The sequence below is a fragment of the Leptinotarsa decemlineata genome, unplaced genomic scaffold (genome assembly GCF_025532065.1).
Source record: "Leptinotarsa decemlineata unplaced genomic scaffold, Ldec_3_MD MMD2_tig00000008_RagTag_RagTag, whole genome shotgun sequence".
Classification (NCBI taxonomy): domain Eukaryota; kingdom Metazoa; phylum Arthropoda; class Insecta; order Coleoptera; family Chrysomelidae; genus Leptinotarsa; species Leptinotarsa decemlineata.
Window position 1 is genome coordinate 13,677,810 of NW_027412537.1, and position 252,211 is coordinate 13,930,020.

Sequence of the window (252,211 nt, forward strand, 5' to 3'; positions counted from 1 at the left end):
ACAAAATTGAAAACAACTCCCTATGAAACTGAAATATATGTGTATATGTTGTGTGGATTTTCCAAATATTCCCTGTTTTATGATTCAGTTTCTATCGAGCTGAGACTCTTCTTTTTACACATCCCCTCCACACTATTTCTGCTGATTGTATATGAAAGTCTTAATTATAAAATAAATGCATATTTTTTGTTCTTGGTTTTTGTTGAAACTGTCCCTAACATACCATTGTTTATGTTGTGTAAAACGATGCCTGGTGAAATTTTAAATTATGAAGTGTTTGAAAGACATGCTACCCGCAAAGCGTTGGGATGTAAAGTGGGTTGTCTAACTTATACGTAATAATTGAAATTCATTGTTCTCAGTTCTTCTGTTCTCGCGCGGTTCCTATAACCGAGTATAACCAATAAAAACATTAATTTTTTTTATATGTTGTATGTGATGGTACAATCTACGGATGTTTTATTCGAGAGGATTCAAGTCAATCTACTTTGGTGATTACACATTTTGATGTGTGAACTATTTTGTTTTGAACTATCAAGTAACTATTATATAAATTTTACGGTAGCGGCCTGGTTATTTATTATAGGTAAGTTTAATATTATAGCTTTATGTAATTGCCTAGAAATGTTCATTTAAATTTTCGTGTGGACCACAACTTCCTTATGCCAAAAATTTTGTAAGTAGATTATTTGTACATGAATAAATCATTTCAGCATGGACAAATCCGAAACCACGCCAATCTGTCTCTCTCAACCTGAGATTATTGGTCTTAGTACACTATCATTGACAGAAAGTATCAGTTGAGAGATTTCAAAACTGACAATTGACATATTTTTAACAGCGATACATTTCAACAATTATGAAATTTTTATTGATTTTCGTATTTTTGACAGAGACCATTCTTGGTCGTAGGGTTGTAACGAAATAATTAGCTTTGAATCTTCCAAACATCCTCTGATAATTGTGCTAGATAGAAAGAAATCAATTCATAATGGTAAATATTTATTATTGTTAATCTGTACAATGGTTACGAGATAGCTGCATACATAATAATTACATACAATATATAATAAATATACAAAATTACAAAATTACTACAACTCTAAAATATCCTTGTATACAATCAATAAAATTTTCGCAAAAATATTTTAAGAATTTAGGCCACTAGTACATTGACTTGTTAAATTTTACATTCAAATATCATATCGCGATATTCACTATGTTCATGGTAGCTCAGACATCCAAATACTTTACAAAGCATACAACTCCCTTTGTTAAATCTTTCCTAATATTCCAATTGTTTTTTCAAAAATGAATCTCTCTTAAAAATATACCCCTTTCAATTTGAACTGAAGATCCTATTTGACATAGAAATAAAAATCAACAGGTTAGTGATAAAGCTCGGGTCAATATTTGTTTTGTGATATTTTCATGCAATATAAAGTAAGTCCTGATTGCATTAGGAAACTAGTGTCATGAAACTTCAATGTATTGAAAAATTGACAAGCAAATTTCAATATTTGAGTGTCATAGAGGATTTGGATTCTGAAATGGTTCAGTATGGAGATTAAACTTCTATGTCACGGGACAGGGCAAAATCAAACATAATGAGAAAACCTGGTACCCAAAATATTTCATTTCTGGAAATTCGTCAGTGAAAATATATCTTCTTATGCACACTTAGTTACCTGGCTGCTATTTTTATGTTTCTACATTTCTACAAGTTTCACGTAGATATTTTAATCTCTCCCACGAATGTGTTATGAAGTCAGGTATTAGTGAATCTCCTTATCAATAGAGACTGACATAGCCACGTCTCATACGTGGACAATTGCAGAAGAAAATGATCTCAGTTTTTACACAGCATGCACGCATCTCAATTAGTTGAACACTATCTGAGGTCTTGCCAAGTAACACATGGCGCAGTCAGTAGGATTTAGATCTTAAAGAATTATTACTGACGATGGTGAAATACTGAGAAGAAACAGAAAATTTTCAAAAAATTCAGATTCTTCTTTTCGATTCAATGGCCTCAGTAACAAAAAAATCCAGATTACCAACAGTTTGTGATAACGTCGAACCTTCCTCTGAGGAACTAGCAATAGCAGATATTTAGGGTTGAGGGATGACAAGCCTCACGAGAATGAAGAAAATATAGATGTAGAAGACACGAATGGTGCCGTTGCCTGAATGTAAGAGACAGTGTGAAAATATATCATCAGAAAATGTGAGTTTGAGCTTTAGCAGTTTTGTGTTAACTGATTCAGTTGTTGGTAATACCCATTATAACGTAACAGTGGACGGCAACGGTGTCAGTAATAGTTGTAGCTCTAGGTACTTTAGTCTATGCTTGAATACGGGTTTGAATATATAGAAATTCTTCCTTCGACATCGAGGTCAGGTGGGAAAATTAAGAAAAACCAAGTTGGATGGTTATGTCTCATAAAGGTAACAACTGTTAATCTATTTGTCAAGAGGTTAGGTTATATCTGATTAAAGTTGTTCATTTTCAATTCTGTGGAGGGAAAGAAAACATGGAGTGTTCATTATAAAATATAGAGTTATATTGATACAAATCGTCAGATGTGCTTTAAGGTGTAACAAAGTGTTAGTTCGTATTTTAAGATGAAAGTTTCACAAAAAGCGTTTCCTGAATATGTTCTTTTGAAGAAAAAACGTGAAATTGTGCATTGCATAAATGAGTTGTTATCTTTGGTTGTTTGAATTTTCTGAAAGTGACAATGAATGTGATTTTATCTAGTGAGGGGAATGTGATATGAAGTTAGGCATTATTGAACGCACCCTTGTCAATACAAATTGACCTATACGTCATCATATGCGACCATTTTCAGAAAATAGTAAAGTCAGTTGTCAACCATCATGCATATTTTTCATTTTGTAAAACCCAATCTGAAGTCTTGCCAAATAGCACATCATCAAGAAACGTGATTAACTAAAAAAGTTTTCCATTTGTGACATAGGATGTCGCCACCATAATTGAAAGTCACGATAATCGGATGTTTAGTACATTATTAGAAGTCACGTTTTTCGACGCCGATGACGGACATCTCTTCAATTTCAAGCGCGTACGCATCTACTCTTATGCGAACTTTACCTTCAAAAAGTTTGCAAAAGAAAAGCTACACTAATCCGAAATCCGTGTGCACGACGTCGCAGTTGTTCTGCTTCTCGACGTTGGCAGCCATATTCAATTCGACCAGCGTATCGACGCTGTTGATGCTGACGCCCTTCAGAATTTTCTGAGCGGCCAAACTCGTGAAGTTGAAGCTGAGGTCACTCAGGCTGGGAAACTGATGGTTGCTGTTCTCTCTGGTTAGCGTCCGTTCTTTAAAGCAAATGTTCGGCTCGGAACCCATTATGTTTTTGTCGGCGCCTTTGCCGTTTTCCAAAAGCTGGAAAGACTTTTCCAGGGACGTTTTCGACCCCACCTCGTTCTTGATGAACTTGCCCGAGGAGAGCGGCGAGATGCCTTCGAAACTCTTCGTCGGACTAGGAGGGCTGCTCTTGAATAGCGGGTTCTTCGATATCTCCCTGAAAGTGTTCGCTATTGGCGAGTCCGGGTTCGAGTTGGAATTGAACTGGTTGTGCGAGACGTTCTTGATCACGTTGTGGTAGTTCAAGCTGTCCCTAGACGGCAACTGGAGCGAGAGTTTCCTGCTGTTGTTCATCGTCTCGAATTTCGACTCGTTGTTAATCGTGTCTCTGGAATTGTTCAAGCTGTGCAGCGACTCTTTCATATGGTTCGTGTTCTTGGCCGGTTTGAAGTCGTCTGTCTCGCTCGCTGACGCCGCTACGTCGCTCTTCTCGCCACCGTTGATAATCACCAAGTTGGGATTTCCGTCATCCTGCCCGTTCTCGAAAGTGATCACCGACCTCACTGGACAGTTCTGGACGAATATCTTCGTGTTTCCGCCTGCGCCGCCGTTGATGGCCGTAGTGGCGCTGGCGTTTATCTTGTTGTTCACGTTCAATCCGTTCTGGTTCGTCGTCACTTGGAGTGTGAACGAGTTGCTGTGCGACATCGAGGATTTGGGAGCTGCCGTGGTACTGACTTTGGGGCTGTACTTGCTCTTGTCTTTCCTGTAGATCTTCTTCGGTATCCTCGGGTCTATCCTAGTGGGCGAATCCCCCAGGCTCTTGTTGATGACTGTCTTGTGCGACTCCAAACTAGATGGCCCGCTAGTTAGGGAACTGCCGGTTTTGCTGCTCTTGTGCGATTCGATGCTGCTTGGGCCACTGTTGTCTATGCTGGAGAGGTTCTTTACCGGGGAATCTGTCGGTGACCCGGCGTTTTCCTCGTAGCTGAAATTCGTTGTGCATCTATGACTAGTTTTGGTGGATTCTGCAGCTGGTACGCACAGCCTCTCGTTGAATTTCGATGAAGGTTCCGTTTCTTGCGGTTTCTCTTCGACTTTGACTTCGGTCACGACCTGGGGCTTGGTCAGGCTGCTCCTGCTAGTTTTCCTTGAGCTTTCCCTACTTCTGTAGCCGTGTTTCCTCGGTAAGGTACTGGTGGCGTACGAGGAGTTGGCGTATCTTGATACGGGAGAGTTTTCTCTGGACCCGGTTAAGGGCGTTCCGTAGTTTAGATCACCGGACGGCAATCTTCGGTGGTTTCGTGGTAACGTGGCGGATCTCGATGAGCCAATGTCGCAGGTTTCCAAGTAGGCGGCGATATTGAGACCCGTTTCCTGAAAAATACAGTATGATAATATGTATTAACTACTTCTGAATACAGATGAAAAGACAGGATATTGACCTAACACAAAGATCGTCTTCTGAAGTCTTTTGGAGTTATTGCTAGAATATAAATTTCCAGAGTATTTGATCATAATATACAGGTGTGTTATAAGCGAAATAGCAGATGAAGGCAGAATAGATATGTTTAGGGATAAATATGAAGTTGATTTGTGGTATTGGGCAAACCCATTATTGTTTTGATGTTTTGTGCCAACGAAATGCAATTATTTTTTTGGTGTATTGGTGGTGTTGTGTCTCGATGACGGAGGTTGAAAAATCTTTAATAATTTGAAAAATGTATACCTTTTCTGTTGCCGAAGTTTGGGTCCCTACATTATGTAAGTGTACTGCTTTGGAGTTGAACCATTCCGTAGGAGGAAATTGAGCACTGAACGTTCCAATGTGACATTGCGAACGCTTTGATCTTCGGAAAAGCCTGGACAGCAAAGATTCTTTTTCTGTAAAGATATGTTCAATATTTACTTATTTCATGAAATACAACCTCTTTGGAATATTTTCAATGTAACTAAGCTGATGATATATATTTATTAATTCGAAGTTCTCTGGGTCACCTAGTTCTACATAAACTTTGACAAATTGAACATTTTTCAAAATAATATTATCAAGTACGGCAGTATTGAAAATAATAAGTAATCATACTTGGTGTGGGTGTCGAATCTCCACTGTTGGGGTATTCGGTACTGCTACTGGTATCGACGTAATGCTTGGCGATGGTCCTAGTCGAAGCCGATCTTCTTAACCTCCTGCTAGAACTCCAGAGTCGAAAAGAACCTCTTCGGTCTGGGCTTCTGGGGGCGGGAAAAGACGCGGATCGTCTCTTCGTTCTCGGGTAAAGTATTTTATCACTGGCGTTTCCTACAACAGTAAAATTGAAAAAAGAGTTATACAGTACTAGACTAGAGTAAGTTCCCACCTATTAATTTTTGAACCACGCGATATATGGTAACAAAAATTGGAAGGTTTCAATAGGGGACGAAAAGCAACTCTTTCATTCATTATTAATTATCATTATTAATTTTTTAATAATTATTTTACCTCCACAAATAACATCCGCTAAATTGGTCTGTATACATTGGTGGGTTATATTTCCATCCCTTACAGTAGCCATATCTCCATGAACCATGGCCATTGCCTCTTCAGTCGACATGAGCATCGACTTATTCGGAACGTAGTCCATGTTGATTTCATCTTTTTTCCGGTTTCTGGACTGGCTCCTAGATCTTCGTCTTCTGAAGATGGAAAAAAAAGTTTTCGTTGAAAGTGCTTTTGAGAAAAAAATAAGTGATGAAAAGCGTTATCGGTAAAAACTCACTTTTAAGTAAAACTTATCTGTGTTTCTAATCTATTCAACACTAAATAAATCTGGGTTGATTGCAATAATTTTGTTATAGCTTATTTGTGGAGTGTGTGTGTTCTGTGTGGGTGACTGTGTGTTTATGAGTATCTGTGTCTGTGACTGTGACTATTGTGTCTGTGTTTATTTGTATGTATAGTTACTGTGTGATATACATCTCTAGAGAATCCAATACGTCATTAACTTGTCGTATTCATATCTTTTAGCGAGTGTTGTTCATTCTTCTCACTCGACTATACTGCACTGACGAAGAATAATGATCCAGAAACACATCTTTGCAGTTCACCAACCGTTTACCTTTTTAGTGATTGTCCGTGATTTTTCTCTTTGATTATAATCCTTGTGTTAAGAAATACAACACAGAGAAGCAGTTAAAACCATAGAAACCATATAAAAACACAGAACATGAAAACAGACATGTTGAAATAAGTATGCATTTCATCACAGGGCAATAATCTGCAACACTGTGAAAACATGACCCCATGACCTATAAGTGACATAATACAACACAGAGAAGCAGTTAAAACCTCAGAATAATAATAAGATATAGAGTTGCCATGTCTGTACGGTGCCTATACCAATACAATACATGCGTTTTGAAACAGATATCGTACTATCATTTTCTGTATAACTTATGGGCGAGGGGGTGTGGCGGGTAATGAGAGGTTATGGAGAGTTTGTTTACATTTGAAGTAAGTGGGACCATAAAACAGTGGCGGTTGGTTTAGTCGATAATCGGAGGGATATTATATATTTATAAAATAAATCATTTCAGGTGGAAACGCATTCTGTTCAAATAGTTTCTACAGGAAATTTTATTTATTGTTTATTAATGATTATGGAAATGAAGTTTTTCTACCACCTACTAGATTTTCATTTATGTATGGCTTTTTAATGAAGCGCATGATTTACTGGGTTAAAATTTAATTATTTCAAATGAACTAATTCATAACAATGATAAATATGTTAATTTCAAAAGTAATGAAATTTGCTTTATAAAATCAGGTGAAGAAATTTGTGATTCATTCTCAGATTTGATAAACAAGCGGTACGGTTTGTGAGGTCCGGTATAAAGGATTTTCGATTAGAAATCATGAATATTCATATTTACGATTGAGATTTGATATTATTATGTGTGACCAATAGATTAAAAAGTTTTCTGTTCAGTTTGTATACTAAATAGTTATTCTTGTGCAACCGGTGTTATATCTGTTATTGCTCACTTAACAACTAACTTACGTCACACAAAAAATATGATCTCCGTTTTGGTTTTTCTTTCTTTGCACAGACAATATTCAATAAGAAATGACGATTGCCATTTTTTTAACCTCTTTTTGGTTGGGATATGTCAAATAATGAAATAATGTAAACCTAGTTTCAAAAACTTCATTTATAAGAATAAGATAAAAAAAACGATCATTACAAACATCAAAAATATCCCCTTTCATAATGTCAGTCCACAAAGAACTCTTGACACCAATTTTGAATGAAATCACAGCATAATATCAAACCTCGTAATCGTAATTATAAATATTCATGATTGCCTCTTTATATCGGAGCTCACAAACCGTACCGCTTGTTTGTCAAATCTGAGAATAAATCACAAATTTCTTCATCTGATTTTATGAAGCAAAGTTCATTACTTTTGAAATTAACATTTATCATTGTTATGAATTAGTTCATTTGAAATAATTTAATTTTAACCTAGTAAACCACGCGCTTTATTATAAAGCCATACATAAATAAAAATATAGTAGGTGGTAGAACAACTGGCCCCATTTAATAATAAATCAGATTTCCTGTAGGAACTTTTTGAACAGAATACATTTCCACCTGAAATGATTTATTTTATAAATATATAATATCCCTCCGGTTATCAAATAAAACGACCGCCACTGTTTTATGGTACAACTTACTTCACTAAACAAACAAACTTATGCTGCCTTCAATGTAAGGATGGAAGAGGCCTCTCTATTGTCTTTTGTTACTCTGAGATTGCGTCTGTGCGTCTGTGTCTGTTGGTATGTCATGTCTTCGTGTGACTGTAAAGTTCAATAGGTTAAAACTTTTCATTCGAATATATAACAGCAGTGTCATAGACAAAATTTATATAATTTCCTTTCATTCACAATTCGAAATAGCAATAAATATACCATCATAAATGTTTCCATTCAAAAGGTATGTAAATTCAAAATTGACACAAATACGCGAACCTACTAGTAGTGACATCTGCACTTACTCGGGCGTTACTATAAAATATCCACTAGACGTATTATACAGTTTTCTTTCCTTCATCAACTGCACCAGGGTATCGTACATGGCCTGCTCGCTAGGTGGCGACACGTGGGGAAATGCAAGAATCAAAGATTCTCTGATAGTTTCGATGCCGGCCGGTCTTCCTTGGCTCGACAATCTCAGGATAACAGAGCAAACGGCTTCGGGAAGGGGGGTCCATTGGGTCTGGGTTACTGGGGCGGTGGCACAATGTTCTACGTCTTCTGCAAGATACGAAATCAAAACAATTACTCAAGATAAAGAAATCAGATAGTTTCCATAATCCAAAACCGGCTAAAGGTATGGAATGCCCTCTGAACACGATGAATTGAGGTCCTTCAACCCTTGCACGTTTTGAAAATACTAAAATTCACTTTAAAAATGACGCAATTATTTCCATACCTAAAGCTACTATTTGGTATCCAGGCGGTGGTTGTAGAACCCTTCTTGCCCAAGCGTTTCTCAATATTTCCAGCGCGCATGGTTCTGATCCCACCAATAATGCCCCTGGGTTCACGTATCCATGATAAACTAAACTTTTCGTCGCTCCATTCAAACCATTATTCCACCAACAAACTGAATTAGAGGAAAGTAATCCCTGCAAAGAAAAAAAACGGTTGAAACAAAAACCGGTGAGTATATTTTTGGCAAAGAATTCATGAGAGATGAATTATCCATATTTGGAAAGTCGACAGTGGATGACGCGAATGAAAAGAACGTATGGCACGAGAAAATGAAGATATTATATTGAGAGGAGAGAACCGAAGGAAGAGGGGGGGTGGATCAGGTTTGTGAACGAACAGGCAGAAAATGTGGTGAGGGATGAACGAGAAGGATGATTGGCAAGCTACGAGCTTACCGCTGATCAAAAGAACTGGTCTAAGGGCTTGGTTATTAATCTCTCCAAGTTTATCAATTGTTAGTTGATAGGTAGGAGATTACGTCGATATAGAAATAAATTATAACATGGGCAATGTAAGAAATAAGAAAGCTGAATAAAAAAGGGCATTCTTCACCCGTTACTTCGTCCCTCCATGTGGACAATGTTATGCGTCAGCGACATGAAAGGGAGAGAGTACGGAGGAGTAGGAATTCCCTTGGCAGTGGTGGTGCTAGACAACGTGAATATGCTAAGTTGTAAGTTTTTTGGGTCAGGGCAACGTAAGGTAATGGCACTTTTCATGTACAGGTTACGAAACCTCAATACGTTTCGATATATAATAGCTTCCTTAGGCCTGTTAATACTTACAGTACATCAGGGTGTTACTCGAGTTCGTGGTTTTCTTCAGCCTCTTTTGCAGGTGGTATGAAGATTGAAAACCGATTGTTTCGTTCATTTTCTTAAACAGTGTCTTTCCAGCTGGTGAACAGGTTAAATTCCCAGCAACTTCAAAATCCCTGGATTACCGTGTTTCTACTGTTACTACACGGTGTCACTTAAAAATTTAAAATTCACTGATCTGGAGCTCAAAATCTCGTCCGTACAGTCAAAGGGCGTTAAATATTGAGTTGACACGAAAACGAGCTTTACAGTCTGTTACAAAACGTTAGTCTTGCGCTTGATATTTCTGAGGCCTTTGACTGTGTGTGGCATGAGGGTTTGCTGGACAAACTTCGATACTATGACTTGTCGGATCATTTGTGTATGGCTCTGCAGCTTCCTGAAAGTGGTCGTCGATGGATATCTATCGAAAACTTTAACCATCAACGCTGGTGTTCCCCAGGGATCCATGTTGTCTTCAACCCTCTTTTTATTGTGTATCAATAACACATTGGAAGAAAGCAAGAATCCAATATATTACTTTGCTGACGACATCACACTTGTCTCGTCATTCCATTTGGATTCCAGAACATCGGCTGCGAGTCCACATCTTCACCGGCAGCAGGAGGTTGCATATTTTAATGAGGATCTAGAAGTGATTTCGAATTGGGGTCCAGGTTCAATTCAATGCCATGAATACCCAGGCATCGGTTTTCTCCAAAAATATAAATGTCTCTGTCTTACGGGCTTTTTCCTGGCCCAAAAAGAGTCTTTATATAAGGTGTAAGAGTTTTATCAGTTGTTACTCTGAAGGGGGAAACAGTATCAAAATGTTATAGTGCTCTACCGAAATCCAGTATTTGAGGTAAGGTAGAGCACTGGTTAGGTCAGTGAAGACGGGTGGTTCGTATTTCCTAAGTAGTTCAATTAATGCAACCTTTTTCTTTGGAAAGAGAGAGAGAGAGAACGTCTATATTACGTGACTTTACAAACTCACTTTCTAATATACTAACACCTAGTTCTGTACGTACTAGGGGTTGACACAAGTCTAATTTATATATATAATTAAACACGTTTTAGCTTGAAAATAACTACAAATAACTTGGCTGGTGACGAAATTATGTGTCAAAAGAAAAAGGCAATAATCAAATTAATAATGGTGGTACTCATCCGATTCGTTAGCTTTCTTCCCTTTTTGGCAGCAACCTGACAAGTTGAAAATTCACTCCCACAACTTCCAGGAAGTAGCGAAACTGTCAGGCTTTCGAATTTCAGAAAATCTTTTATTACGTTATCCAAGACCATAAAATAAAAAAGGCCTAGAGGACTATAGAATAGTTTATCAACTATTTTATCCATACCTTTGATGGTTTATGTGAAGTTATCCACGCTTTTCTGGCCACGCTTTTTGACTTGTAGACCATCGACTTCGGGATAGAGGAGAATATCCATCCACTGTTGCCAAGTTTCATATAATTCCTAGCCACGCTTTTGTATGCCCCAATTTGTAATATATTATGAAAATAATAGTTTGAGGAGATTTTAAGGATGCCCTGAATGTATTAGAAACGAAAGATATCTAATTTATCAATGTCTTATCTTTTAATTTCTTGAAAAAATTTTGCAGAATATGAAAGTGGAAAAAATAAAAACTGATATTTTTAATTTTTTTTTTCGTATATCTCCGGTAATAGTGGATGATCGTTGATGAATTTCTCACTGTAATGTAGCATATTATTCATATATGACAATTACAAGATCAAATCAATTTGCAGTGCCGTCGGAGAGGGTGTAAAAAATAAAAAATTACATTTTTTACATATTTTTGCTAATATCTCAGTTAATAGTGGATGATCGTTGATGAATTTTCCACTGTAATGTAGCACATTATTCATAGATGTCATGTACAAGATCAAATCAATTTGCAGTGCCGTCGGAGGGGGTGAAAAAAATTAAAAATGGAATTTTTTGACATATTTTTGCTTATATCTCCGTTAATAGTGGATGATCGTTAATGAATTCTTCACTGTAATGTAGCACATTATACATAGATATCACGTAAAAGATCAAATCAATTTGCAGTGCGGTCGGAGGGGGTGAAAAAAATGAAAAATGGAATTTTTTGATATATTTTTGTTTATATCTCAGTTAATAGTGGACGATCGTTAATGAATTTCTCACTGTATTGTAGCACATTATACATAGATATCACGTACAAGATCAAATCAATTTGCAGTGCCGTCGGAGAGGGTGTAAAAAATAAAAAATTACAATTTTTACATATTTTTGCTTATATCTCAGTTAATAGTGGATGATCGTTGATGAATTTTCCACTGTAATGTAGCACATTATACATAGATATCACGTACAAGATCGAATCAATTTGCAGTGCCGTCGGAGGGGGTGAAAAAAATTAAAAATGAAATTTTTTGACATATTTTTGTTTATACCTCAGTTAATAGTGGATGATCGTTAATGAATTTCTCACTGTAATGTAGCACATTATACATAGATATCACGTACAAGATCAAATCAATTTGCAGTGCCGTCGGAGAGGGTGTAAAAAATAAAAAATTACATTTTTTACATATTTTTGCTAATATCTCAGTTAATAGTGGATGATCGTTGATGAATTTTCCACTGTAATGTAGCACATTATTCATAGATGTCATGTACAAGATCAAATCAATTTGCAGTGCCGTCGGAGGGGGTGAAAAAAATTAAAAATGGAATTTTTTGACATATTTTTGCTTATATCTCCGTTAATAGTGGATGATCGTTAATGAATTCTTCACTGTACTGTAGCACATTATACATAGATATCACGTAAAAGATCAAATCAATTTGCAGTGCGGTCGGAGGGGGTGAAAAAAATGAAAAATGGAATTTTTTGACATATTTTTGTTTATATCTCAGTTAATAGTGGACGATCGTTAATGAATTTCTCACTGTATTGTAGCACATTATACATAGATATCACGTACAAGATCAAATCAATTTGCAGTGCCGTCGGAGAGGGTGTAAAAAATAAAAAATTACATTTTTTACATATTTTTGCTTATATCTCAGTTAATAGTGGATGATCGTTGATGAATTTTCCACTGTAATGTAGCACATTATTCATAGATGTCATGTACAAGATCAAATCAATTTGCAGTGCCGTCGGAGGGGGTGAAAAAAATTAAAAATGGAATTTTTTGACATATTTTTGCTTATATCTCCGTTAATAGTGGATGATCGTTAATGAATTCTTCACTGTACTGTAGCACATTATACATAGATATCACGTAAAAGATCAAATCAATTTGCAGTGCGGTCGGAGGGGGTGAAAAAAATGAAAAATGGAATTTTTTGACATATTTTTGTTTATATCTCAGTTAATAGTGGACGATCGTTAATGAATTTCTCACTGTAATGTAGCACATTATACATAGATATCACGTACAAGATCGAATCAATTTGCAGTGCCGTCGGAGGGGGTGAAAAAAATTAAAAATGAAATTTTTTGACATATTTTTGTTTATATCTCAGTTAATAGTGGATGATCGTTAATGAATTTCTCACTGTAATGTAGCACATTATACATAGATATCACGTACAAGATCAAATCAATTTGCAGTGCCGTCGGAGAGGGTGTAAAAAATTAAAACTTACATTTTTTGACATATTTTTGCTTATATCTCAGTTAATAGTGGATGATCGTTGATGAATTTCTCACTGTAATGTAGCACATTATACATTTTTACACATTGGCATAATCGCTGGAACTGCAAAAGTCGCTTCCCAAAAGCTTGAAACACTGTTCCGAACCAGGAACTCAGCAACTTTTGATGCTTCATAAAGCTCAGATCAGAACTTCTTTGGAGTATGGTTCTCATGGATGGAGCTCCGCGCCTAAGCATACTCTGAAGCTACTGGATTTCATTCTAAAAAGAGCTATCTGCCTGATTGGAGACACGAACATTTTCTTGCAACCTTGGTAGACAGGAACATCGAAGAAAGGTTGGAGATTTGTCTCTCTTCTATAGATACTTTCACGGGAGGTGTTCCAAGTTCCAAGAGCGTAACATATCAGAAATACACTAAGGACTAAGGTGTTCTTTGAGCGGACCTTAAGGAGTTTTATGTAGTGCTTGTGTTTTGTCTTTAAAAAATGCGTTTTTCACAGAAATCCAAACTCTACAACTGTCAGAGAACGCGTAGTTTTTTTGGAATCTCGCTTCATATCGGCGATGAAGGCGTGGAATATTTTTTTCTCGATTTACGTACATAATTACGGACTGAAATTCCTCGATCGAACCGCTAATAAGTATGCAATTTTGTACGCGCCTCAGAGCTGTTTGATATAGCTCGATACTGCCGGACCGTAACTCGATATTCAAATTCATACGCCAAACTCGCTTTTATGCAAATCACTTCCCACATTTTTGCAACACGAACGTGGATGCCTATAATTGACATGTCGCTAATGCAAAATCATTATTTGCTACCTTAGTGGTTGAAATAATGGGATAAGAACAGTTATTTCGATGGGAATTCTATGCAAATGTACAATTAAGCCATTTTTCATAACTAATTAATATTTCGTAAGCTAGCATGCATGACTTTCATTGTTCCGTGATTGTCAGAAGCGTGACGAGCTTTTTGTTGTATGAAAGAAACCTGAAAAAATGATCTATCAAAAATAGTTGAATGGAAAATTTCTCTAGAAAAAAATCAAGATCCCAGATACATCAGATGTACGTTATTTCCTATTGAAATAATGGGAAATGTTGGGTTATTACAGCAAATGCAAGTTTGAACAAAATAAAGTTGAGTTTAATTCATGAGTTTTTCAAATTCACTTCGGAAAGTATTCAAATTGATGTTTCAAATGTTGGGTTTTGATTTTTGAAGGGATTTGTTTCAAATTCACATATTGGCAACAGCGCCTATATCAAGTTGAAATAATTTATACATACCTAGATATTCTACTTTAAAAAAAGGCAAATTATCTTTATAAATCAACAATTAAGGCAAAATATAAATTATTGTTCAATACCACCTCCACAAGCCACATAAACAACAGTTGTTTTGTTATTCATTTATATAGAGGAAGATAGGTTAGGTGCACAAAATGTCATATGTCACAGAATGTCTCGGAACTCGGAACATAAGTAAACAGAACAGCACGCCTCTGAAATATGTCACCTTTGTTTGTCTCATACAGGTAACAGATTCATTGTCCTTTATTAGCTATAACCGATGTTGCCAAATGGTGAAATAGAAACGAATCCCTTGAATGCATCATTTCATTCCTCTTTTTTAAGTATCTGAATAATTTTTTTAAGAAATAAGGTTGAATGATAAGTTTAAAATGCGTTGTTTTAGAGCTCTTTTATGAAAACTACTTGATTTTCGTCAGGAGGAACATTTCCCATCATATAAAACCAATAATCGACTCTGATGAGCCTGGTTTGGGAGCTCCACAAGGTTCCATTATGAGACCCACAAACATAAATTAATTCAGTGGAACTTTTGGAAAGTTAGCTAGCTGCACACCTGACTCTGAGAGATATACTTTTTATATAAAATGCATACCAACGTAGAAGTGAATTATTAAGCTGGGTGTGTCACAGGGTATGGATTGAGGACCAATCCTTTTCAATTTATATGTAAATCGTTGACCTATACTAATTTAAAATTACACTGATGGTATAAATGTATGAGAATTAGAAATAATTTATATTACCACCCGAGATCTTGGGAAGGACATTTCTCCCAATGGGCAAAACAATATACAATCATATTCAATCATTAAGAATGTATAATTATCGTTCTACGTTAGACGCTTCATAATCACAAAAGTATTATTCCGGCTCCAAGGTCGCAAATTACTCCGAAATTCATCTTATGAATTGTGTCCATATTTGGAATTGAATCTCACCAATAATTTATTCCTACAAAGGCCAACCAGCCCGACTAATTGAAAACAATCACTCAGATCATCAATAAGGTGAAAAACAATTAAATATGACATTAAATTCGAAACCGCGTTGTAAGATATATTTCACAGGTAGCGGATTCCTCATTATCAAGGAATGGATTGTGTTGTGAAATGCTCTCAAATATTGACAATGATGTTTTGTGTTTTGCCGACAGATTTATGATTGTTTTATTGTTTTCAATGGAATAATTTTTTCGTGTTTCTGATTGACTCATTTGTTGTTTTTCGTAAATAATTCTTCAATTCTCAATGTTTCTCCCCTCTTTTTTGGATCACGTGTTTTTTCTCTGATTTTTTGCTGCACTTTCCATGCTCAATTAAAGGTTTATACACGTTTCAGACATAATCCTCAGTATGTAAGTGTCTTGTTTGAACTAATTTTTGAACCAGTCTTTCTGAAAATTGATAATGAAGAAGCTATTCTATAGCGGTCGGTAGCCAAGCGGTTCGGCGTGGGTGCTTTGTTCACTCACTCGAATTGACTGCCGTGTTGGTCGGTGGTTCAACCCCTAGTCTGAACGATCGTTCTTTACTTGCTATCGTTCATACCGTGTTAGGAATCACACGTTAAAAGGTAAGACCTCGTTAATCCTTAGCTCGCACAAGTTTTGACTTCTGAGGGTTGTCGTTCGTAGGGGTGCGACAGCTGGTTAATGGAAAAACAGATTTTTTTTAAACAGAAACATATGTTGCGGTTTTGTAAAACTGTGTAGCGAAAATCTCAAAAAGAAGTGTGTGAAAATTATGTTTGCACATGCACTATTTTTCTTCATGACCACTATTTTATGGTTTATTATATTAAGGTATCATCACACACAAGCTTCAAGTTTCAGTGATTTATCATGTTCATTTTCTGTTCTATTTCTATCTACTATTTCAATACCCGTTGTAAATTGTTGGAAAATGAACATTATTATTATTATTATTATTATTATTATTATAACATCCCAAACGAACACTATAATTGTAATGAAAATTAAAATGGAGTAATTTATATACACAAAAAAATTATGGCGCAATAAATGTTCGACTTGAAGTTCATCCATTTCGAGATATTTTTGAAATCGGTTTTTCATAATATTTATTGCCCTCAATACACTTATTTACTGCATTGTTGCGAAATCATTCAAAATCCTCAATCTCGAGTCTTCCACATTTTCAGCGTAAATCCTATTTTTCAATGTCACTCATAGAAAATAGTCCAAAATAGTAAGATCTGGTGATCTTGCAGGCCATCTTATTGGCCCATAATTTGTCTCGAAGTAGAAGGACTCCAATTCGAACATTCATTACACCATAAATTTTTTTGGGTTTTTAAATTATTTCATTTCAATTTTTATCAAAATTATAGTGTTCGATCCGAATGTTATTATTGCTATCACTTTTTTTCTGCTCATCAAAACACATATAATATATTTTTGTTGTAGAAATGTTTCAGACAATCATAAAAGGTTTTCTTATTCGAAGTTCATTATAGAAAACGTTTAGAGCAATGGAAATATGAAAAGATATTAATAGGTACCTAAAAATAAAAAAAAAACTCCCTAATAATTCTACGGTACATAGAGAGACCGAAATACAAAATAAAACTCAATTTCTCAGTATGCAGTGAACGTCTACGATCCAAAAACTAAAACAAAAAATACAGGTCCGTATTTAAAAATTCAACGATGGGTGTGGCCCAAGTGAGATGACACCCTATATAAAAGATTCATTGACATATTCTGATAGCCCACATCAAGTGCCAATAGCAAAATGTTGACAGATTTTCAATATGTTTGCGAATAAAGAAGATATAGGCAAAAAAATAATTTGGGATTTTTTGGTTTTTCCTGTATATCTTCAAAACCAAAAGAGCTTTATTCGATTTTTTCACATAATTGAATAGATCTCAAAAATACGCAACTTTGCACAATTTAACCGACACTCTATCTCTTATCATTTACGAGATCCCCATGTACAGAAACGAATTCGAATAGCCCGGTATACTAATATTAATGTGAAAGTTTGTATGTATGTTTGTGGCTCTCTCACGCCAAAACAACAACGGATTTAGATGAAAATTAACATAAATACAGCTTATACATCAGAATATCATACATGCTACAATTCACAAAGGTTTTGTGTATTGTAAGTCGGAAAAATTCTTGCTCCCTGTGAGCTATGTTGGCGTGCGCTGCCTATACCTACCGTTGGAGTTACATGCAGATAATGTACAAGATTATTTATCTTAAATAGTTCTATGCAAAATATGCAAAATAGAGCGAAAAATACAATTGAATTGGATACTTCTTTTACAATGCACATTTCAGAATATCTATCAAATTCTTATAAAAATTGATACAATTGTTGTTTTGAGTATTTGAAATAGATAAACTTTGTCTTTTGCACTAAGTAATTTGGACGAATCTTTTAAAAGTTATCACAATAAGATTAACTTGACGCAACGCAGTAAGCCATTAGGCGTCGCGTCTTCTGTAAGACGACGGAGGGCGATGCGCCTTGGGAGAGGAGCGGTCTAAGCAATGAAGCGCCATCGCCGAGAAGGCGTCCCGATCGCGGGCAGAATTGAATTTCGTCAGTTTTGAAGTTGGAAACCTGAAGTTTTGAGTTGATAAAAAAATTGATATGATTTGAAAGAATATTCTGAAGCAAATCACTAAAATTATTATTTTTATTGTTTTTATTTGACATCTTTTCATTCAATGTTTATAGTGTAGCGTGTTGTATATATAAATGGTTATATTATGAAATAAATAATATATTATTATTATTGAACTCATTGTTTTGCTCGGGAGCAAATTAAATCTCGAGAAAGCAATGTCACAGAACTTGTCTTTTTGTTTTCCAACTATAGCGGAGGTCCGCTAATTGCAGTGTACTAAATTACCAGGATTAGACACGGTTGAACATTACAAAATCATGATGTAAAATCTCACCTTGGCCGCTGTTTCATTAGTCCATAAAAGGATTCACAATTTTTAAATTATACTCACCAGAAAAAGCAATGAAATGATTAATTTGTTATTCAATTTTGCAACCCACGATCGTCGCAGAAAGTACAAAGTTCTCAACATGGAGAATATGGGTTTCGGTTACTCATCGAATCTAATAATCAATAAATATAATTTAAAAACTTAAAAAACACGCTTTTGAGGAACACCGAACTGAAAAGTTAAAAATAATTTTTTTAAATAAGCTTAAAACAATAACGAACCAAAAATACTAGTATTATTGTGAAAAAAGGGACATGCGTTTGATATACAAAAAATATGGCACAAAATGCAATTGTTTTAAGCTTATTTGAAAACAATATTTTTATCTTTATCTTCTGTATAATTCAGTGTTCATATAGAAGTATTTGTTTCGAAAGAATTTTTCTTTCGTGTAATTCAATGTTTATATGAAAGTAGCTGTTTCAGGAGGACTTTCTTTCAGTTTGTGTCTAAAAGTTACTTCTTTGCATGATCTACACATCCATGTATAGAATTACTTATTTTGAAATTGATTACTTCCTTCCTTTTCTTGGAAGATTCCCTCGTCCTTGTTTTTTGTATCAAGATGGAGTAGTAGAAAGCCAAAAACTTTCTTTCCCAAAAATATTTTTAACTTTTTAGTTCGATGGTCTTTAAAAGCATGTTTTTTAGTTTTTTAAACTATATTTATTTTCAATTTTTTAGTCTTGTATACTATAAAAGCGTGTTTTTTAGTCTTTTAGAACTATATTTATTGACCATTGATATTTTCCTATTCCGGAGAGGGACCCTGAAAATCAACTACCAAGCCCAAGGCAGCAGGCGCGCAAAGGAGGGTTACAAATAAGGTAGCTGGCGCGCCTGTTAATGAAAAAAATACTTTTTTCAAATAAAGAAATACATGTAAAGTGAGTTCGAATTATATCAAGGAGGTTACGTACAGCACCATCTGCCAGCGAATAGATCAAGCAATAATGTCGATATATGAAGGAGGTTGCGTGCAGCGCCATTTACCCGCGAATAGATGAAGCAATAATATCGATGATTCTGTCAAATATAGATCCCGAGCTAGAGACTTACAAACAAACAAACATACATACAGGTGAGGCTAATAAAAGCGACTAAAAAAATAAATCTAAAAATAGTCGTAAAGAGGCGAATCTCGACAATTTCTTCAATCATATTTCACGTTTGTATTTTATAGTTATCTTCCAAGCTGTTACAGCGTTTCTTTCTCTTATTAAAGAACGTTTACCTGAAACTGTACTTAATCGAAAACAAACAGCGCTCAAGGCTCACCGCATAATTTATAGAAAGTATCGGCAGATACTCCGATAGAAGAAGATGAGTGATTTCGATGAGGAATACACACAAGATGACCTTTCGTGTCTGTGAATAATATTCGCCAACGTCACGTTTCAATTTTGTAACAATGACATAATGATCGAGCACTGTATGATTCCGAGGTAAAAGTGCAAAGTTGTTAAGTGGATTATTAGATTGCGAGCTGAAGAGTGTATATTTTGATATAACCGGTTATGTCGACATGAGCAGAAGTTGCAGGAAAACAATGCGATAGTAAATTTCTGCATGTTTTTTTAGGAATTGTAATGTTTCATTTGAAACATTCAACTAACTATTGCTCAACAGTCATTTTTGTAGTGGTAATTTTGTCAACTTTGGAATATTTGCATTCTCTACAATCTAAAGAATTCAAGTTATTCGCAAGTATACGCTGTCTGTTCTGAAATATTTTTCTCAGAAAATATTCATTTATTCATCAATTTATATTTTTCCCCTTCAAAGTATTCCTCTCAGATATAATATTCTTGTGCCAGCATTTTTCCAATTCTCGAATCAGTTCTGATATGCACTTTTTTGTATACCGAACTTCAAAAACCTGATTCGGTCCCCAGCGGGGCAGGCACAAGTATGTGCTCTGCTGTTTCATCATTTTCCAAACAGAGGCGACACAGTGTCTTCCGACAGTCCGAGTCTCTGCATATGATGATTCAAGTGACAGTGACCTGTAAGAAGGCCTGTTAGACATCGTAGTTCACCCCTACTGTAATAATAATAATAATAATAATTCTTTATTTTCCAGAAGGACAATACAAGTATTGTATAGGGGTAGTCGTTTATCAAAAATTAACAGAACATGATAACATTCAGTTGAATTGTAACAAAATAGTAAATTTGCAGGTATTATAGTCGTTCACCTATAGCAGGTGTCTCCAAACTACGGCCCGCGGGCCAATTCCGGCCCGCCAGTGTCATCAATCTGGCCCGCGACAGCCAATGATTTACTGTCATCAATCTGGCTCGCGACAGCCAATGATTACTTAATTGTTGTTACTATTGCTGTGATAAGTTGAAGAAAAAAACACAGAATGATAATTGCTCGGTTTTATTTACTTGCAAGGTAAAACTTAACGACAGAAATGAAAACTTAACTTAAGTATCTAAGTTTAAGCATATTAATAACTAACAAATAATTGGAATGAATCACAATAAAACAAAAACACTAATGAGATTTAGGTAATTGTGATTTTCCACCGACAATACTTTGTAGTTGTGGATCAATTTTACTTGTACCAATTATCAAAAGATATTTGAGATGCTCATCGGTTAATTGAGATCTGTAAACATTCTTTGTGTACTTCATCTTGGAAAACGTTTTCTCACACAAGTAAGTAGTACCAAAAACAGAAAACAACCCACGAGCAAATTATCAAATTGTTCCAGTGGAAGACTCTTATAAAATTCCAACAAAGATGAATTTTGATATTTGTTCTTAAGCATATCACTTCACCGTAAATCAATAATTTCCATTTGGGCTTCCGAAGCCAGGGTTTCAATGTCAGAATCAAAAGGATTTTGAAAAAGCTCAATTTCATTCGCAATGACATCAAAATCTGAAAAACGAGTATCAAAATTTATCTTCAAAGCACTCAAAGTTTCGATTGTAAAATTGAGGGGAAATTCAGTCTCTGTAGTGTGGCTGAATATTTCACATGTTTCAGAATGTGTGAAACATTTTTCACTTAATTGCGATTGAAATAGTATTATTTTCTGCCTGAAGGATTTGATATTGATGTATAAATCAGGGAGAAGTTGATTTTTTCCTTGCAATATCAAATTCAGTTCGTTCATATGATTTGTCAAATCGACATAGAAGGCTAACTTTCACATCCATTCACTATTTTCTAAATTGGTAAAAGGGCGCTGCTTCTCATTTAAAAATTTTTTGATCTCTGCTCGAAGTTCAAGAAAGCGCTTAAGGACTTTTCCGCAACTAAGCCAGCGCTTGATATCCATTCTTCTCACATTCCAGGTGACACTTTTGAGGTTGAGGCTTCGAGTTGCCTCTTCATGTGCTTTCTGGTAACCCAGGTTACTGCTATTACCCAGGTTACTGTCCATAGGGACAGTCTGACTTTGTGTAAAACTTTTTCCAAGTGAGCTTTCCGGGTGAATTTTTCACCTCCGTTCCAAATGGAATGACCTCACCATTGAGGGAAAGTGTCGTTAGATCGTCCAATTTTCTCCTCCTGGTGAAGAGGGTTATCACAGTTTGGCTGGCGTTGGTAGGCATCTGCTCCCTCAGATACCAACTGTGAACAACGTCCAACGTGCTTTGGAGGATATTATAAGCTACCCTTCCTGAAGTGAACCTTGCCAAAATGACTAAGTCATCTGCATAAGCTTGCAGATCTATTTTTCTTCTGTCGAGGGCATCAAGCAGACTATCCATCAGGAGCGGCTACAGAAGGGACCAGAGGCTGCCTTGAGGCCTAATGGCCTCGCCTTGAATAGTCGTAGTTGCAGTTCTGTTTACCAGTATGACATAGATCCAGCCAGTTATGGTCGATTCTATACCGAATGTACTTAGCCCGCGAAATTTAAACATTCACCTTATCTTTTGAATATTCCACATATAGATAAGTATAAGTACAGAAACTACAGATTGATATTCTGGACCGAAAAATGGCTGTGTCAAATCAATTACAATTTTCTATATGAGGAAATATAGATAAAATTAGTAAGAAAGTGTTTTGAGCGGAAATAAGTTTTGTTTGATGCACCTGCTAAGATTTCTAGTTGACATCCTGAATATTCCGATTCGAGGAGTCGAAACCATACCTGAGAAACAAAGCATTTGAGATATGAAACCATACAGGACTATTTTGTTCTTGAAGGAAAACCCTGAGTAGAAAAATGGTATATCTCCTCACAGAGACGTCAACAAGTTTTATTCTACCAAAATCAAGAATGAATGAAACCGTTGTCAAGCTTCCAACCTCTCTGTCTTTTTCTGCAACTTGCACTGCAAGGAAACTTATTGCCGAAAACCAGAGCATTCGTGATCCAACTCAAAACAGCGGTGTTTGGACCCACCATAGGTTTCATCAGTGGTGCTAGACTGAACCTCAGATACGCTACTGATGATACTTTGGCGATCAAACTGATCTTTGATCTTTCTCTTGGTGATCTTGGTGATCGAAACACGTGTTAAAGTGGTAAAATAACGGTTTGGTGTTAGAAGAAAACTCCAGTAATATTCATTACTACACCACAGGTTCCAAAGAGTGCATCACAAGTACGAATGATCTGGTTTTGGTTTCAATAAAAAAATGTTTTTTTTTCAGTATTACATTCTCTATCAATGATTGATGTATCATATGATTCGGGAAACTGAAACCGTTATTTTGTTTAATTTATATCAGACTTCATGTAGGTATATATGTATTAATATAAAAAAAAACACGGAGTCTGAAGCGTAAAATCACTCAAAAAATCTATCAATTCAACATTTCGAAATGGAAATGTCAAATACTTCAATAAACAAATTTGCAAGAAAATCAATCAACAGAACAATACCTTTTATAGCCTTTGAGAGCTTGTGCACCAAGTTGGCTTTGAAATACATATTTTTTAAATAATAAAAAGTGTTTATATCATAAACGAACGTATTCCAAAAATATACTTCTGTGTGTGAAAGTTTACAAAGACGCGACCCCTGTTTCGCTATACAATATTATCTTCGAACTTTATGTTGACGATGAAGACTACCTTGCACTGACAAGAGGCCAAATAGCCCGAAACCGGTCTGCAAGTGTGCCAATAATTGAAAATCGATACCTGTCGGATAAAATCCAACGACCTTCGTGGTATTAGCCAGGGGGTAGTTGTTTTTTGATAGATGTCAGTCCAATAATCTAATTGTTTTTCCAGATAATTTACTTCCCAAAGTCGAAAGTTTCCTTTTTGACTCATTTAGCTCCCGTGACTCACCTACAATTCTAGACCATTCTCCTTTCTCAACAAAAGAAACATCATTACTTCCGCGGTGTAAAATTAAAAGATGAAATCGAAGAATAATGGTTTTTGTCATTATTTTCGAAGTCGCACAAAAGAGTTCGTTGATTGTGAATAGATGGCGAGAAGATAAACAAATCTCATTCACATCGGCATTATTCTACGTTCACGACCTTCCGATCAGTGACAGCGAAATTAGAATTTTTGCCTAGCTCGAATACATTAATTTTCGAATAAAAAACCACGACTAGATATTTCGATTAACTTTCTACGTGTGTTTACGGCTAGGAAAGTGTACTTAATAGTTCAGTTACCTGTCCTTTCGATAGAACAAGATTCTCCCATGAAAAGTAAAATCTCTTTGTTCGAACAGTCGCGTGCATTAAAAAGATCCGTATTTGGTGATTGGAGGAAATTAGAAAACGTAATCCTAGATCACGATTTGTGCGATGAGAGGGCGGTGGTGATAGATGTTAGTTTGTTTGGAGTGAATCTTATAGTCAGGTCATTGAATAGTAAAACAGCAATATTAGGTAGGAAATTCCGAAGAGATAAATGTGCAAGGGTCCATCTCAGAAGAGGACAATTTGGGGACTACTTAGAGTCGTATACTTGGCTCGGGTTGGGATAGTTTCACTCACAAGAGGTAATCTCTGCCAAAAACTCTTTCTGCAGCAAGTATCAGCATAAACTCAGATAGATTTGGTCATCGGAACTGTCGGGGAAGAACAAAGTTGCTGCAACTTAACGATTATGGACTTTCAGGATTGCTTACTTACATATATCTAGTGTTGCAAATGGAAATATTTCCATGGAGACGGAAATAATGGAAATTTATGAACGTACCTTGAAAATATTGGAAACATTGAAAAATTTTAATAGAATATCAAATTTTTGTCATAAACAATTCGAGTTTGATGTTCATTCGGCCATAAACTCACAATAGAAAAATTTTCAAATATGAAAGATTGATTAGTTTGCAAATAGTTGCAAAGGCATACTGCACAGTATATAGCTGAAGAAATGGGTAAGATAATTGAAAAATACGATTCAAACAAATTCTTAGGATACGTATCAGATAATGCAAAAAATATGCAACTTGCTGGAATAAAACTAAAGGAAAAATGTGATATTATTCCACATGGTTGTCTTTCCCATGGTCTTAATTTGTTATGTAATGATTTGCTTAAAATTATTACTATATCGACTCTGATTGATAAAGTTACAGATATTGCAAAAGAGATTAAGAATAAACAAGTTTTGTATGAACTTTTGTGAATAAAACAAACAGAAAATAAAAATGTAGAGCCAAATGCAGGTGCCATACAATTACCCGTAAAAACTCGTTGGTCTTCAATTTTTGACAGTTCAAAAAGTGTATACAATACAAGGCTCAGTTTACAAGTAGTTGCAGTTAGCCAAGAAACAACTCAAAATATCAATAAATATGTTAAACAGTGGATATTAGATATGAAGTATTTTGGGGTCAAATTTCCAGCATAATTAATTTCTTTGAACCTATTGGCAAATGGCTGACAGTTGTAGAAGGAGATTATGGCACTATTCACTTTGCTGTAAAAGCATTTAGCGATATTAAACGGGTGATTCAGAATAACCTTGAATTGTCCCCACTTAATGATAAAGAGAAATTTGAATTGCTAGAGTATCTTGACAAAAGAGAAAAAAGTTTGTTATTAAGCCTATACATTATGCTGCAAAATCACTTAATCCAAAATCACAAGATTCTGAACTTGATGAGACACAAATTATTTTAGCTATAGAGTGCATAATTGATATAACAAAAACTCAGCTCAGTGTAAACGAGCAAGACATAATAGATGACAAAGAAAATTACCGTTGTAAGAGTGGAAATAACTATAAATGGAAAAGTACCTTTGATAACCCACTCTCCTGGTGGAAAGAACTTTGTTTTTTATCTTTACTATCACAAATAGCGACACGAATTTTGATGATGTCAGCCTCTTCAGGAGCAACGGAACGCAGTTTTAGCGTTTACAGTCACATTCATTCGAAAAAGAGAAACATACTTACTAATGACAGAGCTGCCAAACTAGTCTTTGTATCCCATAATCGAAATTTGCTAAAGAAAATGGAAAAAGGCAATAATTCAATTTTTATTTTGGAATCTATTGAAGATTTTGAGGCAGTAGACGTGCACGATGAAGATGTTGAGTGTGATGATAGCGATGAAGATATGCCTCTGGCTCAACTTCTTCATCAAAAATAAGATTTTTTTTTGAAAAAGTTTAATATTATTTTTCTTTGTGTTAAAGTATAAGGTATTTTGTGTTTTGTTTTGTTTTTTCGTTTTTTTTGAGGAAGTTTGACATTATTTTGGTTTGTTTGGGTTTAAGTATCAGCATTCTGTGTTTTGTTTTGTTTTTTTTTCATGAATAAATATTCTATTTTCTCATATTTTTCCAATGTTTCCAATATTTCCATATGTTTCCAATATTTCAGGAAATATTTGCGGAAATATTTCTAAAAAAATATATTTCCGGAAATTTTACAACACTACATATATCGCCACGTTAAATAAACGCCGAGCAGATGTGACGTAACACTGGTGACACTCTTAGTAGCTGTCATTCGACTGTTTTATTTTAACATTTTTTGAGGATTATTTTCGGACAGTATTACATTGTTTTTGTTTATTTTGAATAAATTTTCATTCAACTATACCAATTAGGTTTCTGAAACATTGAGTTTGTTATTGTGAAAGTCGTATTTTTTTGTGATTTTGCAGATTTTTCAAACTGTAGTAACGAGTAGACGCCATATAAGACTCTGTTATTTTCTTCCGTTTTGAGATTTGTTTTTTGCCATTGTGGAATTTTTATTTAACATTTTTAAAATAAATTAAGGTAAAAATTGGCAATATTCACATTTTTGTAAGTAATATCAATAATTGCCTAAGCATTAAATAACCTTGTAATTTTTTGTTAAAATACCTGGTCGTATTTATGCAGTGTCAACTTGCAAAAGCAATCAGTTGACATTAAAGAAAAGTGGTGTTACTGATGCAATATTTCACTCTTTTCCTATTGCTAAAGATATTCCACAACTTTGCAAAAAGAATGGATTCGTCGCTGCAAAAAAAGGAAAAAATTCACCCTCAAAAATGGATTTTCTCAAATTAGAAGCCGTGGTCCAAATGAACATCCTAGTCCATTGGAAGCAATTTACCGAATCAGAATGATCATTCTGGGAAAAAAATTTACCATTTTCCAGGCTGCAGTAAATACTGAAGAACCGGCAATAGAAGAATATATTACTCCAAAAGTCCAAAGGTGAAAATTAAAATTAACGCAGACACGATTTTAGAGCAGACAATAGGATCAAATTGTAGTAGCTCATTTTCATCTAGTAGTTCTGATATTTCTGCTAACATTTCTTCAACTTCAAATAAAAATATTCCAGAAATAACAGAGGACTCTTCAGAATATATTGCTGGATACTTTGCTAAAAAGCATAAAAATGATCTACTTGGTTCAGGCGATTATACTTATAAAATAAAAGCAGAAGAGCATAATTATAATATACCTTCTTTTGGGTCCAGCAACTTCCATTGACATGTCTTATTAAACCCACAGATAATTGGTTAGAAAAAATTAAAAAATGGAACAAGCTTTTCGAAAAACATCATTTAAATTGATTTTGAAAAGGGCCAGGAGTTGTAAAAACTCTTTCAAAGAAAATTGCAAAAAGGGAAGATTTTCTTTTAAATATTATTTTTGAATTTTGCAAACTGAGAACAATTATCAGAATGAAATATAATAACTTGAAGGCCGACGAAAATAGGTCACCTAAAAGAAAAAATTTAAACAATTCTGATAATAGAAAAAAAAATCGAAAATTAAATAAAGTAATACATTAGTCCTTTAGATTTATTTTTCTATTTAGTGGATAAAGTAGTTCCTTTTTACTCTAATGTAGTAATATAATATATTGAATTGAGGATTTATCAATTTCATTATTTATGGAACAAAGTTTAAGTTAAATTATTCTATCTTAATTTCTCATTTTCTTAGCTATAACCGATGTTGCCAAATGGTGAAATAGAAACGAGTCCTTTCAAATGTTGAATGCATTATTTCATTCCTATTTTTCAAGTATTTACATAATTTTTTGAAGAAAAAGGTTGAAATTATAAGTTTAAAATGCGTTGTTTTAAAGCTCTTTTATGAAAACTACTTAATTTTCGTCAGGAGGAACATTCCCCATTGTCAAAGTTTGGAAGTCCCTCTTGGAAGATTCTGTATAAATAATTCGGTCTACGCTTCAGAAACTTTTTGACGTATATAGAAAAAATAATCTAAAAGAAAAAAATCATCAGTTTCGAAAAGGTTCTTGAGGACTTCCGAGGAGAACATTTAATTAACGAGACTATTATTGGCTAATAATTATCTGAGATCACGTGTGATCGTTCAGAGTAAACATTCAAAGTACCAAGCTAACTATTCATTTTACAAATATTTGAGTATTTTCGATTGATCAGCCGACTGTCGAGTGTTTTCTTTTCTGAGAAAGTAGATCTATATAAATATGTCTATGCGGAATTCAATATTCGCATTTGAACAGCTGTTGTCGACATAAATACTAATGAGATGTTTAAGTTTGCGAGTTAATATAGTGAATGTTTAATTGTTTGCAAATTCATACTCTGTCCTAGACATAAATGAACAGAACAGCATCCATTTGAGAATGGTTCACAATGTTCCATCGAGACATGATTAAGAAATCTCCTGATGATGACCACTTGGCCAAAAAAACGCGCATCGACAGATAGTGTTTTAGTTCTGGCTTGGGAATAAAGTATTTTCATTAGTATTTCATTTACTAAACAGATCCTCTGTTGGATATTTATATACATATACTTCCGGTAAGTTCTCCCGAAATTGAACAAACAAAATGTGAAGGATTTTGTCCCAAGGATGATTGAATAAATGATCGATACGTTGATGATGTCAGAATGGGACGTTAGGTCTATGTTGACTAGCACCAACTAACTGCAACTTTTCACATACCTCCCAGATATAAATGATATTCATGTTACTACCTAAAAGCGGTCGCTGGGCAGGCCTTGGACCCAAAGCTCCAACCAATGATCGCTTTCCACAGTCATGGGGATAAATGGCGTTGTGTCAAAGAAACTCCTGCCTTGGGAAGCTGTAATGAACCAAGAAAAACAGCCCCTGCTTTACAGGCTTAGCCTCTTAGGCTAACATTTCTACCGTTTTTTCGTGGTTCTACCCAACAATCTCAATGCACAAAAAAATTACTCACAGACGAGCAATCAGTATTGTCACTCACTGAGAACGAATTTCTAATCGGTTGAATTAGACAATCGACAGGGAACAACCCGTTCTAGGAATTCTGACCACAAAACAAGAATAGTTTACTGTTCTGTGTCACAGATTAGGTACTGTCTAAGACACAGAATAGTAGGAAGTTCGATATTTCACTTGTTTTTTTGAACCCGATCTGGCCGTTCGATTCCGAAGTCTTGTTTGGCTATGACAGTATTATTAAGTTTTGTTGGTTGCTCCCAACAACTTCTAAAATAAAAAACTGCGACGTTATCTACCACTATTTTCAATATTATTTGGGTCAATAGTGGCGAAACCCTTTACGCAATATTCAAGAACACCTGTATACTTTACAAATACTTCGGTATGCCATTTAATCGTTTCTAATTGGATGATTTTTGAAGTGGCACGGTGGTTTGCTTTTAACGACATTCCTGCCTACACTACTGCCGCAAACTGCTCATTGTTTTTCTCGTTCCGCCGTTTATTACGACCTTTGAAAGTATTTATGAAGAGGTGTAACAGAGATTTAATATCGATTATGTTGAACTACATTCTTGGCGACGAGGACATAACTCTGATACAAATTGAATGTAATGCCGATAGGAATTACCGAGAACGAACATAAATTTATTCCTCAATGTTGACACATATAGGGTGAAATGTGTATTTCGTGTTCCAGCTGCTGCTTTCAATTGAACCAAATCGGATAAGGATTCCGTTTGGAGCATGTCTTTTTCCTTTGTTGGCTACTTTGAGTATTTATCTATTGTGTCAGCTGTCATGATGTGTAGACGATGATTGTAATGAACATTGAGTTTAATTTGTTCTTCAAAATATATTCCTTCTATCGAACATATATTATATCGAACATGTATATCAAGTAAATGTCTTATTTCTGAGACTACTTTGTATATTTGATCTGTATATTTGCTTTCGATGTCACTTGTCATTGACTTTCATTTGCTGTTTACATTGTAATCATTTTCCATTCAGTTTTATTAATATTTGATTGAATAACGTCGTGAATTGAAACTCGATTGCCTAAAAAGGTATATGAAAAAAACAAACGAAATGAAAATAAATAAATTGTTAAAATACCGAAAATACTAAAATTAATCGGATAGAAATCATCTAAAAATCATGTAAAAAAAGTCGAACAAAAAAAAGTGGAGCAAAATTGAATGAAAAAATAAGAACCTCAATTTGTAAACAAAACAAATTATTGTGAACTAAAAAGAATATCAATTGAAATTAACAGAACATCGAGGGTAATTTTGATTGAATACAAACAAAAAAGTGAAATCGAAATAAAATAACCAAAGAGAAGAATGAGAATGTTGGAAAAAAAATCAAGTTAACTCACTTCACCATGTTTCGATTGCTAGTCTCCACAATCTTCTTCGGCTCATGACTGAGTTTTTTTTCTACTTTTTGTTATTTTCTTATTTTTTTCACTTTTCTTTATTTTTTTCATATTGTTGCCATTCATTTTTTCTCAATATTTTCCTTTCATGACATTATTTCTGTCTTAACCAACGCAACAGAATATTTCCAGATTGGAGTCAAAATATCCAGATTAAAGTTGAAATTTTGAGATCACAGGAAAAATTTCGAGGTCGAAGAGAAATTTTGAATTCAAACTCTAAATTTCTAGATTAAAGTCGAAATTTTGAGATTAAAGTCAAATTTCGAAATTGGTCTTAAAATTGAAGCCAAAATTTCAAGATAAAAGTTTGAGTTTTGAAAATAAAGGCGAAATTTCGCAATTGAAGTCGAATATCCGAGATCAAAGTCGAAATTTCGAATTTGAACTCGAATGTTACAGATTGGAGTGGAAATTTTGGGAATAGGGTTTTAAATTTCGAAAGTTAAATAAAAATTTAGAGATTGATGTGAAAATCCCGAAATCCAAGTCGAAATTTTGGGAATGGACTTTTAAATTTCGAAAGTTAAACAAAATTCAGATTGATATGAAAATCCTAAGATCACAGGAAAAATTTCGAGGTCAAAGAGAAATTTCGAATTCAAACTCTAAATTTCTAGATTAAAGTCAAAATTCCGAATTTGGTCCAAAAATTTCAGGATAAAAGTTTGAATTTCGAAACTAAAGGCGAAATTTCGTAATTGAAGTCAAATATTCGAGATCGAAGTCGAAATTCCCAATTAAAAATTTACAGATTGGAATCGAAATTTTAGAAACGAAGTTTTAAATTTCGAAAGTTGAATCAAAATTTAGAGATTGATATGAAAATTTCGAAATCAAAGTCGAGTTTTTAAGTTCAAACTCTAAATTTGAAGATTAAAGTTGAAATTTCGAGCTCAAACTCTAAATTAACAGATTGGAGTCAAAATTTTTGGGAATGAAGTTTAAAATTTCGAAAGTTAAATAAAAATTTAGAGATTGATGTCAAAATCCCGAAATCAAAGTCGAATTTTTAATTTAAACTGAAAATTTATAGATTTAACTTGAAATTTTGAGCTCAAACTCTAAATTTCCAGGTTGAAGTCGAAATTTCCAGATTAAAAAAGTCGAAATTTTGTGATCGAAGTGAAAATTCCAAGGTTAAAGTCAAAATTCCGAATTTGGTCCCAAAATTTCAAGATAAAAGTTTGAGTTTCGAAACTAAAGGCGAAATTTCGCAATTGAAGTCAAATATTCGAGATCGAAGTCGAAATTCCGAATTCAAAATTTACAGATTAGAATCGAAATGTTGGGAACGAAGTTTTAAATTTCCAAAGTTAAATAAAAATTCAGAGATCGATATGAAAATTTCCAAATCAAAGTCGAATTTTTAAGTTCAAACTCTAAATTTCCAGATTGAAGTCGAAATTCTGAGATCAAAGTAAAAATTTCGAGATTAAACTAAAAATTTGAATTGGGTCCCAAAATTTCAAGATTGAAGCTAAAATTTCGGGATAAAACTTTGAGTTTCGAAAGTCAAATATACAAGATCAAAGTCAAAATTTCGAATTTGAACTTAAAATTTGCAGATTGGAGTCGAAATTTTGGGAATGAAGTTTTAAATTTCGAAAGTTAAATGAAAATTTAGAGATTGATGTGAAAATCCCGAAATCAAAGCCAAATGTTTAAGATCAAACTCTAAATTTTCAGATTAAAGTCGAAATTTCGAGATCGAAGTAAAAATTTCGAGATTAAAGTCAAAATTTCGAATTTGGTTTCAAAATTTCAAGACTGAAGCCAAAATTTCAGGGTATAGGTTTGAGTTTTGAAAGTCAAGGAGAAATTTCGCAATTGAAGTCAAATATCCGAGGTCAAAGTCGAAATTTCGAATTTGAACTCCAAATTCACAGATTGGATTCGAAATTTTGGGAATGAAGTTGTAAATTTCGAGATTGATATAAAAATCCTGAATTTTCAAGTTCAAACTCTAAATTTATAGACTGAAGTTGAAATTTCGAGCTCAACCTCTAAATTTTCAGGTTAAAGTCGCGATTAAAGTCGAAATTTCTTTGAGCTGTCTCGGAAATATTGCTTGTTGCACAGACATTCTCACCTGGAAAAGTAGGTAACCATTCTCGTACATCCAAAAGTCGCCGGGATCTCCCCTGCAACCTTCTTTTCTCACCACTATCGCTAAAATCTGCTTGAGTTTCACGCGGCAGTTGTAACCGCCATCCACCCCGTTTCGATTCGTATTCATGTTCAGGTGATCATCCTGCAAAAAAAAATATTAATTAGCATTAAACGGCAAAACCACCCTAACATGGTAGTTTAATAATAACATCTGACCTCCACAAAATTTGTGGAGATCAAAGGTGTTGTTTATGTTTATGTACTATGGATCTTCATCAAGTAAGGGCCGAATTAACCAGAAAAAAAATTAAACATGTAAATCGTACTATATTCCCCTCCTTCTCTAAAGGGTCTTATCTTACTATTTTTTTTCACTTTTTATCATTTTTGAAGGCTTCAGCCCTGTTCTACTATTACAGTCCGCTTATATAATTTTTATCGCGATCCTCACAGACCTTTCCTTTTCCGTAGTCTTTTTTTTTGTTGATATAAATAGACAAATTTTAACCAATCAATTAAAACATTCACCGTCATATCCCAGTCACGACTGCTCGCTTTGGCTTCCGTACCATTCCAAGGTTTTCTCATATTTCACGACTCGTGGTCGGAATTTTCATTCCACTGTACAACCAATACCTTTGAATGAATGGTAGCGTGTGTGTAATTGAGCCTAATAGATATGTCTAAGACCCGCAATTACGACCTACTAAATAATAACCTTTTTATCGGAACGGTTCAATTACGGACCGTTTTATAGGAATCCAGCACCAGCAATTCACAGGGCATAATAATTACTGTAAATATCGCAAAACGAATGCACATCCACGGATTAATAAATCGAACACGGCGTTTTCACGTACTGGTTCGGTATCGAGATCTTTATTATGTCGAAGAAAAAAAAAATGCAAATTATATTTCACGGTTTTTTTGAATGTTGTGCGTGTCGTTCGGCAACGAACCTTTCTCTGTGGTTAACCCAATTCGAAAATATTTATTATAGGTGGGAAAGGCTAACCGAAATATCGAGAAAGTAGGTTGTTGATCTTAATTGTCGTTATATTAAAGTGGTAAATATTGGTAAACTGCACAATCAGCTGTTGCCCCCTTATGAACGACAACTCTGAGAAGTTGAGAAACTTGCGCGAGCTAAGGACTAACGAGGTCTAACCTTTTAACGTGTGATTCCTTACACGGTTGCTGATTTCAAATATTCTATTATTATTATTTTTTATTAGTAAAGTCGCATTTGCAATCTTCTGGTAATGTATGGAGTTTAGAACTAGACTGATTCAGTCGAACTCTGTTTCTTAATTTATAAGAGTGGATGCTACCATTACGAAAATTTACTGACAATCTTGATCTGATCTGTGTGTGTGTATGCCTTTACCAGTAAGTACCTGGAATTGTCACTCTGTAGAGTTTTTTGATTATCACGGGAATTTGTGACATAAAATTTGTCAAAACTATATATGCCTGTGAGTAACTTATATCTCTATATATTACAACATACATTCGTGAATCTGAGTTATCCTAAAGGCGAATTCCTTCAGTTGAATCAAATACAATTTCATATCCAAACTAGATTTGAAAAACAGGGCTAAGAAAAACATTATCATATCAGTCACTGAACTAAAGCTGTCCATACACTCATCAACACCGAAATATGAGTCTTTCAACATCTGAACTGAAGTATATAATTGATGAGATACAACTGAATAGGACAGAATCAAAAATTGCGATAGATGCGAGCGAGGCAAGAATAAAACTGAGGATAGAAGAATCCTACGAGAGGATTAGACAATTAGAGTTGGAAAACAGCTTTTTGAAGAAGAAAGTCGAGAAATTAGAACGTCAAATAAATTCGAGTAACATTATTATTTTCGGACTTGATAAGGAACGCCACGAGATTACTTTTGAGTTTCTCCAAGAAAAATTGAAATTCATAATTCGGCTATTTATACACGTAGTTTCTCATACATGGCAGCTAAATTGTATAACACCATATCTGTAGATTTCAAACAGTTACCTCTAAAGAACTTTAAAAAAAGACTCAAAGCTCTAATGTCAACGAGTCAATAATTTAACATTATAACTCATTCCTCGGGCTATCAAATAGGTTTCGATTTCCCAGATTTTGTTTTACCATATCGCGATTGTATCGTTTTGTGTCATTTTATAGTTATTTTATAATAATTTATTATTTATTTACCATACCTTGCACTTTTTTTATAGTTTGAAAGGTTAGGTTTAAAAGCAGCTATAATAGCTGAACCTCGCCCATTCATCATACCATGTTTCATCATATCTTTCTATTGTTTATTTTTTTATTATGATGAATAAAGACCTGTTATTTTTTTTTGAGAATAAAGTGGTACCTTACAATGCCAATATTAAATCTTGAAGATGCCAGAATTGAGGATAACCCAACTTTGTACAATACAAGTATAAGTGAATTAGTAGAAATTTTGAGGAATATAAAGAATAAAAATGCAAATGGTTGTGATGGAATCTCCATAAAAATTATTAAAAGTCTTCCAATTGAGGCACTGCGAACATTGGTATCTCTAGTCAACACCTCTTTCCACAATGGAATTTTTCCTGATTTTTTGAAAACATCTGTTGTCCTTCCATTATATAAAGGTGGAGATTCAGATGATCCGCAAATCTTCGCCTGATCTCTCTCATTCCAACTATAGCCAAAGTTATCTAAATACGTCTGACAGTTTTCTTACAACACCACAATATCTCAAGTGAAAGATAGTTTGGTTTTCAAACCAATAAAAATACGCACGATGCCATCTTTTCAATTCTTTTTGATATATATTCAAAGTTTAATTCTGGTAATGTAGCAGCTGCGGTCTTTAGTTATCTTTTTAAGGCATTGGATTGCGTTGATCGTAAGATCTAGCTAAGAAAAATTCACCAATACGGCTGCAGAGAAATTGCGCTCAAATGGTTTCAATCTTATCTTTCAGGAAGGAATTAAATGGTTAGAACAACAGTTGTTTCAGAAAAAAATAGGGAAATTTTGTCTGGTGCTCCACAAGGATCAGTTTTAGGACCCATCTTATTCTTATTATATGTCAGTGACATTGCAAATTTGAGCATTTTTGTAAATTTCACTCTTTTCGCTGATGACACGACGATATTGTAGAACAACAACTCAAATGCTTTAAAGAATGCAATCGAGGAGTGGTGTGATGCTAATTTGCCATCCTTCAATATCACTGAAACAAACATTTCATCATTCAGATGTGCTCTTGATGATCTGTCATTTGGTGATAACTTAGTGATCGAAAACGAGACTTAATCTAAATTTCCAGATATTCACATTGACAATAAGCTCAAATTCATTGAACATATCAAACAACTTAAAAGTAAAATTTGTTCTGGATGTTATGCAGTGAGAGTAACTCCAATAAATTTGGGAATCAAAACTGCCAGAACGGTGTATTACGCCCCCTACCTACGTTATGGAATATTGTTTTGGGGGTTATGCAATTCATCAGCACTTCTGTCTGTATTAGTACTGCAGGTATATATGTAAAATTTAAGCTCGTGATTCGTGCAGACACAAATTCGTTAGGCAAAAGATTTTAACAGTGATTGCTTTGTTCATTTTGGAATCGGTTTGCCTCATTTACAAAAATAACTCCTTATTTGAGGCTTGATGCCATTCTTATAGCACCCGTTCCACCGCGTCAAAATTGCCAATTCCTTTGTCAAATTTGGTCAAGAATTCTATTTATTGCAATGGGGTCAAGCTCTTTAATCACTTGCCCTCAGATATGAGATAGGCAAATTTGACCAACAAAATGTTTAGAATAAGAGTAAAAACAAACATTTCTGGCTGATAGACCCTATTATAATTTGCAAGAGTTGCATAATGATAAATTTACGTGACAAAATGTTCATATTTGAATTCAGGTTATACAAGAATTTTGTTTATATACACATTTAAAAATCAGACGATGAACATCGAGTGGAATGGAATAGGACAAGAATGATTACCAATGAGCCTCACTTTAAGAGACGTAAGCTGAAAGAATCAGCATATATTCTCATATCTGGAGAGAATTGTATTTCGAATAGCTTCTTGGAAATGGACCGTACATGGCTACCCATCTTGAAAAAAAATTTAGATAGTGGCCAAATGGCAACAGACTGATATCGTAGAGCATCTTCTATTACATCAAATGTTTCAGTTGTCAATCAACAACATTGACATAATTTCCCTCCTCCTTTGACATCTGTCGAAGAAGTAAAGAAATAAATAATCAGAAAAGAATAACTACGAATATATTAGAAAATTTTTATCCAATTCTGAAGACGGAGGCAATTTTGGCCTCCGAAACGTTAAGATAAGTATTGTATTATTTCTTAACAATTGTTTTGATAGGCAAAATTGTTAAATACGACAAGTTACTGATAAATAGATTTTTCTTTGTGAAAAGTACTTTGATTTTTACGCAGTTACTTATCGGGGTAAACTAAGAAGTTTGCCGTTCTACACCTGTATAAAGTTCTCCATTATAATTTTTTTACTTTTCAGATTGTGAAAGGTAACAAATTCCCAGAAAAGGTCGATAGAAAACTGATTTTCCTCCACAAAAAAACGACTTTCGTTGAAAATTCACATTTTATATTTCTATATTTACATTTTTTGTATTTATTTTTCATAAACTTGTCCACCAGTTTTATTCTTAATGACAATAAAGCATATTATTATTATTATTATAATTATTACCTGTGTTGGCCCGATTATCTGTATTAGACCGATTACCTGTGCTGTCTCGCCTGCTTTTTTCATTATACCTGAAGATGGATCTCCATTTTGCTGGTAATGTTTGCGAGTTATCCTTTTTTTTCATATTACTAGGTCGTTTTTCAATTTCGATAGCCTCTCTGATTGTTCATTGCAATGAAATCTTGTTTAAATCAAAAAGGGTATATTTTTAGGAGAGATCACTTGTTGGAAAAGAAAGGTTTCGACTTTCTACTCCTCCATCTTCATACAACTGAAACAGTTATATTTTTATAAGATGGTCTGTCCTATGTCATGTGTATGATCAAAAATGATTAATAAAAGTATCTTTCTATCTAACTTTCCTTGAATTATTCCCATCAAATACTCATTAATAAAAAAAACAATAATAGAATAGGGAACCTCCAGTTTTACTCAATTATAATAGTTCGCAAGGATTGTTGGGAGGTGATTTCGTCAACAAAACACTATGAATTACCATGAAACGATTCTCATTCTTGAAACCGATTCCAACGAGAAAGCAGAAGTGGGAACAATGCATACATCATTCCAAAATTGTTACTTCCAACGAAATTCCTCATTACCATAATAATTAATAACATAATTGTTTTGAATAGAATTCAGGCTAAGAGTATCCATTTTAGAGGAATTGTTATCGATGCTATCGTCCAAGGCGGCTCCATTAACGCGAAAAAGTAGAAGTAAAAGTGATGCAAGAATTTCAATGTAATGATGTGAACGGTTACAGCAATACAGACGCGGACTGGATACTCACTTGGAGTGGAAGATAAGTTACGAGTTTAAATCGAAAGGGGTATATTTTTAGGAGAGATTTTCAATGTATACCATCAACACTTATGCCAGAGAACATTCACTACATTAAGATTGCAAAGTACGAGTGGAAATGTTGAAAATAATTGGAAGAAAAAATATGAAATTGTGAATATTGAAAACTGCTTTCAACAGCGTACACATATCTGTTTTAAAATCTGTTTTTCCGTTAATCAGCTGCCACTCCCATACGAACGACAACTCTCACAAGTTGAGAAACTTGTGCGAGCTAATGACTGACGAGGTCTTACCTTTTAACGTGTGATTCCTAACACGGTATAAAATTATAAAATATAAAAATATTATCCTAATGAATATGGTTCAAAGTCGATTTTTTTGAAAATATGTCTAATATAGCGTTCACTTATGATTTAAAGTCTACAGGGTGTTCCAAATTAAGGCGGTACCATTGCCAACTCCTTTATTATTGAACGAACTAGTAGCATTTTTAATGGCCTTCTCGAAACCGAAAACAAAAACAAATTGACAGTTATGTTTTCAAAATATTTCATAAAATAATATTTTTTTAAATGGAACACCCTAGGTATATTCAATCATGCATTTCGATTCTCAAAAACATTCTCAACAAAGTTCATATCACTTTTCTTCCTGAAGTTGAAAATGAGCGACTTATGTGGAAATACTCATTTATTTCACTAGTAAAAAAAATGTCTTTGTTTTGACAAATAAATCTTCATGATTGCCAAACACCCATGTTTGGTACTTATACGATTGACAATGTTTTGTTACTGACAGCAAAACGATAATTTCCATCTCAAAGCCATTCCATTTGTCATATTCATTTTGTGAATCACAATATGACTGCTATAACGATAAAATTGAAGCTGTTTTTGTACAGAACAGAAAATACTGGAGCGTCATATTGATGCGGTTGGAAAAAATTGTGCTTCATTCGATAAAACAGAATTATTATAAGTGATCAAGTTGCATTGAAACTTTCTTGAAATACTATTTGTGTAAGAGCTTCATGAAGCAAGAGCTGAATGCGCCAAACTAACTGACTGTAATAAGAAAACAAGTATAGCTGAGGCACCAGTCAATCTAATAATAACACTGATGATCTTCAAACATGACTCAACCTCTGACGGAAGCACCAAACTCCTACGAAGGTTCGAAATTGATGAACACTTTGATCTAGCAGACCACTATTATAATCTTCATGCAGTCATTGTTCACTGTGGTTCTGGCATTGAATCTGGTCATTATTACGCCTTGCCCAAAGACGAAACGGACTGGTTTAAGTTTGACGATAGTCATGTCACTAAGTGTTCTGGTGATGTATTGAATTTATTGGAGCCTCTGGAGACACCCTACATTTTGTTTCATCAGAGAGAGGACATTGATAGATCATGATCTTCAAATGATATGCTGCTGCAAGTTTTTCCGGGTTTACCTGCAGCTGAAAAAGCAAATGTGCCACTGGAATCAATGAAGTCGCCCCGGAGCGCCAATTAATTTTTGTTGTTTTATAATTTCAAGATTTGTGTTTTAGAATTATTAAAATATTTATACATTTGCAACTGTTTTCAAGTATATCATGACAATGTCAACTACTGTGCGAATATTTTTCGAAATGCCGTTTTCCCATCAAGAAAAAAGTGATATGTTAGAATTATACTTGGTTTGCCAGAAAAATAGTGTAAGAGCATTGCAACTCTAGATGAATTACCAAATCGGCGTTTTTTTCCTGTGCTCCATCGTCGATTCAGGAACAATGAAACATTTTTGAGAATAGTTCTTCCTCTTGAAGATGACCTAAATGCGTGTCAAGGTGGTAAAATGAAGGTTTGGTGTTGGGATAAAATTCCAATAGTAGGGGAGCCCACGATGCAAAATGGTTATTTATTCGAGCGTCATAGAGAAATATTAGGTTGCAAAGCTTAGAGATAGGATGAAAAAAATGTTATTCAATATATACCTTTTCATCGGTAGGGGAAGTAGCTATAGATTTTTAAATATGTAAAAAAATACTGTTGCTTGGACATGCTCGAGCGCATCAGATATTGATAGCATCAATGCCCTACGTATTTTTAATAATGTTCGTATATTAATCTGATCGTTTGCATGATGCGGGTGGTTGTACGTAAGGGTTAAAAGTGAAAAGAAAAAAAAATTAACCGAGCGCGTCAATTTTCTAAGGGGATGTCGAGTGCAACAAAAAAGAGTTTTCATTCAATAATCTGACGATTTCGATCTGACGCAAACTCGCAGCCATTATTATATAAATAATTCGACATTTTGAAATACTCAAGCGCGTCAGATCAAGATATATATGGTTCATCTTTATGTTTTAGACGTGCTGTCTCATAATCTGACGATTATCTAGAGGGATTCACATAATCTGACGAAAGAAAAAAAAATTTTTAATTTTTTTTTTAAATCATTGGAATTAATCAATTGAAAATCTCAGGAAATAGCATGAAAATGAATAAGTGTATGTTTTTTAAGTAGAATACTTGTACTAATAAGAAAATAATTTTTAAAAATGCTCAAAAAATTAAATTTTTCATAATCAATTGATTAATTGATAATCATCTTCATCACGAACGAGTCTCTGTGATCAACTGTGATGGTGTCATGGCAACATAATTCAGACTGGGGATGGAGTGAGAGGTTAATAGATAGAGAAAAAGTGGAAGAGGAATAGAAACTCGGAGAGGGAAATATAGGTATCACACAGCTGCACGCATTAAACTTCATCGACGGATTTTTGTTATTTCGGATTGCGGAAATCGTCAGATTATATATTTTTCGTTATCCTTGAATTATTTTCTTCAAAATAAAAAAAAAATAGCTACGCTTGAAATGCTACCCTCCCATTTCTTCACATCACTCTCAAATTGTCAGATTACTGGAATACACACTTTTTAGCATGTAGTTAACTCACCCTACCTTAATCTGACGCGCTCGAGAATTTCTGATGATTTTTGTTTCTTACTAATATGATCCTCAATCTTTCACGGACGGCTTTATATATGGGGATCATATTTGGTGGAGGTACTTAACCGGGTACAAGGTATCCCCCAAATAATCTACCGCGCTTTAGTGAATCCCAAAATCCCCACTTTTGCTCCCCTGTTACAATAATGACATTGAACAACGAACAGTTTTGGAGTTCGCTGTTTTTTGAGTTGTTCAATTGCGAGACTATTGTTTTTGGGTTATTACAGACGTGAGACTCTGAGGAATGGGTAAAATAAATGTGAAGAACCAGAAGTCATTTGACCGTTCTAATATTTCCAATAGAAGTGAAAATTGAAGAAGAAAGTAATCAAATCATGAAATTATGAAACAACAAAAATTTATTCCTGATAAATCTGATTCAGTTCATCATAATCATCAAAGTAAAATGATAATGATCATACAGAGTTTTTTGTAACAACAGAGCCAAATTTTGTTCTTGATTTAGAAGAGATTCAGATGATGAACAATCAAGATTGAATCCAAGATGGTGTTTTCCCTACTATACAATATAAAGATCAGAATTACGGGACAAATATTGGTTAAAAAATGTGGGGTTTGATAATTGGTTGGATGTCACAAGGCGGCCTGGGAGCCAAATTCTTTTGAGAAAATACTAATATAAATTTTGTATGACAGAGGTCTTGGTTGTAGATAATGACACACAAGCAAAGATATAGCTCGACATAGTTTATGTTTTCAGGTGTGTTTAGGGATTATGGGAACCGGATAAACAAAACAAATGGGGAAATGGCGAACAAAACAATTGATTTTCATCCACAAACAGCTTTCATTCCTAATCCGTCTCTGTTTCTATACACACGTTCGTTCTTTCAGCTATTGTTTGAAAGTCAAGATCGAGTGTAGAAATTTAGCTCTAAGACATAGCAAATAGACACATATGGCTGAATTCGACAGCGGCTCTCTCTTTAATGTCTGCGGGCAACAGCCGCTGGGAATTTTAATGTTAGGCACACCGTTTTTCAAATCACTCTCGAATTTTTAGTGCTAATCCGCTAATTTATGCGTATCGAATGAAACGAAGGTGGAAGTTGGCTGGTAATTAATTTAATTACCGAGGAGTAATCAAGGGGAAACTTTATAGGTTGTTAATCGTCGTGAACCCGAGACGCTTGAAGAGAGTGGGTGGTGTTTATCGATTCCACACAAATTGATTTCTTAACAGCCCGCGATTTCAATTAATGAATATTCCCATAATGAATATAACAGCGCAAGATTTATGATTAACAATAGTGTGCATCAGAGAGTGATTTCAAATTGCTTATGGTTGGGAATCTTAAATAAATTTATTTTGAGAGTTCGTAATGAATGTCATTCAAAAAGTGACATATTTTGTTCTTCATTTTTATTACACGCTTTATATTAGCTTCATCTGTATGCATGTATGTATGTTCGTTTGGTTGTAACTCCCAAGCTCAGGATTTGTATTGACATAATTATCGACAATATTGTTTGATCTATTCGCGGACAGATGGCGCTGTATATAACGTCCTTCATAGATTGTTCAAAAGAAAATCAAAATAAAAAATGGATTTTAAGAATTATAAATGTTTGCGAAATTTTGTACTACAGATGAAATATTTAGATATTTAAGTATTATTAATTACCCGTGATTTAGTACAGAAAAACGTTTTGAACATAACGGAAGATACATTTTGAAATCTAATTCGATTATTTGAAAGCAAACCAGAATATGGACTTCAACAATGAAAACTTTATCGTAAATTGTACACATCAAAAATTTTGTTACCTAAATATTTCAAAAAATCGAAAAATTAGAATCAAGGTGCTTGACATACATATCAAATCAAGAGATTAATTCGTAAAATAAAATTATTTACTGAAAAAATATTCCAAGTCCATTAATGTTTTGAATGAATCTTCAAATCGAAACATTAAGACTGAATTGTTTTTGAAATAATTACTACAAATTTTCTCTTTACTTCGAAACGAATTTTACAATTGTCCGCCCTCTGTTGAAGACTTACTATACTACCTGCATCTCAGTATTACTATAGAATTTAAGACCTCAAACTTTATTATGTTGTTTGAGAGGAATTTTACATTCGTGTAACGTCTGTTAAAGATTTATTATACTAGTGACTAGAACTTGAAAAAATTTTTTTGACATTAAATTGGACTGAAAGGTGAAAAATAAATAAATTTTGGAAAAAGTAGAAAACATGCTTTTATAGCATATGAAACTAAAAGTTTAAAAAAAGTTGGTTTTATAAAACTAAAAAACACACTTTTAAAGAGCATCGATTTAAAAATTTGAAAATATTTTCTTTAAATAAGCTTAATACCATAACGAACGAGAAATTCTAGTATTATTGTTAAAAAAGCGTGGGAGCTATGTGTCATATTTTTCATATTTTTCGTTCGTTATTGTTTAAAGCTTATTAAAAAAAATATTCGATGTTCGATGACTGTGTTTTCTAGTTTTTTAAAACTAAATTGTTTTTACTTTTCAGTTTCGTGTGCTATAAAAGCGTGTTTTTTTGTTTTTATAAACTATATTTATTTTTTGAACTATGCTCAGAAAAAACCCTGCTGTGTATGATTCCAATAAAGTGGATTTACTCTGTGTCCACGATAAGTCAAATTAACCAGAAATTACTTGTCTATATCCTATTCATTTCGAAAATATTCTAAAAGAACAGAAATTCGCCGAATCTCCAAATATCATGACATTAACAATTTCTGGAATCATTGCTGTATCTTCAACTCCACTTCATCGGATCAACGATCAACTATTTCAAAGTCAGCATCTTCGTTGAGGTTCTACAAATCTGTATCTCGATCAGATGAAACTGATTGAAATGTTATTCGAATATATTTTTTTCAAAAAACAATGAATGTATATTACGAGTATGATGAGATGCCATTTGGTTTAAACAGATACCCCTACACTTTTCAAAGAGTTATGATAAGCAACATATTCTATCTATTCAAAAAATAAGGTAACTTTTCATTTTTCTAAAAAAACATTCATATATTCATTAATTTCTATTTTGTCCCCTTAAAAATAGTCCCCGTCAGATAATCCTGGAGGATTATCTTTATTCGGTTTTTATCTCCTCAATTATCACAAAACGCCATCTTTTCATGGTTCCCTTCAATTTTGGGAACAAGGGGAAGTCACAGGGGGCCAAATCTGGTGATTTTGGTGTTGTTTTCGGCCAAAAAAGCAATAACGAGTAAGCAGGTGCATTATCGTGATGCAAAAGTCATGAATTGTTTTTCCACAATACCGGACGTTTTCTTGCTTTTCGCAATTGGCGCAAAATTTCAAGATAAAACTCCATATTGACCATACGACCATGTGGCAAGAATTCCTGATGCACTATCTGTATATCTGTAGAGTAGGGAGGGTGACTGTAAGCCCATAGCACTTAGGCCACATGTGACCCATTGTACATCCTCCCTAGGGGTTGAGAAGTTATCCTCCTAGGTCAGCGTCCATGCTGTCCTTTGCAGGAAGGTGGACAGGTCTCTAGGAGACATCTCCTTTATATCAGCAGGTGTAGGCCAAGACTAGCCGAACACAAACTCTCTTATTGACGATAAATCCGGACATTCACATAAGACATGCCTGACAGTTTCATCTTCCTGTTCACACATCCTGCATACAGGTGTATCTGCTAACCCCATATTATGGAGGTGTTTCCTTTGTTGACAGTGGCCAGTCAGAAATCCTACTGTTGAGCGTAGATTTTTCCTACTCATCGCCCGATATTTCTTCGGTGACAGCTTCCCAGGGTCGCCCAGGGTGATCATGGAAAGATTGCATCTTTTGATTCCATACCATCTCTTTAGGAATTGAGCATGGGTGTAACGTTTGGCTTGTTCCGCAATTGTCGAAGTCAAGCCGTAGGTTTCAATGGGTCCTGAAATTCTTTGTCCAGCCGCTTCCTTGGCTAAAAAGTCGGCAATGCGATTACCTTCACTCCTGTCGTGCCCTGTAACCCACCTCAGGATAATGTTATTATCTAACGAGGCTTTGGCTAAATATTGGTGGCATTCTAGTATAGCCTTGAGGTAACACGTTGTCTGTTCAATACTAATAGGGCTTGTCTGCTTTCAGTGCAGATTGTTATGTTTTTGCCAGAAATTCCTTTCCTGGTTATTTCTTTTGTGGCGATTGAGATACCAGACAGTTCTGTTTGGTCCACGCTGGTATTTTTTTCCATTCCCCACTTAATCCTTAGGCTTAGTGATCTGGAGTACACTCTACATCCTGAGCCTTCTTTGGTTTTTGAGCCGTCTGTAGGTATATATGTGTATTGCATTTGTAGCATCTGACTCTGTGTTCTGATTTATTATATTTTGTAGGGTTTATTAAACATAAACCTGGGTTCAATTGCATCACTGGTTCCCTCAGCAGAGGTAGCACAGTAAGCGCTTCTCGCCATAGGCTCAGCCTCAATTGACCCATTCCTACTCCGAAGTTTACACCAGCCGTGCGCAATCGTAACATGGCCATTAACGCAACCTCCTTAACGTACAGGTTCAGAGGGGTCGGACCCGTAATTAATTCCATTGTCGCGGTTGGTGTTGTTCTCATGGCTCCTGTGATGTTTAAAGGAGCCAGTCGCTATATTTGATATAATTTTTGGATGGCCGTTGCATGTAGAACTTCGTTCCCCATGCAATGGTTCCGTACGTTAACATAGGTCTTATTATTGCAGTGTAGATCCAGGTGACCACATGGGGTGAAAGACCCCATGCGCGTCCCAATGTCCTCCGACATATGCCACATATGCTGTTTTTGCTCTACTCTGTAGGTGAAAGTTCCATGTAGCTTCCTGTCGAGGATAGTACCAAGGTATAGTACCATTGGGACGATTTGACTTTGGTTTCGATGTATCAACCATATGTCCACGATTCGTCTCCTTTTAAGAAAATCTGGATCGCCAATAATATATTTTAACGATTCCTGACCGATGCTCATGCGACGGTTTTTTGGTCAAAATTTTGCCCAGAATTTGAGACGAGTATACCAACATGAAAAAGTAAAAAATCTCTAATTATATGCACATAGCCCGCGAAATTTGAACATTTACCTTTTGAACCATCCACGTAGTTTCAAACAGGCAAACAAAATATAATCGAATTTCACTAGTTCGGACTTCCATTGTCTACTGTATAAAATGATTTGAAATCCCTGAAACAACTAAAAAAGAAGAATTGAAAATGAATAGCTGAAAATAACAATTATATTAACCAATATAAACCTGAAATGAAATAATACTGAAATAAAATACAAGTAAAAATAGAACAATTAAATAAATGAAAATAAAGAAATGAAAAAAAAAAAATAAAAATGAAAAGTGAACTAACTAGTGAACTAACGTGATTTGGAATCTCTCCACTTTTTATTTTTATTTTCTTTTTTTCATTTCTTTATTTTTATTTATTCAATTGTTCTATTTTTACTTGTATTTTATTTCAGTATTATTTCAGGTTCATGTTGGTTAATATAATTGTTATTTTCAGCTATTCATTTTCAATTCTTCTTTTTTAGTTGTTTCAGGGATTTCAAATCATTTTATACAGTAGACAATGGAAGTCCGAACTAATGAAATTCATCATGAAACATTGTCAATCACCTTCAAACAAAATATAATCGGTTTGCGCGAATAACTTGGTTTTTTTCGTGATCTGTTAACTTTCAACTTTATTCAAATCAATTCAAAAGTACAACTATACATATAAAATAATTCATATTATATAATTCATTCTGAATGAGTAAACGACACCATAGGCATACAATTGCCTGTATTGTGTCTATTCACTCATTCATGAACAAAATTTAAAGTGTAAAAATGAATATTAATTTGACATTTAATGACTAGTACACACTAGTAGAGAATAGATGAATACATACATAGAAAACATAGAAAGAGGGGATGTCGGAAAAAAAAACAACGGTTTTTTGAGGCAGTGTTAACAGCTGTATTGATTTCTTCTTCAAAAAATATTAATTATTACTGGATTTTCGATAAGATATTGTTTTACGACAGTTTTGAATTTATTTATATTATTGATATTCTTCAGGCTCAGCGTATGGCTTTTTTTGTAAATTGGTATTTGGGTATTTGAGTTTGCTGAGAATATTGTGAGTCTGGATATATTAGTTATATATCTGTTAATGTTTGAGAACATCCATATTAAACACTGGTAGGTGTACAGGCATCTTACATTTAATAACTTAGTTTTCTTGTAAAGTTTTTCCGTTGAGAAGCGCCAATTTTTTTTCAATATTATTTTCAGTAGCGAGTTTTGTACCGATTGTAAGTAATGCAGCGTATTGTTGAAAGTACCACCCCATACTATAATACAATATCGAATTATGGATTCTGCTAGAGAGTTATATACTGTTAGCAAGTTTCTTCTTAAAAGCATGTCTCGGAGGTTGTAAAATTTATGCATGAGAAGTCTCATTCTTTAATGACATGTGACACTTGTTCATCCCATCTCAAATGGTGGTCAATAACTACACCCAAATATTTCATGGATGTTGTTTCCTCAATAGTGGGGCAATTACAGAATAATTGGTTTACGTAACTAGGTTTATGTAGATACAATTCGATTTTGCTTAGCTGAGTACTCGAATTCAGTGAGAAAGTCATGAATTTGGTTTTTTTGGCATTCAAACTGAGTAAATTATCATTTAACCACATCAGTACTTTTTGCAGTTCTATTTCTGCAGTATGTAAAACATTCGCATCGGCTGCGTCATCAGCATAGCAAACTATGTGCCCCTGAAATTCTCTGATATGTGTAATACTGTTTATGTAAGCAACGAACAGAATTGGTCCTAAAACTGTTTCCTGAGGTACACCAACAGATATATTCAACTGCTTACTGATTTCATTACCGATTTTTACTCTCTGTGTCCGCTGTGATAAATAACTTTGCATCAACTGTAAAGCGTTTCCCCGTATGCCATATCCAAAGAGTTTTCTCAGTAGTATGTCATGTGACATAGTGTCGAATGCTTTTGCAAGGTCAATAAAAACCGTTAACCATTACTAAGTATTAATAGATAAAATACAACTAAAAGTAAAACAAAAAAGAAAATAATTTAATTTTATAATAGAAAAAGCAAAATAAAGCTCTGAAATACTTTCAAAAAATGATTTATTCTTACTACTGATGCATCATCACATTCAGTAGCCGCTAACTCATCAAGAACATATCGTTACATAATTACTCAAAGAGAAATTTCAGGATTAGCTTCATTAGTTGATCATACTATATTTGCAAACTCTGTGGAAAAACAGGCTACGAAAATATTTGGAATGTAATGAAATACAGGGTGTCCCTGGACTTCCTCTTTTCCTCTCGGGAATGTATAGATGGGGTCAAAATATCACCAGTACTTCATATAACTTTTTTTCCTAAAATCCTTCGTTACCAAGTAACGGGCCCTCGAAGTTACAAAATGAAAAATGTTTTTCTTTGATAACTTTTCGAGTGAATATTCAAAATCATCCAAATTTTGGTAATTGACTAAACAAATGAATTCCTTCGATGAGCTTTCATGCAGGAGTCAGTTGTTTTGCTACAAAGTCAGGAACGGACTACCCCCGATGGTCCACACCCCAAAACTTTGAAATGACAGATATTTTTCAATATTTTTCAACAAATTAAGGTTACTTGGACAATTTTATGAATAAAAGTACTCGTGTGGAAAGTCGATCGGAGCAACGAGTCTTGATAAAAATGTAGTTTCACTCGACGACATCAAACCCGCTCGTCCACCATTATTTGAAATGAATAATTATCAAAGCAGAAATAATAATGATAACGTTAATTCAACAACATTTATCCTGAGATGTCTACCATTATTCGAAAATATTAGTTTTTAAGGAAAATGGAAATGATAGGTAAAATGTTCATAACGAATTTTTATAATGCAAACACGTTTAACTAACGAAACTCAAGAGCCTCAAGAGCAAACAGAAATGAAAAATCCGCTACAGAAACTGCTCGATATGACCACCTTCTCTCTCTATACATTTTTTTAGTCTGCGAAGACACCCTCTCTGTACTTGAAATAGCATTCCAGGGTCGTTTCGTATGGCTTCACAATGTAATGTTATTCTATTCAACAATGCATCTCTTGTGTGAATAGGTGTAGCGTAAACAAGGCTTTTTAGATGCCCCCACAGAAAGAAATCCAATGGATTTAAATCCGGAGACCGCGATGGCCATGAATATGGCCCACCTCTACCAATCCATCTATTGTGGAAAATATGGTTCAGATGGTCACGCACAATCAAACTAAAATGAGGAGGAGCGCCATCATGCATAAACCACATATCTCTTCGGGTTTGCAATGGAACATGTTCCAAAAGTCCATTCAAATCGTTCTGAATGAACTCCAAATAACGTTCTCCATTCAATCGGTCCTGTAGAACGAATGGTCCTATAAGATGGTTTCCTATGATACCAGCCCAAACATTCACGTTGAATTTCCGTTGGTGTTTAGTTTGCAATATCCCATGGGGATTTTCTTCGGCCCATATATGGAGATTATGAGAGTTGATAACTCCATCTCTACTGAAACCTGCTTCATCAGTGAATAAAACTCGATTGATAAAAGTCATATCCTCTCTTTGCCTATCCATGAACCAATTGGCATATTCCAGTCGTGCTGGAAAATCTTGAGGTGTCATGGCATGTACCTTCTGGATGTGAAATGGGTGGAGCAGTTGTTCCCTAATTATTCTATGAATAGTGGACTTGGATGTATGGAACTGTTCTGATAGATTTCTGATGCTCATTGAAGGATCATCAGCGACGGCTTCCAAAATATTTTCCTCCAATACAACGGTACGTACAGTCCTAGGAGCGCCCTCACCACCTCGTTTTGGCAAAACTGTACCTACAATAATATCGAAATAAAACAACGTGCTCAAAGTAATTATCAATTATTACATACCTGTCTCCCTCAAGCTGCGATCGACACGCTCGAATGTTTCTCTTGACGGTACCGTTCGATTGGGAAAATGCTCGGAATACAGACGACGAGCTTCTGCAGCATTACAAAATGCTCGTCCATAAAATACATGCATATCTGCATATTCATTGAATGTAAACTGTTCGGCTATATCAAAAAAATTCAAAATATCCTATAGAATATTGACAATACAATGATAGTCATATGACAACGCACCACTCAACAAAACAAAATCGCATTCCAGTTTCTCATTTTTTATCAAAACTTTCTAAAAGGTTTTTTTGTCAACATCTGTGAAAGAAATGGAACATAATTATTCCCTGGATATTTTTCACCTGATCATGTGCAGCCGTTTTTGTAGTTCATTCGTTTGCTTTTTATTAGTATAGTAAATATTTTTTCCGATGTGCGTTTTTTCAGCTAAATTTAGATTCGTGTTAAAGAATTTCTCCCATAAAATTATAATTATCAGTGAAACTCCTCAACAGTTTAGCTGTGAAGAAGAATTTGAAACATTCGAATGTTGAGTTTCATGAGATTCAGATAACTGATCAACACGAAACGTGATTATTCCACACGTATTATGTACATACAAAATATGGAATGAATTCGATATTTCATAGTAGAGTAGCTTGTTAGTTTAAAAACACCACGAATCTACAGAACTTGATATTTCTTTTGAAAAAATATCTGCTATCACAATTGTGACTTAAACTTCCATATAGGTACTGTACTTTTTGTTTACGACTTCATTTTAGCATACTTTGTATTATTCCTGTTATAAATGTTGTTGAATTAACGTTATCATTATTATTTCTGCTTTGATAATTATTCATTTCAAATAATGATGGACGAGCGGGTTTGATGTCGTCGAGTAGAACTACATTTTTATCAAGACTCTTTGCTCCGATCGACTTTCCACACGAGTACTTTTATTCATAAAATTGTCCAAGTAACCTTATTTTGTTGAAAAATATTGAAAAATATCTGTCATTTCAAAGTTTTGGGGTGTGGACCATCGGGGGTAGTCCGTTCCTGACTTTGTAGCAAAACAACTGACTCCTGTATGAAAGCTCATCGACGGAATTCATTTGTTTAGTCAATTACCAAAATTTGGATGATTTGGAATATTCACTTGAAAAGTTATCAAAGAAAAACATTTTTCATTTTGTAACTTCGAGGGCCCGTAACTTGGTTACGAAGACTTTTAGGAAAAAAAGTTATATGAAGTACTGGTGATATTTTGACCCCATCTATACATCAACGTTTTATACTATCATCATCATAAAATGAAACAAGTCTAGTATTATTATCAATTAGCTCCAGCCAGATGCTTCGTTGGAACTCTTCTACAAATTATAAGATGAAGTAAACATTGTTTCAACAATAATTCATTTCCACTCAAACAACAGACTAGAAAACCCAGCATTACTGTCAAAATCATCCTATTCCAAGATTCCCCCTAATAATTAACAATAAATAATCTTCAGAATCGCAGGATGTTGGTCTTGCACTTTCCCAGACATTGTCTGAACCAAACAACAATACTATAATAACAATGATTCATTTTTCACGAAGAAACATACACGGTCGAGTGAAGAAAGTATATTTGTTTTTTGCGTGTAACTCGGCAAAGACATACGATCCTCAGCGAGTGTCCTTAGCGAAACAGTTTCTCACACTTTCGCCTGGCATGTTTGCTCACATCAGGATGTCAGATCGGGTATAATGAGAGGACAAGGGATTGAATTACGAATCAATTTCATGTTTCTATTATAATTTTTTTCGTGGCCCGACCGCAAGATAGATTCAGAAGACATAGTTTGAAGGTATGTCTTGAACGATAATAATTGGCAACGCTAATATTATCTGCTTTACGAGGAGAGTAAGAATATTTCCTATTGTTTTTAAAGATTTTGGGTTTCTTAACCCGAACTATCTGAAAAAACAATGAATTCAGATCAATAGAAAGCATTATAGTGGGTGAATCAAAAAGTTCCCCCGCCAGAGTCATGGAAAATTGAACATCATGACATCAATGGGTTTTTCAAATGAATAAAAGTTTTGGTGATATTTGGCAAACTGTTTCATTTAAATTTAGAGATAGGAAGCGCTTATTGAAAGACTCTATACTATACATCATTGTATTTGGTCTGATCCCTCTGGACCTGTATGTTACGGAGGTTGCGTTAATGGTCATGTTACGATTGCGCACGACTGGTGTGATTCTCGAAGTAGGAATTGAATTGAGGTAGAGGCTGTGGCGAGAAGGGTTTACTGCGCATCCTCTGCTGCAGGCAGTCAGTGATGCAATTGAAACCAGGTTTGTGTTTAATAAATCCTTCAAAATACAAATAAAACAGAACACAGAGTAAGATGCTACAAATGCAATACGCATATATACAGACGGCTCAAATACCAAAGAAGGCTCAGAATGTGGAGTGTACTACAGATCAATAAGCCTAAGGATTGAGTGAGGGATGGGAAAAAACAGAACTGGCTGGTATATCAATCGCCTCAAAAGAAATAACCAGGAAAGGAATTTCTGGCAAAAACATAACAATCTGCACTGATAGCAGACAAGCCCTATTAGCCTTGAACAGACAAAGTGTTACCTCAGGGCTAGTACCAGAGTGCCATCAAGATTTAGCCAAAGCCTCGGTAGAGGTAAACGAAACTACGACAAATTCTATGAAAATTGTTTACATAACGATTGGAATGCTTGTTTAGAAACTATCGACCCATATTTGTCTTTTTACAACCTTCTAACTAATTCCTTTAATTATTCATTTCCAATGCAAAAAATCAAAATAAAACGAAAAAACAAAAAACCGTGGTTAACACAAGGGATAAAAACATCCTCAAAAAATCTTAGATCGTTATATAATATAAGAAAGTATACAAATAACATATTCTTTCATGAATACTACAACAGGTATAATAGAGTATATAAAAATGTCATTAAATTAGCGAAGAGGAGCTATTATCATAACAGAATGTCTAATAGCAAGAACGCTATCAAAGAGGCATGGCAGATTGTAAATGATTTGAGTGGAAGAAACAAGCCAAGAACTGAGACCGTTACCCTTGATCCAAATTTACTCAATGAATTTTACTGCACTATAGCAAAAAAACTATCCATAAGCATTCAAGATTCCCCTGATCCCTTGATCTATATGAATAGTATCAAAATATCCGAAAACTTGATATTATATAACACCAATTTACAAGAACTTATGGCTACTATTAGTAGCATAAAAAACAAAAAGTGTTGTGGGTATGACAGTATCTCAGTTAGTATCATTGAGAACATGCCTATTTTCGTTTTAGAATTACTAGTCCAACTTATTAACAACTCGTTTGTGACGGGAACATATCCGGACTTCCTAAAAACCACTATAGTAATTCCAATCTATAAAGGTGGTGATATTAACGATCCTTGCAATTATAGGCCAATATCGCTTATACCAATACTTGGTAAAATCATTGAGAAACTAGTAAAGGTAAGAATAATGGAGTTCGTGGAAAGAAATAAAATTCTAAATAGGCAGCAATTTGGCTTCCAGGCTAGGAAAGGAACTGGAGATGCCATGTTTGTCTTCCTTAATGAACTGTACACTACACTAAACCGTGGAGACGCATGTGCGGCGGTGTTTTGCGACCTGTCAAAAGCATTTGACTGTGTAAACCATAAAATTCTACTGCGTAAACTAAACCAGTATGGTTTCAGAAAACAGAGCTATGATTGGATAGAATCGTACCTTAAACAGAGAACTCAGATTGTGAGAACACATAGGCTCTTAGATGGAGGTTCTGTCGAGTGTGGGGTTCCTCAGGGCTCAGTGCTGGGACCAATTTTGTTCTTACTGTATTTTAACGACTTAGTAAATATTACAACCGACGGTTCTTTCACAATCTTTGCTGATGACACTACCATTCTATGGTATGATAAAGATGCTGATAACTTGCACTCAAAAATAGTTTTAGGGATTACAAAGATCAAAGAGTGGTGCGATGCTAATTTACTCTCCTTCAATATTAAAAAAACTAACTGCGTATCATTCCACTGTGCTTTGCCGGATATCCCTCTGGGTGATGGTGCAATAAGAAATAATGCATGTAATAAGTTTCAAGGGGTGCACATGGATGGGGAACTAAACTTCCAGCATCATGTTAGACAGCTAGGTTCAAGGATCGCCTCGGGTGGTTATGCACTACGCATCGTTGTAAATGAACTAGGTACAGCGACAGCAATGCCTTGATCGAATCGCACATTCGATATGGAATCGCTTTCTGGGGAGTCTGTAATCAAGTACATTTTAACTCAATCTTTGTTCTTCAAAAACGTGCAATTCGCTATCTTTGTAAGGCGGCTCCCAGGGTATCTTGTAAAGAACTATTCAAAACTCGTAAGTTGTTAACTCTGCCCTCATTGTTCATTCTCGAAACTGCCTGTCTAGTATATAAAAACAAAACACTTTACAAGTTCCCTGATGGAATCACCCGCCAGAGAAATAACATAAAACTTCCAATCCCAAAAACAAATTTAATAAAAAATTCATGCATATATAACGCTGCCAAAATATTCAATCATCTGCCAACAGAAATAAAACATTCTGAAACATATGAAGTGTTCAGAAAAAAATTGAAAACCTCTCTTCTGGATCTGGCTTTATATAGTATTACGGAATTTTTTGAGACAGTGTTCACTGATGTCTAACATCAGCTCAGTATGTTATATGTGTTATTTAATTAATTTATTTTAATGCTTAGTTATAACCAATGGAAATTAAATTAATTGATAGTCCTATATTTTATTGACAATATCATGTGAACCATGATATATCAAGTTTTATGAATGTCTACACTTTGTCGATAAGATTATTGTATCTTCAGACAATAAAGTATATTTATTATTATTATTATTATTATTATTATTAATAACATTATCTTGAGGTCTTGGCCTACATCTGCCGAAATAAAGGAGATGTCTCACAGTGTCCTGTCCATGTTCCTGGAAAGGACAGGATGGAGATGACCTAGGAGGACAACTCCTCGGGAGGATGTACAATGGGACACTTGTGGCCTAAGTGCTGTGGACCTACACTCACCCTCCCTACGCTACAGAATCATTTTACTTTCATGAAACTTCAGTTCTGAGCATTCATTTATGTACGATAATAATAGAAATTCGGATTCTCTGCTGTAAACTTATTTAGTACAACCATAATTAGCCTAAAATGAAATATTTCATAGTCCCCCGGTATAAAATATTCTTCTGGACCTACTCATACAATTTGTAATATCCACGAGGAATGCTTTGTTCGTTTAAAAAAAGGATATAATATCACCTCGAAGAAATTGCGATGCCGAACATACTCATTACCAAAACAAAACGTGATTATGGTATTATTGATGGCCCATGGCGGTTTCTCATGAAAAAATTGTGTCAAATAATATGATCGTTCAGGCTGACGTGTGAACTGGTTTCAAATATTATAATTTACGGCCAAACATTAATGAATAATTATCCAATACTTGATCTGGTTCAGTGAGCCGCCGCGCCGTTTTTGATTGAATTAATAAATGAAGGATTGGTGCATAACGCTTCGGTTTTGAGGAAGTGACAAACCTTGGAAAGTTCGGTAGTATCTTGTTTCACACGCTTCTTTTGGTTTCTCCCAATGTGGCAATGATTAATGGATATATTGTAATGGGATCAAAATTTCACTCTTGAGAAGTAAACTTTCCGATACGGTAAGCACGTTGCTTGGTACCAGTCCAAGTCTACAGGAAATGCATCAGAAGAAGTAAGTGAACTACTACACCTTAGGTAAGTAGACATATAATAAACAATAAATTCAACATCGACAAGGCCAATAAATCGGGTGTCTGCAGGCTGAATGTCGGTTGTGCCCAAAAGTTTGTATTGGAAAAGCATCTACAAACACTGTTGAATTCATTTTCATAAAAAAATTTATAGAATCATTACACTTATTCGACATAGTCAATCGAAAAGACAGGAAAGATATTCCTGAACATCTTTCTAATCCAAATTAAATAAACAATCACTGTATTACTTCGGTCACTCAAATTGCGACTGAACCTCCGAATATTCTTCTTAACTTCTACAAACCAACGCAATTTCAAGAAAATTTGACTTCTGAATTCCATCAAATCAATATGGATGATACTAACATGGTAGTCAACTCCATAAAAACGAATGCTATCAGATCAGATAAGATATCGATCGAAATGATCAAAATCTGTACCCCTCACCTAACTCCAGTTCTAACATATTTAGTCAACAAATGCCTAGAAACTAGTATCTTCCCGTAACTATGGAAACAACCTATTATTTTTGCTATAAACAAAATTTCTAAACCTTTGACACCAAATGATTTGAGTCCCATAAATATAGTACTGGCAATTTCAAAAATTGTAGAACAGATATACTCTTATGTATCTGATAATAACGTGTCGAAGTGTTAAAATAACGGTTAAGAGTTGAGAATAAACTCCAGTAATATTTTTTAACTGAGAATGTTGACTGTTAGGTTTCAAAGATGCAGATTTGCAAATAATCAATTTTTAGTCAGTGCTTCAGTGGAAGATTTGCCCAAAGAGCTTCAGTTGCCATTAGAGAATTTCTTCTCCACCAAGAGATGATTTGTTTATAAAACATTAGTAGAGCGAAACACCAAAAGCTCAGTACCTGATTGTCCGCGTTTGTTTATGCTGGCGCCGAAATTTTTACATTTCATCGGGTACCTTCGTTACATTTAGTAACCATGACCTTCATGGTACACTTACTATACACCTGTTGAATGCTGATGCGATATGCTTGACAAGCAAGGGTCATAAAGACTACCTTCACGCAGCGACAGTCATCAACCATGTGTGAAGAGAGGAAATCTCACGAAACGGAAAAGAGTTAGAATACATTTCTTTATAACATTTAATGTTGAATATAATGGTTTTTTTGTGTAAAGATTGAGAAGTATGAATATCACTGAAAAAAAAACTCCAGAAATATTCATTAGTATACCAAAGGTTCCAAAGAGTGCATTACAAATGGAGAAGTGTGTTTCAAGTCGAGTTTCCATAAGAATTTATTCATATTCACATACAAGGAACATGAAAATGATATAAGCGAGGTAAATAAAAATTAAAAGTGTTGAATTTTTTCCATTTACTGTGTAATTGGTGAGAAAACTGATTTCACATCTGTTTAAAAATCTGTTTAAAATCTGTTTTTCCGTTAACCAGCTGTCGCACCCCTACGAACGACAACCCTCAGAAGTGGAAACTTGTGCGAGCTAAGGATTAACGAGGTCTTACCTTTTAACGTGTGATTCCTAACACGTTACCTACATTCTGGTGCTACTGCCTCATACCTACAGGCCGTTTCTTTTATGTGGTAACATTGCTATATTCTAAACCGTAACAGATACGAAGACAATAAAATAGGAAAAAACGTAACTGTCATCGGGAAGAATACAATGGTCCAAAAAAATTTACGGGGACTCTCGCCCTTCTCGAAATATATGGGGAAAACCAAAAATGCTGTTTTTAGTTGTTTTCGAATGGAATTGTTATTTCAGAGAATATCAAAAAATGGAGAGAGAAAATGTTATTATATTTGAAGTGTACTATGACGATGTAATAATAAATATTCGATAAAACGTTTCGTGTCAACATGGCTACCATCAACTTTTTTTTTAAATACGGACCTGCCTTTTTCATTACAGATAATGATAAAGTGATAAATTCACAATCCAAGGGTATATCACATTTGATATTTTTATAGCATTTCATTTGAAATAACTACCATCATCAGTAAAAACAATTTTAAATTACGGTCCTGTCGTTACTTATTTCGTAAATTGTATTTCTTCAAAATATAATTCTGATAATCCAATAAATTCGACAGATAGGTACCCTAACACAATGAAAATCCATACTTTTTCGTTTAGGAATTTTTTTTATTGCCGTAATCCTTGTTTCAAGGCTTATTTCTCCCTAATCAATTATAAATCGTAACATTTTTATTACTATCAATTCTGGAAGTAACGAAAATATCAACATTTGTTTGAAGATGGTTGACAATGTTTCGTGGTGTCTTTCATCACTTCGGACCATTGTCTAATATATTATAAATTGATTTGACAACCCTGAAAAAATTAAAAAGATTAACCGAAAATAACAATTTTATTAAACAAAAAAACTGAAACTACAAAGAAAGCAACAACCAAACAAATACAAATTGAAATATTAATGAACGCTGAAAATAAAAAAAATTAAAAATATTACTATTAACAAAAATTTTAAAAATAAAAAATAAAAATAGAAAGATTTCAAACCAAGTTTTTTAAAATTGAGTTACAGAAATTATGCTAATCAAGATTGTTCTTCACGAGAAATTTCTGTAGAATCCACTATTTTGAAAAAGAACAGGATACGCATCACCACAATGAAAGGTATTACGGAAGGAGAGTACGTTTTGCGAAGTGATTAAGACGTGGAAATAGGGAAGTTGGAAATATTTGTAAAAAAATAGTATGAACGGACAAATGAAAATTCACCAACAATGGTTGGTTTAACAGAAATATCCATTATAGGTGGAATATAACAAATGAACATTTACATTCTCAGCCCTTTCTTTTACGATGATCATTTGAATAGTGAAATGTATCTTCATTTTCTATTCAATGAATTCGATGGCTACTCAGATGAATTGCCACTGAATATCCGCCATAAAATACAATATTTTCAACAGGACGGCACTCCTTCCCATAATGCAGCAATAGTAAGGGAACATTCAGATTCAATATTCCCAAGAAACTGAATTAGAAACAATGGACCAATTAACTGGCCAGCTCGATCCCCAGATCTCACTCCTTTATATTTTTTTTCTGAAGATACATAAAGGATAAAGTTTTTTCAATAAAAAGTATAGATATCGATCATCTCAAACAAAAAATAAGAGATGCATGTATTTGTATTGTACCTATTAAACTAGAAAATTGCCACAGAAATTGTCTGAACCGACAACTTATGTGCATTCAACAAAGAGGTCGTCAATTGATGTAGATCATGATAAAATAAATTGTTTTTCTGTTTGATTGTTGTGGCTGATAATGGTGGTTATTTCAAATGAAACGCTATAAAAATATCAAATGTGATAAACCCTTGGATTGTGAATTTATCGCTTTATAAAAAAAAATACAGGTCCGTATTCAAAAAAAAAATCATGGTGGAAATATCGAATATTTATTATTACATCGTCATAGTACACTTCGATTACAATAACATGTTCCTTTTCAGTTTATTTATATTCTCCGAAATAACAATTTCTTTCGAAAAAAAAAAAAAGAAAATAGCATTATCGGTTTTTCCCGTATAACTCGAGAAGGGTGAGAGTCCCCGTAAATTTTCTTCGACCATTGTATTATTCCCGATGACAGTAACCTTTTTTCCCATTTAGCCGTCTTCGTATCTGGTATGGTTTAGAATATAGCAATGTTACCACGTGATAAAAGAAACGGCCTGTACATAAGGAGCAGTAGCACCAGAATGTGAGCAATGGATGTGAAATTAGTTTTCTCACCATGTACACAGTAAGTGGGGAGAATTCAATACTTCTAATTTTCATTTACCTCGTTACCACCTGATAAAAGAAGCGGCCTGTATATTATACATCATCAAGAAGGAACTGTAGCAAATAATATATAGGTAATAAATTTTCCCGATAACTAGGTTCATCGTGTCTATTTGTGCACTACTGCAATGAGTTTACCTTGACGCAACGCGTTTTTTTTTAATTTATTGTACTTTCGCTCGATATGAGTATCTCATTATGGAAGAAAATCGATGACAGATGTTTAGAATGACCCCATGCGGAGCAATTACTCTTCCCAATAAGTGATTCTTATTCTTTAGATTTCAAGTAGACAGCGATTGCATTCGATCCATTATAGAGGTGCCTCCATAGATTTTTTTCTAGACTCTCTACTCTGTCCTCAGGCCGAGATAATGACGTGAAAGTGTCTTTTTTGCGTACAAGAAACAATTACGTTAGTGTTGTAATGGTTTAAGTCATACTTATCGAAACTGACATGACTACCGAATGGATTCATTGAGAAACACCAACACACAACAAAGGTGTTTGATTTTTTTTTAAATAGTTCCTTTCTAGACGTGTTTCGCTAACGCCGTAGCTTTCTCAGTAGAAACGACCGAGGAAGTTACGATAAAACGCCAAAAATAAACTTTTACGAAATATAAAGTGGGGAGAACAAAAGTAGTGATCGGAGGCAAAAAATACCATTTGTACAGAAACAAAATGAATAAATTAACAAAATTAGCAAAGGAAAGAGTACTCTAAAAAGGTCATAAGTGCAAATAGCAACAACTCGAATGGGCTTTAGAAGTGGGTGAATGAAAGTGGCAATAAATCCGAGACGGAAACACAAATAAAAAAAATTAAATTAGAAAATGGTAACGTAATAGAAAACATAAAACATATTACAGATGAATTTAACCAACACTACACTACACTGGGCAAAACATACACGGAAAGAATAACCATACCACATGATTTCAATGAATCAGGAGAAAGATTGCGAAACACCATGTATCTCTATGACACAGACGAAGATGAAGTCCTTAAAATTATCATGGAACTAAAACCTAAGAAATCACCGGGTCCTGAAGATATAAGCTCTGAGACTTTGAAAGAGATATCCATTGAAATAAAAAAACCACTCACATATCTTATAAATAGATGTTTTCATAAGGGATGTTTCCCAAAACTGCTGAAGATTGGAACTATAAAACCATTATTCAAGAGTGGAGACAAGCTGAAAATAGTCAATTATAGACCTGTCTCTTTAATTTCCAACTTGGCTAAAATGATGGAAAAAATAATTAAAGTGAGAATAGTGATTTTTTTGAGTAATCACAAGGTCCTTTCATGCTCACAGTATGGTTTCAAACAAGGTAAATCGACGGAAGATGCAATTCACAATTTAACATCAAGAATATATGAGGCTATCGATGAAAAAAAACTGTCTGTCATAAAAAGCTGCTCAGAAAATTGGAAAATTACGGGATGAGAGGAACTATATACAAATCACTGGAAGACTATTTATCAAACCGAGAGCAGAGTGTCAGCATAGGTGGTATTATGAGTAGTTCGATGACTGTTACATACGGTGTACCCCAAGGAACGGTACTAGGTCCTCTCCTATTCGTTATATACATGAACAGTATTTTTAGTGTGAACACAGAGGGTAGTATCATAAGTTTCGCTAATGATACCGCCATCTTCTATCAGTCGGACTCGTGGACTAATTTAAAAATGATGGTCGAAACCGATTTTGCCAAATATGATGAATGGTTTAGATATAACAACCTCACTCTCAACTTAGAAAAAACCAAATACCTACCATTCACTTCTCAATCATCATACTTACCTAATATAGGGCCATTAAAATTCGGAAAAAATGCGAAATTCCAGAAGACATCTCGATAAAATACCTGGGCGTTATTATTGACAGGTATATGAGATGAGACCTCCAAATTCAAAACTTAGTAAGAAAACTAAGAGGGTTTTTGTATAGATTCAAGTATTTGAAAGATTTTTTAGACATAAAACACCTCAAAATAGTATATTACGCTCTGGTTCATTCAATATTGTCTTATGGAATCATAGGATTGGGAGGTGTGAGTATCCAAAAGTGGATACTGAAAATAATTTATGGGAAAAAAGCCACATACTCGAGTGACAACATATTCAAAGAGTCTCAAGTACTGGATGTTAGGCAGATTTTCTGTTTCAATATCTTGATTAATGTACGTCTTAATATGTCTCCTCCTCATATCATATTTGTGCTGTCGAGCACAAATATGATATGAGGAGGAGACAAAATAAACTACCCAGATCAAAAAAACAATAGGCCAACGATGTGCAAACTATCTTGGACCTCGACTTCACAACATGGTACCTGAAACAATTAAAAAATATATTCTCCTACTTCATATAATAATAAAATAAAACTTTGAATTATGCTCAGTGAAAGGAAACTCTTCCATGATGCGGTGTAGTATCAAAACTTACAAAAATCTTGAACTTGAAAAACAAAAAATTATAAGGCGCTATCCCTATTGTGAATATGAAAATACACCCAACTATGACAACATACCCAACTATGACAACACCCCCAACTATAACAACATTCCTAACTATGATAATACACCCTACTATGTCAACACCAAATATGGCTCATATCTGAATAATATATAGAAGTAACGTGACGTATATATCAATAAAATTATGGGATCTGTACTATCAAAGTAAATTTTTGTCTTAAAACTACAATAATATTATATTTAGGTTAATCTATCACATGAAAGCAACGGTCTCACCACTGACGCTTCGTGATTTTGTATTCTCGTTTATTCTTTTTATTTGATGATTTTCATATTTGTATTGGATATCTGAATAAACTTCAGTTTTTTTCACTCTGCTCATCTGAATATCTTTTCTGTTATTAGTGTGTGCAGCTTTGTTCCGTTCCCTCAGCAACCTATGTAGAAGGATTTTTGTAAAACGAAATAACTAACAAACTTGCACCTTCGCCAATAACTCAAAAAGATCAGGTCAGAGTTTTGAGATTTGTAAGTTGTGTTTCTAATAATTTCGAAAATCAATTAACCTCATTTTCAATATGAAATCGGCATCAACTGATATTTTGTTTCGGCTCTGTTGAAGTGCTCGAATTATTCGACTTCATAACTCAAGGTTTCGAAAACAAAGAATCAACATTTTATTAGAAAAACTGAGTTACTATGGATTTGTAGGCATACCACATAATCTGCTAGCATCACATCTAAATGAGAGAAAGTAATGTGTATCATATAAAAAATAACTCAGCTTACAAACGATATTGAATGGCGTTCCACAAGGTAGTGTGCTTGGGCCACTACTTTTCTTGATTTATATTAATGACCTGCCAAATTCAATGTAAAAGTTTACAGTGCTATTCCCCGATGACACTTCCTTCGCCATTCGGAAAAAAAATATTGAAGAGTCATCAGAATTAGAAAAGCAAGTTATTCAAGAAGCTACGGACTGGTTTAATGCGAATAGCCTATGTGTGAAAAAAAGCAAGACATAAACAGTTATGTTCTCGCTGTCTCATAATCTCTCAAATAATGTGAAATGTGTTGGTACAACCATTGATTCAAAGTTAACTTTTAAACCCCATATTGACAAACTAGCAAAAAATCTACCATGCAAGGTCTATGCAATCAGGCAGATAAAAAATAAAGTCGGTAATGAAGCTACCCATACAGCTTATCATGTAATGTTTCATAGTTCCCTAATTTATGGATTGATTCATATCTCGAGAATATTTAAAATTCAAAAAAGAGCAATTAGGGCTTTAGCTGGAATAGGTCAAATGGAGAGCTGTAAGGATTGATTTTATCAAGTTCAATATATTAACTCTGCCAACATGTGTATTATACTGCAATTTGATAAACATTCAAGAAAGTTTACTACAAACGGTAACAACAATTCGTATAGTACTAGGAAAAAGGATAGAACACCAAACCAAAGACTAGTGCATCAATATCGCTGCCACAGTATATATTTCTACTTTGGGCCTCATATTTTACAAATTCATGAATTTAAATTTAATTCTGTCAACTCAAGGATCAATGTCGTTCAAATTCAATGCTTTAGCTAGGTCGTCCGTTCTGAACAATGGAATGAATCAAGCGTCTCCCTCCTACACTTAAAATATTTAAACCATTGCTATAGTTGTATCAGTGCTCAAAAATTGAGCCGCTGAGAACCAAGGTGGTTCAATTCGATATCATATACACTCATTTCTGAATACAAATGAATTACTTATTAGCTAATTCAACAGGAAACGGAGTTGTTGAATTTGAAATTACTTCGTATTGTCGATACGTTTAACGATAATAACTTGTCCTGTTACGTGTGACTGAACTTTAATGAATACATAAATATCGGTACGGTGGTGTATTGATGAATAAATCGATTTCATAAATTTGATAAACTCAATTTTACGGTTAAATAATATCCCATTCTGCAGACTACAATGGTATAACATTCGAGCAGAAATTAGTACGGATATGACATGCAACGATTAAATATTACATGATAAATGAATTACCAGAACAATGCTTGTGTCCTTTATTAATTGTTGAAAATCTGAATGAGATTGGGGAAGAGAAATTAGGTTTTTGAGGACTAAGTTTTGGAATGACATCAATAAGTATGAAATAATTTTAGATTTCCAAAAGTACGGTTCTGAATTTTTTTGTTGAATATATTCAAAATTGAGATGAAAGTTGAGAAATAGAACTTTCTGTTTTTCCATCACTTTCATTCGTAACTGATGTTACTGCAGGCTCGTCTTATGGGGACAGTTTCAAACAATTACAGTAAACTGAAAATAAATCATAATGTTAGCCCTTATCTGTCTAATGTGGGTAATAATAAAGGTCCTTAACTTGATTGGGTACCTTTGTTTACCTGTGTTTACCTGTGACAAAGTGGATATGCTAATTTGAAAGTGAGTAAACTAAATCGATTCGGTTATTTAGCAGATTACATCCGCAATGCTTATGCTTTTGAATTTCCAAGGATTACAAATAATTGAGTTTCCAAACCTTGCTTGCATAATGCAAAGTTTCCGTATCTTTGTGGATATATCCCCAGGAATAGTTTGAAAATGTCGAATAATTTTTACCTAGTCTGAAGGACCTTTCATGTTTAGCATACCGTTTTGAGAAATTTCGACCACATTGTCCCACATAAACATTATTACACTCCGGACACTTGAGCTTATAAACTCCAGATTTCTCCAACTTGTCCACCTAATCTTTTGCATTGAAAAGGAAATCAGATAACCTAGCAAATGGTCAAAATGCCACTTTCACATTGTTTTTTCTGAAAAAACCCGCAATTTTCTCTGTTCTTTCACCAAAATATTTTAGAGTTACAAAGTTCTTGATTTGTGGTTGTTTCATCTGAATTGGGATTGCAATATATGTATAGCTCGGTTTTCTATATACATTGAAGTCGGATTTATTCTTATCATGTGTAATTACCAGTTGAATACCTCTACAGTATGGGCTAACATTATGATTTATTTTCATTTTATTGTAATCGTTTCAAAATATCCTTTCAGAATAAAACTGTAGCAGCATTAGTTACAAATAAAAGTGGAGAAAAAAAAACATAGAAAGTCTTATTTCTCATCTCTCAAGATGATCAGACAGGAACGGCTACATCCATCGACTCAATCCAAACTTGTTTACTTTTCAAAAGTATCGTTGACAGTCAGAATAACGACAGGGAAAACAAAAGATAACTTCTGGTAAATCAAGTTTTTTGCATTGATTGCAAAGTTCATTGGAAGAGGCTACTATGAATAAAATAATTTAAATTCTTCATAAATTTCCTGAGGCATTTTTCAACTGGTACCATTCTTTTGCTATTTATGTTTTCAATGCCCCTGTACATTTTTTCAGTGAAATTATTGATGTGGTGGAACATAAGTACACTAATTTTACACAACTCAAAACATTTTTCAGGATGCGTTGACATTCACCTAGATATTCTATTGTTGGAGGATTGTCTGTTTGTTTTTCAATTTGGAAGATTCCAATATTTTCTGTATCAAGAGAGGGATGTAGAAAGCCAAAACCTTTTTTTTTCAAAAAGTTACTCTCTTCTAAAATATACCCTTTCAATTGAAACAATTAAACACTAGTTTTAATCTTCCTCTTTGAAGATGATCACTTGGTGATCGAAACAAGTGTCGAGGTGTTAAAAATAACGATTTGGGAAAAAACAGTGATATTCACTTTTATTTTGTCAAGATTATTTTTATTACTGAGGTTATCTAACCTTTGAAGTTATCAAATTAACTAAAAGAATAATTCGTTCAGGCCAGTTTCGACTAACCTAGGTTAATGGACTGACACCTATTAGGAAATAATTATTCCCCTGGCTAATACCATGAAGGGTGTTGGATTATATCCAAAAGGTCGGTCGGTCGGTAGCCAAGCGGTTCGGCGTGGGTGCTTTGTTCACTCACTCGAATTGACTGCCGTGTTGGTCGGTGGTTCAAGCCCTAGTCTGAACGATCGATCTTCACTTGCTATCGTCCAACCCGTGTTAGGAATCACACGTTAAAAGGTATGACCTCGTTAATCCTTAGCTCGCACAAGTTTCGACTTCTGAGGGTTGTCGTTCGTAGGGGTGCGACAGCTGGTTAACGGAAAAACAGATTTTAAACAGAAATAGATTTTTTTTAAACAGGTGTCAGTGCAGAAATCTTCACAGAAGTATTTCCTGCATTCCTGCAGTGATTCCTGCCACTACCTTGCACTGATGATAGGCCAAATAGCCCGAAACTGGTCTGCAAGTGTGCCTGTTCCTATAATTAAAAATAGATTCCAGCAGTTGTATCGTCAACAGTATATTATGCAGGAAATACTTCTGTGAAGATCCCTGCCCTGATATCTGTTGGATATAATTCAACGCCCTTCGTGGTATTAGCCAGGGGAATAGTCGAGACCGGCCTGAACAAATTGTTCTTTTAGTTAATTTGATTTACAGCCAGTCCTCAAGAATGCCCATTGAATATATGTAAAACTCTGAAGTTATATTGTTCTTTAAGCGGCACTCTTTTTGTGGAAAATGTTTCGGGGAAACAAGAGGCCAGAAGTAAATAAAATAACTCGGAGGAATTAATAATTTCATCAGTTTCATGAAATGGTTTCAATTTAAATTTGATAAGGAACCGCTGAAGAATTCTTTGGGCTTTTTTATTAAACCGCCGCATTTTGCATTATTTTACTGCTAATTGAAGGCAATATGAAGAAATTATTCATAGAAAAAGGCATTTCCAATTCAAGATAGTTGATGCAGAGTTTGATGTTAATCAAGTTGGCTCGGAGATATTTAGGATATTATCCAAATCGTCTATGTTTTACTGAAATATTCGCAAACAATAAAATAGCAATTTTAGAATTTTTCAAACAATTCATTCAGTGCATCCAAAATAAGCCCAAAAAAGTATCAAACTTGCCCAGGGGACCCTCTGGTCTGGATTCCTGGCTAGGTACGTCTTCCTATCGGGGAGAGTCATTTTTGGCAATTTGATACCAATTTAGACGTTGCTATCTACAAATTGAATCTCGAATAGAAGATAGGTACTAAGAGAGACATTCTAATTCTCATTTATATGAAAATTTCAGCCATTGCTAATACTGAAGGGGTTCAATTTTTTGAAGTGCTTGGTATATTCAAATGCCTTTCGTTGAAGTCAGAACAAGAGGGTATGGTTTCCTTTTCATATATATTGTTTTTATCTGAAAATTTTTGAGTGGTTTTCCTTCAGCGACATTTGTTGACTTCCAGCCACCGTGCCTTTTCAAATTCATGATGTTTTCACCATTATCAACAAATAACGTCACTGAAGTTCGACTTTCACCTGTTCTAATTCAGCATTGGTTGCAAGTATTAATGAACCTGATATTTTATTTTCGGCATTTATTCGATATCAGATGAAATGATGTAATTGATGAACGTATTTATTTCGTACATGAAGGAGTGCTGACACGAAAGTCGAATAACATCATACCATTGCTGATAATCTGGCCAATCTAAAATGATTGGTGAAAACCTGTGCTAGCATATAGTTTTGATTGTTTTACAATTAACTAATGATGTAATATCATTTTTTTTCAACATGCCAATGCATGACAAGGTAGTTATTACTAAGATACCATCAACAAAGCAATTTCGTTGCAGCAAAATTTTGCTCTCAGGCTATACCGAACAATTAAAACGAACGCATTCGTTCAGAAGAAAGTTCGAACATACGTGAACATTTTGTTAACGCCTGAGAACGTCCATGGTAATGAGGGAAATATGTGACAGGCGATTGTTTCGTGGTTCTTATCAAAACTCCGATCTTTCAAACACGACTATTTGAATTCCAACGATGAACTAATACTGGGATTTCACTGTTCTTTTGCAACGCGTCTCTAATACGTAGTTTCTAGTGTTTGGAAATTTGTAATTAATTTGTATCTAAACAAACCAGAGAAATTACTATTATATTTCAAATGAGATATGTGTGAATTTCTTCGTGGCGTTTCAAAATCACGCACTACAGAATTTTAAAGTTTTCAGACTGGCAGATTTAGAATGTGTGAATAAATCTTGTTATTCCGGGAATTAATAATTCAAAAAGCTCGCGTGAAGTGGTTGTCGAAATTATGTTTGTAGCTAGGTTGGCACAATTGTCATCTTAACTCACACAAACCATTCAACAAGCTCCTAAGAATGCTAACTTGATTAGCGAAACACACATCGGAAAAAGTGCTCTAGTTCTGGTGTGTAGAGTGATTTCAAGCCTGTGGTTCTGATTCTACCTACTATCTTTTCTATCTATTGTGTAACAAGTACAATTTTTGGATTTGTCGTCTATTGAACAAGCTTGTTATGAATCTATGATCCTGGTTAATTCCAGAATTACTAACAATCACTGTTTTCAGCAGAATTCAAAAGATATTGAATTTTTTTTCGGATGGAAGAATTACTGAACAATAAAATCTACAATGGCCTTGTTGCTGGTCTCAACAACGAAATCAATATATTAAGTTGTTGGTACAGCAGAACTTGTGGACGGAGGGTAATCCATGGATATCAAAGGTTCAAAACAGTCAGAACCATAGTCAATACATAAGTTCTTGAAGACATCAGATGCATCCCTGATGGGGATGTGACCACCATCATATCTATAAGATAATTAAACGATCTGAGCTTTATCTAAGAAAAGAACCTCATAATACTATGGATACTATGGGCTCCTACCCTATTTCTGTTCTTGAATTGAATTTTCCGAAGTAAACCTAGATTTTCATAAAGAAATCACAAAAGTTTTACATAGATATGATATCAGACTCCAAATTTTCAGATCAATTTCTGAACAGCCTCGATCAATTTAGAAACAACTCTGAATATTTATTGATACCATATATTTATTTTGGATACATGATAGTTCTCAAGTTTATTGCAACAATCAAGATTTTTTACATTATTCGACATATCAGGCGTGACTGACCTAATCGCAATCGTTATTCGTTCTTTTAAGTCATTCAGATCTGAAGGTTTACTTTTGTACATATTACTCTTTAGATATCCCCATAAAAAGAAATCTAATGATGAAAGATCAGGTGATCGCGCTGGCCATTCAATCGATCCTCGCCTCCCTACCTATCGATTGGGAAATGTTGTATGGAGGTATTGCCAGACAATAACTTGGCAATGTGATGGTACTGCATCCTACTGAAACCATATCCTATTCACTGGAACTTGGGGGTTTCCTGAATCAGGATATAAATTTGCTACACTTAAAATGACATCATTTTGAAGTAGTGCCAAATAATTATCGCCATTCGAGTTGCCCTCAATGAAAAAGAGACCAATGATATGGTTTTCTACAATCCCTGCCCAAACATTAACCTTTTGAGGGTATTGCGTGTGTTCTCCTCCCATCCAGTGAGGATTTTCCGTTGACGAGTAGCATGACCGTTAAGGGACAAAGTGCACTCATCAGAAAACATAACGTCTTCTAATTGGATGATATTGTTCTTCCATGAGCTCCTGAGTAGGTATCATTTTATAGGGATGCATTTCATTTTCTTTCAATATGTTTAGTATCGATGTATGGCTAACATTGAATGTAGTGGATGCCTGCCTACTCGATGTATGTGGGTTTTCCACAAAGCATCACATTTTATTTGAGTTCATCACTCATTGCATTGCCAGCTGCTTTTTTTATCTTCCTCACATAACCAAGATCGCGAAACTGCTTCTATATTTTGCTTATTGTTCCTTAAGATATGGGCGGTAAATTAGGAAATTTCTCATGAAATAGGTGAGCTACTTCCTGTTTTGTTTAGGATTTATCTCCGTAACCAATCATTTGTAAAACTGTACGCATTTTCGGTAATCTAACCATTTGTCAGACTTGAAGTTAACGAACTTTAAACTTGAATTAAAATACTGACAACTGATGTTTTTATATAGAAAACAAGTTGACAAGGCGTTGGAAACTAACGTTGCCACGGAAATATTAACAGTTTTTTTAAAGATACCATCTAAAAAAAACATTGCTATGGTTTTTGCTTACTTTCATATTATCAATACCTCAACATGAAATGAGTTTTGAGTACATTGCAATAAGTTTTGAGTGTATTTTATCGAATTTCGGTAACCACATAATTTTAATGTTTCGGTATTTTGTTAAAATATGTAACGTAACCGAAGTAATGAATTTATTCCATTTAACTTTTACACACTGTATATATGGAAAATAATTGAATTTAGTGAACTCACTACTTTGAATGTTCAAGTCTCAAGTGTTCGTTCTGACTTCTGACCAATTTGTTTCAAGGGAAATTGCTAAAAGGAGTATTGAAATTCGGATAGAAATATTCTCTTGCCCTGTTTTAGTTTAGACTAAACAAATACCTGTAAAGCTCTCTCCTTTTCTTGATTTTAGTGTGCCTTATTACTGAGCGGCCAAATAATATGAGCTCATTTTGCAACATGAGAATCAAATTACCAACGATATATGCAAATTCAACAAGAGCGATTGTCATCTCTCCGAACCTAGTCGCAAACTTTAACATATCTTGTTAATGCATCTTCATGTTCAACAACGAAAATCGCTTTCTCAAGAAATATCATCAAACGAAAACGTACCGCCTTTCGTCGGTACCCCTCGCCAGGAATAGTTTAATGAACTCCCAACTGGAGATATGGTGTGGTGATTCCATGGGAAAGAGTTTTGTGTAACAATAAGTCGAGATGATTATAGTATTAGCCCAGGAGAATGGCTCTGTTGTTCCTATCTCTGAATCGACATTTTCCTTTGCGGAATTTCGCAAAAAACGTATTACCATTGTCTGAGCGAGCCGGACATTGGATCAGGCGATGAAATTGCTCATTGCAAGGTGGTCTGTGATTGATATACTTGATTCAACTGGGATTTTAGAAGTTAAAATTGAGGAACAGTGAACCATTTCATTTCATTGTTTCAAACGTATTTTTGTCTTTGTTTTGTGTTGGAACCACTTCCAACCATGAATTATTCAAACGATATCTATCATTTCTCATCTCCAGGTGTTACTTTTTGGCTACAAGTGAGTTGAATTCATATTGGTGGGAGATATTTTCAGGAGAGAATAGTTTTTTGGGAAACAGCTTTTTGGCTTTCCACTTTTCCAAAGAAGTTGTGTCACTGTCACCATTTTCAATGTGATTAACCAGTTGCGGAGTTATTGGTGTATGAATTGGAGACTAGCAAATAAATACAATTCGAAACTTTACGAGTAAAAGAGGATTCAACCATCTCCAAAGTTCGTTATCACAGATTACACAAAGTTTGTTATGTGTAAGGGAAAGAAATTATCCATCGAAGTGAATCGTAATTGGAATGGAGTCGAATAAAGTATTTGACAAAACAGCGCATTTCTGTTTATAATCAGATTTACGATTTTTTTGTGATCGACTATGTAGATAAAAATGTACACCGTGTTATCTTCGTTTGGAGAACTTTTTTCCAAGGAATTTAAAAACATAGATGTAGTTTCTTGAATGAAAAGATCAATTCCACATTTGCAAACTATTTTTTAGCAGAAGGACATGAGTTCAATCACCAGTTTGACGTTTTCCTGAAGAGAAAAGTTTGAAACTGAATCTCTTAGAATGTTAAGAAATGAAAAGCTTCAAGAATTTGAGTCATTTACTGAATGACCAAATAGAATTAAACAACTCCTCGTTATTGAATTTTTTTTTCAAATGTGGAAACTGTTAATTAACTGAAACATGAGTTCAGATAATTTCATTCATTACATGTGTATTTGAATTAGTTTGTACACTTTTTTTTTCTTATGTTAATGTAAACTGATTCATTCTCAAACACAGGTACACATTTCTAACAATAATTGGGTAGCTCAAACTCAGGTAATTGAAATTTTGGTACTTCAAATTATAAATATATATTTAAAGCATTGAATATGTAAACTTAGGTTAGTACAGACCCGCGTTTTTGTAAAACTGTTTATGGAGTATGTGTTTTGGTGACGAATGTACTTCTTATATATCTGAAGGAAAATCTGACTGGTGGTTTATGTTTGACAATTTTTTTTGAAAGTTCACTCACCTACGGATTTAAGAAATTATGCCTAAGCATGTGTATTGGTAGGCGTGGTCTGATGGATTGGCGTACTCTTTCACAGAATTTGACTCCTCTCAATTTCCCTTTGGGGCTCAGAGACTGAATTACCGAAACTTTTGCTAGCATAACCCTACGAACGTTCCAAGATGTTGAAAATTATTTTTGTATATACAGGGTGTAACATAAGTACGTTAAAATATCCTAGTGACATATTTCGGAGACAATTTCAAGAATTAAAGTCTATATAAACTTCTGTGCGGAAGTGCTTCTTTTCGGAGATACAGGGTGTTGAAATTGAATTTTATTTGTTTGTTTTTCGAAAACTACCTTTGCAAAAAATAAGTTATTTGCACGAAATTCGGTACACCGGTTTTTTAACGTCTTTTCTGTAAAACATTGATTCTTGTCATAAGTTTTTTGTGATTGTAGTTATTTGTATTTCGAAAACGAATAATTTTTCGATAAACATTTTAGATGAAAAAGTTGTTTATCTTAACAAAATCCATCACATACTAATTTTTTATAATATTCTCAGCAACTCAGCCCTAGGAGTTAAGTAATATGCATCGATATAGAACATTGTAAATATCTCGAAAACAATCACCTCCAGCGTTGTTGAGGAAGTGTAACTTTTTTACTTGAAAAAGATGTGGGAATCAGGTTTTTTCACGAAAAGTACCAATAATTTACTGTCAAAAAAGTAAGGGCAATTTGAAATAAATATTGATAGCGTACGCAACGCCTTCTGGATATTACATGAAAATTAATACGAAATTTTGATTTCTCACGTCAAAAAATCCCGGGTACCAAATTTCGTGCAGATAACTCATTTTTTGTCAAAGTTATTTTAAAAAAACGAACAAAAAATTCAATTTCAACACATTGTATCTTCAAAACGAAACATTTCTGGACACAAGTTTATGTAGACTTTCGTTCTTAAAATTGTATTAGAAATACGTCACTAGAATATTTTAATATAACTTTAATTAATTGCAGAAGATAATACTGATTTTTTTTTCAAAAAACGTTTATTCCAAAAAATGTGGCATAGGCTAGTGAAACTCCTAGTCCCATCAAGTTCGCAGTCGGTTATCGAAATTCAAAAAAGTGAAATGCCCTTCATCCAAAATGCCACAAGACCCTCCTTTCGATTGAAAAAAAGTTCATACCACCCTCTGGGCGGCAAGTGATGTAACACAACTGGTTTTTTCACCAAAATGGATGGTTCGTTTTCATACAAATTTAGTCCGTTCGAAAGTGAAAGGGGGAGGCTATTCTCGTCCGCACTGTAAAGTGTAGATGTGAATTCCCCAAAGAATATCCTTTTTTTATTATTATTATTTTTTATTAACAAGCTTCAACACACCCAATATGAAATATCTCGGTATTATACTGTATCGACATCTACGGTGCGATGATCACGTCACCCGTGTAACAAAAAGGATCAAACAACTGACTCATACATTTTATAGTATCAGAGATATCTTGAACAAATACATTTTTTTAATAATATACAACTTCCTGGTCGAATCAGTTATTAGATATTGCATAACAGTGTGAGGAGGTATGTAAGATAATGCATTGGGTAAACTTCAATCAACACAAAATTACTTATTAAAAATAATATTAAAAAAAAACTCCATTCCACCATTAAGCTCTACAAGGATATTGAAACACTTGATACAAGAGAATTATATGTATATCTACCAGTCATTAATCTGGATGTTCCATAATAAACAAAAATATATGACTCCCAAAGGTAAGCAAACTAAATTCGCTGTAAATAAGTCCTCAATATTACCAATTTTTCGGAAAGCACACACACAACGTTATATTTTTTTTTATAGACCAAAACTGTACAATATTCTGCCACATGACTTGAAAACTCCTTCTCAAAGTACAAAAACACTATAAAAAAATTTATACATGAAAATGAAAATCTTTTAAAAATTTTCTAACAAAAACAACAAATCATCATTCATTGATGATATCACCTCTCCACTATCTCTTTTTTAGAATCAAATCCTCATCAAACACCTCATCCTCTCTTGCCGTCGTATTTTTCCTTCTACTTCAGAATCATGAATACCGAATTTTTTTAATTTTTAATTTTTTTATTTTATCTCTTTTTCCCTTTTATTTCTGTTTATATTTCTCAATATTAATGTAGTTCATCTGTTACCACTAAATCTTGATGAAACACTTAAACCACTTCAGATATATTTCAAGGACACAACACAAGCAATTGAATTGCTTAGGTGGCTTGTTTGTTTTTGAAGTGGAATGCAACATTTTTAAATTAGGTATGTATGTATGTATGTTTGTTTGTACCTCCAGAATTATCGACATCATTGCTTGATCTATTTGCGGGCAGATGGCGCTGTACGCAACCTCCTTGATATAATTCGAACCCATTTTACACGTATTTCTTCATTTCAAAAAAGTATTTTTTTAACAAGCGCGCCTGCTGCCTTATTTGTAACCCTCCTGTGCGCTTTTTCAACTAAAATTACTTTTTTTTCTGCCAGTTTTCTTCGGTGATATTAGATACTTCTTCTTCAACTAGCTCTATCACCTTCTTATCAAATTTTGGAAAATCATTTTTACGCCTGATGCTTTGTTTCAATTTTCCGCAAATCAACTCGATGGGATTGAAAGCACAAAAATAGGGGGGAAGTCTAAATATGGTGTGTCCATACTTTTCAGCGATACTCTCAAGGGCATACACTTTTTCAAATGTGTTTGTCTGTAAAACTTCAAGTAGTTGGTTTTTGGTATAGTTATCTTCAAAATACAAATTGTTACCCATTAAAAAACTTTGTATTTCATGTCTCCTCGAACCATTACACTATTAGCATCCAAATTTGGGATAAATGTGTTTTCAAACCATTCCTCAAAAATATTAGCTTTCATGTTCTTATGATAGTCAACATTGCAGTCCTTCAGTTTTTTCCACATAATTTTAAATAATTCGGAACCCATCCTTTACTTCCTCCGCAATGCACAATGATTAGTCGCGATCCTTTGTTTGCAGGCATGTTAGACGTACACATTCTCGAACCATCAGTCCACCCTTCCGTAACTGTCGTGAGTGTCATACCAAGTTTCGTCCAAATAGAAAATTTACCGTTGTTCTTGTCTATATTAAGTTATTTGTTCTAAGTATTTGTTCTTTTGCTTTCCATAACTGCTTGACGTTTGTTTATTATTCAAAATCTAAATCCTTGTTTCTTTATCCAATTCTGAAGAGGTTTGTCACAGCAGATCACGTTATGGCCGCAAGTATTCAATTTCTTCCTCATGATTTCAGTCGTGAAAATCTCATTGCTTTTGTAACAGTTGTATATTGTTTTTTTTATTGATTTTATTAGATGAACATCTAAAGGTTTTGGTAATCCCCCCATCAAATCGCGTCTTGCGTTCATAATGTTTGTTTTTGACTATTTTACGTACAGTTGAGAAAGGACATACTCGTTAAAACTATTAATACCTGTCCAAGGACACCACCTTTTGAACAAATAACAAAAATTTCAAGTAATTATAACTTCACCAATATCAAATTTCAACACTCAAATCGCAATCAGTTCCTGAACTGAACATTGACAACACGACTCTTCTAACCATCCTCACATTGGAGGATGGTTAGGTCACCGTAACATGACTTCAAGTTCAATTCTATGTCTCTTCAGCCAATCATAAAACTTGGTTAGTAAAAATTATCCAATACGAACCGCCAATTGTTCAGTCCACGTGGACTAATTCATAGCGGCATTATTTCTTTGTATTGATTTTTTGGCCTTTGACTTCGCCGATAGCTTCAAGAATTACTTCGGTTACTTCGACTATAACTATGATATTCGTTTGTTTGAAAGTGGTCATCACCCGAAGACGATTGTGGATACCAATAATCGAAACGTTGTGAATTAACTTGTTTTAAGAATCTTTTTCGGGATAAGGCAATAAATTTCCGGAGATAGTTCAAACCAAATCGGATGTTGAACTGTTCAACACGCATCATCAAAGGACTCAAAATTTTTGGCAGCTGGCTGACTGGGGTATATAATATACCACTCAAGGAAATGACGTTTAGACAGCAGCGCCTTTACGGATGTTTTCGAAACTTAACAATCTAAATTTTTATTACATTCATCTATGACTTTGATTTCTTATTTTCTAGGTTAGATTTTATTAACTTCTGTGCTCCTTCTTTCATATAGTATATCTCTTATTATCTTGATTAGCAGCTCATGGTTTACATATTTGGAGAAGTGCACAATACACAAATAATATGGAATTTTTAGTCAGGTGCTTTGATTTATGTTAAATTGATATAGATTTTTGGAATAAGTGAATAATGTCGTTTCTGTAACATTTACCGGAGATCACAATTAGTAATTCACCTAATTATATTCTTGTGCTTAACGATATCAAATATGACATATTATTCACGCACTAAAAAACTTCTTCCACACCTGTCGCTCAAGGCACAAATTCTCACCTCAGATTACGGCAATAAAAAACAAGCCCACGTGATAATTATATATTTTCATTGACGACCATAAAAAACATTAACAAAACGTGGTATCTGTCTAGGAACCCGTACGAAGACCGTTCAGATCGACCAAGAATCTAGCAGATGGAAAAAATACGTGAACTGTATATGGAATATAAAATTACATTACAAAAGCGAGCCGAATTATGCAAATTGAATGTGATTTCACATTTTATTATACTTATTTGTCGAAAATATGAAAGGCAAATAAGACACGTTATGATTTATCTGCGTTATTTACTCTCGTCATTGAGCAATTTGTATGGGATGAGTGATGCGGATGATTGTTCGCGTTCCTTCCTGGTTTTGGAAATCAATTCATGTGAAATACAGATTAGGAGCCTAAAAGCGTAGTTTAGACTTTCATTTTCTCAAAGCAAGGGTACCAACGATGTTTTATTCAACAGTTACTGAAATATATGAATAACGAAAATATGCATATTGTAGCAACAACAAAATGCGTCAAAATGATTTTCCGGGTTAGGTGGACGTGGTGTACAGGTTTTTATGTCTTGACTTTCTGCCTATAACTGCAGTAGATGTCATCATGAGGCAATGGCCGAAGTGATCTGCAGCAGATACTAGTTTTTGAAGGACAACTAGACCGCAGTTGTAGACAAAACGTCAAACTCAAAATCCTGCACGCTATGGCCAACAAACCAGAAAAATACCTTCGGCACAGTTGTCTCGGAAATAAAACTCCTATCAATATTTTTATATAACTTCCCAAGTTACTTATATCGAAATATTGATATATGATGGATAATATATATGGTTTGTACCCAGAGTTTTATTAAAAACTTGGGGATTATATTCTCTGTCAAACTTGATTCGTAAATTCTACTCTCTGATTAAGTAATTGAATTATTAAATTAACTGCTGTTTCACAATTTCGCTACTGGAATAATTGAATTTCTTTGTAATCAATGAGCAGAACTGATCACCACTATATTATAAATAAAGTCAAGAGGAAACATAATCCAGCAACAATAAAATTTTTTCATATTCAATGATTTCATTCACTATGACAAAATTTATAACTGTCCTAGTGATAAAATAAACATCAAACACATTTCATGCAGGGCCGTAGCGAAAAGAAAAACAAGGGGGGGAGGGAATCCAAATTTTCCCAACTCAACCAGCAAAATTTCCCAACTTTCGAAGAAATGAAAGCCGAGGAATTAGTTACTACTATAATATATTAATTTTCTTACTTAGCTATCCAAAGATTGGCTGAATGCTTATGCCTGTTAGGGTATGCACAAACAAAAATAAATTTTGGTGATTATAAAAATAATAATGGGAATTATTCTACTTTGGGCCAAGGTCCCTGGTCTTACACCATATCCACCATGTATAGGAATATTCAATACAAATGAAAGGAAACAACACTTGAATAATATTGTGCTCATTGTTTCCTACTATTATTTTTTTTATCCTCACGGCCTGAAATTCACCAACTTTTCTTAGTCTGAAAAACAGCGAAAAGTTGGGAATTTTGTAAAATATAAAATATTCAATTCTTTATGACATTAAAAATAAAATAAATACAACAATAAAAATTAATTGGCGCTCCGGGGCGACTTCATTGATTCCAGTGGCGCATTTGCTTTTTCAGCTGCAGGAAAACCCGGAAAAACCTGCAGCACCACATCATCTGAAGATCTTGATCTAACAATGTCCTCTCTCTCATAAAACAAAATGTAGGGTGTCTCCAGAGGCTCCAATAAATTCAATGCATCGCCAGAACACTTCGTGACACGACTATCGTCAAACTTAAACCAGTCCGTTTCTTCTTTGACCAAGGCGTAATAATGACCACATTCAACGCCAGAACCACAGTGAACAATGACTGCATGAATATTATAACAGTGGTCTGCTAAGTTGAAATGTTCATCTATTTCGAACGTTCCAAAGAGTTTCTTGCTTCCGTTAGAGGTTGAGTCTTGTTTGAATATCATCAGTGTTATTATTAGATTGACTGGTGTCACTTCAAAATTTGTGGACCATTCAGGACTGTTCTCTTACTTGGAAGAAATTAAACTTTTTCGAAGATTTCAAACAACTCAGAATTCTCTTCAAGTTATGCATGTTGGGAAATCCCAACCTTCTCCTGGTTCTTTCCCTTTTCTTATTACCTCTGCTTTTCGTTTCTCCTTTTTTTATTTGTATTCATTTTTTTATTATCTATTATTTTTTTCTATCCTCATGGCCCAAAATTTCCCAACTTTTTCCAACTTTCTCCCAAGTCGAAAAAGCAGGGAGGAGGCTCCCCCCCCATGGCGACGGCCCTAATTTCATGTGTTTCACAAAAAAAGAGAGATCCATCACATCGTTGTCTTCGAAACAGCATAAAAAATATTATTGAGTTGACAACATTTTGAAATCGATACTTATAAGAAGAAAAAAGTCATAAAATTGATTCAATCTTTCAATTGTTTGACATTGGTAATGTCAAGGCTAATTGTGAAAAAGATTTCTATCTCGAATAATATAATGAATTTTATTTATACAGCATGTAACTTCTGAGTTTGATATATCAACGAAATTGCTCCATCTCTATAAATATTACCCAAATTTTCCATAAGCTTTTTGTTAATTTTTTTTGGTTTTAATTGATTGAAATCATTTCCAGCAAAAGTCTTTCAGACATACCATTTTTTTTCTGAATTCAAAGCTTTCGTTTCCAGTCAAATTTATCCAGTCACTTGAACACCTTCCGTGAAAGTATCTATAGAAGAGAAACAAATCTCCAATCTTCCAAGGTTTTGAGAAGCAGCCTTTGCGATTCCAGCGACATCACTGTGCCAACCTGGTTACTTCTACCCCAATTCAAAATCATCTCTAGATCTTCATTAAGATACGCAACCTCCTGCTTCCGGTGAAGATATGCCTCCGTAGCCGATGTCCTGGAATCCAAATGGAATGACGAGACAAGTGAGTTTTCGTCAGCAAAGCTGCAATACATTGGATTCTTGGTGTTTTCCAATAAGTCGTTGATATACAATAAAAGGAGGGTTGGAGACAATATGGATCCCTGGAAAACACCAGCGTTAATTGTGAAAGTATTCGAGAGGTATCCATCGACTTCCACTTGCAAGCAACGTTCTTTCAGGAAGCTGAAGAGCCTACACAGAAATGATCTGACAAGCCGTAGCATCGAAGTTTGGCCAACAAACACTCATACCACACACGGTCAAAGGCCTTAGAAATATCAAGCGCCACAGCTCTAGACTCTCCATGTTTCTTGATGGGTGGCATATGATAGGAGATCGCCTGTTAATCTTTGTTTTCGAAAGCCATATTGATGATCGCTCAAGATGTTGAAGCCTTCCAAATATTTGAGGATATGGTGGTTTCAGACTTACTCTATGACTTTTGATATCACTGATGGCAAAGCGACTGGTCTATAGTTATTCGAAAGACTCTTCTTGCCCTTTTTGGGAATAGGAATAATCGTATATCACCTCTTTGTGAAGTTATTCCACTCGATAATGGCCTAGAAGGTGTAAAAAAATAACTGAAATCACAATTATTGAAAAGTATAATATAGACGACACTAGATTTTTCAAATCAGGTGTAGAATATTTCAATCGTATTTTGAAGGTTTTTAATAACTTCAATATTATTTTATATCTGAAAAACTCCAATTATGTTAATTACTTGAGATGGATCAGCTATGTTGATATATAAAGTTCAAAATAAGTTACACGCTGCATGAATAATTCATTAGATTATTGGAGATAGATTTTTTTTTCATCAATAACGCCACTTTTGTCCTTACAGTTAGCTTTGGAAATTGACATTACCAATAAAAGATAATTGATAGATTGGCACCATCAAATTATACTTTTTCATCGATTTTTGTAGCAATTGTCGAAACGAAACGTCGAATTGCAAATTGGTTAATATCAAAATATAACAAACATGAAATATTGAAAGTTCCTCTGCCTTATTTTATATCATTCAAAATGGATGTGGTAGAGCCAAAAAACGAAATATGATGCAGAAATTTATTGAATACATTAATTAGTTGTCTATCTATTCTGATTGAGTAATTAGCAATACCAATTCCAATCATTAACGAACATCATAACCATATTTCATCCGGGGAGGAAGTCTCCAATTCACAAGTCAGCTAGAAAAATGTTACTAAGTTATAGAACACCTAATTAATGAACGTTGGTTTATTACTTCCTTATTTGAAACAAGACCAAGTCGGTTACGAAAAAATAAACAAGCTGTCGAAAACGGTATCACGTCATTGACCTTGTAATAGCAACAACATAACTGGAATATTGCCTTAGGATGATCTACATATGTGTCATTTTTGTCATCATCGAGAATATTAGTAGCTGTAGTCTCAGTAGGAATGTGTTGGATTACTATAATTGATTCTTCTCAGTTTCAATTTATATTTCTAAAAAACAGTTTACTGAAATTTTCTGGTACACAAAAAACTAATTTATTATGTACTAATCCAAACCCTAAATACAACGAAAATTATAAATGAGACAAAAAAATAATCACTAAAAGATTGGCAATCGACTACACGCATATCGATAAATTTTCGACAAAACTCACAGAACTATTGATCAGTGATAAAACCTTCAACTTTGAAACTTGAACTTTGCAGTTTTGTTGTGTGAGAGTAGTGTTTTTGTTTAATCCATTCTATCCCAGAATTTCTTGTTCTACCTTTCAGCAGGATATAATAATAACAAAGCAAACAAAGCTGTATTTTGACCAATATTTGGTCAAGAAACATTATTTTAGTGTTGTTCATAGGTAGATAGTTATAGTAGCAATTTCCGTTTCAATGATATGAGGTAACATGGTAATTTCTTGAAATGTTTGTTCTGATATGAATCGAAAAAGCACCTTTCTGGAACCATTTTCCGTTGCTGGCGGATAACATAGCGCCAAAATTGGCCCCATGTTGGGCGCCAATTTAGTAAGGTTATCTTAGTGTTGGGAATATAAATAAAAATTTAAATTGAGTTTCCTAAACACTGTTACGCATCTGTGTAATTGTCTGTGTCTGGTTGTCAAGGGATACGTACCTCCCTTCGGTAACATACAGTTCCCTGGAAGGGGGCCAGTAAGCCCAAAAACCAAAATTGGGACGGTACATGTGCCCAGTTAAAACGACTAGCCGTGGATCTGCGGAGGCAAAGGCGCACTGCGGTTCTTAATCTTTTATAGAAGCTCAATAATAAGTGCTGAAAAGGGTTACCAAATTCAAGTTCTTAATTTGAAGCCTACTACAGTTTATTTACAGTTGATCTACAGTGACGCTCGTCACTGTAGATCAACTTCGTTACAGAGGGGTAGATTACCAAGTCTAGATTACCAATTAAACATGAAAAACGCTTCGATTCAGAAATTTAATATTTGACTTGATTTTTAATGATTGGATTGGTCCCTGAATGAACGAATCATATTGTCAATGGTTGAATTATGAATTCTTTCCCGATGATGGCTTTCATGGGAATATTTTACAAATACAGGGGTGTAATGCATCAAACTCTACAACCTCGGATGGAAATCCTATTTCTCGAAACCATTAAGGAAACTCAAAGCGGTGGACTTATGATTCGTGATCCAGACACGTCCTTGACGCTCTTGACTATATTCTGACAGGCGACGAATCTTCGAAACCATCAGACAGGACGACATTTCTTCTTAAAGATGGATGAAACAAACGGCACTTTGAATTTGTTGACTCAGGTCCTCATTCCAAGTGACAGCTATGTCCAGAAAGTAGTCCATGGCTCAAAGTGGGGGTGATAAATTAGAGTTGAAATAAATCACAGTTCAGGCACTCCTTTCAATTAGATAATGGTGAAAACTCAGAAAAATTACGATTTCAACTATGAGCTCCAGAGAATTGGAGGAGAATATGACTTGACCAAGCTGAATTCAGCTTCAAACTCTGAGAAACCCAGGTTAGCTAACAAGAGACAACGAAAGGAAAAACATTTATTATTGAAACAGAATAACCTAAGAGAGGATGCAGCGTTACAAACCTAGATTCCACATAAAAATTCCCAGGTCGACAAGGACTTTGAATAATTATTGACAATTGATCTCAAATGTTCCTAATTGACTTCAAATTTTACTTGAAATATTCTGCATCTTTCACGTTTTCACGTAACAGTCAATCCTAATCTGTAACATTCATTTCATTGCATAATAAAATGCAATATTCATATATCCATTTAAAGGTGAATAAACCCAGTCTTCAGCTTGGTGAATGCTTAGTTAGTATTAGAAAATCAATTAAAATGTGTTCTCAGACAACTTTAACAAGTATCATATTGTGTAACGGAACTTGTTAGCTATAATTTTCATTAAAATCATAGCTTTTTGTCATTAGTAGGACTCGAGGAACCGCAACCATCAAAAATTCGAAATCAGTCACACCTCCATGAAAAGTGAATGTTGCATTCTTTTTGTGATCTTCCAGGCAAGGCGAAATTGTTAAACTTTAAAATACCGTATATGTACACACCCTGTAGCGATATACCTGAATGAATTCCGCCAGCCAATGGCAGTTAAATCTGATTGGCCAGTGTAAGGAGGCTTATAGATGCAAGTGTGCGTGGTGATCACGCATCTATCAGTGTTTGGGTTACTTTGATAGACAGAGTTTAGTAACCAAAAGTCTAGAAATGAATATAGAATAAAGAAAATACTTTTATGACCGGTTTCGGCTTATAAGGACATTTTCAAGTCTTATAAGGCCTTATAAGCCGAAACCGGTCGTAACGAATAAATAAACACAGTAGAAACCAGACAAAAGTATTTTCTTTATTCTATATCCAACATGAATTTCTACAAAATAAATAAGTCATCAATCGAACGGGTCTAGAAGTGAAGTATTTTGTTGTATAGTGGCAACACTGTTCCCTGGACGCCACGCAATATCATAGTGAAAGTGGAGGGGATAGCTTTCAGTTTTGTCCCCTTCAAAGTAGCTCCCCTCAGATATAATATATTTGTTTGCGAAGAATAAACACCCAAAGTCGTCTCCACAATTTATTATCACCATCAGATGTTGCAATGGTAAAACCATCAATCAGTACATGTTTCGAACCTGCATAGATTCATCATCATCAATTATTTAAAATTCTACAATGAAAGAAGAATAACATAACAATAGTAGTATAGTTATAAAATACTTACATGGAGAAGAAAATATTTAATGGAGAAAAAAAAGTTGTCACATGTTAACAATGAAACAAAATGGTCACAATGATATTCTATAGTCTATTTCAAAAGAGTGTAGAGTAATAAAATCTCATTAAGTATTCAAAAGCGCTACAGGGTGATCCGTCAATAAATTCTGTCACTTCCCTAGTCCGCATTGCAAAATTATGTCGTTTCATAAAGAGCAGGTAGGTATCACCCTGTTTTAAGGGATTTGTCCATTGTTATCGACGGATAAATACTGAGCCAGAGGCGCGCTAGTGGGATAATTGCCAAAAGAATATGCATTCATAAAAATTATATTAAAGGAAATAAAAATTTAATACAGCAGAACAGTGTTATTAAAAAAATATAAAATGTAACAATAAAATATATACGAACCGAAATCGGGAAATACTCACAAACACACACGAACGAACTTTACGTATTGAAACACTTGTGGGGACTTTAAATCAATTTATTCACAAAAACGACAAGAACTTTACTGGATACGTTATTACAATTTGACACTTGAACAATACTAAAACTGTGAACTTCCCTTAACGTTTAACAACACTCTATTTATACCCTAATTGAATGTTCTAGAGATTACTAGGTACAATTTTCGAGAACCTTCCGAGAAAATAATTATTCAGACTACCCTTAATTCTAAACCCTAACCTAAGCAAAATTGTCACTGTCACTGATACACTGGTCTCTGTCCAGATTGCTTATCCCGCTACAGTATATTTACAATTCAATTAAATTATTCTACATCAGTATAGTCTTCATCCGAAGAACTGTCATCATCCCCTGGTGTTATAATTATAGGGTCAACCACCTGATCGACCAAGTTGTCCAGTTCCCACATTTTATCTTCCTCTTTTAAAACATGCTGGATTGCTTTTTGCCAGTTTTCTGATGTGATTTCCATAATGGCTTGATCAAACAATACCTTGACATCTTTCATTTTAAATGTGGTATTGTGCCTTGCAACATATCCTTTAACTTGTGCCCATATAAGTTCTATAGGATTTAATTCGCAATGATATGGCGGTAGGCGCAGCACAGTTACTTTATACTTTTCTGCTACATCTTCTACGGCATATTTCATGAAGCGAGATTTATGTTGTTTTACTATGGCTAGTAGTTCCTTCTTTACTGAATTCGTCTCAAACTGAATACCTTTATTTGACAGCCAGTTAATAATTTCTTGCTTTCTCCAAGCTGAAGTTGGTACCTTCTCTAAGCGCCTTGAATGGTAGCTTGCATTATCCATAACCACGACCGAATCAGCTGAAAGAAATTTTAACATTTCCCCGAAGTAGTCTTCGAAGACATCCGAATTCATGTCCTCATGATAATCTCCCGTCCGGCACGACTCAAAGCTTAACAAACCTTCTTTTAAAAATCCGTCTTCGCTTACAATGTGAGCAATTATAAGCCTCTTCCCTTTTCCCGAAGGCACTTTAATACCCGTCGAAAGGCCTTCTATGAAAGCTTGGCGAGAACTTGTTATATTTTTATCTTGCCACATTTTTTTGACTATATAACCTTCGTTTATCCACGTCTCATCAAGATAAAAAATTTTCTTTTGCTCTCTGCGGTACTGCTTTATAGTTGTCAAATATTTTCGTCTCCAGCAAACAATTTCATCACTTTCCAGTAATAGTGCCTTTCGATTGTGCTTTTCCCAGGCAAAATTCATACTTTTTAAAGTTTTCCATAAAAGTTTTCTGGATATCAAAGGAATATCGTTATCTTGGCTTATCTCGATAAATATTTTTTCAAGAGTGGGTATTTCCTTTTTAAAATAAAACGAATGAACTTTTCTTCGAATGTCACATTTGGTGTCTTCATCTAAGATTTTTATTGGTCTTCCTGATTTTCTCTTGCATGGACTTACCTGGCCTGATATCTTTCTTTCTCGCAATAATTTAAAAATCGTGGACTGTCCAATTCCAGTCATTCGGGCACATCGCTCAACACTTTCTTGCACAGACAAACTAGGGTGATCGTGTTTTATGCAATCATATACATTTAAAATTATAACTTTTTCGCAAACAGATAGCGGAGAATTTTTTACACTTCTTTTCTTTGGAGTAAATGTCCCCATTTTATAACTTTTTCACTATTTCTATATCACAATATCACTGTACGTTTAATTGGTGTAGTAACAATTACTATTATAACTCGAATGTTTAAGACACCATTACAATATATTTAAACCCTTTTTCTTAATTACCTGGGTTTAATAGGTATTGCATGATTGGTGGGCAAGGTCAAAAAGGGATTATTATAATGACATGGCACCTCGGAACTAAGTGTTAACCCTTTTTTGAGAAATCATGCTCAAGTATATGAACCCAAATTGCATATTAAATAAGTTTACAAGAACCACTAAAATTAATCTTAATCTTTTTTTTAAGAAATTTTACTTACCTAAATACATGTAGGTACTTAGTTTTAGACCAAATTACTTCCCAAAAATGGCCTTTTATTATTATCTATGTCTGTAATTTTTAATTTACTTTAATTATTAAGTTTAATAATCCTAAGATTTGCCTACGCCCATGGACGACAACGAAATTCAGGCAAATTTTATGACACTTCATGATTCATTACTCTACACTCTTTTGAAATAGACTATAATAATGATGAAAAAATATATTTTCAAGGTAGTGAAAAACAGAGAAATTTATAACAACATATTTCCCAGTGATTGAACTATGGGTGGCTTGAAGCCTCTATACCCACTCATTAACATCAAAATCATCAAACGGTACATGAAAACGACTTATAAAGAAAATATCCGAAAGGAGTGAATGAGAATCAACTGTCAAACATATATAAAGAGATAAAAATCGAGATGACATGGAACAATGACTAGAGATCAGCTAACACAGAACACAACAGGAGAAAGAAACCCGCATAATTATCGATTGGTGTTCTGAGCAAACAAATCCCATCTATACATGCCAATTCGAATATTCATCTTATTTTTTGAACAATCCACGTATAGTCGAAACTATCAACTACTACTGTATATGTATTATATTCGAGACATCGCCAAAACATCTGAATATCATCGAAATCCCGTTAGTATATGAAAGGTCAATGGATCTTGTGAGTAGCTTTGAGGAATATTCGTAATTACAAACGAAATGAATATTACGGTGTAAATTGTTATGCTCGAGGAGATCCGTCTTGATAGAGAACAACAGAAATGGAAATTTTGCTCGGTGAGCACGTTTTGCGACGTTGTTTTTGCAACTCGATTTTTGTAAAATAATTGAATAGGATATTTATTCAATTGTGTGATATGAAGAAGGGACAAAAATTTAAAAAATATTTTGGATATTTGCTACAGAATAAAATAATATAAACTCACTAAACAATACTTATATATAAGATGCTACTCAATTGTGGTGAAAAAAGTGTGAGGGTGTGGTCCTTTTCTAAAAAATTGTTTATTTCCTAACAATACTGCAAACATGTGATTTTGGGTTTTGTCTTTGAAAAATAGAGATAACAAAACTTTTGTAACGCCCCAAATAGTTTCATTGATGACGATTAATTACGATAAAAATAATTTTCTTTTAAATTATGTTTTTAGAACAAACTTCTGTGATATTATATATGACAGTAAAATAAAAACAAATAATGGGTTTAACAGTATTTTAACCAAGAAGAGTGACAATTTTTAGTGGATTTCATAAATATATAAAATCTTTATGGTTTTTTTTATGTTGTCTAGTGTTTCTCGTGAACGATATCTGTTTCAGACTTTGCCATGAATGTTGTGTACTAAATGAGGCAGAAACTGAAAATAAAAACTATTATCTGAATAATTCAACATCCTCAGAGAAAGAATATTTACTTAAATAGACTGCTTACCTCTGTAAAATTTGTATACATTTCCATTTCTTTCTAGAGGAGTTTTCAATTTTAGAATGTAACAGAAATCAAAACAAATTCTGATCATTCAAAATTCATTAGTATTTAATAAACTGCTGCATTAGAAGGGAAAATGAAGGCCATAAAATCAGCCAAACGTACTAAAACCCATTATTCGAATCCATCCCCTTTTAGGGCATCTGCCCGTCTGGTTTATTTTCAATCGGAAACCCTGCATCCAAAAATAAGAGTGATATACTGCCGGTCGTTCTAAATTCAATATGATGGATCTCTTACCGGAAGCCATGAAGATATTCAATTCAGTTTTCATTTCAGATAACAATATACAATCGAAATTCTCTTCAAAACTACCTCGGATACTTTGAACGATTTCCTCTATGTTGGATAATAATAGACACTGAATTATTGTGACTTTTTTTTAAATAATTGATGAAATGGAATCTTCATCTAGCAGTAGCAAGGCAATATGGAAATAGAATAATAGTGGCCTCTTTTTCCGTTTTCATTCCATCCATTTTCATATTATAATTTGAGGTATCTCTACGACTGTCTAGTATACGAAGCTATGATTAGAAATGCCGAAACGTGTACCGTAATATGTCAGATCTGTGTGAAATTTTTGTTCCACATAAATTCGATTTAATTTGATTCTTTGTTGTAGAAGTAGATAAGCTATGAGAGGACTAGGCCGTTTTCCCATGTAGTCCTCCACGTGTTATTTTTGTCACTGCATTTCCCGAAAAGTCACTAGATTTATTCGGAAAGTCACCAGTATTGCCAAAAAGGCACTACATTTGTAAAAAAGTCACTAAATTTGTCCAATATGTCACTAAATTTCTTCAAAAAGTCCCTAGATTTCTCCAAGAAGTTACTAGATTTTCACCTAGAACTTGAAGGGAGAGGACGACAATCGAATCTAACTTGTTGATTTTGTTACTATATGCTTTGGAAAGACCCTAGATTTCCCCAATATGTGTCCCTTGTCAGGATATGCCAAAAGAGCACTGACCTGAATCTGCATTTATAATAATCGAATCTTAACACATGCTGCACATCAAATGAAAAAGGGAAAGATGTAGAATTCATTAACAAGGATACGGCTCAGTATTCTTCTGGCATGCCGCCATGTTCGATTTTTACGACAAGGGATTTCCATTTGAGGGAATCTAGGATATTATCAATGAATCTAGTAACAAAATCAAGTTAGATTCGGTTGTAGTCCTTTCCCTATAAGAATTTGGGGAAAAAATCTAGTAAGTTCTTGAAGAAATCTAGGAGCTTTTTAAAGAAATATATTGTCATATTGGACAAATATAATGACATATTGGATAAATATAGTGACTTTTTGGGCAATCTAGTTACAAAAATGACATGTGGGACCAGCAGTTTTCTTATGGAAATGGAAAAACGGCCACTTATTTTTTTCAAGAACAAAAGACAAACACTACAGCAGGAAGTTTATTCCACATAAATACAGTTCTCCAAATGAAAGCCAGTGAATGGCTCTTTTCCGGATGGAATCCAGCAGCTTCAGGATATGCTTAAGGGTGGAGCTCCATACATGAGAATAATACTGCATAGAAAGTCTGATCTGAGCTTTATAAAGCATCAAAAGTTGCTGAGGTGTGTACAGTTTTCTGGTTCGAAACAGTATTCCAAGCTTTTGAGGAGCAGCCTTTGCAGTTCCAGTGACATGATTGTGCCAACAAATTTATCGAAGCGTAAAGCGGAATTGTCTGTCCTGACATTATATTATATTCGGTTGGAAGACATTTATGTTTTTGGAGAAAAAGGATGCCTGGATATTCGTGGCATTGAATTGAACCCGGTTATTTTCACCCCAATTCAAAATCACCTCTAGATGCTCATTAAGTCCCCAGTCGATGTCCTGGAATCCAAATGAAATGACGAGACAAGAGTGCTGTCGTCAGCAAAGCAAAATATTGATTTCTGTGTTTTCCAATGAGCCGTTGATATACAATAAAAAGAGGGTTGGAGACAATATTGATCTTTGAGGAACACCAGCACCGATTTTAAAAGTATTCGAGAGATATCCATCGACGGTCACTTTCAGGAAGATGGAGAGCCGTACACATAACTTGATATGTCGAGTTTTTTTTTATTTCCGCGTCTCGTATTTGCAGAATACAATTAATAATACAGTGGTGTATCACTTGAACTGTCAAAGAACCACATTTTGAAGGTAACTTTCAGAATAATTTTATCTTCAGGCTGAAATTATTTTTTGAAGCTCTTTCTAGTCGTCGATAAAATAGCATCATAAACTCGTTCAAAATGCGAGATCGTAGCACTCGTTCGTGAGACAAAAAACAATTATAAACTTATCTCCTGCCTTATTAAATAGTTTCATAATATACTAGTATACTCCCTCATCACGAGAACTGCTCTGAAGGCCCGTGAAGAAAAATGTATCACAAATTCTAGATCAATATTCGCCGAGTTACTTCTAGAAGCCCGGTATATGTCTTAATTCCTTCCTTGCATCTCTGAATCATAATACATATTTTGAGATAATCATAATTACATCAATGATTACGAAATGTACACAAAATTACCGTAATTTCGGAACAAACAGTGGTTACAATGCTAATATGCATAGCAAATTATTGACCGATAAAGTAGGTTAGGAATTTAATATTTTCCCAAAAAGACTCCAAATGGGAACCAAACATAAAGCATTGGTGATCCAATACTAGACAGCACTGTTTCGACTCACCGTAGGTCTCGTCAGCGAAGAGACTGTCACTGTATTATCAGTGACGGGTTGAAACAATGCTATCCAAATCTTGACCACTGAATCCCGTCATTGGTCGATATCCAAGCTTGACTTTGCAACTGACCATCGCCCTTACTCTCCCTAGTCTATTCAAAACTATAGTCTAATTACTCATGGAACTTGTACGATGTCATAAGCAACAATCAGTTTGGGTTTCGGGCCAAAAAATAAAATGATGGAATGTTCTCTTTTCTATATGAAATGTACTCCAAAATAATGTAAATTATTTGTTCTGTGTTACACTGAACCCAATGTACTTAGGGTGTATGAACACAGTGGAACCAAAGTGGTCGCTGGTAGCCTGAAAAATTGTATCCCAAATTATTTCCATAGCACTAGTCTAGGTGAAATGACTAGCATATACACAGTAGTAGATATACAAGGAGAGCTTAGTCTGAAAAATCCCATGATTTTCTCTCATAGAGTTCATTTTTCTAGCCCTTCAAGGTCATTCGAGCCTAGAACTCAATACGATCGTGAGTCGAGACTACATTCAAAATTGGCAGCATGTCAAAAGAACATTATCGCTTTCGATAATTGATGTATGAGTGAGGGGATGATGACATACACAATACAACTAACCCAGAAACTGAAGGTAAACGACCATAGACAACGACGTATGTTCGCTGAATGGACTCTGGATAAATGGGTACATGAACAGACAAAATTGTCGAACTGCGACAAAACCAATTACAGAGATCCAAGAGCGTCCAATGCATCTCAAAACAGTCTCTGTTTGGTGTGGATTTTGGGTTGGTGGCGTCTTTGAGAACAACATTGGCTAGGCTATCACTGTCATCGGCGAGCACTATAAGTCAATGATTACTAACTTCTTTTGATTTAAATTGGATGATCACAAAACTCATGCCATATTGGATATTCTGCACGAGCGATTTGGAGGCATGGTTATCTCACTTGTTCATGTTATTTTTCGTATTTTTTTCGACAAACCTATTTATCTGATACCCACATCAAAGGAGTGTATAAAATAATGTAGTCCGCCATCTTGGTTTGTCCACCATCTCGGTTGGTCTGCCATATTGGATTCGGAGTAAAATCATGTATTTTTCCCATATACTGGGTATCATGTTATGATACCCATTACATGGGAGTGCATAAAATATTTTAGTCCGTTATCTTAGTTGGTCCACCATATTGGTCGGTTCGCCACATTAGATTCAGAGTGGAGTCATGTTATTTTTCGTATTTTTTTCGACAAACCTATTCATATCATACCCACGTCATAGTAGACTACCAAATAACCTAGTCCGCCATCTTGGTTTGTCCACCATCTTGGTTGGCCCGTCATATTGGATTCGGAGTGAAGATATGTTATTTTACGTATTCTTTTCAGCAATTTTTTCATCTGGTACCCATGACATGGGAGTGCATAAAATAAACTAGTCCACTATCTTGGTTGGTTCGCCATATTGGATTTAGAATGAAGTCACCAGCTTGTGAAAAGCTTGTAAAAATAGGCGTATATGCTCTGACGTTCTTGCGAAACCGGATAGAATCGCTAGATAGATTTAAACAAAGAAGAAAAATCGATTTTTTGTTTTTTCCTGTACATGTGTCTCAAAAAGTAAGAGATCTTGCTGAACAAAACGCAGCTTTTCTGCATTTATCATTTTCCCTTTAAATAAGTTCGACTAACCCGGTATTGTATGAAATTTCTGAAAGTGGAATTGAAATTACTACATGTTTCACGATCTTCTTAGCAATAGTGGTTATGAAATCAACAACTTTCAGATAAACTATTGGAAAATTGGACGTTTCGGATGCGATACAGTCAGAGAAGCCGTTGCAGACATTTGAACGGTGTTACATTCCACACATGATGGAATCACTAGGTCTTTCAAACGAATAAAAAATGTCGATGATGTCTCACATTCACTTTGTTTTATTTGAATTCAAAAATATGGAGAGCTTAATGAAAGACCCGGACAACACGCCGGACACAAATACACGCATAAGATTGCGATTTGCATACATCGAACGGCAGAAATTCATACAACAAAATCAGAAAACGTATACAAAAGGGACTCTCCGCTCTCCCGTCGATCAAAACTACCGCGATACGTTTGCGAACTTTTCGAGGCAATTTTTTCCAAATTAATTTAATCTACAATTTATGATTCATCTAGTGAACAATCCCAACCTTGTCAAAAACTCCCGAAATAATAGTCGTGAATATAGAGAAATATTCTACTTATGACTAAACAATGCGACATCCATCAAATTTGTTAGAATGTCATGTAGGACAATTATTATTAGCAACAAAAATCCGCAAAACGTGCTTTTTCCTCTTAGAAAAAACCTACTGCTAGAGATCATTTCCGTCGAGATAAGACAAGAGCTGCATGTTTCCAAACAAACGACTCACGACGTTATTATAAAGTTTTTCAGAAACGTTTTGTCCTGTCCAAGGAAGCGTACTCGTGTAATAATTCCTTCGTGAAAGTATTGTTCGATAATGAATAATCTTCGGAAATCGAAGATATGTCATTAACATGATCCATTCATTAACTGTATTTCGAAATTTCGCAGGTTGAAATTTTGAGATAAACAGCGAAAGTTGAATTGACCATTTATTATTTTTCGCCATAATTTAATCCACAGTTACGTAATACGTAATATTTGGAGAGTTGCTAATTTGAATATACCAATACAGAGTGTTCCGGTTTTTCTTTATAATCAAAAATTCATCTGTCTGTTTCAAAATCAGTTTTCCGTTAACCAGCTGTTGCACCCCTACGAACGACAACTACCAAAAGTCGGAACTTGTGCGAGATGAGGACTAACGAGGTCTCACTTTTTAACATGTGATTCCTAGCACGCGTTGCCGATCGGAAGTCGAAATCAATCTTTCGACCTATATGATATATACTCCAATCAAAAATACATCTGTCTGTCTGTTTTAAAATCAGTTTTCCGTTAACCAGCTGTCGCACCCCTACGAACGACAACTCCCAAAAGTCGAAACTTGTGCGAGGTGAGGACTAACAAGGTCTTACCTTTTAACATGTGAAAAATTATTTCTGAACGTATTGATAGTGAAGCAGAAAAAAGAAAGATCTAAAAATTACTATGTGCACACATATAATACTCGGAAGAGTGCCTTTTGTCTCTAAAACAATATCCCAACGTTCATCATATTTCCTCAAACCTATAGTATACAATACAGTTCCCAGTGAATTGAAAACAATCAACTAGCTAAGCCTATTCATGAAAGAACTGAAAAATTAGATTTCAAACCTTCCTAGATCATTCACCCATCAATTATCAATTGATCGATAAAAAGAATGATTTCTGAAATGATACAATAGAACCAAAAGACTGTTCTTCAGAGTTCTTCGTGTTCATTGTAGACTGAGTTTTCTTCAATGAAAAATTATCGATACAAATAGTTTCATTTATATATGTGAATGTGTGTGTTTGTGTGTATGTGTGCATATGTGTGTGTGTGCATATATGCATGTATGTATATGTATACCCTTCATTATTTTCTTTCATTGTTCCACAACAAGCATATTTTTGTGGATTATCACTCATATTCATTCATTTATATTTCATTTCATGATATGCTACTATGTAAATTATGTACAAAAATATTATCAAAACCATTTACCTACCTACTTAGATTATTATATATTGTATAATCAACTCTGTCATTTGTTCTAGTGGATAAATATATTATTATAAATGAAAGCTAACTCATTTTACTATTATTTTTACCATTCACAATTCACCATATAATTCTCAAACATTGAAGTGCCTAGTAAATTGTTTCTCAGTCATTACAGATCCAAATGTACTTCACCAACCACCAGAAAAAATAGGAATTCCGATGCACTTTCATTCACCATCTCACCAATAACGTTTCACAATTCCTAATATAACAAACAACTCGTAATAACGAACTAAAAGAGCTAATAATATCCAACCTCCTATTTCGTAATTCGTACAATTCACACAGAAACCGCGACCTTTTTTTCCATCAAACTCCTCAACGTTCTCTTCGATAGAAAAACCGCAGAGGAAGGTAATTGTTTTATTTGAGAAGCCGCTAATTTTTTGCTTGGATTCCCAGCTAATCCAAATAAATCATCACGTGAGGAACTGCATAAGATCTCAGGGTCGAGCTTAGATGGTATTCGCCAAGGAAAAATCGTGAAACTAGTTTCAACATAAACTTTATGGTGCATCAACGTAGGATTTTGCCACGTCTATCATGTGAACGTTCAGCAGATGGCAGATACAAGTTTCTACATAACAAACTGGGACGACAATGAAGATAACACTACTGCATTCAATATTCTAGAGATTTTTCCGAAAGTTTACGAAACTGATATAAGTATTTTCCTAGAATAGCCTTCTCGATGATAGAAATCGCACTTAAACAGATAAAACCTCCATAATCCTTAGCGCAACAAATTTCAACTTTTGTAAGTTGTCGTTCATATGGAAACGATAGTCAGAACTGCTGTAAATCATATAGCATGTGTTATAATAACCATTATTTTGAAAAATTGAAAAATAACTAATTGCTGCAATCAATCGATTCTGGGTCATTTTGAATGACCCAGAAATTTGTATCATTGTCATTTTGAATGACCCAGTTCATCATAGAATTAGAGGAGTCATTGGTGAATCATCAAGATGAATAAACCTCTGAAGAAGCCAGCCACTCGTGCTTTCGAAACGTCAGGATGCAGTTCCAAACTTCGACGGCCTTCAAACCCTAATGAAGATAGTAACACTGAAAACCTCGGCCGCGAAAGCCAATTTATCGAATCAAAAGAAAATCTTGGAATCCCATTCCTTGAGGTTTTAGTCATCATGGAAGGTAGTCACCTAGGCCATACGGTGTACAGAAAGAAACACACGTAGATCGATACCTACATAATGGATCCAACCGTCATCCAAAACAGAAACCTACCGTCTTCAACACCCTAGTGAACAGAGCTTTGAGAATATGTGAAGAAAAGTACGTCGACGACGAAAAAAAAACACCTAACAACTGTGTTACGAGCGAACGGCTACAACAGAAAAGACATAATCCTCACTACGAGTCCAAGGGAGAAGAAGAGGAACACCAGTGAAGATCAACCCCAAGAGGCACTGTCTATTTGCCATACATAGAAGGTGTCACCAACCGAATCAGGAAAACTCTAAAGTTTTTATCGGTCAGACGAAAAGGAGCATTGGTACCAGTCTAGTCGAGCAGAAGCGGAGTTGCCGATTGGAATAGACCGAAAAGTCTGCAGTCGCTGAACATTCATTATCCAACGGGAAACACAAGATACTATTCGACAATACCGAGAGGCTAGCAAAGTCGAATCATTATTCAACAAGAATGTAGAAGAGAACTTCAACCGAACGGAAAAGAGAACATATCTACCAGAGATCTTGTAATAACTGCCATTGCGATGGTTACCGTAAAACATTATTTTAGTCATAGAGGTCGAGGTCGATCACCCGATCCTTTGATGTCGATATTTTCCCAGACAAAAAAGCGTTTGAACTACTTTATGGCCGTCGGACCTTCGAGCGTCGTTGTGGTCAAAAGTTCAAGTTGGGTCAGACTAAACAAATGAATATATCGCATCCTGCCGATGCACGATGATCATACATTTGGGAAAGTTAAAAAACGCTGAGATGAGGTTTTCGTGGCTAGCGTTGCTGATGCTAGGTCTTGGGAGTTTTTTGGAGATACAAGAGGTCGGTCACCGGACCCCGTCGAGACGAGATCGGGGGTCTCCTCTCTCAGCCTTCGAGGCTGAGAAAAGTGGCCTAAATAGGGGAGTTATTTTGTTTAGGCGCTTGGTGCGAATTTTAAAGAAATTCTGTAGTGAAATCATAAACCGGTAATGGGTACAGGGGAGTTCGAAGACACCCCGGGTCAACGGAATCTATGGTTGACCATGAACCACCCAAAGAGGTGTTATGTGATTGTTTGTTTTTTTTTTCTAACTAGTTGACATTGAGAGAGAGTTCACATATTATTTTGTCTGGGTCCACTTTCGATTTTCAAATAGTTATGCAGCACTCTCCTTAAAGTAAAATTTAAAGTATTTTGTGCGTTTGAAGTCGTTCAACAGGTTGAAATTGGCGGCATTTCATTTGTTCTTTCCTTTTATTTTATAGCATTTTACATTTTTCTTTTATATAAGATTTTACACATTGTTTTTTTTACATTTTGGTCATGGAATCGTTTTTCTACTTACAATACTTTATATTTCAAACCTTGGACTTTCATTTTCTCTTGGACTGAGAAAAATACCATCCTCGTAGAGTAAGAGGATGTTAAAAAAACAGAGACTTCTTTGTCAATCTATCGAGAAGAGAATAGTGAATGAAAAGCATTTAAATTAATATTAGTTCAGTTCAGTTCAGTTCTTGAACCACATAATGAGAGAGAATATAAGTCTAATATATATTGTTTGCTGGTTGGTTGGTTGCTAAGTGATAAACTTGACTTGTATAAGTAATTTTCATAGAGAAGGTTTTTAGGCTATCAATTTTTCTGTAACTCGCCACTAGATGGCGCTGTAGAACAATTTTTTGAAAGCACTGTTCTATAATGCTGCGCACGCCTGTTGTTGATTCTGATTCTGTCAAAACGTTGGAACAGCAGAGATACAGCAACATAGAACTAGTTTTGTATAATCTAGAAACGTGTTTACAATGGATTCATTTCATGCCAGAGGTTTCAAATTCTACTCATGAAGAATAGTATATTATATAAACACTCCAAATTCCAAATTTATGGCTTCCTAGTTCTCAGATAACAAATCATTGCTCCAATTCATGGCTTCCAAACAGTAAAGTGAGATGAGAAAAACGAGCATATTTGAAACAGCAACTTTGTTCTTCACCAACAGTTTCAATGACCAGATATGTCGAGTTTTTTCCCAACACCAAATCGTTATTTTAACACCTCGACACGTGTTTCGATCACCAAGTGATCATCATCAAGAGGAAGATCAAACTGAGTTGAGGTGTTGAAATAACGGTTTGGTGTTGGGAAAAAACTCCGTTACTACACCAAAGGTTCAAAACAGTGCATCACAAAATATGTCTAAGTTGATAATGCTTTTTTCGCGAAGAGAATTAGTTCTTTGGTACCACTAATCCACATATTTCAACCAAATCAGAGGTCAGGAATCTGTGCATGTTCGATTGTCAGATAAAACTGACTTACAGAGGCCTACATATGAGAAGGGTGCTGCTGTCATCAAGGTGGAAAACCTGTATCCGATTACCTCAGTATTGACCAATTATGGTCATTATGACATGAATGTAAAGGATATTCCAAAAAAAGGCTACAGATACGTACGATTGCTGCAGATCCCAGCCTCAAAAGTGTTTTGTGTGAAATTGCCAAAATCTGTACTATACACTCACAGAGAAACACACAACAACATTGGTCTTCGAATCGCAATTTATACATCACTACTTCTACTACCACTCTGGAGTTATAGTAATTCCACTCCAAGGTTATTCCTTGAAGATTTCTGAATCTAATTCAATAAAAAGGACTAACTGAGATGATTTACTCCAGAAGCAAGTAGTTTATGTTCATTCTTATGAAATAGATTTCTTGTATGGATCTCTATAATACTTTTTCTTATTTGATATGAAAATCACGAAGCACTCGATTAAGTTTTTAAAAGTGGAGCAAAAAATGAATAATGACTAGACGATGGGATCTAAAAATCTGTAAGTGACTTCCCGAACGAAATGAAAATATGTTTCAGTGAATAAGACGAACCCAAAAACGTGAAACATCAATTATTCATTTTTTTCTTCCGCAATAAACACTTCTATTGTTCGCATCTTCACGAACGGTTTTTTCCTTGAAAAAAATCGTGCCCAGATGATAATAGAATATCAAATAGCGGACACTGTTTCATTTTCCAGGGTCAATAACGAGACTTTCGAATTATGGACGGTTCGTTAGTCCTTTCCACGGCTTTCCAATTAGAGACACAAAGAATTCGTTCAACCAAGTGCAAATTGTGCGGTAGTAGGATTAGCAATAAAAAGAAAAAAAAGTACTGTTACATTACCGGCTAATCATGGAAAGAAAGAAATTGAAATTAATAGCTGCGGTCGTATTTTTATAACAGAATCTTCATCATGAAAAAAATTAATTATGCCAAGAGAAGATGAATTTAAGAAGTATTTCGCTCAGTAATCTTTGCATGATTCAATTCATACCTCTTGAAAAAAATTGCCGATTAGGTTGTCAAAACACGCAGTTGAACGGTAGAAAGGTACCATTAACCTAAAAACATTTTCTATATACATTTTGATGATTGCGTCGTCTTTGAGTCTTGACGTCGAGTTGATACAGCTCCTCTACAATCAACTCCACGACTCAAGGAAGAACAGTGAGATCTGATACATACTGGCCACAGAAAAAGTTCTTCACTGAGAAAAACACTTATGCACATATCTCGATACGGTATCCGAGGTGTCACTCATGAATGGATAAAAAGTTTTTTGAGTAAACGTAATAATCTTGTCACTATTGGTAACCATATGTCATTGTGCAATGATTATTCTGAAGTAGGTGTTCCTCAGGGTTCGGTCCTAGGACCTACCTTATTTATACTTTATATCAACGATATTATGAAGATATGTGATAGCTTAATACGCTGATGATACATCAGTTATTGTATCAGATAGAGATGAATATTGTATACGTCAGAAATGTAAAAAAAAATCCTTTGATATGGCTCAGTGGTTTAGAGCCAACCACTTCATCTAAATACAAATAAAACAAAATGTATACGCTTTCACAATAGACAAAAAGAAGCTAGTGTAGTTGATAAGACCGTCCGATTTCTTGGATTATATATAGACGAACATATTTCCTGGGGAGAACACTGTAAAATCTTAATCAATAAATTGAATTCTGTTTTCTATCAATTGCGTGATCAATTCTCCTCTGGGGAAGGTCTTCGAGAGCTAATGATGTATTTGTTGCACAAAAGAGAATACTCCGAGTAATGTTTAGTCTATCCTCTCGACAAAGCTGTGTTGATGTATTCAAAACATGTAAAATCATGACGCTACCATCACTCTTTATCTTTGAAGTTTGTATGTATATATGTAGTAACTATAACAGTTTTTCAACCAGATCTAGCATTCATAAACATGACACAAGAATAAAAAATCAGCTGAATATACCCTTTTCTAGGGTCCAATTACCTAAAAACTCTCCAAACTCACTGGGTCCTTCATTATAATAAATAATTAATAAATTACCAGACTGTGTAAGAGAGAGTCAACCTTAACATATTTTAAAAAATGTCTTTAACATTTTTTAATTGAAAGATGCTATTATAAAGTCGATCAGGCACTATAATAAGTATTTGTAAATCCTTCATGATTTGTCTGTTATTTGTGTATTTGGGTGAATATATGTATATATGCGTATAAATGTATATATGTATATATATGTCTGTATATGTATATATGTGTTACACAATTATTCTATACTATAAATGAACGACTATAATACCTGCAAATTTACTGATTTGTTATATACAATTTAACTGAATGTTATCATGTTCTGTTAATTTTATATAAACGACTACTCCTATACAATACTTGTATTGTCCTTCTGGAGAATAAAGAATTATTATTATTATTATCACATCTACACTAATACAGGAAGGAAACCTAAAAAAATATTAATTTAACAGTAATTTTGTGAATATTGTAGAAAAAATTATCAATTAAATTCCACCTTGAATGCATCTAGATGATTCTCTAACATTATTCACAGGATTACTACACAGTATGGTATATGGAAGAGGTGAAATTTCACTTACATGAAATACTGAATTTCATTTATTCATCATACACATATTACTGTGACTCATAGACTGTGAATAATTTATATGAAACCATAATAATACGTAATGTTTCCCTTTCATGCTTTACATTTGCTCAGGATTGTCATGTACCAGTTTTCAACATTTATTTATACATATATGAATGTGAATTTCACACTGTTAATATTTTATATGATATCCCATCTAAGTGTATTTTTTGTAACTTGTCCAGACATCTGGGTGAACTAATGATTATAACAATTATGAGTAAAAGTAAAAGCAAAACGAGAACAAGCGTATAATTTTCTACCACCTTTTAGGACTGATGAGAATCCCTTCCTTTGTAGTTCAAGGTCATCCAAATAAAACAAATGGACTACCTCACACCCCTTCTGAATGTGACGAACTCTGAACTCTAGCTTGACCAGATAATGAGTGATTTTTGCTCTTATCTTTTTCAGCTTGTTCTATAATTTAACCATGAATCGACTCACGAATGAACAACGCTTGCAAATTATTGAATTTTATTATCAAATTTCATGACGGTGAAGAAAGTGCATCGTGCACTTCTTCCAATTTATGGGCACTTTTGTCGGCCTACTGAGGGAACTATTAGGAAACTTGTGACTGAATTTAGAACCCAGTTTACATCATTGGACATTTAACCACCAACACGCATACGTAGAGTGAGGACCGAAGAAAATATTGCGACTGTATCCGCCAGTGTTCGTGATGACCGTGAAATGTCGATTCGCCGCCGTTCGCAGCAATTGGGCCTCTGTTACTCCACTACGTGGAAAATTTTGCGGAAGGATTTGGGTGTGAAACCTTATAAATTACAGCTGGTGCAAGAATTGAAGCCACACGACCTTCCACAACGTCTAACATTTGGTGAATTGGCGCTGGCAAAGTTGGAGGAAGATCCACATTTTCATCGAAAAATTGTGTTCAGCGACGAGGCTCATTTCTGGTTGAATGGATACGTTAACAAGCAAAATTGCCGCAACTGGAATGAAGACTAGCCACAAGCATTGCAAGAGCTACCGATGCATGCCGAAAAAGTCACTGTTTGGTGTGGATTATGGGTCGGTGGCATCATCGGGCCGTACTTCTTCAAAGACGACAATGGTCGGAACGTTACTGTGAATGGAGAGCGCTGCCGTGTGATGATTGACGACTTTTTGTTGACCAAAGAATTGGACATGCCTAACATGTAGTTTCAACAAGACGGTGTTACATGCAACACGGCACGCCAAACAATGGCCCAGTTAAGAGCCGCCTTCGGTGAACAGTTCATCTCACGTTTGGGGTCCGTCAATTGGCAGCCTAGATCGTCTGATTTAACGCTTTTGGATTATTACTTATGGGGTCATGTTAAGGCTCATGTCTACAGGGATAAACTAGCAACGACTGACGCTCTGGAAGCCAATATTGAAGCATTTATACGTGAAATACCGGTCGTATGTTGGAGAGAGTGTGCCAAAATTGGACCTTGCGCATGGGCCATCTAAAGCGAAGCCGCGGACAACATTTGCATTAAATCATCTTCAAATATTAAAATATATTGATCGTTTTATCGATTCCAATGAAGATTTCATCAATTTATCAAAATTGTTTGTGTTGTTCTGAAAGCCAAATCCTATATTTCCTTAAAAAATCACTCGATGATGTGAGTTCTCCACAACTTTGACGAGTATCGCAAGGCATCTCAACAAGTATCTAGTCCATCGATCTAGTCCATTGAGAGATCATACTTGCACTGAATTCTGAGTAATCATCTGTCAATGTCAATGTCAAACCTCCTGTTTGACTTCCTTTGCTGACATATGCTCCAACTGCGGAGTATATACTCATGTATGAGATGCCTATATGGAGTCGAAAAATCCTAAAGTTAGGGAATTAGAAAGGTCTTTCACTCGACGAATCAAACCAGGATCTACTACACGTTCTCCAGACATGAACAGAACAGTCTGACCAGATGCCGGTAGGTGCTACTTAGTTTTTTCACCAACAGGCGAGCCTTTAGCAGCAGCAGGGTTCTTGGAACCCACAAGAACTCTTCTGACATGATCCTTGGTTATCAGATTGCGCAGTTCATTGTGCGCTGCTGAAAGCGTCGATCTGCACTAGGCCTGGTGTGTCTAGATTGAGTCGCTGCGGGCGTTCATAAAGATGGATTCCACCCGATTGAAGGCTGTTATCTCTTTCCTGGGTTGTATGGCCAAAGTAACCCCAGCAAGGCTCGTTAAGGGAAAACACGGCTTGAAACCAATATTGATGCAAACAAAAACTACCAGAGAAAGTCTAAAGTCATCTACAGACCCGAGAAAAGAAGGCACTCTACCGCAGTATTACACGAAACGTCGCGTAATAAAAACCTGCAAAACACGGACAAAAAACCCAGAAAAGGGTTTTCACACAATGAAAGTGAAAGTTTACATTCTGATTCAATTTGATTCCCGTATTATAAGCGATTTCAGTTCAATCTAATAAAATGACTCATGAATATTACATCAGTAATATTCCCAGTAAAAGTTGATCGCAGCGGGGCATTTTTGTATATGTTTTTTTTCAGTCGCCTGAACTTTCTCCACCCCCTGAGGAGTTAGAAACAGGCCTCTTCCGGCAGATGAATGCGTTTTCGCCATCATAACAATAAAATAAGACAAGCCTTACTTTGTCGCACCGAAACAATGACATAGCTCGCACTATATTGGGCGAGAAAAGGTAGAATAGAAATAATAACGTTACAAGTACGTTGTCCCCTATTAGGAAACTTCTATATGCCATCTGAGGCTACAAATATTTCCTCATTATAATCCGGTGTTATCTCTGCAGTCATATATATCGCTTTTAATAGTCGATGGAGAAATGTTAATATGAAGCTTTTCGTTCAGCCGCGTTTACTCGTATAACTCTTCAGGACTTTCTAATGCAAATGAAGTAATTGTAAATAGAGATGATGAATGGCGAATTAAACTTATTGCCGTAGCAGGAAGTACTTTGGTACGTATAAGGAGTTTTCAATTGGGTAAGAGGATCAATTTTTCTCAAAAAACAGTTGTTTTCTTGCCAACGTTTTAAATTTAATTTAATTCTTCTTCAGGGCTCTGTAACAACAAATTTTAATAAACATACCTCCCACGAAACTTATAACTGTTGTAATTTCAACAACTTTTCGTGTTGAAAATATAATCATTCTGAAATAATCAGACATATTTGATACACCATAAAAATGAAAAACACTGAAATAATTCTCGAGACAACAGCACTACACACAGACATGAAAGAAACGAATTGCTCTATCTATGATACTGATAAGAAGGTGTCTGTCCCTAATCAATGACAGAAAAAATGATAATGAAAAAAAAAAACAATTATTCGGGTATATCACTGATCAAATTGAGGTTTGCGATATTGAGGCCATCGATATCTCTTCTTCAACACTATCGTGTTTGAGGATATATATCATTTCGCTAAAACGTCTCTTGGACAAATATGGTTGAACGTCTACAATAGTCGGAAGCTCTAAGTCGTGTTCAAGGGTTGTGTGGTTATGGATATTTAGTTCCTCAGAGATTCATATGTGTTCTGAAACCTGCGTTTTAAGGTAACGTCTTGTTTGACCAACATATCATTTGGGACAGCTTTCACAGTTCGACTTGTACACTATGTTGGATTGTATGTCTTGCGGTGTTTTGGAAAAGTGCTGATGAGGTAATAAGACAAGTATGTTTTTGGCTTTCTACTACTCCATCTTGATACAAAAAACAAGGATGAGGGAATCTTCCAAGGAAAGGAAGGAAGTAATCAATTCTAAATAGAGTAACTCTATAGATGGATGTGTAGATCATGGAAAGAAGTAACTTTCAGACACAAACTTGAAACAACTACTTTCATATAAACATTGAATTACACGAAAGAAAAAAATTCTATCGAAACAAATACTTCTATATGAACACTGAATTATACAGAAGATACTTTTCTCTACTCAGTTTATATTTCAAACATTCGTTGTGGAATACAAATCAGATAACATTCACATGAATTCTACTTTAAATGAATGGTAATAAATTGCACTTACATGGAACACTGTCACCCTCACTGGTATACACCGATGTTTCGCCTTAAGACACTTGCCCCAAGGCTCTTCAGTACCAAATTGGATAACATTATAGAAAATACACACAGTTCATTCATGAATTACGATTTTTAATGTCACGGAATAAGCTTGATCTGCTTATGTCATCGATGACATAATGTCATTCATTCACCTATTTGATTTAATCCCCATCGGGAAATAAGGCGTTAAATAGGTCTCGATTGAATTCTATAGAGGCTACAATTTGCAAGAAATTGACTTTACATATGACATCACGTTTTTTTTTTTGGATCACCCTGACGACATGCATTTACAAGAGCATCGAGTTGCAGAAATAAGACTAGGTTAAAAAATATTACTGGAGTTTTTTCCCAACACCAAATCGTTATTTTTAACACATCGACACGTGTTTCGATCACCAAGTGATCATCTTCACTTGGAAGATGATCACTTGGTGAGATGATCACTTGGCTAATCTTCCTCTTGAAAATGATCACTTTGTGATCGAAACACGTGTCGAGGTGGTAAAACTAACAATTTGGTGTTAGGAAAGAACTCCAGTAATATTCATTACTTCACCAAAGGTTCTAAACAGTGCATCAAAAGACTAGGTTAGTTAAGATTAGTGCAAAGGTGTACTTCGATTTATTTGTTATGAAAGGGTTCGTTTAGGCGTAACAAAACCAATAACGCCTCAGCGCGTGACGCTGATGTTTCCATCATCAGAAATCGCACACGTCGCAACAGGTAATCGCATGTTTTGTTTGTATGATACTTGAACGAGCCAGTGAAACTCACCTGCCTCGGTATCAAGATACCCGCGGAATTTGTTTGCGAGGGCGCGAGTTCTCGGGGTCAAAGCTCTGTAAAAACAATCGTCTTCTTTTTAGGAACGACAAACGCGCCAATTATAATTATTATATTACACATGCATGCGATTATAACGTAACGAACGCGAACAAGTTGACAATAATTAACTCGTCGATTGAAAGTCATTTATATGGTAATGGTTGTTGTTCGTTCAGGGCAGCGGTAAGGAGAGAAGAAATTCTTGACCAGTTGTAACTGATGTTAGGTTCTAACATCAGTTACACCTTTCGAAGCGAAGCAGTAACTCGTCTTGATAATGCCATCTGAGATGATGGCGAAACGTCGACTATCGAATAGTACACAACGGATGAACACCCGGAAAAACAACACATCATATTCTACCATCCGTGAAAACCTACATTGTAATATATACATATATATATATATATATATATATATATATATATATATATATATATATATATATATATATATATATATATATATATATATATATATATATATATATATATATATATATATATATTTCAGTTCAAAGTCTACTATAACATTTTATTTCTAATAAATTTGCAATAAATGACACTTTTCCCTTTTTTCAATAGGATTTTAAAGTAACTTCTTCAAATCGACAGCAACTTTTGGGATGTAGAAACACCACTTGCAATTGAAGGATTTCATCCGGTAATTATTCACAGAAAATCATATTTATCAATCAAGCTCATTCAAATGTAATTTGTAACCTAACTACTGCAAATTTTATCGAAGTTTCATTTTCTATTATTGCTATTCACATTTTGAAATAGACATAATCGTTTTGCAATTCAATTATAATGATCGACTTTTTGAAATAATTCAATTCAATGGTCATAGCGATATGTACACCAGATTCACTTAATACCATGGTTTGCATTGAGTTTGCAACTCACCAATAATGTTGCTGGTTAACTTTCCAGAATCATCAATTTACCTGAAACAAAAAAGAAAAGATAGTAAAGTATTCTAATCTGAAAAACATGAAATTGTGAATTGAAACACAGAGTAAATAATTGAAACTATGTTCACTAAAACGAAAACTACTAGGGGTAATTAAAAAGTATATTTCTATATTATTAAGAACCGAGTTAGGAATTTGGATTGCAAGTTGAAAACTTGGGGAACTTCAAACAATTCATAAAATATATGTATTAAATATCCTCTGGCAATCCATGAGTTGAAATCTATTTTTCCGTTGAATAGTTATCTCCCCCTACTAACGACAACCCCCAGAAGTCGAAACATATGCGAGCTGAGGATTACTGAAGTCTTACCTTTTAAAGTCCGATTCCCAGAGCGAAAGTGTTAGCATTTATTATTATAGGTTACCACTTTAGATCGAACTTAACAAGTTAAGGTGCGAAATTCTACATTTTTTTTCGAAGAATTCATTTATAAGTTGTCACTGAACATTATGACAAAAAGTTGATAAATGAAAGTTGAAAAACAAAACATAAACAATATGACAAATTACAAACATAATCACCCAAGGAAATAGTTGTTTAAAAGAAATAAATAATTACAAGTATGACATCTTCGGAGACAACAATGAAAATGTTCTTATTTCTGAAAATTTCTCAATGTGACAACACAGCTCATTCATTACTACAACAACAAGTGATTTTGAATATTTTTTCACTGGAACTTGTTGAAAAAAACTGAAAATGAAGTAGTTCAAACAGATCTATAAGTAGGTGACTTTCAACCTCAAATCATATTCCAACTGCTCAATTTGAGAAAAAGCATTTCGTCTTTGATTGAATGTCAGAATCGTGTTTTAGAAGTTAACAAAAAATTTGAGATTACACGAGTAAATTTTTTTCAATTCAAGTTCGTCATATATACTAATGAAGAACTACCTTTGATTAATTAACTGTTACCCAATGATTTCTCTTAATTATATATACATGATTCACATTCATTACTTTGATTAACGTATTATGCAACAGTGAAGATATCTTGATTTAAAAAAGCCGTTTCAGTTCTCTGTTTATATCATTAATAATCATTCAAATTGAGCAATTAAAAGATGCTATTTACCATTACTCTGTAAATGCCAGTTTATCGGGTGAACCGAAAAAAAGAAAAAGATTTCTCTTTCCTTCGCCATTTTTTTAAGAATGTATCAGCTATATGAATCAGTATCTAGTGTTATCATTTCATACTCATGTTGTTTTTACCAAGAGTGTCCCAACCAGCAAAGTTGTTTTATAATTCCATGGTGTTGCAACAGTTTTATTTTATTAGTATTTTATAATTACTTCCAAAATGCTAATTGATAATATTAGATGATTGGTGAACGCAATACAGTTGTAGACAATAAAAGTGTTTTATAAATTTGTCATTGAAACGTTTATGAAATGAAATTAAAAAACCATTATAAAATAGTCAGGAAATTATCACGGAAACGTTTTTGCAACTAACTTATAAAACTTATTTCCTTATGAAAGTAAATTGTTATATAGCAGTTTTATAACACTTTTCTGCCAGATTTTTATGATAGTTATAAAACTAATTCAAGCTTATTTTATGACTGTCCTGTAGCTTTAATGAAATTATTTTATTGGAATGCTTTCAGATACTATTTTATTTCCATTACCATATTTTCACTTCAATGATAATTTCCCAACTATTTTATAGAATGGTATATTAACTACAATTCAAAAACACTAATATAACTGTTATAAAATCAAATTGCTTTTGCTAATATATGTATATGTGCTAACACCAAGAATAAAATGCAGCATTTAAGAACAACCAGCTGACATCGATTCCTAATCACATCTTTGAAAAATTCTTCAAAATTTTGGTTATGTTTAGTAACAATATTTTTGTTCAGTTATTCTAGTGGGACATCATCGATATTGTGGTGGAAATTAGTTCTTCAGCAACTTCTAAATATTTAATTTTCATTGAGAATAGGTAACCCATAAGTAATTTCAATATGTTTAATTCATCCTTAATTTTAGACACTACGATATGCATATATATGTGTGGATTTTTCTGTTTGTATCCCGAATATTTAAATAAAAATAAATAATAACTCAATGGCGTCCATTTTCAACATTTATTTGTAGGTATATAATAGTTTTAGATTCAGTTCGAGGTGCTTCAAATAGACGAAGAAATGACTTGGTGTTCCATAAAAAAAACTTTCTGGAAGCTTTGAGTCGTCCTGTATATTGGAAATACTAAACAAACACTCAAAACTATCCCACCTAACCTAGTGCTTCATTTTTTTTGCAAAAAACAGGAAAAGGTTATTATAATGGTTGAAACCCGTCGTTTAGCCTTTATAATCGATGAAAGAAAACTTTTCAGCCAAAACATCTCGACAGATAATATTTATCCAAACTGTATGTGAGAAATCCTTCATTCATACAAGCACTTTTGTAGAAACCAACAGCTTTAAATGTAGTCCGACTCTGCCGAAATACGGTCACTCCTAGAACTAAGTGTTTCTTTACAGTTTTATAGGGGTAACATAGTAGCTAAAATACGTTGAAATGCTTTCTACTGATACCAATTTATTTTATAGAACGACACGCCATTTGAAATGATAGCGATCCGGGATACTGAAATTAGATGGTTTGAAAATATGAAATACCGCACATATAGTGATATTTACAGCTGAAAAATACAAAAATATTATAACACTACATTGTTTAGTTGAGTTTGTGACTAGAAAATTAATACCTCGACAGAGTGAATTTTTGTATAATTTATAGTTTTACCGAAAACATTTACAAATGAGTGGCGCGCTTAAATTTTGCTAATAATTGGCTATATATTTGTCAATAAAACTTCATTTGCAGTAAAAATATCAATATTCGAAACACAAACAATGTCTTTAACAGTTTTATGAGTGCAAAAGTGAAATTTTAAAATGGCTTCAACCTTTCTATTTGTTAGTTTTCAGTTGGTGACATATCAATTATATTTTCCTAGTGTCCAATACAAAATTACTTCTTGCGTCTTCAAGAAAACATTTTCAAGACTTTTTTATTTTATTGTTATCGTTTTCGGCTGTATTATATTTTATAACACCTACTTGGAACTACTAAAAAACTCTAATAAAACTGTCTTCTGATTATTTTATAGGTAGCGCTTGAATATGTTGCAGAAGTGCAGTGAGAGTATTAGACAAATTTTATAGTAACTGCCAAAATGTTTATAAAACTGTTTTGTTGTAGTGTTTGTAAAAGGCCTTACAAAATATTGAAACTAACTATAATGTTTTATAAAACGGTGGCAATTTCCTATTTACAGGAGTTTTATAAACGCATTGAAAACATTTCTGGGAGAAATGTAGTTTTATAATTTGTTTCTCCGAAACGTTTCCGCAACTATTATTGAATACGAAATTGTTAGTTGGGGTTGGGGTTGGGGTTTGTCGTTATTACAAATAAGGGCAAGTAAAAGGAATTACTAACCTCATCTTCGTTTCACACGTTTTTCAAATCGTCAAATCAATATTAAAATCAATTTTATCAATTCATTGTAGATTTCCTGATGAAGAGCCAATAAAGGTTCGAAAGCTCGAACAGAAAAAAAACTTATTTTACCATCCCAACTTGTTAAGGGCATACCCAAAAATTATAAAAGATTCTTCGTTATCATTTCATCTATAATTTTTTCATTAACAACTTGTGAAATGATTTATTCAATATTCTATCCTCTACTGCTCAGAAGATTCACTCATATATTCTGGGATGGCGGAAGAACTGGGCGACAGCTCCCATGGGATAGTGATTGGACACCGATGAGTCTCCCAGGCACTTTCTAAAGGTAAAAACTTAGCAAAAAAGACACTAGTAACTGTATGGTCAGCAGCTGCTGTGATTTACTATAACTTTCTGCAAGTAGGCCAAACTATCACAGCATAGTCCTTTTGTGAGGAAATCGACGAAAAGTACCAAAAATTGCGTCAGCAGCTGCAGCAGTCGGCATTGGTCAACTGAAGAGGTTCAAACCTGCTCCACCTAACACCCGTCGGTACGTTTCATTTTTCACCGTTCAAATATTGAGTGTTGAAGTTCTGCTTCACCCACCATACTCCCGAGACCTCTCGCCAATCGAGCACTTTTCAAACACTTTGATAACTTTCTGACCGGCAGAACCTTCGCCAATCAGCACCAAGCAAAAACGGCCTTCGTCGACTTTATCGAATCACGAGCACAAAATTTTATGCCGACGTAGCGTTGGCAAAAGTACACTGATTCAAATGTCGCTTATTTCAATTGGATTGAATGAGTATTTTTGAGATATTACAGTTTCAATTAGATTCATAAAGACAGACGAAACTTTTAAAACAGACCAATACAAAAAAAAATTGGTAAATTATAAAAACACAGATATTTTTTCATAAATTTGTTCATGAACATCCTGCTTGTCTGTCACCTTTACAGAGTAACGAAATTCTCCTTATTGTTTGTTCCCCGTGCTCATAAATCAGATGAATATCTCACTTATGTAACCGTTGAACATTGAAAAATAAACATTACAAAAACATTTGTTTTACTTCTCCGCGGTTAACAAATACACGATTAAGATACCATCTCGAACAGGCATGAAGAGTAATATCTTGTTCCAAGGTTGAAACTACAAGAATAATCAACGAAATATCTAAGTGGAGGTCGTTTTTCATACGTGTTTTGCTGAAAAGTACATGAGAACTTTTTTGCAGAAATAAAGTAGAACAAGCCTCATCGCTTAAGGCGAATGTTTATTTTCTTGTTTTACTTCAGTATTGAATTATGGAACAAAGAAAATGAAACCATAACAATTAAACCATTTTTTTCATGACAGTTAATCTGATGCTCGGTTTATGAAATCAAGAAATGGGTAGCTCTAACATATTTTGGAAAAAGAACGGTTTTCTTCAGAAAAAACAATGTGGAAGTGGCATTCCGACCACAGGCCAGGTTATCTAATTTCCTTTTCAAAGCCAAAGATAAGGTGGTCAAGTTGGAGAAATCTGGAGTGGTAAATTTTCGTTATGTGGACACCCGGCGATTTTGAAAAATTTTTTGACTGTACTCACGTATTTTGATGCGTTTGATGCCCTTCAAAGTTCAGAAAAGGGCAACTTTTCAGCCTTCTTCTTCACTAAATGAACTATTTAAAAACACAAGCATTTATTCACTAGGTCACCTCTACACCTTATTCCTCCTTCTTTGACACTTTTCACTTCAATAATCAACATTTTTCTTATAAAAAAATTAATTTAAAAACGAATGCCTCTCCTGGTGACATTATTCTATTCCTAGGTTAGTTACTAGTGACATTTCAGAAAAAAGCGGTTGGTATTTGCCGTCGCCTACTATTTCAAATTCGTAATAAACCACCAAAAACCAATTTACGATCTAAAGTAAAAAAACATTTGAATTACTTTAGGAATATGGACTACATCAGTCTTACCAACCATATCATTAACCTTAAAAACGTAAAATACAGTGATATGTAACCAAAAAGCAGCTCCGTACATTTTTTAACATTTTTATAAGAAAAATGTTGATTATTGAAGTGAAAAGTGTTAAAGAAGGAGGAATAAGGTGTAAAGGTGACCTATTGAATAAATGCTTGTGTTTTTAAATAGTTTATTTAGTGAAAAAGAAGGCTGAAAAGTTTCCCTTTTCTGAACTTTGAAGGGCCGTAACTTTTTGAATAAGGGAGAGCGCCGCTTTTTTCTTTCGAGTTCGTAATCTACGCATCAAAATACGTAAGTACAGTCAAAAATTTTTTCAAAATCGCCGGGTGTCCACATAACAAAAATTTACCGTAAATTCAGGTACTCAATCAATCAATCAGAGTACCCCTAATATCACCTACAGGGGTGCTATATAAGGGCTAATGTAATAAACCATTGTTAGTTTAATGTATACGTTTAAAAATGTCCTGACCAACAAATCGATACTTCATTTAGTGTACCAATAGCTCCGAACAAATTATCAGCAAACACTAGAAGATATGAAGCCCTCTATCAATGAAGGCAGTAGTGGTCGCTAATAGTACTGACCATAAATGGTAGCCAAGAAACTTGCCACACAGCATTGTCAATTTGTTACGATACAAGAAATGATGGACTTGGTGCTCTTGGTTCCATTATGAATTGTTCTCTATAGACATTCAGTAACTTGTTCTGCATTCTGAGCGCAACGGATAATGACAATAGTGAGATACAGAAGAGAAAGGGACTGAGGGAATCACCCTGAAATACACCCCTACTGAAAGTGACCCACCCTATTTGGACTCTTGCTTGACCAGATGTTATGGTGACGCGAGTTCGCTGAAGTGGTATCAATTGTTCAATGCATCTCACTATTTTGTCGGGTTCCGCAAGGCATCTGGGCAAATGCAAGATGAGCTCATGCAAAATTGTATCAAATGCCTTACGGTAATCGATCCAGGCAATAGAGAGGTTACGCTTATATTGTATCGAGTCCTGCGTTACACATCTATCGATGAGCAGGTTCTCTTCACATCCAGCGACTCCTCTCTTTGACCCTCTCTGCTCATATATCCGTTCGAACACTCGGTCAACTGCGGTGAGTATTAATGTGTATAAGATGCTTGTAAATAACTTATAACACGAATTCAAGCATGTTTTCGGTCTGTAATTCTTAGGAATCGACAAATCTCCGCTTTTGAGGATGAGAACGGTCCGCCCCTTGCTCTCCGTCCAGCCATGAGTTGAAAACTCTTGCCAGATGGCGGTGGGTGCCTGGTAGTTTTTTCCGCCAATAAGTGTTAAGCCCATCTGGGCCTGGAGCAGCAAAGTTCTTGGAACCCACAAGGGCTCTTCGAACATCATCTGGGGTTATCGGGTGGCGCAGTTCATTGAGCTCAGGCTGTCGAAGTTCTCTGTTGAAAGCTTCGAACTGCGCTAGGGCTGGAGTATCCAAGTTGAGTGGCTACGGGTGTTCATAGATATCCTTCCAGAAGGAGTCCACCTAATCAGCGGTCGGCAAATTATCCACAACACGTGGAGGCTCTTGGAATCAGCGAGAAGGTATCTGGCGGAACCTAAGGTTTTCCGCGATACTTCTCGCTCGCCTCACTAGTGACTTCTTAGCAGCCACTAGCATTCATATCCCATCAAGGTAGTGCTGTTTGGTGGTCAGCAGCACGCCTTGACTTAAAGCGTGATGGATACGTCGTAGTTTAGCGGCTATTCGCTGCACTGCGGACGTGAAAGGCCTGTAATCCATCACACATTGGATACGAGGCCGGGATTTCATCCTTCCGATTCGGAAACCGATTGGACGCCTCTTCTGTCAGAACACTATGAACCTCCGCATCTAAACAAGCCAGTTCTTGTGGCTTCGGGGGCCTAATTCTGTGGAGCGCCCTGCGTGTTCTGATTGTCGTCTCCATTGGTCGTATGGTGCGAGTCTCCTCTCCAGCCGTGCCATCGGGTGATAGAACTGTCACTTCTACCACTTCGTTAGCAGGCTGGGAAGGAGCTTATTATTATTATTATTTCTCGTAGTGTGCGCTGGTCACGCCCTATCACCCGAACCCCGATACATTCGGGAGGGCGCGCCAGCATTATCAACCAATTACCACTCTCCACACCGTGGGGTAAGTGATCATTGGGTCCGAGAATCTTGTGCCCTGAGCAAGCGCAGTGAGCCAAGAATGACATGCTTCTGCATTTGTGCGGCTGAGACATCATTCCACCAAGGATTCCAATAATCAGAACAACCATCTTGACAGAGTGATCTGGATAGAGTCTGCGGAGTTTGAAGAGAAAATCTCGATATTTAATCCGTTTTTCCTCCTCTTTTCTGACGATATTCGTCTCACCATAAGCTGAAAACTCCACGACATATATCGTTTTGCTCTGGTGTTCGAGAAGGACCACATCAGGCTTATTAGCTTGTATGAGCCTGAGGGTGGGGAACGAATAGTTTCAATAAATTCGGCACTTCTCGTTCCCAACGGATTCCACAACGGATTCCATATCCCCCGGAGCGTAGGGCAACACCGGTGTATTGTCAATACCGTAAGAGTGCCGTAGATGGTAATATAGCACTCTTAGGGCCGCGTTATGTCGATGGATATAGATACCGCATATGCTGGACATGCTGATAGCAAGTGCATTTAGGGTGTCGGGCGCCTCGCGGCAGGCCCTGCACCTTATGTCAGGAGCCTCTATACCCATCACGCGACTGCGGTAGACTGAGGTGTTGAAGACACCATCCTGGCAAGTCATGATGAACCCCTCAGTTTCCGACTTATTATTATTATTATTGTATGTATAGTGAGTGTGTACACCCATATGTATCAAAATTAGGATTCATCCCACTTTAGGCCGTTAATCAAAAGTGATACTCATTTTTGTAAAATAGAAATTCGATTGATATCGCTACTACTTCCCCATGAAGTTATATTACACGATAAGTTAGAATTGATCAAGGCATAATAAATGGCATCTAGAGTTCCTTCTAATTGTAGCATAGCATAAAAATTTGTTTAGATGTTTTCACAGATCGACAGATCCAAGTTTCCAAAAATTATGTAGATTCTGATGGTTTAATGCACTCATTATCGAAAGCACATTCCAAAAAAAGTTTGTGACTTTTCCTAGCTCGTAAAAGTATACCACCATCAATTCAAACAAGAGTCCTATAGCTGGGACTAAATTAAATGAGCGAATGAATGTCGAAAAAACCGTCGCATAAGTATCCCTCAGGAATTGTTGGATGACATCAACGGCGATCCAGATTTGCTTTAAAGGGTCATGATTGGTGACGAATCGTGGGTATATGGTTATGACATATACATAGATGAAGTAGAACTGCAAAACCCTTCTTTTCCAATAATCCTTGATGAAATTCAGTTTGAAAATTGTATAATTATTATCAAGTAGGGTTAATAAATAAGTTTCATCAAGTAACGAGTCGGTGTATTCATAGTGTTCATAGTACCGTACTCAAATACATTTGCCGAAGTTATTGGGATTATGATCCGATATCACAATTGTGGTGTAACAGGCATATATGTAAAATTTGAAAATATTTCTTCAAAACATAACACCGGAGTAATACGAGAAGATCGACCAGACTGAACCCAGATGATCCTTGCGGTATATTATCTCTCCGTAGAGTTGTGTCTAGTCGACTGAGAAATTACGATATATAATTCAATACCCCTCTCACATTTCCACTTAATTTCATCTCTACCGCAATTTACAATCGAACATTTCGAACAGACATCAAGAGTAGCTGGTTCGGCGATTCGAGAATGAAAGATCTCGGATTGCAACAAACCTCCAGTTTCGTTTTTCAGTTTCCGCTTCCTAATCGTACAAACACGCGATACCATCAAAGTACACCTACTTGGATCGTTTACAAAACGGCGGAACCGTTTCCTTGAAAGTTTCGGCTTGATTGCAGCAACGCTTATCGGTGACGTTCATCTCTCAAAGTGCACTCGATTCATACGCCACAGCAGTAGGTGTATCTACCACAAGCTGGTGAAGAAAATCTAAAAATTTGTGAACATTTTTCCGGATGATTTATCGGGTGGAGAGCAATACTTTTCCTCACTTCATCAAAAAACCCAGGATCATTTGGAAATATATGCATGCAGTTCATTCCACGGGGGTAGTTCCAGAAGTACCCGGCCTGACCTAGAGATGGCGGTAGGTATTTAAAAATTATCACTGCATTAGAAACTATACAATCTATAAAACATTTTTTTAAAGTCAGAAATTTTTCAAAAATTCAATGCAATACACATTCCATGCATAATACATATGATTCAAGTTTGAAGAGGCTGCGTTGTTTGGTATTTATTTGGCAGCCATCAATAACGAACGTTTTTGACGAATTTGTGAAAATTTGTTATGTGGTACAATACTTGTATTTGAAAGGCTTCAGCCCAACCAATATAAAAGCTGAAACGGATTCTACTCTGGGTGAGTCTGCTTCTTCATTCACCACAGTAAAATGTTGGATAGCCATACAATGGCTTCTTCGGGCGTTTTTGTAAGATTGTTTCTTATAATAGTTGCCGATAGACAAAACACACTATTCTTATGTCTTTCAACAATCTTATAGTTGGTTCAACGAACAAATTCGTAGTTAAATGTCTTAATAAAGGTAAACATATCTCACAGAGGCTTTCGTCTGTGTATTTCACTCAATTCTCATTCAGAAGTTGACTTATTATGATGCCAGAGTTGATAGTATCTCATCTCGAAAATATCTGATAGAAAAAAAACGATTTATTTCCAGCAGGAGTACCCAGTTACAGGAAATGCTATTATTACAGAGTATACATGAAATAAATATTAAAAATAATAGAATATAGAAATGTACAAAAGTTAATGCTAAAACAAGGTATATATAAAATATTCGTATACGTAGGATTCCGCAATGTTCACAGATTTGAATATAGAATAAATAAAATACATTAGTCTAGTTTCTACTGTGTTTATTTATTCGTTACGGAGAAACAGATTTTAAACATATTTTTTTAACAGAATCCAACAAATCTCTATCAGATACTTGGTTCACTGCAAATAGGCTCAACCTGAATGATGATAGAACTCGATGTATAGTAATATCTTCAAATACTAGGGAGCAACATGGAAAGTATATTAAATTATTGGGTTTTACGTTGGACGATCAATTGAACTGGTCTGCTCATATTGATGGTGTGACAAAAATGTTCAACTGTTCCATTTGTTATCAGGCAACTGAAGAAACTTTGAAAATGGCTTAGCATTATTTATTCCAGTCAGTTATTTCTTATGGGGTTTGGTATGAAACACCTTCCTGCTCTTATTGGAAATTCGCATATCTCTGAATAAGTTTCCAAAACATTGTGATAACCATGATTATGCCACAAGATCTACAAATTTATTGAATCTAACTTAATCAAATAAATCTACCCTACTCTACTCTAACATTCCAAGTCCCAGCGAATCACGAATCCCATCAGGACAGTACGAATTACAGTGATTTTAATTAATCGATCGTCGTCTCTCGAGCGAGATGCGCAATAAATTCAAAAAAGAGGCGCGGTGCCATCAATCCAATGTACACCGACCGATTTTTGCCGGAATCCTTAGAAATCGCTCCTTCTAAAGTCATAGGTCACCGCGAACGAGATCTCTCTCCTTTTAAGTAACACTGGAATTAATCCCATCTAATCATGATCGGCATAATTAGCGTGAGGTGGTCGATCGTGCACATACCAGAATAATATTTGACTGATGCACTGTGCCAAGACCGATGACACAGAAGATCTTACTTAAAGATTTTTGGCGAAAACAGTCATATTCCAGGAACCTGTGGGGGAGTATATATTCCATGTGAATTGACGTTAACTAATTTCTGTCCTTATTATTGAAAAATATTGCTTTATTCTTTTGGGAATAAGTAACGTCTTCATCGAAATCATTTCTTTCATACGCCAAAACTGCAACAAAGTTCATCCGAGGACATGCTAAATATTCACTTATATTTTACTGCTACTATAATAATAATAATAATAATAATAATAACAGTTATAATATCGGTATGAAAATGCTATCGGTATGAAATTCGGGATAGACAAATGTGCAATGGTCCATCTCAAAAGAGGTCGATGCGGGGACTACGGAGAGGATGTGCAGCTCGTAGATGGAAGCATCCTACACCATTTGGATGACGTAGGAACACAAGAGGTAACAGCAGTGAAGAACTCTCTCCGCGGCAAGAATCAGCACAAACTTCGACAGATCTGGTCATCGGAACTGTCTGGGAAGAACAAAGTTGCTGCAATAAATATGCTTGCCGTTCCAAAGTATCAGCACAAACTTCGACAGATCTGGTCATCGGAACTGCCAGGGAAGAACAAAGTTGCTGCAACAAATATGCTTGCCGTTCCAATCTTACTCTACTCGTTTGGAGTAGTGAAGTGGACTCGGGAGGAGCTGTATCAACTCCACGTGAAGACCCGAAAAATGATGCATCTCTGTAGGAGTTTGCAACCCAAATTGTCCGTTCCATGGTTGTACTTCCCCCGACAACAGGGAGGCCGTGGACTTTTTAGTTTGGAGTGTCTACATGACAGAATTGTACTGGATATAGCCTGTAAAGTCGTCAGGAATTCGGATCCCCTTCTCTGCATGGTCCGTGGCCATGAGAGAGCAGAATTTGGAGCATTTCTCTTTAGGGCAGCTGCCCGAGCAGCTGATGAACTCGGTTTAGTTTTCGACACTGAACGAGGTGACCACAACTCTGTCACCGAGTTGGAACCCGTTCAGCAAAATGCTCATGTAAAAGCCGTAGAGATCACCTCACTTCTGAGGAAACACAAGGATAAGCCAATGCATGAGGTCTTCTTCAATAACATCGGATACCTTGGCTTATCAAAGCGCCTGACTTTCGCTTTCCTCAGGTCGAGTGGGCTGAAGTCGGAAACTGTGGGGTTCATCATGGCTTGCCAGGATGGTGTCTTCAACACCTTTGTCTACCGCAGTCACGTGATGGGTATAAATGTTCGTGACGCCCTCCCGAATGTATCGGGGCTTCGGGGGATAGGGCCTGACCAGCGCACACTACGTTGAAAAAAAAATATCGGTATGAAATTCGGGAAAGACAAATGTGGAATGGTATATCTCAAAGGAGTACGATGTGGGGACTACGGAGAGGATGTGCATTTGATTCTGCTTTCATACTATTTCCAAACAAGAATGTATCCACAGTTCCAAGTCGTCATTTGAAACCTCAAGAGGACAAAATTTTGATAGAAGAAGCAACGCTCAAATTCGAAAATCAAAAAGAGAAGAAAGTAGTTTGGAGTATCAAAATATAAGAGTAGCAGAGAACATGCCAAATGCTGGTATAGAAGAGTTGCAGGAAGAACAAATATTTCATATCGCCGTTCAAAACAAAACAGATATCATCTATAATATTTTATTATAAATTAGAAGGAGGGGGTATCTATTGTCAACTTTTATTGCTAGTGTCATTAGGAGTATATTGAAGCCTTCTTTCTACCATAGGTGGCCCCAGAAGTTAAAATCTGTTTTTCCATCAACCAGCTGTTACCCCCCTACGCACGACAACTCTCAAAAGTCGAATCTTGTGCGAGCTATGGAATAACGAGGTCTTACCTTTTAATGGGTGATTCCTAACACGGAGGTGTCCGGCCCAACAGAGAAAACACAAAAATTCTGGCAAAAATGTGTTTATTTTCCAACATAACCTCCTTGCAGCTCTATACACTTTTCCAGCAATATTCAATAAGTTATAATAAGAACTATTTTGCTCCTCAAAATCGTTGGAAAATCTTCGACCACCGAGCCTTTTTCTTAAGTTCGGGAACAGAAAATGACCCGAGGATGCTAAATCTGGCGAATGGGGTACATGAGGTAGCAATTGAAACTTTAATTCATTAATTTTGGTCATTTACTTTTGTAAACGAAGAAGCAGACTCACTGAGAGTAGAATACTAAACAACGCAGCGTCTTCAAACTTGAAACATATGCTTTAAAAATTGTGTACTTTCTAATACCGTGATATTTTTCAAAAAATTACCGCCATCTCAAGGACAGGCCGTGTACTTCTGGGACCAGCCTGGTAAAATGTTTAATTTACCAAGACTACCAGTGTTTGTTTACATCGGTATCCCACCCAAGATCCAACAGCAGGTCTATAGAAATATCTTAGCTGCCGCGTGAGGCCAAATAGTCGAACTCCCCCACATTAGAAAGTACGAAGAATCGTTAATGATCGCGTTTCCAGAGTAATTTCTCCTTTGATGATATACACGTAAATGGCCTTGATGGTCATCAGTGAATTCTTACACAGAACATTTACTTATTGAAATCCAAACGGGCTTGGCAATTGCTTTTGTGTATCATTTATAGACCACCAGATGTGTGAAATTCTCTGTAACAGGTGACTTCCTATCCTCGGGTGATCGAAATAAGCATTAGGCGGTCTTCCTGCTTCGTAACATTGCAATTATGAAGGTAATCCGTTCGTATAAAAGTCAACAGTTCTGATAAGTTATTCATCCTGTCACTTTCACAGAAGGTGCAAGCCAGGGCAAGGAACTAAACTAGCACAATTTTCATTTTTATAGTCACTTTCGACGTATTTTCCAGAGGAAATCTTCTACTGAAAGGTAGTTAAGGGAGCTCTTTTTAAGTCCAATAAGAAATCACCAAATCTATGAACTGTGCAGCTGAAATGTGCAGCTGAATATAATAATAATAATATAACAATAATAAGTTTATTCACCATAATGATCACAACATAAATATTATAACATAAATATTATAAAGTAGCAGGGTAAAAAAACAAAGGCATCACAAAAAAACATTTTCGAAAAAATGTTTAATACTTGTTATGAAGAAGTATAACTGCCTCAGGTCTAAGATCTGTGAGTCAGAATAAAGTTTGTTAGAAGGATATCTGAGGTTTGTAGAGTATATCTCCTCTGTATTACTTCTAATTGGTTTATGTGCGTCATTAGAGCCTCACCCAATGCTAGAATCCCATAGCGTAGATGGCTTTCTACTAATGCATGGTATAACATTGAATAGAATGATTCTTAGTTTCTTCAATACGTATGTTATGTGAAGATCCCATTTTAAGCGATAGTCAATGATGATTCCCAAGTATTTAATTTTTTTTACAGGTAGTATGGTAAATTTTTCAGTGGCGCTTTCTATTTTCAATTCTTGGAAATCGGAAAGTCCAGGCGAGCTACAGCTAAACGGTAAGTAATAAGTCTTGTCTGTGTTGATTGTAAGTAGTTTGTGCTCGAACCATTTATTTATAATTTCGAAAACGTGTTCAGTTTCAAGTTTCAGATTCTTCCACTTATCAAATTTATAAAATATAGCTGTGTCATCATCAAATTCAATTATATCCCCTGAGCATCTCATTGAGAACAATCCTCCATTGATATATATATATATATATATATATATATATATATATATATATATATATATATATATATAGAGGCCCTATATAGGCCCTAGGACTGTACCTTGCGGTACTCCATAGTCAATCGGCTTTACGTCACTGAGTACACCATCAACATTTACTGGCTGAGTTCTATTATTTAGATAGGCTCTTGAAGAGCTGCAAGCAGATTCCTCTGACACCAATATCTTCCAGTGACTGCAAAAGGAGACGATGACTAACAGTGTCGAAAGCTTTCGACACGTCTACAAATATACAATTTTCCCTCCAATGAGTAGGTTTAATTCTCTTACATTGGGAGGGAAGTCATTATTCTACTTAGGAGCCATTTTCAAAGAGGTATAACTACATTGAGGTCTCAATCTGACTATTTCTCAGTTAGTGACACGCTGTAAGAGTGAAGGGTCGAATAGATCCACTCATTTTAGACCTGAAAGTTTTGTGACTTGACGCTGGATTCTCAATCTGCCTACTCCCAGGTCTCATCGCTGGTCTCTGCAAGGCTCCCGATCTCATTCTGCATAGGCAGATTGAGACCCTGGCGTCAAGTCACAAACCCTTATCACTACCTGACGATTAGACAGATTGACGTTTCAGGTTTAAGGAATGGAAAAAAAATTCAAAACATCATCCATTTTAAGAGAGCTGAGATTAATATTTTTTCTTGAAGTTACTAACTTATTACACTCTGTTGAGGTATCATCGTTCAAAGGCCGATTGATGCCATCATGTGTGGAATATAATATCGTTCCAATGTCCGTCCAATTTTCCATGACTGTAGCGCATAAATCAGGCTGAATTTGACCGATGACATGGGTTATGTTGATTTGAGGACCGCTGTGGTTTGAGGCTCATTCGCATACACCTGGGACTTAGGAAAAGCCCATAAAAAAATCTAACGGGCTTAAATCGCACGATCTCGGTGGACAGTTCACATAATTTCCACGTGAAAGGACCTTCCCCTCAAATCACTCGTGCAGAATATCCAATGTGGTATGAGATGTGTGGCACCAGCGCCGTCCTGTTGAAAACACATGTCGTTGATGTCCAGGCCCAAGTCATGACGCAAAATTCGCCAAGTTTTGGTCTGCGAAAGGCTGATTTCTTGTAAACGCGAATTCGACTGCCTCGGATTATTCTGCACACTCTCACAGACATGAGAGTGAGACTGGATGATTACTCATGTTCATCCCTAAAATAAACAATCTCAGGTGTACCGCTGGGAAGTATTTTAGGACCCTTGGTGTTCTCAGTGTTTGTTTTTGATTACCCCACTTACTTATCACATTGTCAAGTACATCTATAGGCTCAGTGCTAATTTGAAAAATTTGAAATTCAATGTATGGTAGTGCAATGAAATTGTTAAATTGACCAAAATTATGTTAAGAATATTAAGAGTTATTAACAACTATATGGTCTATTATTTTTTTCTCTCCTCTATCATTATTATGATAGTAAATAAGTATTTTTATAATTATTTTCTTACATCCACTGTATAAATTTTGGGGTGGTAGATAGCCTTTGGGTAACCCTTTTTCTTTTATGTATAAATGAATTTTTTATGCATAATAAACGATATTATTATTATTATCAATTGTCAGAGTTCGAAAGTCCCTGTTGAAAGACCCGTTTACCCGTTTACCTTTTATATCGTAGAAGGTTGAAAACCTAGAAACATTGAGTTCTCTAAAAAAATCTCTTCCACAAGATGTAGAGTGAAATTTGGAAAAAAAAGAATTGATCCTAATTATTACTTATGTAGATGAAAATCATGATTCAATAATTCTTGAGATTTTTAAAAAATATCCAAAATTTATAAATTACCTTTGTCGTGAATATTTTCTCAACAATAGAAGGGTATCCATTCACAGCATCGATATTCAGTTATTACTTGTTAAGTAGCCCTCCAAAATATATTTCAAACAAAATACCTTCCTGCATTATCTATAAATTGTTCCAAACAGAACTGTGACAACTCTTCTCACTCCAAAATATATACCTTCTACTTTTACTACTATAGCACCACCCCGTTTTCTTCCTTGAAGACCACATGACCCCAAGAACGACTAAAACTTCATCATTATTATCATAACCATAAAATGTTTCAATTACAAAACAGGAAATGAGAAAGATGATTGACAAGAATCGTGTTAAATGTTTCCTTCACAACAATTATAATTCGATTGAGACACGTTTCATGGATCTGTTGCTGCAAAAACAGTTGAACACGTTTGAAAAATGTTCCGGAATGTAACTTGATATTCCGAATCGAGGTTATAGGAGTAAAACTGAAGATTTGAGTGATAATCATGAATGGAAGGCATAATCAAACCAAAGAGTTCAGATATTGAAAAACAATTGTTCCCTGCAAATGGCCTTCGATATAGATATATCTCGAATACTCTCACCATCAACGCTGGTGTTCCTCAAGGATCCATATTCGCCCAATCCTCGTTTTATTGTATATCAACGACTTATTGGAAATGACCAAGAATCCAATGTACTGCTTTGCGGACGACAGCATACTTGTATGGTCATTCCATTTGGATTCCCGGACATCGGCTACGGAGGCATATCTTCACCGGCAGCATGAGGTTGCATATCTTAATGAGGATCCAATTGGGGTAAAAGTAACCAGGTTCAACTCAATACCACCAAAAACCCCGAAAACCCAGGCATCGGTTTCCTCCAAAAAGATAAATGCCTCCGAACCGGATATAATAATGGCAGGACAGACAATTCAGCTTACTGCTTCGATAAGTTTGTTGGGGGTTGAAATGGACACCATATGTCTTGGTACAGTCATGTCGCTGGAATCACAAAGGCTGCTTCTCAAAAGTTTGGACTGTTCCGAACCAGAAAACTGTACAGACCTCAGCAACCGTTGATATTTCATAAAGCTCAGATCGTACCTTCCTTGGAGTATTGCTCTCATGTTCAGAGCTCTACCGCTAAGCATACCCTGAAGCTACTGGATTCCATCCGGAAAAGACCTGAACATCACGTGCAACCTTGATAGCCCGGAGCATCGAAGAAAGAGATTTGTCTCTCTTCTATAGATACTTTCACGGAAGGTGTTCAAGTGACTTCCTGAGAACGTTTTTCCAAATGGATTTAATCTTCAGCGATTCAAATCTAATGTGAATCGCTAATTTCGCACAGGCAACGCTTTTAGAGTGCCTTGAGGATTTTCCTGTAGTGCTTGTGTTCTCTCCAAAAAAAATAGAGGGTTCAGTTACTCGATTACTTCAGTAAGTAAATGGGTAAACCACACAAAATGTGTGGGTGCCGAAGAAGGTCACCTGTGACCCATGTCACATATGACAGGAACCCATTTTTCCATAGCTTCAGGAAACTAACTGCACCCATCAACCAGTAGACGACTTCCAGATCCTGTCAGAGCTACACAGTCAGACCATTCAGGCCGGAATATGCACCTTTGGAATTGTACCTGTCGACCGTCTTCTGGAATAACCCCTACGACAGCAATAATTGCATACTGAAGGGATTCCAGTTGATGGGTACATATTGAGGATGAAGGATGTTCAAGGTGCAACATTCTCAACTTAATGACTGCAGCAACCTCTCTAAATGAGAGCATCTATAAGTCAGCTACACATAACGATACATTAGATTCGGTCAGCCATGCAGGGTTTTTGTGCTCTTGGTTTGGGTGAATCATCGCATAGGTGTTCACTAACCTACTAAGGAGGTGTTTGTTTCTACACTGATACAGATTCTGCTTCTGCTGCTCAAGCATTTTGTGCAAGGCTGGTCTATTAGATGTCCTGCTTTAAAGGTGGTGATAATTCGTTTCCAGACTGCTAGGTTTTCAAACAGTTAGGGAACTGAGAGGCTCTATTTCTTGATCCATGTTGCCGAAACGGTTTAGTCAACTTCCTTCTTTTCTGTAGACTGAGAGTCGGATTCTTTGGTTACTTCACCGTGACAAGGTTTTTTATGACAGATATAACCCTATACCTCTGGGTCTTCAAGGCATTTACGTAACCAATACAAATGGACTAAAATCGCTGGTAGGTAATTGGCGTCCTCAAAATCAAATTCGCTAATTGAAACTTTATTGTAGCAACCTAGCTTTCATCGATAGTTCTCCCCTTCAAGGACGTTCAACACCTGGTTATTCAACCGAGTCAATGGGTACAGTTATACCAATAAGGATTGCGTTTAATTGCTGAGGACGTTAATTTCGAAGTCGTTAGTTTGGTTGTTATTGTAGTAGTTGGAAATACCGTAATCGCATCACACAAGACGGTAAAATTATTTCTCGAAGGAAAACAAGGAATAGCTGTTAAATTATATTAATTTTTCAAGAATATCATTAGTAGTTTTTGGAATGAAGAAAAAGTACTATATTCAAAACACTGTTGTGCCATTAACAGAAATAATTGAAGAAGGCACATATATTGATAGAAACTTTTTCCAAAAAATATTCCCTTTTCAATTAATAAATCTAACCAATTAGATGTTCAAGGACGTTGAAAAAGAAACATGATTAGACTGGTTCGTCGAACACAAACGCTTTTTTTCGGTTGATCATTAGTAAACAGCATCTAGTTTCCAATTATGTTTTTCTCGGATATGATAGATGGATGCTGGATTTTTGCTCTCGTTTACTTTCGATCGGAATCGATCCGTTTACAAAACTGAAATGATGTCAGTTGAGCTGCACTCCGTGAAATAAAAACGATTGGCACCAATTAATGTGTTTCGTTCAAGCTTACTTTCAATTAGTATGTTTACAGATGTTGAATTGAAATAGTAATTTATATATGAACTATCGACCTAGTTCTGAATATAAAAATGTCATTAATTGGAGAGGGGGGTATATTTTTGGGAGATATTAATTTTTATGAAAGAAATGTTTTGCTTTTACTTCTCCATCTTTTTAAAAAAACTGGAAATCTTCCAAAGAGAGGAAGAAAGCAACTTATTTTAAAATGAACTCTTCACAAAGATGTGTAGATCATACAAAGAAGTGAATTTCAAACACAAATTGGAAGAAAAAGTCCTCTCGAAACAACAACTTTCATATGAACATTGAATTATACAGGGTGTTTCAAATTCGATCCTCACCATTGGGATTTCGGAAACTATGAGAGATACGAAGATAGTTAAATTGGCATAAAGTTGCGCATTTACCTGACTAACAATATGCCGATGAGAATGTTCTAAAACTCCGAAAAAACAGAAATTTCGAAAAATGATTTTTATTTTTTTTTGGCTTTATTTCTTGAAGGATTCAAAAATGAATTGCACTTCCACATTGTCACTTTTTTCCTGCTACATAATGGTGTTTTCTGATTTGCTATCCGACGTTTCGTTTTCCCATAAGAAAAATGAAGTTGATGATGGTACCAACTTTATTTTTTCTTATGGGCCAGATTTTACCTTTTCAATGATGTATCATAAATTATAATTTTTTTCTCGAAAAATTGGAGATATTCAATAAATCGAAATTTGTCCAATATTCGTTTTCATTTTCATTCATTTTAGATTGCCTGAATATCTTGTCAAATGGTTTTTTTCGGTCACCATTGAGTTTGAAAGTCAGATTTGAATGTTCGAGCTTTTTTTACCAAATGAGTGAAGCTACATCATTTGAATTTATGTAAGGATGACGAATCTAATTTTTTTGGTTTGTACAAGTTGATTGTAAGCTCTTGGTAGTTTGACTTGAATATACACCTTATGATTTTGTTATGAAATTTTTTAATTGGTTCCAAAAAGAAATATCAGTATGGATACTGATATCAGATATTGAATTTTGGAATGTAATAGTGAAAAATGAATTAATTCAAGGTATTTTAGTAGTACATTTCTCATTTTGGAGAAAATCATATCTATCAGAGCTATTTTTCTTCTTATTGTTCCAATATGTTGTCTCCATGATACATTTTCATATAGAATAAGGCCAAGAAATTTAGGTATTTAATAATTTTAACTATAGAATTTAATTTTATCTTCTGAATCAATCAATCAATCAATAAATCAAACATTTATTGAATCGGTTTTCATTTACAATCACATTAGGCAAACATCATCATAAAATACTGGCTGATACAACAGGTCAAACTATTATAAAAAAACAAATACAAAGCATAACTTAAATTAAAATAAAATTACCAAGCTACAATCAAATTATGATTATGATTCAAGGATAAACTCATCCACAGAGTAGTATGCTTTCTGCAATAGAAAAACCTCAAGCTTCCTTTTAAAGACATTGATGTTTGAGGACTTAATGTCATTACTAAGCTTATTATATAGTTTAATCCCACAGCATATGGGGTGATTCTTCGATACTGTCAATCTACTATAAGGCTGATAAAGTTGAAGGTTATTTCTGGTGAAATATTCATGGATTTGCTCATTTCTAGGAATAATTGAAATATTGTTTCTTATATATATATCAGAGTTTGGTAGATATACAAACTAGGCATTGTTAATACACTATAACGAATGAATAATGGCCTGCAGTTTGCACTTGAAGATGCCCCAATCAGAATTCTGATTATGTTTTTCTGAATAACAAACACTTCATCAGCTTTAGCTGATAAGCCCCACTGTTCAAGACCATAGGAAATCACTGACTGAATTAAACTGTGGTATAAAAGCATGAGAACATCAGAAGAGACTGTTTGTTTCAACCTACGAAATAAATATATATGTTTACTGAGCTTCAGTTTGACACTATCAACATGGAAACTCCAGGTAAGTTTATTATCAATATCAACACCCAAGAATTTAGTACAATTAACTTGATGTAAAGTTTCATTATTTAATCTTACCAAATAGCTTTTATCAATAGTAATATTTTTAGTAACAAAGTTGAGCATTTGAGATTTGGCAGAAATTAGCAGCAGGCCATTTTTAGAACACCACTCCTCAATTTTATCAGTTACTTCATTAGCTTTGACAATTACTTCGGACATAGTTTCCGCAGATACCAAGATGTTAGTGTCATCCGCAAAAATTATAATAATGGAAGCTTTCGAACAAAATTTCGGAAGATCGTTAATAAAAACCAAAAAATAAAAGAGGTCCTAAAACAGAGCCTTGAGGTACCCCTCTTACTATACATTTACTTACAGAGTTAATTCCATTCACACAGACCAGCTGACTACGGCCAGTCAGGTAAGATCTAACCCAATTCAATGCAGGACCACGTATACCATAAAACTGCAATTTGTGTAGCAGTATGTCATGGTCAACGAGGTCAAAAGCTTTGCTCAAATCAAAAAATAACCCCAGAGTCTGCTGTTTGTTTTCCAAGATTTCCAACACATGTTTAATGAGTTGATCAATTGCACTAACAGTGGATTTATTTCTTCTATAAGCATTCTGACTAGAAGAAAATAATCTGAATGATTCAAAGTAATCATATAATCTTTGATAGAAACAGTATTCAATAATCTTAGAAAACTGACTAAGTAGCGATATAGGCCTGTAAGATGCACAGTCAGATCTCGAGCCCTTATTTTTATATATTGGCAAAACCTTTGACATTTTCAGTATATCAGGAAACCTCCCCTCTATGAAAGTGGAGTTAACTATATGAGTCAAAGGCTCAGAAATTACATTGGCAACATTTTTTATAACAAGACCAGGAATTTCATCAATACCGGACGATTTTTTCTTACAAACTTTTTTGATAACTTGTTCAATTTCCATCTTAGTTGCTGGATATAAAAAAATACTTTGATGTGAAGATCACATATAATTAATATTTTTAGTATCAGGTTTGGATATGCTACAGTTGAAAAATACTCACTAAAAAGGTTGCATATAGCAAAATCATCAGAAAGAAGGACCCCATCTTCAGCACTTTCTAGACAAGGTATTGCATTGCCAAAATAACCAGTCTGGGTTTCCTTGATGATTTTCCAGGATTCTTTCACTTTATTATCAGCAGAAGAGATTCTATCATCATTGCTAGTTTTCTTAGCATGTTTCAATTTATCCTGATATATTATTTTATATTTGATATTCCCTCTGATATAAACCATTTTTATATACTTTGTTCAGCTCAGATAACTCGGTTAACCTTCTACTGATTTCTCTCAACTCAGTAGTTATCCACCTGGAGTCACCAGATTTTTTTATCTTGACTACCTTTTTTGGAAATGAAGTATCAAAATAATAGGAAACTTTATTATAAATTAGAATTTGCTTCAACTGAATCATGCACTGAAGACCAATCAGTCTCCAGCAGTAAACTACAAAACTTCTCAATATTGTAGTCATTAAAACATGTCTTGTGAGTTTCTTGGTTATGGTCAACCTGATCATAGCAGAAAGTTGCCAGCTGGAAAGTGTGATCAGATATATAGGAATGATTAATGGAGTAACTAATAGGATTAGAAGTAGACAAAATATTATCAATACAAGTTGCTGAATCACCCCATATACGAGTAGATTCACTTATAATAGCACTAATGTTATGTTGCTCAAGTGTATTTATGTTGCTCAATTGATTTAATCCTTTTTAATATGAACATATATGAAGATTTCTGAAAATTAAGTGACATTTCATGGCACTGTAGTCATGAAAAATATTCAGGTCTTTCGAAATATAAATTTTAATTTGTTTTACACTATTTTCATTGTAAATTGAAGTGGTATCATCAGCAAACATTTGTAACCAAATAAATTTACTGTAGTCAATAAATTGAACTATATAAGAAACAAAACAGGTACAAGTAGTGATCTTTGCTGCATCCCAGATATTATTTTTTTCGAACTAAATAATTTGCAAGCCAATTATAAATTATTCCTTATTTTCAGAAGAATTTTATGCCCCACAGTATCAAATGCTTTCTTTGGGTCCAATTCCTAGGAATTGGATAATGTGGTATCTGATACTGCGGACTCTATGTCACTATCGTTCATATTTTACAGTTCTCATCTCCTCATGAGTACTAAGCACTTGATCACCGCCTTATTACTGTGCTACTATACTCATCAAAAGCGTCATAAGTTCAATAATTGATCCCCATCATCAACCACTCAAATAAGACAACCACAGCGAAAATAAATTATCTCTACGCACCTTTAACAACACATCATCCTCGATCAATCCCCCGTCAATAATCTCCACCCTCCTCCCTTCGCACGCTCGCCGGTCCACAATTATAGCCAAGCATATTGGCGGCGGCGACTAAACACAGGAGAAATAATCTTACACATCGAGTTCAATAAACACCGCCAACTTTCTACGAATCCCGCCCGCACAAAAACATTCACACGTTCGTCAAGCAGACTGTGACCGACTGAAACTGAAACTGCATACTGCATGTCGAAAGCTCTCCCGCTGCTCTGTACTCTGCTGAAACGACGATGTGGGGGAATTCGGTTGAAAGATGGGGATGCGATACGTTGATAAAGCTTCGGGCTAACAACAAGTTTTCCTGGAAGGGCAGGACATGGAAACAGGGTGGTTCGTGTCACATTCAATTGGAGAAAAGAGAATTATTAGAGATGATGATGGAGATAATGCAAAATATGAAAAAGTGTCTATAAGATACTCTGACCGTGAGACCGACTGTGGAGTAGACTGAAGTAAACTGTGAAGTAGAATGTGAAGTATAGTGTATCTGACTGTAACTGAAACGACAATGTGGAGTAATTTAACTGAAATAAATGAATGGGATGCGATTATAAACCTTAGAGCAAACAAACTTTCATGAAAGGCAATCGATGGATATAGGGCGGTTTGTGTTATATTCGATTGGAAAAAAGATGATGATGATGATGACCAACATGCAGTATTCGAAAATGATTTTCAGGTGTCTACAAGTAGGTGTACTATGTCCAACTGTGAAGTAAACGGTGCAGTAAACTGTGAAGTATACTGTGGAATGAACAATGTCGATGAATTAGACTGTAGTCTATTGTGAAGTGGACTATGGCCGGCTGTAACTGAAACTGTGACCAAATGTAGCTGAAACTGCATCTCGATAACTGTCCCGCTGCCTCGGTACTCTGAAACATCGATGTGGAAAATTCAGGAGGAATATAGGGATGCGATACAGGTGAACAACAAGTTTTCCTGGAAGGGCAGAAGATGGACGCAGGTGGTTTGTGTCATTTAATGGGACAAAAATAATTATTACAGACGAATATAAAGATGTCGGATATGAAAATGATTTTCAAGTGTCTACAAGTATACTGCGTCCGACTGTGAAGTAAACAGTGCAATTGACTGTTAGTCTGTGAAATTGACGATGGCAGTGAAGTGGACTGTGACCTATTTTGAAAAAGATCGTGATCTACTGTGAAGTGGACGGTGATCGATGTAACTGAAGTTGTTACCGGCTGTAACTGAAACTGCATGTCGAAATCTGCCGCAGTCTGTGAACTTTGCTGAAACTACGATGTGGAGTGTCGAGCTAACAACAAGTCTTCCAGGAAGAGCTGGAGATGGAAACGAGGTTTGTATCACATTCAATTGGAGAAAAGAGAATTACAGATAATGATAACGATAATGCAAATTTGAAAATTATTTTCAAGTGTCTAAAAGTATACTGTGTCCAACTGTGAAGTAAACGATGCAGTAGACTGTCAAGTATACTATGAAATAGACAATGACGGTGAAGTGGACTGTGATCCATTGTGGAGTGAACCGTGAGTAGGCTATCATCTACTGTGAAGTGTTGTAACTGAAACTGCATGTCGATAGCTTTGTCGCTGCCTCACATCTCTGATGTGTTGAAACTCAGCTGTGGATATGGATGGAGTATCTACAACCAGACTGTGACCGAGTGTGAAGTAGACTGTGGCCGAATGTAATGTAGGCTGTGGTCGACTGTGAAATATACTGTGATCGACTATAAGTAGGATGTGAACGACTGTGAAGTAGATCATGACCGACTGTGAAATAGATACCACGAGCGACTGTAAAGTAAATTGAAATATACTGTGAAGTTAACTGTGACATCATGTAACTGAAACTATGACGAAATGTAACTGAAACTGCATGTCGATAGCTTTCTCAATGCCTCTGAACTCTGATGTGGGGAAACTCAGCTGTGGATATGGATGGAGTATTCACAAGTACACTGTGATCGAATGTGAAGTAGACTGTAGCCGAATGTAATGTACGCTGTGGACGACTGTGAAATCTACTGTGATTGACTATAAGTAGGATGTGACCGACTGTGAAGTTTATTGTGACCGACTGTGAAATAGACCATGAGCGACTATGAAGTAAATTGAAATAGACTGTGAAGTTAACTGTGATCGTCCTGTAACTGAAACTGCATGTCGATAGCTTTCTCACTGCCTCCGAACTCTGATGTGAAGAAACTCAGCTGTGAATATGGATGGAGTATCCACAAGTAAACTGTGACATCCTACTTAAAGTCAATCACAGTAGATTTCACAGTCGTCCACAGTGGAGTGTCAAGAATAACTCGAGAACCTTCTCATGAAAAATTTAGCTACAGAAAAGGTAGAATATTCTTCAATTGTTAACTTGGTGAAATTGGTGGAGTCATGAAGTTATGGAAATGTTTTAAATTTCAGGAGCTCTCTCAATCAATATTTTTCCTTTCAGATCAACATTTTCTGCTGTAAATTCGTTCACATGTAAATTTGTTATATGATTATAATATAGCCTCGAAACTAACGATTTTTCAACAAAAGGCCCATGCATTAAGGTGCCTCATAAAGTTTTTTTGTTGCATAACCCACTTTACTTCAATAAATTACTGTCTAACAAATATAATTTCACATCATTTCCGTTGCGAAAGCCCTTTATGAATATGTAGCGTACGTACAGCACACAAGATAGATGAATATATGGATAAGCTCCATCCATATTGACTTTATCTAAGGAAACGTGTATTATAATTAAATGTTATAATAAACTTCGTCCTTTTGTCGGCAAGTTCGCATTTATTATAAACTTTCTCTGTACCCGAACAACGATTTTTACCCGGAGCAACACGTTCTTCAAGTGTGGCTTTTACAACAAAAAAACTCAATGAGATGATGGTAAATGAGATTTTATAGTCGTTTTGTAATATAAGAGTTTCCTCATTGACGAGAAAAAAAATATTTACAACAGATACCAGACACAATAGAGTTGTATTTTTATACGAGTGCCAGAAAACAGGATGATCTCGATATTTAAAAAACTAAAATGTACTATAAAAAAGTTATCAGGGACATATTTGGGTGGTGTTCAAATATGGTAGATGAATCAATAAACAAAAATTGTATCAAGGGACAATATTCGAAACTCTGACTTTTCAAAAAGACATATGGATTCTCTCTCTCTCTATTTTGGATGGTCGTTGAAAGACATGGATTCAAAATATTTGCTATTACTGTTACTCACTATGTGGTACATCTAAATACTATGTAATGTTGAGCAAATAAATTATTATTATTCATCGACCTTCTATGAGGACTAAGGATAAGATCGCATTTTTAAAAAGTTGAACGTGAAGATAGCCTCCAAAACTTCTTACTCACTACAACAAAAAGCAGGTAACCCTAAAGGCAAGATATTGGATGATGAAAAGTCGGGGATATATGAAATGAGCTTATGAAAAACACAAGATTAACATGAACGCCTTCAGGTAGCAGTCATTCAACATTATCAATTTCACTAATCCACCAAAATAATGATTGTTCTGTTGCAGTTCATAGGTAGGTACTTGCCCTCATTCAATAATATTTTATCATTCCAACTTGGCACTGAGATTTTTTTTCAGTTTACACATTGAATAGTATCATACAATGCATTCCAGTTAAATCGAACCACTCTTAATGAGTCATTGGATATTCAGATTGTAAAAGAAACGAAACACGTTCACTTCACTTTTCATGAAGGCACGTTCTTTCGTAAAAAATAACCCTTTGTAAGCCACCTCCTCCCTCATACCAACCCTCTAGTCAGACATTTCAGATAGAAATAATGATCCATTGACAGCTCATTTGAGAGGTTTTTCAATTCTGTATTCATCCATGTAACATCTTTATCTGTAGCGTAGGGATGGTGAGTGTAAATCCACAGCACTTGACCTATTGTACATCCTCCCGAAGAGTTGTTCTCCTAGATCATCTTCTATCCTGTCCTTGCCAGGAAGATGAACAGGTCTCTGGGAGACATCTCATTCATCGACAGGTGTAGGCCAAGACACACACTATCTTATTGACGATAACTCCGGGCACTCGCATAGGTCATGCTTGACAGTCTCATCTTCCTGTTCACACATCCAGCATAGAGGTGTTTCCTTAGTTGACAGTGGCCAGTCAGAATTCCTACTGTTGAGCGTAGATCTTTCCTGGTCATCGCCAGAAATTTCTTCGGCGTCAGCTCCCCAAGACTGTATCCTTTGATACCATCCCATCTCTTTAGGGATTGAGCATGGGTGAAACATTTGGCTGGATCCGCAATTATCACAGTCATCAGGATGATGATTTTGTCTGCCGAGGCTTTGGCTAAATCATGGTGGCACTCTAGTACTAGCCCTGAGGTAATACGTTGTCTGTTCAAGGCTAATAGGGCTTGTCTGCTGCCAGTGCAGATGGTTGTGTTTTTACCTGAAATTCCTTTCCTGGTTATTTCCTTTGTGGTGATTGAGATACCAGCCAGTTCTGTTAGAACCCCACTGGTATTTTTCCCATTCCCCACTTAATCCTTTCAGGCTTAGTGATCTGGAGTACAGTCCACATACTGAGCAATGTAACATTTTTAGCATTCCAACGATGAGTAACAAGTCGCCTTAACTCATTCAGGCTTGTTTTAAAAACGCACCAAACCCACTATTAGGTTTTCCTAATTCACCTCAAAACGATCATCCCTCAGCTCCCCTCTTGTTGATTTCTTTCGTTTTATTCTGCCATTTGATAGTTCTCAAGAAATTCAATGAAGTATCTCGTCACTGAACAGTATGCAGTATTGAAATATAATCGAAATATAATAGGCATGTTGACCCTTCACCAAGCAATACAAAGTAATGATTCACATCTGCAGGAATTTCATTTGGAATCCTACTATGTTTTCGTATGTTGCTGCCAAATGGATGGCTTGAACGTGAGATGTTATTGTAAGCAATTTCCCAAACAAAGTTCCTAGGCTCACACATAGATGGCGATACTATTATTGAATTCCCATGATTTTCAGTTAACCCTCACCTTCAAAAGATACGTGTACAAATTTCACAGCTGTCAGACTATTAGTTTGTGGGATAGAACATTCTGAGTTGAGAAACTTTTTTTAGTTTTCGTGTGTTGATACAGCATTGCTTTATACAAATAACTTTTTATCAATTCAAATGAATGTCTCGTTTATCCATATTCATTAAATTTTTGTTATAGAGTTTCATGATCTACCTTGCTTTGCGGAAATCGGTGAAAATCGTATCCAGTTGTATTTGTCATAGGCGTTTTTAGTAAAAATAAACAAATTGTTATTTATTGATTTATTTGCTACGAAACCATGCTGTTCAGGTGTTATAAATTTTTCCAGATGGTAATAAAGTTGAGTATAAACAATTTATTCGAATAATTTAGAAGGAACACACATAACTGGAATATGTCTATAGTTTTCTATGGCCATTTCATTTCCTGAGGTGGTTGTAGCAGTCTTACACTTGATAGGAAAAACACTAGACTAAATTTTCAAATTATAGATGTGTAAAAGTGATATTTTCAACAACTCACCACAGCTTCTTAAGATATAAGGTGGAATGTCATCAACACCAGACGATTTTTTAAGTTTATGTTTTTTGATTGCTTCATCAAAAGCTTTTCCTATGATTCTCTATGCAGATGATACGAATATTTTAATGTCCAGAACAAATAATGAACAATTAGTAAAGAATGGTAACAAGGCATCAAAGGAAATCAGTGACTATTGTAGTAAAAATGGACTAGCACTAAACACTGCTAAGACCTTTAATATTCGATTCTTACCAAAAATATGAATCCTGATAATGATCTCTACTTAACAGTCAATGGAAAATCGATAGAAAGCAAAGAGAGTATGAAATTCTTAGGTGATAGGAAACTTTCATGGGAAAACCATATCACCACTTTATGTTCAAAACTCAGCACAATCACATACATTATTAGGAATCTGAGGGATACAGTATCAGCTGATGTACTGAGAATTCTTTATTTCGGACTGGCACAGTCAGCTATGCAATATGGAATAATATTTTGGGGATCCTCAACTCACATACTAGGGTATAACACTAAATATTGTATTGTCTATATTTTATCAATTTTAGACAATCTACTTTATATACAAATATATTTTTGACTAGTCCGATAAGTTATATATTCTGTAGTTGTCACCACACGATGTGTATTCTTTTGTGATGAATAAATATGATTCTGATTCTGAATCAATATTATTAGTATTACTATCACATGTAAAGTCTGAGTTATACGATGATTTTTCTGAACAAAAATCCGATAAACGAGTCCAAAGCGTGCAAAGACGCAACAATCAGCGCAACAGTGTTTTGTGATTCGCACGGTATAATTTTAATCAACTATCTTGAAAATAAAAAACCATCAACAGCAACTATCACACAGCGTTCGAAAAACGAAATCGCGGAAAATGGCCCGATTTGAAGAGAAACAAAGTGCTCTTCGGTGTCACGTATCGATGGGTAAGATGGCAAAATTGCATGAATTGGGCTTCGAATCTCTTCCGCATCCACCGCAGTCTCCAGATCTGACCCCAAGTGACTTTTTCCTGTTCTCACGCCAGATCCAGAGAGTGCTCGCTGGAAAGAAATTTTGCGCCGATTAGGATGTAAGGTTATCGTCGAAATGGGGGGCCATTTTGAGGCTAAACACAAATCGTACTATAACAATGGTATCGAAAAAATTTTGAGCGGTATTACCATCATATCACCCTCGAAGGCAACTATACTGAATAAAACAATAAAATTTTATCATATATTTTATGCCAGAGAGTATCCAACCATGTACCTGAAAACTTTGAAAAAGAGATAATCATGGCGTTTGTTTGTTGAACTTTGTTTGAAGGTGATTGAAAATGTTTCATGATGAATTTCACTAGTTCGGACTTCCATTGTCTAATATATAGAATGATTTGAAATCCCTGATACATCTAAAAATAAGAATTACAAATAAATAGCTGTAAATAACAATTATATTAAGCGAAAAAAAACAACGTATTCAACCAAGCCAGCGTAGAAATTCGCAACATATGGATATCCATCATCAAGCGAATAATGGCCAACTCCTGCCAAACGGTCATCTCCCACTGAACCAGTGAAGCGGAAAAAATGGAAAGCGGGATAGTGAAAGCACTCGAACGACCCATAGTCATCTCTCGGAGGAATCAGGCCAGCCATCACCCGAAGACGATTGAGGATACTAACAATTGAAACGTCGTGAACTAACTTGGCTTGAAATCTCTTTACTTTTTATCTTCATTTTCATTTTGTATTTCTTTACTTTTTGTTCAATCGTTTTATTTTCACTTGTATTTTATTTCACTATTATTTAATTTCAGGTTTTTTTTTTGGCTAAAATAATTGTTATTTACAGCTATTTATTTGTAATTCTTCTTTTTTAGTTGTTTCCGGGAATTCAAATCATTTTATATATTAGAGCATGGAAGTCCGAAGTAGTGAAATTCATATATTCAGTTTGCAGAGAAATAATATACATGACTTCCTGAATTGTAAATGAGAAATAGACAGTAGATTTCAATTCGAGCAAATAAATTCATCAATTTAGGTATACATATGTACGAGGAATAATTATTAAATTGCCACCTGACATGGAAATCGCATTTTATGGCTATGATACATGTGTACTTACGGGATTCCCATGTTCAACCTAGAGCTTCTGTGGGATTCATGTTTGTTTACTGTAGGTTATATTCTGTAAACTTCACCATATCCATGCACTTGTTAACTAAAAATTATTATCACTAATTCTATCGTACTCTTTTTTTATGATCTATAATAATCTTTCAGTATTGTAATGATTTATATTTTCTATTGTTAAATTTTTATCTTGTTTTACAAATTTTACTGTATCAATTTTATCTATGTTAAAAAATTGCAACCCACACTGTATTACATAATTTAAATTTAAAATACTTAAGGAAGAAATAACTATTGGCCTTTTCATCATAAGACAAGCGCAAGCGTAGCTGTCATATTGAAATGGCGGTAATTCAAAACATTCGTATTGTTTTGATCAACAATGGCTGGGCAAGGAATACTATCTCTACAAACAAATAAATTATTGGAAGAAACCATTGATGGTGCTTCACTTGTTTCTAATTCAGTTGAGGCTCATAATTGTGAACAATTGAAAAGGTGGTTAAAACGTCATGGGCGTCCACAAAAAGGAAAAAAAGTGAGCTGATTGAGAGGTTAGGTATCAGCATTTGTTTACTATCTAAAAACATATAGAAAAATAGTATTTACAGTTTTATTCTTATTAATAATGTGAATTTATTTGATGTAATTGAAAATATATTTCAGTTGACAAGAGTATTACTTATAGAACTAATAAATAAATCAAACCATTAATATTTTGAGGCTATACATATGACATTATCAATTGGACAAATATATAAATACTGAATTGAATATGTTAGGTAATTTTTATTAGAGGGAAATATTTAATACAACATTATATATATATATATATATATATATATATATATATATGAAATTTATGAAATTTACAATCAAAAATACAATAAGCAATAATGTACGTATGTTGAAATTCCTGATAGCTTAAAGGATTAGGGTTTTGTTCAGTTGGACCACTTTCTTCAATGAAATGAAGTGAGCAAATATAAGTATCCTTGGTAACATCATCAATAGATTTAAAGCCTCGGTCACTCCTGCCACATTTTTCACCCATAATTCACATTAATATGTAATTTGCTTGATGATTCGATTATTTTTTTGCGATATTCAAGACAAAAGGCTTTGGAAAATTTATAAATTACTATGTGTTGGTTTTGATAGATTTGTTACGTGTATCATTTTAACATACATCGTTTTGTCGTTCATTTTCGTCAGGTAACATAATTATAATGGAGTATAACATTTTTTCCTGATTATTTTGACTTACTACTTTTTTATTACTTTTTTTACAATTAATAAACTTCAATTTATATTTTAATTTTTAAAACATGTCTTGCGGACTCTTTAACATGGTTGTTTACAGAAAACAGTACGAAAAAGATGGCTGATACTGACGCATGCGCACAAAAAAAGTGTAATGAAAATTCCTATTGATAAACCACCCTCACCGTGGACAGACAATGGCTTTGCGGTTTCTCTCTTTGTTTATCTGTTTTACATAGTTCATAAGATATAATGAATATTACTGTAGTTTTTTCCCAACACCAAATCGTTATTTTTACACCTCGACACGTGTTTCGATCACCGAGTGATCATCTTCAAGACGAAGATAAAATGTTGAATTTTATCCAAATAAACCATATTATTATTATTATTTTTTTTCTGAGAACGCGAAAATATATGAATGACTGATTGAAATTGCAATGAAACCTGGGTGTTTATTTATCACCATGAATTTGCATACAGTTATAGTCGAGGTCGTTTCAGATTTGATTTCATGCTGTTGAAAAGGCCATCTCCACATTCCTCACTTCATCACTTCTAATTTTAAATTTATATTTCTGAAATGTTTATGAACTTCCCAAAATTGTGAGAGGAATCCGAACTGGTATAATTGTTTGTTTTAATTCACTGCATCAATATGTCTGCGAATGTTGTACATCGAATTTATAATTAGAGACATGACAAACAACGCTGTTTAGTATTCCCATCAACGTTGAATATACATTTATGAACATTCGAATGACCGTATAAAGCAGGTGATTTACATGGAATATTGGCGGCAATTGTGCCCGAGAAAAATAATTTCCATCGTAGGCTGGCGTGAAAATTGTTTGTCGGCTTTTTTTTTCGGACAAGAACAGAAACTGACGACCAATATCGCTTTCTTTTGTTCATAGAATTTGAAGGAAAATCATTGGTGATAATCGTTCTGGTTATTGCCGATGTTGCCACTTATATTTGGAGCAGATTCTGCCACATTCTTTCTCTCAAAAAGTAGCTATTCCTTACTGCAAGAATACCTTGATAGCCTTAAGAAACGAAATGATCTGAATTCAGGTATACTATTACGTATTATTGAATAAGAAAAGGTTATCAAAGCCCAATTATTCATGTGATATTATTCCAACGTAAATCTTCATCTATACTTAACTAAGTTTAAAACTTCATGGTCAAGGAAAAAATGTTGTTGAGAAGGGCTTATACATCCATTTATCAACTTATTTGCACACCAATAGATGAGGATTTAGTTGAAGATTAAAAATCACTAGATTTCTGTCAATTTCAGACATTTTCTAGATGACTGTCTAGGAACCCAAAAAATCAACATATGTAACAGTTGAGAGCAGGTGATGATATTGTTTATGACATTGAATAAACAAAATATGAATAATATGTAGGCCTTACCTCGAGACTACAAAAATTGTGAGTTTCAAGCAATTCATAATAGGGTAATTCTACAGTAGGATACGTGACTTCAAGTTTGAAACAAACATATTTTAGGAAGCGCCTCTGTAGGGCTTCTAGTTGATTTATATGAACCTAATAGTAGGGACTCCACACGACAGATGCATATTCCAGCCTAGATTGAACAAAAGTGAAATAAAGTAATTTCAATATTGAAGCTTTTTCGATGTATTTTGTATGTCTAACTAAGAATCCATACATGCAATAAGCTGTTGTTAAAGTAGTGTCAATATGTTTATTGAAGGAGAGGGATGAATCAAAAGTAACACCTAGATCACTGAGTGTGTCAGGACGCTCCAGAACTTGATTGTGTATGTCGTAGTTGTGTAAATTCAAGTTCGTTTTCAGTGAGAAAGACATTACATTATATTTGGATATGTTGAGAGATAGATTATTCTTCCGACACCATGTAGCAACGCGATTTCAGGGCGAGACGTTCGCAATCATTAGAACATGTTACATTGTGATAGACTTTCAAGTCATCTGCCTATAAAAGGAAATTGACATCAATCTCAGCTCCGATATCATTGATGATCATATTGAACAGAAGGGGTCTTAGATTTGATCGTTGTGGTACACAGATGTGGCTATACAGGGCTTTTCATGATGAGCATTAATTAGCCGTTTCTGGCAAACTACTCAACGGATCGGCCTGAAAATTCCACAGTATGCATAAGTCAATATGACCTACACGCCTAAAATATTTTAGACGAAGCGGCATTGTCGCTTCTACTATAAAGTAGCGGCTTCTTTGATTTTTTAAATGGAACACCCCGTATATAATATCATATTATGATTAATTATCACTTTGTCAACAAATTCATATACTATTTTCCTATACCTATATATTACCGTTTAGAAGATATAAATTAATTTCGATATTTTTTTTACCAAACATGAACATTTATAAATGCTGATAATCTTGAACTCTCTTGCACTAAAACGATCAAATTTGAATTTGAGTGGAGTGATACTATGAGGATCTTCACTCCGAGTCATATTTTCATTTGCCTTATACAGGGTCTTCAAAAAATGCAGATACTTTGATCTCATGAAAAAATGAGTGGAACTCAATTTTTTTAATGGAACACCCTGTATATTTCAACATTTCTGAGCTCTACATCCAATTTTAGATTAACTTTGTTCAGATAATACTATTTCTATTTTGAACCGTTTTCGAGATAAACTGTTTCAAACGGAAATTGACATGGTTTCCTTGTTCATCACTCATTTTTGTAAAACAAATTTCGTTTGATGTCTCTCAATTAGTCACAGATAATACAATGAAAAGATAATTATTAAAATACTCCTCAACCATCGAATGAAACTTCTCTTCAAACAATAGTTTCATTAACGCTGAAACACGAACTAAAAATAATAAACCCATAAATTAATGAGTTAATTTAATCGTCAGTGTATTTCAGAATATGTTGAAACACATCTCCATCTCTACTTAACCAAACATGTAATCTCTTCAAAAGATTTTCATGTGTAGCGCTTCTGATCAAGTCTGGAGTCAAACTATTGAAAGCAGTTGTAACTCTCGATTTCATATCTTCCATTGTTGTTATTGGAGTAAAGTAAACCATATTTTTAATGAAATCGCACACGAAATAATCTAATGGATTGCCATCTGGTGTCCTAGGAGGCCAACGAAAAGGTCCATTATTACCAATCCATCTGTCTTCGAAGATTTTGGTTAAAGTTTCGCTGACTGAATGAGAATTATGGGGTGGAGCACCATCCATTTGGTACCATACACGTTCTCTTCCTGGTCTATTATTTGAAATCATTTGAATTCCATTCCTCAGTAAATCTTCATATTTTGATGCATTCAAATTATCATCATGAAACTCGATATGAAAAATTGACTCATTCTTTATGGCACAAAATACATTGAATTGCCATCTTTCTTGAAAACCCCTTTGGCGGACAACATGGGGATTTTCTGGCGCCCAATAATGACTGTTTTGTCTATTGAAAACTCCATTTTTTGTGAACTTGGCCTCATCTGTCCATATGATATTGTCAAGGAAATGTTCATCTTCTTGAGTCTTGATAAGTAACCATTCAAAGAATTCCACTCTACGAGGTAAATCAATCTCTTTCAAATGTTGGACACACTAGAACTTATAAGGATGCCATTTATGCTTATTAAGAATTCGACAAATTGTCACGTATGGTATACCTATCTCCCTTTCAGCCTCGTGCAGAGAAGCATTTGGAAATGCATGAAAGTATCCCAAAACTGTTATACCATTGTCATCATCATCCATTTTAGTCTTCTTAGGAATGATTTTTGGACGGAAGGTTCCATTTAACCTACAGTTTTTTAGTAGTCGATTTATAACATTATTATTCGGCTTCGGAAGTTGTGGATATCTTTCATGAAATACTCGGCATGTTCTACTTGCAATTCTATTGCACTCACCATAAATTATTAATAAATTCAAGAAATCTTCATTACTGTAACCTAATCTTGACATTATTCTATTATAATTAGTAGCTATCAAAATCAGTCAAAACCACCACCATGAAAGTCTGACGTTAAATAATTAGTTTATTTATTATTCCAAAGCACACAATTAAAAAATATTGATGTGTACTGTTGTACGTTAGAGACCAATACCTCAATGTATACAAATTGTAACTTTTTCTAAGGTAGGTACATACCAATTTCGAATTGACTGATCTGAGACAGTTAAAAAACTGGATCAAAAAGAAATATTACTGAGTATAAAAAAAATTTTGAATATCCAAAATAAGTGATGAATTCAAAAAAACGAGCAAGAAAACCACGTCAGTTTCCGTTTGAAACAGTTTATCTCGAAAACGGTTCAAAATAGAAATAGTATTATCTGAACGATGTTATTCTAAAATTGGATGTAGAGCTCGAAAATGTTGAAATATACAGGGTGTTCCATTTGAAAAAATTGAGTTCCACTCATTTTTTCATGAGATCAAAGTATCTGCATTTTTTGAAGACCCTGTATGAGGTAAATGAAAATGTGACTCGGAGTGAAGATCCTCATAGTATCACTCCACTCAAATTCAAATTTGATCGTTTTAGTGCAAGAGAGTTCAAGATTATCAGCATTTATAAAAGTTCATGTTTGGTAAAAAAAATATCGAAATTAATTTATATCTTCTAAACGGTAATATATAGGTATAGGGAAATAGTATATGAATTTGTTGACAAAGTGATAATGAATCATAATATGATATTATATACGGGGTGTTCCATTTGAAAAATCAAAGAAGCCGCTACTTTATAGTAGAAGCGACAACGCCTCTTCGTCTGAAATATTTTAGGCGTGTAAGTCATATTGATTTATGCATACTGTGAAATTTTCAGGTTGATCCTTTAAATAGTTTGTCAGAAACGGCAAATTAGCGCTCATCATGAAAAGTCCTGTATATTCGATAGACTTGAGGCCATTGAGTTGGACGTACTGCTCACGTTTGTAAAAATACGATTTGAATAGGGTAATTAATTCATTGGATAACCCAAAAATCGAAAGCTTGTTGAGCAGGATACTAGATCAAATCTGTCGAATGCTTTAGAAAAATCAGTGTAGATGACTTCAGTCCGAGACAATCAATACCTTCTGCAATACATTGAGTGATTGTTACAAGATTGGTGGTGGTTGAACGTTCTTTCATGAAACCGTGTTGATTGGGGCTAATAATGTTGCTGACAGCAGCTTGTTGCTGACAACAAGCATCTCAAACACTTTACAGAAGTTGCATATGATAGAAATTGATCTGTAATTTTAGATCTCATTTTTATCTCCTTTTTTGAAAATTTGGCAGACTTTCCACATTTTCTATATTGATGGTACAGTTGATGTTTTCAGGCATATATCTATCAATTAGCGTATCAATTAGGATGAGGTCCCGCAGTAAATTTAGGCTTCAATTTTTTTAGGGTATGATAAACATCTTCAATACTTAAAACAATAACCCTATTTTTACCCTCAATCTACTGGTTGAAATGTTGTAATATTCCAGTTTACTCCGAATTTTCCCCACATTGGTAAATATGAGAGGCATATAACGTAAACCGATATTCTCCAGAGTATTGTAAAGCTATACGTGGCAAATAGTTTCAAATGCCTGCTTGAGATCAACCAGGATGTATACAGCAGGTTGTTTATTATCTGCGTCAGGATGTTGACAGGTTAATAGTACCGTCTGTTGACCTGTTCTTCCTGAACCCAAACTGCTTATTCGATATTATTTCATATGTTTTCAGGAACGTTGTGATTACTTGTTTCAACAGTTTCTCATAGATTTCTTGATTCAAAATTAGTGAAATTGGTCTATGATGTTTAATAACAAATAATAATAATAATTTGATCTAATATTCTGTGACAAATGTTCAATAGAATTGAGTTCCTGAAAATCGATTTTTTAACAGTTTTAATTCTTGGTGAAAATAGCAAATTGACTTCCTTTTCATGAACAGCGAAAAAAGATAGGTAAGAATGATTATTCATTTGTTTTTTCCAAAACCATTCACCCAACTTGAAACCTTGAGCTGAGTCATACGCTAGATTGAATCAAATTGGGAACATTTAACGTCGGCAAGTTTCTTCAACTCGGCTTCAATAACCTCCTTGTTTGATTTTCAACATCACATCCCATCTCGTCTGTAGTTGCCACACATCTAAAACAAAGTGGAACGCACGTTTGTGGCGCCTTTTGCATACATTCACAGACTAACGACGACCATTTGTCGCGACTCTTCGAAGACGTGCTCTTTTCCTGCTTAAACGTTTACATTTCGTACCGAGTTTACTTTTCAAAGAACTAACAAAGAGGTTGAGTACCATTTGCGTTATACCAACTAGACGATAATAATAAATCATACGAGATTTATGGTCAGGTTGAGCATATTCTAATCAAATTTATGGCTGAGTATGCGTGATTTGAGACAAAGGTCAATACTAGGAAGGAATTTTCCTTGGAATAAATGTGCGGTGTGGTGAAGGTTTTTTAAAATTCTTCTTGGATCGTAAACTAGATGAAACGGAGGGGAGTGGTGAATTTTAATGAAAATCGGACTACTTGCGGCACGGCAGAATTGGGTCAGCTGACATTAGCTGGTACTTTAGCAATATCATCATTTTCTCCCACGGATACAGCAAACAATTTTAAACTAAATACTGAAAAAACAAACGAGTTACTATTCGGAAAATCTGATCAACAAAATAGCGTGAAATTATCAGGCATCCATATTGACACTAACTTGAATTGGAAAAAACATATCGAGCAATTAGCAGCAAAATTGAATAAAGTAGTTTATCAAATCAGAAAACTTACAGAATTCACCACTTTTGACACGACACTAACATACTACTACAGTAACTTCTATTCGGTCTTTTCTTACGGCCTTTTAATTTGGGGTAACTCTTCAGATAGTGAGAGAATATACAAATTGCAGAAAAAAGTCATAGAATAATAGCTCAAGCTGGTTTCAAGGACCACTGCAGACCATTATTTAAAAAATTAAATATATTAACTCTACCATCAGTTTTTATATTACAATGCGTGATGTACATTAAAGAAAATGAGAATTCACTATCTCTAAATTCATCATATCACTACTACAACACCAGAAATAAAAATGTATTGAGTATTCCCTACCATAGAATGAAAAGAACTCAGCAGTCAACAAATTATACTGCTCTGAAACTTTTCAATAAAAATGGACTAAAAAATGGACTAAAAAATGCTCCGATAAAAAGATTTAAAGCTGCAGTTATGGAAATTTTACTGTATAATGCTTTCTACAATCTCGACAAATTTTTTGACTTCTCTTTTGATGAAATACAACCATAATCCACTGAAATTGTTAATAATTTTGTTGAAAGTTTCTCAGATACTGTAAATATCATGTACTGTTTGTCACTAAACTATATGTCGTTTACTTTTTCTATGTTTTACACTGAATCTACGTTCTATACATATACTTATACCTCTGTTATGACAACCTTAAATGTACTTTATACATACTTGGGCTAATAAATTATGATTATGATGATTATGATTATGATAGAGAAGAAAAACAAAATTTTCCACTTATCTCAGGGAGACTTTTAGGTTCACAGATTTAGTACAAGACAAACTTATGATCTCGTGTAATTATTTACATCGTAGTTGGCAATGTTATATCTATCGACAAACATAGCCCAAAGTTTTATCGTTTATTTGAAGGTGGTTGACAATGTTACGTGGTGTATTTCATCAGTTCGGACTTCCATTGTCTAATATAATATAAATTGATTTGAAATCCCTGAAAAAAAATGTAAATAGATTAACCGAAAATAACAATTGTATTGAAACAAAAGACTGAAATTACAAAAAAAATAACATACAAGCAACAACAAAAAAAATAAAAAAGGAAATATTAATAAAAGCTGAAAATTAAAAAATATTATTAACAAAAAATGAAAAATAAAATTTTCAAAAAATACACCTCAACGATTTGATCTCCACAAACTTTATTTGAAAAATATATCACAACATGTTTCGCTAAGACATACCTTTTTCAAGTGATTTGTGCTCAATCACAATCATGAAATTACTATGGATCTTCATCAAGTAACGGTCGAAAAAAATCGAAAAAAAAGAAAAATAAAAAAAAATTTCTTAATTTTCAGCTTTTATCATAATTTCAATTTTTTATTTTTTTGGTTTTTCCTTGTACATTATTTCTTTGTAATTTCAGTCTTTTGTTTAAATAAAATTGTTATTTTCGGTTAATCTTTTTAATTTTTTTTCAGGGATTTTCATGGAAGGTTTTATGTTCTATTTGTCAGTTTGTACAGAGTGGGCCGAATTGTACACTTTCAAAGGAAAACTCCTGTTTTCAAACTGACTAGATGAAAACTGATGGCATTGTATGCGAGTCAAATTTTATGCTAAACTCAACGGTGAAAACCGCACATTGATATCTATCACCCTTTCTGAGTTACAGGCGAAAATATGCTAAGTCGAAAAGTTGCTGTATCTTTCTTTCTGTCATAAATTTCATTTCTCTATGGAAACATTTCCGAAGCACTTTTTTACGTATGAAAAACTAATTTTTTTCAAATGGGATATCAATAGTTATTGATGGAAAACTATTTTCTTAATGAGATACCCTGTATATTGACGTTGAGTGGAAGAACAACTCAGTAGCACCTGTGCTAACTAAGTTGAACTTCACCTTTTGTTATGTCAGCAACTAGCTCTCTGATTTAGTTAAATATTTGTATGTAACTATAGCTGGGTAACAATAAAGACGATTATTATTATTATTATTATATTCGGTTCACAGATGGATCAAAAACACCTTTCGGTTCTGGTGCAGCTGTTTTCAGTCGCAGACCCAGGACAGAGTTATCAACCTGCCTAGGAACTTATGCGACTGTATTTCAAGCGGAAATTTACGCTATTGAATTAAGTGCGGAGAGATTGGAGGAACCCAACCTCATACACAAGTCAATAAAAATTTTCTCGGACAGTCAAGCGGCGTTGGAAGCTCTTGGCTCCTACCGAGCAACATCTGAATTGGTAGTAAACTGCCAAAAAAGACTTTCCTCGATAGGAAGACTTAACAGATTGTCTCTGATCTGGATTCCTGGCCATACTGGCCTATAAGGCAATGAAGCTGCTGATTCTCTTCAAGTAAGAAACTATTTGGATACCAGTTTTCCTGGTCGCTAGATTGGCCGTCGAGGCCCTACAGAATGGCCATCTCGCTCGCTAGATTTGACACCTTTGAACTTTTTTTATGGCGCTATTTGGAGCAACTATCAAAAGTTCCGCCATTTTGTAGTGGTTGAAGATATTGACATTATATTCTAGGTCTGTGAAGTATCTGTCAGGAGCTTCAAAAAGATGTATCACAAGACCCTCTTTTCTATTTAATTTTTTCCCGGATGGCGCCGAGTCGCCATCTTGAAAGTTTCATCTGTCAATTTCACTTCAAAATGAAGTATTCATGCATTAATTTCATTATCCCAAATTTCAATTTTTTGAGTTGACCCGTTCAAAAAATAAAAGGGAGGGGGGCATTAAAGAAATGCACTGTATAGTCAGGAATGATACTTTGGAAGAAATTCGATTTTCAATTACGGAAATCATCGACTTGTTGATGGTAGACACTACCTGACGAATGGCCAAACAACGCGAAACCGGTCTGCAAGTATGTTCCAATAATTGAAAATTGCAGGAATAACTTCAGTGAAGAATCCGGCACTGACATCTGTCGGATATAATCCAACGCCCTTCGTGGTATTAGCCAGGGGAGTAGTTGTTTTCTGATAGGTTTCAGTCCATTAACCTACAGTGTAGGGAGTTGAGACTAGCCTGAATGAATTGTTCCTTTAGATGATTTCATTGCTTTCTTCCTTCCTTTGGAAGATTCACACATTATCTGTATCAAGATGGGAAAGTAGAAAGCCAAAACGTTTCTTTTTAAAAAATGTATCTCTCCTAAAAATATACCCCTTGCAGTTTAAGTAATTTTCTTCATGTTGACCTATTATTAACGTAAACGGCATCAAATTCAATGAAGTAGGTAGTGTTGATAAATGGAATTGATGATCTTTCAATCAAAATATCACTTGACCTCTAGTCACATTTGAGATTGAAGGTTTAAATAATCCTCGCCGGGGGTTGGAAGGGTAGGTAGGTCTAAAGTGAGTGGGTCTGTTCGACCCTCCACCGCAACCCATAAGGGTTTATTGTGGCTCACACCTATTCACACTCGGCCAAATAAACCCAGCTTCATAATGAAGCCGATTAGTTTGTATGGTGAGTGGTCTTTCAAGTCAGATGCTGAGAGTACGGATCTGCCGAACCCAAAGAACCTGATTCGGTCCCCAGCGGGGCAGGCACAAAGTATATGCTCTACAGTTTCATCATTTTCCAGACAGAAGCGACACACACTGTCTTCCGGCAGTCCAAGTCTCTGCATGTAATGATACAAATGACAGTGACCTGTAAGAAGGCCTGTTAGACATCGTAGTTCATCCCTACTGTAGGCCTTGGAGTGATCCAATCCTGGAAGATTCTGCCAGAAGTCCATAACTGTTCTAGCCATCCAGGTGTTGAGTGTTTGTTTGGCAAGGCCTAAAGCGATGCCAATGATAGGTTCTGGTCCAATGAAGCCGCTTGCAGCACCTTCCTTTGCAAGAGAGTCAGCAGCTTCATTGCCTTCCAAGACCAGTATGGCCAAGAATCCAGACCAGAGACAATCTGTTTAGTCTTCCTATCGGGAAGAATATTGTTTGGCAGTTTGCTAACAATCTAGACGTTGCTCAGTGGGAGCCAAGAGCTTCCAACGCCGTTTGACTGTCCGAGAATATTTTTATTGACTTGTGAGTGAGGTTGGATTTATCCAATCTCTCCGCACACAATTCAATAGCGAAACTTTCCGCTTGAAATAAAGACGCATAAGTTACAAGGCAGATAGGTATCTCTGTCCTGGGTCTGCGACTAAAAACACCTGCACCATAACCGGAAGGTATTTTTGATCCATCTGTGAACCAACAACTATATGCTCCTAATATTTCCTTCTCCCGCAGGATCCAGTCCTCTCTACTCGGGAATAGTACTTTGTAAGGCAGTTCGTAGTTAACAGTTGGAGGCATAAAGTCAGAGGTCATTTCCAGAAGGCTGTGACTTAAAATATCAACCAACAGCACTCTGCATTGAATTGATTTGTGCAATTGGCAATGTGCACAAGTCTGTATGCAGTCCTTCTAGCCTCACTTTCCAGAAAAATGAGGAGAGGAGGTAGATCTAGAAGGATCTCCATGGCCGCTGACGATGTGGTACTTATGGCACCACTGATAGCCAGACAAGCCTGTCTCTATGAGCCAGAGAGCTTCGCTTGGGCAGTTTTCTGTAAAGCCTTCGGCCACCAAGCAATTGCACCATAAGTGATCATTGGTCTGACAATCATCACATAAATTCATTGGATTTATTTGGGTCCTAAACCACAAGTTTTACTACAAATCCTTTGGTATATCCATAGAGGCAGTCTGGCTTTGTGTTAAACTTTTTCCAAGTGAGCGTTCCAGGTGAGTCTTTTATCAAGGACAATGCCAAGATGTTTCACTTCCGTTCCAAATGGAATGACCACACCATTAAGGGAAAGTGGCGTTAGATCGTCCAATTTCCTTCTCTTGGTGAAGGGGATCAACACAGCTTAGCTGGGGTTGACAGACATCTGCTCCCTCAGGCATCAACTGTGAACAACGTCCAATGTGCTTTGGAGGATATTACAAGCTACCCTTTCCGACGTGGACCTTGCCAGGATGACAAGGTCATCTGCATAAGCTTGCAGATGAACTTTTCTTCTGTCGAGGGCACAAACAAACTATCCAACAGGAGCGATCACAGAAGGGGAGATAGTACCCCACCTTGAGGGCAGCCCCTGGTGACCCTGAACCTGATAGCCTCGCCTTGAAGAGCCGTAGTTGCAGTTCTGTTTACCAGCAAGGCATAGATCCAGCCAGTTATGGTCGATTCGATACCCTTTCTAGCCAAAGACAATCCTATAGATATAGGTAGTGCATTGTCAAATGCTCCTTCAATATCAAGAAATACAGCAACCGCAATCTCCTTCTTATCAAGGGATTGGAAGATTTTCTCAGGGGTTGGAAGGGACAACGTTGAATATTTGGCCAAAATATTTTTCCCTCAGAATGAAAATGGACGGTTCTGAGCGGGCTTTTTTTAAACGCCAACAATGAGAACAAACTCAAACAGAGCAAACAGAGCAATGTACTCTGTTATGAGCCATAAATATGTGTTTGTCTGAAGGTGGTTGACAATGTTTCGTGGTGCATTTTATTGGTTCGGGCTTCCATTGTCTACTATCACCCGAGTTATCACCCGAAGACGATTGTGGATACTAACAATCGAAACGTCGTGTAGTAGCTTGGTTTTGAATCTATTAATTTTCATTTCTTGTTAATAATTTTTGATTTTCATCTCGTGTTGATAGTTCAATATTTTTGTTTTTTTTTGGTAGTCGTTAGTATTTTATCGCATTCTAATTTCACTTTTTTTGCTTAATATAATTGTTATTTTTTGCTAATCTTTTCAATTTTTCATAGATTCTTTCAGGGATTTCAAATCAGTTAGATCATATTATACAATGGAAGTTCAAAGCAATGAAATACTGAATTATATAATATGACAAAAAAGTCAAAGGAAGTTCATCAAACAAATCAACCGAGTACAAATAAATACGTCTTCTACAAAAAGACTGCGATAGCTCCAGTTTCATCAAGCTTAATAAAAGCTAGACTATCGTCGGAGAGATGTTATCGATGATATAGACCAAGTCACAGCCCTGGGACAGATCATAGTAATAGCAATTATGAAAATCACCATCCTATTTGTTCGCTTTCCTTCGTTTATGAAATCCATCAGTCGACTGTTTCTAATCAGTGCAAAAAAATAACCGCTTGCGATACTTCCTTGAAGTTTACAGAGTGAATGCCGAAATTGCGTGGGAACGATAAGTAGCGATTTATATTGAGAATAATTTTCTGTTTAGGTTTGTGAAATACCGTATCGTTTGAGTTGATAGTAGCCGTTTGTTCCGTCTCCTGTTATCGCAGATCGTAGAGGATTACTTTTTATCACACGTATAACCGAAGCAAACGATACTGTGCACATTGAAAATTGGGTGAAACTAAATAAGTGTAAAACATTTAAGGAAGTGATTCCTCATCGAAAAAAAGATAGGATCTTTCATATAAAGAAATTTCATTGGAGCATCCTTTGTTAAGATACAGCCCCTTAAAGGGGGTACATAAAATTTGTATAACAATTTTTTTCACAAGCATAAAAAAGTTACAATATTGAAATTAAGCTGACGTTTTGTACTACCAAAAAGACTCTCAGCCAGTAATTTATTTGGTTTACCCCATGGTTGTAAGGAGTGGAAAACGCAACCCCTGAAATTTATTTCCAATGTAACTTTTTGTCTTATTATTTGTTTACCATTTAAAAATGTATTTCCGATAGTCTGTTTCATTTTAAACAAAAAATGTCTCTTGGGTTTTTTGCCCAAAATAAACCAGTTCGCATCAAAAAATTATTTTAGGAACAACTATGCAAATCAGTGGATAGGTCGAGGAGGACCACAGAACTGGCCCGCTCAATCCCCGGATCACAATCCTCTCGATTTCTCCATTTGGGGCCATTTGCAGCATTTGGTTTATCGTACTTCTGTTCGCGATGTAGAGGACTTAAGAAACCGCATCATCGATGCGTGCAAGGTAATCAGAAACACTCCAGAAATATTTGAGCGAATACGTGGCTCAATGCGCCGACGGCCAGACGCATGCGTAATGTCTGAAGGTAGACATATTAAACATTTACTATGATTTCTACATGTTGTATGTTTTGTTATTAATAAATTAGTTTGTTTATTATCATTCAATCGTTTAATGCAGGTACTAACTACAAAATAACAATGAATCCAGTTCGCATTTATGACGATGTATCTCTGTAGTTGTTCGTAAAATAATTTTGTGTTGCGAACTGGTTTATTTTGGGCAAAAAACCCAAGAGAAATTTTTTTTAGAATGAAAGAGGGTATCGGAAATGAATTTTTAAATGGTAAACAAATAATAAGACAAAAAGTTATATTGGAAATAAATTTTAGGGGTTGCGTTTTCCACCTCTTACAACCATGGGGTAAACCAAATGAATTACTGGCTAAGTGTCTTTTTGGTAGTACCAAACGTCGGGTTAATTTCAATATTGTAACTCTCTCAGTGCTTGGAAAAAAATTGTTATACAAATTTCATGTACACCCCCTTAAGGGGCTGTATCTTAATAAGGGATGCTCCAATGGAGTTTCTTTATATAAAAAATCCTATCTTTTTTTCGATGAGAAATCATCTCCTGGAATGTTTCACACTTATTCAGTTACACCCTGTATAGAAATGAACCGGCTGCGAACTAGTCCACGTGAACTGTAGAATTGGGGGTTCGTATTGGATAATTTTCACTAACCAGCGTTTTATGATTAGCTGAAGAGTCATAAAATTATATTTGAAGTCATGTCACGGTGACGAATAGAAATCGGGGAATGCTGGGACAGTTATCGCCGTCGTGTTCAGTTCTGATCTCGATTTGAGTATGGAAATTCGATATTGGTGAAGTTATAATTACTTGAAATTTTTGTTATCTGTTTAAAATGTCGTCCTTGGACAAGTACTAATAGTAATAACGAGTGTGAAAACAACGCAGTGTAGTGCTTCCAAAAGCGATGGTGAACAATGCGAAAAAGATACCAGTAAATAAGATTCGGATACATTATATAATACATTATAAGGAAGAAATTGAATACTTCCGGCCATAAGGTCAGCTGCTGTGACAAAACTCTTCAGAATTGAATAAAGAAACTAGGATTTAGATTTAAAATAATAAACAAACGTCAAACAGTTATGGAAAGCAGAAGAATAGTGGAATTGCGTAACAAATACTTAGAACAAATAAGTGAATATAGACAAGAACAACGGCAAATTGTCTATTTGGACGAAACTTGATATGACACTCACGACACAGTTACGAAAGGGTGGACTGATGGTTCAAGAATGTGTACGCCTAACATACCTGCAAACAAAAGGATCGCGACTAATCATTGTGCAATGCAGAGGAAGTAAAGGATGGGTTCCGAATTCTCTGAAATTATTTGGAAAAAAACTTGAGGACTGCAATGTTGACTATCATAAGAACATGGAAGATAATATTTTCGAGGAATGGTTTGGAAACACATTGATCCAAAATTTGGATGCGATAATGGTGGAAATGAATTCATTATTGATTTAAATGACGATGTTAACAGTGAAACAGAGAATGTGGAAGAGATATGAAGCTACAAAAACACATGTCATTAAAACGAAAAATACTTTTAAAACAACCTAACATTCACTTTTTTTGAAGATTGAAATATTCTAGATTATGTTAAATGTACTTACCTATTCCACAAAATTGACGACAATTAATCTCAGTCCAGGATAGTACTCAACCTGAAACAAAACAGCGATAAATAAATTTATTATCTCAATAAGAATGTTAATAAAGAAAGGAGTAAATTTATCAATGTTAATTTTGAATACTGTTTTTGTTTTTTGTCCTTGTATTTCTAAATATCTGCTTACTGTTCAGATATTTCAACTTTTTCCAGCATATCGAAAAAAGGTTTGAGATTTGTCTCTCTTTTATAGATACTTTGACGGGAGGTGTTGAAGTGACATGGCTCATTTGATTCCACCAAGAACGGTACATATCAGATATACGCGGCGGACTGTAGCTGCTCGTTGTTTTGAGGTTCAACTCAGTACACTTCGAACTTCACTGTTTAGAAACTGTTTACAAACACGAAAGATCTGATATTTCGAGCTCTGAGGCTGAACCAGTGGATTTCTCTACAAGTTTCAATGATCCTATCTCAAACTGGTCCCCAAATCGATCAATCTTGTTTCATTGTAAGTGATCTGTTAAAAAAAATCTGTTTTTCCGTTAACCAGCAGTCGTACCCCTACGAACGACAACCCTCAGAAGTCGAAACTTGTGCGAGCTAAGGATTAACGAGGTCTTACCTTTTAACGTGTAATTCCGAACACGGATCGCGACATATATTCAGAAATGTATATAATACTCCTATAGAAGAACGCTGATAGAATCGAGAAACTCTTCAACAAACTGTTGAGATAGGTGAAGATTTGAATTACATAAATAAAGATGGAAATTAGAGCAACTGAAGTGTTGTTCTTGGATATAAGAAAAACAATTAGTACTAATCAATTAGTCAATTACTTTCTGAACGAACTGAAAAAAAAGATCTTCCGAAACAACTACATTCATATGAATATTGAATTAAATAGGAATCACACGTTAAAAGGTTAGACCTCGTTAGTCCTCAGCTTGTACAAGTACCGACAGACAGATATTTTTCTGGACCCATTCCTCACCAAATTGATCAAAAATACTGTTCTTTTCACCTGCTCAAACCTATATTCGGAACATTCGAACGTAATAACACAATATCCTTGAATTTTGTTCCGATAATTACGGTTCTTTAAATTAATTTCACTTGTGATCTGCGAAATTAGCGCAAATTACGGCTCGGTTTCACGTGCTCGATTATAAACAATGTAGTAATAATTAATAAGAGTAAAAGTTGTTATTTCATTTTATCTCTGTTCAAATCGGAAATATCGAAAGTTAACATTCGTGCAATTTTCAGTAATAAAACGTGTTGTTTGGGATGATGATTATAGGATTCGAATATTCCTAATGCCGAAACGGAAGTATTTGCTTTAAGATACGTTTACAAGCTCATTGACATGATCACGATGAAGGTATTATTAAGCGAAGATATTTGGCTTCCATATCCTAAGGATACGAAAGTTCTACCTGTAAAGGCATTTCGCAATCTCGTTCAACCTCAGTACCAAGTTTTTCAGTTAAGTTTTCATAATATATGGTCTTTTAACAGAGACTTTCGAACTTTGACAATTGATAACTGTAGTAGAAAGCCAACTTTCTTTCCCAAAAATTATTCACTCCTAAAAATATAACCCCTTCATTTCAAATAACTATTCTACATCTGTCTACATTCTGAAGCTACGTCTTTCAAATTAGTTGTCATTTATTCAGTCTCTTATGCCAAATCACCATGTTCATCACACGTGGAGGTGAACTGGCCAGCGAGTCGTTGCGATTTGACTCCGTTAGACTTTTTCTTGTAGGGTTTTCTCAAGTCACAGGTGATTAAGCCACAAACCACAGCGGTCCTCAAATCCAACCCAACTACGTTTTATTCCACACAAAATAGCATCAATATGTCTCTCAAACGAATAAAACATTTTGATGAAATCTGACTTACACTTTGTATTATTTAAATCTGAAGACAGGAAACGTTCAATGAAGGACACAATAGTAGACTTCTTGAAAACTGCCTTGCGGTCATTGATTGTAAAATTGATGTCAAGGAAATTATCGATGAAGAAGGTCGGCCCCTGATGCTTCTTACAGCAAATATTTCATTTATAACTCATTTCTAACAGATTATTCAACTTTAAACTGCCCTGTTGGGATCTTCTGTGATCTCAGTAGAGCTTTCGACTTCGTCTACCATATCACCCTAATATTTTAGTATGTTAGTCTTCTAGGCGTAACTGAGAAAACAGTGACCACCTGTAATTCGGATGATCTTGACATCAGTGTAGGTGTTCCTCAAGGATCAGTAGTGGGCCCAATTTTGTTCCTAATATATGTAAATAACTTCGTTAGAGCGAACCCATCCTTACATTTCCCATGGAATGCGAACAATACGTTCATACTTATCTCTGAACTGAACAAGAAACTCAAACAAGAAACTGAAAATATTAACATTAACATGTCTAGTCATATCCGAGTTGAGTATGCCAGTATTCGACAATAATGATGAAATATATGTGAGGAAGAAACAAAATCAGTTTTTTAGTATTATTGTATTTTAAATGTAAGCAACTGACTTTTTCCATATGGTTTGTAACTGTCTTAAAAAAATAAATGACTATTATTATTAACAATCTAATTATCCTCTGGAAAAAAGAGGAAATAAAGTTCTTTCTAATCTCCATGACTGGTTTTGCATGAATTCATTACATCTAAATGCAGGAAAAACATAATTGTTCATAAAAGGCTACCATTCACGTAAATATTAATAATGAAGTTTCGAAAAATGAATCATGTGTTTCATGTGTTTCTGGGCCTGTACATCAATGAGTATCTTGACTGGAGGAAACACTGTGAATCAGTAATTTCTAAACTCAACTCTGTCAGTTATTTATGCAGAAACATGACATCAGTTTTGACGGAGAAACAACTGATAATGGTCGAAGGTCGAAGATAAGGAAGGATGATACATTCTTAAGAAACTGCAACTGCATGAAAAATTGTTTGAGTTTGGTAGAGTCTTTGAAGTCCACTAGATACACGTTAGGACAACAAAAAGATTGCTCCGAATTCTTGGGATTCTTGTTGAATACTCTTCGTGAGCACAACATGGTAGTATCAATACTCAAGGCTGCTGTGTCTATCTTGTCTTGTGTTCGTAGATCTTTTACTGGAAAACCCTGACTTGCTTACTTTGTAGTAAATGTTCAAGAGGTAGCAAAAACGTATGTGATTTCCTGGAACTCCAACTAGCGTTTCCTAATATGAGTGATAACCAGTCCGTGCAAAGCTCATTGTTAAATCATCTGAGAATGGAACTTTTATCGGGTTAAAACTAACTGACTATATTTTTCAAGATAAGGAATATGTTTTTGGGGGTCATCCACGTGTTTTACTGACTTACATGTGCCATTCTCAAGGATTAATCTATAGGGGAGAGTGTGTATGAAAGAGCCAGGCTTTGAAAGAGCCGATGTGATTTTCTACCACTTACCAAAATCTTACCATATTTTGATTTAAATGTTTGTATGGCAACACTGAATAGCTGTCATCCACAAACATTTAACAATTCTGCGGAAACGAATGATGTCGGTAGACCACATCAAAGATTTTAGGAACAAAAAGTAATTTTTTTGCGTTCACTTAATTTGTTTCACAAAGAAAAGTGCAGCAGGAGTTGATAAAATTGATATCTTGTATTGTTAGGCATATATTTAGCATTATTTTACGAGAATTGATTGACAATTGATGTCATAATGTTTACGCGAAATAGCTGTATTTTGAGGTTACAACTTAAATAACAAAATGTTTTGAAAGAACCACTTGTGGATACTTTGAAAGAGTCGGCTCCAGGATGCAGCACTGTTTCAGCTCCTCCTAAAATCATCGCTGAAAAACGGTTAAAACAAATTGGACAAGTTACTTCTGCTGATATTTCCACCTCATTGTAGCCATAAACTCCAACCTCTGGATTTTGCGGTTTACGGGCCTTTCAAAACAAGATATTGAATAGTTATGAACGAGTGGATTGTGATTTGAGACACCAAACCTATCATCTCTTTCTATATGCAGTTTCGTTATCAGAACATTATGTTATCCGTAATAACTCTTAATAAGTTCAAATGGAACAGCAAAAATACCACTATCCCCCGTTCATTAGGAATATATCACAAGTCTTTGATAGTCATAAACTTGTTTATTGAAATTTCTTCGTGATCTTTCAATCTAACAACGGAAAATTCGATTTCACGCTTACACATTGGAACTGAGCAAGAGTTTCATTCTTGTGAAAATCTAAAATGAGTGAAATCTTCTGAGTTAGTGCCGTTTATTCTCGTATTTCTCACCCCACTTTTCTACTTCCTCATCAGATCCATCTCGAAACCATAATTCTTCGTTTCAACATTTTTCAAATAATATCAATGCAACAGCCGACGCGAAACATGCAATTTTCTCTGTCATACACCGAGAAATACCACTTATAAATTTAAATGCCGATATTTATCTTGAATAGCTAATAAACGTCATTTATCTTTTAATAATGCCTTCAGAAATACAACGCGATATTGACAATGGCATTACATCTATAAACTGAAACTTTCCTTTGAAAACAGAGGCTTTCTTCCTCATATTCTTTCTTAATAAGAGTACTAACAATCCTGAGAACGAATGATACCTCTGAGAATCATATAGGATTGATGACCAACTCATACATTATCTTGTCTAGGTAAATAGTTGAATTTTTGTATTATGTCCTGGTGAATGTTTCCTACGACGTTCATTATTTCTCAGAAATGAAATTATGTCCCCCCCTCCGCGGGAGACGAAATCGAACGTGGGACGAGAACTGGGGTTGGAAAGTTACATAAAGTTACATTACAGCTCCCCGTTCGGTAAGTGAGACTCCTTTACAGTCTGTAATGTGAAGATCACCCAGTCAAATACTGCAGTAAACAAACATTACCTAAGAAATTCTTATACCTTCTCTATTTCTCAGACCGTTTTCACCTAAGGAATTATTTAATCTGCTCAGTGATAAGCTGAAAAATAAAACATCCGCAGGTCCAGATGAAATACCCACTTTCGTTTCAAAAAAGTTATGAATGTTATAATAGAACCTTTTTATTAAATCTTTCATTCGAAACAGGAAAATTCCCCAAAACCCTCAAGAAAGGTGAAAGGTAGTCATTCCTATTTATAAAAACACTGTCCCGATTACATAGAAAATTATAGACCAATAACGATTTGCAGGAGTTTCTCGAAAGTTTTTGAATATGGATTTTTGGACAGGCTGATGAATTTTATCAGTGAGCATAATATTTTGACAAATATCCAGCACGGTTTTCGGCCGGGTAAATCAACAACTAGCGCAATCTATGAGTTCTATGACAATCTCATAAACCATATAGAACAAGGAGAGGTCCCAATGGGCATTTTCTGTGACCTGAGTCGAGCTTTCGACTGTGTGGACCACGATATTCTTTTATCAAAGTTGTTTAACTATGGTATTAGAGGTGTTTGTCTGGAATGGTTAGAATCATTTATTAGATGTCGTTCTCAGTATGTGAATCTGAAACATCATCAAAATAATATAATTCGTAATGATACATTTGCCAATATCGATATTAATATAGGTGTTCCACAAGGATCTATTTTGGGACCAGTTTTTTTTATTTTGTACATAAATGAAATCTCAAATTCCTTTCCGGATATTGAGATGACGATACTTCTCTACTGATTTCCAGCAAAAATCAAATAGAACTAAAAGAAATCTGTGAAACTGCTCTATGCCAACTAACTTCTTGGTTCAATCAAAACATTCTTTATTTCAATGCAGACAAAACTAACCTTGTGAAATTCCATAGTCATCAGAGGGAATTGGTTGATGTAGATATACTTTTAAATAACACACCTCTGCCTATAAATGACAGCTGTAAATTCTTAGGACTATTCGTTGACTCACATTTAGATTGGAAAGAACATTGCAAGGTCCTGATTTCCAAACTTTCATCTCTCCACTATATGTTCAGAAATCTCAAAGTTGTTTTGACACAGCAACAATTAATAAACTTATACTATGCACAAGTGGAAAGTCGACTGAGGTATGGTATTTGCCTATGGGGAGACTCTACACTGTCGAATAACGTCCTCGTATCACAGAAAAAAATCATTAGGTGTATTGCTGGAGTGAAAGAAGACTATTCTTGTTGAGAAATCTTCAAAAGATTTGAAATTCTGACCTTTACAGGCCTCTATGTATTTGAAGTCTGTATTTTTGTGTTCAAAAATAGGGATTTTTTTCTCATAAATAACGATTTCCACGAATACAACACACGTCGTCACCGGACGACATTGATGTTTGTATTAAGTTTAGGAGATGAAATCCACGTGTAAAAAATGTTGATTTGAAAATTAGATTTCCAGCTAAGTAATTCATCAACATATACACCTCAAAATTTTTCGGTTTCTGCAGTAGTGCCCTTTAGTTCATTATCAGACGTAAAAGTGAGTTCTTGCCGAAACGTTTTTTGTCTATTATGAAACCCTACGATTTGTGTTTTAGACTGGTTGAAATGTAGGTCACTACCCGGTATAGTAGGCAATTAATTTGTTCATAAATACACTGCATTTTCCTTCTAGACGGTTATCATTTAAATCTGATAGAATTAACGTAAAGATGTTCGCCAGATAAAGACGTTTGTAATAAGTGTCAGTTGCTTCTGTACATTCTTTTCAGCACATAATGAATACTTCGCTAACCTGTAGTTTTGAAACTAATCATTTTTGTAACAAATGCATAGATGGTATGTGATCCGTTTGTTCAGAACACGAATCGAAATGTTACTGGTGGTCCTTCTCCTGTTGTGTTCTGTGTTTCTAAATCTCTTGTCATTTTTCCATGCCATCTCGATTTTTATCTCTTTATGTACTTTTGACAGTTGATTCCCCTCATTCAATTCGGTTCGGATATCTTTTATGAGTCGTTTTCATTTACCGTTTGATGATTTTGTTGTTAATGAGTGGGTATAAAGGCTCCAAGTCTCCCATAGTGCAAATTTTTTATAGATATCAGATGAAAAACTTCCGTAGTTATTATTACCATGTTTTCATTAGTATCAACATGTCACTGTGACCAATTTTCTTTTCTCCATTACAAAATAAAGTAATTTCTTCTCCACGTAAGTATTTTATACTTCATTGTATTAACTATTGTTATGTTGTTCTTCTTTTACTGTAGAATTTAAAAAAAATGCCGATAATGAACCTTTATAGGTTCGAAAAATGTACTGTGTATGTAAATTGTGGAGACGACTTTGAGTTTTTATTCTTCGCTAATCATTTCTTCTCAAGATTATCCACGAATACTACAACAAATACCGTCAGCGGGGGTTTAATTTCACAGAGCACCCACACGCTCCGCATTTGACCTCCATTCACCATTTGTAAGTCACTTGGCAAATTCCGATTCCCAATTCGATTCATCACCATATTCTTCACCTAATAACAATTGTTATGCATGTATTCCATGTACCTGTTCGGAATCACATCAAATGTCAACAAACAGGTACCTATCGAACAGGATATATCATCAGCGGTGACTTGAATATTCAAATTCAGCTTGTCTTGACATCGGTTATGGAACGTTATTATTCTTCTCCGTGGGCAATATATTAATGACACGGATAATGTATAATGTAAGACCAACCATCTATTCAAACAACCTTCAGTAGGAAAAAAGTGCGGAATCTCAGCTAGCTATGGTAATATTCGTAGGATACAATGCTTTTGATTCTATTTACATAACGTGGGCAGTTTAAGGTGTACCAGAAGTCGTTGGAAGTATTATTTGTAAAGGTGGTTTTATTCATCTGATATAAATTGAAGGTGAATGAATTAAGTGTGAACCATTACATTTATTGAAATGCAAGAGAAAAAAACCATAATTACCGCTTTTTTGTATTCTTAACTGTTTTCGGGTAGGGCCCTAATTTGTTTGTAAGAAAATTATAATTCAATCAAAAAGCTTTTATTAAAAAACCGATATTATGTAAAGTGAAATATAAGACGTGACAACGTGATTCGAAACACCATTTTAATACCTCTATACAAAAAATATGACAAAATATATGTCAACAAATACAAACCAATCATATTATACCACAGATGTTTGAAATATTTGACAACCTGATTTGTGATCAGAGGTATAAAAGTTAACTTATGGTTCATTCCCAACATTTTATATTGGTCAAACGGGAAGAATATTTTCCCACAGAATGAAAGAGTATGGGAGTAGTTTCTTAAATGTGAAGATCAATTCCAGAGTTGCAAACTATTTTTTGACAGAGAGGCATAAGTTGAATCACGATTATCGTTACATTTGAAAGAGATGAGTTTGAGACTGAATCTTTTGTGATGCCTGGAAATTCATTCAGAGCTCTCGATATCGTAAGCGATAATCTTTTTACAATTATTGGTATAAAAAATAACTCTCCATATTCACCTAAACTAAACTAGTTAACTGAAACTGTTGAAAAACTATCTTTCGAATTAAAAACAGGTTGTAGGGAATGTGTTCAGTCGTGAGAATTTTGTAAAATATGGTGTGACTCAAGGCATCGTACCCGATCCCAATTTTTTATTCTTTATATGCAGAGTTAAGGTGTTATCTCCGCTACTAATATATTCAGCTGCCCCTGATATGCCTGTCAAAAACTACTTAACAGGCATATCAGGGACGTATCATTGGCTATCAGACCATTACATCGAGTCCACTATGCATACTGGTCAGGTATGTCAACAGAAACGGCTCTATATCGCGTAACAGAAAAAGTAGAACATACTTACAAAAACAAGGAAGTACTTTTAGTTGCTTTCTTGGACATTGCGGGCGCATTTGATAATACGTCGTTAGAATCAATCATCCAGGCGTCGAGGAGAAGAGGGATCGACAAGACAAGCTGTAGGTGGAAAGACTGCATGCTTAGGGGTAGATTGGTATATACAACCATTATGGGGGGAACAGTCGAGGCACGGGTAGCAAGGGGCTGTCCTCAGGGTGGGTTCTATCCCCTCTGTTATGGAACCTTGTAATGGACGAGCTATTATGTCTCCTGGGCCACAATGGGTATAAAGCACTGGGTTATGCAGACGACTTAGTCATCTTAGTTCAGGGTGAATACAATAATGTAGTGAAGGGATGCATGCAGCAGGCCCTGAATATTATAACAAGATGGATCGAAGAAGAAGGGCTTAACATAAGCCCATCCAAATCGACCATAGTAATATTCACCAAGAGAAGTAAACGGAGGGTCTCGAATCTCCAAAACTTGGACAGGATAAAGAGGAAAGCGGGGGTAGCACTGATGCTCGCCAGACGTACCTATGGAAAAACATGGGGGCTAAAACCTGACATGGTATATTGGCTATTCACGATGGTGGTTAAACCCATGATAACATATGCATCTCTATTCTGGTGCCAAAGATGAAGCAGGCGACCACCATCAACAAACTAGACAAGGTGCAAAGACTTGCATGTTTGGGAATGACGGGAGCAATGAGAACTACCCCGACAGCTGCATTGGAGACACTCCTGAATCTACCTCCTTTACATTTTGTGATAATGGGGAAGGCCAGGATGGGCCAACTCAGACTGGAAAACTCACCGAACTACAAAAGATCGGACCGAACAGAAATGCCGGAACATGTGGAGGAGCACATATTGAATATGTGCACGGACCACTTGACACCGAAGTACACCTTTAACACAAACTTTACGGCCAAAATCATAAACCGTGAAGAGTCGAAGACCATTAGTCATCCCGAAAACATGTTTGGAAAAAAAACCTGGTATACAGATGGATCGAAGACCAAACATGGAACGGGAGCTGGAATATACCGATCGGATAGAAATGTAATCTATAGCTATCGGCTAGAACTATACACATCATTCTTTCAGGCGGAAGTGTATTCTATCTTGCAGTACGCAAGGATTATTAAATTGAGACCTCAAAGAAATGAGCGGATCAATATTTTAACAGACAGCAAGGGCGCACTAGGGGCTCTGACAAACCCAAAGGTGACATCAAAACTGGTGTGGGAATGTCACGAAGAACTAAATGAACTTGCAAACAGGAACAAATTAACTTTGTTCTGAGTGCCAGGGCATTCAGGAATCACATGTAATGAAGCCTATGAATGCGCTAGATGCGCATCTACAACTTCATATATAGGTCCTTAACCAGCTCTGGGGGTACCAGAATCATTGGTGCGAAACCAGATTAGGACATGGACCAATAAGAAGCACACAGAGTACTGGACAAAAGTACCTGGCAACAAACACAGTAGAATCTTCATTAGGGAACCGTCCGAGAAAAGAACCGAAGAACTACTTCAATATAGTAGAGATTGGCTCAGAATAATTACAGGGTTACTAACTGGTCATTGTCCGCTTAGAGGACACCTGTATAAAGTGGGGCTGTACAACGGAGACCTCAGCTGCAGATTATGCAACGAAGGGATAGAAACAGCTCTACACATCTTACGTGAATGTGAGGCACTGAATCACAGGAGGCAGGCAATATATGAACGTAAGAAATTACGTCCAGAAGAATATGACGAGCATTCAACAAACTACTACAGGGAACGAGACTGATGGAATGGGTGCCATGAGAAGATGGGAGAATTAATGCAATAAGCCCAAGAAGCTGCAGTTTTCTGGAGACTTGGATCAAATAGACAAGTCAGACAGCTCCCAAGGTACAAAAAAATATATATATTCAGCTGATCTACGACCCTGCAAGATACTACAATGATTATATTTTGTCAGATATGTGTTGAGGTGAATACATAATATCTGATTATCAAAAGAGGGGTAAAATTGTTTTATTCAAAATTTTCATACAGATAAACGAAGTGATGTATAGATATATACATCTACCTCACCAATATTGCCGTTTTTTCGGAATAGCTGTAATTAATTCCATTTGGTCAGGATGATCTCATGTGAAACCTACGATTTTGTAGGTACGTGTGTCAGGTACACCCACCAAGTTTGCATTCCCCATCGAATTCTACTTACAAAATGAAACCTTGATAGCAATAGATAGATAGATATATTTATAAATGAAAGTAATGAAATTTTTATGTTTTTGTGGAAGGACGTTAAACATTTTAAAACCTAAATACAAATAAGAATTATGAGATTTGTTTAATCTGAAGAGTGGAAGACGCAGATCACTACCACCTCTGGTACTGTACCTATGTACATGGCAGTTTGAGGTTACCTCATTCGCCAAAATTTTGCTCCCAACATAAAGGAGGCACTCCAATATATAACAACAAGGCAGCGGCATGATGTTAAATTTTTTAAAAAGGGGCTTACAATGAGCGTCATACTCACTAGAAGAAATTATTCTGATGACTTTTTTTTGTGCTATGAATATTTGATTGGCATGAGTCGCACTTCCCCAAATAATCAAACCATAAGTCATTATACCGTGGAACATAGCAAAGTACGCAATTTTTAAATAATCAAAGGACAGCTGATATTTCAATTGACGCAAGAAGCTTTGGCCAGACGTTTTGCTAGATCCTGAATGTGAAATGAAAAATTTAGTTGAGAGTCTATATGAAGGCATGGTTCAAATTGAGATGCTGCGTTTTACTTTCATTCAAGAAGAGGAAATTACATCGAAACCAAACTTTAGCATTCTGTTCTGAACAATTAAGGGTCAGTAAAGCACTGTTTTCATTTAAATTTTTCACAACGAGTGTGGAGTCATCTGCATAAAAAATGGAAGACACATCAGAGTTAATACTCATACATAAATCATTGAAATATATAATAAATAGCAAGGGTCCTAAAACGGAGCCCTGTGGGACACCAAACATAACTGAGTACTCAGCAGATCTCCGACCGGAGACACTCACAAAATACTTTCGTTCCTCCAAATATGACGAAAAAAGCTTCAAAGCCACGCCTCTAACCACATATTTTTCCAATTTTAATAGCAAGAAATCATGTCGTATCGTATCAAATGCCCTTGACAGGTCGTAAAACCTCGCCTCACAAAACTGACGACTCTCAAAGGCATCCACAACAACTTCATAAAATTCACATAGAGCCAGTACAGTAGACCGGTTAGGTCTATAGCCAAATTGCCAAATTGCGCATTACACAGTAGCCTATTTGACTCGAAAAATTGGAGTAACCTTTCATTAAGAATTAGTTCAAATATTTTACCAATTAGCGGAAATAGAAATTGGTCGATAATTATCAAAGGTGTCACCTTAGATATTTTGAAAAAACTATGATAAAACTATGTCGATATTCTGGAAATATAACAACCTGCTTAAACTTTTTCTCAACCTCATTACAATATCGTCCCTTATACAAATAACCGTAAAGAGATTATAATTTCGTAACGTAAAGTATTTAATTACAGCGATAATTAAGTACGTTGCTAGTGGTACGCCTTAAAGAGGTACTTCATTCATGAGCGTCAAGTGAAATTTGCATCTACGATAAAACTCAATTAGTCGCCTACCAATGTGGAAACATTCACACTTACAGAAATTGCGAAATTGTAATGGATGTCGAGGACTAATTTATGACGATATTAACAATAAAAATATTAAGAACGACAGTAACGATCCTGAATGTTTACTAATCATGCCTAGTACTCATTTGGCTAGGTTAGTACTCAGACTAATAACATGTTCCTAAAATTATTCTTTCGAAATGTTTATGAAGATGACATCTTTCCTTATGAAGATGTAGGTTGTCAAAAAATCCAAACCAGGGATATCGAGGATAAAAGAGCTTGACTTTGCAGGAGACAGCCTTTGGAACCCTGTTTATTCTCAGTTCTGCTTACTTTAGTTTTCTGTCTATCTCACATAAAAACAGAATAGTCCAAATGTGGTGTCAGACCAGTGCCACTTACGAGATTATGGCAATGCTTAGAGGTTCTTGTATCACCTGCTTGCAGTAATAGCTGCAGAGAAAGACAACTTTGCATAAGACTGCAACAGACTTTGACATTTGTGATCTACAGAAAAGAGACAAATCTCCAACCTTTCTTCGATGTTCCAGGCTATCAAGGTTGCACGTGATGTTTGGGCCTACAATCAGGCGGCTGGTTCTTTTCTGGATGAAATCCAGCAACTTCAGGGTATGTTTGGGGGCAGAACTCCATACACGAGAACAATACTCCAAAGTAAACACCAGCGTGGTCCAAACAGAACTGGCTGGTATCTCAATCGCCACAAAAGAAATAAACAGGAAAGGAATTTCTGGCAAAAACAAAACAATCTGCACTGACAGCAGGCAAACCCTATTAGCCTTGAACAGACAACGTATAACCTCAGAGGTAGTACTAGATTGTTACCAAGATTTAGCCAAAGCCTTGGTAGATAATAACATTATCCTGAAGTGGGTTAAAGGGCACGACAGTGAAGGTAATCGCATTGCCGACTATTTAGCCAAGGAAGCGGCTGGACTAAGAATTTTAGGACCCAGTGGCACCTACGGCGTGATGAATTCGACAATTGCGGAACTAGCCAAATATCACACCCATGCTCAATCCTTAGAGGAATGGGATGGAAGCAAATGATGCAATCTTGCCATGATCACCTTGGGCGACCCTGGGAAGCTGGCGCCGAAGAAATATCTGGCGATGACCAGGAAAAATCTACGCTTAATAGTAGGATATCTGACTGGCCACTGTCAACTGAGGAAACATCTCCATAATATCGGGCTAGTGGACACACCATTATGCAGAATGTGTGAACAGGAAGATGAGACTGTCAGGCATGTCCTATGCGAGTTCCCGGAGTTATAGTCAACAAGAAAGTGTGTATCCGGCGAGTCTTGGCCTACACCTGCCGATATAAAGGAGATGTCTCTCAGTGACCTACCTGTCCACCTTCCTGGAAATGACAGGATGGACGATGACCTAGGAGGACAACTCCTCGGGAGGATGTACAATGGGTCACATGTGGCCTAAGTGCTGTAGGCTTACACTCACCCTCCCTACTCTAGAGATACAGATAATACTCCAAAGTAAGTATGATCTATGCTTTATAAAGCATCGAAAGTTGCTAAAGTGTGTACAGTTTTCTGGTTCAGAACAGTGTTTCAAGCTTTTGAGAAGCAGATTTTGCAATTCCAGCGACATGATTGTGCCAAGACATATTGGTGTCTATTTTAACCCCAATCAAACACATCGAAGCAGAAAGTGGAATTTTATGACCTGACCTTGGAGAAAACCGATGCCTGGGTTTTTGTGGTATTGAATTGAACTTGGTTGCTTCCACCCCAATTCTAAATCACTTATAGATTCTCGTTATGATATGCAACCTCCTGCTGCCGGTGAAGATGTGCCTCCAAAGCCGATGTCTTGGAATCCAAATGGAATGAAGAGACAAGAGTGCTCTCGTCAGCAAATCATTATATTGGATTCTTGGTTTTTTCCAATAAGTCGTTGATACACAATAAAAAGATGATTGGAGACAATATGGATCCCTGGGGAACACCAGCGTTGATGGTGAAAGTATTCGAGAAATATCCGTATCCGTACTAGTAAGTCCTAGAAAGCTAAAATTTGGTATATAGGTGCTTCTTAAGTCTTAAGTCAACTGGGGCGCCCCCGTGGGGGTAAAAGGGATGCGTTTACATATAAAAATCAACTTGAATTACGTACCACTACATTTTCGGATGCTGAACTTTTGTATGTAGGTTCATTATATGTTGTAGATGTGCAATAAGAAAGGCTTTTTGAATATTCTAGAATATTTCCATGACACGTCACATCACACTGTCACGATGGCAACGTGTATCAAGCTTCTCCAATAAACGAGATGAGTCCAATGAATTTTCGACAGCTTTCGATTAGGGTGTACCTATACATATACGAGTATCAAGTTGCAAAGGTACTTAGTATTCCAAAGACCAGTTCCTAGATTGAATAAGTTTGAAGACGAAGTTAGAACCTATAATAAGAGGTGGTGAGTTGAATTTTGGGTTATCGAATGGAGTTGTTTAATTTTATCAAGCTAACCAATTTCATTATTAGGATCCCACAAAGACATGGCAGTAATAATACCAATATAACTAATAAAATCCCACGAGTTTTAAATTTTCATGACCTCACTCGAGTGTTGATAAGGTTGACTATAATTTCATTTCATGTCAAAATGTATCTACCCATTTATATAACTGTTTTCAATGCCTTACCTTCAGACAAGGCGATACTCAAACAAACATACATACACGCGTGATTTACGACATAAAAGAGCCCGTAAAGACGGGAACAGGAAGTTTCAATAAATCACTTGCTGTGATGCAATTACACTCGCAAATTATGTACTTATATGGCTGACAAAAACTCCGAAATTAATTAGAATAATGTCAGCCTTTCTACTGATTTGTAATGTAACTCGAGACAATATGAGGTTCTCACTAGAGAAACGTCCGGCAACTTTCTAACGTTACACAAAATCGTTATCTTGAATTATTCAAATCTATACACATGGAGTAGTGCTACTTCCTGCCCATTAGATGAAAGAAGAAAATTTGATGCGTTCATTGAAAAACGGGTTGAAACGAGATTTAAATATTTGCTAATGCATACTTCAGTTTGCATCTTCAGTTTTGATCTTCTACTTCATTTGTTTTATATATATATATATATATATATATATATATATATATATATATATATATATATATATATATATATTTCTCATCAGCTCGGTGCAGCCAATTGCAAAGATGGGCAACAACTGGTTACCGAAAATGAAAAACATCACATATGTACGGTGTCACTAACAGGAGCTAACCGCACATTTGTGGTTTCAATTAGAAGACCTAGAATTCCCAGGCATCATCTAACATCACCACGTAGGCAGCTATAGCTACCTGCGTGACTTCCGGGTCCAGGATATAAATACAGAGATATAAATATCAACGAGTGTGTATAATATAAATCAAAAAGAGGAAATTCGTGGACAGAACACTCAAAAAATAGAGGCAAACCGCGGACACGTGTTTCTGGCTATTGGCCTCATCAGCGCGGTGCAGCCAATTGCAAAGATGGGCAACAACTGGCAAAAATATATATAAATCCTCTATTTAGCAATGAAACTGCTAATACAATACATCTATAATCAAATACGACACCACAATGCGTTATTCAACTAAACTCGGGAATAAAATTTCAAAGTATGAGTACTAAAATAAATATACAACATCTACTTAAAATATCACAGTTGTTAGTCAATATAAAACACAAACAAAATAATGGTCCGCGAAACCCTGAGGTTCCTTAAAAGGGTCACAGGAGTTCCGCGTGCTGTGTCGGAGATGTAAATACTCTGCAATTGTTGAAAAAACTAGTTCAGTTCTGCTTCCATCTGCTACCCTTCCACAAAAAATAAATACAGAAAAATACTGGTTTCAACTTCGGATCTACTGATAACATCGCCGCTGTGTGTGAGAGTACTGATGTCTAAGAACTTCATGCCGCCATCAATCAGTCATGAACCCATTGGTCCTTCTTGAGACCAATAATCAGCCGAAAGGGTAGGGGAGCTGGACTCCAAACCTGATGGAAACGAGGATGACCTTCTGATAACTCGGTCTATCGCAAACTACAACTTAATTAGTTTTGCATCGTGGCTTGGACCTGCACCTGTACAAAATTCACCTGACCCAGGAACTGAAGGTAGACAACCATAGACAAAGACGTTTGGATCTGGAGCAGTTGGCAACTACCCCTGATTTCCATAGAAAAATCATCTTCAGGGATGAGGCCCATTTCTGGATGATTAAGTGCGTAAACAAACAAAATTGTCGAATTCGGAACGATACCAATCCACATGAGATCCAAGAGCGTCCAATGCACCCCGAAAAAGTCACTGTTCGGTGTGGATTTTGGACTGGCGACGTCATTGGTCCATATTTTTCTATGAACAACGTTGGCCAGGCCATCACCGTCAACGGCAAGCACTATAGGTCGTCGATTACCAACTTATTTTTGCTTGAATTGGATGATCTGGCCACCAACGACACTTGGTTTCAATAGGTCAGCGCTACGTACCACAAAGTTCATGCCACATTGGTTATTCTGCACGATCAGATGATAGATAGATGGACAGATGGATAGATAGATAGATCTGGGACCAATAACTTTTGATCTGCAAGGCACAGAGATAGTACTGAGCTAAGCTGTTAAGTATTTTGGCGTATGGCTTGACACAAAGTTCACCTCTGCCGAACACGTAACCCAAAGTATTCTCAAGGCAGAAAGAATAATTTTTGCGTTGGCCAATCTGATGCCCAATGTTGGGAAGATTTTGTCTGGAGTAGTACACTCCCAGATTTTATACGGTTCACCATCATGGCACACAGTAATGCAAAACAAAAAATAGTCCAAAAATTCACCGGCCTACAATAGAAATTAACAGTTAGAATATGTAGTGCATATAGAACTATATCTGTAGACGCAGCATGTGCTATTGCTGGAATTCCACCAATAGAGCTCCAAGTTATCGAGAGAAAAGAGAAATATGCAGGCATTTCAAAGGGAATCGCTAGCGAAAAACATATAATGTTAAAAATATATAAAATATTGTTTTTCAAGACTATATAGTATTCAGAAAAATACAGTGAAGATCAAAAATAACAGACCAAGAACATCAATCAAAATATATCAAAGATGAGAAAAAATGTACAAATATGTTATAAATAAAACACAATTTTCAAATTACTTGACATGAATCGTAATATACATCGTGGTATACCGAAAGACTAGAATTTGTATGCAAAGTACTCTTCCAAACTGTAGAAGCACTTTTCCAAAACAAGGTTCTTTACTGATTTTCTAAATTTTGTATGTTCATTAATTGATGTAATATGTTTTGGTGGATATTTATATATTTGTCTACTTCTATAGATTTGAGATTGCCTGGTCAAAGATGATGTGAGCAGTGGAAGGGCAAGTTTCTTATCACTATGCATAGACTTTTGTGTATCATCCGGAGATGACTCTCCGATATGGACTCCCTGATGAATCTGCGTCGGATGTAATATTTTTTCAATGCAAACGAATATTCATTTTGATTCAATAAAATAGTAGTTTTGCTTGGAATAAAAGGTTTCTTTCGCGTTGATGACAAATTTGTTCAACTCGTTAGGAAAACAAGAGGATTGTTCCGAATTCTTGGGGTTCTTGTTGAATACTCTTCGTGAGCAAATAGCAGAAACGATACTCCTGACCAATCTGGATTCAATGATTTAAATGTTCTAAGAGGTAGCAAAAATTTCTGGAACTTCAACTAGCATTTCCTAATATACCTAATAACTTGGAACTTTTAACAGGTGATGATCGACTACATTGCCAAACAGGCGCCAAACTAACTGACTGTTATAAGGAAACAAGTATAGCTGAGGCTCCAGTCAATCTAATAATGACACTGATGACCTTCAAACATGACTCAACCTCTGACGGAAGCACCAAACTCTCACGAAGGTTCGAAATAGATTAACACTTCAATCTAGCAGATCACTATTATAATCTTCATGCAGTCATTGTTCACTGTGGTTCTGGCGTTGAATTTGGTCATTATTAGGCCTTGATCAAAGACGAATCGGACCGGTTTAAGTTTGACGATAGTCATGTCACTAAGTGTTCTGGCGATGCATTGAATTTATTGGAGCATCTAGAGACACCCTACATTTCGTTTTATGAGAGAGAGAGGATATTGGCAGATCAAATCTTCAGATGATGTGGTGCTGCAGGTTTTTCTGGGTTTTCCTGTAACTAGAGAAGCAAATGAGCCAATGAAGTCGCCCCGGAGCACCAATTAATTTTTATTGTTTTATGCTTTTATGATTTATGTTTTAGAATTATTAAAACCTATACATAAATTGGTAATATATCTTTACATAACAGAAATAAAATGTATTCAAATTAATAACTTTTTTCTAACAGTAACATTGAATTTTATATAGTTACTGACATCCTATTTGTCGACAAAACATGAAAATTAAAAACAAGTATACTATCAGCAAATCAATCCAACTGATTATTCATATATTTGCGAAAGGTATCACTTACGTCTATATTTATTGAATATTATATTTTTAATAACCCGTAGCTGACAATAGTTGAAACATCCTTTTCCTGGTGTACTTTTCTGAATGATTCATGCTTTTAATTCCGTCGATACAGTTCTAGGAAGCCACTCGAACATGACTTAAATGCGAGAATTATCGTTATTGACAATAATCCTTCAAGGCATCGGCAAACCATTAAAATTCACGTCTGAGACTGTTGATGTAAGCGAAGTAGACATTAAAATAATTCTTGAATTTTCTGAAAGTTTTTTGGAAAGTGTCGTTTTGTACATGTGAATGTAATTACCTTACGATTTCTATTTGCGTATCTAGCTGCGTTTACATTCAGGGCTCTTCCTGTCTGGCAAAAACAACATGCTTGTTGAATATTCAAAGTGAATCGAAAATTAATCAAACTTCCTTCGAATCTACTTGGCAAAGCTAATTCAACGGTTTGAAGAAATGACAAAGGGGGAAATTTTAAATGCTTCCATTCACAAAGACGAACTTGTGGGAGGAATTCAAATCATCTCCAGTTCAAGTAGTAAATAATTTCAGATTTCTAATGTATATAACAATAACAATAATATTATTAACACAGAATTAACTATTTTTTAATGATATTAGCTTAGTTCAGACATTGAAACTTTCTTCAATTTCGATAACCGCCTCATTTTTGAGAATTTGTCATGCTTTCTGTTTGTTCACATTTGTAATGCCGTCGTGGTGATCTTTATCGTTTTTCCCTTTCAATATATTTAATTAAATCAAGCTTTCTTGAAGGTTTTTTATTCCAAAAGAGCAGCAGACCTGAAACAATTATCAACCAATCGGATTTACGAGATATCGTACCATAGGAGAGTTGCATGCATTTTGATATCACTGATTATTCCGCCAAAACAGTGTGTTACAGCGAAAAAACGCTGTAATGAGTGATAACATTGACAGCAATAAAACTGATAACTCATAAAATCATTAAATCAACAGCTATGTATCATTAATGAAATTGGTTTAATTTGAGAATTAATATATAATTCTTATTCATTCACCTAAATAAAGGAATCAAGGAATAATATTTAAAAATACCACCCTATCTAAGCATTTTCTCAAATGAATGTTCATTTCTTTAAACTCAAATAATGTTATTTTTGAGAAATACCAATCGAACTACGAAGTCATAGTTTTATCCGTCCGATTGCTTTGGTGGTATTGCTAAATAATGAAGTTTTCGTTAAAGAAGGAAATTTATCGATACAATTTTGAGCTTTTCTATCTCTGGATTTGTTTTCGTAGTTCACTGATTTGAAAAAATCATAGTCAATTTGTTGCTAATAAGGGGATCACACATTAAACTGTTTGTATTGTTATGTTATATTGTATTGTTATGCGAATTTTGAAGATGTTCGTACATTCAAAATTCGAAACATAAAATAGATAAAGATAATTTGAAGATCCTACACACATGCGAAAAAGGGAAAATGATGAATCTGTTGGAATCTATGGAAATAAACAGGTCAAAGAAAAATCCCAATTCTATTGTCCTCAACGAACAAGTTGATTTAAATAATAGTCCTCTCCTGAACCTTTAATCCAGATCCCAAAACCTACATTATATTGGAAGCTTTGTTATGTTCATGGATTTTACAGGTATATGAAACGCAGGTGTATCAGGTAAATCAAATCATTTATGATAGAATAAGCAACATAGGTATAAATTACTCAGATTTAAATGTAATCAGTTAGTTTTGAAAATGGTGTAATAGCCGAAACCGGTCAACAATAGGGAAATATAGTGGAAAATAGACAAAAATGTGTGTTTGTAGTGTATCCTCAGTGAACATGAATTTCCACAAAATAAACAAGTCGTCAATCGAAGAAGACATTTAGAAAACACTCGTATTTGAAAACGTTTGAAAATTCTATACAAAAGAGATTGTTGAGATCTTTAAAATGAGGTATCACAGAATCTACTTTCTATTCAAATAATTGGAGGCTGCAACTTTTACATGGATTTGATTTAATTTAGTCGTGAAATTTTTAAGTTCTGTGATTTTTCAATCTGAAAACGTCATAGACTTTTTTACTCGTATAACTATGCACAATAACTGAGTTGGTGAATTCAATATATTTGCTTTTTCCACAATGTATACAATTCGTCTAAGATGAGGAGGGCTAGCATGGAAAAATCGAAAACCGTGAGATGAATTGGGGAAAAGTTGTTCATATTATAAATTAACCATATGACGTTTTAAAATCTACCAATTGAGACATTATGGTGATGATGATACATCAGTTTTTGCCAGACTAACCTAAACTGGCCGGTTCTTTATTTTGATCCATATAAGATATTGAAAATGAAGATGGTTTCTCGGATACGAAACATCGGACTGGAAATATCTCAACGCCATCTCTTTCACTTCAGAAGTGGCGATGTGGAAGTGTTTTATTCTTTCAATACCTTTTTGAAAAATGTTACAGCAAAATCAAAACGAAATTGGCGAGTTTTGATTCTTTTTGAATATCCCCGTTTTGTATTTCTCACGGTCTTCAAACTTGAAATCGGACTAGAGGAAATATAAATATGCCCCCTTCGTTTCAATTCTGACAAAACTTTTCTTAATGGAGACCAAGTTAGAGATTTTGGGTTATTCAAAAATGTTGTCTGTTCGAATGTCATGTTTCTTTGTAGCTCCATATCTCAATAAATATTTATTCTACTATAATTCAAACTAATATTATATCTTCCTTATCAGTGGCTACATGGAGTCAACACCAAGATAGTGTTTCTTGTTTTTTTATTAGATATAAACATTGTCCAGACAGGCAAAACAACAAAAAAAATATCAAAAATTAAAAACACTGCCAGGTGTATTGACCAACCAAGGCCAAAACGAACTGTATAATAACAGCCAATACTCATTAATTCAAAATTGGTTAGTTCCGATTTAGCCTGTTCCACTTCATATAAATTGCTATTGGCAAACGCTATAGTGATTACTTATAGGGAACTTTTTATCTCGATCTAATTTTCACTCAGCGTTTACTATATTTGGAATAATTCGGCACGTTTCCTTTGAAGCCCGCAGTAATTGATTCATACTAAACAGCTAATCGTTTCTCCAGTGGACTCGTATCGATTATAAATCATGAGTCATCACCTCTGTAATTGCATGCCCATTGAACTCATGTGGAATAATAAGAATTTTTAATTCAACATTTCACACCTCATTTCATACACACCATCTAGAACTGGAACAATTCCAACCGGATTTCAGAAACGGGTCTATCTTCTAGCATATTGATAGGTTACGTTGACGATAGTATTCAAAAGGTTTGGATTTTTCATATTGGATGCTGAAACAAAGATCAACAGGCGACCTTCTATTGTATGTCTTCCATATTTGGAATAACGCAATCGAAAAACATGGAGAATCAAGAGCTGTTGCGCTTGATATTTCTAAGGCCTTTGACCGTGTGTGGTATGAGGTTTTGCTGGCCAAACTCTGATGACATGGCTTGTTGGATCATTTTTGTGTATGACTCTTCAGATTCCTGTAATAACGTTCCCAGCAACTGGCCGTCGATGGATATCTCGCGAATACTTTCACCAAATCTACGAACAAAAAACCTACGAAGACTGCAGTGTTTTCTTATTATCAAAAAATAATAGAGTATTTTTGAGGCAGAAGAATGCCCTGTTGGAATCTTTTGTGACCTCAGCAGGGCATTTGACTGTATCGATCACGACATACTACTGGAAAAGCTGTATAGGTATGGTATTAGAGGCTGTCCTTTAGATGGAATACAATACAATACAATATCTTTATTCCATAAAATGATCACTTCACAATGCTGTAGGTGTCGTCAATGGTAAAAAACATGAAATGTATATAAACATTAGTACAAAACACATAAATTCAACACATGAGAGTGCTTGTTTAAAATAAACAATTGAAAGTGTTTATACATGTACATAATAGCCATGTCGGAATGATATTAATTGTTGATTGGCGAATGTGGATATTCCAAATATTCATTAATATTGTAAAAACAACCATCTCCAAGATAGTCTCTGATTCTCCGTTTGAATACTAAAATTGATGCTACACTTTTTAGGCCGAAAGGTATACAACTGAAAAATTTGGAACCTACTAGAGATGGCGTCTTTTCGAATAATTTTGTACGATGTTGTTGTAGTTTGATTAAATTCCCGTTCCTTGTTGAGTATTTATGACATTGGGAGTTAGTTTCTAATTTGAGTTCGCGTTTTTTTCACAAAGAGCAGACAGTTATAAATATAGAGAGAAGGTACTGTCAATATCTTTGCTTGAAAACAGGTCTACATGAATCAGTATGATGTAGACTGTGAAGCATACGAATTATTCGTTTCTAAGCAACAAAGACCCTGTTAATATTTGTTGCATCTCCCCATAAGACGGCATTATAAGATAGAACAGAATTAACAAGAGCATAGTAAACATCTAACAGTTGTTTTTCACTCAGTATTTTGTTAAGCTGCATTAAGGCATAGAAACTACATGTATGGGATGTTCCACAGATTTTCTTGGAGAAAACTGTACCAATACTGAGTTTCACTAGTTCGGACTTCCATTGTCTACTATATAAAATGATTTGAAATCCCTGAAACAAGTAAAAGAGAATAATTAAAAAAAGAATAGTTGAAAATAACAATTATATTAAGCAACAATAAACCTGAAATGAAATGATAGTGAAATAACCTACAAGTAAAAATACAATAATTGAATAAATAAAAATTAAAGGAATGAAAAAAGAAAACAATAAAAATAAAAAAGTGTAGAGATTACAAGTCACGTTAGTTCACGACGTTTCGATTGTTGGTATCTACAATCGTCTTCGGGTGATGTCAGTCATCACAACTCAGTAGCACTTCTGCTAACTGAGTTGAACTTCGCCTTTTGTTACATCAGCAACTAGCTCTGTAATTTATTTAAATATTTGTATGTAACTACAGCTGGGAAACAATAAAGACGATTATTATTATTATTAAGTTGAAAGTGGGCTACGGCACGGTGTGATATTTTGGGGTTTATCTACCCTAGCAAAAGATATCTTCGTGGCACAAAAACGAATTTATGATCAATGACGGGGCTTTCACAGACTGATTCATGCAAAGATATATTCAAGAGACTGACAATATTAACATTACCATGTCTAGTCATATCAGAGTTGAGTATGCTAGTATTCGACAATAATGATAAAATTTATGTGAGGAACAAACAAAAGCATAGTTCCAATACATGACAAAAGAATGATTTTTCGATTCCATTCGGAAAATTCAAAATAACTCAACAATCTTCCAGTCATATGGCTCCTAAAATATACAATGGTCTTCCTTCAAATGTGAGAAACTACATGACAAAACAATCATTCAAATGTAATTTAAAATACTTTTTGATAGAACAGTGTTTTTATAAGCTGGATGAATATTTGTCGTGAAAATTTGCGGTGAAATCAATTTTTTAGTATTAGAATTAGTATTATTGTATTTTAAATGTAAACAAGTAACTTTTTCAATATGGTTTGTAAGTGTCTTCAGGAAATAAATGACTATTATTATTATTACCATCAACGCTGGTGTTTCCCAGGAATTCATATTGTCTTCAACCCTCTTTTTATTGTATATCAACGTCTTATTGGAAAAAAGAAGAATCCATTATATTGCTTTGCTAACGACAGCACACTGGTGCAGCGAACGAGCCGTCAAACCTTCGACCAATTTCTCTTATACCATCTCTATCGAAACTTATAGAGAAACTTGTCAAGAAAAGAATGATATTCTTCTTCACAAAACATATTATAATAAACAATGCCCAATTTGGCTTTCAATCATGTAAGAATACTAGCGATGCTTTCTTTGACTTCTTGGAAGAGCTATATTTAGGCCTAAAACAAGGCGAGGCGGCCGCTGCAGTATTCTGTGATTTTTCTAAGGCCTTTGACTGTGTAGATCACAGAATATTGCTGAAGAAATTATTTCTTTATGGTTTCAGAGGGCCAACCCTCGAATGGTTCAGCTCTTTTCTCTCTGACAGAAATCAAATTGTCAAGGTAGGAAATAGAACATCCAGTCTCTCCAAAATATGCCGTGGAGTTCCTCAAGGATCTGTTCTAGGTCCTATCTTATTTCTCCTATATGTGAATGATCTTCCTAACATCAATATTGATGGTAAAATTACACTATTTGCAGATGACACCACTTTATTGTGGCGTGGAAAGGATTTGGTTTCCTTGAAGAGTACCATTAAAGCTGATTAAGAAAAAAATAAGTATTGGTGTGACTCAAACTCACTATGTTTTAACTTCAGCAAAACTAACATTCTATCATTTAAATTTGTGCACGGAAATTTCTGCCTTCAAACTCATATGATAGAAAATGAACAATCTGCTAAATTCTTGGGAATTTGGATTGATAACCTTCTGAAATTTGAAGATCATATAAAATATCTGAACAAAAAACTTTCATCTAGCTGTTATGCCATTAGAGTTATCACTAAAGAACTGGGAGCAACTGCTGGTAAAACTGCGTACTACGCTTTAATCGAATCTCACTTGAGATATGGTGTCGCCTTCTGGGGGTTTTGTAGCAAACAGTTACTACAGTCTGTTTTCGTTTTGCAAAAAAGAGCAGTGAAATTCATCTACAAAGCCAATATTAGGGACCATTGGAAACCCCTATTTATCAATAATAAATTACTGACTGTACACTGCATTTTTATCTTGGAAACAGTAAGTCTCATATTCAAAAGAAGAGAATGCTATAGATCAGAAAATACCTACTTTACCCGTCAAATTCACGACATACCTCTGCCTATTCCAATAACAACGTTAACAAAACATTCTGTTTTGTTTGAGAGTCGGAAGATTTTCAACCATTTACCTACCGAAATGAAAAGTATAGTAAACTACAAGGTATTCCGTAACCGTGTAAAAGAACTTTTGCTCTTAAAAGCGTATTACAGCTTGGTCGAATATTTTGAAGACAGGCTTTGAGACCAGCTTCTGATTTAGGTTTTATTTTTTGAACTTTTTACAGTTCTGGAAATTTTACATAACTTCGACTATTATATTTCATTATATTTTTATTTTGTCTGCACCTGTTATTTTTATTTTTCTTTATAATTACTTGATAACTTGTATTTCATATATATATATATATATATATATATATATATATATATATATATATATATATATATGTTTGTATATATGTGCATATATGTGTTATATATGTGTATGTTATTTTGTGTAATAGTATTGTTTTCATATGCTTTGTCAATAAGATTTTTTCTTAGACAATAAAGTACAGTGATTTATTGATTGATTGATTGATAACCATAGTACAGAAAACCCACAATTTAACGAGATATATCTTTCGAATAATTTTAGCCTCTGCAAGAAAAATTATCTTTCTTCGTAAACAGTAACAAGCATTTTGTCAAAATGGATGATGAAAAATAGGTGTATTTACATTCAAGCAAACTAGTAAAATTTTCAGCGTGCCGAATAAAAAAAGTTGAGTATTTTTTCCCATCAAGAAGCAGTGTGAAATTAAAACACGAAATTGTTTTGGGTCCATTGTTTTGAAAATAACAAAAGTAGTGTCACTCTTAACTGAATAACTCACAAACTTATGAGTAGAATATCATGATGTCAACAGTTTTCTTCTGGGGGTTAGTACTAAGTGAAAAAGCGGTGAATGCAAATTTTTCAGCCCATGTAGTATTTTCCTTCGAGAAATCGGTGTCAAAGAAGTTTACATTTTCACACCTGTGTGAAGTTAATCTTTATAGTTTTTTTTCAGATTGTTATTTGAAAAGTTTTTACGTTCCTTCAGTGAAGTGTTAAATTTTCACTCACATTCTGGTACAGAATGCAATTAGTTAACTGAATTCACAAGCATTTAAAAACATTTACGAATAATATTTTATAGATATTTTATAGCTCTTAGGAAGTACATATATGAAAGCGGAGTAAATTAGTATCATAACTCAACAATAAAATCTGTTATTCTATTATATTCGATTAGGTATCAAACCAATGTAGTGTGATAAATACACCTACGTAGCCATAAATATTCATTATTACCAGACAGTTTAGTATTGAGAACGGTTAGCTTTATTATTAGAAAATTGAGTCATATTGTGATCATTTCAATGGCGACACATTCTCAAAACATGCGTATTGACAGAATCACTTGTGTCCTCTATTTCAAATGATAGTGTTTCATGTTTGTTATAATCTAATATAAAACAATTCTTTATGCGACGTTTCGTTCATTAGATTTCATCATCAACTTTATTTTTTTGAACATGGACCTCTAGTTTTTTTCATCTATTTTTGTAGCCACTTTAATAATAAATTTTGCTATGTGTGTCAAAACATGTATTTTCCGAGGTTTTTCGTTCTTCTCATCACTCATCATACTGTTTCCAGTCAGAGCTACCCCAAAAAGTAGGGACCAATATTTTTTGGGTCTAAAATTCGAACCTATACATAAACTCCACACATGGAAATAACATGTGATATATCAAGTGACAAACGTCGCTCACAATAACTCATGAAATATTCAAATTGCCGTACGTCCGCTTTGGCAATACTATTTTTATGGCGATTCTCCAGAACTGTGGAGTTATAGCCATGCGAGTCCTCCTTATTGTTTTTATTGTTTCACAATGAAAAGAGTCAGATCAGGTGAACGTGGTGGCCATTTAACAGGACCATCGTTTCCTATCCTTCCATCCTGGCACAGTCGTAATGAGAAAACCTCTGCAAATAGCTCTGTGATGTGGCGAAGCTCCATCATGTTGAAGATAGTGATATTTACACAGCATATTCAGGAACAGATCTTCCAACAACTCAACTAGAGTATCCGATAAAAATTCCAAGATAAATCCCAAACTTGCCCCTTACTTCAGCAGATTCTCTATTGATTTAACTTTGTTTGTTAATAACACAGTTGCCTTTGTCTAAGTCATGGTATGAATTTGAAATTAGCATTGTCTCTGAGTTGAATATTTTTACTGAAGGGAATAATACTCGTATGAAATTATTATTTTCTACGTAAAATCAACCTTTCTGGAAGTAAATAATGTGTAGCTCTCTTCAAACTGATTTGTCTTCACGTAACACAAGTTGAGGAATCACTTGCGGTAATTCCTCTGCAGAGTTCATTGTTCAAAGTAAATCTCAAAACTGAATCTGAGTACTTGATAATTGCAGAGAGGGCAACGGTACGCAAAGTGTAAATAGCGGAAAATTATTTATGCATGAGTTCCAGGACATTTATGATAGTACAAGAAAATTATGAGAAATTTTGAACTTTGTACCTACCTTGGAAGTGGATAGATCAATGTCCATTTTCTAAAATTGGTCATTTCACTTGGCTAATAAGATATTTTCAATGTGTATAGGCGGCAGGTGTCAAACAAAATATAACACCTACTATCTTCATCCTGTCGTATTATTTTAATGTACATTTGAGGTTAATAAATCTTATTAATATTGGAGTATGGACATACCAGTCAGAAATTACAAACTGAATTGCAAATATTAAATAATTGTTTAATTCTTCAAACTTGGTTTTATACATAAGTAGACAAGAAGGAATTTCACAATTAATTTTCAAACATTCATACCAAATTGAACACCCTGTGTATTTGCTGAATGTTGATTTTCATTTTTGATGAGCCCATCCATGATATTCTATGTCCAATCATTTCTTAATCGATATTTCATTCAAAAGGAAAGAGACAGTTTCTTATCTGAGAAAAATAATTTGGTTTCATATACTTTTTATGAAAACAAAATTAAAACCAGACATTTAGCAGAAGTCAGGGTAGATGAAATAAACTCTCGTGTCCGATGATAATTCTGTCATAGCTTTTTTTCGAGTTTGATGGCAGTGACCCGCAGGTTTCTATGCCTGATGTCTCGTCTATTACTGCGGTAGACAGGTACTGAATTGATGGTCAACGGACGAAGTGATCGGTTTGTTGTCACAGCAGATACTACGTTAGAAATTGTTTCTGGTTTAATTCCATTGGTTGGATTGAATGGTTTGATTTGTTTGCAATTAAGAGCAGGTAACCAGATGGTATTCATGTTAATTCCCTCTTTCTCACTAATAAATTTTCTGTATTTATGAATTTCAGTTGCCTTCCTATCCTACTATTATCCTTTCGGATAGTAGTTCTGAGTTTTATCAACTATTTCTTTCTTTGAACGAAATAATGTACTGCCTTCTTTGGGTGTTACAGCTTTGTCGAGGCTTTGTGTTCAGAGAGCCAGATACTTCTCTACAGGGCATCCGGTAAACCTCTGGTATTGCTGTCTGAGGCCCTTAGCTGATCTTAGACGAACGATCCAGGCCCCAATGATGATCCGATATCATCATCTTAATTGGGAAAAAAAGGCTTCAAGATTCATGGAACCCCAACGTCTTTCATGGATAATTGGGTGTTATATTTCTACTTTTCTGAAGATAATTCAAATTCAGTAGCTGATGGCCACCTGGTTCACCAGATCTGACGCTTTTGAATCATTTTTCAGTTCTTTATTGAAGACATTCATTTTCGAGCACCTATTAGATCAGGGTATCGGTTTTATTCATTTTCAAGACAGTTATGGTTGGATTCTAAATGTTGAGACGTTTTGCTATTCAGTACAGAAAAATAAGGCATAGTTTCGATGTTTGCGGAATATCGATTGAGCTCAAAATCAATTCATTTTCTGAAATTAACCTTTACATATGAATAAAAATCTAGATGAATTCACTGTGATCAGTCAAATATACCGATTTTGATATTTTTCATTTCTGTCTTCTGAAAATTAACAAAAAACATCTTGATTTATTGTAATCAAAATTCAGATTGAATTTTTATTAGAAACAAACTTGTTTGAAGACAAGCTCTTTAACAAATGCACTAAATTGAAAAAATAATTTTTTTGTTTGATTTAGGTTATGTACCATATTTCAAATCTTCCCGTGCAAGATTATTTTTCACCAACTGGCCGGATAGCTTTAGTTGCTGAGGCCATTGAATCGAAAAGAAGAAGAAGAAGATTACTTTTTTTGTGTATCACTCACAAAATAACCTTGATCAAACAATGAAAGAGATTAGTTTTTCATTTTTAGTGCATTTGTATAAGAATTTTCATTTCAAAACATTTTCGAATCGAAGTAAAAATTGAATATGTATTAAAATAGGGAATACAAATTATTTACTTTCATTTCAATTACCTGGACAACCTAGCAGAGTTGAAATAACTTTTGACAGAAGTTCAGCTATTTCAAATGATATCAAATTTAGCGAAAATATTGGCGTACAATGTAACGCTTTGGGACGCCACTGAAATTAAAATTTCAAATCTAATTTCACGAAAAGAAGTCTCTTTTTACACGCTTTATATTAGCTTCACCTGTATGTATGTATGCTTGTTTGTATGGTTTGTTTGTAACTCTCAAGCTATTGACTATTGACTATTGGCTATTGACAGAATTATCGGCTTTATTGCTTGATCTATTTGCGGGCAGATGGCGCTATACGTAACCTATTTGATATTTCTTGATCTATTCGCAGGCAGATGGCGATGTACGTAATCTCCTTGATAGATTTTTCAGAAGAAAACCAAAATAATAAATATAGGTTGAAAAACTAAAAAATACGCTTTTATAACATATTAAACTTGAAAGTAAAAAATAAATATAGTTTAAAAAATCTGAAACACACGCTTTTAAAGAACATCGAACTAAAAAGTTGAAAATATAGTTTAAAAAACTAAAAAACACGCTTTTAAAAAACATCGAACTAAAAAGTTAATTTTTTTTTTCAAATGAGCTTAAAACAATAACGATCGAAAAATACTAATATTATTGTGACAAAAGCGTGAGCGCTTTGTGCCATATTTTTTGTATATCTAGCGCCCAAGCTTTTATCATAATTTGACTAGTATTTTTCGATCGTTATTGTTTTAAGCTTATTTTAAAAAAATATTCTTAACTTTTCAGTTCGATGTTCTTTAAAAGCGTGTTTTTTAGTTTTTGTAAACTATATTTATTTTTTACTCGTAAGAAACACACGTACTTTGATCAAAATCAGCAAAAATAATTTTAAGTTATCAATAAAAGAATAATATTTTCAGTAAACGAAACAAGTTTGAGACATACGTTCATATGAACTTTTTTCATAAAATATGACAAGTAATCACCACCTAAAATGTAAATAACACATTTAGACCAATATATAATATAATAAAACATCTTTGCATAATGAACTCGCATGAAAATTGGAAAAAACATCGAAAAACCTTCAAATTAGAAGAGTATTTCGAGGCAAAGTCCTAAATTTCCGAATTTCATATTACTATACGCCTTTATGCTGTCTGATTACTGTGGTTTCAATCAATATCCCAAAATGTACCCAAGTCATTCGCTGACTGTTTCAATAACACGGCTGTTTTCAATTTTAGAGAAGAGATCAATTACATGTCGATAACAACATGAAATTCGTTGATGAGTTCATGTAAAAAACGCTAATGAACGACCAGTCTATCCAAAAACAGTATTCCTGAAAAAGAGGGCACTGAGATGTTCATGCAAATACAAACCGAGTTTTTCTTGCCGACCACTTTTTTATAAAACGATATATTTCCGTAGCCTCTGTTCATTATTGTGGAAGGAGCGTGCTCAATCCAAAAACATGATACAAATGTGAGAGCTGATCAAACCGGTATAGCACTAAGCGGTCACCTCATTTCCAACTACCACTTTTTACCATCAGTGATTAAGGACTTAATAATTTCCAGTTCTGAGACGAACCAGATTTTTCATTGAATTAATAATAATGTTTATTCACGAAAAAAAACATTTCACATAAAAAAGTACAAATGTGAGTAAACAGAGGCAACACGGAAGCAATGTGGATATTGCTTCTAAGCGTTATGTCTATCCTAACGCTGATAGTGAGCCAGGTAAGTATAAGAGTGTTGAAAAATTGTTTTTTGTGTCTGTGGAATAACATGATCATAGAGCAAAATTTCTGTTCTTATGGAAATGGATGATGATATTACAATAAAAGAGCTGGCGAATATCAAAAAATTTTGCTTCGTTGAACAGGGTTTCAGTTGAATAATACGGCGGTTTGGACAACATTAATTTCAGGAACCTGTTTCGGAGCACTCTAAGAGGGCGAAGGTGCGTATGGTGAGTTCCTCCCCAACAAACAATTCCGTAGTTCAGGTGACTCGCTACTAGTGCATGGTACAAAATTTTGAGGATAGAGTTCGTTAATATTTCCACCAAAAATTTTAATTTAAAAAGTATGCAACGCAACTTATTACAGATATACTGAATATGAGCATCCCATTTAAGACGTGAATCTATTATTACTCTTACTCCCGAGTATTTCACTTTAGCTACGGGAAGTATTACATATTGGTCAATATTCACTTGTGAAAAACAAGGTTTTCTGGAATTATTGCAACTAAAAGGTATAATATAGTGAGTTTTCTACAGACTCCTTGTCAATAATCGATGTTCGGACCAATTTTTAATCAAAACCACATGTTTAACATGTTTAACCACATGCTCCAGTTGCTCCCAGCTATTTGTCTTGTGAAAAATGGCTGTATCATCTGCGAAGCCCAATATTTTACCCCTGCTCCTGATGGAATATAGTCCATTAACATTATATGTTGAATAAAGTTGGCCCCAGAACTGTGCCTTGGGGGTTAGGTTAAATTAGGTTAGGTCTAAAGTAAGTGGGTCTATTCGACCCACAACCCCAACCCGCAAGGGTTTATTGTGGCTCACATCTATTCACACTCGACTAAATGAACCCAGCTTCTTAACGAAGCCGATTAGTTTGTATGGTGGGTGGTCTTTCAGGTCAGATGGTAAGAGTACGGCTTTGCCGAACTCTAAGAACCTGATTCGGTCCCCAGCGAGGAAGGCTCAAAGTATATGCTTTACTATTTCATCATTTTCCAAACAAAGGCGACTCACACTGTCTTCTGACAGTACAAGTCTCTGCATTGATGATTCAAATGACAGTGACCTGCAGGAAGGTCTGTTAGACATCGTAGTTCATCCCTAGTGTAGTCCAACAACTGTTTGGTATCAAGCTTTGAAGGGTGAATAAACGCCTTGGAGTGAGCCAATCCTGAAAGATTCTGCCGGAAGTCCATAAATCTTCTTGCCATCCAGGTGTTCAATGTTTGCTTAGCAGAGCCTAAAGCGATGCCAATGACAGGTTCTGGTCTGATGAAACTGCTTGCAGCACCCTCCTTTGCAAGGGAGTCGGCAGTTTCATTGCCTTCCCGGCCAGTATGGCCAGGAATCTAGAGCAGAGATAATCTGTTAAGTCTTCCTATCGAGGAGAGTCATTTTTGGCAATTTGCTACCAATTTAGATGTTGCTCGGTAGGAGCCAAGAGCTACCAACGCCGCTTGACTGTCCGAGAATATTTTTATTGACTTGTGTCAATTTAGCTTGTGTATAATTTAGCAGTGGATGTAAAGAGTTTCTGGAGTCATATAAATAATAAACGAAGAAATTTAACAGAATGTAGTGAATTTGTAAATAAAGGTAATCATATCACTGAGGACCAAATTACGAGTACTTTTGCTAACTTTTTTTCGTCGGTGTATGCATCGGTAGGTGCATCATATAATTTGAATTTTGAACCGGATAATACTAGGTGTAATGATGTTTTAATTGTGAATTCGATAACCGAAAGAAATTTTAAAATAGCATCAAAAAAACTAAAACCTAAGAAAGCATCTTGAAGTGATGGCATTCCACCTTATGTACTCAAAGCTTGCGGGGAATGGATGGAGACACCTCTACTACACATTTTTAATTTGATTATTTCAACTAACACCTTTCCGACTGCTTGGAAAACAGCAATCGTTACTCCAATTTTTAAATCGGGTAATAAAATGGATATAGAAAACTTTAGGCCAATATCTATAATGTGTGCACCTTCCAAGATATTTGAACAAATTATTTTTATCCATTTATATGAATATGTTGAAAAATATATTATACCCCAACAGCATGGCTTTGTAGCGAATAAATCTATCAACACAAACTTGCTCACTTTCACAAATTACGCATATGAAACTTTGGAAGCCAAATCGCAACTTGATGTAATATATACAGATTTTCGAAAGGCATTTGACACAGTTGATCATGATGTACTCTTGTGTAAGCTGAGTAAGTTTGGGCTGTCATATAATCTTCTCAAACTGATAAGAAGTTATCTGCAACATAGATATCAAATGGTGAAATACAATGGCAATACATCTGGTAAATTTGAGGCCAACTCCGGAGTTCCCCAGGGCTCTAATTTGGGGCCCCTACTGTTCGTTCACTCCATCAACGACTTACCATCAGTATTAAATTATACTGAGAGTGTTTTGTTCGCTGATGATTTTAAATTTTACGTTATTTGATTGGACAATCATTTAATTTCACCAATATACATTCCCTCAAAATTTTGTATTATAGTTTAGTGAGGCCGAAACTAGAATTTGGTGCAATAATTTGGCATGGAGAATACCAGACTACATTATTCTTGCTAGAAAAAATTCAAAACAAGTTTCTAAGATACCTGTATTATAAAAAGTATCATGTATATCCCGATTATAATGTAGTTAGAACTACCCATCTGAGATATGAATTTGAAATTTTTACTTTGGAAGATCGAAGAGTGCTTAACATTTTGCTGTTTTTGTTTGAAATTATTAATAATAAGATTAATTCACCAACGTTACTTCCTTTACTGCGATTTAATGTGCCTCCAAGGAGAATGCGCTCTTCTGTCACATTTAATATCCCTGTTTTACATAGAACTACTAGAGCTCCTCTTGCAACCATGTGTCGACTAGCAAATAATTATAACACACTCATTGATCTGGATTGGTCAATAACTCAAAATATGGTTGGAAACATTATAATCAAACAAATTATTAATTTATCATCATAATGTTAACTTATTATAATCACTACTCAAATAGTTTCTCTTATTTGTTGAATTAAAACTAATATTGTAAGAAATCATAGTGTTAAGTTCACGTTTACTTTTATTTTTCATTTATAACTCTTGTATATTAATTTAAATTATCTATAATATTATATATATATATATATATATATATATATATATATATATATAGCGTAAATTTCCGCTTGAAAAACAGTCACATAAGTTCTTAGGCAGGTAGATATCTCTGTCCTGGGTCTGCGACTAAAAACACCTGCACCAAAACCGGAAGGTGTTTTTGATCTATCTGTGAAGCAACAACTATCTGCTCTTAATATTTCCTTCTCCCGGAGGATTAGGTCCTCTCTACTCGGGAATAGTACTTTATAAGGCAGTTCTTAGTTGACAAATGAAGACACAAAGTCACAGGTCATTTCCAGAATGCTATGCTCCAGTGTCAACCAACAGTCTGTTGCACCCTGCATTAAATTTATTTGTGCAATTGGCAATGTGCACAAGTCTGTATGCAGTCCATCTAGCCTCTCTCTTCAGAAAAATGTGGTCCTTTGGGGGACTCCTGCAACAGTTTCTCAAAATGTTATGAATGTTTACACACTGAAGTCTATTGGCGAGATAGCTCGTAAACAAGTTCAGAGCATCACCTCTATGGTCATTCACCTTCACTTACTCGATTAGTACGGGTGCAGACCCAAGTCACAATGGAAAATTTGCCAAGTTGTGGTCTGCGAAAGGTCGAGTTGTTGTGAGCGACGCGAAATCGACTGCTTTGGAATCCCCCACACACTCTCACAGACAGCGGCAATGTTTTCAGCAGTCATTGGTCAGTCATTTACTGAACCAGTGGACCCAAATTTATCCATCACATTGCGAATAGTCCTCTCGGTAGGACTATTATGGCGACCGTGAAAGGGACGGAGCGCGCGGTACGTTGCCCGAACAGAACACCCATTTTGATACGAGGGTTGCCTTTTATGTTATGTTTCGGGATTTTTCAACCTTGATGTTGCAATCTGACAACTGACAGCTCTATCGTAAAGTTGGACATTTTTGAGCTTATAGTACTCAGAACGATTTAACATACGCGCGCTATTTGTGTTGTTTACAGTAACTTAAAAGAGTCATCTCGGCCCAAAAACGGAATTAAATCGTGAACATTTTCGTGCGATTATTTTTTACAACTTTCCACGCGGATTAACTCAGCAACTGTGCATGGATGAACTTAATTCAATTTTTTGCGATGAAGCTCTATCAAGGACCAGTGTTTATCGATGGTATGGTGAATTCAATCGTGGTCGTAGTTCACTCCACGACGAATTTCGTGAAGGTCGTCCAAAATCAGTTGTTGTTTCGAAAACCATTGATGCTGTGCGCGAACTGATATTGCAAGATCGTCATGTGACCTATCGTGAGATTGAGACCACCTTAGGCATTAGTGAGACCAGCATGCATTCAATGTTGCATGCACATTTGACTGTCAAACAAATTTGTTCGCGTTGGATCCCACGCAATTTGTTATTTGCTCAAAAAAAGGCTCGTGTCGATTGGTCGAAGGAAATGCTCAAAAAATACGATCACGGTGCTTCGAAATACGTCTATGACATCGTGACAGATGATGAATCGTGAATTTACGCGTATGAGCACGAAAGTAAACAGCAGTCGACTGTATGGTGTTTCAAGATGAGCCAAATCCAACAAAATTTGTTCGCGCACGAAGCACTTCCAAGCAAATGGTCGCCTGTTTTTCGGAAAAACTGGATATGTCACAACCGTACCACTAGAACAACGCAGAATAGTCAATTCTGAGTGGTACACAACCAATTGTTTGCCAGTTGCCTTCTAAGAAATCAGGAAAACCAACCGCCGAAGATTGACCACTCTCCACCACGACAATGCGAGCTCTTACACATCGGCTCAAACAACTGCATTTTTGAACACCCAAAACATCGACTTGATGAGTCATCCGCCGTATAGTCCTGACTTGGTACCGAATGACTGAACTAGCGGTTGCTGCATTCAGAATGCATGTTTTGGAGATACCTCAATCAGAGTGGCAAAAGTGCTTCGACTATTGGTTCAAACGCATGCAAAAGTGTATAGATCTTCATGGGAAATATTTTGAAAAACAATAAAGTGATTTTCGATGATTAATATTTGTTTTTGTTCAATACTATCGTTTGCATGTGTTGTGGAGTGCTATATCCCTTCATGGTGATTTGTCAAAACAGACTGAACAAATGACAACTAATTTGACAGATGTAGCTTCAACAAAATGGCCGTTATCAATTGTCAAAGTTCGGAAGTCTCGCTTGAAAGACATTCTATGCATCTTGGTGCATTTCAATTAAGTATAGTGTCATTTACAACCTCGACTGAATTCAATCAACATCTCACTACTTGCTAATTATTGTCACGTCTAAACAACTCAGATATTTGATTGATACGTTGACACATTTGTATAATAAGCGATATTATCAGAAGAAACGGAATACTTTCTCGGTGCGTTTGTATCATTTTCCGCGAAACTTTCTTCGCTCTATTCCAATTAATCAAAAACAATGAACGGTTCGAGGCATGCAGAAGAAATATTAATGCGACTTTATCATTCAGTATCTTGAAGGTGTGTGAGATGCATATCGTCGAGGTATTTCATTCAAAGGTAATATTTCCATTGAAACGGTTGCCTTCCTTATATACACTGCAACGAATTGTGGTCAGAAAGCATGAATAGTTACCGGGATTATTGAAAGTTACGACACGTATAGCGATAATATTTTAATTGATACGCAAATCGGTCCAAACACGCACCTATTGCGTCTTAATTGATTGAATAATTGTACGTGCACTCAGTTAAGTCCTCATTCATATTAATGTTCGTTCCGTTTCACTCAAACTTGTTGATTGAAAAAAAACACGTTGCAGTTACTGAAAATTGGGTCACAGGTAGATAAAGAACCATGCATTCATAACCTTTAAGAGTTGGTCGAAAAATATGATATTCTCAAGACTGTGTTGAACCGCTTGACTCCCTTGAGGAGTCCAGTGACGAGACCTGGGGAGTAGGTAGATTAAGACCCCAGCGTCAGGTCACAAAACCCTAACGTGTCATTACCTGGGGAGTAGTAGACCGGGAGACGGTGGAAGATTTTAGTGAGTTATTTTTTACAGTATGGCGCTTTCAGGAGGATTCATACTGTAAGAAATGATTCACCAAATTCTTTCACCATCTCCCGGTCTAAAGGCAGATTGAGACACCAGTGTCAGGTCACAAAATTCTAAAAGCGTGTCACTACCTGAAGAGTGGGCAGATCGAGACTTCAGTAAAGTCATACATTCTTGAAAATGGTTGCCGAAAGAAGTACAAATGCACGGAGCCATTAGCAGAAGTCAGCCACACATTTGTGGTTTAGGTTGACAGATCATCATAACTAATTATAACTACAAATTCAGCAATTAATTGCACTGAATGTACTTTTTTTTTAGAAAAAACCGCATCAGCCGTAGCTATTAGCGGCAAACATATAAAATATATCTGAAACATGCAGTTGTTTACATCACAGTTTAAATAAAATGTTACATTCTTTAAGAAATTCAATAATATTGTTGGTATTGCTATTTTGGAAAATTTCACTTAGTTTGGAGGGAATTTTATTGTTCAGTCTCTCAACTGTGAACAGTGGGCACTCTACCAGAACATGCTTAACAGTCACAAGCACTTCACACGCGAAACATTTTGGTGGCGGTTCTTTCCTCAATAGATGTTCATGAGTAAGGTGTGGCCCAGTCGTAATCTGGTAATTATGACTTTATGGAAGTGGTTTGTTGCTTTGTTGTTCCAAGGATATAATGTAGCCTTGATTTCCTTAAGTTTGGAAGGTTTTTGAGACCAGTGGTGATTCTACATTTCTACAATTTTGCAATGGAAATAGGATTTGAGTTCCATCGGCAATGGTTGAACCAAAACTCCTAAAAAACAGATCTCGGTAGAAAGTTATTTCCTCTGAAAATTAAATTATATAGAGTTTTTTGAATAGGTCTTAAATGTGTCGAGTGGACTGTTCAAAAAATTAGGTTAATGTTAAAATTTCGCGGAATACACACGTTCGATTAGCGATATATTCATTGGTATAGTTCAAGTAAACGATATAGTGCAACCTACTTTCCAACAGCTCCCCTTTAATAATATAGTTAGGTAGCTAATCTTCAAAATATAAATTCTTATCCATTAAAAAACATTGTATTTCATCTTTCCTCGAATTTTTATTCGATACTTTGATGAGTTCTCGCGAATGATAGGAAGCGTTGTCAAGAACTATTCCATCCAAATTTGGGATCAATGTACTTTCAAACCGTTCCTCGAAAATATTAGCTTCCATGTTCTTACGATAGTCAACATTGCAGTCCTCAAGTTTTTTACACATAATTTCAAAGAATCCGAAACCTATCCTTTCCTTCCTCCGCAATGCACAATGATTAGTCGCGATCCTTTGTTTGCAGGCATGTTAGGCTTACACACTCTCGAACCATCAATCCACCCTTTCGTAACTGTGTCGTGAGTGTCATAGCAAGGTTCGTCCAAATAGAAAATTTGCCGTTGTTCTTGTCTATATTTAGTTATTTGTTCTAGGAAAAATTTTATTAAAACAACGATAAAAATAAAATAAAAACAACAATAAAAATTCATTGGCGCTCCGGGGCGACTTCATTGATTCCAGTGGCGCATTTGCTTTTTCAGCTGCAGGAAAACCCGGAAAAACCTGCAGCACCACATCATCTGAAGATATTGATCTAACAATGTCCTTTCTCTTACAAAACAAAATGTAGGGTGTCTCCAGAGGCTCCAATGAATTCAATGCATCGCCAGAACACTTCGTGACACGACTATCGTCAAACTTATACCAGTCCGTTTCGTCTTTGACCAAGGCGTAATAATGACCAAATGCAACGCCAGAACCACAGTGAACAATGACTGTATGAATATTATAATAGTGGTCTGCTATTATTAGATTGACTGGTGCCTGAGCTATACTTGTTTTCTTATAATATTCAGTTAGTTTGGCGCATGTTTGACAATACAGTCGATCATCACCGGTTAAAAATTCCATTTTCAGATGATTTAACAATAAGGTTTGCATGGACTGGTTATTAGTCATATTAGGAAAAGCTAGATGAAGTTCGAGAAATTCACATAAGTTTTCGGTACTTCTTGAACATTTACCACAAAGTAAACAAGTGAGGATTTTTCCAGCAAAAGATTTACAAACACAAGACGAGATGGGCTGTACGGAATCATTCTGTCCAGAGCGGTCAGGAGTATTGATTTTGCTATTGTTTTGCTCACGAAGAGTATTCAACAAGAACCCCAAGAATTCGGAACAATCCTCTTGTTGTCCTAACGAGTATCTAGTATTAGTATTTGTTCTAAGTATTTGTTACGCAATTCCACTATTCTTTTGCTTTTCATAACTGACTGACGTTTGTTTATTATTTTAAATCTGAATCCTAGTTTCTTTATCCAATTCTGAAGAGTTTTGTCACAGCAGCTCACGTTATTTCAATATTGAAATGCATCCGAATCTTATTCACTGGTATCCCTTTTTCGCATAACTACAGTTATATATTCCTCGTCTTGAACATCTGAAAAAGCTTTCTGATTACAATTAGACCACCGTAATATTCCAACGACGACAATGATAATGCTTAATAAATCATTAGCAATCTGAATCATCTTATAACGTTTCTTTTCTGGCTTTCCCTGAAATTAAATTGTCAAAGTCACATGCATCTCCTTAGCTAGCAATGTCAAGAAACGGCATCAAAACAAGACGTCTAAATTTCTAACATCAAAAAGAGCGACAGCCCCATTGTATTATTTACTTTCCAAGCAAGGAAGTCTCTTTGACCTGTCTGTCACAGATCTGCGGGACCAAATTTAGTATAATTGCTATTCTCGACTTGTACGTACATTGTGGGAAAACAAAATATAATCACATATCGTTCCGATGACACGAAGACACGGTATCCGCATCTTCTTATTAGTTTATTCTTTTTTAATTGAGGGTCTGTACTCGTTTTATGTAAGACGAAAATGACTGTTATATCATGATAGTATAACTGTTCGTGGATTGTTGTTAGTACAATGTATCGAATATGCGTCATCTTGGAGTAAAAATAAGTGAAGATTTTGGCTGTTACCTTCCCACACAATACGGTGTTTATGATGATCTCATCATTACATGGGGATTGCAAGAAGATATAAAGAGAAGATATAGAAGAGAATTACGTCATTTTTGGTAATTTTGTATATCCAACATAACAACGTTAAAATTCACAATGAATGTGTTCGATAGCAATTAAACTAGTAAAATTTCATTTTGTGAGTTGCTCAACTGAAAGTAAAATTTCAGACGTTGCCAAATCGAAAAAAACCTCGAAAACTGTCAGTCTTTTTTTTCTTTTCGGAACTATTCATTTATTTTGATAAGACCTGCGTATATTCAATATGCCTAAAGCATTGTCAAAACAGTATCAACAAATAGTAGTGTCTTTAATAGACTACTATGAAAGAGAACGTGAGAATGGCGAACCTTTATTTCCATTAACTGCTGTTAGAGACGTAAGTTATATTAATTATATTAATTACTTATCTTGCATAGATAAGTACTCTTTCATCATTCCCATATTGATTTAAATTTAAGAGCCACCGGTATACAGCTGTTTCAGCCTATTGGGCATCGTCAGTATAGGGCAGGCGGTCCTCGATCGAAGACAAAATGAGAGAAAACCAAGAAAGTACTTGATAAAAATAGCTGCGTAAACGCGAGCAAAACATAAGTGGTACCACCTATTGGTGTGACACCCAAGTCAACTTGCCAAGTTTTTATGTCAGTGTTGGTGGTTTGACCAATCAACCGATTTCATATCATTTCTAGAAACATGTGGATTCGTTTTCCGATGGCATTTCTGGTTAGCTTCCCAAATTTCTGCTACCGCAGTTGTCGGCTTCTTTGAATATTCTCCTAAACCAATGTTCCTTTTTGTGGATGATTTCAGCTTGAGCCCACTTGATGTTATGTTGATGAGCCAAACATTCTTAGTTTCACCGATGTATGATTCTCCGCACTCGCAGGGTATCCGGTAAATGCAATTCTTGGAATCGCAGTCCGCGTTTGGTGGCCTGGTTTTTGTGAGGCTGCTACGGATAGTGTTTCCAGATCTGAAGCCGGTCCCGATGTTATACTTGGACACAATCCTTCTTATCCTTTCCGATAATCCTCTGATGTAGGAAAGTACAAGTACGTTGTGGTGGCTTTTCTTCCTTGTGGAGCTCTTGCTGTCTTCAGCAAAAACACCTTCAAGCATATATATATATATATATATATATATATATATATATATATATATATATATATATATATATATACAGCAAAATGGATTAACAGGGTATCTCAGTCAAAAAATCAAAAATCAAATCTCTGTTCTACTTTGCCAAGCTTTCGCTTCTAATGGGAAGCTTCTTCAGGGCAGTAAAAATGAGTTAAAAACAATAAATTGAACATATAAACTGACGTAGAAGGTTGAACATGTATAAGATTTTTATAATCTTATAAGATTTTTATATAGAGGTGAAGTAGATAGCAATCCATCGAAATAGCGAAAATGGGTGAAACCAGTGGTAGATATTGATGATTTCGATCAAAATGCCAATCGAAATGTGATTTATGATATGTACAAAACCAGTAAGTATTTTGTATTGATTTATTCAATATACAATATTTGACGACAACAATAATTTCAGGAAAACATCAATTTGAAAACTTTGAAAGATGAACTGAAAGAACGTGATCTTTTCAAATGTTGTAAGACATCTTTATGGAAAATTCTAAAGAAAATTGGTTTAACACACAAAAAGATGATCCAACTAGTGGTTTGATGGAGCTGCCTAGTATTACAATGAAAAGTATATCTACACTTTCTACATGATTATATGAAACTTAAGAAATACAATTTGCCCCAGTTTGCATTCTTGAATGAAACTTGGATATTCAAACATGGTACCATTGGGCGATCTTGGAAGGATTCCAACGTAAAAAGTTTCAAAAAGAGTAAGGTTGGTGGTAAAAGGTAAATACAACCATAAAATGAAAACAAAATACACTAACTGATTTTTTCATTTCAAGATATATTATACTCCATACTGGATGCAGTACCAGGTTTATTTGTGGAACAGACCTAATTATTTGTTCAAAAACAAAGAATTGTGATTACCACAGAGAAATGAACCAACAAAGTTTTCTGCGTTGGTTTGAATACCAACTATTAATAAATTTAGAAGAGCTTCCAGTTATAGTCATAGATAATGCAAGTTATCACAGCACTGTTATTAATAAAGCCCCAACAACAGCATCGAAGGAAGCTGATATCCAAGAATGCTTGCCAAACAATAAAATTCCCTTCGAAAATACTTTTCTCAAGCCACAATTGATGGATTTAGTTGCAAAGTAAATGAGATTGTTATTTAAGTTTATAAATTTACGTTGTAGGAATAAACCTATATATGAATTAAACAGGCATTTGGTAAAGATAGTGTTAACGAAAGCATGTTGGTTTGCGAAATTTCCTTCCGGAGATTTTGCCTCGAAGATAAGCCCCGACTTACAATAATCCTGGACGAGGACTTGAGGACCCTGGTGGAGATTGATTCATCACAAATAGTGCATGGAATGGTGGAAGAACTGGGCTCAGCTCCCATGTGGTTTTTGATGCGCCTAATAGTGGTTTCACCGAATAACCGATTACCGAATACTATTCGGTTTAATCTTTACCGAACCCGCTATTCCACCAAATTATTCGGTTTGAATATTGATTTAATTTTTGAAAATAAATGTTGTTTTAATTTGAAGTTTGGAAATAAATGTTGACATAAGTTTAATTGACTTATTTTATCAGCTTTATTCATCACATTCTTCATAGGACTTCTTTGACTTATAAACCGTGTTGTGTAGTCAAAAAATAGAAATACTCGAACCGAATATATTCGACACCAGAACCGAATGATTCGGCCGAATACAAATGGTGAAAAAGATACCGAATACGTCGAATACCGAATACCAAACGGATATTCGGCGCATCACCCAAAAATAGGTGCCACACGACTTGAACGACAGCAATTGTCAAATTTCGAGGAATATTCTACTTTGCTTTCGCGCAACCAAAACGACTTTTTAACGACAATTTTATATAAAATGTACTCACTGTGGGACATGAAGTTCGTACATTTTATAAGTTGCGGAAACAACTATTGGTGTAATATAAAGGAAATTAAGCCCTTTAAACTTTTCATTCATATGAACCGTCCAACGGTCTGACAATCAAAGAAATGGGGAATGTTCCTCCTGACGAAAATCAAGTAGTTTTCATAAAAGAGCTCTAAAATAACGCATTTCAAACTTATCATTTCAACCTCTTTCTTTAAAAAATTTTTTAAATACTTAAAAAAGAGGAATGAAATAATGCATTCAACATTTAAAGGGATTCGTTTCTATTTCACCATTTGGCAACATCGGTTATAGCTAATAAAGGACAATGAATCTGTTACGTGTATGAGACAAACAGAGGCGAGCTGTTCTGTTCACTTATGTTCCGAGTTCCAAGACATTCTGTGACATATGACATTTTGTGCACCTAACCTATCTTCCTCTATATAAATAAATAACAAAACAATTGTTGTTTATGAGGTGATATTGAACTATAATTTATATTTTGCCTTAATTGTTGATTTCAAAAGATAATTTTCCTTTTTTAAAGTAGAATATCTAGGTACGTATAAATTATTTCAAATTGATAAAGGCGATGTTGCTAATATGTGAATTAGAAACAAATCCCTTTAAAAATTGAAACCCAACATTTGAAACATCAATTTGAATACTTTTCGAAGTGAATTTGAAAAACTCATGAATTAAACTCAACTTTATTTTGTTCAAACTTGCATTTGCTGTAATAACCCAAATTAAGGAACATTCTCCATTGCCAACTCACGTTTCGTCATCAATCTCTCTTCGATGTATTGATTAGACGCAAAATTTGACTGAATTACTTGTACATAGAATAAAGGGTTAATATCACTGTCTCCGTTTTTCGTGTAATTACACACGTCAATTATATTGACAGAAACATAGTCTGCACAGAATAAATTAAAAAACCAAGACAAGACCAGGAACACAACTATGTACTGACCAATTACTTAATTGGTCTTTTGAAACACACATGTGTTCTTACTGTTCTGTCGATTCGTTCAATTTCTGCAGGTATGCTACTGTGATACAAGTGACAGATGACATATAAGTAACCTAAATGATGTTTTGATTATTTTTTAGTTTTGGTGCTTCAGTACAGCATTCTAATGTTTATTATTTTGCTGTCAGTGAAGCCATGGCCTAATACGAATTAGACATCACCAAATATTTGACATATGACAAATATTTCAAAAACTCCAGGCTGTGAATCCAGAGCATGAAGAAACGAATGGAAAATATGACTATACATCAGTTTACATTGTTAATTCAATAAATGGCTCCATTTTGAGCATATATATGTGGTAATGTAAAACACCGGTCATATAGCGTGACATTAAAGGTTCTCTGGCCCCAAAGTCTGAAAAGTTGTGTTTTGTTGACTCCCAGATTGTCAATTTCACCAAAAATTATTCGCTATTTCTGAAATAAGATTAGTGCGGACTATACCCACCTACAATACTCAGAATTATATTTTATGTATTGTGTTAACTGTAGGGAAGATTTCTACCGATGGTGGCGCCACTAAAAAAGCTAACAGCTGATCGGAATAACTGAATATTAAACTTAGTTTGTTTAGTGTTTTGGGTTTTTTTTTGTTTTGAGTTATTGAATTGTGAATTTGTGAAAGTGCCGTTCTTCAGAGCGTTTATTGTAAAAATTAGAAACTGATAAATAGTTGAAATACACTCACAGGAGGTACAATAGTCCTAGTAAAGGAACACACAAATTTCCCAACAGAGGATCAAAGTCGTTTCTTTGATATGAAAGAAAAGGGTCTAGTCTACAGTGACAATCGCGTGTAGATGGCGGTGAGCGCGTAATTATGTGTAATTTGATGTTTCCAGTGGTGTAAATAAGTACTTGACAGTTGGAGACTTTGGATACAATATAAAAGTATAGATTTTATCGCGTATTTTGTTGATGACGTCCCTGAGACTACAGGAAATTCGTTTCTAAATAATATCTGGTCGAATAAAATTCACTTTTTTGACACCTATTAATGGTACACCCATTTCACGGTCTCGTTTCCTAGATTTCCGCAACGTTATGATTTGAAACGTGGTCTTGAACCTGAAACTAGCCGAAACGAATATTGACCCGCGCAATTCGACGAACATCACCGAATCGTTGCCTTCTTTTGGTACCGCACCGGAGTTACATAATCAATAATCGATACTATTTCGGTGTCGCTTGTCGTAGAATATTGATTTCCTAACTTAGAATTGGTACGCGGTCAATGGTGCCGATCATTTTCAAGGTAACTGTTGCTTTTTATTTGTCGATCGTTTCTGGTCGGATTCATTCATTTTTGAAACTAATAGTGAATCATTTCACGAATGATTGTAATTGGGCGTAATTGAATGTGCCAAGTGGAAGGAGAAATATCAAAAGATCTGTAACGGTCAAATATTGGTAAACAAATAGAATTAAAAAAACGAAAATAATATCTCTTGTTATGAACTATTATAGTAATGATAACAACAATAATAATATGATCCGGCAAGTATCAGCACAAACTCCGACAGATCTGATCATCGGAACTCTCGAGGAAGAACAAAGTTGCTGCAACAAATATGCTTGCCGTTCCAATCTTACTCTACTCATTTGGAGTAGTGAAGTGGACTCGAGAGGAGCTGTATCATCTCGATGTAAAGACCCGAAAAATGATGCATCTCTATTGGAGTTTGCATCCCAAATCGTCCGTTCCACCTTTGTACTTCCCCCAACAACAGGGAGGCCGTGGAGTTTTGAGTTTGGAATGTCTACATGATAGAATGGTACTGGATGTAGCCTGTAAAGCCGTCAGAAGTTCCGATCCCCTTCTCTCTATAGTCCACGACCATGAGAGAGCAGGAATTGGAGCATTTCTCTTTAGGGTAGCTGCCTGAGCAGCTGACGAACTCCGTTTACTTTTCGACACTGAACAAGGTGATCACAACTCTTGTCACCGAGTTGCAAAAAGATCACATAAAAGCCACAGAGATCACCTCACTTCTGCGGAAACACAAGGATGAACATGGGATCTTCTTCAATAACACTTAAGACCTTGGCTTATCAAAGCGCCTGACTTTCGCTTTTCTCAGGTTGAGTGGGCTGAAGTCGGAAACTGAGGGGTTCATCATGGCTCACCAGGATAGTGTCTTCAACACCTTAGTCTACCGCAGCCGCGTGATGGGTATAAAGGTTCCTGACACAAGGTGCAGGGGCTGCCGCGAGGCGTCCGAGACCCTAATGTACTTGCTATCAGTCCTTGGTGAATGATGATCTCTCTACTCTGGAATCTTAAAATCATACCGGTTTGCCGCACTAAGGCAGAAATCTTAGCCGGACAGATGCAGAAGGCTGTCATTCTTGGCTCACTGCGCTTACTCAGGGCACATGATTCTCGGACCCCACGGTGTGGGGAGTGGTCGTTGGTTGATAATGCTCCCGAATGTATCGGGGCTTCGGGGGATAGGGCCGGACCAGAGCATACTACGGTAAAAAAATAAGTTATACAAAAATAGTATAAGTGATGTGTTGTAGTTAAATTAAGTTAACTCACAAAAGTTGAACCTTGAGCGTGATCTCGAACTAGACATTAGACATTAAAAGACATACGAGTACACACAAATATATAAGTGCATGCATAAGAAACACACAATCACAAAAGGAATAATACTTTTCTGAATCACATTCAAATGTATGTATTAGAACGTCTCAAAAATAAATATTAGTTTTAAGATGTGATGAATGTTTTTACTTCAACATATCGATGGATTTGAAGCAGTGGTGATTCTAAAAATTAAAGGCGGGGGGTATAAGTATTTGATGTAATACTGTATTCTCCATTAAGAAAAGAAATAATATCATAAAACTATAATTAAAGAAATATTTCAATAATGCACAATGTGCACTATTAAAAAGACAGCATACAAAATCTCTTGGAAAGTAAACTACACGTACAAAAGTCGTTTTTTAAGGTTTGTACCAAGAAACGTTGAATTTTTTTTTAATTGGAAACTGAAAAGTTTTGGAAGTCATCTAATAACCCAGGTCGGCAAGGTCCTTTTAGAATTAGTTGACGCACTATTTCAGAGGGGTGGTATCCCTCCTGCCCCTGTGGCGCCGCCACTGATTTGAAGGCGGAGAATTTGGAGAACCCATGACTTGGTTTTACAACATAAAGTTTTGGACCTCAGTAAAAAAAACTTTACTGCAATATGTTCTTTGATGATCTTGCTACTTGCAAGACTTTGACTTTGAGAATCATTTTCTGCTTTTTTTTATAGGTTTTTGAGAAACGTTTTATTGGCCGCACCCCAAGCAATGATCAGCGCGCAATATAATATTTTCATTTGGCCTTTGGTGAGTATTTTGGAATAGTGTTTCTTCTTATATAGAATACTTTTGAGTTTCTTCACTACATAATTTATATGTAAGTTCCATTTCAAGTTACAATCTAGGTGAATTTCTAAGTATCTGCAACTGTCTGCCCTTTCAATACTATCTAACAACTTTATTAGTTTGTTTGATCTTTATGGTGTCAAAATTAGGCAAATTTTTTGAGTAAAAAGTGAAGAAAATGAAGTATGTTTTGTCTGTATTTACTGTTAGTAGCTGCCCGTCAAACCATTCAAGGATATTAAAGTACCGTTCTACTGAAATTTTCAATTCTTCCCAAGTTTTGGCTTTGTAGAATACTGTTGTGTCATCAGCAAAGCTCATCACATTCCCTTCTATATTTAATTTGAATAAATCGTTCAAATATATGTTGAAGAGGATAGGTCCAAGGACGGTACCTTGTGGAACGGCAAATTGAATTATTCAGGTAGGACTTTGATTTTGGTACATTGTTCACGGTTGCTTAGGTAACTTTTGAATAACTGAAATCAGTGCCTCTGAAACCAGAATTCTCCAAAGTATTCAAAAGCATTCGTGGGAGACAGTATCGAATGCCTTTTTAAGATCAACCAGGATGCATAAAGCAGGTTGTTTATCGTCTATATCTGTATTTGCTCATCTGTATTTGACCTCGAGGTGGTGAGTTACAAATCTGGTCAACTGTTATTGGTTAGAAAGTGTGAGTTACAGATCATTTTGAAAAAAAAAGTTTCATAATTAATGCTCTTACAGAAGTTGTATAAAAATATTGATTTATTCTTCGCTTTAACTGATTTCTTTTACATTTAAGTTTTAATATGTCAAATATGTCTTCTTACGAACATAAAATAAGAGTGAACACTTCTCATTATCGAAGGAATCGAAAATTAAAATGCGGAAGAATAATATTTACTTAATTAATACAAATAATTGAAGGAAAGTGTGTCACGACACCAATAGTCGATAGAAATTTTTCCCGAGCCATGGCACCAGAACCGATCTCAAGATACAAACTAATTCCATGAATACGATTAATCCGTCCCCCATTATTCTAAAACAAAAGAGCGTTTTGTCTCACGTACAAAAAATTATCTGAATATTAACATCGACACATTTAACCATAACAATAAGCTTTAATGGGAAGTGATCAGACGCGAGAAAGCATAATCTTAGAAAATTACTGTGTATTGTTTTCGATGAAAATTTTAATGAAAACGACCCTATTTTTCACACGTTCATCTGGCGAAATAATCGCAGGCACAATTTCCTTATTGGGGGCGTTTAAAATCTCTCACGTTTCAGAAACACCCGCTTTTTTCACTTCCTCGATTGGTTCTGTTCGATAGACGAGGTCGATCGACTTTCAGGTATTCTAAAATAATGGAGTGATTCAATACCGGTGTTATTATTTTGTGAACGTCAATGAACTTTTAATCGGTTTCATATCATTCAGAAATAGAACAAAAACGAATTGTATATCAATGGATTTCTTTTGGTATGGTGAAGCGGGGCAAGAGCTCATGAACATCGAGGAACTCGTATAGGGCACGTCGTGTCAGTACAGTAAGTGAAGAAATTATTCGCTGTCGTTATGGAAATCAAATTGTAATACAAATGATTATCACAACGAGATTAATTCTGGTGATTATAGGAAATGGGTGTTAGGTGGGTGGGTGTTAAGTAGCGTTGTGGTGATCAATAATGCACCATATCATACTAAACAAATCTACAAAATGCCCTCGATATCGACCAGAAGAGCAAATTACAACATTGTACGATTACCGCCATATCACCCGGATTTAAATGCAATTGAGTTGATTTGGGCTGAACTGAAAGATTACGTGGCAAATAAAAATGTTACTTCCAGTTTCAACGATGTCATGGGTGCGACGATTTTTTGAATAGTTTTCTTTCAAGTAATGAAAATTTCGTTATGAACGAACAAAATAATTGAAGGAATATTTCTTGTCAAATGAACCCATGTTAGACATCGTAGTGGATGGTCTGATTATTTATTTACATGATGAGGATACCGACGTTACATAACAACCAATTTTTTCAATGAAAATATAGAGGAGGAGTTGATTAAGGTTTTTCAGTTTCAGCATAATCACCTTTTGGGAAAACTTGGAAAAACGAGAGATTTTTTATACTGTTCATGATCAAATGATGAATCTTTTTTATTTATTTTTTTTTAAACGGAATTCAACCTCTGGTGCAATAAAAGAACATAAAACCAGAATTGTGAATGTTCAACTGGTCAGTCTGGTAATAATATCAAACTTACATAAATAACTAGCATTTTCCAGATACTTGTAATTAATTAAAGTAAATCCATGGTACGAAGGATGAAATAGGTTAGAGATGAAAAATTATTTTTTCATTATTTCCACTGAAACAAACCTCCGATTGAGAAATTCTAAATACAACAAGAATGAAAAATATAAAAGTCTACAACCTTTATATGAACCATTTATTCTGATAAATTTTGCGAGAATATTGGAAAAAACTGGTCTATTTGTTATTGATTTTTTCTCATACCTGAATCACTGGTCTATTTGTTATTGATTTTTTCTCATACCTGAATCATTTGTTTTCCACTGTATCTGGTGAAAACTTACTTTTTGTGTACTTAATATACTGTAATTGTTTTGAATGGAAATATTCACCAAAACATTTTATTTTTATCCTGAATGCTGAATTTGGATTTTTTAGTTGTATTATCTGCTATTAGTAGATAATTCAAAGAAATAAAAGTAACATCAGTTCGAAAAAACTTGTTACAGAATGCGAACTAATAAAAACTTTGCCTTAAAAATATTTTTTCTTTCCCGCTTTATCATAGTTCAAACAAAAGAAAAATCTTTGTATGTCTTAAAAAAAAAAACTGTTTTCAATACAAGTATTTTAGCCTAAAAATGACGTATACTGAATATTTTGTTTTAAAAAGAATTACAGTATATTCAGAAGTCAGAAATGTAATTTTTCAAGTAATATCATGAAAAACAAATGATTCTCATAGACAACAACAATCGAAAAGTAAAAAACCGGAATTTCCTTTTTTCCAGGAAATTCCAATTTATCTGAAAATAAAGTTCATACAAAAGTTGTGCATATTCATATTTCCTATAACTTTCTCATTCAACTTTTTTCAATAGGGGGTCTAGTTTCGAAGAAAACCATGAAAAACAATTTTCTACCGCTAGATCGATTTCAATTTATTTTTTCGACAATGAGAACACTATTTCCTTTTCTATATAACTGTTTTTATGCTGTTATCCATCTTTTCTCCATCAAAAATTATTTGCTTCAGCCTAGTAATTTTCATCATGATTCTCAACCATTAACCCATAAAAAATCATTTGTAACTGCCATCAAACAAATCAAACCTCATTGTTACCGACCAAAGATTTGTGAGTGATTGGTAAAAGCCATTTCTAATTATTTCTCACCTGATATTATGTGTTATAAAACACATAATATCGAAATACATGAACAGTTTACAGTAGTTTTCACCATAATTATCTACCAGTCTACTACGTTATTGGTATTATTATTCAAAATCTCATTAAGTATTTGAAAAGCAATAGGTTGTATTTGCCATCAAACAAATCAAACCTCATTATCGTCAAAAACATTGAAGTAAGTGTTGAAAGCTATTTCTCAACAATCAGCATTCCTTTTCATCAACTTTTTTAGCAAAATATTAGGAAGAATCACTCTTCGGAATCAAGACCATTGTATTGTACGGTTCAGATGCAAAAGAGGCCTTTTACGACCTCGTATAGGTCAAACATGCAGGACTGTTTGAAAACGTTCAAAAGAACACAAGATGGATATTTGAATAGAATAACGAGCACAACATAAAAGGTGCACCTTCTGAGAGAGAGCTATGAATTTATTTGTGAGGATGAAATATGTATAGAGAAAAGATGTCATTTTGCTGGTTTATTTAGCAATCATTCACCGCTCGAGTCAGCTAAATTCGACGTTTTCCGAATTCGCAGATGTGGATACAGGTTATGTGTAACAGCATTGACATAAATACGTGCGTGGAATAAGAATGAACAATCGATCGACCCGTCATCTACGAATGGAGGTTGAAGCGAACGTTGTCGATGCGGAAAAAACGAGTGAATCGAGCCGAACCTTGCGCGGTGACCAGTTAACTAAACGTTTACTTTTGCAAATGTTTCATCGTTCGAATCTTGTGTTCCACATCTACGCTAAACCGGAAATACACGTAACTTAATCGGTAACATGTATCGTTTTCCAAAGCCCTTGTCTAAATGAAATGGTTAGGAAAAATAAGGTCGGTTATGAGGAGACATTCGACTGTTGTTAATTGATAGTATGGTAGTAAATAAATGTGTTCAAATTTCCCTCAAAAACGCTTGGAATGTTGACAGACACATACGGTGATTGGACTCTGAGTCAGAAAAATGTTTACAAGTGTTTTACGAGCTCGAGAAGTTGTGTGCTAGTCCTGGACGTTCCAGCACATTAACAACAGATGAAACTGTTGAGACAGTTGAGAAAATTGTTATGGAGACTCGTCGAATCACTATTGGAGAAGTTGCTGAGGATGTCGGCATATCGGTTGGCTCATGTCGTGCGGAAATTTCAGGCATGAAGCGTGACAGCATCGTTTGCGCTGCTTTCGAGAAGCAATAAGAAGAAAACAGATTTGGCGTCCTGTAACTTTTTTCTGTTTCCAAGACTGCAGAGATATACCAATTAGAACTGCTTGGGGGATTGGAAATAACGTTGGTACAAGTGTATTATATCTGAGGGGGCTACTATGAAGGGGAAAAATAGAAATTGAAGAATAAATATTTCTTGAGAAAAATGAAAATTCACCTCATTTTTGAACAGACACTGTACAAGATGTCTGGAAAAAGATATCACCTCTGTTTCATGTTTGTTCATACCGTGTTGGTACAACATTACAAAACGTCAGAAAAATCGCTTAACTCTTGTTACAAAAACAATTCCACACTTCACTAAGCAGTAAATGATCAATGTGACTGGACGAGGAACGTATTTATCATTTTAAAAGAATAATCCGACAAGTTTTTGATGACTTATAAATATTAAGGTTAATTATTTGAATGATAAATAAGCGTTATTGCTGGAGTCATCGTCGAAGCTTCTGGCTCCTTATAAACAAGAAAAGTTCGAAAGATACAATTTGTTCAAAAGTAACAGAGGACTTTGAGAATATCGTTTGATTAAAGGTAATTATGATAACAATGAAGGTGCGAAGACCGTTTCTTATGTTTCTTCGACATTTACCTAGATTTGAATGAAATAATTTGATATATTCAAGAAACACTTCATTGATACTTTTTCACTCTAAACAGTTTTACCAAATCGCAACACGTGTTTCGCTATACAATAGCTTCCTCAGGCGTGATTCACTAACTAAAATCTACATATAACAAAGTAGTGTAAGACCTGCATCAGTGAGTGTAACAGCAGGTGTGCCTCCAAGGTCAATCTTGGGACCCCTATTATTCCTAATATACGTTAATGATCTTCCACACCATATGAATCAACCAACACGAATCAGTATGCCGATGATACTACTATTTATGAGAGTCACCCTGAACATGAATATCCAAAGCAACTAACAACGCGTTGAAAAAAATCGAACATTTGTTGCAGCCAATAAGTTATGCTTGAATATCAAAGAACTGAAACAATTATGTTCCCACTAAAAGAACTGAAGGACACTCGAAAATCCATTAAGTTTTTGGGGATAACTTAATTGGAATGAACACATTAAAGATCTCTCTACTAAGCTGTCCAGCACTCTTTACCTGCTTCGTAGAAGCAATGAATTTGTTCCCTCTTATGTTTCGAGAGCAGCTTACATGGGGTTATTTCAGTTTAAGCTGTCATACGGATAGGTTTTTTGGCGACTTTCAACTGATTGGGAGAGGATATTCATTTCACAAAAAACGGCTATCAGAATCCTGGGAAGGCAAAACGAACTGACAGCTGTGGACCTCTATTTTAAAAAATGATATAGTAAACATTACAGCTCTATACATATTTCAATGTCTTGTCTATATCAAGACACAAAATAACACCCCTCAAGTTAATCGCAACCAGAAATGACCACAATCTTCATATGCCACAACATCGACTGGCAATTACTCATAAAAGCTTTTTTGCTATGGGGATAAGGATCTTCAACCATCTACCACCATATATGGGGAAATAACATGTGATTGAATTCAAAAAAATTATTAAAGGGTTGCTGGTTGAATGTACCTACCTTGACGATGCTAAATTTGTTGTATTGATAATAAGCAAAGACATTGATTGATTGTTTGATTGATTGATATCCCATGTATATATGTTTTTGCAATCTGCAGTACCTCAAATCAACTACCTGAGTTTTTACCCAGCCAATTTATGTTAAATGTGTTCCTCAGTTTGGGAAAAAATCAATAGATCTCAACATTACTTCATTTGAATACCTGAAAAAATATTCAGTAACGGTAAGTTATTTGCTTCCATTTGGTCACTCAGTAAATGACCAAAATTCCTAAATCTATTTGTTCCTGAACATTCTAAAAGATTGAGTTTCAAAATTTCCTCTTCTCAGTGTAATATGTCATGGTCGTGATTGAATTCATCTCCTTCTGCTCTGAAAATATATGACTGATTTTTCTATTCAAGAAACTACTTCTATGCTGTTTAATTCGTTGGGAAAAAGTTCTCTCAGTTTGACCAATATAGAGTTTTGGGCAAAAGCCACAGGTCAACTAATATACTCCTGATCTATCCGACACTGAAGTTTTGTCTTCATCCTCAATAAAATGTTTTAAATTATTATTTGTTCTGCAAGCCTCGTTCAAGCAACCCTTTTTTACAAAATGAGGGATATTAATGATAGGTTCACCAAAATATGACGATGTCCTATAGCGGACACTACCGTACTCTTGAGTACTCTTGAGTATTCCTCAAAATAGTTGCAATCGAACGACCGACGAGTGCGCATTAATTTTTGAATCCATTTTAACGAATTTGAACTGATTTTGGGCCCATGGGTACTATTATAATTTGTTATTATTGTTTTCAACTAACAGAGACTAACTGTTCTTAGATACAACCGCTAATACACCGTTATCGGATGAAGAGTTGATGAAAATAGTAGATAATGATGAATTTTGGAACGATATTGAAAACAAAGATAATGTTTCAAATGATGAAGAAGATCGGTTGCGTACTATTGAAGAGATACTTGATTATGGAAATACAAGTAATGGACTAGATTGACTAGAAGATGGCCAATGACCATTTTCCATATGATATTCAATGTATCTGCTATCAACAGTAGAGTTATTTATCAATTTTCTCCATATGGAAAACAAACAGTTTGGAATTTCTTTGTGCGAGGCTCAAATTAGACATCGATTTTCCAACCCAAAAGTTAAACGCAAATTACGAGATACGGCCCTCGATTTCTTCAATACTGATCCAGAACACCCTGTTGAGCTACCTGCTAAAGTTTCCAGGTTAAAAATAAAAAAATGTTCTGTATGTTCATCGAAAAACGACCGTAAAACCAACCATACTTGCGACATATGCAAAAAACCTATATGTTTGCAATATATAATATTTGTTTTCATTTTTAAATAAATTTTTGCAGAATAGTTCACTTTTTCTGCTTATTTTTGTAACGGGTCCCAGAAGCCCAGTTGTGGTGGTTAAGTAACATATTTCTGTTTAAAATCTGTTTAAAATCTGTTTTTCCGTTAACCAGCTGTCGCACCCCTACGAACGACAACCCTCAGAAGTCAAAACTTGTGCGAGCTAAGGATTAACGAGGTCTTACCTTTTAACGTGTGATTCCTAACACGGGATGTGGGTAGTAGTTACGGGATAAAGTTGGGGTGGCTACTGGCGAGAAGTCACCTCATACTTCATTTTGTTTCCCCCTTCCTATTATGGAAGTTGTTTTTAGCGATTTCTGAAATTTTATTTGGTTGCTTAGATGTAGCCATCGTAAGTGTCCAAATTATCACCCTGTATGTAATTTTCCTGCAGGAGATATTTTGGGTCGTGTTAAATAACAACTTACATGCAAATAGTGGTTCAGGTATAGTGAAATTTAGTCTATTAAATCGCGCGTACTGCCAAAGTGGTTTATATGCTAAAATGACAATGTTCTTCATTAATAATAATGATCGAAGGGAATTTATCAATAATTTACTTTCTTCTCTATTCAGATGAATCCCTTTTTCCATAGATTTCATCCCAAAATGTCTCCCTATCCTGCTACTTTTAATAATTCATGCTGACTCTACTCCTATCGAAATATGTCCTTGAGGAAACTCAGGAAGGGGTAAATGCCGGTTTCAAATAGATATTTTGTGTTTACAACTATTTCAAATTAGTTCACACACCAAATCTCCGAATATCTTCCAGAAAATAATAAATATCTGTAAGCCAAAATTTATCGCATACATCTGTGGCAAAATCTCACCTTTGCTTCGATGTTTCTTTTCACATCATATATAGTATTCCTGCTGGCACAACAAAAAGTCGGAAAAATCACGGAACACTCGTTGCAAAATCGAGTACACAGTTCACTTAGCAGTAAGCACGGATCTACGAATGCGACTATACGAGGAACGTAACCAGATACCTGTTCGACGAGTAAAGGTAAACGAAATACTAAAGAAGCAAGAAATATCGCGGTACTCTCCGAGACCGAAGACTCGATTCGTGGTGGGATTGGCACGGTCAATTTGGTGCAACTTGGAGGAAAGTGAAGGTTTTTTTAAGCTGCATCCACCATAGATGGTTTTATGTCCGCTGAAAATTAGAATATCATTCATATGAATATACTGATCGGGTGTATTATAAAACAACTACTCCACTGGCTAATACCACGAACGATATTCGTGTATAACTAACATCTATACATATGAAAATATATGTATACATATATTTTCTATTCTATGTATTCTATTAAAAAATTACAATGAATGTATCTCTATAAAGAAAAGAAAAAGGAATAAAAAATCAGTTTTTCTCCCATTTACAATTTATACCTAAGAGCTTAGAATTTCAATCCTACATCCATGTATTATAAAACATGATAAGATGAATATAATGAAAGGAATAACACCATCCATGATAATAATTTTCATATACAATATATTTTATATAACATTGGGTAGTTACAAAACTTGATTAGAAAAATTAATAATTCTGGTAAAACAGGTAGATGTTTAAAAAACAATCACAATCCTAGGAAAACAAGTAAAATTATATCAGATAAATGATCAATTTCTTCTCAATACATACACAGTTCTACGAAACAGAAATCCAATTATCAATAAAGGTTTCAACCGTATCATCGCCACACCCGATTCAGCAAAAAACCCTAGAAATTTCAGGTGTCAAAACACAAATTACCCTCAAATCCATAACCAAAGACAGTAACCTCGAACATAGAACAGCACAGATCGTAAAAACCAGTCTTTTTTTCACAAAATCACAATTCCGAGAAGAAAACACTGAGGTAGATAAAACAGGAAATCAATAATGACAACATCACACTCACAAAAGCAGACGAAGGTATTCCCAATAATATTTATATAAACAAAATATTCGAGTTCAAACAAACCAGTTCTGCTGTACATTTACCAGAAAATTCAACCAACAATTTTCAGACCAAAGTTAAAAACATTCCAAAAAGACACCTTCCTCATCAGACCTGAGAACAGATACCAGTAAATCATGTCCAATCCACAAATTCCACAACTGTACTCATTTACTGAACTTTCAAAGCAACATCATTCCATCAGACCTGTAATATCGTTCCTAACAGTTAGGTTGTATAAAATTTCCGAATTCCTGATATATACCATTAAAAACTACACCCAATTATCATCCTCGTAAAAACATTTTGTACTTGTGATGCACTGTTTGGAACCTTTGGTGTAGTAATGAATATTGCTGGAGTTTTTTGCCAACACCAAACCGTTATTTTAACACCTCGACACGTGTTTCGATCACCAAGTGATCATCTTCAACTCTGGCGTATAAATCAGGCTGAATTTGACCGATGACATGGATTATGTTGGCTTTGAGAACCTCTGTGTTTTGTAGCTTATTCGCATATACCTGGCATATAAGTGGCCACTTCGGTGGCCACTTCATATCACTTCCTTGTGAGATGACCATGCCCTCAAATCGCTCGTGCAGAATATCCAATGTCGCATGAGTTGTGTGGCACGTAGGGCCCTCCTATTAAAACCACATGTCGCTGGTGTCCGGATCATTCAATTCAGGCCAAAATAAGTTTGTATTCATCGACCTATAGCAGGGGTCTCCAAACTACGGCCGGGGGCCAAATCCGGCCCGCCAGTGTCATCAATCCGGCCCGCGACAGCCAATGATTACCTAATTGTTGATACTATTGCTGTGATAAGTTGAAGAAGAAAACACAGAATGATAATTACTCGGTTTTATTTACTTGCAAGGTAAAACTTAACGACAGAAATGATGAAAAAGAAAACTTAACTTAAGTATCTAAGTTTAAGCATATTAATAACTAACAAATAATTGAAATGAATCACAGTAAAACAAAAACACTGATGAGGTTTATGTAATTGTGTTTTTCCACCGACAATACTTTGTAGTTGTGGATCAATTTTACTTGTACCAATTATCAAAAGAGATTCAAGATGCTCATCGGTTAATTGAGATCTGTAAACATTCTTTGTGTACTTCATCTTGGAAAACGTTTTCTCACACAAGTAAGTAGTACCAAAAACAGAAAACAACCCACGAGCAAATTTATGCAAATTATCGAATTGTTCCAGTGGAAGACCCTTATAAAATTTTGAAAAAGCTTAATTTCATTCGCAATGACATCAAAATCTGAAAAACGAGTATCAAAATTTATCTTCAAAGCACTCAAAGTTTCTATTGCAAAATTGACGAAAAATTCAGTCTCTGTAGTGTGGCTGAATATTTCACATGTTTCAAAATATGTGAAACATTTTTTACGAAATTGCGATTGAAATAGTATTATTCTCTGCCTGAAGGATTTGATATTGGTGTATAAATCAGGGAGAAGCTGATTTTCTCCTAGCAATCTCAAATTCAGTTTGTTCATATGATTTGTCAAATCAACATATTCACTATTTTCTAAATTGGCAAAAGGGCGCTGCTTCCCATTTTAAAAAAATTCGATCTCTGCTCGAAGTTCAAAAAAGCGCTTAAGGACTTTTCCGCTACTATGCCAGCGTACGGCAGTATGATATGGTAAATCATTTTCTCCAATCTGTTGAATAAACTCGCGGAATTGTCGGTGATTCAGCTCAGTGGATCTGATGAAGTTAACAACTGATATGACTGGTTTTAGAACTTCAGACATATCCAAACATTTTCCGCACAAGGACTATTGATGAATGATACAATGTAAGACTAATGGTTTTGAACCACCATCATTTTCTACTGCCTTTGACACAAGTGCAACCACTTCTTTATTTTTACCATACATATTTTTGCCTCCATCAGTTGTTATAGATTTAAAATTTCTCCATCGAAGCTTCTTTTTATTAATTGCATTTTCAACTCCCTTAAAAATATCTGCCCCAGTTGTCGTGCCGTGAATACTATCAATATCAAGAAGTTTTTCATACACTTCATTTTTTATCTTTTATCTACTCCGCGAATGAAAATTAACACCTGAGCAATATCTGACACATCCGTTGACTCATCCAAGGCCAGAGAAAACTACTCATGATGTCCATTTTTGTCAGACAGTTGAGATGATATATTTTCTGCGATGTCTTGCACCCTCCGAGTCACGGTGTTTGCTGACAAACAGACACTTTTAAATAAATTTACCTTTTCGGGGCATATTTCTTCGGCTACTGCAATCAAGCATTCTTTCATCATTTCTCCATCGGTGAATGGTTTGCCACGTTTTCCGATTTCAAGAGCCACACGAAAGCTGGCGCGAGTTGCAGACTCTTGTTCAGTATTCGCGTTTATTAAAAAAAGATTGCTGCGATTTGAGTCCGCGTTTCAAAGCTTCAAATTTTTCCTTCCGCAAACTTCCTGTATACTTGGTGGTCGTTTAATGTTATAGTCTTTGAGAACAGCTATGGTTTCATTACAAATTAAACATAGCGCCTCATTATTGAACTCAATCACAAAATACTGAAAGTTCCATATTTCTTGTAACGTTCTGCATTCACTGTCGATTTTTCGCTTCTTTTCCATACTAGCAAATCACACATAAAAACAATAAGTCAAATCAAAATATTTTTATTGATGGGTGTTACTTTATTTCACAATAGACAGTTTCGCTTCCTTCGCCTTTTCTACGCAGACTAACTCGCAGTTGCGCCGCTAGCCTTTTTATATGCAATTATTACTGCCATCTCGAGGTGATCGGATTACACTAGCTAGAACCAGAACTTTCTCGAACCAACGCGGTAATTCCAAATATTTAATTACGCCTAATGCCACCTAGCGGGTAGTTGAAAAAGATAGTACATAGTACCACTACTCGCCACTAGATGTCGTTAAGTGTCACAATACACAATAATAATTGAAATGCAAAAAAGCGTAAGTTTGCTTAGGTCACGCACTTTGCGACTATCCTAGTCTAGAAATATAGTCAAGGGCAGAAATTGGCCCTTGGAACAAACTGAAAAAATCATTATGGCCCGAAGGCTTCAAAGTTTGGAGATCCCTGACCTATAGTGCTCGCCGTTAGCAGTGACAACCTGGCCAACGTCGATCTCGAAGCGACTTTTTCGGGGTGCATTGAACGCTCTTGGATCTCATATTGATTAGTATGGTCCCAAATTCGACAATGTTGTTTGTTCACGTACGCGTTCATCCACAAATGGACTTCATCGCTGAAGATTTGTTGATGAACATTAGAGTCAGTTGCTGACTGCTCCAGAACCCATTCAGCGTTGTTCCTGAGTCAGATGAATTTTGTACGGGTGCAGGTTCAAGTCACGACTCAAAATTCTACATGTTGTGGTCTGCAAAAAGTCGAGTTCTTGTCAGCTGCCTCAGATTCTTCTACACACTCACATACAGCGTCGAATGGTTTTCTCCGTAGTACGATTATGGTGACCGTAAAATGGGCGAAGCGGACGGTGCGTCAATTGTCAGAGTTCGGAAGTCCTAGTTGGAAGACCTCTTATTCCTCCAGAAGGTTCTTACGAATTCATAGATGATATGTTATTCAAAAATTATGCAAACCCACTTGTTTTTTCTGATGTCCTTTTGTTTTGAATTGCTTTCGCATCCTCCGTATTGTCCAGATCTGGCCCCCGGTGACTTTTTCCTGTTCTCAGATCTCTACAGAATGCTCGTCGAAACTGGAGTCTATTTTGATAAAGACAAATCGTGCTGTTACTCGTTTATAAATAAATGTAACTGTCTTCTTTTTTCACCGGAAAAATCAGCATCAACATCACGTGTTTTCTTATGTTCTCGTTGAATCCATCGATAAAACCGATTGGACCGGGCTAGCATTCAAAGTGCTAGCCTCTTGATGGAATTCGAGTATAATTTTTGAGAGGAGGCAGAGAGCAGAGGTAACCGGTTTGGCGGTTGGGACGAAAGTCCAACTTTGTTCGTGTGAGGCTTTTACACACACTCTGAACAGCTAACCTGCCTACCCGCTCTCATTCACATTATCAATAACAAGGGGGTTTTACGGCACTGAAATCAGACAACTGACTCATCTAGGTATGCTAGTTTGATTTTTCTAATCGGTGCGATCTCGGAGGAATAAAATCCCACGTACGATTTTCAGCAGATATAAATCGAAAATTTAATGAGAATTGCACTGACTATTGACAATACTGCTACAGGTGAATAGATCTGGTAATATTAATTACTATACCAAAGGTTGCAAACAGTGCATCATAAGTATTGTTACAGGTGTGGTAAATTTTCGTTATGTGGACACCCGGCGATTTTGAAAAAATTTTTGACTGTACTTACGTATTTTGATGCGTAGATTACGAATCCGAAAGAAAAAAGCGGCGCTCTCCCTTATTTAAAAAGTTACGGCCCTTCAAAGTTCAGAAAAGGGCAACTTTTCAGCCTTTTTTTCACTAAATAAACTATTTAAAAACACAAGCATCTATTCACTAGGTCACCTTTACACCTTATTCTTCCTTCTTTAACACTTTTCACTTCAATAATCAACATTTTTCTTATAAAAATGTTAAAATATGTACGGAGCTGCTTTTTGGTTACATATCACTGTATTTTACGTTTTTAAGGTTAATGATATGGTTGGTACGACTGATGCAGTCCATATTCCTGAAGTAATTCAAATGTTTTTTACCTTCATGCTTTAGATCGTAAATTGGTTTTTGGTGGTGTATTACGAATTTGAAATAGTAGGCGACGGCAAATACCAACCGCTTTTTTCTGAAATGTCACTAGTAACTAACCTAAAAATAGAATAATGTCACCAGGAGAAGCATTCGTTTTTAAATTAGGTTTTTTATAAGAAAAATGTTGATTATTGAAGTGAAAAGTGTTAAAGAAGGAGGAATAAGGTGTAAAGGTGACCTAGTGAATAAATGCTTGTGTTTTTAAATAGTTTATTTAGTGAAAAAGAAGGCTGAAAAGTTGCCCTTTTCTGAACTTTGAAGGGCCGTAACTTTTTAAATAAGGGAGAGCGCCGCTTTTTTCTTTCGGATTCGTAATCTACGCATCAAAATACGTAAATACAGTCAAACATTTTTTCAAAATCACCGGGTGTCCACATAACGAAAATTTACCCATAGATGGTGATTTCGTAAAGAAATTCGTCATCAACAGCTCTTAAAAAATATAGTTTTCGAGAGGGCGACTCAAAACTAAATATGCTGGTGAGGTTTTATTTTGAAGAGATATCTTCAAGATCATATCATTGGATGTAATTTCAACTCTCGTTTGGGGTCAGAAAGAGGGACCCGAAACTCCTTCTATATCTACACAATGAAGTAAAATACAGAACAGGTACTAACCTCGTCCACTAGATGAAGTGACATTTTTGATGTTCACTCCAACTCAAGACAAGGAATGAAATACTCTGAGAGAATTTCGATTTTCAATTATGGAATATCATTGACTTTAGGTCGATGATGGTCACTATCTTGCACTGACAAGTGGCTAAGGAGCCCGAAACCGATCTGCAAGTGTGTCCGTTCCAAAATTGAAGGTTGACTCTGTCAGTTGTATTGCCAATTGCATATGCAGGAAATTTTCTGTAAAGATTCCTGCAATGATGCCTGTCGGATATAATCCAACGCCGTTCGTCGTATTAGCCAGTGAAGTAGTTGTTTTCTGATAGGCATCAGTCCATTCAACCTACTGTGTAGGTATATCCGAAACAGGTTCTTTAGATTTGAACCAGGTACGTTAGTTGACTTCAGCATGAATTATAATTTTCAATTGATCTAAACTGAGAATATCCCCAAGAATTTGGTAGCTTGATTGCTAAAGAATGCAATTTTCGTTCAGGTCCTTCACAATGTTCCCAAAGTTTAGGTTTCTATCAACCTCAACACCCAAAAACCTGGTATTTTTCAACAATAGAAGCGGATGATTATTCACATCAATATATAATGGGTCAATCATTTTTAGATAATCATGAAGTTGAATAATTACTGTTTTATGTGAAATTGAAAACCAGCGAGTTACCGGAAAACCACCATTTTAAAGATGTCATTGTTTGCTCGCATTTTCGGAACCTGTTATTTTCATGTCTACTTCATCAGCAAATTTCACACATTTTCCATCAGTAACAGAATTGGCAACTTCATTTGCACAAAATTATCTTGTGGTTGGTCTTAATGATGATGAATATTACTGGAGTTTTTTCCCAACACCAAATCGTTATTTTTAACACCTCGACACGTGTTTCTATCACCAAGTGATCATCTTCAAGAGGAAGATTAAGCTAGAAACTAACGTGAATCTAACGTTATTTATGCTATATAGATATACCATACAGGTAAACCATACACGTGTACCACCCATACAGGTATACCACCCTAAATTAATTTCACAATTTTGCCTTATCTATCATTTTACAATATATGTTTAAATGTTATAGCTGTATATAAAACATGTTCAGCTATATAAAAATTAATTTCACAATATTGCTTATCTAAATTTATTTTTGCAATGTGTCCTTATGTAGTAATCAGTAAACCCAACAATATTATTTCAACAAGCTATATTGTATGCTATTTGGTATAGGTCCGTCATCATTATTGATAATATTATTGTGTTTACTTATTTCCATAGATGACATAATAAGGAAGAAGAAGTTTAGGTTAAGAATGAACGAAATCTCGACTTTCAGAAAGGATAGAAACCAAGATAAATACATCTCAGTTCCATACCACCAATATACGAAGAAAGATTTTCAAGGAACTAGATATGAAAGTGGTTTTTGAAACAAGTCATACACTACAGAGCCTTTTGAGAAGTCCAAAAGACAAAGTCGAAAATTCGGAAAAGTCTGGAATTTACGAAATTGAATGTAATGACTGCGATGCAAAATATTATGGACAGACAAAAAGATCTATTGAAGTAAGATATAAGGAACACATAGCACACTTAATTTATGGAAGTCCTAAAATATCAGCAGTCGCCCATCATATTTTGCAACAAAACCATTCCATAGGCTTCAGTTCACTAAGATTAGTTAGATATGTTAACAACAACAGGCAACTAGATGCCTATGCCTACTCTACAAGTTTTGCAAGAACATTGAAGCAAAACTAGATGAATTATTCAACAACTGCCGTTATTATATAGCATTCGGTATTCAGTACCCTTTATCAAGGAGATATTAGTATTACTGTGACGGCTTATTATATCTTAGTTCGCGAAGTCAAGTATTTTGGAGGGTCTCATATTCGCGAGTCGCCTGGCTTAAAAACGATTTTGAAACCGTCGAAATGGTGTCCACTCATTCAAAACCACCCACCTTCATGCAGCAATCTGGTTACAAAAATAACCGTTACATACGATTTATAATCCTGCAAAGTGAAGAAAATTCGAGTACAGTACGAATGACAAGTGTTCTTGTTTTCAAATACCAGCCAAACGTATGACAAATTATTTTCACCTTCGGTAAAAGATGCTGAGTGTTCTACATCACGAAAACAAATAAATCTCTCCGTTTTATATTTACTGCACTTGATCTCTCTAATAAAAGATATGCGGGTATGTGGGTTGATTTTTCAGAGCCGTCTTAATACATTTTGCATTGAATGTAATCGATATTAGTGAAATCTCGTAACGTAAAACATAGATTGTAGCAGCGGCGACTCGTCAGAGGAGGCAAGGGAGGCTTAGCCTCCCCATAAAATTTGAGGTTATTCATCGCATAAATTAAAAGATATTGACAAATAATTATGATTAATTTTTTCTAGAAATGCCTTTAATTTTTGATATAAATAGATAATATTCCCGAAAAAACACTATCACTCAGTACGTAGTACGTACCATACTGTATCCTGTATCAACAAAACTCAAACGCACCGCCCATGAACGAATAACGAAGAAACTATCAACCAGAATTAATAAATGCCATGCTTTGCAAGGGAGCCAAGCCTCCGACCGCTTTAAAAAAACACAGGCTCCGCAAGACCGATCTAACCAGCGATTTGTAATTTTAGTTGCAGAAATTATAGCGTTAGAGGAGGCTAGCCTCCAGTTGGTCTCCGTTAGTGTACGACTGCGTTTGTTTTTTATTTAATTATTCGGACGGGATGTCGTGACGGACCGAGACCGAAAAATATTTCGGTAAATCGTTTTAGTGTTTTCTTGATAATATTTGTTATTTGTGTATAAAACAAGCAGTATTGTATCATAGCAGTGCTTTTTGGTAATATTTTTGTTTTTGTATGTGTTTTTAAAGTGTTCTCTTGCAATTTAAAAGTGTTTTCAGGTTTTCACTTTTCGGTAAGTTTTTTTTCCATTTATTGTGGATAAGTTGGACGAAATTTAAAAATCTGACGATATAGTCGATTTGTTGCTGACAAATAATTTCAAATGCAACGCAATGTAACGGGTAATAAGAGTTCGGCCAATAACAACGCACCAACTAGAAAGGGGGGCTACCTCTATCAACATAAATACAACTTACGAACTAGAAATCACGAGTCATCGGTGAACCATCAGAATGAATAGACCTCTGAAGAAGCCAGTCACTCGTGCTAGCGAAACGTTGGGATACAGTTCCAAACCACGACGGCCTTCAAACCCGAACGAAGATCGTAGCACTGAAAATCTTGGCCGCGAAAGCCTTGACCATTTCATGTTGAAAAGTGCTAAAATTCAACTGAAAGAGAATAATTTTCATGTTCAGTATTGGAATAAAGTAAGTGGCTATGATAGATCTCAATCAACATCTATCAACTTGCAACTGACATGAAATTATAAACAATTACTATACTTTTAATTGATAAAACAATGTTAAAACATTTGAGGGACATTCATATAGTCACTTAGTCCATGTTGTGTATAAAGTTTCGTAGTCATTTGAAACTGTTTTAATAATAGTCTAGTAGTCCAGTTCCCAGAGGATTTCACCTTACAAAAGGTGGGGTAGATGATTTTATTTTTTTATTTCATTTTGATGGGTATAAAGAGTAAAATATAGAAAATGTGACTGAATCTGGGCTCGGCACAACTTTTGGTAGCCGAAAAATCTCGAAATTTTCAGACATTTTTCGGTTTTTTCGCAATATCTCGAAAAGGAGTGAATCTAGCGAAAAACAGTCCCTATACAAAGTTGTAGAGCATTGAATTTCCTACGAATATAATTTGAGAATACAACCAAAAATGCATAGGTCGCAATAACACACACACACACACACACAAAAGAATGCGCTATTTGGCTTTTAGACCATTTTGAGGAAAATGGTCCATCTATGAGATACTGTAGCTCGCTCCCTATTGGTCAAAGAAGAAAAAAGTATGGATCAAATTTGTAGGAAATTTAATTTTCTACAACTTTGTATAGAAACTGTTTTTCGCTAGAATCACTCATTTTCGAGATATTGTTAAAAAACCGAAAAATGTCCGAAATTTTGGAGGTTTTTCGGCTACCAAAAGTTGTGCCGAGCCCAGATTTAGTAACATTTTTTATATTTTACTCTCTATACCCATTAAAACGAAATAAAAAAATAAAATCTTCTACCCCACCTTTTGTAAGGTGAACCCCTTTTTTAGTCGCTGGGAACTGGAGTATAGTTCCATCTGTGTTCAATTAACTGACTGAGAAGGTCGAATGCATAGCCAGTAGATGTCGCAACGATATTCAGTTAAGTTCCCAGAAACAGGTCAGGCTCTAACAGATTCTTCTGTGAGCTTAGCTAAAACCTTTTGACATTTGACAGTTTCTTTGCATCCCTACAAGAAAAATCAACTGATGCTGTAATGAGACTACTTATTGGTACCTTTATTGGTACTCTTGATAACGGGCAGGATTTCAAAGGTTTCTTTTTCTCATAATTGTGTACAGGGAATTACAACATAACGGAACTTTTATGTATGGTCACTCTGGTCTTCAACTTTTGGACTTACAAATGAGAGTATCATCTCTTCATACAATGGAATGTATTTAAATGGATCCAATTTCATAGTAGGAAAAACAAACTTACTTATTAGTCAGTGGGCTATGCTTGAAGATTAGCAGTAAACAAATCAAAAGAAATGAACTTTAAACGTTCAAGCCAGTCTCGAATATACCTACACAGTAGGTTGAATGGACTGACGCCTATCAGGAAACAACTACTCCCCTGGCTAATACCACGAAGGGAGTTGGATTATATCCGACAAGCGTCAGCGCAGGAATCTTCACAGAAAATTTCCTGCATATGCAATTGGCAATACAACTGAAAGAGTGGACCTTCAATTTTGGAACGGACACACTTGCAGACCTGTTTCGGGCTCATTAGCCACTCATCAGTGCAAGATAGTGGCAATCATTGACCTGAAGTCAATGATATTCCATATTTAAAAATCGCTGACGAGTCATCCTAATTTCATCCAGGTTTGGAGACCAGCTCCCCTACCCTTTTGGCTGATCATTGGCCTTGAGGGGGGCCAATGGGTACACAACTGATAGATGACGGCATGAAGTCCTTAGACATAAGTGCCGCCCTTCACGGGATACCCCTACCTGGCTGGGGTGGGATGGATGAAAAAGTTATTCATCCTTTAACGTGGGACATGAGGGCCTCATTCGACAGAGTGTCGGGGCCTTCTATATCGGGAGGGGTCGTCTACAGCATAATCTGTGGCTTCCCTAACTAACGGGTTTTCGTGAGTTTCCGTTTTTTCGAAAACTCTCTCATTTCTCGACTGAATGGAATGCCGAATGGAAGGCAGCTGCAAATCTCTGCGGATGGCTTCATTCCGCACGAACCAAGGAGCATTCACAATCATCCTAATTAACTTATTCTGCAACCTTTCCAAAATGGAAATGTTGGACGGAGCCGCTTGTCCCCAGACGCCTGAAGCGTACATGATGACAGGCTTGAACATCGTGATTTTGTTCTTAAGACTCATTCTGGATTTCCTGTTGATCAGAGGGTACAGACTGGCTATCCGACCCTCGATCTTGGATTTAACGTACATAATGTGCGGGTTCCAAGTGAGCCTATGGTCTATTAAAAAGCCGAGGTACTTTACCCGCGCTTGCCAGTCAATCTCCCTTCCAGAGATTCTCACTTTTCTGGCCGGAGAAGATAGTAATCTTCCCATGGTTATCGCCTGAGTATTTAGAAATCGGAATTCTTTCAGAGTATTTCATTCCTCTTCCTAAGTTGGAGCTAACAACAAAATGTCACTCCATCTAGTGGACGCGGTACTAACCAACTGCATATCCGAAATTTTCCCAATTCCTCTGAATAAGGAAGTGAAACAAACTTTTTTTCTGAATATATGTGTTATTAATTGAAATGAAGTAAATATATTGAAATTCTACGAACTATAGTACTACAGTTACTTTTTGTCATCATTTAATTTCACAAAATATTTGTGAAACAAAACGAAATTGGAATCGGGAGAAATAAACAACCTTTTCATTTAATATTATATAAATGTATTCACAAGACAATACACATATCAATTTTTCTTTTAATACTAAACTAAAAAAGTCTATAGCTATTGAAAATACAAATGGCTATTTTACTCTTAATAAAACACATTTTCCTTCCGAGTCGATACTGCTGCCTGCCGTTGATATGAATTTTATCAGTAAGTATTGCTTTCGGTCGAATTTTGATGAGTAAGGCCTGATTCCGAAAATGACGCGGTAAAGAAAAAACCCAGGCGAGTATCCACTCTAAGTCTATGTACAAATATTCAAAAGATTGCTTTCGGTTGCTCGTTTGAGACATCGCTAAAATCGTGTAAAAAATATATACATTTTCTTCTAAAACTACTCGGGTTTTGTGGCCTCGGTCGTTTCCATTTCCGTACAAAACTCTTACAATAATACTGTGGTTGGTTTATTGCACAACGCTGTATAGAAATAAGGATACTGAAAGCGGAAATTTTTTTTCGGAAATGTAGCCCAGTCAAATAATAATTTTGGCTTCCCAAAAAATTCAAGTGAAAAATTCCCGGTAGAATGCTCCTCGTTTCTGGCTCCATCAAAATGAAGCAAAACCAGTATTTCTCAGAGATCTTTTTTCTTCCTCATCGAAACTTACAAGAGACCGTTTACAAAATTTACAAAGTAGCTTTAGTTTTCGAGTTATAAGACGTGTTATACATTATTAATTCCTTCTGATACAAGCAAAAAACAAATTAAGTTTTCTATTCTCATCTTATGCATACCTATAACATAACATACTTTTTCGATGAGGAATTTCTTCTTCATCGTGTCACACGGCCAAAGGATTAAATTCTTTGCTGTAGCGCTTATCAAGTACATTTGAAACTCTTGTGGATGAGGAAAATGTTTCATTTGATGGCTATAACGATAAGAATAATAAATGCAATGGAATAGTTTTGTCTTGAAATCCACTCCTAAATCAGGTTTCAAACTATAAAAAATGCGAGATGAGGTTAGAGTTAGTTACACTGATAAATGGGAGTATTTATTTATCAAGGAAGTTCCTCGTCCAGACACGATGCTCATCGAAAATAGAACTAAATCAAATGGTATGACATAAAAAAGCACTAAAAACCTACTCTTACAAAGTCACAATTGAACAGCTCAAAACACAACAAACTCTGTTATAATGAACATAACCTATGTTTGGCATTCAGTTGTGGGAATCAGCTGTTTTTGTTGATCACACAAAAATTGTTGATACTGAAAAGTAGGGTTATAATGTTCGAAAAGCTTTAAGGAACCAGATCAGGAAATTGGTAGTTCAGAAACATAGAGAGTACTGAGAAGAACATATTCCTCCATTCTTCTAAATTATCAAGAGACAATCTAGATAGAACTAGCTCAACAACAGGGCTTTGCCATCATTGCCAACTTGTTGCAGCCATTTGCTGTCATAATATGGAGTTAGCAAGGATCTCGGCCACAAACAGATAGAAAGTGTAAACAAAGCTAACAATAAATAAATATAATGAATATTAGAATGTTCGCGATTATGAAGGTGAAGTAATTGAGGAATAAAAAAAATTGTGGGGAGAAACAAAATTGAAATTACATACGATTAAAAAGCAACTGCCATCGAAAGCTTGGATGCCCTGAATAACTTTGAAATAGAGGTATCACAGTTCACGATATATTCATTAGTTGTACGGGTATCATGCATTTTATTTCACAGTTAGCACTAGAGATGATAGGAATACATTATTTCAAGAACGTACATCTTCAACGTGAAATTTGTAAGGGATCTTTTTCAAATGAACTCAGTTGAGGAATGAAACAATAAACTTTTATTAATGAAAAACTAGACCTTTGAGCTCCAGTATTTTCACAAGTGCAGTTTCTAACGGAATTTTTTCTTGTTATAGTGAGAAAGCGAAGGAAATTCCTTTGGTAAATTTTCACTTCGGTTTTTTACAAAGCAAGTTCGTTTTGGTTTACTATTCAACTGGGCTAAATAGTTAAAAAATCAACGTGTCGCACTGGAAAGGAAAACCGCCGAGGCCGCTCGAAGGAAATAATAAATAAATAAATAAATAAGGTGCTATAGAAAAAAGCTAACTTATTTTACATAAAAAAGTGGCTGCCGAACTGGCCTGGAAGAAATTTACTTCATAAATTAATGAATACACTTTTAAAAAATCTATTTTAAATATTTGGCATCGAGTACTTCAACAACATACTTTATATTCTCGAAGAAGTGACTGGTTATACTAACACTATACAATAATCGAAGGCGATTTGAGAACGCTATAAATATTTTCTTTCTTTTTCTTGTCAAAAATATACTTTAAAACTAGAAAAGATAAATGCATACATTAATATCATTTACAACAAACACAGTATGGCCTCTGGGTGCGAAAAATCCGAGCCTCGACTTTTCCACGTAATTTAAATACTCTTTTTCAAGAAATAAATTCAATCTTAACTCTATGCTCACGACTTTGAAAAATATAATCTTTTTTCGTGAATCATAGCTTTCAAAGGCAAAACATTGGGTATATCCTCTCGGATATTGAGACTTTCACAATAGAAAGCACAACGCAACTCAATATGAATATCATAATTCCTGTCTTTAGGATAAAATCTATTCGATTAATTGTACACCCGATGACATAAAATATATGACAAATACCATTCCAATATACACACAGAAGGTTCATCAAATTTTCAAAATGTAAATAGATCGACACATCAGGAAAACCCTGTACAATAATTCGATTGAAAAACAAGAAACTCCATCTTTCTATATATTCTCGAGCTACGTGAGTATCACACTAGATGTGGCGAAAACTTCAAGTCGAAATGAAAAACTACTCTATACTTATAATAGAAGAATCATTGAAAACCCTAAACTAGACAAATCTGTATTCAACTTACTGTTATATATACTGACGGCCGGGAGTTTAATTGTTATTTGTACTTTAATCAATCAGTATATCTATCTTTTAGAGATCAAAGAGGCACTGACAATATTTTCAATATAAATCATTGCATTCATATTCGATCATCATTCATGAGCCAGTGAAGTCCTTCGGCACTAATACTACCTGCACTAATACTACCTACCTGAGCATCTAATCACTTGTACAGGTTGATTAATTCCTAGGAAAAGAAATACTGAACCCTTTTTAAACAGTTTGAAAATAATCCGAAATAACACAATACTCAGAGAGGTTTCAGCCCTTTGAGTACTCTGTATACAATTTTTATAAGACGTCCACATACCATAACATCCAATATTCCAGTCACTTGGGAAGTATATAATTTCCAGAATTTGGATGACGCAAGCGAGACTTTGAATGACGCAAGCGAGATTTTGGACGACGCAAGCGAGATTTTGGACGACGCAAGCGAGATTTTGGATGACGCATGCTAGATTTTGGATGACGCAAGGGAGATTTTGGATGACGCAAGGAGATTTTGGATGACGCAAGGGAGATTTTGGATGACGCAAGGAGATTTTGGATGACGCAAGGGAGATTTTGGTTGACGCAAACGATATTTTTAATGACGCAATTTAGATTGGAATGGAGCAAATGAGATTTGGATGTAGCCAGCCAGATGTGCATGCCACAAATAGGATTTGAATGTTAAGAACGAAACATAAATGTGATAAGTGGAATATAGTGGATGTCTTGAATGAGGTTTGGTTGTGGCAAATGGGATTTGGATGTCGCTTGCGGAATTTGATATGGATTACGATTTCGTGAGCGACAGATACAACAAATGGGATTTGGATGTAATAAAATTTGAGTGTCCAGAACATTACTCAGATGTCAGATTGATTCAGAGGTCGCTAGCTTGATATGGATGTCGCGAGCAAAATTTTAATGTATCTGGCAGGATGTTTATTCAACAAATTGAAAATCTATGTCAACAGCCAGGTTCAATTTTGAAAAAAAAAATTATGGTAAAAAATGGGAGATGCTTTGGTTTCGTTAGCACGTTAACTGCCATTGCATCGAAACCGATGTTAATACTTTGACACATTAATGACTGTTCCTACATTTCCACTGAAATATTTGCAAAAAACATCTTGATCTCATAGACTAGGCTGACAAATAGACAGAAACGGCAGCGAACATGTTGGGTAAAGATGACAATAAATATCAGATGACGCAAATATTGAATGTCATGAATAATGAACGTCGCGACAATTGAATGTCGTTGATATTTGACATAGCACATACATGCCACACGATAATTTTTTGTTTCACAAATGATTTATGTTAGGTACTTTACTGGCTCACAAGATAAATGCAACCATCTATACTTTTTAATGACTTGGCAGTTTTATATCGTATAGGAATGAGTGTATGAAACCCATCTCTTCCTTGACTTCGCAGGCAAACGTCGAGCAGTCTTGCTGTAAGGACAAGAATCAGGATCAACCGCCTCAGGTCTTGTCCGGAACTCCTAAAGGCGGTTGCTCTTGGAAAGGACCTGTAACGATACAAGGATACATAGGAAACAAAGTCGTCAAAGAAACAGTAGGGATAGTAGGGGCTCTCAGGAAAACGTCGTTCTTCAAACTACCCAAACTACTAACATCCAGCTTGAATTCCGAGTCGTCAGACTTATCCAGATCAGTTTGGCTGTTGCCAATCTCCACCTTACGCCGCATCTTTTCCGCGTATTCGTCCAGACCGTGCTGTGCTTTGTTCAGACTGCGGTGCTGGTAAAATACCAAAGAGATGCGAGTTGGAGATAACCGATTAGGGTTCTTAAGAGCCGTGGTGGCGTGCATTTCGTGCTTGGCGCACTCGAACAAAACACTGCCGTGAGGGAGCGCTATCGCAACGCCACCTATCTCGCTGTCTCTGAAACACTCCGCGTTATCCGTCTGGGAAACGTTCACAACTTTCTCGTCAGGTGGCGGCGTGTTGTAGTCGTTAGACGGTGCTGGACTGTTCGAGTAGAAGTCGTCAAAGGGATTGTTGGCGTAGTGGGAAGAATAGTTTCCATAGCTGTTGAAGTAGTTACTTAAATGTGGAGTAGGAGAGGAATTAGGGGGTTGGTAGTAGTAGTTCTGGTTCTGATACTCGCCAGGCGACTCGTTCCTAAGATACCCCGAGTGGGAGTAGTGATTACTGAAATTGGGAGTCATCGGAGTTTTGAATACCGAGAACTGGGGAAGGCTAGGGGAAGGGCTGTTAGGATAACTGCTGTTACTATTCGCAAAGTCGTTTCTGCTGTTATAGAAGGACGAATTACTTTGGTTACTGCTGTCTGAAAAATTATCGTACCTCCAATTGGATTTGTTTGGGTAGCCTAATACTGTGCTGGATACTTGACCGTTTTGTATTTCGCTATTACTATTCCTCTCTTTGGGAGAGTTCGTCGAAGACGGAGAATTTACGGAAGGAGAAGACGGTTGGGGGGTGGCGGTTTTTCTTTTCGTTCGTTTGCCATCTTGGCTTTTTCGACCTCTCCGAAGACATTTTTCTGCGGGAATGGAGCAAGTTCTCACTTCGCTACTGTACCTGAAAAAAAAGTAGAGATGAATAGGAAACTACAACAACGGTAAAGCTGAAGATAGAGAATTCTACGAAGGTCTGTTTTGAACAATGTTGAGCTGATCAGAATGTTTGGACATATTTTTATTCAATAAATGAACTGTAATTTAATAGCTTTTTTAAGTATTGCTTTAAGGCAAAATGGTGGTTGAAATTCTTATTCAATAAAAACAAAATACATAAATGAAAAAGAAAACAAGTGTATATTCGAAAAATAAAGGAGGAGAGAGTGTATCTATCCAACTACATGAAAATATATAAATTTTGAAAAAGAAATAAATAAAGAAGTAAGTAAAAATTAAATTCGTCCATAAATGTTTGAAATGAGGTTATAATTAAATAATTATTAATCAGAGACACACCTACTATTCATTAAATAAAAGATAATGGATTATAATGGCGAAAATTGAAATTTTCGCAGCAAAAAATAAGACTCAGGACTTTGATTGAGTAAATATTAATAACGTCTATGAATATTCAGCTTACTTATTTTGGAATTGAAAACAATAATAAGTGTGTTTGAAAAAATGTTTAAAATATGTTTTTCGTTAACCAACTATCGCACCCCTACGAACGACAACCCTCAGAAGTTGAAACTTGTGCAAGCTAAGGACTAACGACTAAGGACTAACGTGTGATTCCTAGCACGGGTTGGACGATAGCAAGTGAAAATCGATAATTCAGCCTGCGGCTTGAACCACCAACTAACACGGCGATCGATTGAATGAGTGAACAAAGCACCTACGTCGACCGACCAGCTACCGACCGACCGACCCCAATAAAAAGCTTCTCCCATATACCAAAACTGTAACCCTCTTTCAACTCATAACTGTTAACAATTCTATTCAAAAAAATTCATAAGGTAAAACGTTCAACTGAAGTATACTCATATAAAACTTACTTTTGCAGGATCTCAATGCCTCCAGTTCTGACTTTGTCTTCCTGGCTTTCCCGCGATCCAAACTCATCAGTGTCCTCGGCTACATACATAGGCAGTACGTGGAGTTGCTCCTCCAATGGTTTGGACAAGCTCCTGTGTTTCGTCAAAGTAACCACCACCGTACAGCCGTTTACCATATTGTGTAAGTCCTTGTGAGCATGAGCGCAGAAATCCACGCACGCCGTCACTCCGGAAAACGGTCTTCCAGGAAGATGCCCCAACCGGCAGTCCGAGGCGATATTTTCGAAATGGCACTGATTTTTGAAGGACTGAGGAGCCAGCGACCTGTACATGGGGCTCAGGTGGTTGGCCAGCTTCTGGAGCTTCTCCTCGACGAAGATTTCCTCGTTTTTCTCGGACAGCCGGAACTTCCTGACGTCTTTGGACCTCGTGAACTTGCAGCCGTTGTAGTACATGGACCAGGAGCAGCCGAAAGAAAAACTGGCCCCGCAGGTGTTTTCGTCGAAGCCTTGACAGGCGCAGGTCCTGGGTTCATTGGTGGCGCATCGTCTTTTGGTCGGGAGGCCAAACTTGTTGAGTTTTTCAGTTAGAAGGTTGTAGAGGTCGTCAGCGTTGCCTTTTTCGACGCCTTCCCAGGCTACGAGGCAGATTACTAGAAAGGCAGAGTGGCAAGTGTGGCCTTTCCGGTGTTTGACTATTACCAGGTATTTTTCGTCTGTGTTTTGACGTCGAATTATCTGTAAACGATAGAATTAACCTTAAGACCGTTCAATTAAGATCGGAATATGTCTGAAGAAATTTTATTTGTAATCAGAAAGGTATAAAAAAGTAGTCACAGCTAAAAACATCAATCGTAAGAAGTACTGATTAAAAACTACGTCTACGACTGGAGCCGTTCAACTATTTGTCAACTTCATTATTTATAATTTTCGTCCATAAGAATTTTTTTTGGACAATAGAGTATATTTGCTCTTTTTCATCATCATTATCAATATAATTCCATAAAAAATTACTCACCCATTTTGCAATGGGGCATCCCTGCGCTGTCTTCCCCTCCTTTCCTGTATACCGAATCTTCTCAATCCTGATAGCAACACCGGTCACACCAGTTCTACATTCCAAGTCGTACCGCAAACTTTTCAGACTATTAGCACACCCCAGATGAGTGTAATAGGAACCGGGTTCCACAGGAAACTCTCCAGGAGAGAAGCACTTGCAATCCGGAATCTCCATCCCCAACTGCTTGTTCGTTACCTTCTCAGAAAACACCGGGGATAAATAATTACTTTTGATCTTGTCATTTTTCAAAGGAGTTGGTGTAGAAGGTGATTGATACTGCTGGTTTTGAGGTAGTGGTTTGTTGTGGATCACAGCTTGTTGGTTTTCGTTTTGTGCACCTTGTACGATTTTACGGGGCCTTCCTCTAGGACGCCCCGTCGGTTTGTACTGGCTTTGTTTTCGAGGACTCGGCGAGAAGACCTCTCTGGGCTCCGTGGTCGCTTGGGCATTCTGGTAACCAATTATTTTAGGGGAATGCAAATACTCGGACCCAAGTGTGGCGTATCTTTGGTTACTTGGTTGGTCGTGGATGGTATACTGAGGTGAGGCCCTCATAGAGTTTAAGTTGGGACTATGGGGCAAATCATATCGTTGATTTTCATAGAAATCTTGTTGAGGTTCGTTTTTGATAGCATACTGCTGTGGAAAATTTCTTGAAGCAGATTGGTCATAGTACTGCGGCTGATTTTGCTGCCTCCCGAGACTTGGACTGGGAACTGAATGATTCCTAATGGTAGACTCCCTAAAAAGCGAGTCCTGGTAGTTAGCTCTTTTGTGAGCGAGCTTAGGATGCCTATACATCTTCAAAATGTTGTTATGCATATCCTCAGCCCTATTGCCTCCAGAGTCAGTTCCGCCTGTCGTGGTTATGTCATAGTCGGGTTTGTTTTGGGAGCCACCATCATCACTTAATCGTTCCGTTAAGTGGTGATGGTGGCTATACCATAAAAAATGACCGGTAGAGTTTTGTTCAGCGGTCTTGTTCTCCTCCATCTTGTTGTTCTCTTGCTGCTGCTTATTCAGTATCATTGTTTTTATCCGCGTGTTCAGGTTCACCTTATCCGACTGCGAAAACGTCTTAGTCTCCTGCATTTCCCCCTGACCGTTGTCCATTCTACCGGGTGATTCGTGGATGTACTGCCCGTGGTCCTGGTGGTCGTATTCGTTCTCAATCTTGATCTGCTGCTGATCCCACATGAGGGATCCGTCGTTTTGCCACTGCTGGTGCTCTTGTCCGCCATACTGTTCCTGGCCTGGGTAGCCACTAGAGCTGTGTGAAGCTAGCTGCGGACTGCTGCTGTTCACTTGCGGATACCCAGGCTGGGCGTTTCCCGAACTCGTGTTGGCAAAGTTCGCCGAAGGGTTTGGGCTGAAGTCGCCGATGGTCGTGAATACGTTGGCCTGTTGAGGCTGCTGCTGTTGCACTTGCTGCTGCTGAGCCTGCTGGTGCTGCGATTGCTGATTGAAGTTTTGGTTAGACGTCGCAGAGTTGACAGATCCTGGTCTAGAATTACCTCCTTGGTTCTCGTTACCAGTAGGGGTGGTGGCTGAAGGAATGAAGTTTTGCTGCTGCTGCTGTTGTTGTTGCTGCTGGTTTCCAGGCTGTTGAGCGATGGCATACTCTTGGTACTGCCTTCCATTATTGACCGGCTGTTGCTGTTGTTGCTGAGGATTCGGACTAGGCGTGTGGGCGTAGTTTGAGTTCGGTCTGGGAGGCGGTAACTGTTGGTTCGAAGCGCTTGGCGGCCTCGGATTCGTCAAAACTTGCACGGCACCCGTGTAGAACGTGTTCGCTTCGAAAGCAGGTTGCTGGTAGGTCGTCTGGTAAATACCGTTCGGGTACTGCTGGTAAGTTTCTATGGGTTGACCTGCAGCAGGTATTTGTTGGATGAACTGACCCTGAGCCCAACCTGAAATAGAATGTTTCCGATGTTGGTTACACAAAACTCTAAATGGATTGATACGGTTTGAGTTTGATAAATACAGATGAAGAAATTAGTCAGGCTTTCAAGAGTTTGGATACCTAGTAGGAACCAGAGCCTACAAAGCATTCGTAATCCAACAGCACTGTTTCGGCCGTCATAGGGATTAGCTGTGGTACTAGGTTGAACCTTGAATGCATTGTTGAACTCAACTTTCTTGAAGATCAAGCCTGAGACACCATACATGAGGTCAGCAGAAGACTCAATTTACAAATAGGTTCCCAAAGACGGTGTGTTACAAAGTCATGGTTCAATATCTACCGCCGAACGAGATTCGTCCTCTGTCTTTCTCTACAGCTTCCACTGTAAGGCAACCAGTTGAAACAAGATCCCAAAAATTATAGTGTATACGTAGAATAAATAAGGCACGTTGATTAGCGTGTTGATTTTTGGTAGTTCTTGCCGGATTATCAAAAATAACTGTAAATATTATTACTGTTGAAAATAAATTCTCTCCAACTTACCTTGGGAAGGATCGGCTTGCCATACTGGAGTTGGAAATCTGTTAGGATCTGCGTAGAAAGGCATTGGGGCCTGGAAATGAATAAAATAAAATTTTCATTGATTTCATTTTCATCGAAACACTTCAATTGTAAGAGGTATTTGTTTTCAATACCTTCAACTATCGGTCGCTATCTTTGAACACAACAAAATCAATAGGAAATGTTTAGAGTGAAAATAAAAAAGCGTGTCCAATAAAACTCTATAGTCTATAACCAGATAACATGTAGCCGTTATCTCGATTATTCACCACGTCACAAGTTACAATCACAACAAGACGTGAATGGACGTGTAAACACCAGATAAGAAAAGTATCGATAAAGAATCTAGTACTCCATAACTGGCGACATAAAATATTCATCGGCTGTAAACATATAAAAGAATGAACGACGAAATGAAAACCGGAGATGATGTAGTCGACATCGTTTTTTCGAAGGCGTTAAAAATACGACAAACGACTTCGCTTTTATGTAATGGAGAGCTGCCAAGTAGTTTTGAAAATATCAGAATTTGGATCTCGCAATCGGGGGTAACACAAGAACCAAAAAAAAAACGAATATACGGGAACAGCTTGGTATATAGTGCAATAAAAACATTTGGTTTGGATCCTGTGTCAAAATATTGAGCAGTTGAAAAAAGTAACACAGCGAAATGATTCTGAACATTCTGAATGACTGTCATATAAATCCCAGATTGCTAGAGAGAAATCACTACTTCAAGAATGGAATTCAGACGTCTCAATTCCGCGGAAAAAAATGAATTAGTCCATTGCCAATGCATTGGAAAAAAATAATCACAATTGTTTTTACATATCTCTAAATCACACTTGTTTTTACATATCTCTAGGAAAAATATCATTGATCAGTTACCAGCCAAAAGATATCTTTATTTCCTCAAATTATTGTTAGTGTTAAAAAATTGAAAACTCAGTTACACTGTAAGTTTGCGAACTTACTAGTTTCGTGAATTGAATTCAAGAAATGAATTTAGGCCACAAGGAGGCCTGAGAATTGTTACTTTCATCAATTTACAAATTCATTTTACATATTTCTGTGGAAAAAAATCTGTAAACAGTTATCTGTCAAAAATATAAGCTTTAATTCTTCAAATGAAATTTTTTTAGAGAAAAATCCATTCATACATGAAATTTGTTAGGGTATTCTTTCGCCTGTCAAAAAATTGAAAATTTAGATATACGGTAAGTTCACAAACTCACAAGTTTCGTGAATTGAATTCAGAACTCACAATTGACGCGAAGAAATAAATTGGATTCATGAATTGGCAATGCATTAAAAAAAAATTAAGCCAAAGGCTTGATAATTGTCACTTTCATCAATTCACAAATTCATTTTACATATTTCTCGGAAAAAATCTTTAAACAGTAACCTGCCAAAAATTCAGGCCTTACAAATTTCTTGAATTGAATTCAGAACTCACAATTGTCGCAAGAAATAAATTGGAGTCATGACTTGGCAATGCATTAAAAAAAGAATTTAAGCCACAAGGCTTGATAATTGTCACAAATTCACAAATCCATTTTACATATTTCTCGGGAAAAAAATCTTCAACCAGTTACCTGCAAAAAATTTAAGCTTTATTTCTTCAAATGAAATTTCTGTAGAGAAAAATCAATTCATACATGAAATTTTTTGGGTATTCTTCCTCCTGTCAAAGAATTGAAAATTTAGATATACGGTAAGTTCACAAACTCACAAATTTCGTGAATTGAATTCAAAACTCACAATTGACGCGAAACAATAAATTGGATTCATGAATTGCCAATGCATTAAAAATGAATTTAAGCCACAAGCTAGTTCGTGAGTTATCACTTAAATTGTATGAAAGCTGTTTTCCGGGTTTTCTGGCCGTGATCTGTAGGTTTGTATGCCTGACGTTTCGTCTACTGCTGCGGTAGACATTTTCAAAGGCGCAATACTCGAGAACCAGCTCAGGTATTGCGACCGTTCCTGTTGTATCCAACGCATTAACTACTATTTCGGCTGGTATCTCAATCGCCACAAAACCAGGAAAGGAATTTCTGGCAAAAACATAACAATCTGCACTGACAGCAGACAAGCATTATTAGCCTTGAACAGACAGCGTGTTACCTCAGGGCTAGTACTAGAGTGCCACCAAGATTCAGCCAAAGCTTCGGAGAAAATAACATTATCCTGAGGTGGGTTAAAGGGCACGACAGGAGTAAAGGTAATCGCATTGCCGACTCTTTAGCCAAGGAAGCAGCTGAACAAAGAATTTTAGGACCCAGTGGCACTACTCTACAGATACAGAACTACTATTTCAGTACTGGGCGCTCTATTTATATCGTTCTTGATTGTATTACCTGCTGCATTACTTTCATTTCTGATTACTTTCTTATTTAGGTGCAGTTTCAAGTTAATTTTAACTAGCGATGCATCAGTATTGCTTCCAAATACTAGCTACTGATTTTTTCGGATTGAGCACAAAGAAATGATATGCGACTACAATAAATATAGTTTCTAAGTCATTGTTCAACTTTGTAGCGGCGTTGTCAAGGTCATTAACATCGAAAGGGAGGTATAGCTGAGTGTCATCAGCATACATGTGCATTTTACAATGTTCAACACAGTTACGAAATTGGTTAGTATAAAATGTAAAAAAAGTGGTCCCAAAACTGAGCCCTGAAGAACTCCCAAGATGACATTTCTAGCTGTGGATGATTTGATCCAGATTATGATTGAATACATATAGTAAGCGAGAATAGTAAAAGAGAGGCGTCAAGAATTATTCCTAAACGACATGAAAAATATAAATCATCCGTCTTTCCAACAATTTACGATTTCCCTACCATCCCCATTCGCTTGTATGACCCTTGCCGTCAAGGTCATTATCCCACGTCCCCCCAAAATAAGGGCAACTTTCACACCTGAACTCCGAACACATGTACGACAAATAATTCGACGGGAAGATCCCTCGGAGACAAAACGAACCTGCTGTGGAAGTTTATTCAACGATTTGGGACGCTGCGTTGAGACAGACCGAATGCGATTTTGTTACCCCAAGGGAAAACGAGTCTCCTCTCTGCCGACCTACCCCAATGGCAGGGGAGACCTTTTAGCTATATCAGACGGTGATCTCCCCGATCTCCAAAACTCGGCAGGCGATGATAACGACACTTTTCATTATCAAGGTTAACTGGGGAATGCATAATTCGAGGGAAAGACAATGGAACCCCATTAAACGTGCGAGTGGACAGCGATGTGTTGATCGATAAGCGACAGTCGCTGACCGGAATGGGCATTTGTTTTATTCGGAATCTCTGGTGTGTGTTTTTAGTTGGAAATGGGCGAGATCCCACACCTGACACCATAAATGAAATTACCCTGTGGTCGCTTAAATGATCTTTGAACACACGGTTTGAAACTTGGTGGGTACGGCTTCCTTTCAAAATAATATTTTGCACAACAATTCGAAGAATCCTGGGATATACAAGGTGGGATCGTATTGAAAGGTAAACTGACTGCCAGGGCATGTGAAAATCTCAAAAAAAAATCAAGTTTGGAAGGAAGACAAGTTTTCACCCCAAACCATTGCTAATACTTCAACCCAGAGGAGGTATAATTCCCCAGTTTTTGAAAAAGAATGAAAGTTGACTGGTATTTCATTGAATAGGGCTTCCAATTCTCTATCCATTACTGTTTCGCTTTTGAATACAGCTCCAATAGTCCAAAAAATACGGAGCTTTTAAATGCCAACGAAAGGTTTTCCGAAATATACAAAATTGATTGAAAAAAAAAACTAAATGATGAACTACTTGGGAACAATTTGCACTTCCTGCAGATCAAAAGGTATCGGGTTTCTCTTTACTAAATGATTCAGATAGGCAAAGTCTATCTTGTGAATTATGGTTACGTGTTCAAAAATTATTTAATTACTTAATTACGAAAGGATAGAAATTATTGCAACGTACTTGTAGTATTCATATTATAGGTTTCCAAAGAACTGAAATTATTCTCATGAATGTCAGAGATGCTCAAGAAGAACGACAACAATGTTCAATGAGAGATATCCCAAACAGTAATTTGAATCAGATATATCAACTGGATTCAGTTGATAAGTTTAGTGAAACTGGTTGCGTTGCCAACAAGAAAAAATAATCGCCGTGTTTTAGCAGCTCAAATTAAAGCTCAAATAGAAGAGTATGTGCTGATAATAGAAGCTCCCAACATTTCTTCCAATAGAAGCTATTTCTCCCAATAGAAGCTATTTCTCCCAATAGAAGCTCAAATAGAGGAATAGAAGCTCAAATAGAAGAATGTGCTCTGATAGTAGAAGCTCCTAATATTTCTCCCAATAGGAGTCATTTCCCTCAATAGAAGCTCAAATAGAAGAATAGAAGCAGCTCAAATAGAAGCTCAAATAGAAGAATGTGTTCTGATAGTAGAAGCTCCCAACATTTCATCCAATAGATGCTATTTCTCTCAATAGACGCTCAAATAGAAGAATAGAAGCAGCTCAAATAGGAGATCGAATAGAAGAATATATGCTGATAACAGAAGTTTCATTTCTACCAATAGAAGCCGTTACACCCAATAGAAGCTCGAATAAAAAAAATATAAGCAGCTCAAATAGAAGAATATGTGCTGATAATAATAGAAGCTTCTATCATTTCTCCCAACAGAAGCCATTTCTCCCTATAGACGCTCAAATAGAAGAATGTGTGCTGATAATAGAAGCTCCCAACGTTTCTCCCAATAGAAGCCGTTTCTCCCAATAGAAGCTCAAATAGAAGAATAGAAGCAGCTCAAATAGAAGAATGTGTGCTGATAATAAAAGCTCCCAACATTTCTCTCAATAGAAACTAAAATAGAAGAATAGAAGCAGCTCAAATAGAAGAATAGAAGCAGCTCAAATAGAAGAATATGTGCCGATAATAGAAGTTCTTATCATTTCTCCCAATAGAAGCTATTTCTCCGTATAGACGCTCAAATAGAAGAATAGAAACAGCTCAAATAGAAGAATGTGTGCTGATGATAGTAGCTCCCATCATTTTCACAATAGAAACCAGTTCTCCCAATAGAAGCTCGAATAGAAGAATAGAATCAGCTCGAATAGAAGCAGCTCAAATATAAGTTTTAGGCACCTTTGCTGCGGAACCCTTCAATATCATTTGTGGCACACCAAGTAGGAATGTCTCACGAAACTGTAAAGAAAGCACTATAGTTGAATAAATTTCACCCACATGAAATGAACATTTTTCAACTGCTTCGTCATAAAGCATAGGTTCCTAGGCAGGTTGATGTCTCTCCTGGGTCTGCGACTGAAAACACTTGCACCAGAACCGGAAGGTGTTTTTGATCCATCTAAGAACCAACAAATATCTGCTCTTAATATTTCCTTCTCCCGGAGGACACAGTCCTCTCTACTCGGGAACAGTACTTTATAAGGCAGTTCGTAGTTGACAATTGGAGGCATAAGTCAGAGGTCATTTCAAGAATGCTGTGACTTCCAGTGTCAATCAACAGTCTGTTGCACTCTGCATTAAATTGATTTGTACGATTGGCAATGTGCACAAGTCTATATGCAGTCCATCTAGTCTCTCTCTCCAGAAAAATGTGAAGAGGAGGTAGATCTAGAAGGATCTCCAGAGAGAAAGTGGTTTATTTTGATGAGATCCACTTTTGGTACTGTTCATGAAAAAACCTGATTTCCATACCTTTCCCAAGTAAAACACTTCCTCAACAACGCTGTAGGTGATCGTTTTCGAGATATTTACAATTTTCTATATTGATGCATATTACTTAGCTCGTAGGGCGCTAAGTGAAGTTGCTGGGAACAGTACAAAAACTAAGTATGTGGTAGATCTCATCAAAATAAACTACTTCTTTTTCCTATAAAATGTTTGATGAAAATAACTGAAATTGCAAAAAACTTATGACAAAAACCAACCATGTTTTGCAAAATCTCGAAAATGAATGATTTTTCGATAAACGCCACTTGAATAGTTTAACGTACTTATGTTACACCCTGTATACTCTGGGTAATCATAATTAAATATGTATAGTCGAAGTAACCAATATAGTAATCTTTAAGGTGTCGACAAACCTTATGAACGCAAGACGCGATGTGATACGGGATTACCAAAACCTTTAGATGTTCATCTAATGAAATCATTGAAAAATCAATATTACAAAAGCAATGAGATTCCTACAATTGAAATCATAAAGAAGAAATTGAATACTTCCGGCCATAACGTGAGCTGCTGTGACAAAACTCTTCAGAATTGGATAAAGAAACTAGGATTCAGATTTAAAATAAGAAACAAACGTCAAGCAGTTATGGAAAGCAGAAGAATAGTGGAATCGCGTAACAAATACTCAGAACAAATAACTAAATATAGACAAAAACAACGGCAAATTTTCTATTTGGACGAAACTTGGTATGACACTCACGACAAAGTTACGAAATGGTGGACTGATGGTTCGAAAATGTGTACGCCTAACATGCCTGCAAACAAAGGATCGCGACTAATCATTGTGCATTGCGGAGGAACTAAAGGATGGGTTCCGAATTCTTTGAAATTATGTGGAAAAAACTTGAGGACTGCAATGTTGACTATCATAAGAACATGGAAGCTAATATTGTTGAGGAATGGTTAGAAAACACATTGATCCCAAATTTGGATGCGAATAGTGTAATAGTTCTTGACAACGCTTCCTATCATTCGCGACAGCTCATCAAAGTACCGAATGAAAATTCGAGGAAAGATGAAATACAAAGTTTTTTAATGGATAACAATTTGTATTTTGAAGATAACTATACCAAAAACCAACTACTTGAAGTTTTACAGACAAAAACATTTGGAAACACAGCATCAGGCGTAAAAATAATTTTCTAAAATTTGATAAGAAGGTGATAGAGCTAGTTAAAGAAGAAGTTTCTAATATTATCGAAGAAGACTGGCAGAAAAGGATTAAAAAAGTAATTTTAGTTGAAAAAGACTATATGGAGATTGGATTAATGGTGGAAATAAATTCATTATTGGTTTAAATGACGACAGTGACAGTGAAACGGAGAATATGTATGGAATTATTAGGAATTATATATAGTTATTGTGATTCTTATGTAATCAGAAATGATTATTGAATAACAAAATTAGTTAGCTCCCTAACTATTTTAATAGAGGGGAACTGCTGAAAGGTAGGGGGCACTATACCTTTTATTTGAACTATACCTAAACAGATAGTTCTCGATAGTTATTGCGTGGGGTATATAAAAATTAAAGTGAATAATTGTCTCTCAGTATGTTATTCACTACGAAAAAGCTACTGTGATATCGAAAAAAAAGTGATATTATTCGAAATGAAATTTGTTTGTCGAGATCAGCACGTTTCCGGTGTATTTTGTGAAAACAATCAAATTGGATTACAAAAATATAAAAAATAACGTAACCTCTCACTTTTTCAAACACTCTGTACATGCAATATCAAAATATTCACACACTCACCATAGGCTGTTGGACGGGCATCGGCTGCTGAACTGCTACTGGCTGAGAACTCGGTCTTGAAGCGGGTTGGATCTGCGGTACTATCACGGAACTACCGTTACTCTCCTGGGGAACGATGGTACTACCTCCGCCCAACGGTGCTCCGGAACCACTGGGTTTTCGGCCGCGATAGCTCTGGAACAATCGAATACATATTTTTTCAGAGATATCAGTGAGTGCGTTCATATCGAGCGGTCCAGCGGACTGAAATCGACTTGAAGGAAAGCAAGACAAAAGTCCAGCATCATCTCGAGTTTAATTAACTGAACTTTGTGCAAATCCAGTTTAAAAAATGTTGCTAAGCAAATGACTTGAGTGTATGTTAATTTGATAAAATTCCGAGAGCGTGGATCCAGGGAATTTATAATAATAATAATAATAATAATATCGTTTATTATGCATAAAAACTACTTATGAAATATTTATAAAAATATTTTATTTACTTTCATAACAATGATAGAGAAGAGAAAAAAATAATAGATCATATAGTTGCTAGTATGATTTAAAAGGGGTAAAATTTCATTCAGATAAGAAGGGGCTAGGTGTGTTGCTTAATAAACTCTATAAATGACTAGGTGTTTTAGTTTGAAGCAGCTTAAACAAAAATGTTTTTATCAAATATTGGACTCTGTACCTTACATTCAGCTCCTTCATTTTCAACAAAAATGGTGTGACATGTTCACCATATGGTTATACAGTATACGAATCGCATGCAAGCATTTTGTATACGTTGAAACTTTGCTTGTTATATTGCAGCAAAAATTGTAATACACCGAACAACAATACTTGATATTGGGGTAAATAAGAGTTTTAACTAACCTGAGTTTCATTTCCTCTGATAACTGATACTTGAATTTGTATAGCGATTCGAGTTTGAAGAATGATATTTTGAAAATGTTTGTCACATGTTCATGAAAAGACAAAGAGCTATCTATGGTTATGCCAAGATTTTTAGCACTGTCTACCCAGAGTCAATATCTGCGTTATCAAGCGTGAGCCTAAAGTTACACTGAGTTTCTACTATTTGTCTTTGAGACCCTATGCATGAAGCCAAAGTTTTATTAGGATTGATTTTCAGTCCATGATTCTCCGAGTATAGGAATGTTTTGTACAAATCTGTGTTTATATTGGCCATGCAACTTTCTGTATGGGTGTTATGAGAAGACACTGTATATCATCTGCGTATAGATGTACTTGACAATGTGATAAGAAAGTGGGGTAATCAAAAATAAACACTGAAAACATCAAGGGTCCTAAAATACTTCCTTGCGGTACACCTGAGATTGTTTCTTTTAGGGATGACCATGAGTAATCATCCAGTTTGGCCCTCTGTGATCGGCCTGTGAGATAGCTGGTCATCCGTTTACGAGAAATGTCATCGAATCCAAATTATTATGCAAAAAAGCATTTGTTGAAAAGCAACATTTTCAAAATCATGGAATAGCATGCATTTTGATGGATTGGCATAGTGTACGAGAGATATATGGTGAGATTTCATATTTTCAATGTTATAAACTCAAAAACTTTAGAATATAGATATATATATATGGAATAGGAGCACTGATTTATATTCATTTCAACCGTTTAAAATGTGTGCAAATCCATAGTTCAGGAAATGTTGCTATGCAAATGACTTGAGTGTATATTAACTTGATAAAATCCCAAGACCGTAGATCGAGAGAATGTATCTTAAATTATTACACAAAAAAGCATTTGCTTCTCAAAAACCCCAGTTTCAAAATTTCAATTTTAGGAATCACGTAAAATCTATCGTGCCTGGCAGGATATGACGAAAAGTCTTAGTCCTCTCCTGATGATGCTAACTCTGATAGAGACATCATTTTTGTTCCGGTGAGAAAAAAGTTTTGTCAATAGATTAATTTCACGACAGAGGTTCCATATTCTACTTATCTAGTTTGTCAATGGTGTTAGACTGAATCAATGTGATACGAAACGATAAACAAAGAAGAGTGTATATTGATCTCATGTTTCTGAATTTTCTAGTGTTTTTGATTATTCTGACATTCGGACTGCTTGGACTAAGCTTGGAACAGCTCGTCTTAAGAGACAAAAGCGATTTTTTTATCAAATTAACACCAAATGTTTGCATTTCTGCCGGGATAGTAAACTTTCATTCCATTATACTTTGTATCGTACTTTACATTTAGAAATATTAAAGTACAGTCAAATATAAAGTTTAGTTCATTTATCTGGGAGTCATGGAGTCTTACTTTGAAGTAATTCATCAGTTTAGAACCGTTCTCAACTGAGAATTATAATTCAACTAGATTATGAAGGTATAGACAAAGAACAAAAGAGTTCTATATTCGAGCTTTGTGGCACTTCGAACTGTTGAAGTCAGAAAAAGAAGGTAAAGTTTCTGTTCCACAGTGATTGTTTTCATCTGATAATTTTTGAATGGTCTTGATAATTTCAATTTTGTTCGTAAAATTGTCTATATAGCCTTCAGCGACATTGGTAGACATCCAGCCACCATGTCTCAAATTTGTGATTTTTCCACTATTATCAGCAAACAACGTCGCTGAAGTTCGACGAAAGCTACGGCCTGCGTAATTTATAGGATTGGGTAAATTTAAAAACTCTGGGATTCTTTGTCCGAGATTCTCAAAACTGTGCATACCAACAGACTGAACCGAAGTTTTTTTGTAATTCACGAATAATCAGTTATGTGGAGTGTGGGATGACCGTAAAGATGAATATTGCCTATACAACAGCGGGCTTTCTTACCCAATTACTAAAAAAGTTTTCTCAATGTCAAACAAGCCAAAATTACATCCTCTGTAATAGTTATTTCTTCACATCCATCTGCATTTTTGAACTGCAGTTTCATAGAGATATTCCTGAACAATAAAAAATTACTTCCAGTCTAAAACAGTGCGAGTGATATAATTCGTAAATGTTGTTTTCAGCTGATTTCATTTCTTATTACATACGGGGAGCCCAGTCCGGCTCTTGGGTGTAAACTCAGTCAAGGCCAGTTTATATTAGCAAGTCATTCGTAAGGATCTGACCTGCAGAAATAGGTAAAGAGAAGTACCTACTGAAAAGGTCTTTTGTGTTTTTTGGCATGCTTTTGTTGAAATATATTTATGCTGTTTGACGTACTAATCTGAGTAGTGTAAGTTATGTTATACAGAACAATGAAGATGTTTTCTACACGAGTTTGGATAAATTTCATGACCATGATGAAGACGGAAATTGTATGAAATTTGATTTTGAACAACTTTGTTCATTAAAATGTTTCTCGTCAAATTGAAAATAAATTTGATAATACAATGGTAAGCTTTTATCCCCTCCTTTTCTCAGGTATAAATCGGAAAATAACGATCCTACGAAAAAATTGATAAGAACCAAAATTGTAATACACTTGATTTTATATAACTTTGTTGATTACAACTTTTCTCGTTAAATTGAAAATAAACGTGATAATACAATGATAAAATGTTACCACCTCATTTTCTAGGGTATAATTCCAAAAATATCAATTGTATGAAAAATTCGATAAAGACGGAAATTGTATGAAATGAAATTTGATTGTGAACAACTTTGTTCATTACAATTTTTCTCGTGAAATTGAAAATAAAGATGATAATACAATGATAAGCTTTTACCCCCTCCTTTTCTCGGGTATAAATCGGAAAATAACGATTCTAAGAAAAAATTGATGAGAATCAAAATTATAATAGATTTTATTTTATATAACTTTGTTGATTACAATTTTTCTCGTGAAATTGAAAATAAACGTAATAATACAATGATAAGATTTTACCCCCTTCTTTTCTCGGGTATAAATAAAAAAAATATCGATCTTACAAAAAATTGATAAGAAATTAAATTGTAGGAAATTTAATTTAGAAAACTTTGTTCATTACAATTTTTCTCGTAAAATTGAAAATAAACATGATAACACAATGATATGATTTCATTCCCTTCTTTGATGGGAATCAAAATTGTGAGAAATTTGATTTCAAACAACTTTGTTTATCACAATTTTTCTCATAAAATCGAATATAAGCGAGTTGTTCAATACAAAAATTCACCCCATCTCAGAAAGGTATAAATCGAAAAATATCGACCTTAGGAAAAAAATTATAAGAAACAAAATTGTAGAAAATTCAATTGTAACAACAATTTTGCTTGTACTACAGAAAGCACATTTAATGTTTGAAAGTGTAATTCCCAAACATTTTTAACTAGACAAAATTTAAATACCTTTAGGTAGAATTATTTGTTGACTCGCATTCTGGTCGTCGATAAAATAGCATATGAAACATACAATACCTAATCTGTTGCATTATAAAACAGTATTTTGTTCTTGTGACATAGTGATAAAGTTATAATTTATCAATTAATAAAATAGTTTTCAGTGTTTTACAATACATTAAACAGATAAAACCAAATAAAATCAACAGTTATTTGCGCTGTCTTTCAATTTCAATTGAGATGAATAGTCATATTATCATTAAGTTTGAAATTTTTTCATTCATAAACGCCGTTTTTCAGAACTACCAAACAAAAACCGTGATCACGCGTCACCCTGTATAAAAACCTACATTGAATCGAAAATAGGCCTGAAAAAATTGATAAGTTCTAAATTGAATTTTCAAGGTTGTGATTGATATGCTAACATTTGACCTTATTCCAAGCGAGAGCCCTTACTTCTATGAACTATTAATAATTTCCAAATACCACACACGTAGAGTAGTGAAGTTTCATAAAAGAAACCACCAAAAAATAACAATTATATAACAAGATCCGAACGCAAAGGTCAGTGGATATACACCTCATTTGTACACATCGATTAATCGATTGATAAAAATAAATAATAGGTAGATATTTTCGTACCTGATACAGACGATAAACACTGCCCTACTTCCTAAAAGCTACAGACAATCACAGTTACATCAACTATAAAATGTGCGATGGTCATACTACAAAAATACTAACTCGAAATAGTTCGATAATTACTACAAAAAAATGAACACATTTGGCAGTGAAATAATAGCAAAACTAGTGAACACGACATCCGTAGATACTGAAATTGTTTGTTTACCCCCTCCACCCACAATTACATAAATGTTGTTATAAAAAACGTGCTTTTCTTTCCGCCAAATCAATAGGGAGTGCAGTTTGAGGTCTCGTACGGCGAACGCATGTCTTTGATTGACGGCGATGCAGCGAACCTTGACGTAACAATCCGAAAAAGAGCGAAACTCTTCGGACAAACCCAGAAATTTGGATTTTCGGTTGATTTTTGTTTGCATCCGAATTTGTTTTGTTCGCGTTCTTTAAATACGAAAATAGGAACCAGTTCTGAAGAGAACATGGGTAAGAAAACGAATTTAGGAGCTCCGAAAGAATGAAGGCAGAAGTATGGGTGGTTGCCGACTCTCTGACGCTGAGAACAGGCTTAATTCGTTGGCAATAGTCCAGGCATGAGTTGACAAAAAAGGCAAATGGAAGAAACTTTTTGTGAGGGGTTGATTTTTTGTAGTGTATAGACTTTTGTGTTACTGGTTGCGAATCTGAGATTTCCCACCGAAATTTTGAAGGGATGTGTGATCTTTTCTGAAAAGAAATCCTGAAAATTGTGACATATAACAGATTGTTTCGAATAACTTTGAAATTGTGCGTTTTATATGAACTTTACTCCATAAAAACTGACAAGAATTAAACTTTGACATCGTTGTCCTCAACTACCGTGATTTTGAAGCCTCCGTCGCCGTTGAAGCACAAGATGAAGCGAAAGAAGAGCTGCAAAAGTGCTGGAGAAACAAGATCTCGGGAAAGTTACTGGCTCAACACAAATGTTTGAGTATTTCTGTACCTAATATTTACTTTTTTCCACACCTATATATTGCTGGATCCTACTTTTTCACGAAACTTCTCAGAAAAAACATCCAAGTCTATGGACTCACTGAGTCAAAGAGTTTTTTCACTCATTCCGACAATGGTGTTCCAAGTACTGATTTTTGCAAATTATTCGTTGGATGTTCCTCATTCTGAATGTCGGTGAATTACATTCGTACAAGACATGACAAGCTGTGTCACTCTTTTTGCTATTTTGTGTGGTTATTTTCTCAGACAGTATTTTATAAAGGTTTTGAAATTTGTTTTTAAGTATATTCATCCAGAATTTATTATGTTTCATATTGAACCACTTCTTAATCTGGCTCAGTGCCACTGATTTCGGTAGTCCTACAGCTGAATCGAGATCGGTTGTTGAAGTTGATCCAGTCCTTCAACTCCTTACTGTCCTAGGCCAAAGTCCAGTCAATTTGATTTTGTCCACTAATTCTTCATAAAATTACCAGATGACTCTCAATATCATTCGTGCCTGCATATCTGCAAGATTGTATACACATTCACTTGAAAGACGAATATGTATTGACCGAGGGAGTGTCTGTAAAGTGAATTTTTAACCTCATAGTATATTCCAATAACATTTTCACCAAATAGTTTACAAACACCGTTCGTGAAAAAGTTAGTGGCATTATTCAGTCCAGGGCAGTATATTTCAGAACCAGAACAAACCTAGAGTGATGTTATTGGTACAGTAAAGTTTGTTTCGTTTTCCAAACTTTTAATCTTTATTCTAAGTCTTTGCTGATACCAAGTTGTTAAAGAAAATACTAATTTTGCGTCATAAAGAAGGACATAAGTCATATAGGTTTTTTGGAAAAAATATTCTTAAAAAAAATAGTTCCTGAGGATTTCTCATTGATAAGTGAGTAGTAGAGTTGAATGTTCCTTAGTACATTGTTGAGTTTGTGAGAAAATCTATCAGATATACAAATCAAACCAGGATATGGCCGGATATAGACCATGTTGCACACATGGAGGAAAACACGATACTGGAAACTACTCAATCCTATTATATAACAGTCGAAGCAGATCATTCTGGAGATATTCAAAAGAAAACAAGATGATCATAGATGAACATGAAGGAAAAGTTCGAGAAGAGCATTCTTCCGCAGATTGCTTCTAAGGAGTATACAGTTTCCGATTTGGAGAAACGATTTCATTTGATCAGCAAATCAACAGACTAGCTTGGGTTTCATTCATATACAATAATATATATTGTTTCAAAGTTAGTTGTGTAAATGTTTTTTCAAGATTTATATCAAAACATTATAATTTGTAATTATAATTCGTGTTTTGATGTATATCAATTTGATATTATTATTATTTACACTGATAATACCAAATTGAGCGTAGGTTTGATAATGAAGATGGATGAAGTCTTCGAAACATCACCAGATAAGTATACAAATAGAATAGATTTCCGTTATTAGAAATTTGATCATCTGAATTTCGAGTTGAATCGCGCTCATAGTTTTGCATTGTTTGGCTATGACCCTCATTGATCCATGTTTCATCCAAATGAAAAATAGATTTACCCAGTGATCAAGCTCTCTTCATCTGTCCTAAATAGTTTCTTCTCCATTCTACAATCTCTGAGTTTTCTATTAACATGCTCTTTCTATTTTGTTTTCCAAACGTGAAGTTCAGCTCTTGTAATATCTTCCATAATCTAGTTCTGCTCATATCAGGAAAACTGCCTTCACGAATAACTGACAAAACTTTATTTAAAGAAGGTATTTAATTTTTTATGTAAAAAAGTGTACTGTTCTCCTAACTATGACTTCTTCGTCGATAACCAAACACTTTCTGCCAGTGGATACTCCAAAAGCAGTTGTTTTCCTCGAGAATCCTAAAAATTGTCGATCTATTGACACCGATCATACTCGCACATTTTTGCACTACTTCCTCTTTACTTTTCATTTCGGGCGGACATTGTATTCCTAAAGATTTATAAACATTCACAACAATCGTTTTTTTATTCATGTTTGATGCTGACAGTTTCGGACGCTTCACGGATACCGAACAACTAGCTTCCATGTTGTATAGCTTTTTATCCAACGCGATCTCGAAGTGAATTGAAGAATATCACTGAGACTAAGACTAAGACTAACCCCTCTACCATGGTCTTTAAAGTCTCAACTGAAAATAATGTAATATTTTCTTTCTATGGAAAAAACCAAGTCGGTCCTATGTATGAGTGCAGTGTGTTTGTTGACAATATAATTCAAAGGAATATCTATTCATACCGCCTTTTCACCAGAAAAAGAAGTTTATCGCGCTTGAAACCTCCCAAAATCTTCAAAAACAAACTAAACTTCTCTAAAGAAGTGAAATACCTTGGTACTATCCTCCAGAGGAAGCTAATATGGAACTCTCACCTACAGAGTATATATAGCAAAAAGAGCATATGTGGCTCATGAGCAATGTCGGAGGACAGTGGGACGCGCATAGGGTCTTTCAATCCGTGTGGTCACCTGGATCTACACTGCAATAATAAGATCTATGTTAACGTACGGAGCCATTGCAAGGGGACCGCAAAATCTACAAGCAACGGCCATCCAAAAATTATATCAAATACAGCGACTGGCTCCTTTAAACATCACAGGAGCCATGAGAACAACACCAACCGCGGCAATGGAATTAATTACGGGTCTGACCCTCTGGACCTGTACGTTAAGGAGGTTGCGTTAATGGCCATGTTACAATTGCGCACGGCTGGTGTAAACCTCGAAGTAGTAATGGGTCAATTAAGGCTGAGCCTATGGCGAGAAGCGCTTACTGCGCAACCTTTACTGCAGGCAGCCAGTAATGCAATTGAACCCAGGTTTGAGTTTAATAAAGCCTACAAAATACAAATGAAATAGAACACAGAGTCAGATGCTGCAAATGCAATACGCATATATACAGACGGCTCAAAAACCAAAAAAGGCTCAGGATGTGGAGTGTACTCCAGATCATTAAGCCTAAGGATTAAGTGGGGAATGGAAAAAAAAACAGCGTGGTTCAAACAGAACTGGCCGGTATCTCAATCGCCACAAAAGAAATAACCAGGAAAGGAATTCCTGGCAAAAACATAACAATCTGCACTGACAGCAGACAAGCCCTATTAGCCTTGAACAGACAACGTGTTACCTCAGGGCTAGTACTAGAGTGCCACCAAAATTTAGCCAAAGCCTCGGTAGATAATAACATTATACTGAGGTGGTTTAAAGGGCACGACAGGAGTAAAGGTAATCGCATTGCCGACTGTTTAGCCAAGAAACGGCTGGACTAAGAATTTTAGCACCCAGTGGCACCTACGGCCTGATGATTCGACAATTACGGAACTAGCCAAACGTGCTCAATCCCTAAAGAGATGGGATGGAATCAAAGGATATAATCTTGCCAGGATCATCTTGGGCGACCCTGGGAC

General features: G+C 35.4%; 2 protein-coding genes across 7 annotated transcripts in view; both read right to left on the reverse strand.

The window, feature by feature from the left end:
* Positions 1-985: 985 nt before the first annotated feature.
* knockout (Stork-head domain-containing protein knockout) lies at positions 986-213,024 on the reverse strand. 4 transcript variants are annotated; one of them, XM_074171115.1, is made up of 10 exons: positions 212,782-212,971; positions 155,496-155,546; positions 106,859-106,899; positions 32,800-32,961; positions 8,813-9,008; positions 8,376-8,634; positions 5,818-6,011; positions 5,422-5,637; positions 5,065-5,219; positions 986-4,712 (listed from the first exon to the last, which is right to left on the reverse strand). In XM_074171115.1, exons 4-10 carry the CDS (start codon positions 32,944-32,946, stop codon positions 3,141-3,143), a joined length of 2,739 nt encoding a protein of 912 aa, XP_074027216.1. In that variant the 5' UTR covers positions 32,947-32,961; positions 106,859-106,899; positions 155,496-155,546; positions 212,782-212,971; the 3' UTR covers positions 986-3,140. The 4 variants fall into 4 exon arrangements, with proteins under 4 accessions (XP_074027216.1, XP_074027214.1, XP_074027217.1 ...); XM_074171113.1 differs by lacking the exon at positions 106,859-106,899; XM_074171116.1 differs by lacking the exons at positions 106,859-106,899; positions 155,496-155,546 and having other exon boundaries at positions 212,782-213,024.
* A 14,264-nt stretch (positions 213,025-227,288) lies between these two features.
* Positions 227,289-252,211, reverse strand: part of Tet (Ten-Eleven Translocation (TET) family protein) — a 108,104-nt gene continuing 83,181 nt past the window's right edge. For 2 of the 3 annotated variants that reach the window (XM_074171118.1, XM_074171117.1), the window contains 5 exons: positions 242,875-243,048; positions 235,352-235,421; positions 232,864-234,815; positions 231,847-232,583; positions 229,689-230,912 (listed from right to left, as the gene is read on the reverse strand). In XM_074171118.1, the coding sequence (XP_074027219.1) occupies positions 229,826-230,912; positions 231,847-232,583; positions 232,864-234,815; positions 235,352-235,421; positions 242,875-243,048 (4,020 nt within the window). In that variant the 3' untranslated portion in view covers positions 229,689-229,825. Of the gene's footprint in view, positions 230,913-231,846; positions 232,584-232,863; positions 234,816-235,351; positions 235,422-242,874; positions 243,049-252,211 lie in introns of all 3 variants that reach the window. The other variant, XM_074171119.1, reaches the window with a different exon arrangement.

What these genes read in the sequence shown, in the direction of transcription:
- knockout (XM_074171116.1), bottom strand. Translation starts at nt 32,946, where the DNA reads ATGAATACGAATCGAAACGGGGTGGATGGCGGTTACAACTGCCGCGTG. An exon ending in TATTTTATAGTAACGCCCGA is followed by an intron (nt 6,012 to 8,375) that starts GTAAGTGCAGAT and finishes TTCCATCTTCAG; the next exon opens with AAGACGAAGATCTAGGAGCC. An exon ending in AGCGGATGTTATTTGTGGAG is followed by an intron (nt 5,638 to 5,817) that starts GTAAAATAATTA and finishes TTACTGTTGTAG; the next exon opens with GAAACGCCAGTGATAAAATA.